The sequence below is a fragment of the Eutrigla gurnardus genome (assembly GCF_963514095.1).
Source record: "Eutrigla gurnardus genome assembly, chromosome: 16".
Classification (NCBI taxonomy): domain Eukaryota; kingdom Metazoa; phylum Chordata; class Actinopteri; order Perciformes; family Triglidae; genus Eutrigla; species Eutrigla gurnardus.
This window is the reverse complement of record NC_139927.1, coordinates 20,982,691-21,271,048: the sequence shown is the minus strand read 5'-3', so window position 1 is coordinate 21,271,048 and position 288,358 is coordinate 20,982,691. Positions and strand designations below refer to the sequence as shown.

The window sequence follows — 288,358 nt, the reverse complement described above, 5'->3', positions numbered from 1 at the left end:
GCTTTTAACAGAGGTCTGAACAAAGTGGGCAGGATCTTTCCGGTACGCCAATGCATTCAAAGTCAAAAATCTCTGATTTTGAAATGACATACTATGCCTTTAAAATGAATTTCCTTTCTTATCAATTCGGATCAGCTGCCTCTTGGTAACTATCGTATTGCTTTATACTTGAGAATAATCACAGTTTCCAAGAGATGCAGTGAAGGTCTTGTGTGGAGCATGATGGGATTACTGGCAGGAGATGTTCAAGTTCAAATACTGCATGTGACCTGTGATAAATCACTGCTCAGCAACAGATCTCTATCACCTGGGACCCTAAACTGTAACAACGGAATCAAGTGTTCAACTGTATGTGGATTGACGGTACCATCGATCTGATTGCGAGCGGCATCGGCGCTGCCTGACAGGCCCACTGTGTTTTTGTCTGGCCTCAACAGTAGCCAACACATACACACACAAACATACACACGCACAAAGACCTGTCGTCACCTGTGGATTTTCATCAATCTTTAATTAACGTGTGTGTGATCAGCGTAGACCATTCACAGCGCTACGTATCACCGTGTCACCTGAATAGCATGATGTGTAACTTTGTGATTAGCAGCAGCTGAGTGAGAGCTCCAGCTATAGACAATGACAACAAAGGGAGGGCGGATGTTGCAGCAGCAGAGGGAGGCCGAGACAAATGAACAAGCTGTCACTCAGGTTGACTCCGTATTGACAGTAGAGGTCACGTTGAGAGATTGAGTATACATGTAGCGTCGGCTCGGGATTCAAAGTAAAGGCCTTCAGCTGAGACAGGATGTTCAGAGAGGTCATGTGACACGTTAACACGCATTACTATTTACCAATTTACTGTCCTTAATTAGACGTGAGACTGCCAGTCCTCCCTGTGCACCTGGGGAGGCAAACACACACACACACACACACACACACACAACTCCTATATATACCATAGGTTCCCCCTGCCAACCTGCTGCTCTATCTAACCTCTTGCTAACTCCCTTGTGGTGAGGAAGAGCCAGCACACACACACACACACACACACACACACACACTGGTAGCAGCAGATGACTTATGATATATAAGGTTTTAATCCACACCTAGGGTGCTGCAGAGGTATTACGGACAACAAAGGCTTGATAAAGATGCCATTTTAGTCAATTTAGCTCCGGGATATGATTAGTAACGACCCACGGCAGGTGGGACGCCTAAGGTTACCGTGCCGCTACGCCTATAATGAGAGAGGGACGGAGAAAGAAAGATAGGGACAGAATGAGAGCGAAGGAGTCTGGGAAAGCATGATTGGTCATCCTGCTGGGAAATGAAACGTATCTTTTAAGGTGACAAGGGGAAGTAAGAGTGGGAGGGGCAGAGCAGAAATATACGAGGTTTCAGATGATTATATTATAAACAGAGACGAGATTGTTTATGCTGTGTTCACACCAAACACAAAGCAGAGTTTTCACGCAGCTTGATTGCATACAAAGTCAATGCAAAGACGAATGATGCAACGTGAATGAGGCGAATATTGGAAATTCACCTCATTCACGTGTGGTATAACAGCCGATGTGTGTGTCTTGCTATTCACAGTGAATGCAGATAGGTGAACTTGGGTGATGTTATGTTGTTTGTATATTTGGTTCTTGTGTATCTGGGACTTCACAACATGTACAAAGCAGCACTAGTGGTTATTTCAGCTGTTACCTTTACAGCTAATCGCCCCTGACCCGTAGTATGCTGTTGATGCTAAGCAGAGATCCTTTACCGTCCACATGAGGTAAGCCCCGCCTCCTCTCTGGTGCTTCTAGTGCGAGTAATGCGAGTAATCAGAAATTATCCCAGAGTCAAACTTGTGTGGGCGGAAATTTGCGTCACATTTGGTGTGAACACACCTTTACAGTAAATGATGGCAAGCTCTTAAGTTGTAATGATTCAAAACAAGCAGGAATAAAAGACTTTCAGAAGTAGGCTCAGGTGGAAGGAGGAATCCAGGGAGGAAGGAGTATGAATGGGGCGAAGGGAGGAGATAGCGGCAGTTCTCTGTTGGGCACGGCAGGTTAATTTGCTCATGTCAGAAGGAGGGCTTTCCCTCTAGCCGTACTTATCTTTGTTGTCCTCCTGGATGTTGGTGTCAAACCGAGAGGCGGTGTGTGGATCCTGCCTCGGCACTGACACTTGGCTGGTTGCAGCCCAGGAATGACAGAGTAGCAGCTTTACACTGTAATCCTCTAATTATATCAATTAAGAGGCTGAAGAATTGAGCGGGGGAATCCAAATTGTTCGTGTAAAGTAAAATGACGGGGAAAGGGTATACAGTTACACAGGGACACACAAATATTTGACACGAAAGAGGCTCTATGCTCATTAAGTGTGCCCTATGAGTTAAAAGACATCAATTGGTTAAACAAGGTCCAATCATTATTGACTGCATGACTTCCAGAAGAAAACCAGATACAGCCGGAAAAATGAAGAAAAGAGTAAAATGCAAATTCAGGATGAGTGTCAGGATAGAGGACTTAGGGAGCCTTAAAGTGTTGTACATTACCTCAAATAGGATTTACAGCAGCTATAGTGAGAGATTACACAATGACACAGACTATAGTCATGTACAAATCATGTCAAAGTCCTGTGGAGAACCACTGTTTTGTATTTGTTTCAGTCTGTTTGGACTGTAACACACACCAACATGGTGAAATACTCACTGAAACATGTTGTAGCAGATGGTAGTGCTGAGCGTTGGTCAAGGCCCCTGTCACTTAAAACACACACACAAAACATGCTGAGCTGACAGGAAGCTTAGCAACAGCCCCTGACTTTAACTGATGTTTTCTGTAGTGGTTCGAAAGACAAAAAAAAATCATACGAAACCTTACAAGATATGTTCTCCAAGAAGTGCAGCATATACCAACACACAATGTCACCCTTGCAACTACAGATGAAATTTAGAAACATTGAGAATATGCAAATATACAAAAAAGCAAACAAGAAAGCATAGCAAAACTGATGCAACTCAGAAATAACATACAAGACTAAGACAATGGGGGAAAAAAGCAGTTCGAGATATACAAATTCAAATAACAAAATGTACATGAACTGCTATGATAAACCTTTTCACAAGTCCTGGAAAATCTGTAATCTGTACATCAGTAATGATAATACCTTCCATATAGTTGAACTAGTTAAAGCCATTCTTAGGAAGCACTCACACATTGGGACAGTAGATCCGTACCATTGCCGGAGTCACAATGGAGACAAACACAGAAAACTGACAAGTCACGTCTGCACATATTTTGAGGAAACACACAGATCAGAGCATGTGAATGGGTGGATTTTGGACAGAGCGTCTTTTTTAAAGTGTCGCCCTACGTACCGGTCCAATTTCACTCCTGTAGTCTGCAGCCCAAGTCTGACCCAGAATCCATCCGTGTCTTGCACAGTCATCAACAGGGGGGGGGGGGGGGGGGGGGGAATCTGAGTTGAGCAATGTCCACGTTGCATACCCGTGCTTGAGCAATTGTACCGTGCTGAAGCACACCTCTTCCAGCTGTGCCAGGGCTGAGGAAGTGAGCACAGTACAGAGCAGTCACACTAGTCAGACTGGACCATGGGGGTTAAACATGTTTGGGCACGGTACGGATTTCCTAGTGTGAGTGCGCCCATAGTGTTATTAGTATAAAATGCGCTTTTTAGATAGTAGCACTGGTAATAGCTAGCGTTATGATGAAGACAAATGTAGAGGCTAAGTACTGTTAATAAACTAAATTACTCATCTTAGCTTGGCATCACTTATTAACAATTATGAATTTAAACACCAGTGTAGTAAAGTTTGAATTGTAATCTAATTGGTAATGTTAGTAATGAAGGTTACAATGTTGTAACCCTAGTTCTATTCGTACAGGTGGAGCCCTTTACTGGACTCTATAGGTAATGTACACACAGGACATGCTTACCCGCATACGTGTGCACCCCACAGTGAGCTGCGTAGGAGCAGCAGCCCCCTTGGCTCCACCTATGCTTGTAGAATGGCAGGCAGTGAATGGCCCTCACTGCCAAGATGCTCCCTCCGGGCTTCTGCGGGACGCGACAAATTGCAACAAATGTTAATCAAGAGTGATGTAAGAGTTGGCCTGTGGAGGTCACGTTGTATCTGATTGAGGACCACATATCAAAGTTGCCCAAATCATGATGGGAAAGCTCAGCCTTCATGTCATGTCATAAAAAGAGAAGATCTGATTCAAATATGCACAAACTCATCTGGGCCAATTCTGCCAGCGGTTTGAACGTAGCCAAAGAGAGTCTACAGGGATTTATGTATGAGCAGCCAGGAAGAAACACCCGTTGCTGCTGCAGCACAGTCCACTGCCTTTCATCTCCATCCAAACTGTACCAACAATCTATGGTAAGTAATTATGTTACTTCATTTGTTCATTTGCAGCACACTGCAACAAAAAAAGGTTATACTTCAAAGGTATACTATTAGCTCTTGTCTCCATGTTGCCACAAACTTATAAGGCAGCAGGTACAATCTACACCAACTACTGCTCCCGAATCATCGATGTACACACCTTGTGATGCTGGTGCAGGGACAAGAGAAATCATGTCAGTGACGGGGCAGATGACCAAACTGTAACACACCTGTCCAGGATCAAACATCCCTGTACCAGCAAAGAAGAGTGCTGATTAACAATGCAAAGTTAATGACAATGTTGATAATCAACTTAAAGCATGCTTTCCACAGTCTGTTACTTGGCAACCATTGTGCTAAGAGAGTTGTTTGTTGATATCGTTGGTACAGTCAATATCCAAAGTTTATTTACTGGTAAGGCTCAACAAAACATAGATAAATCCATCTATTGAAGCTTGGATATGCACAATATGTAGCTGCTTCACAAATTTAAACTGCTTATTTTGTTGGTAAATATTTAGTTTTACTTTAACCTTAATTCATTTATTTGAAGTCTGGCAATATAAAAAGTATCTGCACATGAATGGGCTCCCCCAATTTAGTTGGAAATGAAACCTTCAATGTTTTTCTTTTTTTCAAGATAAAATGCTTTTGAACATTAGACTCAGGGAACTTTGGGCGATCTTGAATTGATCTCTCTTGAGCCTCACGTCCAATCTGACTTCTGAAAATGAACTGCATGGTATATATTATGTTAGAAACGTTATGCTTTTCTCATAAAATACGCATTTGTAATAGTATGAGATCTGCTGTACTATTTAAGCACAATTTCTCATATTTAATGAGCCCAACACCCAAAAGCCACAGAACTTTGTCCTTGTCCCGAGACAATATGGTGGCTCTTGTCTGTCTATTCGGCATGTCTTTTGTGTGTTTTATACCTGTCCAGATGCTGAACATTTATTTTTCTCTCGAACAACTTACAACCAAGCCCACAAAATGCACAGAATCAAAACAAGTGATAGTTTGCACTGTAACTCTCATTGCCATGGACAGTTATAACGTATAGAGGATGTGCATGTGTCTCCTGCACAGTTAACTTCCTATACAACTAAACTTCAAACTCTCAATTATGTTTCCAGGGAAACTTATTTTATTTTACAGACTGAACGGTCACAGTATTAAACATTTTTAAACAAAAAGTTAAAGCGATGGTTCGGAGTAAAATGCACCCTAGGTAATTTCCACCATGACATCCAGCCAAATACCCCCTCGGAAGCATTTTAACCTTTGTGTCGTGTTCGTTTCTCCCCCCTTACTTTAGTGTTCCCGGTCAAATTTGACCGGCCTGTTTTAACTGCTCTTACATTAACACAAAAAACACTGATCATCACCAAATTTTATTTTACTCCCCTTTAAGCTGTTAACAATGTCTCAGACTACTGGTTTACATGAATAACTGCAGTGAATATTAAAATTGTACACTTTATTCCAAAATTCGCGTGTATTGTCAAAACAGAGACCAAATTCACAAAACATCAGAACATCAGCATGAACACATCATCCATGTGTGAGTGTGTGTGTGTGTGTGTGTGTGTGTGTGTGTGTGTGTGTGTGTGTCTTCACACACAGGATTGGCATTTTGCAATCAGGTCAGAATGCACCTTGCAAACGTAGGCAAGGTCGGAAAGGTTGTGAAGTTCTGTCATCCAATCAGATAACTCGTGAGTGGACATGAAACTGTTGCAGGGACATAGTTGACCAGAATATAGGCCTCCCAGACTCCGCATCCCACAGACTTTTTGTAGCCTAATTGTTGGACCGATATACTCCTGCTAAAATCAACAGACCCATGTAGGCTTGGAGGTCTACCTGGTTCGATGCTTTCCATGTGTCTGCAAATACACGCCTCCCCTCCAGGTTTGTCATCAGTATAATTTCCATAATGGACTCTGGTAAAAAGAATTGGAAGCTGGACTTGATGTCATCCACATGAGATGTTGAATTCCGTGTTGGCCCTGGCATCATCCTAACAATATCCTAAACTCTTGCTCTGCCTCCTCTGTCCTGTGTGGATGAATACCAGAGCAAGTTGCCATCCTTGGACTGGAATGTCATCTCAGGTGCCTCTTCCCCAGGTGTGTCTTCCTCAGCTGTCTCTTCCTCAGGTGCCTCTTCCTCACCATCTGTTGACTGGTCGGTCTCACAATGGTCTGGGTCAAAATCAGGATCGATGTTGTCTTCTATTTCTGAGACATCCTCCTCTATTTCCGGTTCAACTTCAATCCCTTCTTCATCAGTTTGAAAAAAAAAGGTCAAGAGCCTCTCTGGCAAAAAATTGTCTTATCAGGCGCCTACTCATTGTGTTCAGAGTAAAATGACAGCAGTACACAATTAAAGCTTTATATAGGTGGTCTGTGTGAAGATATGATACATTTTGTATCAAAAAGTGTGGTTCACGTAGGTGAGAGGCACATAAGCGCAGGAAAGAGGTGAGAAGAGGAGACACCTAATTATTCAGTCTGAAAGGGGTTCACATGGGGTGTAGTGTGTGTGTGTGTGTGTGTGTAGTGGCGGTGGTGGATTTGTGGTTGTATACTATCTGATGGATGAACACAAACTAGGGTCACCCATTAATTTCCTATGGCGGTCATTTTTGACCGGGAACACCACAGGTGTTACAAAGTTGATTTAACCACTCAAAATTCAACGAAAGTGGTGATCATCAATTGTATATGTTCAAATGCCTAGTGTGGAGGATATCATAAGGCCTTGAGACAATAAAATGTAAAACACAATATTTATGATTGATGAAAGTAGGAAATCGGTCAGATTTGACCCGAACACGACAGAAAGGGCGATGGTCAGCATTGGTCAAGATACGGCGATCAGCCGAATGGCTTAGTACTAGCGCGATGGTACATCTTGATTATCTCGTAAATTACCCCACTAATAATGCATGGAATGTTACCAAACTTCTGCAGTAGTACACATAGGGTCTGTACTCACAAAACAAGACATTTGAAAGTTTGTAAGTACACCAGGAGTTTATTTAAAAGAACACTTGCCTGATAGCTTCTATCCTGGGCTGCTAACGCTAACTAACGCTACCGCAGCGTAGACGCCACTTCCGTGTTTACCCAGCCAATGCCGTGACGCGTGCTACACGCGAGAGTATGAAAACGTTTCGCTGAATTTTTATAAATGCTTGTATTATCAGGTCAACACTTGTCAACACTTGTTAACCTGATAATACAAGCATTAATAAAAATGTGTTGTGTATTGTCGGGAATAAAAGTAAAACAAGAAGGGATATCTCCACGTCCAGGTGCAGTTGATGCAGTGTTATTCTTCTTTTGCACTGCAGGCTACTTACCTTCTCTGTGGTTCTGATCCATGTCGGCCATCAGCAACAATTCCCCTGGAGACGTCCCTCGTTGATGACATCATCTCTCAGTGTGGGAAGTTGATGGATCCCTCGCCATTTTGGGGCCTGTGGTTTTGATGAAGTGGTGAGCAGGTAGCTGAAGGGGGAGGTGAGGGGAGGACGACTGCCAAAAACACCCATAGCGCTTTGTCAATGTCAGGGAGGTGCACTCAGGGTCCCCATGCAGCCCAGACAGAGATTAAGAGCAGGGAGCGTAGAGGAAGTGGTGTGTGTGTGTAGTGTGCGTGTGCGCTTATGTGTGTGCATGCTTGCACCATCATCAGATATATCAGGTTATCTCACTACAGCACCATCTATTATATAGTGAAATATCTCTTCATGACTCACTAGACTAGCAGCCCCCATCCTGTGATCCCATCCAGCCCTTATTGAACCTTTAGCCTCTGAACCAGCCCAAGATAAAGAGTCACGAGGGGAAGTCAAGTGAAGAGGGGGGAAAGGAGGGAGCGTAGATGGCGTGTCTCGCGCTCTGAATGCATAAAGTCTCTGTTCTTCAAACGGCTTCGTCTCACTTTAGTCTTGAGCTGTAACGGGCCAGCATGGGGCCTCGCAGTCGGGAGGCTTGCCATGAGATCATACAGTTAAAATGTAATTTAACTGCATGAAAGCATGTGTGTGGGCATATGGATATGTGTGTGTGTGAATATGAAACTGTATATAGTACTGTATATGAGACAAGGACAAGAAGAGATGCAAGGCCTGCAGCCGTGTTTCTGTCAAGGGCAAATCAGACCTGTCAGAAAGCATCAAGCCGTGCTGCCATGGCAACGACGTTAGCGCCCGCGAAGGTCACAAGATGGAGAGTGTGCTCCCCTCCTGCTGGGCGGCTGTCATGAATGACACACAGCTAAAGTCCCACACACACACATACACACACACAAATCCAATCTGTTTTACTAATAAACAGCCATACAGAATAGTATGGTGTTCATCACCAACTGGATTTTTATTGCTTGGCGGGAAGCAGGCAGGACTTTGTGTTTCCAAGGGAGACGGCTGATGTTGCTTTCAGATGAAGTTGATTTCATTTTGTATTTATATTTGGGGAATATGTCTTCAAACCATGAGCGATGCGTCGCTCTAAAAGTGTTCTATTTTTATTGAGTCTTGGGATACAAATTTCTGATTTAAAAAGCACAGCACTGTGCACACACTCAGGTAAACACACATACACACAAACCATTGCACAAACACACACACACACAACACACACACTTTGTGGCTGGTTCACAGGCTCATTAGAGTTTTCCCAGCTGTCTGGAGAGGATCTGTGGGACGTCGCCATCACTTACCTCAACTACATAGGGATCTAAACATCAGCTACACACACACACACACACACATACACACACACACACACACACACACACTGTGGCACTACAAGCAAATGTGAGCTCAGAGCAATGTGTATTGTCTTCTCCACAGGGCCGGCTGCTGGCTAGATGATGAATGTGCTGCTCTGCCGTGTGTCCTCCCTTTGTTAATAGAGTGATAGAGCCACAGTGGCACCCTGCGCTCGCCACCCCTCCTCCGCTGCACCCAGGAAGTGGTCATAAATAGGTGCATAAAGCCATAAAGCCCTTGGCATCTGAATAGGGTCAGAGAAGCTTTGTAATTTTTTCCTCATTACAAAGATGGAACTGTTTTAGTATGGCGGTGCCCTTGGGAGGGAGTCCCTTAATGCACGGCTCACTTAAGAAGAAAAAAACAAAATGATGACTTACAGTTCTTTGACCAGTCTACCTATTGTGAGGTGAGATGACTGTTAGTATACAAACTTCACCTCTGGGCCCTCAGACGAGAAACCTCCTCAATGATCATGATAACATTCAGCTAATGTTGTTGGTGTAGCGTCAGCTCCTCCTTTCTCCGCCTACTCAATTGGTCAAGTTCACAACCCAACATCTGTCACTGATCCTGATGAGCTGTTTACTTTGAAGCAGCATCTAGCCTCAGGCTGAGAGTTACAGCATCAGTAAAACTTACAACAGATGTTAAAGAAACGGACAGTGATTCTGAATGGATGAATATGAATATATATACATATATATATATATATATTAAGGTTAAAGGTTAAAGTAAAACTAAATACAATCGCTTACCCAATTTTTCAATACTTTTCCTAACAATTTTCCTAAACTCTTAACGCACAAACACACCTACTGTCATGTCTTGGTCTGGTGTGCTGCCATGGGTTTGTACTCCTCGTACAGTTCCATCAATAATTTTTGCTCTGCGGGTGAAAAAAAATCAGCTTGTGTCTTTTCGGCCATTTTCTCGATGATTCCACATTCACGGATCTGGGCTGGCTTTATATCCCGTGAACGGCGTAACACCTGGCTTGAATTAGCCTTAACAAGGCGCGGCTGAAATGCGTTATTGGAATGGGTTTAGCCGCAAGTGGAAGTTGGCGTTAGTTCTAACCAGGCTTAACCAGGTAAGCGCCGCCTTTATTAGCGAGTTTGGTGGAATACCTCTATGTTCACACACACACACACACACACACACACACACACACACACACACACACACACACATACAGATAAAAAAAATCTTGGGGTCCCCTGGTAGTCACACGGCTCCATAATATAACTAGCAAAAATACAAGAATTTCATGCATCGGCCTACAATGGGAAAATGGTTGAATATGGTGAAATACAGTAAAAATGTCAAATATCTCTACTTTTGTTCATAATGAAAAGCTAACATACCAGAATGCATGGTTTTATACTGCAATGGCAGTGAGATTAAAAAATGTGGATTGAATGGAAGTCAATGGGGCGTTTTTGGCCACGAGGGTGTCCAGAGGTAGTATCTGGTACTACAGAAAAAATACTAATGCAATCAAATCAATTTTGTTACTAATCTTTGACATATCCAAGCCTCTAATCCCCACCAAAGCCCCATCCACCTCCTATTCATTTTATGGAAAATAACTCATTTTTTGTGTTTGTTTGTTTTTTTGCGTTAAAAATGAAAATAATTAAACTGGCATTTAAAGGGTTGAAATTCTGAAACTGATTGAATGTTTGGTAGTTTTGAGCAAGTGGAAGTTGTTGAAGAAATTTATGAAAAAAAAGTAGAAAAAAATATTGATGTATGATGATTTTATAGCAGTTTGTAAGTGTATGGCAACGAAGGTGTCGAGTGCGTAGTAAATTTGAGGAGGGCACAAGGGTTAACACTAACACATGTTCTCTTCCATGAGGGACATTAAGTCAATCATAGCACTAACATCAGATGGAAACTGCATTGTTGTATAATGTGCCAGGTCTGTCCTTCTACAATAGACAGTATACTGTATTGTCTTTGTGTGGAGTACAAGTACGAAATGCCATTAGCGTCTAACCAGAAGTGCAAAAAGTAGAAATTGCAATGTAAAACACACCAACAACAGTATAAAGCATGGCAGTAAAAATCCATTGTTTTGGTCTTGGTTGAGCTTGTGTGTAAAAGAAGTTCAAGCACCTGTATTCTACGATTTGAAAGGTTGAAAAAAGTTCGGTGAACTATTTTTACGAAAATAGTTCACCGAAATGTGTTTCTGAAACATTTTAGGTGAGAAATAAGCTATGCAGTTGCTGAATCTGTCTTTATTTTAGATTGACAGCGGTCAGTTTGAAATATTTTCAAGAGCTTGCGGCGGCGGTGCCGTCTCTCCAAACTCGCTGCTCCGCGACGGCATTGCACGGCTTCTTACATAGACAATGGATGGGAACATTCCCTCCGCTTATGAACTCAAGCAGGACGCCGTTTAGTTTCCCGGTGTGTCCGGGACTTCCACAACATGTACAAAGCAGTAATAGTGTTTATTACGCAGACCTACAAACTCTGGAGAAGTGAAAAAGGTGACAACATGCAAAACTAAAACCCTCTTCATTCACTTCTACTACCCTGGTTGACATAAAAAAGGTGACTGTAGCCAAAAGGTGACCAGTTTGCAGGTGTGATTACGGCCACGAATGACAAAACATTATCTGTGTAAATGCAGCGGGTGCCGGTTGGATTTCTCTCTCACCCCGACTGCAGAACGTCCCCGATACCAAACTGCTCGGCTATCAATCGCCACAATCAGAACACAACAAACCAGTCAACAAAACAGAATAGAAATGCTAGTCATTTCTATTCTGTTTTGTTGACTGGTTGACTTTCATGGTCAGTTGGGTTTTGTTTTCTGTCTGTTTAGATTAGGTGTCCAAAATGTACCACATGAGTGTTCATGACATTTGGAACATAGTAAACTTCTGGCAGTGACACCGGAATGAACTTGGGCTGATTAAAGACATTGTTTGCACTCAGTTCATACATCTACTGTTGCATTACAGTTTTTTACAATTGCTATGACAATCTTTTCATCTTTAACAATTTTTCCAAACTCTTTGAAGTGTCTTGATTTTTTTGACACAAAATGCATCCAGTTAACACAAATATAAAATGGTTGAACCTATTTTACACACAAGCTCAACCAAAGACCAAAACAATGGATTTTTACTGGCAAATTTACAAATGCTTTCACACAAAAAGCAGAAAGTTGGACATGTTGTTGGTGTTGGTGCGTTAAGAGTTTTGGAAAATTGTTAAAAGTATTGAAAAAATTGTGTAACTATTGTAAAAAACCTGGCACAGGCATTAAAAGGACATATTGTGTTTCATTTTTTTTCTAGGAGTAGCATTCTGCCAATGTTGTCAGGATGCTTGTTTTCTTCAGAAGCTGAATAGACAGTTGTGATCTTTTATCACCGTGGGTGTCATGCTGTGTGTGTGACACCCTTTCATCATGGTGTAGTTAAACTGTATTCCCTGTTGAACAAAACAAACCCGAGCCTCAGGTCTTTCTCATATCTAAACATAAACCTCAGAACATAAACCTCAGAGGATCATTCTGATCAACTGCAGAGTTCCCAAGGTAGTGCTTTAGTTCCACTTATGTTTTTCTGTAAATTTAGTGTCTGCATTCCAGCCACGCTATGCATAAAAGCAAGAATTAAAGCAATAATATTGACATTTTCATATAAAGAAAATCCATATTCACGTTTTCTTTCATATTTACTGTAGTAAATACTTAGTGAAGTGGCTCGCTGTTTCCAAACAAACCCCTTGGGTGCAAAGGCAGTAATGAATTTGATGTTTCTCTGCAAGCAGCGACAACGGCTTGTTTAAAATGAATAGCAAAACTGAGCACATAGCATCAAGAACAGAGAGGGAAACAAGCATACAGTAGCTACCCAAGTCATGTAACAGCAACTCCAACTGTATCAACAGAAATACTCAAGGGAAATCATTCACTATTTATAAGAGGAAGAGAAGTGTCTCAATGCTAAATGTTGACTGAAAATCAGTGTTGCCTTTCGAGGTTTAAAAGGGCTCAAGGATGAGTCAGGCCTGAGGAACGGTGGAGGAGTCTTCTTTTTTTCTGACAGGTAAATTCATTTTTTGTTTAACTTGCAAAACGTTGCTTTCAATGTGGTATATGCATAAGAAATAGTGCGACACATATATTGAAAGTCTGGGTTTGTTGTGTTCATCCTTTAACGCAGAAAGTAGCATGCCCTATATGCAGGAAGAAGTTTATGTTTTAGCTACAACTACACTTGTTCCCTATCCGAAACCAAGTGATTTATTTGCCTCTGCATATATTATCTAAACTCTAGCTCATTTGCCAAAACCACCATTTTCCACTGACCTTACAGTTTTTTTACGATTGCTAAGACATTTTTTTCAAAACTTAACTCATTTCCTAAACTCTCAACACAGTTAGCGCAACATCCGTCTGTGTAAGCTATACAATTAACACGTTTCTTGTTGCTTTTACACAAAATGCATACAGTTAACACAAATTTAAAGTGCTTGAACTTCTTTTACACACAAGCTCAACCAAGACCAAAACAATGGATTCGTACTGCCACATTTACAAATGCAGAACAGTGGTGTGTTTTACATTGCACTTTCTGCTTTTTGCACTTCTGGTTAGACGCGAACAGCATTTTGAAAAACAGCTGATCAAAGTTATGCAAATAGATCATCTGCAGTTGAGCACATTGAACAGCAGGGTCCAGCCAGATGCAAGGTTTCACCTCGTCTTGTTTTCTGTAACTGTAGGGAAATACAGTTACCTTTTCTTTATCCTATTTAAGTATCATCATTCCATGTATTCCATTACCAGCAAGCCTCATGGTAAATCTGTGGAGGGGGCTGCAATGTGCCTTGAGGATATTCTGAAATATCGAGAAAAGAGTCATAGCAAAGTCATATACACTACATGAAGCCTTGTTTAAATGTAAATTTAATGGGTTTTGACATTTTAATAAAAAATTGCAGAACACCTAATATGATCACATAAATATGTGATCTATGTAGTAGAAAGAAGAAATTGACACAATGACAATGCTGGACTTTAAGTTTTATATCTTAAAGAAACTCTCTCCTTGTGATCAAAGAGCTCAACCTGAGCTTTAGTTTAGCCAGTTGTTCTGTCCTCAGAGTTGGAATACAAGTTTCCCTGGAATAGTAAAAGCACCTTGATGAGGCTCTGTGACGCACACAGCAGCATTAGGGCAGGCAGTTTGATTCATGGCCCTGACAAAACGCCTCTTGTTTATGATCACACAACATCTGTTGATGGTGAATCACTTCTTGTAATCAGCACTCTGCTGCCATTTGATCATTTCATCAGTCACAACATTGTGTGTGTGTGTGTGTCTTAAGTCACAACACAGTATAGAAGCTGTATCCCTGCAGTGCTTTTACACTAGAGTTGTGTGTGTGTGTGTGTGTGTGTGTGTGTGTGTGTGTGTGTGTGTGTGTGTGTGCATACTGGGATCATTTCCAGCATAGATTCAGTAGATGAATAAAGCCATAATCAGCGTGTGAACGTGCACACTTGCTGTTACGGGATTCTGATAGTTGCAGCTTTCTCTCATCAAAGCCGATAAACATCAATGAGCTGTTCAAACACCCTCCAATGTCATTAATTAGAATGTACCAAATACCAAAGACAACGATGTAGTAGCTTTAACAAATAAAGCTGGAGTCTGACCCTGAAAATCGGAACCTGACTGTTATCCATTTGTATTTGAAGTGAGAGCTTGTGCTGTTACCACTTCTAATTCCAAACACAAATTCAAAGAGGATTTGTAGGCATTTTTTCTAGGTCAAACAACACAACTTTGAAAAGGCTTCCCCCCCCACTCCTTCCCTTGCCGTTATTTTTTTCTGGCATTTCCACTTTACTAATGACACTTCTGTTGAAAATGAAAGGAGGCCAAGCTGTAAAGGTTACGCAGTGGAGCTGAACATATGATACAAAAAGCTCACACAAGTCAACCCTAAGTAACACTTAGCCACTGAGAGGCATTGCTTTTCTAATGTTTGTTTTTTGTGTTCAGCCACCAACATGCCTTACACTTAACCTTCTTTTCTGTGGGACCAAAGATCCAGAAGGGCTTAAGGCTTTAAGGGTATTGCATCGCCTCCAACCCTCCAACCAACCTGAGTTGAAGTAATAATCTGGTGTCTTTTGTTCTTATTTTGGCAACACGTTGGTGCTAAATGATCACCTCTTTGGTGTTTTGCACTCTGCCCAGCAATCACTTCAGACCAGTGTCACAATTAGTTTGACATCACTGGACTGACAGCAGCTGCCACAACCACAAACATAGGCTCCTTGCCGGAGACAAGTAAAGAGACTATAAATATCAGACTGAGATTTATGTGTAGAGACATTTCTGTTTACATTATGCAAATTCATCAACTGTGTACTAAATGACAACATGGTTATTGTTAATTTGGTAACATATATAAGCAGCTGTCTGTTCTCTGGTACCAGTATCACAAGTATCATTAGTTACTTACTACTTAATATTATTTACACTCACCCTCAAGAAAAGAAATAGGTTTGGTTTTTCGTGTAGCAGATTTCCTTGGATTGCCGTGACACCTGGATTGTAATTGTACAAAGACTAAGAGGGAAGCTGTCAAGTTGGAGTGATCCAGGTTGAGAGGGAGGAGCCCAGTGTGTCATAGGAAGTCCCCCAGAAGTCTAGGCCTATAGCAGTTTAACTAAGGGCTGGTCCAAAACAAGTCTGAGCCAGCTCTAACTGTATGTGTTATCAAAGAGGAAAGTCAGCGTACTCTTGAATGTGGGGAGGGTTTCTGCCTGCCTGACTGAAACTGGGAGCTGGATACAGAGGAGAGGAGCTTGATAGCTTCACACAAGAAGCCAGATGGAGCCAGATCCAATAAGGTTGCTGCTCTGTGTGCCGCTCTGCTGCTTGTGTTTATCCTCTGCTGTCCAAATATGGTCACTTCCATTCACTGGTTTTAAAAATGACAAGATGACAATGGCCTAAATCCCAGATGGTGACGACTACAATGCCAAACTCACACTGTATTCATCAAACCAATGGGTCCACTTCTGATATTAATTTCAATTTCATTTATTGTGTCATATTACAACAGAAGTTATCTCAGGACACTTTACATATTGAACAGGACTAGAATACGCTCATAATTTAGAGTTACAGTTTTTTTCAATCGCTAACAAGCACTTCCCCATACTTCAGATACTTTTTCTAAACTCTTAACACAGACTCACACCTACAAAACACAATTTGCAATGCAATCCACCATTTTTACACTACATTTCTTGGTTGGGAACTGTATGTCTAAATGTAATGTTCACATTCAAAAGCATTCCAGTAAAAAGCAAATCAGTTTTTTCCTTTACTTTTTACTTGGGAGGTACAGTAGAAATACTGTTTACAGTATGATAGAACAGAAAAAGGTTTACAGTATTGCTTACATTGAACAAAATATCCATGAAAATCCAGATAAAAAGTTTGGCTTTTTCTGTTTCTGTTTCCGAAGACATCACTCCTCAAAGTCCTCCTTTTACTGTATAAGTGTCAGTGTAATAGAAAAAATAGCCCCTGCCACTGAGTCTAAACCAGCCCAATTTACCCAACATAAATCAGCTGTGTGTCAATTATTCAATTGTTTGTTTACAGTTTTTTTCAATTGTTTACATGCAATTTTGAAAACCGGGTTCTTTTTTTCAAAATATAATCACAATTATCCAAACACCACACTCAATTTGCATAATTCCTAGATTGTTTGCAAAATGACACACTTCAGTCAAAACATACATACTTCAGTCAAAACATATACACATATTTGTGAAAATGCTATTAGTTTTCATTTAAACCAACACAGTCCTCAATGATCAGACACTATTGCAGCCAGTTTCACACTGCTGTGATAAATAAAAAACACATTTGTAAAAAAAACTAATTTTAGGAAATAGCATGTGCTAGATTTTTGGCCAGACATTGTTATGTAAGGGATAATTTAGATGTCAAAAAAATAGTGACAAACCCACAACATTCTTCATGATTAGTTTGAGATATAGGGAGAATGTACACAAATAGGCCTACTATAAACTTACCAAGCACTGCACAACACTGATGCTGCAGACTGAATATTTCAAGTATTTATTTTATCTACCTCTTCCTCTATCTCCTTCTTCTCCTCTTCCTCTACCTGGGCCTCCTCCTCTACCTCCTTCTCCTCTTCCTCTACCGCCTTCATCTCCTCTTTGAGTTCCCCCTCTCATTCTCACTCTTCTTCTTCTTCTTCTAGCTCCTTCCATTTTTGTTGAAGACAGGTGAACTCACCTGCTGCCTTTTATAGCACACCTGAGTGCTGCGTTTTCAAATAAACACATGTGTGCTTCCACACTTGGTGGATGTGATTATCCAATTTGTTCATTAGTGTGGTCATTGGCAATCCAGGGCTTTGTAATGACAAGGAAGTAACCTCACAATCCTTATCTGTGTCTAAGGTGTAAAAATGTGTGTAGCGTTTTACAAATCCCTGTGTGTAATGTTTTGCAAAAAGGGTGAAGCAGACATTGTGTGTAATGTTGTGCAAATCTGTGGAGGTGTTTTGCTCCTTGGAGTAGAATTTCGCAAATTGTGTGGAAATTTTTATTTTAGTGTGTAAACAATCGTAAAAAAATGTATTATCAGCTGATATATATTGTTTTTATTGTTTTTGAACTGATACCATTGCAGAATCAGAGGTTTTGATATTGTATCTAAGGTTTGGAATATTGTTTTTGCTATTGTGGGATGTTGTGTGTTAACATTCGTAAATAATACAAAAACAATCCATAATTTTGTTGGGAGGTATAGCTTGTCTGTTAAGAAAATGTAAGCATTTTGGAAGTGTGTTCACTGACTGCATATTGTGTGAACACGACATGAAATGTGTGAGTGGTATGGACACAGAAGACCGATGCTGTGCTAATTATGTTTAGAGTTTTGAAAATGTGACAACTGGTTGGAAAAAACACTTGTTAGCGACTGAAAAAAACTGTAATACATTTTCATAGTCCCAACCTTTTCCATTGCTACTCAGAAACAACTGATCAAAGTTATGCGAATAAATCAATCCCATCTGAATCCCATCTAGGAAACACACTCAGGTGTTGAGGTTCTTTCAATCGCATGACCATATGGTATCCAGAAGAAGAGGACCTCTTTGGGCTGATCTGTGTGGAAAAGGAACAATATAGAGCAACACAGAAAGTGCAAGAGGGAGAGGAAGACGAGTACCAGGACAAGGGAGATGAAGACGAGTACCAGGACAAGGGAGATGAAGACGAGTACCAGGACAAGGGAGAGGAAGACGAGTACCAGGACAAGGGAGATGAAGACGAGTACCAGGACAAGGGAGAGGAAGACGAGTACCAGGACAAGGGAGATGAAGACGAGTACCAGGACAGGGGGAGATGAAGACGAGTACCAGGACAAGGGAGAGGAAGACGAGTACCAGGACAAGGGAGAGGAAGACGATTACCAGGACAAGAGAGAGGAAGACGAGTACGAGTAATTAAATTTCTGCAGCAACAATGCATTTATTAAACCCAACAAAACAAAAATGTAGAGAGGCTTCAAAAGAAACTGCAGTGCAAAACATAATCTATGATCTCTACAATGTCTATTGTATAATGGCAGACTTGACACATTGTGCTATGATTGACTGAATGTTCCTGTTGGACAAGAACATTTGTTCGTTTTAAGTAGACATAGTGTATTGTGTTAGCGTATTATTGTATTTTGAAAATGATTGTTGGAGTTTAGTTATCAATGTGTGATTTTGAGCATTAAATTAACCGTTTTGCCAATTGTGTGTGGTAGGTGTGTTGGTGCGTTAAGAGAATGTATCCTTAACAAAAACATTAGTAGTAAACATTGTTTGCATGGCAAACAATCACAGTTCTGCACCCATATAGTTATTCCAGTACAGTGAAGACCCACTGAATTAATCCTGTGTTTAAATTAATAAAACGTCTGTGTATTAAAGCTTAATCAAACTTAAAGGTGTGGTCTTTGGGACCACCAATGGTGAGGTTGTAGATTGCAACCAAGTGAAACTTCTCCCAGGGGCAAAGCATATAGGAGACCTATGGTTACTGACCATAGACTGTAAGAATTAGAAGTAGTCATCATTGATTTATGTACCACTTTTGAAGCCTAGAAAACATACACATTAATATTATGTTTATTTTCTGCCCCCCCCCCTCAATGCTTCACAATGATCCTTTAAGTTTAGCCATACTATTACTACTTTCTATTGGATGTGAGTGAATTGCCCCCAAAGCATTGTGGAACAGCTCACACAGGACTTGTGGATAGGCATGTTGGAGATGAGCCAGGCCTGTGCAGAATTGATCACTAGTGATCGCTGCAGAATGCATGCTGGTTAGTTTTGTGTCGGACTTGATCCAGACTTGCTCTCGTCATGAACACCTGGGCAATGATGACATCACAAGATCAAGGCGGATGCAGTTTTTGGAGCCAGGCACCGTAGTTGCTCTCAACTGACTGCAAGACCTGGGGCATGATGGAGAACTTATGCATATAGCCCTTATCAAAATGAGCAATTATTTTAATTATTTGAGTCTTCTTTCTTTCTTTCTTTCTTTCTTTCTTTCTTTCCTGACTATTCCGAGTCTTTGGGAACATCTTCCCGAGGGATTAATAAAGTATTCTGATTCTGATTTCCACAGATATTTACGAACATAATATAAATATAAATCCAATATAATAATATAAATACATGCGAACATGGTGGCAAAGTACAGATAGCCTTCAGATCACGCCTACTGGTCATCTTTAAGAAACTTTTAGTTTGTCTTTGGATGACTGTGTTAAGAACCTATGTGTGTTTTTGATAACACTTTCTTCTGACCTTCATATGAAAGAGGTCATCAGGGTTGCCTTCTTTCACCTGAGAAATATTGCTAAGGTCAGACCAGCCTTGTCACTTAAGGATGCCGAGATTCTAATCCATGCATTTGTGACATCCAATCTGGTTTGCCAAAAAAGAGTACTCAACGTCTGCAAAATGTCCAAAATGTGTTTTGACCGGAGCAAGTACATTTGAACACATTACTCCTTTTCCTGGATTGTTCTTGCTTTTACTGAACTGTTCTTTATTTGTATTGAACTGTTTTAATGTATCGACTTTACTCTTATATTCTTCTTGTTGTACAGCACTTTGATGGAAGCGCTTTATAAATAAATGTATTATTATTAGTATTATACAGGGAGACAGATTTACAGGATCAACAAAGGGATATGTCCATTCTGCTACATCGCTGGACAAAAGATTTTGATGATGAAGACTTCGGCTGCACTGGTGTTGTGAACCATCAGATATCAACTGGTTCAGCATAACGAAGTTGTGAGAAGTACCGACCTGTCCCTCCAAGTCTGTATGCTGAATAACCTTGTTGCAGAACATCCTGGGCAGTGATGTGGTAGAGTGCGAGCCTTTGGGCAGCCCCTATTGCACTTTTCAAGAAGCAGGATGGAAGTTGGAGGTTCTGTGTAGACCACAGGAAGTTGAGTGTGCTCACGCACAAGGACGCCTGCCCCCTACCCCGCAGTCATTGACTGGGCTCAATGCCACCATATGGTATTCCACACTGGACATGGCAAGTGGCTATTGGCAGGTGGAAATTAACCCCTCTGACAGGGAGAAGACAACTTTCACAAAACCCCTTTGGTCTGTACGAATTTAAATAATACCATTTGGATTGTGTAACACCACATTTCAAAGGCTGATGCAACCCTGCTTAGGAAACCTGGTTAATGACTCTCTGTTGATCAACCTTGATGGTGTGGTTGTGTTTTCCCCTGATTTTGACAGTCAATTTTGACGCCACCTGAAAGAGGCGTTCCAGCAGCTCCACCAGCACCCTTTTTCCCAGATAGATGACTGTACAAAATCCCCACTCACTTCCCGGATAACCTGCTTGTGTCATCGCGCTGCTCCAACTCTCCCTGTCCAGAACACACTCACATGACTATGCCATGGTGCACGGAACGCACAGCTGATGATGATCAGCTGATTCCGAATGCCATATAACTCGTCTGTCGCTGTCGCTAATGGTTATGTTAATGGTGCCATGGTACTTATATAACGTCATGATGTGTAGTGTGCTGATTATGGAGTGCCTTATATCTATTAATTTTGCCTCTTTTGTTGTTACAGCACACACACATGTACTATCACCCATTCTGGAAAAAGAAAAGAAAAAAAGGAAGAAAAAGAAAAAACTATGTGGCCAAACTGGATTCTCTGCCTGTGTCCTCCTTCCAACTCCCCAGCCATCTGACCGTGGTTAGCCTGTTCCCAGCCTCTCTCTAAACTGTCCCAGTGCTGCACCTCACCTAGAGTGTTCGCACTCGTTTTCAGTGACTTTAGGCTTTGACACTCTGGAGAACTTTTACATGAACAAAACACTAAATAACACACTAAAGGAAAGGGGAGAAGCATGAAGGCTCCCCTAGAAATTTTATGGATCCTCCAGAATATATGTGTATCTCACAATCGATGATTTAGCATAATATTAAAAATATAAAACTTAACCTGTCTCGTGAAAATCAGTGTCTCTTCTCTAAAACAATGTAATCTACAGAATCCAGCTGCAACAGCATACCCATATGAAGGATACATGCTGTATCCAGTAGGATGAGAGCTGCATGCTGTTGCTGCTGCTGTGCATGTAGAATAAGTCAGCCTGGGACTGGAGACCTCCTCATTAAGGTGTTAATTTGGTTACCTGCACTGTCCGTCCCTGCCTTGGGCACAGTGTGTGTGTGTGTGTGTGTGTGTGTGTGTCTGTGTGTGTGTGTAAGATGTGGATGTGTGTTTGAGAAAATAAAAAGGCAGAAGCCAAAAGAGGTGTGGGGGGTGATGGAGATGGGATCTGGGGAGAAGCACGGCTCTCTTGGGGGAGAGGGAATCAAAAAACCGACGTGCATTTTGATGAGATGTTATTTTATTTCTGATTGATACAAGGCCCTCTCTAATTGGTGTGCGCTGTGAGAGCGATGGCTCCCAGGCACAGCTGTCACTGGATCAGATGTATGCTGATGTGCCCCCGCATCATCAATGACCTTTTTGAAAATGAAGGCCTGTGCTACAGAAAGCTGTCATGTTGAAACGAGCCAAAGATGACGGTAGGGTTGCAGAAATCAAGTTACCAACCTCATACCAACTGTCGCAATTTATTTTCCATGGCAAATCGGTTATTAAAAGAGGCCACAAAGGAATGCAGACGTTCCAGCCATGCACAATAATTAAAAATAATATACATCCTTTAAAAGCACAGTTTGAACTGGGCTTTGAGCAATGACGAATAATATGTTATCTATCCCACTAAGGTAATTAGTGACATCAGTTGACATGGAAGCTGCAGTAGATGTAAGGTGCAGTTAACTTGTTGTTCATCATGTGTATTAAAAATGTTGTAATGTTGCTGTAAAAATAATGTAGACACCAGGTTTCCTTGATCATAGCTGAAATAACCACTATTGCTGATTTGTTCAGGTTGTGGTTTCCCAGATCCACCAGGAAACCAAACACCATCCTGTCTGCGTTCATGACATCATCCAGAGGTGCTCAGTGAATTTTGCCAAGCTGGATTCACATGATCTAGAAAAGACCCATTTTGGCTGGTTTACTACAGCTGGAGGACACTTCATTTTCCACCTCATTGGCACCATCGCTTCACTTTTGATGTGATTCTGAAATACCCATCATGTGCAAGTTTTTAGTTGTAGTCTGCCCAGGTCATGAAAGCCCCTCCAAGTCTCAGAAAGGGACGTGACCTCTGGAGGGATAGCGAGGACTGCCATTGAAGACAGATTTTGCTGAGGTCCCGAGCACACAATGTTTTTGGCTGCTGCATCAAGTTAAGTCAAGGCAAACCCTCAGCCTCTTCAAACATAAATGTCAAGTTGAGCCTCAGGTGATCACCAGTGTCTCCTCTGTATCGTCCAGCAGCCTCGACAGATGTGACTAGCTCACTCGCCAAATCCATTGATTTTCCTGAGACCAATTACCCCGGCGTCAGAGATCTCACTCACAAGTTCTGGACGGCTGGGGGGATTCTCTGACTTTAATCACACATCAATGCTATTCCCTCGGAGCAATCTCCACTGTTTATCCCCAGCCCAAGCCCTTTGCCAACTCTCTATCGATTACTACCCAGCCTTCGCCCTGTACTGCGATGCGGCGCTTTCCGTGTCCATCTGCCAGTCGTCCCTCTTACTCTCCCCGCATGGTGGGAGAAAAACAGCCAGAGGGGCTTAGGCAGAGGAGAACAGAACGCAAGAGTGATGATTTCCTCATGAAACTGCCATTGATTTTATGACATGCTGATGCCGTCTCTTTCTCTGTCAGGGGAGAGAGCCAACCAATGATCTGGTCTTGACACCGGCGTTGGTGGTTATGTAAAACCATGCTTGTGAGCGGGTTGAAGCCCAGGTGGTTGATTAACAGCCAGGCAGGTGGACTGTGGTAGGATGTGATGCTTTACTCAAATAATGTTAGATGTTTTTTATTCAGTCTGGAGGCTGAGAGTTCAGCGTTAATATGAGACCAGGTCTGGGCGGGAAAAGCACAGGTATAATTCCTGCTGTGACGAGTCAAAATGTTTGCAGCAATGTTTACATCTACAGACTTACTTGGTCTGGAACAGTTGTGGAATGTTAACTATATACACACACTACTTACAAATAGTTCGGGATATTTTTAGCTTCCCTAAACTTTCAAATGCACATGTCCAACTCTTCAATGTTTCAGTACTTTTTGCACAACTTGCTGTTCTCTAACAAGGAGCTGAATGGCAAAATTCACAACAGCTGTTTGATCCTCGAATCGACCAAACAATGTCCTGGTTCAATTAGAATTGGTATTCAAACAGTCCTCTTCATCATGCTGTTCACATGTTGACATCATGAGACCAAGACGACACCTAACAAGTAACAGTACCTCACCATTCATTGTGGGGCTTCAAACAGGATGTTGTCAGAGGGAAGTGGCCACTGACCTTAGAGAGTCACAGATTGTCACCAGCAGGTTGCTACGGAGACACAGAGTGACTGGAAGAGTCCCAGAAATGCAGAAAAGTGGATGTCCTTTGGTCACATTACAAGTTATTGAGACAGTGACATTTTTTTTTTTTTTGTGGGATAGACACCACTGTTGCTGGCTTTTGTTTCAATACGTTTTTTGAGATGAGGAAATCATAATATTATATCACTGTAACTTTTACCCGAAAGCCAAATATCCCTAACGTTTAGTGTAGTATATACCCAAGTGTTGTTCATGTTACTGTATATTTACAATTAAATTTGTTATTTTACTATATATACAGTGTCAAGAAAAAGTATGTGAACCTTTTTGAATTTCATGATTTTCTGAATACATTTTTTAATAAATATAATAAAATAAAACATAAAATGTGATCTGATCATCATTATGATTTTGGCCTGCTTTGCTGCATCAGAGCCTGGCCAGCTTGGAATCATTGAAGGGGAGATGAATTCCCAAGTAAATCAGACAATTCTTCAGGATAATGTGAGAATGTCTGTACATCAGCTGAAACTGTATAGAAGGTGGGTGATGCAACAGGACAACGACCCAAAACACCGGAGCAAGTCAACAACAAAATGGCCTTTTGGAGTGGCCAAGTCAGAGCCCAGACCTCAACCCAATAGAGATGCTAGGATTGACTTGAAGAGGGCCAAACACATGAGACGTCCAAAGAATATGACAGAGCTAAAGCAGTTCTGAGGGGAAGAATGGGCTAAAATTCCTCCCCTCAGAGCTAAAGCAGTTCTGAGGGGAAGAATGGGCTAAAATTCCTCCCGACGATGTGCAGGTCTGATCCACAGCTACAGGAAGCGCCTGCTTGAGGTTATTGCTGCCATGGGGCAGTCAATCAGTTATTAATTCTAAGAGTTCAATTCCTTTTTCCACTGCCATATTGAATGTTGATCGTGTGTGTTTAATAAAGACATGAAAGATCAGAATTCTTGTATTATTTTAGACACATTATGTTTGTCAATACCCTTGACTAAGATGAAGATCGGATCACATTTATGACAAATTTATTCAGAAAATAATGGAATTCCAAAAGGTTCACATACTTGCCACTGTACTATGCTTTCATTTCAGAGGCATATCTGTGAATTGCACGCCACTACTATGTCAACTTCACCTTGACCAACTTGCTACTTCACTCTCATCTTTTTCACGGTCTTCAAAGGATTCTGCCAACGTGGACCACAAAGGATGCATCCTCCAAAGGATGGATGCTGAACTGGGACACGACTTCTATCACCCCATTTACACACCACCGGAATCTGTATCTGGGTACTTTATCTGGATTATGAAACCTAATTGTAGGCCTCCACACCTGGTATTAATTAGTACTCCTCATTGTGATCAAATGAAAATACAAAGGTAGGCAGAGCTGGTAGACTGCTGGGACCTCAAGGTCAGTGTTATAGAGAGATAGACATTTAAGGCAAAGGTGTAAGGTAGTTACAAGTGGTTCCGGTGCATGTTATTATGATGGGCCCTACTGGATGCAAGCATGTGCACACATACATACACTGATGGCAGAGGAGCCACCTGCACATCAGGAGTCATTCATATACATTCACTCGCCAATGTTCAGTAACTTGCCCAAGGATACTTCGGCACGCAGATGGCTGGAGCCAGGAATCGAACCGCCACGACGGCTCTACCCTCTGAGCTACAGCCGCCCGACATGTTGACTCTAACTGTAACTGTGTGCCTTAGACAGTTGATGAGGCTGTATTGGGAAAATAGAGAAGTCAAAGAGAAAGCTATTAGGACAAGCTACCATGTAGTGAATTGTATGGAAAATATTTTTAGGTAACCACATAATGGTAACCATGGTTTGTCTTTTTGAGGGTATAAGAAAAAAAAATGCTGCCTTCTTCGATATGATGTGAGTTCTTCTTTGAACACAAGTTTATTTAATAACAGTCTTGTGTATTTGTCCAGAATGTGCATGGCCTTCCATTACTTTACTTCAGGTACTTTTATGTACTGTATTATTATAAGATATGAAAGTAGGTCTGCTCACTATTTTGAGTTATTATAACCTATTTAGGTTTCACACCACCAAGGCAGCAGAAAGAAATAGGCTGAAATATTGTCTACACGCCATGGGGCTGAATAAAGTATCTTCTATTAAATTCTATAAGAATACATCTAAGCAACACATTAAAGGTAATTTTGTGTTATCAAAATGACCTTTAAAGTGTTGCTGAGATGTATTTGTTTTTTATGTAAACGAATAATAATAAAAAAAGAATACATCCACAGAGCTTTTAGAAAGGTGCAGAATCAAAAGTATCACTTGAAAAACATTTTTTGATTGTGAATTAATCTTTTAAAAAAATGTTGTCGGTCTGTAATGAATGTTTTGTTTACCTGTAGATGTGTGACGTGTGGCTGCGGTTTGTAGCAAAGCTTGTGAGCCAATAGAATAATGACGTTGGTATCACGTGGTATCTCTGCATAGTCAGGGGTCAAGTGTCTTTGGGGTTGTCAGTTAGTGTGGAAAAAAAACGGAAAAAATGGCTGAGTTTGATGGTAAGCGGGCGGCATTTCGGTGCCAGTGCTAAGTGACAAAAAGAGGACCTAGACCAGAGTGAACAATAGGCGCGTTTCCAATCATGCATGCGCATGCATTTGCCACGCAAAACCAGGCATTCTGGGAAAAAAACGTCAGAAATGCTGGTCTCTCCAGGGTACCTCCCTCCGCATGCTTTTCTGTGCAGATGGTCTCAAATAAGTGCGGACATAAGACACTCCCCTCAACGTTGCCCTAGTTGGTTAGAATTATCACGTGGTATTTCCGACGTGAGAAAATTCCTCAGCCTCAATCAACAAGGGGAGTTCAAATGCCTCGGCTCGAATTCGTCAGCGACAAAGAAAGCCAGCGCCACTGGGTAGACCATATTCTTTGTGCAAAGTCCGTGAAGTTTCCCCTGGCTCGACAGTTTTTGTTATGTATATAGTTATTTAAGTTTAAATTAAAAAAAAAAGTCCGTGAGGTGCACCTGTGTCCGACTTGACGTGGTGGGAACTTGGCGTGTTTATGACGAGTTCCGGCGGATCCTCTCAAGTCTCGGCATGCATAGGCGCAAATGCATGCGATCCAAAACGCAGCCATTGGTTCAGCGTTTGATCGTCGGAGTCAGCTGAAGGAGTTTCAAGAACTGAAAAGCCACGAGGTGGCCACTTTCCTTCTGGACCGGTAAGATGTCGTTAAAGCTAGCTTTTAGCTAACACCAACACTGGCAACCCATTGAGGGCGCATGTGCTTCGAGCAACAGCTGTGTTGTGACGTGAATGCAATGGAAGGAGGGAGAGCGAGTTCGACATCTAGTAGCTGGATGTTATCAATGTTGTCAATAGCACCTTTAACTTCATAAAAACATTGAGTCAGATCTCTCATGCTCTAGGTGGTGCAGCGCTATTATCTGTTGATTTACACATTCACACAGTATGTGATATTTTTCCAACTGTCCTTACTTCAGCAGCTGCAACTGTGTGCAATGTGTTTAACTTCTTCATATTTGTCTAAAATGAGTGTTTGTAAAATATACCACTCTGCTGAGAGTAGTGTCCATGTTTGTGATCCTCTGCTGTCAACACACAGCCAGACTGAGAAACCCTGGGTAGACTTCCAGAGCTGATCACCATCATCAGGACCACTGAGTTCTTTGGATTAGTTAAGTCAGATAACCTAAAGATATCCTGGCTTCATAGTACAGGCCTCAGGAGACACGGTTGTTGTTTTTCATTGCTATGTCAGGTTGCTTAATGATGATCTCCTTAAAGCAACTCAAGGGGAATTCTGTAAAGAGTACTTGTTGCCACAATGGCCACTGTTTGCCAAAACTGACTTATGTAAAGTAAATACAACTGCACCAAACGCTGCTGCTGTCTTCATACTTTGATGACAAGCGTGCTTTATCAGCAGAGCAGCAACTTGGAGATGTATGTGAAACAGTTCACCAGTAACTGCAGTTTGATTACCTCATCATAATTTGGCTTTTCACTCTGGACAGTCAAGGAGCCAAAGTACTCGATGGGTGTGTGTGAATTTGTGGCTTTGAGCATGAATCTGTAGTGTGTGTGCATTGTTACTTTTGGAGTGTGTGTGATACAGCAAAAGTCTGCATGTGTGTGTGTGTGTGCGTGTGCGTGTGTGTGTGTGTGTGTGTTTTGGCTGAGTCACTGTTGTTCTGGCAGGATGGAGGTCGGCTGGGCTGCGATGCGTTGAGTTTGGACTAGATGGAGGAGCAGACGTGGGAACCCTCTCTCCTGTTCTCCCATCTGTCCTTCTCAGTGGAGGTGCAAGAGGTGACAGAGGTGCTGAGTGTGTGTGTATGTGCGTGCGCTTGTGTGTGTGTGTGTGTGTGTGTGTGTGTGTGAAGGACATAACAAGACACAGGTGCATACACAAGTATGTAGGGAAACTCACACACACACACAACAACAGCAGTGTGTGCATGTATATAACCAGTATATATGTATATATATATATATATATATATATATATATATATATACACACACACAACCAGCCAAGCACACATACACACACTGAACCACAGATGGCAAAGTGAAGGGTTAGAGCTTCCTAAGGTCTGTTCCTGGGTTTCCTGTGGGCAACATCTCTAGAGCCAAATTTCTTCCTATCATCCTCCTCCTCTTCATCTCCTCCTCCCATTCTCCTTCCCTCCTGATGTGACACTCATTCATCACTCGCAGACAAGGATTCTGCTTTACAGCCATTAGGATGCAAGTGGTGCATCACCCTGACCTTGGCCGAAGGTCCGACTCCTCTCGTGATACTTTAAGGTTCTGATGTTGCAGTCATTTCAGTCAAACTTTCAAAGAAAACGTGCAGTAGTTACCGGTTATGACAATGTGGAGCTCATTAAATGAATTGCATCGATCTAGAGACATGCTACATGCTACAACACCATCTGACAGGGGGCAACATGAGCAGTTAAATGATCAGGTTGTAAACAAGCCAACAGTTTAGATTATCTAAACCCATGGGTAGATTACAGCACATACCTGGCACAGGCCCAGAGGTGACTTAAAGTGAGTTAGTTAGTTACACAGTTAGTGTACATGTTTTGTTGGAAAGAGCTCATTTAAGATAGCCTGATTTCAATTTGAACCCTTTTTATCTGCTTTGGCTAATGTAAGCACACATCACAATGAGCTTCAGTTTAAATATAAATTAAACATCATAACAGCTTTGCTTTAGAAAACTATCACCTGTATGTATTGATTTTGGGTAAAAAAATACAGCATCTACTTAGTCAGGAAGGGTTGGGAAGTTTTAGACAGCCTTTATCCACATATACAAACCACTTGATCTGAAGGTAAAACCCATAGAAGTATATAAGAAGTGAACATAGTCTTCATGACGTCACCCGTTGGTTCGTGGACTACAATTTTGTAGCCTCAAGTTCGGGATTTTGGCTGTCACCATCTTACATTTTTTTGCAACCAGTGAAGGAATTGACCATATTTGGACTGTGGAGGAACAACGGGTGGATCTGATGAACACAAGCAGTAGAGCAGCACCCTGATCAGCAACCTGAATCTGGATCCATCTGGATTCTGTTGTGAAGCAGTTAACAAAGCTGCATCTTCTTATTGTTCATTTCAGCAAGCTGTACACAATATTCTCAAATATAAAAACAATCACATAGAATCACTTTACACACATGCTTGAATACAACTAAGACTAGATAGGATGAGAGAGCACATGTTGTCTTGAGAAATCACCTCCACACACACAACATGCCCTCCTCCCCATAATCCCGCCTCCCCTGAGTCTCTCCGAACAGGTGACATCCTGTGCTGTATCTGGTTCGAAATAATCTCATACAACAGATGGGTCCTTTTCCCGGAGCCTGCCAGCCAGCCCCGCACTGCACCCCGGGCACTCATGGCAAAATACGAATGCTACCCACGCCAGGAGAGTGGTCCAACTCTCATCGTAGTGCCCACCAATGTTGCCGCCACCGCACACGCCGCTCGGTTTGGGTGTCTTTCCGGAAATATCAGTGGGCGTTTGATTCACTTCCTGTGCTCATCTGGGCTGAGGTGTTAATGCGAGTGCGTGTGTTTGGATGCGGAGTGGTCAGTGAAGCTGAAGAAGAGCTGAGGGTGTGATGTGTGTGGATGCGGCGACAGGTAGGCAGCAATCTGACAGCACAATGCAAAAGTTGGCAAGAGACCAATACACAGGGAAGGCAGGCAGTCAGTAATGTATGAAAGCAGGTTTGTGTCTTGAGTGCTGTTTAATTCATCTTTCCCCACTGGGTTTGCCCAATCAGCTAAACAACAATCTGCCTTCACTCACACTATAAGGAAGAAGATAATAAGGACACTGACAGACATTGACAGAAATAGATGCATTAAAGATGACCTTTCCTTTGTTCCATGAGATGGACCTTCCTGTTTCTTATTGAAAAATCTCCTGTTTAGTGGATTGACATGAAATTTGGTACGGACTACACCTTTCTGTCATTGTAGCAACGTACTAATTATCCTTTAATCTACCACTATCAGGCCATTTTTTGTTGTTGTCAATTCCTTGTTTTATGAACAAGTACCTGCAAAACTCACGTCATTCCCATCAGCCAGCTAATTAGCAAATGTAACCATGGTATACGTTGACCTGTTCAGCAACACGTTAGAATTGTCATTGTGAACTTGTTAGCATGCATGTGTTGAAATATTTCAACTTGCGCAAATAAACGCCCCCATTCGCGCTCGACATCTACATCGATTTGTGTTGACATTGTATGAAAAAAATTTGCAGCGAAATTTTCTCCCCATTTGATAAAAAAAAGCCAACAGGTTTTTCTATTGAATTTTTGATGATTGCAGAAAACAAGCTCTGTGGTATACACAAGTGTATGATACTAACATGTTTTGTAAGATAATCTTCAGAAATTAACACCACTTTTATAATTTTTGAAGCGTAAATGGAATCAACATGGTCACAACTTCATGTCACCACCACTAAGCTAATGGTGGAATAGTGTTCAGTGTATTTGCGTTTGTAGTATTTACCGATGTAAAACTGATGTTTTATGTTAAAATCTCTTAAACCTATTGTGGCATGAGGGTGGTATGTGCAAAATTAACAATTTAAATTGCGGATAAAGTGCTGCTCGACAACGCCACCTGGGGGAATTTCGCCCCCAGGAAATTAGTTTTAAAGGACACAAGTCCGAATGCACCCAGACAAGACGTGAATTATGAAAATAATTAATTTTATTAATTCTCAATATAAAAATACAAGTTAAATAGTTTAGTCAGTGACATCCTACTCTTTTAAATGCTGCAATATTTCAACCACCTTTTCTTCACTCAGGTAGCAGTGGCTCAAAAACAAAACAACGACACAATCAATTATATACAACAAATAAACCTTGGAATAAAGAAAACAAACATAACCATTTAACAAAAACAAAGAACAGCAAACAGTTAATAGCACACAAAAGCAAAGCAATTAGTCATAATAAACTAAAAAAGGAAACAATATTCATGCAAAACAATCAATAAACATACTAAGGATAATAAATCAGAGCTCACTGGTTGGCTACACAACGGTGGAGCACTTAAGGTCCAATAGGACCAATAGTAAGTGGGAAAGGGAGCAAGTAAACGGTGATCGTGAGACTGGACATTAAAACACTACAAGACAGCAGTAGAGTCCCGGTGCACCGAAGCGTCAGACGCCGGTAAGTGGAGCACCGCAGCGCACAACCAGGCCGAGAGCGTACCTGGAAAGCATGCACAAAAGATTTCAATTTTAATACTAATCACTATCTGACCGAAAGGAGTAACCGGCACAGATCACATACCCCGGAGCACAGGTAACACAGAGGAGAGGGAGAGCGACAAGCCACAGGTAAATCCTGGAGAGAGTGAATCCGCAGCACGGACAACTCCAATCCCACACAGCAGTAGCCAGCTGACCGCCACGCTGCAAGGCACAAGGATAAAGCAGGTGTAATGCCCAGAGACCGCAGAAATACCCCAATAGCGCAACGCAAAGGACTTACAATTTCAAGGTGGAGAGGGTCCGGCAAAATCGAGGGTCCGGCAAAATCGGCGACGCCAACCGCCACACAGCTCAGACCACACACAGCGCCATGCCACGCCAAGATACCAGCCATGAGGGAGATGAAGGACAGACTGGATTAAATAGACACCTGCGCCAGGAGCGCTGGCGGCTCCGCCCTACAATCAGTGCAGCGCACTGACACACACCTGGTGTGGATCAAGCAAGGAGGAGGGGGAACGGTGGAAACTACCCGACCATCCTGTCACACTATGTTAACCACAGACATTGACTTTGAGACGAGGGAACCGGAACAGGAAAAATACTTACTCATTCTGGATTTTGGGACTTATTCCTGCAGCACTCTATTCTTAAAAAAACATCAAAGTCTACTAAGGGCCTTTGTCCACTGAGTGCCCTTCTCTGAGCACAAGCATCAATTCAATTGTTCCCAATGAGCAGAGAGCGTATGCAGCCGCTTCAACAAAAAGCACTGCACCCAGCATCTTTTTTTCTGAGCGCTTCACCTTCTATGCAGCTGCTCCAAATGCTTAAAGTTGAAAAACTTTTCAGAAAAGCACCTGTGACGTTGCTGTATTAAATGGAGGAGAAGCGTTTTTTGGCCATGTCTGTCGGACAGTATAACAAATACAGAAAAGCCCATTACTGGAAGAAAATCGGACAATGAAAATAACTGGTGAGTGTTGTGTTTTTACCAGCCTACACATTGTCTCTGACAGATCAAATGTTTGCTCCAAGGTTGAGGTGACTGGTTGATCATACAAAATATGAAGCAGCATCCTCCGGTTGGTTCAAATGGTGAAAAAAATGTCAAAATGACAGATAATAGGGGGGGGGGGGGCGATGCTAGGCTATCAAACAACAGTAGCTAAAGTTGTAATAGTGTATTGTCATAGAAACATTTTAAAATGCGCTCAGAGCACTTTTTTGATGAAATCACGGGATGAAGCCTCCCCATCCCCCTGGAGAAGCTTCTTTGCCAGAAAAGACCACTATGTTGACACAGGATGGGTGCTAGGCTGTGCTAACATTGTAGTTGCTCCATTAACACTCCAAATAAGGTCATAGACATAAATACGGCAGAGATCTTGTTGGTTGGACCACAGGAGACAGTCTCTAGTTACTAATGTGGGCTACTATCGTAGACCTCTGGGGGACCACAGACAGTCTCTGGTTTCTCCACATAGTCTGCTCCAGTCTCTGGACTAATGTGAGCTACTATCGTAGACCTCTGGGGGACCACAGACAGTCTCTGGTTCCTCCACATAGTCTGGTCTCTGGACTAATGTGAGCTACTATCGTAGACCTCTGGGGGACCACAGACACAGGACACACAGAATCAAGACACAGCGTCACGTGTCATCTCACTTTGGAGGGATAAGAAAAAAACATTTCTCAAATGTTGAACTTTACATATTTTTGCTCATTTGAATTTGACACAAACAGCCTTGTAGTTACAGCTGTGCCCTTTTGATAAGCCTGAAGTGTAGTTTGCATTATGTCATATTGATACGTAACTGTGAGACCTGATTGATATTGCATGATGGTAAATTCCAGCTTGAAAGGCCATTTCTCCACAACTACTACCTCCATTCAGATGCTGATGTGTGCGTATGCGTGGGAGTGTGTGTGTGCTCACTGCATCCTAAATTAATCACACCACTTTAACATCTATGTATTCTCTGCTGAGCCAGCGTTAAAGTTAGGATAGTGTGTGTGTGTGTGTGTGAGAGAGAGAGAGAGAGAGAGAGAGAGAGAGAGAGAGAATGCTAAGCAGCTTCCCGGACTCTTTGCATCACAAGGGGAAACTCAGCTCCGTTAACAAAACACTCCTCCTCGTCCTTTTATATCCCTCCTCTATATCCTTTCTTTGAGCCAACCACCTCTTCTCTCTACCTGTCTCACCTCCTCTTCTCCAACGTGTATACTTCTCCATCAATCCTCCATCCTCCATCAATAACCTTCACAATGCCCCCCCCCCCCCCCCCCCCCCCCCCTTCACCTCCTCCCCCTATCCTTTTCTTACTCCCCTGCCCTCAACCCGCATCTTCCTCCCTGGTGCTCCCCGTTCCGTGCCCTCTGAGCAGTGTTCTGTAACAGCTCAGCTGGTGACGGTCTGCCAGGAGACTGCTCCTTTTGTGCCCCACTGAAAAGGACTCATGGCTTGTGTGTGCGTGTGTGTGTGTGTGTGTGTGTGTGCGTGTGAGTGTGAGTGTGTGTTTGAATGAGAGGGGGTGGGGGGTCAGAAAGACTGACATGGGCATCCATCAACGGGGAGCGTGTGGCGTGCCTATCGCTGTCGCAGAGATTTCAGTTGGGCTTGTCCACATCAATTATCTGTGGTAGATAACTGGGACATAACTCTACACACACACACACACATACACACACACACATACACCACCTACTTCGGCTCCCCTAAAATTGTATTGATGCCACACACACCAGCTCAATAACCTCAAACTCATCTCTTTCAGCTGCAGCTATAATAAAGACACAAAAGAGCGCTGCGTGTTTTGAAGGCCAGTAGAGCATGACACTGAGGAGAAGAAGGAGCCTTGTTAAGAGCTCCAGCAGCTCTGTCTTCTCCTGTGCCTCTCGCTAATGGATGGGTAAATTTAGAAATATAGTCAAGAGAAGAGATGGGGAGGAAAATGTTTCAGCCTTCTTCTTCTTCAGCTGAGGATTGTGAAGAGCTTTTCTTAATACACTTAGAAGGAGTTTCAAAAGAACAACCTGCTAAAAGTGTTTTTATCCAGAGCAAAAATAAATACATGCTTTTTCCTACACGCAGTGTCCTTTGTTGCCATGTAAGTGCAATACCTGCAGGAAGTTTAAGCATGCCGCAAAATGGCGGTGTGATGGTCAGCCATAAAATATGATGAAAATGACTGGAAAGAAAGGACCTGTGGGGGATGATATCATCATAATGATATCCATCCTAATGCACCATCTGGAGTAATGGCTTTTGGATGGTCCTTTGACAAAGCCCCAAGCTACAGTGATTTAATGATTTATTGACAGTGCCATGCCTTATGGCTAACAACTAAATAAAAGCTTATTATCACGTCATTCTGAAATCATTATGTCATGTATATGTAATGTAGGTGGTCTGGGCAGAAAATGGGGCACTAAAACTCCCAATCCTACATATGACAGTCCGGGATAACCATCTCCCTCATACATTGACTTTTTAAAGGGTCAGTCACGGCGTGCACATATGACTGACCAACAAGTCATGTGACTATCAACATAGCTTAAACGTTTACTTTTAGTTTTGCACGGTACACTAATAGCAGTCTCTTGAATTAAAGTCCTGTGTTTGTTTGTTTGAGCCACCCCAAACCCCCGTCCCTCCATGGTCGACCCCTTTCTTTGTACTACCTGAGTTGCTCTACCCATAATGCAGTGGGTGGGTTCTTCACATCAAATGCTGACACTCTAAATTAGCGTCGGTGTCCGACACCAAGCTGCCTTTTTTGTCTAAGTGTGTCTAAGTGTGTGTATGTCTGTGTGTGTACATGTGTCCAAGAGTGTGTGTGTGTGTGTGAATGTGTATGCCTGTGTGTGTACGTGTGTCCAAGAGTGTGTGTGTGTGTGTGTGTGTGTCTAAGGGTGTGTGAGTGTGTGCGTTTGTTTGAATGATTGCAAGAGATTTCCTCGTTGAACGGATGTGACTAATGTCAGAAACAACGCGTAGTGTTTTGTAAGAAGTAAGTTACAGAATTACAAACAAATGCAAAACATAAAATGTGTTTGTACTTTTGGTTTGTACTTTGTTTAAGGTGGTAACCGAAGTTGATGTTTTGGTGGGTTTGTGTTAGCAATTACAAAAATGTGTAATTTAGTTTTAATTTACTTCTAATTTAAACAAAACAAACTGTTGTATTTGTTTTATGTTTTGTCAACATTCACACATTTTCTGTGGCACTTACACCATTTTAATTAATCATTTGTTTCACATGATTTTATGAGTGTTTCTACTACATAAGAGAGTGCAGGAAGGCTGAACGAATCTGGCGGAGTACTAAACTTCATATTCACCATGACATCTATAAAGAGAGCCTCCGGGCCTACAATTTAGTCTTAAAAAGTGCGAGAGAAACATACTTCTCCAATATCATAAACAACAACACTTATAAGGCGAAAACCCTATTTGCAACTGTTGACAGACTGACCAACCCCCCAACACAAATACCAGCTAAACTCCATTCCACGCAGAAATGCAATGAGTTTGCATTCTTTTATACTAATAAAATTGAAGGCATCAGACGCGCCATCAATATCTCAAACAAAAAAGTTGGATCACCACCCTGTTCAGGCAAAAGTAACACAGCAATGATGGCAAGCTTTAATGCCATAGACTCTAAAACTCTAGTGGAAACGGTGACAAATCTAAAATCATCCACCTGCTGCCTTGATGCTTTACCTACCAACTTTTTTAAGAATGTTTTTGACTGCCTATCAATAGACGTATTGCAAATAGTTAATAACTCCATTCAATCAGGCAATTTCCCAAAGGCCTTCAAAACTGCAGTCATTAAACCTCTTCTAAAAAAGCGGAGCCTAGATGCCGCTATTATCAACAACTACAGACCAATTTCAAATCTACCCTTCATAAGTAAAATAATTGAGAAAGTTGTCCTCCAACAACTAAATCACTTCCTGGCTTCAACTGGCTGCCACAACAACTTCCAGTCAGGATTTCGACCTTTTCATAGCACCGAGACGGCCCTTATTAAAGTTGTAAATGACATCCGTCTTAACACAGACTCTGGCAAAACTTCAATATTAATGCTATTAGACCTCAGTGCTGCATTTGACACTGTCGACCACTCAATACTCTTGGACAGGTTGGAAAACTGGGTGGGGCTCTCAGGCACAGTCTTAAACTGGTTCAAGTCATATCTACAAGATAGGAACTATTTTGTTTCCATTGGCGACTTTGTATCAGAACCTACCAATGTAACGTGTGGAGTCCCCCAAGGTTCAATCTTGGGGCCAACTTTATTCAACATCTACATGCTCCCACTAGGACAAATCATGCAAAATAATAACATTGACCACCATTGCTATGCCGATGACACCCAAATCTATGTAGCACTATCACCAAACGACTATCGCCCCATAGATCTTCTGTGCCAGTGCATTGAGCAAGTCAAAGACTGGATGTGCCAAAACTTCCTACAACTAAATGAGGACAAAACTGAGATAATTGTTTTTGGTGCTAAAAAAGAAAGGTTTAAAGTAATTCAACACCTTCACTCTCTGTCCCTGAAAACCTCAAACAAAGCCAGAAATCTTGGGGTTATTATGGATTCTGATTTACATTTCGACAGTCACGTTAAATCAGTAACAAAATCAGCCTACTATCACCTAAAAAATGTAGCAAGACTTAGAGGGCTCATGTCAGCTCAAGACTTAGAAAAACTTGTACATGCCTTTATTACTAGTAGGCTAGACTACTGTAATGGTCTCCTTGCAGGTCTTCCGAAAAAAACTGTCAGGCAGCTACAGCTTGTTCAGAACGCTGCTGCTAGAGTTCTTACAAAGACCAAAAAATGTGAGCACATTACACCAATTCTTAAATCCTTACATTGGCTCCCTGTATGTCAGAGGATTGATTTCAAAATCCTCCTGCTCACATATAAATCGCTACATGGTCTAGGACCGAAGTATATCACTGATATGCTCCCACTACATACGCCTTCTAGACCACTAAGATCTTCTGAGACCAATCTGTTAGTGATTCCCAGAGTAAACAACAATCACGGGAGAGCATCATTTAGTCACTATGCAACAAATGGCTGGAATAAACTTCCTGAAGATGTAAGACTTGCCCCAACTCTGACCACTTTTAAAACTAGACTGAAAACTTTTATGTTCACCATAGCTTTCTGCTAAATCTTTTAATGTCTGCACTGTTTTTAATTATTGCAAATATGTTTTTATTCTATTTTCTTTCTGTAATGCATTTTTAAAATTTTTATTATTTTCTTTTAATTCTTCTATTTTTTTTTCTTTTTTTCTTCTCACTTTGTTTTATGATGTGAAGCACTTTGAGTCTGCCTTGTGTATGAAATGTGCTATACAAATAAAGTTGCCTTGCCTTGCCTTGCCTACATGCAGGTGTTAAAAAAGGTGTTCAGGGATGCATGAAGCTGGGGGGAGGGGTGAAAAATATTAAATCTATTCGGCTGCAACATTTTGTCCTCAAAGTTGAGTGTTAGAAGCAGGAAAACTTTGACAAGAGCCAAACTGTGATGCTATATGACTGGGTCAGAGCATCTCCAAAACTGCAGTTCTTGTGGGTGTTCCCGGTCTGCAGGGGGCAGTACCAAATGTGGCCAAGTAAGGAAAACTGGTGAACCGGTGACAGGATCATAGACAGCCAAGACTCATTGATGCACGTAGGGAGAGATGGCTTGCCGGTGTTGTCCGATCCACTAGCTACTCTCGCACAAATTGCTGAAAAGTCATGCTGGTTCTGATAGAAAGGTTCCAGAACACAGTGCATCACAGTTTGTTACGTCTTGGACCAGTCAGGGTGCCCATGCTGACCCCTGTCCACAGACCGGTCAGGGTCCCCATGCTGACCCCTGTGCACAGACCAGTCAGGGTGTCCATGCTGACCCCTGTCCACAGACCAGTCAGGGTGCTCATGCTGACCCCTGTCCACAGACCAGTCAGGGTCCCATGCTGACCCCTGTCCTCTGTTGAAAGGCCCAACAATGGGAATGTGAGTATCAGAACTGGACCACGGAACAATGGAAGAAGGTGGCTTGGTCTGGTGAATCACCTGGGGAACACATGGTACCAGGATGCATTATGGGAAGAAGGCAAGCCAGCGGAGGCAGCGTGATGCTTTTGGGAAATGCTCTACAGGGAAACCTCGGGTCCTGCCATTCATGTGGATGTTACTTTGACACATACCACCTACATAAACATTGTTGCAGATAATGTAGACCCTTCCATGGAGACGGTATTTCTTGATGGCGGTGGCCTCTTACAGCAGGATAACTCAAAGGAAAAATGGTTCAGGAATGGTTTGAAGAACACAACAAGTTCAAGATGTTGACTTGGCCTCCAAATTCGCTAGATCTCATCCGATCGAGTATCTGTGGGATGTTCTGGACAAACAAGTGGAGACCCCACCTCACAACTTACAGGACTTAAAGGATCTGCTCCTGACCTCTTGGTGCCAGATACCACAGCAGACCTTCAGAGGTCTAGTGGAGTCCATGGGTCAGGGCTGTTTTGGCAGCAAAAGGGAGTCCGACACAATATAAGGCAGGTGGTCATAATGACATGGGTGATCGGTGTACTCTCCCACTGCAAACAGGATGCAATGTGTTATTTAGTGACACTAATAAGTGGACACAGAGCCAGGCTGTGCTAAGCTAAGCAGTTACATTTCCTGGAGAGATAATGGTATAGACCTTTCTTGTGTTTAGACAGAAAGTGACAGTTCTGCAGCCGTCAAAATCACAAAGAATATAGATCATCTGGACCCTTCTCTGATGATTTGACTGGTTTTCCAGAAGAAGACGGGCTTTCTAACATAAGCTAACAATGATCAATGAGCCGTACTCACTGAACGGATCCAACTAAATGGACTGAGTGACAGTGGACGGACATCTTCTATATCTGGAGGAAAAGACAAATAAAAAATCTCTTTGTCATCATGTCCAGGACATTCAATACTGAGATTTGTCAAGTGATGTTTGTGTTACGGGGCGACATTCTGAGGACGTCCACCAATATTATGTCAGTGATGACATCATCAACAAAATCAATACGCAGGGGAATCTTGGTGGCTCCTCCCCAAACATTCCTGATTCCTGTTTGAACATACAAAAGGAACAAAGAAAACGTGAGTATGAAGAAACAAACAATCAACTATTCAAACCTGCAACTTAAATCTATCTGATCCTAAACTAAGAGACTTTGTGTAGGGATTTCTCCCATCTAGTGGTGAAATTGTATTTTGCATTCAAACGAATAGTGCTGTCTGGCACCTCGCTTTTTCAAATGCGTGTTGCAACTACGGTAGCCTCTATGTACCAAGAAGCTCTGACAACATGTCATCCAATACTACGTCACCAGTATTCTTTCAGGTGATGAGGTTTGTTATTTCAAACAAACATGTGTGAGCATGTATAAGTACTTACTCCTCCAGCAAGATGATTTATGGGTTGACAACCCAGTATTGACCGTGTTGGATCAGACTTCGGAGAAGTGAGCTTATGAAGCTAAAGTAGATGGTTTGACTGGTTGTAAAAATCCTCTCTGTGCAGCTTTACCACACAGAGAGCCCTGAACTGAGATGCTCCATGTCCACAGGGACTAGCAGCTCCCAGGTATGTTCAGGTCTGATGCTCTATTAGCATGCAGCCTAGGACTTTGCTGTAAGTGAGCAGATGTGTTTCGTCAACCCATTACAGTTTTTTTTATTTTAAAGAATTGTCAAATTTTGGATTTTGAGAAATTCCCATGTTAAAAATTCTAGAAATGCCGTTCTTTGTGGGCATGATCCCAAACTGAAATATGTCACATCTGTGAAAAAAAATAAACATGGCATGTTTCAATTCATTGCCAATGAAGTGTTCCAGCACAGTTGTTATGGTTTCAGCGGCCGCCTGCACACACGTCTCCTGCCTGCCGTAAGACACAAAGACAGCCACAGCCATGCAAACAGGATTTCTACACTCGCAGACGAAATGAGATTATATTTTGCCATTGAGATTATTCCAGGAAAGTGTTCATGTTATGTCTCAGCCCCGCTCAAGCGCATATTGCACTTAATGTATATCCAAGAAAAAAACAACCCATAATGTAATAAGAGCCACAGTCACTTGCCTGGTTTCGCTACAGGGCTGAGCGAGTTCAGCTGGGGCTTTTCTCATTATTCACATCATTCATCCTCCCCCTGAACATGTATGTATGCGAGGAAAATGAATAGTCTTCTGAGCTGTATTAAAATAAACTAGCGGCGCCTCCAATCCATTCTGAGTCGGAGATGGTAAGCCCTGGCAATGGCCACTTTAGCCTGTGGTTGATAAGTGGTTATTGTGGGCCGCGGATGATACAGTGATGGTGAATTAGTGGCTGCAGACAACATCCCATCCTCCCGGCTTCATCATAAACACAACACTTGATCTTCTTAATGTCCCTCCTGGTGAATATGAACAAATTAACCACCAACTGTGCTCTAACTTTGTTCACCATTTGTATTGTCTTTCATGCACAGATTACATCTCAGACAATGTGATTTTTAACTCTTAGGATGCATTTAGGCGCTGCACAGACAAGGCAGAAACACATTCTATACTCTTTTTAATTTGGATGTCCAAAAATTGAAGTGTCACTTGTCATCTTTTTTTATGTCTTTTAGATGGGTCTAAAGTTTCTTTGGGCCGCGCTAATTAAAAGATCAACATCTAACAGGTATGCCTAGTGGAGACAGCAGCGCAGACACTGTAGTAGTTAATTTCCCATAGTACTCCTGTGTGGCTTCAAATTGTAGCAATTGGATTTTAATCTGTGTACCACTGATTAGTCATTTGGCTCCCCAGCCGCTGTGTAATTTGTTCCACAACAGAGAGCGGAACAGGCACGTGTGCACACACATACAGTGCACACAGTCAACCTACACACACACACACACACACACACACACACACACACACACACACACACACACACACACACACACACACACACACAAGCCTGCAAGGAAACACAGACACACACACATGCTGAGAAAGTTGGACACTTGAGAGGGGCAGAAATAGACAAAAAGGCAAGACACAAGACTCAGGAACAGGAAAGGTCAGTACACGGGAGATCAGTCAGCATGGCAAACAAAGCAGCAAAGATGAGGCCAACACCGGCCACAAGACTGAGGAAGAATGCTGGAACGCCAGACACGGAGGTAATGAGACAAACTGGGGTACATCCTCAGTCTCTTGTTTCATATTTGCTCCTCGAGTCTGGTCGTCCATCTCAAAGACATATCAAAGTTCTTATTTCTGCTCCAAGGAGCGAGGAGAGTCTCTGAGGAGACAGGAGAGCAGTCTCCACGGACGTCTTTAAACCCACCCCCTTATTGGATATCAGTTATTGATTGGATGCTGCAGCTGATCAGACTGATCTGACACATCCCAACATCACATACTGGAGTGAAGACAGATAACTTTCACTCAAGTGAACCACTCCAAGTTTCATGTTTGATTTGTTTTCTGATTCACCGTCTAGTTAAACATGTGTTCATTGAAGGTCTGAACAACAAAAGGAGCACAAATAACCTGAGAAAGATTAATGAGAGAGATTTATATTGTCATTATCTTTAATAACTTTTATTATGGATTTAATTAAAGTCAGAGAGAGTCTATCAGCAAGAAACACATTTGACATAATTTATCATCATTTCTATTCAGTCACACAAGGCTGAGATTTCTTCAGCGTCGGCATTGATATGAGGTATATCATTTACATTTTTCCCCAAATATTTATCCTAATAAATAATTTCCAGTGTTCAAAAGACACTATAATTATAATCTGGGTTATTACATATTGCATTTACAATCAGAGAATCAATAAATACAGATGCAAATAGTAGAATAATAGTTAGAATAAATAATACAAATCCATTCTATGTATACATAGAGAATGCAGGTGTTTGTTAAGCAGGTAACATACTACAGAGAGAAACCCCTGCTGTGTTTATTAGTATTAGCACAGTGAACATGTGTCCAGACACAAACTCATCAGAAGTATTTTCAGCTGTGAGATCTGACTGACAGCTGTATCAGCTGTGATCAGGAAAAGACATCGCTTCACGTGACGCTTTAGATAAAACACATGTCCTTGTTTCCTCTCTTCATGGTGTCAGAATGAGAGAAACGGATTCAGTTTCAGAGAGTTTGAGAGATGCACCCAGTGTCACAGAGAGCAGGTTAGTTAGACACATGGCAGACAAAGGGAACTGGCGGGAAACACTCAGGGACAGGAAGTGAAAGTAGAGGAGAAGTAAGTAACAAAATAAAACAGGAAGACAACTTCGGCTGTTGTGTCAGCTCAAGCAAAGAAGAGCAGTTGTTCGGAGAGATTCCAGAGTATCTCAGCTCCCTCTCATGGTGCCCGACTGCACGGCATGCACTTATAAATCCAGACAGATTGTCTGCACCGAGTGATTGTACAGATGTCCAGAGGGGATGGACAAGGTCGTCCACTCCAGTCAATCCGTTTGGGCTGTCACAGCAAAGTGGCTGGGACTCCTGCAGCGAGAGGTCAAGAGCCGAGCAGGAAGCCACCGCGGAGAAGAAGAGTCATTTCACCTGAAAGACAAGGGCATGAGACCACATGGACGTGTGTGATTGAGTGTTTGTGAACGCAGCTTATGCCCCTTTAGCCCCTTTGTTGGGCCAGCTGTCTCTGTAGAAGGTTCCAGCTAAAGCTGCTTCAAATTGAGGATTCAATTATATTCAAAGCCAGATTTTAAATGTGAGACCGTGCAGACTTCAAGTATGCTGTAGTGCTATCGTATACTTCTTAAACTTAAAGTTTATGAAATCATTAATTTTGGTACTTTTTGTGAATGTTGCTAGCAGAAAATACGGTGTTTCATATTTACATATGTTCCATGTGTTAATGACTTACTGAATTCCATTATCCCTAAAACTGAAACTGTAACCTAAATCATTAATATAACTATCTTCTGATTATAATTATCTGCTGTATATGAAAGGCCCTGTGATAGACTGGTTACCTGTCCAGGGTGTACCCTGCCTTCGCCCAATGACAGCTGGGATCGGCTCCAGCCCCCCCGTGACCCTAAATACAGGATAAGCGGTAGAAAATGGATGGATGGATGCTGTATATGAAATGTTTTATAAAAATGAAGGAACTATGTTTAACTTAATCACGATGAGCTATCTAAACAAGTATACACTGAAAATCCCAATATCTGTAATAATATAAGTAATGAAATGAAAATGTTTTCAATAATTTAACAATAATAATAACAATATCTTTTAACTTGTTTCCTTAACTCGCAACATCCGTCTGTGTAAGCTATACAATTTACACGTTTTTTGTTGCTTTGGTACAAAATGCATCCAGTTAACACAAATATAAAATGGTTGAACCTATTATACACACAAGCTCAACCGAGACCAAAACAATGGATTTTTACTGCCACATTTACAAATGCTTTCACACAGTATGTCAGAACAGATAGCATCATGTTAAACAACAGTATAGACAGACTCTAAGCCTGTTTATACTGTTGTTGGTGTGTTTTACATTGCAATTTCTGCTTTTTGCACTTCTGGTTAGATGCTAACAGCATTTTGTACTTGTACTCCGCACAAAAACAATAAAGCCAAATCTAATATTATCTAAACATGCATAGGCTAACGTCAAAGTAATCAGCTGTTCATATTGTAGATTAAAACACTATCCCATGTATTTTTTCAATAGCTACCAACAAACAGCTGATCAAATTTATGCAAATAGATCAATCAGAGAGAATGAGGTGTTGAGGTTCTTTCAATCACATGGTACATTTGGTATCCAGTAGAAGAGGACCTCTTCAGGCTGATCTGTGTGGAAAGCAACAATATAGAGCAAAGAAAGTAAGAAAAATGCCTGCAAGATGGAGAGGAAGATGACTACCAGGACAAGAGAGAGGAAGATAAGTACCAGGACAAGGAAGAGGAAGACGAGTACCAGGACAAGGGAGAGGAAGACGAGTACCATGTTATCTTGCAAATAAGCCTTTACTGCAGCAGTTTTGTCTCTCTGTGTTTTTTTTCACAAACTGTAAACTTTACTTTTCTATAAAGCTACTCTGATATGGGTCATTCATTTCTGTATTGAATTTCTACAGCAAATTAAAAAATGCATGCATTTACTAAACCCAACTTAACCTCAAAAGAAACTGCAGTGCAAAAAAAAAAAAAGATCTATATCTACAATATACTGTCTATTGTATGTAGGGAGTTTCTGTAATTCCATCTGATCTTAGTGTTTTTAGTATTGTGTTAGTTTATTATTGTATTTTGAAGATGAGTGTTGGAGTTTAGTTAACAATGTGTGATTTTGAGCATGAATTAACTGTTTTGCCAATTGTGTGTGGTAGGTGTGTTGGTGCATTAGGACAAAAAAATGTTTTAGCGATTCTAAAAACTGTAATATCAAAATCTGAAAATGTAGTGAATGTACCAATTTTCATTTCCACCATTAAAGGTGTGTTGCATGCGTTTCACCACTAGATGGTAACAGCAACCTTTATTTACGCTGCACCTCCACAACAGCTGTCCGACTGGAAAATATACTCTGACTGCAGGACATCTTTGAGCAGGTGGACGCTGGGTATTGATTGATTCAAAACCTGAGAGTAATACTCATCCACTGCTCTCAAAATGTTTATGATATTTAAACAATATTAAGTTTAATTGGATAAAGTAATGCACCTTTGAATAACTATGAAGACATAAGAGCCAGTTATTGATGCTTTTCAAAATACATGTTGTTGATAGTAGTTGAAACTCAAAATATATGCACTGTGGCAGAAACAAGTTTTAAACCATCATGTTGAGTCATGTTTCTGGCAGTAACGTATCTTTAAGCTCTTTAGCAGCTAGATGTTCAGCTCTTTTCAATTAAATTCTATTCTATTTTTAGTGTCATATCACAACAGAAGTTATCTCAGGACACTTAACACATTGAGCAGGACTAGAATACACTCATGATTTTCAGAGTTAATACATTTTCAAAGTTCCAACATCACCCAGGGGCAAGCGTTACTGTGACAGTGGAGAGAAAAAACTGCCTTAATAGGCTTTTAGGCAGAAATCTCTTGCAGCCCAGGCCCTTGGGTTCCAACTGCATTTGGTGTTGGTTGTATAGTAGTAGTAGTAGTAGATGTATTAGCAATAGTAGTAGTATTAACAGTAGCAGTAATATCAACAGTCAGGCCAGTTAGCAGTCTGCATCGGTCAGGACCTCAGTGGACTCTGCTGGACCAGAAACATAGCCAGATTCCCGGGAGTAATCCTAGGACTAGTCAAGTTAGTAACAGTAGAGATGCCGATTTTAGTCAATTACTTTGATCAATAGTCAGCCGCCTTAAAAATACTGGCTAACTAAGAGCTGGCTCAGGGCAAACCTGAGCCAGCCCTAACTATAAGCGGTGTCAAAGAGAAGTTTTAAGTCTACTCTTAAATGTGGGAACAGTGTCTGCCTCCCGAACCAGAACCGGAAGACGGTTCCACAGAAGAGGAGCTTGATGGCTGAAAGCTCTGGCCCCTGTTCTAATTTTGGAGACTTTAGGAACTACAAGTAACCCTTTATTCTGAGAGCGTAGTGCTCTAGCAGGACAGTAGGGTTTAATGAGCTCTTTCAGATATGATGGTGCCTGACCATTAAGAGCCTTGTAAGTGAGGAGAAGGATTTTAAATTCTATTCTGGATTTTACTGGGAGCCAGTGCAGAGAAGCTAATACAGGAGAAATGTGATCCCTTCTTCTAGTATAGTATCAGAACACGCCCTGCAGCATTCTGGACCAGCTGAAGAGATTTAAGAGATTTATTGGAACAGCCTGATAATAAGGAATTACAATAGTCCAGCCTTGAGGTAACAAATGCATGGACGAGTTTTTCTGCATCTTTTTGAGGAAACATGGGCCTAATTTTTGTAATGTTATGCAGGTGAACGTAAGCTGTCCTTGTAGTTTGTTTAATATGTGAGTCAAAGGACAGGTCAACCCCATCAGTAGGAGCTATATCTTTAGACAGGAAGCTTCGGAGGAGTTTTCACAAGCTATATGCTATCTTTGTCCACTATTTGGTGCTGGACAAGTAGTATACTAGCCATTCTCATTCAATTCCAAAGAAAAAAAAACACAAAGAGGATGGGTGGTTTGGGAGGTAGTTGAGTCAAAGAAACACAGGACTTTTAACCAGAAGATCAGTGCTTGTGTCCCAAAGTTACATTAGTGTTTGTTTTTGCATATTTTCTTTATTTTTTTCAGCAAAAGGAAGTTTTTCCTCAACCTAACTAAGTGGTTTATTTGCTAAACCGTAAATTCCTGTGAAGATAGAAGTTTATTTTGATAGAATGAGTGGAAACTTACACGCCATCCCTAACTCTTCCAACACAGATGCTAGAGGAGACCTAGAGCATCATAGTGTGAAGCTTACAGCACAGACCAGGCACCGATATTTCACAAGTTGGGAATGACAATTTGTCGCTTAAAACAGTGGTCTTCTGTTGCTGGGTGATAATTCTCTGTAGATTTGTCACTATAAGCAATCTTGTTCACAGTAAACAGTCATATTTTTGCATTATTAAAATAAAAATATCGATCAGACCAGCTGTACAGAGAAAGAGTGAGCCTGAATATGTAGCATCTTAAATACTAGGCAATGAGGATTTCTATCCATTAAGATAGCAAAATATATCTGTGTGAAATCACAGGCTGTTTGTGCTCGGAATAGAAGGGAGGACCATTAGTGGCTCTGGACATGGTTCCACTCAGCTGTCATGCCACAGTGAGAACAAAGCAGATGATGATCATTGAGATAGTGTGTATAGTACTTAGCTGCACGAGCATCAATTAGCTGACTGATACAGGATTACTAGGTACATGACAGGAGAGGTCCTCTCCATTGTTCCTTTAGTTCAAGCCTTTGAACTAAGCTGCTGGTGGAGGGGGACATACACTATATTGTATAGTGTTCGCTCACCTGCTTTGACTCGCATATGAACTTAAAGGTTGTATCAGCGATTCTGGTTGCCCTCACTTCCGTTGCGAGATCCAAAACAAACAGAGCCAGCTAGCCCGTGTTTTGAAAATGATCATGGACGCGCATTTTCATGAACGTGCCACCCACCCCTTGTCTGTGATTGGTTGGTGATTGCCTAGGTGCTTGCTTTTATACACCTGTGGCCATGGAAGTGATTGGAACACCTGATTTAAATTATTTGAATGGGTGCACTGATAAGTTGCCTGTGATGAAGCAAGTTCCTGGCTTCCTGTGAGTTCAAATGTTTATGACATAAAATGACCGATTTTCTATGGACCAAGATTTAACATCACCCTTTCAGGTTTCATTCCAATTGAACCATTGTAAAGCAGTTATTGTCTTTCGAAGTTTGACATTTTGCCAGGTTTATCAGAACTGGGATGCTAGTATTATAGAGAGGCTATATCCCACCCCTTCCGGTGGACCACCATGGGACCTTATCTGAGAAAAAAAGATGTATGGCATGCAACGGCAATAATTAAATTCAATTCAATTTGATTTATAGTGTCACATCTCATGACACTTTCCACATTGAGCAGGGCTAAAACACACTCATGGTTTTCAGAGTCAATTCATTTTCAAAGTACCAACATCAACAGGAGGAAACATTACAGCATGACAGTGGCGAAAAAACATTGCCATAAATTACACATATGATGTTTTTCAATTTACATTTTTAGGGACATTATAGAGCAACACAAAGAACGTAAGAAAAATGCCTGCAAGAGGGAGAGGAAGACGAGTACCAGGACAAAAGAGAGGAAGACGAGCACCAGGACAAGGGAGAGGAAGACAAGGACCAGGACAAGAGAGAGGAAGACAAGTACCAGCACAAGGGAGAGGAAGACGAATACCAGGACAAGGGAGAGGAAGATGAGTACCAGGACAAGAGAGAGGAAGACGAGTACCAGCACAAGGGAGAGGAAGACGAATATACAGGACAAGGGAGAGGAAGATGAGTACCCGGACAAGGGAGAGGAAGACGAGTACCAGGACAAGGGAGAGGAAGACGAGTACCAGGACAAGGGACAGGAAGACGAGTACGAGACACGGCACGGATCAAGTGTAGGTGCGCCTTTGTATCAAAACCAACCACCCAGTCTCTCCAATAGAACGCCTTGTCAGTACACATAATATGATGAAATGTAATAAATGTTCTCAATTATATTAACACAAACTTACATGTGGCATTTAAATGTTATATTTTATTACTAAAAACGACACAATTCCTTTTCCATTACAACCCCTATTTAGTCATTTATTCACAACCCAGTTTCCATATTTGAAAGCCTTTTGTACTTCCGAAGTGCATTCATTATTTTTTATCAAGAGATGTCCCTTTGTCTTCACTCTCGCCTCCTCTTGAATGATTCTTTTCCTTTTCACGTTTGCATCATTTTCTCTGACCTTGTGTTTTTTGCTGCCATTGGTATTATTCTGCAGTTACCTTTTTTTTTGCTTGCTGAGGCAGATATAACTATATGATCAGTGCAGGGAAATCCTGAATAGAGCCACTTTTCTGCTGGTAGCTTCTTATATTGATAGATAGTATATAGTGTTTTTATTCACTTTCTATAATGAATTGAGGGATTTTTTCTACTATCACTTAATCCACACACACACACACACACACACACACACACACACACACACACACACACACACACACACACACACACACACACACACACACACACACACACACACTCAGCTCCCACTGCCATAACTTGAGAAGATCAAAAGCTCTGTTCAGACACTCCAGAAGCAAATCACAAGATTTGTTTTCTCTCACCATATCACATTAAGATGTTAGAGTTGTTTTGTGATTGTTTACATATTAAAAGTGAATGGTTTCACTAAAGCATCAACTTTAACTTTTGTTACCATGCCTTAAACAAAGGCACCAACAATATAAACATATCTTCTACTTTGCACTTTTTTGTACGTCACACAAAACTCTACACTGTTTTTCAATATACGAGTGACTGCACCTCAGGAGACCCGTCTGTTCAACTGAAATTTGCAGATGGCGCTACCGTCATCGGCCTCATGTGAGACGGAGATGAGTCTGCATACAGATGGGAGGTGGAACAGCTAGCCCTGTGGTGCGGTCATAACAACCTGGAGCTGAACTCGCTTCAAACTCTGGAGATGACAGAGTACTTCAAGAGGAGCTCCCCTCCCCCTCACCATACTCAACTGTACTGTGACTGTTGTGGACTCCTTCAAGTTTCTAAATCTACAATCTCCCGGGACCTGAAGTGGGAAACCAACATAAAGACAGTCAGCAAAAAGGCCCAGCAGAGGATGTACTTCCTGTGCCAGCTCAGGAAGTTCAACCTACCTCAGGAGCTGCTGATACAGTTTTACACTGCAGTGACCGAGACTCTTATCTGTTCCTTCATCACTGTCTGGTTTGGATCAGCCACCAAACTGGACAGGAACAGACTACAAAGGACTGTTAGGTCTGCAGAAAAGATCATCATTGCTGATCTACCCACCATCCAAGATCTGTACACCTCCAGAGTCAGGAAACGAGCAGGAAAAATCACTGCAGAACCCTCCCACCCTGTACCTCATCTGTTCCAACTCCTCCCCTCTGGTAAGGAAGTAAGTAAAATGTAAGCAAAGTGCAAAAGTCACGAAGTGCTTGAAAAGGGCATAACACAACATGCAGGGCAAACACAGAAAAAAATAACACAATTAAGACATCTACATTGACCTGGTGCATACAGATACACTATATTGCCAAAAGTATTCACTCACCCATCCAAATAATTGAAATCAGGTGTTCCAATCACTTCCATGGCCACAGGTGTATAAAAGCAAACACCGAGGCATGCAGACTGTTTCTACAAACATGTGTGAAAGAATGGGTCGCTCTCAGGAGCTCAGTGAATTCCAGCGTGGTACTGTGATAGGATGCCACCTGTGCAACAAGTCCAGTCGTGAGATGTCCTCCCTCCTAAATATTCCACAGTCAACTGTCAGTGGGATTATAACAACATGGAAGTGATTGAGAACGACAGCAACTCAGCCAAGAAGTGGTAGACCACGTAAAATGACGGAGCAGGGTCAGCGGATGCTGAGGCACAAAGTGCAGAGAGGTCACCAACTTTCTACAGAGTCAATCACTACAGACCTCCAAACTTCATGTGGCCTTCAGATTAGCTCAAGAACAGCGTAGAGAGCTTCATGGAATGGGTTTCCATAAATGGTAAATGGTAAATGGTCCTCATTTATATAGCGCTTATATGCTTTACAGTAATGACAGACATTCACCCATTCATACACACATTCACACACCGACGGCGGGGTCAACCACGCAGGGCGACAGCCAGCTCGTCAGGAGCAATTAGGGTGAGGTGTCTTGCTCAGGGACACCAGGCACTCAGCTAGGGAAGCCGGGGATTGAACCGGCAATCTTGCGGTTGCCAGCCAACCCGCTCTACCTCCTGAGCTAATCCCCCCCTATGCTAATCCCCCCTATGGTTTCCATGGCGATCAGATGCATCCAAGCCACACATCAGCAAGAGCAATGCAAAGCGTTAGATGCAGTGATGTAAAGCACGCCGCCACTGGACTCTATAGCAGTGGAGACGTTCTCTGGAGTGAAAAATCACGCTTCTCCATCTGGCAATCCGGAAGAGTCTGGGTTTGGCGGTTGCCAGGACAACGGTACTTGTCTGACTGCATTGTGCCATGTGTAAAGTTTGGTGGAGGTGGATTATGGTGTGGGGTTGTTTTTCAGGAGCTGGGCTTGGCCCCTTAGTTCCAGTGAAAGGAACTCTGAATTCTTCAGCATACCAAGAGATGTTGGACAATTCCATGCTCCCAACTTTGTGGAACAGTTTGGGGATGGCCCCTTCCTGTTCCAACATGACTGTGCACCAGTGCACAAAGCAAGGTCCATAAAGACATGGATGAGAGAGTTTGGTGTGGATGAACTTGACTGGCATATTCAAGTTCATATTTAACCCTATGGATTAGGAATCGGATGTCATTTAAGTTCATATGCGAGTCAAGGCAGGTGAGCGAACACTTTTGGCAATATAGTGTATGTCTTTATCTGACTTTTTAAAGAGTCCACAGACACTGCAGACCGTAAGGGTGCAGGCAGAGTGTTCCATAATTTAGGTGCCATGGATTTAAAAGCTCAATCATCACGGGTCTTAAGGCGGGTGCGTGGGACAGGCAGTACATTTAACATCTGAGAGAGTGAGCTGAGGAATATGGGTGAAATATTTGAAACATTTGAAACTACTGATCTCAGTTGTCTGATATTTCTCAGATGGAAAACGTAGGCTCTAGTCAGCTGCTTAACATGGGTGTCAAACGACAATCATTGATCGAATATTACCCCTAAATTACGCAAGTGCAGGTGGACAGCAGAGGAAAGAGGCCATGATTGATCTGATTGCCATTACCTTATCGATGAAAAATGTAAGGAACTTGTTACAGTCCTCTGTGGAGAAACATGGTTATGTGGAAACGGGTGGTGAAACAATATTGTTTATAGTGTCAAACTTTTGGAATTAAGTTTGCAAAGTAAGCAATAAGTTTCCTTTACTTGTGCATTAGTGCGGAGATCCTTGAGGTGCAGGCGATGCACTTGTAGCCCAGTGGCTTTCCAGTCATTACATCCTACGACACTTCCACTGCAACCTGCAGACAGTATCACTCATCCACGGGGAAGTGTTGCAGATAGCCCTAGTCCTTACTATAAAATGTGCCACTATGTCCAGCAACATGAAGCAATGCTCATTAAAAGACTGTTAAAAACTTTACATTTTTGAGGTTTGTATTAAAATCCCAGACAAAGTGCTCTAAAAAGTGATCCACCGTATTCTCAGTGTGGCGGAGCGTCGGTGATGCTCCGACCTGTGCGCGCTCTCTCTCTCGCTCCGTAGCTCGGAGACCGGGCCGGGAGCGCGTGCCGCTCTCTTTTGTGCCGGAGGAAGTCGTCGGTAAAACTGTGGACCGGGACCTGTATCTCGCAGTTCAGCAGCTATACAGACTTTTCCCAGTTCCTGAACTCTGTTCTCCCCATGGTAGGACGTCTAGGGTGCACACTCGGCGCCTACGCGGCACATACACATACACACACACACGCTCACCTGCTGCTGCTGCGGAGGTCGGTCTCGGGTTCACAGGCCGAACCGAGGCAGTCCTGGATCATGCCATAAATAGCGCTAAGTGGCACGCTTCAAGGGGTCAGGTGACCACGGACTGAACTAATATTATTGTTTGAATTGAAAATGGTCAAATTAGAGACTTCTAGTGTAAATAATGGCGCAGACATATGGAGGGTTGTTAGTGCCATAATATTGGAGTGTAAGTGAATTGGTTTGTGTTATCAAGGGAGCTCTTTTTTGGTTGAGAGACATGTGGGTCCCAGTTGCTGCCGTGATTTTTGTAAATATTGTAAATATTCCTGCTGCTTTTTTTTCTTGCCACCTGAGGGTATTTTTCTTTTGTTTGGTGTAAATAAAATTCACCACACTAAAGTTTGCCGACTGAGCCATCATCTTTCCGTTGCAAAATAACGAACCCCGACACTCAGTAATTCTCAATAATGATGGTAAGCGCTACATAGCACTGTGGGGGGGAGCACCCCAGTCGGTCAGATTCGTAACATCCCATTAGAGGCATTACCTGTTGTGTTTCCTGCTGTAGTTTGTAGTTCCAACTTGTCTTGTTGTTTGAGTTCCTGCCCTCGTGTCACCTTCCCCCCTGATGACCCGCACCTGCCTCCCATTACCCACCTGCCCCTGAGTTTCTCATCAAGCCTTCCCCTACATAGCCTCCCCTGGTTTCCCAGCTGTTTGCCAGATTGTCTTTGCTTCCCTATTGTGCATTACTCATCGTTATAATGCTAGTATTCGTTCATGATTGTTTTGACCCAGTTTTGGGGGGATTTAGCTTATTCCCACTGTCCCACTGTCTTGTTTGCCTGCCGGTCAGTAAAGATTGCTTTTAAGACCTGTCTCTGCATTTGAGTCTTTTGTCTGCCCAGAAGTGTCACACAAATGGAAACGACGAATGTAGAGTGTTTCTGCACGAATGATCTGTAAGAATGAGAAGTCTAAAGATACACCAATCAAGGTTGAAATGTCAGTAGAGACTGCAATCGTCACAATGCACAGGTCCAGTATCTGGACCTGTGCATTGTGCACAGGTCCACGTATCTGGTGAGACAGAGGAGGAGCAGGGCCTAGAAGCACCCCAAAGACCACAGCCCCCAACATTGAGACCCCAACATACTAGATCAATAGAGAGAGCCACTTCTGAAAGAAACCCAGGATGTGGTGAAGAAAGCTGGGTCATGTACAGCACCAGGACCAACAGGAACATCTTTTAAGCACTGCCCAAAGCTCCTACAATGAGTCTGGAGGATCTTTAGGGTGATCTGGAGAATAGAACAGCACAGCAGAACTGTGTGGATCCCTAAGGAGGAAAATTCTACCGGCAGCCAATTTAGTATCATCTCGTTGCTCAGTGTGGAAAGAAAAATATTCTTCAGCAGTCTAGCCAAATGAATGGCTATTTTTTTCCTCATAAATGGGTGCATCAACACTTCTATCCAGAAAGGTGGCGTCTGTAGGATACCAGTGTGTTTAGAGCATACTGTGGTCATACAGCTCCTTAGAGAAGCTGAGGAGAACAACGGTGATCTGGTCCTAGAGATGCTGGTGAGGCACAATGTTCCAGTCCCAGTGAGAGACCTCATCCTGTATTACAACAGCGATGTCACTGAGACGAAAGTCTGAGCAGGTCCAATAACATCAGAGTGGCACAGACTGGAGGTGGGAATCATCATGGGATACACCATCTCAGGAATCTTGACTGCTCTGGCAGAGTTCAGAGGTGCCAAGTCCAGGTCTTGGATCTGCCAACCACTTATCGGCATCTTCATGGCTGACTTAACTGTAACAATAATCAGTACCTGGAGGCAGATGGACACTGGAGGGGCTGGAGAGTCTGATGGGATTGGCTATATTTCCTTCAAGCCAGCAAAGTTCCACTTCTCTATCTCAGGAATAACAAGCATAGTTACGGCATGGAGTCCCAGTTGGAACAGTGGGAAAAGGAAGTGCTGGACTAGAAACTCACATAAACCACTGTTATGGCAAAGCCTGGTGAAGAAAGTGGCGGTGACTTGTCCACAACTTGGCAAGCAGAGCAGTGGGGATGAGACAACAAGGTACCTGGACCAGATGGGAACAAGCTACTGAGAGGAAAATCTCATGGATTGACCTCAGGAGATCAGAGCCACATCGCATCAGGTTCTTGGTGCAGGTGATCTACGATATCCTTCCCTGCCCATCAAACCTGCACTGCTGGGGTTTGGTCAACACACCAGCTTGCCCCCTTGCTAATGAAAGGGGACCCTTGCGCACATATTGAGTTGCTGTCCAAAGGATCTGGGGGATGGACGACCATGTGCTCAAGACCATCACTGAGACCATCTGCAGTGCCTTGGCCAGTGGTTGGAGATCCAAACCCACAAATAAAATCATCAGAGAAAAGCCAAAATCAACATCCAAGGCAATACAACAGAGCTGAGTGTGTTTGAGGCCTGGCCAATGACCTCTGGATACATCACTGATGATGTGACCTAGCTCAGCTTCCGTAGATGTTTCATTACAACACCAATCAGTCTGAGCCTTAGCTTTACAAATAGACCTCAGTAAAGATCACGTCTTCAGTGAAAACTTTGCCAACATGGAGGATGTGAGAGGGGGAGGAAGAGGTAGAGAGAGGGGGGACGAGGTGAAGGAGGAGCAGGAGAACAAGAAGAAGAGTAACAGGGGTGACATATTCTCAAAGTCTGTTGTACATAGGGTTTCAGCTGAAAGAATGAGTATAACATTTTCCCACATGCAGTATTTTCCTAAAGGTAATGAATCTTCTATTCCATAAAAATACTTCATGCGTTAACTAATATATAGTTGCTCTTTGTTTATAAAATATGTTGTTCATCATGATTTGTGGCAAAAATGTAAGGTTGCATTTTGACCTAGTGTTGTGTCTTATTTGGCTTCTCTGTAGGATTGTTATACAGTAAACCACATGCAAATGCAAAGCTTGAAGAGGAATAAGGCAGACTGTCAGACTGGATTTCTAAAAATAGAGATGGAACAGTAAAATGGTTGCCCAAATGTGTTGGGCCTACATCTGAGCTCCTTCAGGAAGCCAGGGTCTGGGGGATAAGACGATCAAAATAGCACTCATTGCACTGAAACATAATCTGCCTTCAATAGTGCAATCACACACACACACACACACACACACACCTCTATCAGAAATAAGAGTCATTTTGGTCCTTCAGCAGAATACTCGTTTCTCTGGCATAAGAGTCATTCATGTCTGTCTGGAAGCTCTTTTTCATCATAATCACTTGTTATCTTGTTCAATCCAGTTTCTGTTCAGTTCTTTGTTATATTATTATATTATATCTTTGTCCATTGTCAGCTCCATGTTTTTGTGCAACCTCCTTCTAGACCTCAATTATTTGAGTAAGGCAACTGATGTTGATTACCAAAGTGCCGGTTAATGTTTCAGTTAGCTAAATTGAAGACAGCAATAGCTGTGTCACCGAGTGGAGTGACCGAGACAGGATGCAAGACCATAATGTTTTCTGAGGGGAGCGACCACCACAACCAACAGAGACCAGAGGGGAGTTTCTTCTAAAAATATATATTTTATTACAACAATCAATAAAATAATGAAAGATACTTTTAAGAGTCCGTTAAGAGTCCACAGTGTGTTTTACTCCTGGATGAGGGACATGCTGAGCTCCTGGGTAGCAGGCCACAATATCACTGGCCGTCAGTCACTTTAGAAAGAGAAAGGAGAACACAAGGTAACCGTCAGTGTGTTTAGTCCATCAGTCTTCAGCTGGTTAGGCTTACAGGACATCAAATAGTATTGGTGGGGAAAGAATAACTAATACTATAATCAAATAAACAAAAGCCAACACAGGGCAGGTTAAAACAAATAAAGTAACCAAAGGTTAAAGAAATCTGTTTCACTGCAACTCAAAATAATCCCCATCCAAACTATTGAGCCTGTTCGTGCAGTTACTGATGTAGAATTCCTTGGCTAAGAGAGGGATAGAAAGGGTACTTAGCTGGAGGAAGGGTGGAACGCGTCCCAACCCTTCCACTGTCTCCCACGGCTTCCCTCTCTCGGACTTTGCGTCCTCGTGGTCGGCCTGGCGTGCCGATGGCGGCCTCCCTCTGTGCAGCGGCGATTCCTGTCGTGTTAAGTGCTCTCAGATAGACTCACTCGTCTCCAGCCGTGACGACCGTCAGGTTGCACTCGATCCTTTCTGGCGTTCCTGCCCGTGGCCCTTGTCCGTGTCAGCTAAGCTGCTCCACGCTGGCCCTCCTCCCCGCTTGCTGCTCCTGCATGAAAACGAGTGAAGCACCCACAGCCCTCCCCCCAGCACTGCTCAATTACACACGTGCAAAGCATCAGGTAATTAGTGCTGCAGGTATGCAGGCAGACACACCCACACACTCTCAACCTGTCACCCTGTGACAGCTGCATGTCAGCGGAGATCGTCATTGTTTTTCCTTTTTTTTTTTTTAACAAACTGTGTTTCTAAACTGTGAGTTTGTGATTAGAGCAGAGCAAATTCATCATGATCTTGAAACTTTTCCTCTGACCCAGTCCTAACATAAAATCTGCTGTCTAATAGTACAGGACAGTTACCATGACACCCTGTAAAAGCCCAATCAGTGCTTGAATTCATCTTCAGGGGCATTCAACAATCCTCCTGATCAACCACTCTCCACCCTTCTTAACACAGATCCACCTTTGCCCTCCCCAACTTTGCCCCCGCCCCCCCTTCCCCAGGGTTGCTAGGGAACGAGCAGTGACTGCTTGAAACTGTGTGGGCAGACATCTGTACAAGTGGATGGAGCTTAGAGAGCAATGTCCGGAGTGAGGAATGAGCCCCTCGCGCTCTATTCTACACTCCGCTTTTCTTTTTAATTTTAATTCAGACACTGTGTGAGCCCAATTAGACTTGGACTTTTTCTCACACCAAATACCTTTTTTGTTTTTATGTGCTGGTGCAGGATGTACCATTTTTCTTCCTACATATTCATGTGATGTTGAAGAGTTTGGAAGCTGGATAATTAGTCACTTGGTATACATTCACTAAATTGTTTTGGTCTGCAATACAAAACCAAGTTGTGTCTATGTGGAGGAGCAGCAACAGTGACAGGGTTAAAAGACCAGCCCCCACAGCGCTATGCTATGAAATTAGAGGCAATAGTCAGACTGTACACCACACTGAACAGCATAAGTCATAAAGTCTGTTACAGCAGTTTTTTCTCACCACTGTCGCGCTGTAATTCTTATATTAGCCTATATTTAAAGCTGCTCTCATTCATATTTTTATATTAATAATGGAGGAAATAACCAGGTGAAATTGTGACAAATCCGCAAACATTGATCATCTGACTCCGCAGTCCTACTCAGCTCTACAAAGCAGCAAATGTATTCGTTCGTTCAATTTTAATTACAATTTTCAAAATCACAAATTTGGCTCAGAAGTCTTTACAATCTGAAGAAAATTCACCATCTGTCCATCTTTGTCCTTAGACCCTCCATGAATTAAGGAAAACACTTTTTTCTTTAACAGGGGAAAAGTGAATAAACCTCGGGGGGACACTGAGGAGTGATCACTCTACCAGGATTGACAGAAGTGCTATAAATGTATTTTTTTTCCTGAATAAACAATTACAACTGAGTTAATCCATATGACAAACATGGTACATGTAATCAGAGCAGTAGTAGCAGTAACAGAGATAATAGAAGAGTGATAGAGAATAGAGAAAGTGATTACTACAAATGACTAACTAACCAAGAGCCTCACAGTGAGATTCACTGTTCGGGCTCGATTTTCTGGGTCAGATTCCTTCTGTGTGGAGTTTGCATGTTCTCCTTGTGTTAGTGTGTCAACGTCCCAACGTGTGACAACGCTTTGCTAAGGTCCTTAGGATGATGGCTGCCGATGGTTGTTGGTTAATTTTCTATGGGCCAAATTGTCATTGTATGGGTGTTTATTGATCGGGTGGTTTGGCTAAGCTAGCGGTAGGTCATAGGGGAAGTAAACAAGTAGCTTGACCCAGATGTTTGCTGTTGCTATGACAACAGGTGAAAGCTACCGCTAGCTTAGCCAAACCACCCGATCAATAAACACCCATATAAAATAAACCAACAATAAACATCAACAGCCATCATCCTAAGGACCTTAGCAAAGCATTGTCACACGTTTTGATGTATAACAGCGACATTTATGGGAAGCTTTCTAGCATAAATGCCGGTTGTAAGCATCGTAATAAACTAGCAAATTTGCTTCTTTAAACTAGCAAATTTGCAACCTTTTTTCTCAGAATATTGCCCACCTCTCTCGGCTCTGTTTTTTTTTTTTCCTACACTGGCCCTAATACGCCGTCGTAATGAAGCTACAGTCAGGAGCAATTTTCTTATCTTAAGATAAAGACTGGAAACGGTGCAACAGCTAGTCTGGCTTCGTCCAAAATAAAATAAATCTGCCTACAAGTATCTCTAGAGTTCTCTAATTAACGTTTTATAGCTTTGTCTCTGCTGGTTCCCAGGCTTCCAGACATTACTGTTTGTGTACAGATTAAACAAACCAGATATAACACCTTATTGGTAAAAATGTAGAGGTGGGGAGCCAGGCTAACTGTTCCCTCTGCTTCCAGTCTTTGTGCTAGGCGTATCACTTCAGCGTGAAAGTGTCAATGAGGGATGAGAGTGCTATCAATCTTCTAGTATATTACCCAAAATGTATTCATTTATAGTGTATCTGAAAACATTAACCGCAGCTGAAATATGATATTTACAGTGTAGGTGAGAGTAAATCAGAACCTCTGGGACTGTTAACATATGATAACACTAGACAAGCGTTTCTAAAAATCTTCATGTTTGCTCACATCCATTTCACAAATACAAAAATATAGCTGTAAGGAGTGCACCCATGAGCAATGGAGGAGCGATACCCACCTGCTCATGAGTACACCTCTTGTGATCTCGCTCTCCTTTTGCAATATTCATTGAGTAGATCCCGGGGTCTCTGAGAAGGTTTACAACAGCAGCATGCTGGTAGTTGCCTGCTGCGAGACGAGATGAGCAGGTGAAAGCACAATCACTGAGGAGCCATGAATTGCTTCCACTCCAGCTGGATGAGGAGGCCACGCTGATGATGATGCTTGGTTGGTTAGTTAGCCTATGTTCAGTTAATACAACAGCTTGGTGCTTTAATTGATTTGTTAGTGTTTGATGAGTTGTTTATTATTCAGGAAAAGGGCTGGTTGAGCCAAGCTGCTAAATAATTGATACATAATTTCTGATACAATGTGTCCACGCAGAATGTTCTCATTTAAATGCATAGATGTTCTTTCAAGCAGGTTTTCATTTTCTGTGCTATAACACTGTAGCCTGCAATGACATGCTGTATGTCTACTCCGACATATATCAGCCGGAGGCCTATACTACGAAGTGAATTCAACATACAAAGCTTAAGTAACCCTAACAAAGGCAATCAGAGATAAGCGGTTACACAACGCTGGTTATCAACTCGGTAAGTCAACCCAGGGTTTCCCTTTCCAGATATGCATGCACAAAAAAGAGGCGGGGTTTGCAGCATTTGACCAATCCAGTGTTAATTTTGGCGGCTATTTTAGTTTAGTCTTAGTCTTTAGACGAAAAATGCTTATTAGTTTTAGTCACATTTTAGTCATTGTTTACCTTCATAGTTTTAGTCTAGTTTTAGTCGATGAAAAGTAAAAACATTCTGGTCAACTTTTGTTATGATATGTAAATGGGTAAAGTTACGTTTGATCTCATCCTCAAGTTCTCTTCCTTGTCTCCAATAATACTTCAACTTTTAGTCAACTTTTAGTAATTACTTTTAGTCACATTTTAGCACTGCCGCCCCCATGTGTCTGCCTTAAGCTGCCGGTCCATAACTTGGCCTATGTTGAATCTGTTGTCTCATTCTTTTCCTATGGGCTGCATGTGGTGAGCTATTACAACAGGACAATTCCATTCCATCAAGCTTCTAGCTGCTTCTGTCTATGAAATATGTATATTATTTTGGGTAGTGTCCATGGGCGGTTTTGTTGCCAGGAATGGTCCACTCCCTGCCCTAAAAATGTGTGTATATAGTGTACTTCTTCTGTGCCATTTATGTATTTAACTTTCTCTATCAGTACAATAACTCTTTGACCGTCATTTGCTCTGCTGTGAACTCCTCCGTGTCTCCCGTTTGGGCAAACACAAAAACTCACGGCCAAGTGTAAATCAGGCTTTGCGATTGGCTGTAAAAGCCGCTACGGGAGCCAATACGAGCGTGCGATGCATAAACGTAACTCTATACGTCACTAGCAAGATGGCGGATGAAAATAATGATCGATATACATAAACAAAACGGAGAAATGCGCCACGGAGACGAGGAGACATCTAGTCACATCTTTACAACTTTACGCATTCGTTTGGTTGTCAGAAATAAATCGCTCACATGGGCAAGCAGTGCAAGCGTTGTTTAGCCCCGTTTCTCCAGTTTAAGTTTTTTTTTAATGTCCGTAGAACACACCATTAACATTTTAGTCCCGTCCCGTCTCGTTAACGAAAACGAAGCAGACATCTCATCATAGTTTTTATCATCAAGGATCTATTTTTAGCTCGTCATCGTCTCGTCTTAGTCATAGAAAAAATGCTTTTGACGAACATATTTCGTCATAGTTTTCGTTAACGAAATGAACACTGGACCAATCACAAACATGGATCGGTCTATGGGTAGCAGAGTGGCATATTTCACATAAATAGCAAACCATAATCTTACAGAAATACGAAGAAATTAAACATATAATACAGCCAAAAAGCAACAGTATCATCTGCCAAATGCAGGAAGGACAAATGGTTAAAAACTCGCCGACTGTGTGAATTTGTAAGTCGTATTCATAGTATTAATAGTCGTATAATATGACTGCTCCATCATAAGAGCACTTCTAGATCTGACTGATTAAATCAACACATTGGGCCTCATTTATCAAACGAACGTACGACCGAAAACCGTGCGTACGACCATTTCCACGCAAACTTCGGCATTTATCAATTTGGACGTAAGCGGAAGCTGCGATCAGATCTCACGTCAGGTCTGAGCTTGTGTACGCAAATTCGAGTCTGTGGATTTGCGGTGCAGCACAGCAAAATCTGGCGTAAAATAATGAACAAACCTCAGCTGTCATTAAGCATAAGCAGTCACATATTTAGAACAGATCAAAACGGATTATTAAAACGAAAACATTTTCCCACAAGTGCCCTTCGATGTGCCGGCGCAGCCGGATGAGCCCATGCCCATGGAGCCGTGGCCCGCACAGCCTCCACAGCGGGCTATACGGAGGAGACAGGACCTCATTTGTCGCTTTTAAAACGTAAAGTATACCTTAAACTCTTGCAAATGCTCTGCAGTATGAATCAGTAGGCTAATGTGAAGTATTGTTGGTGGAATTGGCTAAAGGCATACTAAACACAGGCAACATCATTTAAACATTTTATTATGGCTTTTTTAGAGTTTCATTGATTTCTTTTAGTGTCTCATTAATTGCGTCAAGTGCGCCGACGACTGAGGCCAATAACCTGCATATCTCCCCTTGTCTCTCCAGGACCTCTGCCGTGATCAGGTTCGGTCTGGGCGCAGCACGGGGGGCCGAGGGCACACGCTCACACTCGGCAGTAGTGGGACTGCTCTGGGGAGCAGATCTGGCTGACATCATGCTGGTGCCTGGCTCTGAAATATTTAATACAATAAAAATGTCACCCATGTAACATGTGTAAGCCTAATTATTTGTAAGAAATGGTGTACAGTCTGATTTTTTTAATGCAAGCAAAAGGGGGTTGTTGGTTACCATTCTGCTCTGGGTCTGCTGCGAGTGCGTCTGTGTCACCTCCACCACTTATGCCACAGATCGACTCCGACCCAATTAAGGAGGCAATTTTTTCCTCCGTCCCCGTCAAGATCAGGCTGGAGTCTGTTTGGCCTCCTCCAGTCTGCCTGATGCTGCGTTTAAACGCAGCAACGCGTTTCTTGGTGGCCAGCTTCATATCCGACCATTTTTTCTTGACCTAAATGTAAAGAATTGTTTTGATCAGTTAGCAGACATAAGCTTTTAGGCTGCGGATGAAAATATTCATTTAAGTCGTTAGGCATGGGTTAAGTTATTGAGAATTATATTCAAACCTCAGCTGGAGTCCGTTCCTCTACGGCAACGCTGTTGACTGCCTCCGTTATCTTTTTCCAGACAGCGTTTCTGTGAGCCCCTTTTATGCCACCCTTCAGGCTGCCAAAAAGCACTGTCTTGTTGTGTTCCACCTCCGATGTCAGGATGCCGATCTCCGTGTCAGAAAAGTTTCTTTTCTTACCCATGTTTCGTCTCTCCATGTTTGACCTCAGTGGGCGAGGCCTCCGAAACAGGAATATTTATGGGCGTAACATGTTAATGACGATCGGAATCAGCCGCCGCATTTATCAAGGCCCGCTCATTCGTACGCTGAGATTGGTCAGATACGAACGTTTCATAAATCGCATGTGTGTCCTGTCGTAAGACCAAATCTGCGCTCAGATCTGCGCCCGTTTTCACGCAAGATTGATAAATGAGGCCCATTGAGTGCACTGATAGCTCAGTGTTAGAATTACCACCCCATGTACCGAGGCTCCCTGCAGTGGTCCCGGGTTCGAATCCGCCCTGCGGTCCTCTTGTAAAGCATGCCGTCGCTCTCTCTCACCCCTTCAACTCTCACGCTGTCCTCCCACAATAAAAGGCCAAAAAATTACTTAAAAAAATTAATGTGTAGTTGAGATGTATTCTAATGGCATGGTGTATCAATATCAGCCTAGTTCTTTCAGCTGTAATCCCGGCGGTGTAAAACGGATTTGGGAGTAAATCAAATAAATATAAAAACATAATTCAAAGTGGTCATTAGGCTGTACGCTGACTCAGAAAAGTCATGCCCTCCGATGAGAATCTCAGGCTGCTCTCATTCAGCTTTCGCACTAAAAACTACGAAAAGTAAAGCACGATATTTTCGTATGCTTTCCTACGTATGCCACAGAGCCGTGGTCACGTGAACGATGCGCTTTATGCTGGTTATTAGACAGCATCAGAATGTCATCTAACCCTAACCTTAATGCCGAAACGGTCTTAAAATGCTGCATTTTCCACTACGAATTAAACGAATGCTGGAAGTACGTCAGCGACAGCACAGTCCATAGTAACCGCCATAGCAACGATAGAAACCTGAAAGATCTTCGTAATAACTAACAAACGAAAGATCATATACATTCACTGAAGGAATAATATGAGAACAAAATGCAGGTTTTTCACTAGGAATGTAATCAAAATGTACTTTAATGCCGAAACAGCCTTAAAATGCTGCATTATGGTGCCTTTTCCACTATGAATGAAAGGAATAGAAGCCATTTTTCAGTGCAGGGAATTACACATGCGCACTGGTGTCATTGGATATTCGTGGGATAATGCACAAAATATTTGTACAACGTGCGCATGCGCACTGGTGTCATTTTGATATTCGTAGGATAATACACAAACATTTTTTACATAACTTAATAAATACATAACTTTTCGTACGTTTACATACAAACCCCTTCATGAGAATACGTTGATAATCTGTATCTCTCATACAAAACACGTCTCTGAACACTCTGTTTCTCCTAAGAGACCTGATCCACGATCCACAGAGCTTCTTCTTTTTTTTTTTTATCCGCGCACCAAGAGAGCTGATTGGTCAGTAGGCAGTGTTTTTCTCCACATTGATCTCTTATCAGGAACATAACCTGCTCCGGAGCAGGTTAGCTCTGCAGCGTAAGTTACCATGGCAATCTACCCCGGTAGGAAGTGAACCAGCATTGTAGGACGGAAAACCCAGGGTTAACGCTTAAGTTACCTCGCTAAGCCAAAATCCAGCAGTCTGCTCTTCAACCAACCATATTGCGCACAACATTGGAAAGTACTGGGAGCTTTTGTTTCGTTGTGTTTGATCATTTTTAGCGAAACCATGATGTTGTTTACAAAAAATAACCAAGTACTTTTGTTGACTAAATCAACACGTTGTCCCTCCAATGAGTCAAATACTTACGCTGGGTCGGAGCTTCACACTGTGACACTCTACATTCCCCTCTAGCATCACTTCATCACATCAGTCAATATACGCTCATCACATGGGTAATTTCGAAATAAACTCCACAGAAAGTAAGTTTTAGGCAACAAAACCAATGAGCTAGGTTCATGAAAAGACTCTGATTGACTGACTTGACTGGCTAATGAATGACGGGACTATCGACACTAACCATTCTCACTATTAACGACTGATGTGACAAAATTTGGATGTGGTTGGATGCGTCACATAAGCTGTGTAAATGCGTCACGGGCTGAACGCATATCCTTCATCATCCATCCATCCATCCATTTTCTTCCACTTCATCCTTCCTTCATCATATTATCAATAAAAAGCAAACAGCACATTGACAAAAAAAAAGCAGGAGATCCTCTGTCGACAAGACCGTCTCATGTCGGAGACAAAAAGACCCGTCTGACATGGACCGCGAAGGTCCTTCAAAGGATGCGGCCGCTGACACAGCTATACAAATGCTGACATAGTAAATGAGCGTCAGTGTCAAGGAGCACTGACCAAGCTGCAGTAATAGATGCCTTGGGAGTGAGAAAGGGTTGCCTAAATATACTAAAGTATGTAAGTGGCATTTTATTTTTCTATTTTATTTATTTATTCTATTTTATTAAACCAAACCAAGTAGTTTTGTTGCCTAAATCGAACTGTTTCTAACTAACATATTTAAAACTATTTAAATTGCAACCATTTAGCCTGGAAAATAAATAAGTGCAGTATGGGAAGGTGAGGCAGTTGCATATATACAGCATGTATTATAGGTCTCTATGCCCATATCAAATTCTGTAACTTTGCTGTTATGTTCTAGTGTTGTAGTTTTTAAATGTTGTTATAGTGATTATATGCACTTAATTGCTGCTGAACATCAGTTGTTTGTCCAGTGGTTCTTGTATCAAAGGGGATCTCTGTGGACTCTGCCGGAGGTCGCTGCGAGGCTGGTTCATCACTGTATAAAGCTAACAATGGACAGCTGGTAAACATTGTTACTGGTGTACTCTAATAACAAATAAACGAAGTCGTTCTCAAGGCTGTAATTTACATACCGAACATATCCACTGGAGGGTTTAATACAGTGTGTTTGAGGGTTGAGATTACTGTGTCAAAACTGTATTCTTTAGTTCAACATGAATTATAGAATTTCAATGATAGCTGCAAGTAATTTACAAATATGAAAAACCAACATCTTGCTATGGAAATTGGTTGTTAAAGAGCCATATTTCAGTCCTGATATTTGCTGTTAAAGGGTCAGTGTGTAACATTTCTGGGGATCTATTAGCAGAAACGGATCATAATATTAAAAGTCCCATATTATGAAAAACTCTCTGGTCTCTACACCTATAAACTGGTCCTCCCTGAGCCTGTCAACACCCAGAATGAGGAAAAACAAGCGACTCCTGCATGGTCTCTGCAGCCCCCCCACTGGTACAACGGCGCTCCTACAGGCTGTTCAGACTCAGCTCCTGTCGTTACGTAACAAAGGGAGTCATTTGCATCGACCGAACTCTTCTGATGATAGGAGATATCCGAAAGGTGGCGTTTTGCAACACAGCGGGGAGAACGCAGCTCGACAGTAATGAGGGTCAGTACAAAGCTGGCTTTGCTTCGACACTGACCCTCGTAAAGGATCTGCCCCAACCATACGGGACCCAGCAACTTCACCTGAGCCACATAGGCGAGCCATAGCGATACATCCACGTAAACATTGGAGCATGCTGCCGCTAGCGTAAGCGACATCATCTCTCTCCAAGTAGGCGATGACAGACGGAGCTCATTAGCATTTAAAGGTGCAGACACAGAAACAGCCTGTTCTCAGGAGAGTTCAGCAGAGCAACTTTTAGACAGCTGAAATTCAGGACCACGGATGGGTTTGGGGCAATAAATATCGAAAACAGTGTTGTTGGACCTCTGACAGCTGTGTGAAATTGAGGAAAAACACACTCCCCGGCTGGGGAGATTTCTAACTTACACCTCCGGTGGAGTTTTTCTGGCACCCCTGTGGAGATTAAGGGCATCAAACCTGAGTGGGCGATGTTCAAAGCTTCCATTGTGGGCTAAAGGTCTTAGGTGCCTCAAGGGGCGGTAACCCTTGAACACCGTTATCTCTGAAGACTCTGGAGGTGGTTGCAAGGTACCGACAGGCCCGAAGGGCTGCAGCCACTGCCATGAGGGAGGCAAAGCAGCGGGTGTGGGAGGAGTTCGGAGTAACCATGGAGAAGGACTTTCGGTCGCCACCAAGGTGCTTCTGCAAAACCGTCCGGCACCTCAGAAGGGGGAAACGGGGAACCATCCAAGCTGTATACAGTAAGGATGGGACACTGTTGACCTCAACTGAGGAAGTATCGGGCGGTGGAAGGAGCACTTTAAGGAACTCCTGGATTCGACCGACACACCCTCTACGGTAGAGGCAGGGTTGGAAGCTGATGGAGGATCATCGTCAATTTCCCTGGTAGAAGTCACTGAGGTAGTCAAACAACTCCTCAGTGGCAAAGCCCCGGGGATTGATGACGGTATCACATTACTCAGCCTCCCTGGTAAAATCTACTCCAAGGTGCATGAAAGGAGGGTTTTGGGCCGATAGTCAAACCTCGGATTGAAGAGGAACAATGCGGGTTCTCTCCTTACCATGGAACAACAGACCAGCTCTTTACTCTCGTGAGGATCCCGGAGGGGGCCTGGTAATATGCCCATCCAGTCTGTTTTGTGGACTTGGAGAAGGCGTATGACCGGGTCCCGGGACATTTTGTGGGAGGTGCTGCGGGAGTATGGGGTGAGAGGGGTCACTTCTTAGGGCCATCCAATCTCTGTACTCCCAAAGAGAGAGCTGTGTTCGGGAACTCGGCAGTAAGTCGAACTTGTTTCCAATCAAGTGTGGATCAAGTTGTGGTAGTGTGGATCGCATTGCTGCTTTTTGCAGATGATATGGTCCTGCTGGCATCATTGGTCTGTGACCTCCAGCACACTGGATCAATTTGCAGCCGAATGTGAAGAAGTCGGGATGAGGATCAGCACCTCTAAATCTGAGGCCATGGTGCCCAGCAGGAAACCGGTGGATTGTCTGCTTCAGGTAGGGAATGAGTCCTTACCCCAAGTGAAGGAGTTCAAGTACCTTGGGGTCTTGTTTGCAAGTGAGGGGACAATGGAACATGAGATGAGCCGGAAGGCAAAGCTCTCAATCTACCGGTCAATCTTCGTTCCTACTCACAATCGGCCAAAATGAGTTTCCTCAGGAGGGCGGCTGGCGTCTCCATTAGTGATAGGGTGAGAAATTCAGTCATCCGTGAGGGACTCGGAGTACAGCCGCTGCTCCTTTGCATTGAGGAGACAGCTGAGGTGGTTTGGGCATCTAGTAAGGATGCCCACTGGGCGCCTCCCTAGGGAGGTGTTTCAGTCGTGACAGCTGGGAGGCCTCGGGGAAGACCCAGGACTAGGTGGAGAGATTATATCTCCACACTGGCCTGGCGACGCCTCAGGATCCCCCAGTCAGATTTGGCTGATGTGGGGAAAGGGAAGTTTTGGGTCCCCTGTTAAACCTGCTGTCCCCGCGACCTGACACCAGATAAGCGGTAGAGGATGAGATGAGATATTTAATAGGGAATTGTGCAGTGAGCTGGTGTGCATAACGTGACCGGGCGGGCAGGTCGGCAGTAGGTAGGTGAGGTGACAAGCAGGAAGGCAGACAGGTGGAAATCCAGACGGAGGGGCGCTGGAGGTATCCTGGAGGGTGAGGCCAAAAGACAGACGTTAGCGAAAAGGCTAAGGTACTGAGAAGCACGTCAAGACTAGTAAAGGTAACTGATACGGCGCATGATAACATCACCGTAGGGACGAAATAATCTGGCGTCGAAGTGGTGGAGAGACCCGGGTTATGTAGGCTGGGAGTTGATGAGCAGATAGAGAGCAGGTGCGCCACTCTGCTTCAGTTGCCGGCACGCCCACTGGACACACCCCGAGGAGGAGCCGGTGAGGGAGAGGAAGGAGGTGGAAAGACAGACAGTGGGTGCAGTCGAATAGTCAAAAAATAAGGTCCTAACTCCTATTCCTTGACCTCTGGGGAAAACGTCACAGGGTTAAGGAAAGGCGATAGGAGAACTCAAAAGGATTTAGGAAAAGTCGACCGCGGTGCTCAGAGAATCCGACCAGACTTTCTCTAAGCTACGTCATTAAAACGCGGCCGCTGATGATTGACAGCTGATAATCGGCACCGGCGATTGACGTGCGTCTGCGCTGGAGAAACTACAATACTGGACTACAAAAGGCGCATCGTCCACTTCTCCACATGTTGGTTTTATAAACAGCTGGTTCACTGACCGGCTTCAGGTCCAGCAGCTCCTCCTTCCTGTTTGACCGTTTGCTTTATTTACGTTTCATTTGTGGTTTTAGTTTCGTTTTTGTCAAACATTTGTAACATGATTGAAATAAATAAAAAAAATACCATTCAATTATTATCACTGTTCATACACATGTATCAACACAATTCCAATTACTATGTCTGCATGAAAGTAATTGTTAAATATGTAAATGCACATATCGTTTGTTTTCATGAACGGCCGAGGTGTGCGGCACTTTAAATGTTGCTCTCCCAAAGAATTGTGGGTCGGCGTAATCTCCTTTCCTTTCGCATAGGAAGGTCCGTTGCATCCTATGCTAAAGGAGCTCTGAAAGGAAGAATTGGAGCTCCTTTCCTTTGCATTTAAAGAATCCGAACGGCTCTTATCATGGCGGCCACTTGTTTACTTCCGGGTCACTTCTTCAGTTAGGAACCTTCCTAAGCAAAAAAGACTATTCGACTGCACCCAGGGAAAAACACCAAACACAACAAAACCCCTAGCTGTCCTGTTAACACTGTGACAAAGATGGCAGTGCAGACACAGTACTAGTCGCCCTTTAACAATTGACAACCAAGTCAACACAATATCTTAGAATGTTTATGAAAACAGGATATAATGTTGGAAATATATTTGCCAATTAGCACTTGACGCAAAATAAGGCAGAGGCTGATGGCAATGTCAACAGTTTGGCATATTTGGTCATAAACCAAATTATTTGGACAAATTTGACTTTTTAGACCAGATGAAAAGTCTTTGAAAATGATTGTAATTCATCCAGTGGGAGTGGGACAGGAAGGTCTGAGGGATCAAAGCATCTCTTGATATCATGGCAATGTATCCAGTTGTCAGGAAAACAGGAGAGAGAGAGGGAGATGTTTTGGTCCGAGAGGCTGAGTTTCCATTACGCGTGCCATCCGCCTTTGATCTGACGTCAGATGTGACGGGACAATCTATATCGATATAAATTCACGTGTTGATTCAATTAGTTGCATTAAATAGTGTTTGTTGTGATTATTTATTGCATTTAAATGTGCCTGGAACTGTGGAAACCTGCCTATGAGGTCTCGGTGACGTGTGCGCACAAAACTTTTTGCCACGAAACTTTCGCTACGCCAAGCTGAATCTGTGACGCCTCCCCCTGCTGCGCCGCCACACCCATCTTGGCGCAGGCGATCCTCCAAACTGCCAAACTGACAGTGCGCAAGGCTGCGCGGGTCGAAACTTGCATTGCGCCGGCTCCGCCACCCTGCGCCGCCCTGCGCTGTGCCATGAAACTAGGGCCCTTAGATGTAATTTCTTGTATTCTGATGCATATTGACATTGGTTTGATACTTTTACCTGCTATAACATGAGAAAGAAATAATTGTACATTTTGTAAAGTCGTTGGCTCCAAATATTTTAAAATATTGAAAAACTAAAAGTACAGGAATCGATTCCATCACTAATTCAGAGGATCCATCCATGCTGTCATGCAATTCCAAATTCTGTTGAATGAATTCTGTTGATGTTATCTAATCAATGAGTTAAAGTGATGGTTCGGAGTGAAATGCATGACATGTAGTTTATTGGAGAATGTACTTTGACTACAGTTGTTCTCCACTTAGGTCATTTCCACCAAGACATCCAGCCAAATACCCCCTCGGAAGCATTTTTAGCGATGGTCAGCATTGGTCAAGATAGGGCTATCAGCCGAATGGCTTAGTACTATCGCGATGGTACATCTTGATTATCTCGTAAATTACCCCACTAATAATGCATGGAATGTTACCAAACTTCTACAGTAGTACACATAGGGTCTGTACTCACAAAACGAGCCATTTTGTAAGTACACCAGGAGTTTATTTAAAAGAACACTTGCCTGATAGCTTCTATCCTCGGCTGCTATGCTACCGCAGCGTAGACGCCACTTCCGTGTTTACTTAGCCGATGCCGTGCCGCTGGTTTCACACGAGAGTATGAAAAAGTTTTGCTGAATTTGTATGCTTGTATTATCAGGTCAACACATTTTTATAAATGCTTGTATTATCAGGTTAACAAGTGTTGACAAGTGTTGACCTGATAATACAATAAAAACGTTCATATTCTCGCGTGAAACTCGCGTCACGGCATCGGCTGGGTAAACACGGAAGTAGCGTCTACACTGCGGTAGCGTTAGTTAGCGTTAGTAGCCGAGGATAGAAGCTATCAGGCAAGTGTTCTTTTAAATAAACTCCTGGTGTACTTACAAAATGGCTCGTTTTGTGAGTACAGACCCTATGTGTACTACTGTAGAAGTTTGGTAACATTCCATGCATTATTAGTTGGGTAATTTACGAGATAATCAAGATGTACCATCGCGCTAGTACTAAGCCATTCGGCTGATAGCCCTATCTTGACCAATGCTGACCATCGCTAAAAATGCTTCCGAGGGGGTATTTGGCTGGATGTCTTGGTGGAAATGACCTAGGGTGCATTTCACTCCGAACCATCACTTTAAGTGGAGAACAACTGTAGTCAAAGTACATTCTCCAATAAACTACATGTCCCCGTTGTGGATTATTCCTTCCATTGTCCCTTTCCCTTTGATAATAACAAGTCCTAACAACGTGAGCTGAGCTTCTATTTAGAACTAATTTTCTCATCCTGGTAATTAACTACAATACATGTTGCTGTTATTGATCAAAACAGGGAATCCCCCTTACAAAGGAGTAGTGCAGAGTGGACAGACAGATGTGCTGACTTTTGACACGGAAAAAGTGGGCGGGTCCAAAGTAACTACAATGGGTCCGACGGCCATGCATTCACCCACACATTCACTTATCTTCAGTCTATATCATAGCTCTCCCCATCCGTCATGGTGCATTGTCGCAGCTAGTTCCACCTACAATTGAATCCAAATCAAACTGGTCTAAACTGGCCTTTGAGAGCTAACTTACCATGAAGACCTTCTCACAGGCTGTATCTTCCAGTTTACTCAACCAAATATCATTTTCCATCGGCCCCATAATGATAATTGCTAAATGAGAGATTAAATGACCAGGCTCAGATCTGATTGGTTGGCCAAAATGGGCAGTGGGGTACAATATGGGGTCGCTGCTCTGACACATCAAAGGGCAGGCCACTCAAAATAGCCATGGCAACCAGTCTGCCTCACCATGACGTCGCCACAGAGGGCAAAAACACCATATGTGGTCTTTCAGAATGTTTTATGATAGTCTGATTCACTCGGGCACAGAAATATGGGTGTGCTGCAGTCCAAACTCTTTGAACTTGAACTTTGTTTGGTTGTTTGATGATATGAAGACATGCTAAAAATGTATTACAACCCTCTTTGACAAGTAATTTATGTTATGTAGTAGCATTGAGGCTGGAAAAGCATCTGTCAAGGTACTATCTGGTGATTTCTGTGACAAATTTCTGATTGGCAGCAAATGATATTCCTCACAACTAATATTAGTATGACTGATACCCTTGAACGGACTCTCAGAATTTCTTTAATCTAATAAAGATGAGTGTACAAAATCATACAATGAAAAATTACCTTCTGAAAAGAGGAGCAGCCTCTCAAATAGAGGAAACATAAATGATAAATGACATTAAAAAAATATTGGCCTATATTCATGACTTCTGATTGTGGAATTATGTGATGAGGAATTTGTGATTTTTTAAAAATGGGGCTTAATAATATGCTGTATTATACACTTTATATCACTGTACCTTCAACACGGTTAAACAAATCTTAAAATATAAATACCTGTTTATATACTACATGATAGTATTATTTGACCAATTTTAGAGTTTCATTGCGTACTGTTCCTGAAATTCACTCTGAATCCCTTCTGCTTGGATCAGGTTAATCCAGATTTTTTGGATCAAATCTATCCCGATCCTACTAAAATATTTTCAAAAACCCAGACTGAAGGTTTGATCCTGATCAAAACGAAGATTGGATTATGTGATCTAATCTTATTACAGAATCCATTTTTCCTTTTGAAAAACACATTTACAAAAATGATTCCAATCCCAAATCTGAAATCCAATAGGATTACTTTTGAAAAACTGGCCCCAGATTGTTGCTGCGATACGTTGTGCTGCCAGATCCCCTCCTAGACTCTGAGCTGAAGGAGTTTCTGGTGAACCTGCATGATTTGAAGAATAACTATATAGAAATAACATTGTTAGTAATACTGTACATTGAGACAGCTTCAAAATCAATGAAAAGTTCCTGACACTAACTTAAAGTAAAGAAATGGGTGCCTTTGATTGATACTCATTTCATACTTGAGGGTCAGATGTTTAATTTCAGAATGCAAAAACAACAATAATCAACAAAAAATTTAAATTTGGTCTGTTTGCAGTAAAAATGCTCCAATTTGTTTATTTCGCAACTGCATGGCCATTTGTACGAAATAATTATTTTCAAACTTTATTGTGCAGTTAATCAAAAAGGCCAGAGGGGAACTGGTTATAAAAAGACAATTGAAGCTTCATGTAATTGTATAAAAATAGGTATGTGAAGGCCCGCTCCACTGCAGCAATCACTGACTAAATAATGTGTATAATGTATTGCAACATGCTCGTCAGCATGTAATGAATTGTGCAAGATAAAATGTTAAAAAGTGAGCTTGAACTTGTTGATTGGTCTAGATGCTTTATCTCACTCACATTCACTCACAGTGGGACATTTGACTGTAAAAACCCCTAAAGGCAAAATGATGGCAGCACACACACATTTAGAAGCCATTTGGAGAAGATAATAAGAGGCATGAAATGTGCAAGTTGATTTCTTTAAAACGTGTCCTTAAAATCTGACAGTGTTTCTTTTTTCACATTTATCAGCTGATTCCTATGTGATTAAAGTGCTATGAGACGTGAGACTACGAAGCTGGATTCATAACCAATGCAAAGGGTTAGAGAGTCCAACTGTACAATCTCAGCGAACACTAGATTTTGATTTATAGTGTTGACATGTGTAATATTTTCCCTTGTTCATCATCTGAGTTTAGCATATTAATGTCTTCTAATCAGCACTAAACACAATGTTCAGTCGATAGGAATGTCAGTAGTTCTGCTGGTATTTAGTAAAACAAAGAACTAGATAAATCAAAAATTTGATGTGATGATGACACTGAGGAAAAATCAGGAGGAAGTTTTTAGGATTCATCCTGGGGAGGGCATGCATGTCTGTACCAAATGACATGGTAAGCCATCCAATTGTCTTGGCCTTTTACTCAAATCTATTTTACACTTTCTGAGCTCTTGCTTCAGAATTTCAAATAAGAAAATGTGAACCCTCCAACTGAATTAGGAAACAGGTGAGGACAAATCCTGTCATTGACATGATGGATAGCATGGGGCCAGAGTGAAGGACAGGTCTGTCCAATTTGGCTTTGTTATTATTGTTTCTGTTTCTGCAGCCGATCACTCCTCTTCAAATGGAACAAGCTCATTATCCCTTACCGGCCAATTACAATGGACTTAGGGGGCTGCGGTCTGTCTACTGGCTTTGGACGGTTAAGTGCCACAGTGCAACCCCTGTGCTTCACAAAAGAAAAAAAAAATGTTGATGCACAAACATAAATATGTAATTGGATGAAAATATGCAGGCTTTCCCCCACAGGTTTGCCGACATATGGAAAGCCGCCATAGGATCCTAAAGCAATTAATTGGCTGAAAGGTAATCCCAGTATGTCTGCATCTCCTATGCAATACAGAGAAAGTCTAATGCTTATAGTCCAACACAATGGATTCGGTAGCTGAGTTCTTTATTGAAGAACACATCATTTATGTGAAAGAGCGTTAAACTAGAGGAGAGTGTGCTGCAAAGAAGATTCAATCAATTAATTCAATCCCATAGGGCTTGGCAAATATCAAAAGGGGAATTATTTTCTCACACACGTCGAGCTTCAGTCTGTTAACTGGTTGAGACCAGTACATGTTATTCTTCCACTTAAGATAAGATAATTCTCACGATTAACCTTCTCTGTTATACAACTATTGATAAATACTGTATGTTTTGTGTTTTGTTTCACGAGAGGAAATCTAGACAATCTTCCCATCATTCTGTTCCCATCAGGGGCCTGTACTACGAAGCGAGTTCAACATACCCAGGGTATCTTTCAGAGAACCAGCTTAAGTAACCCTAATAAAGGCAATCGGAGATAAGCGGTCACACGAAGCTGGTTATCAACTCGTTAACTCAACCCAGGGTTTACCTGTCCAGCTATGAGCGCGTGCACATGAAAGAGGCGGCGTTTGCAGCATTTGACCAATCACATACATGGATCAGTCTACGGCAGCGGAGCGGCGTATTTCACGTACGAGGAGCGAACCATAATCTTACAGAAATACGAAGAAGTTAAACATATAATACAGGCAAAAGGCAACAGTTTCATCTGCCAAATGCAGGAAGGACAGCTGGCAAAAACTCGCCGACTGTGTGAATGCGGAAGTCGTATTTATAGTAGTATAATATGACTGCCCCATCACAAGGACACTACTAGATCTGACTGATTAAATGATAACCTAAACTTTGCTGATAGTTTAGTGGTAGAGTTACCGACCCGTGTTACGAGGCTCCTTGGAGCAGCCCCGGTTCGAATCCCCCCTTCGGCCGTCTTTTAAATCATGTCGTCACTTTCTCTTGTCCCTTCAACTCTTATGATGTCCTTCCGCAATAAAAGGCCAAACATATAACTTTAAAATAATGAATGTGTTGCTTGAATGTATTCTTATAACGTGGTTTATGACAATATCAGCCTCAATCTTTCAGCTGCAATCCCGGCGGTGTAAATCGGACTTGGGAGCAAATCAAATAAATATAAAAACATAATTCAAAGTGGTAAGTAGGCTGTACGCTGACACAGAAAAGTCTTTCCCTCCGATGAGAATCTGTATCTCTCATATAAAACATCGTCAGACACAGACAAAAGGGTTTTGCCGGTCTCTGTACACTCTATAGTTCTCCTATGAGACCCTCTCACGATCCACCAAGCTTCTTTTTTTTTTATATACGCGCACCAAGACAGCTGATTGGTCAGTCGGCGGTGTGTTTCTCCACGTTGATCTCTTATCAGGAACATAACCTGCTCCGGAGCAGGTTAGCTCCACAGCGTAAGTTACCATGGCGATCTACCCCGGTAAGAAGTGAACCAGCGTCGTAGGACGGAAAACCCAGAGTTAATCCTTAAGTTACCTCGCTAAGCACAAATCATGCTTCGTAGTACAGGCCCCAGGTGTTCAATACTTTCAGACTTCCAACCCTGCCTGTGGCACTCAAGCCCACTGGCTCCTCCTGAAAATATAAATCTTTAGAATCTTAAATATATATATAGACTTATTAAACAAAGACTAAGTAGATTCCTAAAGCAGCTGGGCACTGTAGGGTTTAGCAAATATAAAACAGGGGTAAATAGTGCATTTGTTGAAACTATTTTGAAATATGGAGTGATACAGTTGCTGCCCTAGAGAGTATTTCCAGCAGGACAGTGTATGTGGGATTGACTTGAAATAAACACATGAATGGCAATGAAGGAATATGTCACTCAGTGCAACGGTGTGGCCACTGACACATTTATTTTTACACAATTTCGCAATGATTATATTACATATTTTGTCTGTATTCATTCAAAAATAAAAACATCAGACTCATCAATATGAGTAAATTGTATATTCGCAAACAATGAGATCTCTCAAACAGTGGGGTATTAATTATAGCCACCTTTATAACCTATGCAGTCCATTTCTACATTTGATGCTGATATTTTTTGTAACAGTATACACAGAAAATGTCAGATGTCATAACAGCTTTATGATATAATGTGGCAGAATTCAATTGAATGAAACTGAGAAAGAAAATGAAGAGAAGAGAAATAGACTGAGAAAGAAGGTGGAGACAAGAGAAACAGATCCAGAAACCCCTCAGACACAGAATCGCTGACTGATGCTCGTATTTATGATATTCAAAATCTTTCTCTGGAACATCTTGTTATTGAATATTGACTGAGACAGTGCACTGTATACTCTTGTGTGCTTTACTGTTGTTTATATACAGTACTTTATAACCTAGTTTCTAGTTACTATGGTTACCTCATGCTCAGTAGAGAGAGAGAGAGAGAGAGAGAGAGAGAGAGAGAGAGAGAGAGAGAGAGAGAGAGAGAGAGAGAGAGAGAGAGTGTGAGCTGCTGTCTGGTTAAAAAAAGGAAAACAGTAAAACATGTACCAGTGGTGCTGAATAGCTTGAGCAATAACTTAAAATTCATTATCAGCTCTGAAACGATTAGATCAAAGAAAAAAAAGATGGCTATTTTTCTAGCACTGAATGAAGAATCTACATGGATGAATGAGGTTCCCAAAGCTAAACTGTCAACATGGCTGACGTGAATGTTTGCTTGTTGAATGTGAATGCTTGTTTATTAAGGTGTGTTCCCAACAAATGTTATGTTGCTCACGTGAGACACCAACCAGGTTTCCTCTACCATGTGTGGAATCCCCACTATTCACTATTCACTAGTTCATGACATCATCCAGAGATGCTCAGTGAATTTCAACAAGCTGGATGCACCGGATCTAGCAAGACACACGTCAGCTGGTTTACTGCAGTATGAATGCAAAACAAACAATTTTGTTGTGAGTTCATTGGATGAACAGATACAATGGATGCCTAAATATTTGCTTTGCATTTGATCACACCCTTAGAGGCGAGACTTCCATATGTACACTCTTTAGTATGAGGGCAAGCCATACTTAGACATAGCAGCGCTTTCACCTAGTGAGTTAACATAGTGAGTAACACAGATATTTAGCAGGTGTACTGCGTATCATGCTCACTATCTTTGTTTAATGTGTTAGAATTATATTTGCTAATTAGCAGGAAACACAAAGTAAAGCTGTGGCTTATAGGAATGCCATTAGTTTTCCAGGTGTTTTGTCATAAACAAATACAATTTTTGACCTGACGATGGTGCTAGTTGAACAATGAAGGATCAAAGTTATTGAATGTCTTTCAAATTATGGCAATCCGTCAAAATCGTGACTTTCACTCAATGCCACAAATGTTAAATTCATAGTAGTACAAGAGGAAACGCCAGAGGATCACCAAACAAAGTAGCGTTCATCCTTTACGGACTATGAAGGTGATTTAACGGCAATCGATGCAATGAATATATTTCAGTTTGGACTGACCAACTAAAAGACTTAGACAAGATTATCATTCCTGTTTTGAACCTAACGTTAAAAACATGAAACATTTCAAAATTAATTATCAGCTTGTTGCATCATTATAGGTTCAGTTAAGATGTGGAGCTAGCCGTTAATATCAAGTTCAAGAGAGTCTCATTTCGGCGTACATCAACCTCAATAACAAGCACAATCTGTGCATAAGGGTCACATGTTCCCTTGGCTATGTCCCATTGGCCAGTTCTCTGGCATGCTCTGATTGGACTTTGTAACCAGGAAGCGGTGAGATGAACAAGCTTGTGTGAGATACCGCTCAATGTTGGTGTAAAAGCCACAATTTATTCATTCATTCATTTATGGTGGCTGTTGAGTTGTATCGGAACGAGCCTGAAATTCACACAAGTCTGAGGTCTAACTTTCAGCCAATCGTTGACCTTCTTAATACTTTTGTTCCGCCCTCTGAGCTGTCAATCACAACAGAGCCAAGAGAGTTGTTGGGCTGAATGTTATTACGCCTGTGAGTTATAACAAACCTTGTCAAACATTTTCAGGTACATTCTGTAACATTGATTGAATATGGAAAAAATGTAAACAAACAAACAAACATTTGTTTAATATCTCAAACATAGAGCAATTTTGGTAAACATGGTAGAGGTTAATGTAAACTCTGTGACCGATCTTGTCAATGGACAATGACATGTACTAACACTGGTATGGTCCTTTAGATGCATAGCAGTTTGTTTTGTTTTTTTAAATAAATGTCCCTTCACAAGAAGTTGAATTTTAGGCTACAAAACCTTTGGTAACGTTTATTTTTTTAAACTTGTTAATTTAATAATTAAATCAGAGTCCCATTTTAGAAATCAGCTATTTGTTTGTGTCCATGTGTTTGTGTGCAAATCATTAGCACACTGGCCTAATGATGCTGCTTATGAACCAGGCCAAAATGAGGAGAAGTGCCCAATTACATAGAGGCTGATGACAAATGGCTGTGACCTTGGTAGGCTACACAGTGATGGTAGAGTCATTGTCCCCCCTAGTGAAGCTGCAGCAGTGTCATCACATTAACTAAGAAAAGAATCCCAGGATCATGCATTTCTAGATATTATACAAATTAAAAGAAGGTCTGCTAGTATGCTTGCAAAATGTCTGAACACACAGCTCATGAATAACCCTTATTTAAATACATCCCAATGTATTTCCATTGAAACAGATTTCATATCTACCAGAAAAAAACAACAGTAAATTAAAGTGATTAAATGCTTAAGCATCCTATAAATAATATATGCTAGCAAGTACTACTACTACAGATTGTGTTCTAGCTATACTTTAGCATAGGAATCACAGTGTAAAGATATAGATATGAAAACTCAAATAACAGTGTTCCCCAAAAGAAGATTTGAGAAGTGTATATTATTCAGAATATTACTCTTCATGTCATTAGAGTAATTATGTGTCTCTTATGACAGGATGTGTACTGAAGACTGAAGAGAAGGTATATAAGTGTCAGACTTTGCATGTAAAATATATCACTTTGAGAAAAAAAGATATGCATTTTGAGCCTGCCAAAAAGCGAGCAGGGTCTCAAGACCCTCCTGTCAAAGGCTGCGCCCCCCCTTTTGCCCTCCCTCCCCTCGAAATATTTATGGATTAAAAACTATAACAAATATAGACAAAATTAAGACACTGAGACATTAACAATCAATCATCTGAAGAAATATTGTTTATATCGTTCCTATGGTGATTGTTTTGTTTTTTTTTTCCCCTGTGTGTCTTGCGATTTGATTGGCTGGTTTGCACGCAGACGGCAGGCTGAATTTGACGTTCACGTTAGCGGTGGTTGATGCTAAGCGGCTAGTTATGTCGATTGTGTCAACAGAGCGAAAATGGACCGATTTGTGATAGCCAAAAAGCGAATAACAGTGGACGATGGTGGTGGTGATTTACGGACGCAGGACAGAGTGATGACGGACTTGGAGGATGAGGATGAAAGCGAGGATGACGAAGGGGCGGTAGTAGGTGAGGAGAACAGAGAAAGGAGGAGGAGGGGAGAGGAGAGGAGAGGAGAGGAGAGGAGAGAAAGACAGCATTGGAGAGCGAGTGAAGCAGAGTTTAGAGGACAAGAAGGGAGGAAGAGGAGAGGAAGACAGGAGTGGGGAGTGAGTGAGGAGGAGAAGAAGGGAGGAAGAGGAGAGGAAGACAGGAGTGGAGAGTGAGTGAGGAGGAGTTTAGAGGAGAGGAAGACAGGAGAGGAGAGTGAATGAGGAGGAGTTTAGAGGAGAGGAAGACAGGAGTGGAGAGTGAGGAGAAGGAGTTTAGAGGAGAGGAAGACAGGAGAGGAGAGTGAGTGAGGAGTAGTTAAGAGGAGAGGAAGACAGGAGTGGAGAGTGAATGAGGAGGAGTTTAGAGGAGAGGAAGACAGGAGTGGAGAGTGAGGAGGTGGAGTTTAGGGCCCTTTGGGCTCTGTGCAGTCCCCTCTTGTCGCCAACATTACTGATGATATTCTGGGCAGTTTAATCACTTTGTACTGTTTCAAGTCAGGATGCTTTCTATTGCTCAAATCCATAATTTGTTTTGTACCTAATTTAGGTTTAAAAAAGGGATTCCTTTTATAATAAAAGCATAATTACAACGCAACTTATTTACAAAACTTCACGGTCAATTAGACTGCTTCCACATACAGTTAAAACCATCGATGTACGTTCAATTCAAAATTAATTTCATTAAACAGGAACAATCACAGGTTACAGTCCAAGCTGATGATAGATACAAATACAAGCAAGTTACTGTGCTGTTAATAATGTAGTTAAATGTTTTTATTGATTATATTGCATTATAGAACTGTGTCCTCGGAGGGTCCATTTAAAAAAAAAAAATTCAAATGAATACTGATTGTATCAGTTGTATGTGCTGGAATCTCAAACTACTTCAACAATGCTTGAATATATTTGTTTAATTCAAAGTTACACACTCATTATTCTAATCAGTCGTCTTTCAGTCTTCTATTCCCACTGACTTTAAAAGATTGCAAAGCGATACTATAGTGATTTGATTGGGGCTTATGTATTATATTAAAGACATCTTAATAATTGGTGCAATGACATGTTTTTGATCTATTTGAAAGTAAGTAAAATAGTTAATTGCTCAAGCTAAAAAAAAAAAAAAAAGAGCTCAAGCCCTTAAAGGCAGAGTAGGGCATTTGGAAAAACCACAGAGGCTTTGACTTTGAACGCATGGCAGAATCAAAATAAGTTCCACCCCCTTTGTTCTATGAAGACTGTCTCCACATGTTCAAAGCCCTCCCCCAGAGCCCAAACATGCTTGAGATCAGCAGAGTGCCTTCAGGAAGACAGACAGGCAGGCCGTCCAATTGTTTTCTCATCCCGACTTTTGTGATTGGGTTTTTATAGTCCTGCCACGGCCACAGATTTTTTATTTATATATTTTTTTATGTCAGAGCATTTAATGTATTTGCATTTGCATTGCAATCAGTGTTACAATGATTTCGAGTAATATCACAAAAAGTGTTTATGAATAGAATCACTTACTCAACCTTTAACAGTAACCATTCATGTCATATAATAACGTTAAACAATCTGACGTTTATATCCAGACCACTTAGTAAAGTGTGGCCCTGCACTGTCCAGGGTCCTAAACTGGCCTCCGTGATCATGTTGTTAAATTCCCGGTTTTACAGGAATAACGCCTTTGTTGTCCCTGTGATCCTGAATAATTCATCTCCAACCATCGGTCCGTCGTGACATTTGCTCACATCGTCCCCTGGTAAGCACGCGGACAGGAGCACGAATCCCTCATCAGAGCTCGGAAAGGTCAAGTCTTATTGATCTCACTATGCAAATGCGCTCTATATTGTCAGAGCAACATCAAAAAGTTCGGCTGAGGTCGAACATTTTCAGGCCAGAAATCCGGTTCTTATTAAGGCTGTTGTAGCTGAAATAGGGAAATAGCTACTGTCATTGACAAGATGTAGCCTAATACAATAGACTTTGTTTAAAGTGATGAGTGGACAGAGGATGTAAATCCATCCGTATATTGGTGCTCAATCCGCGGTGCGTAAAACGTGCGCTCGGGGGTGGAGACTTTGGAGGGGCAGGACCAGAGAGCGAAACCGAACGACTCTCTGCGCCCACAGGTTGCTGCGCGTCTCACTCCTCCTCTCTGAGCATCTTAGCAACACAGACCTGAGACTGCAACCGGTGGAGATGGACTGAGCAGTCGTCGAGACATGGTCTGCTCATGAGCAAAATGCCAAATCCACAGCCATGGGACAACTCGATCCTAACCTGCCTGATCAACCATGTAATTGTGTTGCGCAGGACTTACCTGTCCTGATACCTTGTCACCGTTTCTTCCGAGGACTGTGCTTTCTATTGGAGACCATGCCACAGGTCTGCAGCGGCACCGCGGTGACAACGGCGACATAATGGCATGCAGGAGCGGTTGCTGCTGGGGCTCCGGTGCGATAAACGAGGATAACGCGAGGTTCCTGTTGCTGGCATTGTTCATCATCATCTATCTCTTTTGCGGAGCCGCGGTGTTTTCGGCGCTGGAGCAGCCGATGGAGCGCGAGGCGAAGGAGCGCTGGGCGCAGAGGCTGGAGCATTTCAGTCAGAAGTACAACCTGAGTAAGAAAGAGCTGAATAACTTCCTCCGAAACTACGAGGAGGCGAACGTGGCGGGAATCCGCGTGGACACGGTCAGACCCAGATGGGACTTCACTGGCGCGTTTTACTTCGTGGGAACTGTGGTGTCAACCATTGGTGAGATGGAGAGACAGGAGTTAAAAACAGTTTAAAATGCACTGTCATCGCTTTCTAAAAACATACATTTCAAAATCCAACATTTAACATTTCGTTGAGACGAGACTATGATCAAGTATGAACTTACTTTTCATGAGCCTAAAGGAAAAACGAAATTAAATGTAAAACTCCCCCCAGGATGTTAGAAGGCAGGTGATGTGATGGATGACTTGTCACTCCAGCATTAATAACTGCTTCATGTAGTTGTACTGGTAAGCATTGAGCCAGTATACACTAGCCCTGCAATGAGCACACATGAAGGAAATGAAGGCATAAAGTGTGTTGGAGGTAGTGGGGTTATGTAACCTTCAACATCTTCTGGTGCACTCGGATCACACCCATCCAGAACTCGGCCTTCATTTATTTATTTTTTTCATCACAAACAGACAGACAGGCAGACATATAAACACATGGCAAAGCCCTCAACACCTCCTGTAGTTCTTGCTTCAGTAGGTGATGACACCGCCACAATGACTCACACACAGACTCACTGGGTGAAAACAAACCCGTCTGTTTTTTAACCAAGTAAGTCTTTTCTTTTATAAGTTTATTTACTGTTAACAGATCTACTTCACGTTCTCTTTAAAGAAACATCATCTGTGCAATTTCTTTTAGTTGGGACTCGTGATTTCAGTCAGCTGGTTCGATCATACTAGACTGAGGAAAAAAGCAAATGTAGTGTGTGAAGATGTGTCTTTGACCAGCAGTTTTCCATTTGATTGGCTGTGTTGCTGACAGTCTGAGGCATCGGTGTCAGTATGTCAGACCGAGTAGAGACACAGAGCATCCCTCTAACAAATAGCTCCATCATATACAGTGAAAATCACACCATTGACCTGTCGTTGTTGATGCTTCTGCACAATGTTCTCAGTGTCTTCTGGTTCTACTTCATCACCTGGTATTAGTGCGAGTTGATTCATGGTGGTTGACAGTTTGACAGTCTTAGACTGTATTAAATTCTTTATTGAAGACATTGTGATTGATATGTCCTTAAAAACAGAGGTGATCACAATATTGATCCCAACATTCTCTCATAATTGAAAATGGAAATCAATCAAAGTGAAAATACATCTTTTCAAATCAAATGTATTCCTTTTACTTGCACCCTTCTGCACATTCCTGAGACCTCTGACAGAGTCATTAAGATAACCATTTTGCATCACAAAGTATTCATGTGTGTCAGAAGAGAAGATGCATCATTCTGTTTGACCTGAAATAAGGAAGACAGACAGCTTCAAATGATCATTGACTGCAAGGGCCAGTGGGGGTTATATGTAATGTACCCACTTATCTATAACTGTAACAAGACTGAATCTTATCTCTGATCTCATAAATGACAGAATCACAAGATATCATCATTGCTGGAACCTCCTGTAGAGATAATTCTGTAATACCACACTTATTAGTCTCTTGTCTGAACTCCACTATCAGAGAGATTTTCTATTATTTAATTCATGTCAACTCTCACTAATCTAAGCCAGTTATTTTCAAAGACTGGGTCTGGATCAGGCGGCAACCTGAGTCTGGTTGTATATCTTCTTAAATCCAGCATGATGTTCATTTAGTACATTATGGTCCATTTAGAGTCAAACAGACCAGAAAGCAGGAGATGCTTTAGGCGCGGGGCTACCTTGGGATTGACAGGTCACTGCCACGTTACTAATGCAGTTAGCTACTAAGATGACTTCAACACTTAGCTGTAAAGTTGACCTTGAATGTGTGAGCTTCACACCAGAATCCACATGGAGCCAGATCCAGTCAGGTTGCTCGGGGGGCCTCTTTGCTGCTTGTGTTCATTAGATCCACCTGTCGCTCCTCCACAGTACAAATATGGTCACTTCCTTCACTGGTTGCTAAAATTCGAAGATGGCTACAGCCAAGAGTGCTAAAATGTCACACTCCAGGCTTCAGGACCAGAGTCCACAAGCCAATGGGTGACGTTGCCATGACTATGTCCACTTCTCATATACAGTCCGTGATGTATCTCTTAAGTACCCTGTAGAGTTGAGAAGTGGGAGGAGGTGGTGGCTGTAGCTTCATATTTTACAGACAGATATGATATATGCTAATCATCACACCTCCTAATTAGACTAATTATTGCCTTAAATATTTTTCTTGGGTTACTGAGTTTGTATTTGGGTAGGAAATAGTCAGGACTGTGGAGCCCAACCGGGTCAACCCCCCTTTTAACACTGTTGTGTTGTCTAAAGAAGTAGTTCTTCTTTAGTTATACCTTCCGTCCAAATCCTCACATTCCCATTGATCTATATAAGCTTCCTCTTGCTCCAGGTCTCGGGTCCTCACCCAGGTCCTATCGAACTACTTATCCTAGATCTCGCTATATATCTCCTGAACTATATCTCATCAGCTATACTACAAATACCAACAATGTTCAGAACCTTTATGCCTGACACAGATGTCATACTGACAAACGGTTTTCTCTTTCTTACATGTACCGTGTATTTTAGTAAACAGGTTAAATGACTCATTAACATCCCATTTAACTGGGTTTATGAAACAATAAAGTAATAGGAACACATCCATAAAGCCCATCTCATTTGGCACCTTGCGAATAAATGTGAATGTGGAGGCAATCAAATCTCAGCGTATGTTTTTGCGATACAGTAATATGTGTAATATGCGATAGTGTAATATCCATTATAATTACAGCATGTGTTCAGATTTTCTACAATGTTATGCATATAATACATTTGTAAGGGAGAACAGACAGAGAGCGCTTCATTGAGCTTTTAGTGTTAAATGAGGTATGAAAAGGATGACTGAGATTGGTGCAGTCCATGGAAAAACCTCTCACTGTGATTCCATTTCATAAGAGATAAAGGAGAAGTCATACAGACGCCATCTCAGAGTGGAATATAGATAAATGTTACACAAACCGACACTTTGGGATTGATTGCTGTGATGTGCTTGGACTGAAAAGCACAAACTGAGTGACGAAGACACAGGGAGGAGAGTCCGTCACCAAAGGCAACCCAGTGGACCGAAGTAGTTTTGTGATTATTATTTTCCATTCAAAGAAGAGATCCGTAATTATGTATCTTGATTAATATGAGTATGTGAGTGTAGTCAAGTGTGTTTTTAAGTGATGGTCATGCTTTTATGTAAAAATAATGATATTTTTATTCAATTTTTTTTATCACAGACTTGCACTTGCAAAGGTCATGTCGCTCAACTTCTCTCCGTGTTCATCTTGTTGTACTAGCAGTACTACAATGTACATTTTGATTTAATTATGTTTTGTGTGTATCCCAGGGTTTGGGATGACCACTCCTGCCACCATTGGAGGAAAAGTCTTCCTGATGTTCTACGGCCTGCTCGGCTGCGCGGCCACCATCCTCTTCTTCAACCTCTTTCTGGAGCGTGTCATCACCGTCATCGCCGTCGTCCTCAAGTCCTTCCACGAACGACGGCATAACAAAGCTGCGCTCCCAGCAGACGGCCGCCGAGTCTCTGGGGGCAACAGAGCAGGCGGAGCTGAGGAACGTGCCGGTGGGAAGGGAGAGGATCTGGCTGGCTGGAAGCCTTCAGTCTACTGTGTCATGCTCATTCTTGGAGCGGCAGCCATTGTGGTGTCCTGCTGTGCCTCGCTCATGTATTCGGCAGCTGAGGGCTGGGGCTACCTGGACTCGCTCTACTTCTGCTTTGTGGCCTTCAGCACCATCGGCTTTGGAGACATGGTGAGCAGCCAGCGGGTCGTCTACGAGGGCCACGCCACGGCCGTGTATCGGCTAGGCAACTTTTTCTTCATCCTGACGGGCGTCTGCTGTATCTACTCCCTCTTCAATGTCATCTCCATCGTCATCAAGCAGGTCCTCAACTGGCTACTCAGCAGGTTGGAGGCCCCCTGCCGCTGCTGTTTCCCCAGGAGAGGTCACCACCCTCACCGGCGCCCCCGACGGAACGTGGTGGCCCCGGGCCGCCTGCGTGACCGCAGGGATGCCTCCATCGAGACGGACGCCATCAACGAAAGTGAGACTGACACCGGGCGCAGGATGTCCGGCGAGATGATCTCCATGAGGGACTTCCTGGTAGCCAACAAGGTGAGAGTTTCAGGGCTGTGTGTCTGTCTAATATAATCACACATGTTAGTACGATATTATCAAGTCATTTAGTTATCAGTTATGAGTAGCAGATAGTCAGAAAGTGTTTCCCTGTAGTCATTAACTCCTAAGTCACCTGCTCTCCGTCATCCCTTGTCTGAAGTTGATTTTTGAATACTCTATTGCAGCTTTCCTGTCTGACATGCAGAAACTCCTTGTGAGCCTGTGCATCCTTGCTATTATTTTCTGTGTTCTAGGCTTAATTCATATTATATGTCAAATTAAGCTGAATACCAATGGCCTTATTCTATTGCTATCAGCCGCTCAACAGCCCTCGAAGCCACTCAGAGGTGTCAATTGAGCGAACATTACCATAATGTTACTCCACTTTCCAGACGGCATGAGCAGCGTGAGCTGTTGAATGTCAAAACCCTGCTCACTCACCACAGGATTTCTCCAAACTCTCCCAATTTTCACAGCAATGTACCCAAGTGCACCACTTTAAATCACTAGCCTACATATGGTGGGTAAATAATAAGCTATCCCAGCAAAATATTTGAGAAAACAATTTCAATGTTAGAAGTTAGAAACCATAAAAGAAAGGCTAACAGTATTAGCTTCTATAACAAAAAGGTCCAGCCAAAATTACAATCCTGGCACCATCCTGGTTTAAACAGTTCTTTTGAAGCCATTTGTATGGAAATTATCATTTCTAGATAAAGAACAATTTGTTATTGAAATAATTTAAGTTATATTATATTTTCTAGAATTAAGAAATCCTGTGTTGCATTTGTTATGTTGAAATTAGAATACAATAGTTGACCAGTGATAAATATGAGTGATAAAATAATAAAATAATTTGATTGGCTGTTAGATTTGGTATAAATGTGAAGAAACCCGTGAAGCAGCCAGAAGCCACTGGACCTCAGAGCAATATTAGTCTTTTTACCTACACTTAATTTCAGTTAATTTATCCAGAAAAGGAAAGATCCTAAGTTTTTTTTACACTATGGGCCCTAGTTTCGTAGACCAGGCGCAGTCAGCTTTCAGCGCACCTGCGCCGCGCCGACGGGGTGTGTCCGCCTGGACTTTGCAAGTTTCGTGCACCGCGCAGGCTCGCGCAGGCTCGCGCAGGCTCGCGCAGGCTCGCGCAGGCTCGCGCAGGCTCGCGCAGGCTCGCGCAGGCTCGCGCAGGCTCGCGCAGGCACACCTCCCGTCTCGCCCACCGGCGCAAGTGGGAAAGAGGGAGGAGAAGAAGGCGTGAGTGGGAAACGAGGAGGAGACGAGGCGTGGACTGGGATTAATACAGCCGATTCAGATCTTCACCAATCAAATGAGCTCCTCTCCTCTCCTTTAATGCGTTAGGGGAGGTTCAGTGCAAGATCCGTCACTTGACAACCCGATGACAGAAGCAGCGCCGCTGCTCCCATCACGCGCTGTGCGCGCGTATCATAATAATAACAATGCCCATATTATAAAAAACAGGAGAGAGAGAGGGAGATGTTTTGGTCCGAGAGGCTGAGTTTCCGTTACGCGTGCCATCCGCCTTTGATCTGACGTCAGATGTGACGGGACAATCTATATAGATATAAATTCACGTGTTGATTCAATTAGTTGCATTAAATAGTGTTTGTTGAGATTATTTATTGCATTTAAATGTGCCTTGAACTGTGGAAACCTGCCTGTGAGGTCTTGGTGACGTGTGCGCACTGTGCGCCGGTGAGCCAAACTGCCACTCCACCAGCTGTAATCCACCTTGCACCAAGAGTAGACCAGGTTGGAGCTGGCGGGCTTTCGGCGCGGCTTTTTGTTACGAAAATTCCGCTGTGCCAAGCTGAATCTATGACGCCTCCTCCTGCTGCGCCGCCACACCCATCTTGGCGCAGACGATCCAACAAAATTGCCAAACTGACCGTGCGCAAGGCTGCGCTGATCGAAACTTACATTGTGCCAGCTCCGCCACCCTGCGCCACCCTGCACTGCGCCACAAAACTAGGGCTCTGAAACTGAGCTTGCTGCTTCAGATGCTAAATTGAAAGTGTATGAAGAATTTGAAGATGCTCATGAGTCTATGGATGATTTCTAGGGATGGGTAAAAATATCGAATCAGCAATGCATTGAGATTCTTTCCCCCACAATTCAATATCGATTCAGCAATCTTCTGAATCGATTCAAGCCCCTGGCCAGTGGGGGCGCTGTGACCAACACCCTCGTGTGATTCGCACTGTACGGACGCACTAGACCAAACCATAACAATATGGCGACCGGAGTGAGTAGCAGCAGTAGTGTTAAGCCAGCGCCTTCAAACCTGAAAGCAGACGTGTGGATTCATTTTGTATTCCCATGTAATGTAAACCTGGAACACAGGAAAGAGATAAAAGTAAGGTGTTGTGCAAACTTTGCCAGGTGGTTCTTAAATACTGTAGCAACACGACAAACCTGCGGAATCACCTGAGCCGACACCATGCAGACGTTCTGCAGCAACCCAAAACAAACGCAACTCGACAGATCCCTTATGTGCAAACTGGCGCTAGTTTGTAACCAGTGACTAAGGCAACTGGTTCTTATGTGTTATTGTTTAAGGATGTCATGTGAGCTCAGAAGAAAGAAATGCTGTACATGATTTAAGTATAAATACATTACATTTAATACAGCACTGTCATATAAATATATATATTTTACTTTTGTATACCATACTGAATACAATTATTGTGCTGATGTTATATTTTCAGTTTGTTTTTTTGACCAAAATGCTATGAGTTATTTATTTAGTTTCCAAGCGGAAAGAAATACATAATTTAAGTTACATGCACTTTAGTTCAGTGTTAATACAGCGTGTTTAATACTTTTGTATGCACCATGTACTAGTATTATTGAGCTGATGTTTTATTACTCAAAATGTAATGAGTTATTTTACAATTTCCAAGAGGAAAGAAACGCACAATTTAAATTTACATGCACTGTAGTTCAGTGTTTAAGCAGTGTCGTGTTTTATCATGCTATGAGTTATACCACAGCTGTTCATAAGGCATGAAACTAAATAAATTATTTGAAAAAATGATCTGGTACCTTTACTTGTGTATTTCTACTTGATACTGAATCGATATCAAAGCATTTCAATCAATTTTGAATCGATATCGAATCGAATCGTGACCCAACGAATCGAAATCGAATCGTGAGATTCTTAACAATACCCAGCCCTAATGATTTCCTTGAGCAACAGTCAAGACACAGAGATGAACTCCTGACACGTAGACAAAAAAAAAAGGATGTCGGTGTTGGCGATTATGTGAGTCATGGAGCTGTTAAGCCTTCTCTTAACTTCAATCCAAAGCCAGTCCTTCAAGATAGTGTTTCAGAAAGAAGAAAACAATCTTTGAGGTTTGATGCTGGAAGCAGCACGCCACGTCTTGATCATCATGATCGCGCCGATTCCTCTACTGATAGCCTGTATGAATTGCTACAGCGTCAAAACGAAGTTTAAGATGCTCATCACACAACAGAGTTTGTCTCAGCTGCCTCACAGAGACATACCCACCTTTAAAGGAGATCCTCTGACTTACAGATCTTTCATAAGGGCATTTGAGCATGCTATCGACGGTAAGACAGACAGCCATCAAGATCGGTTGTACTACCTCGAACAGTTCACGAGTGGAAAGCCACTTGAAAGTCCAGAGTCGCTCCCCTCAAACAGATCACAATCCCGAGAATGGAGTTGATGGCAGCGACGGTCGCAGTCAAGATTGATCAGATGCTGAGAGAAGACTTTGAAGTCCCTCTGATTGAGTCGGACTTCTGGTCAGATAGTACAACAGTACTAAAGTACATTGAAAACGATGCCCTTCGTTTCAAAACTTTTGTGGCAAACCGAGTCTCTTTCATCAGAGAGTGACAATATCTTCTCAGTGGAGGTATGTCAACTCCTCGCAAAACCCAGCTGATCAGGCTTCAAGAGGTTTGAAGATTCAGAACTTCATGGAGGGTAAGGGGCCTAGTTTTCTGCCAAGTGAGAGTGAGTGGCCAGACAAACCTGAACAGTGTACTTACTTGACAGAAGATATTGAGGTGAAGACGTCTGCTGCAGTGTCATGCACAAATCCAAACGAGTGCACAGATCCAATGAACCAGCTTGTAGAATATTACTCCAGTTGGCATAAGTTAAAAAAGGCAACAGCTTGGATTTTGCGCTTGAGAGAAATGTTGCAATACCTGAGCAAGAAGAGAAGAGAGTGTGAGCAGAACATACGGCAGACTGAAAATGATCCAGAGAAATGCAGACCCATGGTTGAACAGCAGATGGTGACCTGCAAGAAGAACCTAGAAAAAAGACAAATACTTACCGTTGAAAATCTATCCAAAGCTGAAATGGAGCTGGTTAAGTACAGTCAGAGACAAACTTACAACGAAGAGATACAAGCCTTACAGCCCGGAGGCTCTCATGTGAAAAGGAACAGTCCTATTTTCAAACTGGACCCGTACTTTCAAGATGGTGTGTTGAGAGTAGGAGGGCATCTGAACAGATCAGCGATGCCTGAGGAGGCCAAGCATCCTACCATTCTGCATAAACAGCACAGAATAGCCCGCCTCATTCTCCACCACATCCACCAAGAGGCCGGACACGGAGGCAGAAATCATGTCTTAGCCACATTACAACAACGGTATTGGATACCAAGAGCCAATGCAGCAGCAAGAAAAGTGATTTCAGAGTGCAATCTCTGCAGAAGACTGCGTGCAAAGGTTGGGGGTGTCGATTACACGGGTGTCGATTACTTCGGACCCTTTGAGGTCAGAAGAGGACGTGCAAAGGTGAAGCGTTATGGAGTACTCTTCACATGCCTTACTGTCAGAGCAGTGCATATAGAAGTAGCCCATTCTCTTGACACTGATTCCTGTATTCATGCCATAAAGCGTTTCCAAGCCAGAAGAGGACAAGTGTCAATCATTCGTTCCGACAATGGCACAAAATGTCGGCGCTGAACGAGAACTGCGTGAGGCATTAGCAGAGCTGAACCAATCTCGTATCAACGAAGCCATGATGAAAAAAGGTGTGCAATGGATTTTCAACCCACCGGCTGCGTCCCACCACGGCGGCATCTGGGAACGTCAAATCCGCACAGTGAGAAAAAGTGCTGAGCTCTGTTGTGAAGCAACAGTTGTTAGACGATGAACAATTACAGACTCTCCTATGCGAGGTTGAAAGCATCATCAATGGAAGACCTTTAACCACAAACACAGATAACCCCAATGACCTTGAGCTGCCAATCACCTGCTCGTATTGAAAACACAGACCAGCTTCCCACCTGGCGTGTTTGCTAAGGATGATATCTACGCCCGCCAGAGTTGGAAACAAATCCAATACATGGCGGATCTGTTCTGGCGAAGGTGGACTGATGAATACCTACCACTTCTGCAAGAACACCAGAAATGGCTCGGCTTGAAGAGAAGTTTCAAGGTTGGAGATGTCATCCTCGTTGCAGATTCGTCACTTCCAAGAAACTCCTGGATGTTGGGCCGAATCACCAGTGATGCCTGACTCCAAAGGTGTTGTCCGAAGTGCTGAAGTTTGGACGAAGAGCAGCATCTTTCAAAGACCCATAACTAAACTTTGTTTATTGCAGGGAGAAGACTGAAGAAGAGAAAGACTTTAATAGACTAGAAGTAGTTACCTGAGTGGACTGAATGTTGAGTAGAATAGAAATACCTGTTTGAATGACCTGTGAAAAAGATGGTAATACTTACCTGTTACACTTACCTTTCTACCTACCTGTGAAGAGAAGAAGATTCTAGCTAAAAGGAAATTTTGAGAAAATGTTGAAGGTGTGAGTGTAATGTCTCCAATTGAAGTTGAGGTTTTTAATTGATATGCTAAGGCCTAGTCAATTAGGGGCCGGGATATGTTGAAGCCATTTGTATGAAAATTATAATTTCTAGATAAAGAACCATTTGTTATTGAAATAATTTAAGTTATATTATATTTTCTAGAATTAAGAAATCCTGAGTTGCATTTGTTATATTGAAATTAGAATACAATAGTTGACCAGTGATAAATATGAGTGATAAAATAACATAATTTGATTGGCTGTTAGATTTGGTATAAATGTGAAGAAACCCGTGAAGCAGCCTGAAGCCACTGGACTAGTTTCACCTCTCACGTAAGTGCGAAGTGCAACGTCACACAACTGGTGCCCTATTGGCTGACAACCACAGGCAACCCCGGGGGGTCCCCGCCAGCAGCCGTGAACTATATAAACCAGCGCCACCTTAAGAACACTCTCTTGCTCTTACTCTGGCGTCTCTTCCTACAACCAACGCAACACCACGTTGCAACGGGAGGCGACCCCTCCTGCAGCGCACCGCTGCAACAAGAGGAACCAAGCCGGTTCCTGCCTTCCAGCTACCAGCTCCTGTCTGAAGTAAGCTGACTAAATCGCCATGCTGCGATTATATTGCCGCCCCCGGGAGAAAGAAACACGAACGGTTTTCTTTATTCGAGTTTGATCAACGAGAGGAAACACGCTCCGCTCTCGTCTGGACTAAGCCGACTCATCACGACCCCCGCTGACGCCGGGACACCCGAACTACCACCACCGCGTTACGAAACGCCGTCATCGCCAGGACGGACTCGCAGCTCACGCAACGACACCAGTAAGAGGCTATTTGTCTGGGCAGAAGCAGAGATTCGATAGTGTAGGACATGCTTGTAATTCTTGTTAATGTGTTTTAAGTTCTGATCGCGGACCGCCGAGTCCGTTGGTTATGTGCTGCTGTATTTGAATGCTGATTGTGTACCCACGCCGCTGGGTTGATTTCTGTAACAGTGTTTTCGACTAACCTCAGCCATATTCGCGAGTTCAGTAAGCGTCTACTATCAGTTAAAAGACCGGTCTTGCGGAATAAACGCCAGTTCATTCACGCGCCCGTGTGATAGTAAACACGCCTCCTGAGCCTTAGAATATTGCGTGCGCATTCTTCCCCTCTCTTTGTTTGTGTCCCGCTAACACACACACATTCGCCGCCCCGCTCATATCCTCCGCCAGCTGTTTCCGGCTCCGGACGCTAAGGACATAGCTCCACCTCTCCCTCTCTCTCTCTCCCTCTCGCGCTACTCCATCTGACGTCAGTGGCTCCGCCCCTGAACTCTGTGAGGAATAGCTCCATCTGGTGGTTGCGACCGGCCATATCTCTCTCTCTCTCGCTCTCTCTACACACACACACACACACACACACACGTGTGTTTCCCCCCTCTGTTTAGCTTAGTTTTGTGTGTTAGGTAGTTAGGTAATAAGGCTTTGTTAATTGCATTGTTATTGATTGTGATCATTATTACTGATTTTAATAAATCTTATTATGTTATAACTAGCGGCCTCTTGTGCTTGTTGTGTATATGTCACTGGATAACAGCAGGTTGTGAAGGCGAGTGCTTGAATTTCACGCCTTTTTAATTGTTAGATTGTTTCTATGCTTCTATGCCAATGATCACGATCCTTGGCACGTGAGTATAAAACCTTTATATTGAGACTGAATACAGTTTTAGGTTATCTTTTCCCTGATCCCAGGGTGGTGCCCCATTTATTCATGATTATATCATGATAATATATTAAATATAATTATTAATATCGATAATCATATTGACATTAATAATTAGCTGTTGGTAATCAAATCTGCTCCTGCTACTACCCCAACAATGGGAAGCATCCAAAGCCTTCACCAGAGGTGAAATAATCAGCTTCACAAGCTCAAACTCTTAAGAAGGCCAAACAAAAGCTGAAACTACTGAAATCAAAAATTCAAACTGTACTTTAAGAGTCCTTGTCCCAAGCTACATCAACGTTTGCTGCTATTAAGAGCTCAATACAATGAAATCTCAGCTTCAAAAGCTACAGCTAACTTATTGAAACTTAAACAATCCGTTTTTGATCAAGGGGAGAAATCAGGTAAAATTCTGGCTTGGCGTATAAAACAATACAAATTAGAAAGATCAATCACTGTATTAAAAAATTATAGAGGGGAAACAATCTCTGACCCTTTTGCAATAAATGACTCTTTTAAGGTCTATTATGAAAGGTTATACAGTTCTGAACTAAACCCAGGCGAACTAGACCCAAACCTTTTCTCTTTTCTTAACAATATAACTATTCCCAAAATAGAAGAAGAGGAAACTTTGACACTGGGGGCTAACCTGACTCTGGAAGAAATCTCAGAGGCAATAATGAATATGAAATCTGGAAAGGCTGCAGGGCCAGATGGTCTGCCTATCAATATTTATAAAAAGTTTGCATCCAAATTAAAGCTACCCCTTTTGGAAATGTTTTCTGAATCTGCTCAAAAGGGGATAGTCCCACCCACTCTAAGAGGGGCCCTAATCACACTTATTCCCAAACCTGGAAAATTGAATGATAAGTGCGAAAACTTGCGGCCGATTAGCCTTTTAAATTCAGATTTAAAGATACTTTATAATAATATGATAATTTTGGCAAAGAGACTGGAGCGCCTTTTGCCAGATATTATCAAGGAAGATCAAAACGGGTTCATGGTTGGGCGTCAGGGTTTCCATAATGTTAGAAGAGTAAATATTTTGCACGAGCAAAGGGGGTCATCAGATACAGCTTTCCTGTCATTAGATGCTGAGAAGGCTTTTGATAGGGTAGAATGGCCCTATTTGCTTGAGATTCTTGGTCTCTTTGGTTTGGGAGAGGGATTCTGTAACTGGGTCAAGCTCCTATATAATAATCCATATGCAGAAATAATTACCAATAATGTTATCTCAAAACCAATAGAGATTGGAAGAGGCTGTAGACAACCCTATCCCCCCTTTTATTTATCATTGCAATTGAGCCATTCGCTATTGCTATAAGAGACCAAGCTATGATCAAGGGTATAGAAATAGAAGGGCTCAACCATCGAGTAGCTCTTCCTCCATAATCCTCCATAATGCTTTTGAACTCAGAAGAAAGGGCGAATCCACCTAAATACACCTGCCATTTTAGAAATGTGAATCATTTTACCTAGGAATTCAAATTGTTCCGAAATTGGAAGATGTGGTCAACTATAATTATAGTCCAATTATGATTGACATATCCAAATCAGTGGAGAGATGGTCGAGCCTCCAAATCTCACTGATTGGTAGAATAAATATATTAAAAATGAACGTTCTCCCTAAGGTTCTGTATTTGTTTCAGAATATCCCCTTGCCACCTCCATCAGACTTTTTCTTTAAAATAAAAAAATTGTTTAACCATTTTTTTTGGAATAACAAGCGTCCCAGACTTCGCCTATCCCTTTTATACTTGCCCTTTGACGCAGGAGGGCTGCAATGCCCTAATATGGTTTGGTATTATTGGGCAGCCCAACTAAGAACCATAATGTTCTATTATGCTGCAGAAAAGCCCCCCACTTTGAGAAGTATTGAGTCTCTCCCACTCAGGCTTCCACTTCTCATGCATATCTACTCTGATAATATAATAAACTCAAAAAGATTACGCTTCATCCTATAGTTAAAAACATGATTTATATCTTGCATGTCACTCGAAGATATTTGAAGGAAAAATCTCCCCTCTCCATTTTTAGCCCAATTTGGGGCAATCATTATGTCGGTGGTTTCAAAATATGGGCAGATTTGGGGTTGGGATTGGTGAAGGATGCTTTCGGGGGGGATGGAAAACTTTTAAGTTTTGAACAACTAATATCTAAATTTAATAACCCCCGAAAGCATATTTTTTCAAATACTTGCAGCTTAGGAGTTTTATCAGGTCTTATCAAAATGATTTTACACAAATTCCCCCGTTGTCCACAGTAGATAAAATCCTAACTAAAAACCCCTCTGGTAGAGGGATGATATCTGAATTGTATAAATTGATGGTGAAATCTTCTCCTGATTCCTCTGCTGCTAAGCTTAATGCATGGAGATCTGACTTACAGGAGGAATTAACATTGGAACAATGGAGTAAAGCATGTAAGTTAGCCCAAACACAGATGGGTAACACACGTCTTAAAATGCTACAATTTAATTGGCTAATGAGAGTGTACATTACACCAGAAAAACTTAACAAATTTAATATGCAGATTCCTGACCTCTGTAATAGATGTGGAGAAGATAAGGGCACATTGTTCCACTGTATATGGTCATATCCAAGAATAAAGGATATTTGGGAAGAGGTTAGAGTAATAATACAGGAGATTTTATCAATTAGATTGGTGATGGAACCTAGGTTTTTCCTACTGGGCCTATAGGACATTACATAAATCGCTTTGAAAAAATCTTCATAAATATGGGAATACTACAAGCAAAGAGAGTGATAGCTCTAACGTGGAAAATTATTGGCAAACCAAGTATTACGCAATGGTTCAAAGAAGTGTCTTTATGTTTACCAGAAAATTACATACACTCTAAAAGATAAACAAGAAATATTTCAGAAAATATGGGGGTGCTACATCCAGTATATTAAGAATAAAGATCTGTCTGACTTACTGTGTGAAACAGGGACAACATAATTATACCCTGTACAGGACCACAATCATATGCTGCAACCTGAAGATTACTTTGTAACACCTGTAAGAACTCTCATGGACTCAAGTGCTTTTATTGAATCTACATAGTGTTTGTAAATTGTCTGAATATGTATGTCTGTGTATTTTGTATGTCTATGTAAAACTTTAATAAATATATTGTTGAAAAAAAAATAAAGAAACATGTTGTAGACTACTAATCCATTATGTTGATGAATGGACGGACGGATGGATGGCTTTTATGGCACCGAGCTCCTTCCCCTCGAATTCGTACCCAAGGACACTTGACATTATGGGAGGAGCAACACAAATAATCTTGGTGGCCTTGGTGAATAGAAGCGTTGTGGGTGCTGTTTCTATGACCAGGGTGGGGGCGATGCAGATGTCTGTGGGGAGGGAGTTCCAGAGGCACAATTATGTAACATCTTTATGCAATTATTACTAATAATATTGACTGTGTGATCATTACTTACTTACATTATCATTATTTAAGAATAAAGATGATGGAAAGAGAGGTTAAACTTACTCCACATCGGAATATCTCCTTCATATCTCTTGCGTTTCACATGGCCACATTTGGGGAGGACCACATGAAAACATCAACATTCAAACTGAGGTACAAATATGTTTATTTCCCATGTTTCTAAAAGGACTATTGGGTACACTTTCATTATGCAGTGAAACTGGGTTAGAGTGTGTTCATAGCATTGATGTGAATAAACTTTTGCACTGCAAAACTAAGTGTTTACCAGAGGGAGCTCAAGTTCAATTGGCATTTTGCTAAAAGGAAACACAATAAAATAGCAACAATTTGGCTCAGACAGACTGTCAGTCGCTACTCTGGGTCAACCTGTCCAAATTTATTGGAAATGATTATTGTGAAGGTGTTGCAAATTCATATCGCTGCCAGTAGGAATAGTTTTGATGCAAAACATTCAAGTATTTTTGATTTATGTGTTGTTAAGCATCACAATCACAGCGTTTAAAGCCCTTTTTTCAACAACCACATCAACAGTTGTGTGGCTGGAGTGAGGCCCAGCTTTGAGCTAAATGCTAACATCAGCATGCTAATATGCCAGCATGTTTGTGCCAAGCAGGTCTATTTTCTACAAGTTCACCATCGTTGTTTAGCGTGTTAGCACCATAACAATATGCTAAAATATTGCTAACTAATTAGCACAAAACCCAAAGTACATCTCAGGCTGATGGGAATGTCATAATATTTGGTCATAAACCAAAGTGCTGGACAAATTAAAATTTTGATATGATGATGATGATCAGCACGAGGGTCTTTCATGGCAATCCAATATTTGTTGAGACATTTCACTTAAAATGAACAACTTCAATGTTAAAGTGGTGTTCAACTTTGTCTGTCTGTAAAGACGTTATGGAAATCTATCCAAGTGGTGAACCCTTAGATCGTTAGTGTGGCTAAAAATGCACATAGGCTAATTGTGTAAACAAGCTCAATTCCATTTGATCTAATTTTGACTAAACTCACGTAAAACAGCATTACACATCAGCCATGTACATCCTCGACACGTTGCTGTGTAGAGTTAAAAATGAAACACAGAGGAGGTGTGGGAGAATAAATATCTGGTTTCAGTCAGTTCTCTATTGTTCAGTATTTTTCGTCTTTGTTCAAACACCAAAGGAGAGGAAAAACACCATCTGGTAGCCTCATATCACACCTGTGAAATCACATGTGTTTGCCACCAACATATTATATTTATAATTGTTCAGGCTTCACAGGCTGCACGTACCGCTTCTAAGCAAAGTCAGCAAATATTTCCTCATCTGCTGATTTCTTTGTCTCTTTCCCTTTCTGCAGGTGAATCTCGCTATTATGCAGAAGCAGCTTTCAGAGATGGCTATCGGCCACCCACGCCAGTCCAGCTCCAGTTCACGCCAGAATGGATTCTCAGGTGGGGTGGGCGCACTTGGCATCATGAACAACCGGCTGGCAGAGACGAGCGTGGACAGATAGGGGTGAAGACCTGATTCCTTTCTCAAAAGGCCGACAGGATGAGACGAGTAAAGACAACTTGACGCTGAGGACTGCCTTCCTGAAAAACAAAGGACTTGAGCGGTGTACAAGACTGAATTTATGAGTAATTAATCTTTTCCATCCATCGACAGGCACACTGACCCCAAGCAGCAACCATCTCAGCCCACTTTCCTGTGAGACGTGGTTACATGAATGATGCATGATGGTTCACTGGAGTCTCACATCTGGACGAGGCTCAGAGTGGTGGAATGTTTCCCCCATGAGGAATTCAGTTTCCATGACGATAAAAAAAAGCCTGACTAGAGCCTTAAAAACATGATGCACTACATGTTACTTCACACCTAACGCAACTTCCACTCATCTCTCGTACTGTCTGACATAAAAATAGCTTCAAACAATGAGTTTTTGGTTTTGTTTCTAGTTATTGCAATTAGTGAATGTATCAATATATCAATGGTTATATTTGTCGTGACTGACAAATGTTTAACAGCTGTATTATTGGCTCAGCTTTCATTTATATGCATCCTCCCAGTTCAGCGTCCAACCTTTGGAGGATGTGTCCTTCACATTCCACATTGGCCCTTTGAAAACCGCAAAAGGCATAATGAGGCGGTCTGGTCTACAGAGGATTTCCTGTTTGCATCACCTTTGTCTCTATCACTGGGCAACCAGCTGCGGTTGAAAGAGCTCGCATCGTATTTTATTCATTTTATTTTATATTATGATGGAGGATACGCTTCATGCTATATTTTAGCCTGAGAGAGTGTATTCTGATGCATCTCCCGCTGATAATCCGCTCTGCAACGCCATGTTGATTTTGCCATGTTGACACAACCCTTGAAAAGAACCTCATTACAAGACAGTCTCGAGCTGAATGGGTGGTGTTCAGAGTCTGAGATGAAACGTGTTATGTTTACTTTCCTGTACATTAACCAAATGCAAATCCATCTTCGCAAAATGTCGTTGTTCAGGCCTTTAGGTGCTTGGTATTGATATAAAAGTCCCCCCGGGGCTTATTATTTGATTTTAACACAGCAGTGTTGGCTTTCTGTTTTCCTGTAGTCTTGATTCAACATGCAGTACACAAAAATGAGAAAAGACGGAGACTGTTCTTAATGTGCCTGAGGCGGGATTGACTTCTGACACCTGCAAGCATCCAAGTGGGAGGGCGACTCGTTGACACTAATGCTTGATTTAATGAGATGCTGGTTGTATAATTACAGGGTGAGAATCCTCCGGGCATTCCCCTCTGACGTCACGAGCTGAGCTTTGGTAGATCTGATATGAGTGCGTCTGATTTCCAGAGAGCAGAGAGACGACCTCCTCATGGCTCGTCTTGATAAACTGACAACCTAGCAAACCTGTGCAGAAAGAATTTGCTACCACATTTTGTAGAGGGTCAGCATGGCATATTTAAGATGATTCCTAATGGTTGTAAAAATACTAGTGTGCGTCATCTTGTGAAAAATCATTTTTCAGTTCACAGCACAAACTGAGAAGGAGGTGAGATACAGATGACACGCAGCGTTAATAAAGCACATGCAGAATTCCATATGTATTGATATGAAAAAAAGAAATACAATGAAATTAAAGATTACAAAAGAGTCTTTTACGATAGACTTTATTGATCCCACATCGGGGAAATTTACTTGTCACAGTAGCAAGAGATGTACAAGCAATAAAAAAACAACACAATAAAAACAATAAAATACTGGTATAAAAAAAATAGACAGACCAGAGGATTTAGATTAATAAAGATATAGAGAAGCAATGGGCTATGTACATTATATACAGAAGGTTATTTACGTTATATACTATGAAAAGTGTGGAGAAATATTGCACGTTAGGGCTCTGTAGGGTAAAATATAAATATGAATAAAAAAAAAAAAGCACAAGATTGTGTATATTGAGTCTTGTTTTTAAAAATTGTCTGCTGGAAACCATTTAAAGTCAGCTGGAGACAACGTATTGAGCTAATGTTAGCTTTGTTAGCTAGCTAGCTGAAGAAAACCCAATACTGAAATCTAATATCTTATACAGAATTATAAAAATGACCAAAATAACTTGCATGTGGGAGCCTCCACTCTTTGCTATGGAGACAATCTCACCCTCAGACACAATCAGAATCTGATACTCAAGCTGCAAATATGTTGCTTTGCCTTGCCATGCACACTGCCCACACACACACACACACACACACACACACACACACACACACACAAATAGACAAATAGATAATGAGAGGAGCTGTGGCCACAAAGATAATAATAACTTTGAACAAATGTGTGTCCTCGTGTGTGTGTGTGTGTGTGTGTGTGTGTGTGTGTGTGTGTGTGTGTGTGTGTGTGTGTGTGTGTGTGTGGCAGGCTGGACTCGGGCAGATTCGGACATACAAAGACTCATTGTTAAGCTCTTTTCTGAGTCACTGAAGTCCCACAGATTTCCTGACACCACTGCCATGCCCACTGGGCACCAGGCAACACGCCGTAATGGAACATTGTGAGGTTTGATAATGTGGTTTTATTCTCCTGTGCTGCATAGTGGGTTCATGGTTGAGTGGAAGTGCACTTCATAGGTTATTATTATGTTCACAAAAGGTGTGAATACTCTGTGTACATAGACGCATGTGCAACAACACACTGAGCAATTTTACGAATACATGAAAGTGGATATCGTTTCCCAATTATGTCTATGGCATGGGGTGGGGGAGATTAATTACATTTAAATAATTATTCATTGATTACATAACAGAGCAAGCTGCTAATCAAACATATGCACAGTAAACAGTTTGATTTGCTCAGAACTAAAATGCAGATAATATTATTTCTGCAGCTTTAGTCCAATCATCTTCACTTTTGAGCATGCATGCATACAGTACTGAGTATGCTGTCCATAAAGTCACACATGAAAGTCTTTCACTTAAGAGTTAACTTGTTCCGGATGGCATACTGATTCTTTTGCTCAATAATGTCACTTTTTTTTGTCTTAGTCTTTAAAAAATGCAGGAATCAGCTGATAGTTTACTTCTTTACCCGCTGTAGGGACGGCTCACCAATAGTCAGCTACAATGTGAGATCATTTGCAATTTCACCATGACAACACATGAAAGGGAATATTCATTGAAAGAAGTTGAATAAAGTTTAAAGAAAAACACCAACACAGTGTGCTATTTTACTGAGTTTCAGCCATGAAATTCCTGTACACACACAACTGTGGAAGCTCAACTGAAAACCATAGGTAAGAATTTATGTAAAGCATTGCAAGTTAATTGCCATACAGTTAGTGGCGAATAAAGGTGTTTCATTTTCATTTTTTAAAACACAATAATGAAGTGCATAGCCTATATATATATATATATATATAAAAGCATGTAGGTTTATATATACAACTACTTTTTTTATACTATTATTCATATTTTTATTATTATTGTTAATAATAATAATAATAATATCATTATTATCTGATTGTTTCGCGGTGAACTGTACTTGCCACTAGTGATGTTATGGTTTGCGTCGAGGAATCGAGGCATGTGTCGAGAATTCCGGCTCCTCTCCCAACAAAGCTCCGTGTTGAGATCTGATTCACCTCGTTAAAATGACATAGCGTATGACGAGCGAGGCCTTGTTTCGGGCTACTGTTTCGCGATACAGGTTTACAATTGGCGAAACATTACGACTATAAAAATGCCTCATACACGAATACTAAGTTGTGGGTTTATCAATATTCTTATTCATTATTCTTATATATTCTTATACATCATTATTATAAAAATGGGCACATTATCGAAGCATTGTAGGTTCAAATCCAAGGTGGAATTGCAGTGTAGGTCTACCACTTTGACTAATATATCACTTTATCATCATTATTATAAATCATTATTGTAATTATTACTACTGCTGTTTGTACCACAAAGAGGCAGTGGTGTAGTGGTTAAGAAGTCGGACTTGTTGTCAAGGTGTTGCGAGTTCGAATCTAGGATAGAGCTGCTATGACTGAAGCCCATATGTGACGAGTTTGGACTGAGAATGGGTTGGAAAGATACAAAAACATCACATCTCCCCTTTCTAGAATCAATGGGTAGACTGCCATTGATTCCCCAGACCTACTAGGATTATTCTGCCTCTCTAGCTGGAAGGTCTGTTCCTAGTGTGGCTCAATAATAAGTACAACAGGGCATAGCAGTTTACTAAAATGTGGCACCAAGGAGTTGCTGGCCGGACATCCAAATGTGACGGCATGGGAGTGATAACGTATTATTATAATACAATAAAACCTGGTTCCAGACGGGGCTCCGATCTTCCTCTGGGGCAGGTCACTCCTCTTCTTCCTCGATTTTCAATGGGGTCTTCTGAACCATTCTTAGTCTGGCCCCTCACCTGAGACCAATTTGCCATGAGAAACCTAACAGGAGCACTAAGCTCCAGACAACACAGCCCTCAGGGTCATAGGGACACACAAACCTCTCCACCACGGTAAGGTGATGGTTCACGGAGAGGAGGATCCATTCATCCATTCTTCCATTGTCTACCGCTTATCCTGTTTTCAGGGTCGCGGGGGGGGGGGGGCTGGAGCCGATCCCAGCTGTCATTGGGCGAAGGCAGGGTACACCCTGGACAGGTCGCCAGTCCATCGCACATGTAAAGACAAACAACCATTCACTCTCACATTCACACCTACGGGCAATTTAGAGTCATCAATTAACCTAGCTTCATCCTGCATGTCTTTGGACTGTGGGAGGAAGCCGGAGAACCCGGAGAGAACCCACACTCACACGGGGAGAACATGCAAACTCCACACAGAAGGAACCCGGGCCCGATCCAGGAATCGAACCCGGGACCCTCTTGCTGTGAGGCGACAGTGCTACCCACTACACCACCGTGGAGCCCCAGAGAGGAGGATGTAACGTCTATATGTCACAAGTTGGGAGTGAGAATATATTGCAAAGTGACACCACAAGGGCGCTGTCCGATCATCTATAGCCTAAGTGACAAGTTGGAAGTAAGAAAGTGGTGCAGTAATACAATAACACAACATCTTCCCTTTCTAGAATCAATGGGTAGACTACTATTGATTCCCCAGACCTAAGAGGATTATTCTACCTCTATAGCTGGAAGAACTGTTTTTATCAATGTGTATCTAATAAAAAGAGCAATAGGGGACAGCTGTAAGTTAATAATGGATGCTAAGGCGGTGCTGCCCAATCCTCTATATGTCATGAGCTAGGAGTGAGAATATGTTGCAAAGTGACACCAAAGGGATGCTGACCAAACATCTATAGCATAAGAGACAAGTTGGGAGTAAGAATGTGGTGCAGTAATACAATTACACCCCATGTACCCTTTCTAGAATCAATGGGTAGAATGCCATTGATTCCCCAGACCTTAGAGGATTATTCTGCCTATATAGCTGGAATGTCTGTTCCTATCAGTGTGACTCTAATAAAAGGAGCAATAGGGGGTAGCAGTGCGTTGCAAAATCACACCAAGGGGGTGCAGGCCGGAAGCCCATATGTGACGAGTTTGGACTGAGAATGGGTTGGAAAAATACAAAAACATCACATCTCCCCTTTCTAGAATCAATGGGTAGACTGCCATTAGGTGCGTTTCCATCAGCTGTTTAGATGCGCATCTAGATGTATCGCATCGGAAAATGATGATGGAAACGCCGTGATTCGCATTAAAATCCCCTGATTCGCACAAAATGAAATACGCTCGCTATGGCCGGGTTTTGGTTGATTCGAATGGGATGGAAACAGCTGTATGCGAATCAAGTGTGACGTAGCGCACTTTCACCCCGACTGCGCTTCACACCGGCAGGAAGACGACGGAATGTTTACAGGCTGGTTGCCATGCCAACCCGCGGAAAATCTCGCGTGACTTAGAAAACTTGCGCGAATTTGTAGTTTTCACCAAAGTCCGTTCTTTTGATGGAAACACACATGATTCGAATTTCTTTTAATGCGCATTTCCCAGTAATTCGAATCACTTTGGATGGAAACATGGCTACTGATTCCCCATACCTTAGAGGATTATTCTGCCTCTATAGCTGGAAGTTCTGTTCCTATCAGTGTGACTCTAATAAAAGGAGCAATAGGGGGTAGCAGTGCGTTGCAAAATCACACCAAGGGGGTGCAGGCCGGAAGCCCATATGTGACGAGTTGGGACTGAGAAGGGGTTGGAAAAATACAACAACATCACATCTCCCCTTTCTAGAATCAATGGGTAGACTGCCATTGATTCCCCAGACCTAAGAGGATTATTCTGCCTCTATAGCTGTAAGGTCTGCCTCTATAGCTGGAAGGTCTATTCATATTAGTGTGACTCTAATAAAAGGAGCAATAGGGGGTAGCAGTGCGTTGCAAAATCACACCAAGGGGGTGCAGGCCGGAAGCCCATATGTGACGAGTTGGGACTGAGAAGGGGTTGGAAAAATACAACAACATCACATCTCCCCTTTCTAGAATCAGTGGGTAGACTGCCATTGATTCCCCAGACCTAAGAGGATTATTCTGCCTCTATAGCTGGAAGGTCTGTTCATATCAGTGTGACTCTAATAAAAGGAGCAATAGTGGGTAGCAGTGCGTTGCAAAATCACACCAAGGGGGTGCAGGCCGGAAGCCCATATGTGACGAGTTGGGACTGAGAAGGGGTTGGAAAAATACAACAACATCACATCTCCCCTTTCTAGAATCAATGGGTAGACTGCCATTGATTCCCCAGACCTAAGAGGATTATTCTGCCTCTATAGCTGTAAGGTCTGTTCATATCAGTGTGACTCTAATAAAAGGAGCAATAGGGGGTAGCAGTGCGTTGCAAAATCACACCAAGGGGGTGCAGGCCGGAAGCCCATATGTGACGAGTTGGGACTGAGAAGGGGTTGGAAAAATACAACAACATCACATCTCCCCTTTCTAGAATCAATGGGTAGACTGCCATTGATTCCCCAGACCTAAGAGGATTATTCTGCCTCTATAGCTGTAAGGTCTGTTCATATCAGTGTGACTCTAATAAAAGGAGCAATAGGGGGTAGCAGTGCGTTGCAAAATCACACCAAGGGGGTGCAGGCCGGAAGCCCATATGTGACGAGTTGGGACTGAGAAGGGGTTGGAAAAATACAACAACATCACATCTCCCCTTTCTAGAATCAGTGGGTAGACTGCCATTGATTCCCCAGACCTAAGAGGATTATTCTGCCTCTATAGCTGGAAGGTCTGTTCATATCAGTGTGACTCTAATAAAAGGAGCAATAGTGGGTAGCAGTGCGTTGCAAAATCACACAAAGGGGGTGCAGGCCGGAAGCCCATATGTGACGAGTTGGGACTGAGAAGGGGTTGGAAAAATACAACAACATCACATCTCCCCTTTCTAGAATCAGTGGGTAGACTGCCATTGATTCCCCAGACCTAAGAGGATTATTCTGCCTCTATAGCTGTAAGGTCTGTTCATATCAGTGTGACTCTAATACAAGGAGCAATAGGGGGTAGCAGTGCGTTGCAAAATCACACCAAGGGGGTGCAGGCCGGAAGCCCATATGTGACGAGTTGGGATTGAGAAGGGGTTGGAAAAATACAACAACATCACATCTCCCCTTTCTAGAATCAGTGGGTAGACTGCCATTGATTCCCCAGACCTAAGAGGATTATTCTGCCTCTATAGCTGGAAGGTCTGTTCATATCAGTGTGACTCTAATAAAAGGAGCAATAGTGGGTAGCAGTGCGTTGCAAAATCACACCAAGGGGGTGCAGGCCGGAAGCCCATATGTGACGAGTTGGGACTGAGAAGGGGTTGGAAAAATACAACAACATCACATCTCCCCTTTCTAGAATCAGTGGGTAGACTGCCATTGATTCCCCAGACCTAAGAGGATTATTCTGCCTCTATAGCTGGAAGGTCTGTTCATATCAGTGTGACTCTAATAAAAGGAGCAATAGTGGGTAGCAGTGCGTTGCAAAATCACACCAAGGGGGTGCAGGCCGGAAGCCCATATGTGACGAGTTGGGACTGAGAAGGGGTTGGAAAAATACAACAACATCACATCTCCCCTTTCTAGAATCAATGGGTAGACTGCCATTGATTCCCCAGACCTAAGAGGATTATTCTGCCTCTATAGCTGTAAGGTCTGTTCATATCAGTGTGACTCTAATAAAAGGAGCAATAGGGGGTAGCAGTGCGTTGCAAAATCACACCAAGGGGGTGCAGGCCGGAAGCCCATATGTGACGAGTTGGGACTGAGAAGGGGTTGGAAAAATACAACAACATCACATCTCCCCTTTCTAGAATCAGTGGGTAGACTGCCATTGATTCCCCAGACCTAAGAGGATTATTCTGCCTCTATAGCTGGAAGGTCTGTTCATATCAGTGTGACTCTAATAAAAGGAGCAATAGTGGGTAGCAGTGCGTTGCAAAATCACACAAAGGGGGTGCAGGCCGGAAGCCCATATGTGACGAGTTGGGACTGAGAAGGGGTTGGAAAAATACAACAACATCACATCTCCCCTTTCTAGAATCAGTGGGTAGACTGCCATTGATTCCCCAGACCTAAGAGGATTATTCTGCCTCTATAGCTGTAAGGTCTGTTCATATCAGTGTGACTCTAATAAAAGGAGCAATAGGGGGTAGCAGTGCGTTGCAAAATCACACCAAGGGGGTGCAGGCCGGAAGCCCATATGTGACGAGTTGGGACTGAGAAGGGGTTGGAAAAATACAACAACATCACATCTCCCCTTTCTAGAATCAGTGGGTAGACTGCCATTGATTCCCCAGACCTAAGAGGATTATTCTGCCTCTATAGCTGGAAGGTCTGTTCATATCAGTGTGACTCTAATAAAAGGAGCAATAGTGGGTAGCAGTGCGTTGCAAAATCACACCAAGGGGGTGCAGGCCGGAAGCCCATATGTGACGAGTTGGGACTGAGAAGGGGTTGGAAAAATACAACAACATCACATCTCCCCTTTCTAGAATCAATGGGTAGACTGCCATTGATTCCCCAGACCTAAGAGGATTATTCTGCCTCTATAGCTGTAAGGTCTGTTCATATCAGTGTGACTCTAATAAAAGGAGCAATAGTGGGTAGCAGTGCGTTGCAAAATCACACCAAGGGGGTGCAGGCCGGAAGCCCATATGTGACGAGTTGGGACTGAGAAGGGGTTGGAAAAATACAACAACATCACATCTCCCCTTTCTAGAATCAGTGGGTAGACTGCCATTGATTCCCCAGACCTAAGAGGATTATTCTGCCTCTATAGCTGTAAGGTCTGCCTCTATAGCTGGAAGGTCTATTCATATTAGTGTGACTCTAATAAAAGGAGCAATAGGGGGTAGCAGTGCGTTGCAAAATCACACCAAGGGGGTGCAGGCCGGAAGCCCATATGTGACGAGTTGGGACTGAGAAGGGGTTGGAAAAATACAACAACATCACATCTCCCCTTTCTACAATCAATGGGTAGACTGCCATTGATTCCCCAGACCTAAGAGGATTATTCTGCCTCTATAGCTGTAAGGTCTGTTCATATCAGTGTGACTCTAATAAAAGGAGCAATAGGGGGTAGCAGTGCGTTGCAAAATCACACCAAGGGGGTGCAGGCCGGAAGCCCATATGTGACGAGTTGGGACTGAGAAGGGGTTGGAAAAATACAACAACATCACATCTCCCCTTTCTAGAATCAATGGGTAGACTGCCATTGATTCCCCAGACCTAAGAGGATTATTCTGCCTCTATAGCTGAAAGGTCTGTTCATATCAGTGTGACTCTAATAAAAGGAGCAATAGGGGGTAGCAGTGCGTTGCAAAATCACACCAAGGGGGTGCAGGCCGGAAGCCCATATGTGACGAGTTGGGACTGAGAAGGGGTTGGAAAAATACAACAACATCACATCTCCCCTTTCTAGAATCAGTGGGTAGACTGCCATTGATTCCCCAGACCTAAGAGGATTATTCTGCCTCTATAGCTGGAAGGTCTGTTCATATCAGTGTGACTCTAATCAAAGGAGCAATAGTGGGTAGCAGTGCGTTGCAAAATCACACCAAGGGGGTGCAGGCCGGAAGCCCATATGTGACGAGTTGGGACTGAGAAGGGGTTGGAAAAATACAACAACATCACATCTCCCCTTTCTAGAATCAATGGGTAGACTGCCATTGATTACCCAGACCTAAGAGGATTATTCTGCCTCTATAGCTGGAAGGTCTGTTCATATCAGTGTGACTCTAATAAAAGGAGCAATAGTGGGTAGCAGTGCGTTGCAAAATCACACTAAGGGGGTGCAGGCCGGAAGCCCATATGTGACGAGTTGGGACTGAGAAGGGGTTGGAAAAATACAACAACATCACATCTCCCCTTTCTAGAATCAGTGGGTAGACTGCCATTGATTCCCCAGACCTAAGAGGATTATTCTGCCTCTATAGCTGTAAGGTCTGCCTCTATAGCTGGAAGGTCTATTCATATTAGTGTGACTCTAATAAAAGGAGCAATAGGGGGTAGCAGTGCGTTGCAAAATCACACCAAGGGGGTGCAGGCCGGAAGCCCATATGTGACGAGTTGGGACTGAGAAGGGGTTGGAAAAATACAACAACATCACATCTCCCCTTTCTAGAATCAATGGGTAGACTGCCATTGATTCCCCAGACCTAAGAGGATTATTCTGCCTCTATAGCTGTAAGGTCTGTTCATATCAGTGTGACTCTAATAAAAGGAGCAATAGGGGGTAGCAGTGCGTTGCAAAATCACACCAAGGGGGTGCAGGCCGGAAGCCCATATGTGACGAGTTGGGACTGAGAAGGGGTTGGAAAAATACAACAACATCACATCTCCCCTTTCTAGAATCAATGGGTAGACTGCCATTGATTCCCCAGACCTAAGAGGATTATTCTGCCTCTATAGCTGAAAGGTCTGTTCATATCAGTGTGACTCTAATAAAAGGAGCAATAGGGGGTAGCAGTGCGTTGCAAAATCACACCAAGGGGGTGCAGGCCGGAAGCCCATATGTGACGAGTTGGGACTGAGAAGGGGTTGGAAAAATACAACAACATCACATCTCCCCTTTCTATAATTAATGGGTAGACTGCCATTGATTACCCAGACCTAAGAGGATTATTCTGCCTCTATAGCTGGAAGGTCTGTTCATATCAGTGTGACTCTAATAAAAGGAGCAACAGTGGGTAGCAGTGCGTTGCAAAATCACACCAAGGGGGTGCAGGCCGGAAGCCCATATGTGACGAGTTGGGACTGAGAAGGGGTTGGAAAAATACAACAACATCACATCTCCCCTTTCTAGAATCAGTGGGTAGACTGCCATTGATTCCCCAGACCTAAGAGGATTATTCTGCCTCTATAGCTGTAAGGTCTGCCTCTATAGCTGGAAGGTCTATTCATATTAGTGTGACTCTAATAAAAGGAGCAATAGGGGGTAGCAGTGCGTTGCAAAATCACACCAAGGGGGTGCAGGCCGGAAGCCCATATGTGACGAGTTGGGACTGAGAAGGGGTTGGAAAAATACAACAACATCACATCTCCCCTTTCTAGAATCAATGGGTAGACTGCCATTGATTCCCCAGACCTAAGAGGATTATTCTGCCTCTATAGCTGTAAGGTCTGTTCATATCAGTGTGACTCTAATAAAAGGAGCAATAGGGGGTAGCAGTGCGTTGCAAAATCACACCAAGGGGGTGCAGGCCGGAAGCCCATATGTGACGAGTTGGGACTGAGAAGGGGTTGGAAAAATACAACAACATCACATCTCCCCTTTCTAGAATCAATGGGTAGACTGCCATTGATTCCCCAGACCTAAGAGGATTATTCTGCCTCTATAGCTGTAAGGTCTGTTCATATCAGTGTGACTCTAATAAAAGGAGCAATAGGGGGTAGCAGTGCGTTGCAAAATCACACCAAGGGGGTGCAGGCCAGAAGCCCATATGTGACGAGTTGGGACTGAGAAGGGGTTGGAAAAATACAACAACATCACATCTCCCCTTTCTAGAATCAGTGGGTAGACTGCCATTGATTCCCCAGACCTAAGAGGATTATTCTGCCTCTATAGCTGTAAGGTCTGTTCATATCAGTGTGACTCTAATAAAAGGAGCAATAGGGGGTAGCAGTGCGTTGCAAAATCACACCAAGGGGGTGCAGGCCGGAAGCCCATATGTGACGAGTTGGGACTGAGAAGGGGTTGGAAAAATACAACAACATCACATCTCCCCTTTCTAGAATCAATGGGTAGACTGCCATTGATTCCCCAGACCTAAGAGGATTATTCTGCCTCTATAGCTGTAAGGTCTGTTCATATCAGTGTGACTCTAATAAAAGGAGCAATAGGGGGTAGCAGTGCGTTGCAAAATCACACCAAGGGGGTGCAGGCCGGAAGCCCATATGTGACGAGTTGGGACTGAGAAGGGGTTGGAAAAATACAACAACATCACATCTCCCCTTTCTAGAATCAGTGGGTAGACTGCCATTGATTCCCCAGACCTAAGAGGATTATTCTGCCTCTATAGCTGGAAGGTCTGTTCATATCAGTGTGACTCTAATCAAAGGAGCAATAGTGGGTAGCAGTGCGTTGCAAAATCACACCAAGGGGGTGCAGGCCCGAAGCCCATATGTGACGAGTTGGGACTGAGAAGGGGTTGGAAAAATACAACAACATCACATCTCCCCTTTCTAGAATCAATGGGTAGACTGCCATTGATTACCCAGACCTAAGAGGATTATTCTGCCTCTATAGCTGGAAGGTCTGTTCATATCAGTGTGACTCTAATCAAAGGAGCAATAGTGGGTAGCAGTGCGTTGCAAAATCACACCAAGGGGGTGCAGGCCGGAAGCCCATATGTGACGAGTTGGGACTGAGAAGGGGTTGGAAAAATACAACAACATCACATCTCCCCTTTCTAGAATCAGTGGGTAGACTGCCATTGATTCCCCAGACCTAAGAGGATTATTCTGCCTCTATAGCTGTAAGGTCTGCCTCTATAGCTGGAAGGTCTATTCATATTAGTGTGACTCTAATAAAAGGAGCAATAGGGGGTAGCAGTGCGTTGCAAAATCACACCAAGGGGGTGCAGGCCGGAAGCCCATATGTGACGAGTTGGGACTGAGAAGGGGTTGGAAAAATACAACAACATCACATCTCCCCTTTCTAGAATCAATGGGTAGACTGCCATTGATTCCCCAGACCTAAGAGGATTTTTCTGCCTCTATAGCTGTAAGGTCTGTTCATATCAGTGTGACTCTAATAAAAGGAGCAATAGGGGGTAGCAGTGCGTTGCAAAATCACACCAAGGGGGTGCAGGCCGGAAGCCCATATGTGACGAGTTGGGACTGAGAAGGGGTTGGAAAAATACAACAACATCACATCTCCCCTTTCTAGAATCAATGGGTAGACTGCCATTGATTCCCCAGACCTAAGAGGATTATTCTGCCTCTATAGCTGAAAGGTCTGTTCATATCAGTGTGACTCTAATAAAAGGAGCAATAGGGGGTAGCAGTGCGTTGCAAAATCACACCAAGGGGGTGCAGGCCAGAAGCCCATATGTGACGAGTTGGGACTGAGAAGGGGTTGGAAAAATACAACAACATCACATCTCCCCTTTCTAGAATCAATGGGTAGACTGCCATTGATTCCCCAGACCTAAGAGGATTATTCTGCCTCTATAGCTGAAAGGTCTGTTCATATCAGTGTGACTCTAATAAAAGGAGCAATAGGGGGTAGCAGTGCGTTGCAAAATCACACCAAGGGGGTGCAGGCCAGAAGCCCATATGTGACGAGTTGGGACTGAGAAGGGGTTGGAAAAATACAACAACATCACATCTCCCCTTTCTAGAATCAGTGGGTAGACTGCCATTGATTCCCCAGACCTAAGAGGATTATTCTGCCTCTATAGCTGGAAGGTCTGTTCATATCAGTGTGACTCTAATCAAAGGAGCAATAGTGGGTAGCAGTGCGTTGCAAAATCACACCAAGGGGGTGCAGGCCGGAAGCCCATATGTGACGAGTTGGGACTGAGAAGGGGTTGGAAAAATACAACAACATCACATCTCCCCTTTCTAGAATCAATGGGTAGACTGCCATTGATTACCCAGACCTAAGAGGATTATTCTGCCTCTATAGCTGGAAGGTCTGTTCATATCAGTGTGACTCTAATAAAAGGAGCAACAGTGGGTAGCAGTGCGTTGCAAAATCACACCAAGGGGGTGCAGGCCGGAAGCCCATATGTGACGAGTTGGGACTGAGAAGGGGTTGGAAAAATACAACAACATCACATCTCCCCTTTCTAGAATCAGTGGGTAGACTGCCATTGATTCCCCAGACCTAAGAGGATTATTCTGCCTCTATAGCTGTAAGGTCTGCCTCTATAGCTGGAAGGTCTATTCATATTAGTGTGACTCTAATAAAAGGAGCAATAGGGGGTAGCAGTGCGTTGCAAAATCACACCAAGGGGGTGCAGGCCGGAAGCCCATATGTGACGAGTTGGGACTGAGAAGGGGTTGGAAAAATACAACAACATCACATCTCCCCTTTCTAGAATCAATGGGTAGACTGCCATTGATTCCCCAGACCTAAGAGGATTATTCTGCCTCTATAGCTGGAAGGTCTGTTCATATCAGTGTGACTCTAATAAAAGGAGCAATAGGGGGTAGCAGTGCGTTGCAAAATCACACCAAGGGGGTGCAGGCCGGAAGCCCATATGTGACGAGTTGGGACTGAGAAGGGGTTGGAAAAATACAACAACATCACATCTCCCCTTTCTAGAATCAATGGGTAGACTGCCATTGATTCCCCAGACCTAAGAGGATTATTCTGCCTCTATAGCTGTAAGGTCTGTTCATATCAGTGTGACTCTAATAAAAGGAGCAATAGGGGGTAGCAGTGCGTTGCAAAATCACACCAAGGGGGTGCAGGCCGGAAGCCCATATGTGACGAGTTGGGACTGAGAAGGGGTTGGAAAAATACAACAACATCACATCTCCCCTTTCTAGAATCAATGGGTAGACTGCCATTGATTCCCCAGACCTAAGAGGATTATTCTGCCTCTATAGCTGTAAGGTCTGTTCATATCAGTGTGACTCTAATAAAAGGAGCAATAGGGGGTAGCAGTGCGTTGCAAAATCACACCAAGGGGGTGCAGGCCGGAAGCCCATATGTGACGAGTTGGGACTGAGAAGGGGTTGGAAAAATACAACAACATCACATCTCCCCTTTCTAGAATCAGTGGGTAGACTGCCATTGATTCCCCAGACCTAAGAGGATTATTCTGCCTCTATAGCTGGAAGGTCTGTTCATATCAGTGTGACTCTAATAAAAGGAGCAATAGTGGGTAGCAGTGCGTTGCAAAATCACACCAAGGGGGTGCAGGCCGGAAGCCCATATGTGACGAGTTGGGACTGAGAAGGGGTTGGAAAAATACAACAACATCCCATCTCCCCTTTCTAGAATCAGTGGGTAGACTGCCATTGATTCCCCAGACCTAAGAGGATTATTCTGCCTCTATAGCTGTAAGGTCTGTTCATATCAGTGTGACTCTAATAAAAGGAGCAATAGGGGGTAGCAGTGCGTTGCAAAATCACACCAAGGGGGTGCAGGCCGGAAGCCCATATGTGACGAGTTGGGACTGAGAAGGGGTTGGAAAAATACAACAACATCACATCTCCCCTTTCTAGAATCAATGGGTAGACTGCCATTGATTCCCCAGACCTAAGAGGATTATTCTGCCTCTATAGCTGTAAGGTCTGTTCATATCAGTGTGACTCTAATAAAAGGAGCAATAGGGGGTAGCAGTGCGTTGCAAAATCACACCAAGGGGGTGCAGGCCGGAAGCCCATATGTGACGAGTTGGGACTGAGAAGGGGTTGGAAAAATACAACAACATCACATCTCCCCTTTCTAGAATCAGTGGGTAGACTGCCATTGATTCCCCAGACCTAAGAGGATTATTCTGCCTCTATAGCTGGAAGGTCTGTTCATATCAGTGTGACTCTAATAAAAGGAGCAATAGTGGGTAGCAGTGCGTTGCAAAATCACACCAAGGGGGTGCAGGCCGGAAGCCCATATGTGACGAGTTGGGACTGAGAAGGGGTTGGAAAAATACAACAACATCCCATCTCCCCTTTCTAGAATCAGTGGGTAGACTGCCATTGATTCCCCAGACCTAAGAGGATTATTCTGCCTCTATAGCTGTAAGGTCTGTTCATATCAGTGTGACTCTAATAAAAGGAGCAATAGTGGGTAGCAGTGCGTTGCAAAATCACACCAAGGGGGTGCAGGCCGGAAGCCCATATGTGACGAGTTGGGACTGAGAAGGGGTTGGAAAAATACAACAAAATCACATCTCCCCTTTCTAGAATCAATGGGTAGACTGCCATTGATTACCCAGACCTAAGAGGATTATTCTGCCTCTATAGCTGTAAGGTCTGTTCATATCAGTGTGACTCTAATAAAAGGAGCAATAGGGGGTAGCAGTGCGTTGCAAAATCACACCAAGGGGGTGCAGGCCGGAAGCCCATATGTGACGAGTTGGGACTGAGAAGGGGTTGGAAAAATACAACAACATCACATCTCCCCTTTCTAGAATCAGTGGGTAGACTGCCATTGATTCCCCAGACCTAAGAGGATTATTCTGCCTCTATAGCTGGAAGGTCTGTTCATATCAGTGTGACTCTAATCAAAGGAGCAATAGTGGGTAGCAGTGCGTTGCAAAATCACACCAAGGGGGTGCAGGCCCGAAGCCCATATGTGACGAGTTGGGACTGAGAAGGGGTTGGAAAAATACAACAACATCACATCTCCCCTTTCTAGAATCAATGGGTAGACTGCCATTGATTACCCAGACCTAAGAGGATTATTCTGCCTCTATAGCTGGAAGGTCTGTTCATATCAGTGTGACTCTAATCAAAGGAGCAATAGTGGGTAGCAGTGCGTTGCAAAATCACACCAAGGGGGTGCAGGCCGGAAGCCCATATGTGACGAGTTGGGACTGAGAAGGGGTTGGAAAAATACAACAACATCACATCTCCCCTTTCTAGAATCAGTGGGTAGACTGCCATTGATTCCCCAGACCTAAGAGGATTATTCTGCCTCTATAGCTGTAAGGTCTGCCTCTATAGCTGGAAGGTCTATTCATATTAGTGTGACTCTAATAAAAGGAGCAATAGGGGGTAGCAGTGCGTTGCAAAATCACACCAAGGGGGTGCAGGCCGGAAGCCCATATGTGACGAGTTGGGACTGAGAAGGGGTTGGAAAAATACAACAACATCACATCTCCCCTTTCTAGAATCAATGGGTAGACTGCCATTGATTCCCCAGACCTAAGAGGATTATTCTGCCTCTATAGCTGTAAGGTCTGTTCATATCAGTGTGACTCTAATAAAAGGAGCAATAGGGGGTAGCAGTGCGTTGCAAAATCACACCAAGGGGGTGCAGGCCGGAAGCCCATATGTGACGAGTTGGGACTGAGAAGGGGTTGGAAAAATACAACAACATCACATCTCCCCTTTCTAGAATCAATGGGTAGACTGCCATTGATTCCCCAGACCTAAGAGGATTATTCTGCCTCTATAGCTGAAAGGTCTGTTCATATCAGTGTGACTCTAATAAAAGGAGCAATAGGGGGTAGCAGTGCGTTGCAAAATCACACCAAGGGGGTGCAGGCCAGAAGCCCATATGTGACGAGTTGGGACTGAGAAGGGGTTGGAAAAATACAACAACATCACATCTCCCCTTTCTAGAATCAATGGGTAGACTGCCATTGATTCCCCAGACCTAAGAGGATTATTCTGCCTCTATAGCTGAAAGGTCTGTTCATATCAGTGTGACTCTAATAAAAGGAGCAATAGGGGGTAGCAGTGCGTTGCAAAATCACACCAAGGGGGTGCAGGCCAGAAGCCCATATGTGACGAGTTGGGACTGAGAAGGGGTTGGAAAAATACAACAACATCACATCTCCCCTTTCTAGAATCAGTGGGTAGACTGCCATTGATTCCCCAGACCTAAGAGGATTATTCTGCCTCTATAGCTGGAAGGTCTGTTCATATCAGTGTGACTCTAATCAAAGGAGCAATAGTGGGTAGCAGTGCGTTGCAAAATCACACCAAGGGGGTGCAGGCCGGAAGCCCATATGTGACGAGTTGGGACTGAGAAGGGGTTGGAAAAATACAACAACATCACATCTCCCCTTTCTAGAATCAATGGGTAGACTGCCATTGATTACCCAGACCTAAGAGGATTATTCTGCCTCTATAGCTGGAAGGTCTGTTCATATCAGTGTGACTCTAATAAAAGGAGCAACAGTGGGTAGCAGTGCGTTGCAAAATCACACCAAGGGGGTGCAGGCCGGAAGCCCATATGTGACGAGTTGGGACTGAGAAGGGGTTGGAAAAATACAACAACATCACATCTCCCCTTTCTAGAATCAGTGGGTAGACTGCCATTGATTCCCCAGACCTAAGAGGATTATTCTGCCTCTATAGCTGTAAGGTCTGCCTCTATAGCTGGAAGGTCTATTCATATTAGTGTGACTCTAATAAAAGGAGCAATAGGGGGTAGCAGTGCGTTGCAAAATCACACCAAGGGGGTGCAGGCCGGAAGCCCATATGTGACGAGTTGGGACTGAGAAGGGGTTGGAAAAATACAACAACATCACATCTCCCCTTTCTAGAATCAATGGGTAGACTGCCATTGATTCCCCAGACCTAAGAGGATTATTCTGCCTCTATAGCTGGAAGGTCTGTTCATATCAGTGTGACTCTAATAAAAGGAGCAATATGGGGGTAGCAGTGCGTTGCAAAATCACACCAAGGGGGTGCAGGCCGGAAGCCCATATGTGACGAGTTGGGACTGAGAAGGGGTTGGAAAAATACAACAACATCACATCTCCCCTTTCTAGAATCAATGGGTAGACTGCCATTGATTCCCCAGACCTAAGAGGATTATTCTGCCTCTATAGCTGTAAGGTCTGTTCATATCAGTGTGACTCTAATAAAAGGAGCAATAGGGGGTAGCAGTGCGTTGCAAAATCACACCAAGGGGGTGCAGGCCGGAAGCCCATATGTGACGAGTTGGGACTGAGAAGGGGTTGGAAAAATACAACAACATCACATCTCCCCTTTCTAGAATCAATGGGTAGACTGCCATTGATTCCCCAGACCTAAGAGGATTATTCTGCCTCTATAGCTGTAAGGTCTGTTCATATCAGTGTGACTCTAATAAAAGGAGCAATAGGGGGTAGCAGTGCGTTGCAAAATCACACCAAGGGGGTGCAGGCCGGAAGCCCATATGTGACGAGTTGGGACTGAGAAGGGGTTGGAAAAATACAACAACATCACATCTCCCCTTTCTAGAATCAGTGGGTAGACTGCCATTGATTCCCCAGACCTAAGAGGATTATTCTGCCTCTATAGCTGGAAGGTCTGTTCATATCAGTGTGACTCTAATAAAAGGAGCAATAGTGGGTAGCAGTGCGTTGCAAAATCACACCAAGGGGGTGCAGGCCGGAAGCCCATATGTGACGAGTTGGGACTGAGAAGGGGTTGGAAAAATACAACAACATCACATCTCCCCTTTCTAGAATCAATGGGTAGACTGCCATTGATTCCCCAGACCTAAGAGGATTATTCTGCCTCTATAGCTGAAAGGTCTGTTCATATCAGTGTGACTCTAATAAAAGGAGCAATAGGGGGTAGCAGTGCGTTGCAAAATCACACCAAGGGGGTGCAGGCCAGAAGCCCATATGTGACGAGTTGGGACTGAGAAGGGGTTGGAAAAATACAACAACATCACATCTCCCCTTTCTAGAATCAATGGGTAGACTGCCATTGATTCCCCAGACCTAAGAGGATTATTCTGCCTCTATAGCTGAAAGGTCTGTTCATATCAGTGTGACTCTAATAAAAGGAGCAATAGGGGGTAGCAGTGCGTTGCAAAATCACACCAAGGGGGTGCAGGCCAGAAGCCCATATGTGACGAGTTGGGACTGAGAAGGGGTTGGAAAAATACAACAACATCACATCTCCCCTTTCTAGAATCAGTGGGTAGACTGCCATTGATTCCCCAGACCTAAGAGGATTATTCTGCCTCTATAGCTGGAAGGTCTGTTCATATCAGTGTGACTCTAATCAAAGGAGCAATAGTGGGTAGCAGTGCGTTGCAAAATCACACCAAGGGGGTGCAGGCCGGAAGCCCATATGTGACGAGTTGGGACTGAGAAGGGGTTGGAAAAATACAACAACATCACATCTCCCCTTTCTAGAATCAATGGGTAGACTGCCATTGATTACCCAGACCTAAGAGGATTATTCTGCCTCTATAGCTGGAAGGTCTGTTCATATCAGTGTGACTCTAATAAAAGGAGCAACAGTGGGTAGCAGTGCGTTGCAAAATCACACCAGGGGGGTGCAGGCCGGAAGCCCATATGTGACGAGTTGGGACTGAGAAGGGGTTGGAAAAATACAACAACATCACATCTCCCCTTTCTAGAATCAGTGGGTAGACTGCCATTGATTCCCCAGACCTAAGAGGATTATTCTGCCTCTATAGCTGTAAGGTCTGCCTCTATAGCTGGAAGGTCTATTCATATTAGTGTGACTCTAATAAAAGGAGCAATAGGGGGTAGCAGTGCGTTGCAAAATCACACCAAGGGGGTGCAGGCCGGAAGCCCATATGTGACGAGTTGGGACTGAGAAGGGGTTGGAAAAATACAACAACATCACATCTCCCCTTTCTAGAATCAATGGGTAGACTGCCATTGATTCCCCAGACCTAAGAGGATTATTCTGCCTCTATAGCTGGAAGGTCTGTTCATATCAGTGTGACTCTAATAAAAGGAGCAATAGGGGGTAGCAGTGCGTTGCAAAATCACACCAAGGGGGTGCAGGCCGGAAGCCCATATGTGACGAGTTGGGACTGAGAAGGGGTTGGAAAAATACAACAACATCACATCTCCCCTTTCTAGAATCAATGGGTAGACTGCCATTGATTCCCCAGACCTAAGAGGATTATTCTGCCTCTATAGCTGTAAGGTCTGTTCATATCAGTGTGACTCTAATAAAAGGAGCAATAGGGGGTAGCAGTGCGTTGCAAAATCACACCAAGGGGGTGCAGGCCGGAAGCCCATATGTGACGAGTTGGGACTGAGAAGGGGTTGGAAAAATACAACAACATCACATCTCCCCTTTCTAGAATCAATGGGTAGACTGCCATTGATTCCCCAGACCTAAGAGGATTATTCTGCCTCTATAGCTGTAAGGTCTGTTCATATCAGTGTGACTCTAATAAAAGGAGCAATAGGGGGTAGCAGTGCGTTGCAAAATCACACCAAGGGGGTGCAGGCCGGAAGCCCATATGTGACGAGTTGGGACTGAGAAGGGGTTGGAAAAATACAACAACATCACATCTCCCCTTTCTAGAATCAGTGGGTAGACTGCCATTGATTCCCCAGACCTAAGAGGATTATTCTGCCTCTATAGCTGGAAGGTCTGTTCATATCAGTGTGACTCTAATAAAAGGAGCAATAGTGGGTAGCAGTGCGTTGCAAAATCACACCAAGGGGGTGCAGGCCGGAAGCCCATATGTGACGAGTTGGGACTGAGAAGGGGTTGGAAAAATACAACAACATCCCATCTCCCCTTTCTAGAATCAGTGGGTAGACTGCCATTGATTCCCCAGACCTAAGAGGATTATTCTGCCTCTATAGCTGTAAGGTCTGTTCATATCAGTGTGACTCTAATAAAAGGAGCAATAGGGGGTAGCAGTGCGTTGCAAAATCACACCAAGGGGGTGCAGGCCGGAAGCCCATATGTGACGAGTTGGGACTGAGAAGGGGTTGGAAAAATACAACAACATCACATCTCCCCTTTCTAGAATCAATGGGTAGACTGCCATTGATTCCCCAGACCTAAGAGGATTATTCTGCCTCTATAGCTGTAAGGTCTGTTCATATCAGTGTGACTCTAATAAAAGGAGCAATAGGGGGTAGCAGTGCGTTGCAAAATCACACCAAGGGGGTGCAGGCCGGAAGCCCATATGTGACGAGTTGGGACTGAGAAGGGGTTGGAAAAATACAACAACATCACATCTCCCCTTTCTAGAATCAGTGGGTAGACTGCCATTGATTCCCCAGACCTAAGAGGATTATTCTGCCTCTATAGCTGGAAGGTCTGTTCATATCAGTGTGACTCTAATAAAAGGAGCAATAGTGGGTAGCAGTGCGTTGCAAAATCACACCAAGGGGGTGCAGGCCGGAAGCCCATATGTGACGAGTTGGGACTGAGAAGGGGTTGGAAAAATACAACAACATCCCATCTCCCCTTTCTAGAATCAGTGGGTAGACTGCCATTGATTCCCCAGACCTAAGAGGATTATTCTGCCTCTATAGCTGTAAGGTCTGTTCATATCAGTGTGACTCTAATAAAAGGAGCAATAGTGGGTAGCAGTGCGTTGCAAAATCACACCAAGGGGGTGCAGGCCGGAAGCCCATATGTGACGAGTTGGGACTGAGAAGGGGTTGGAAAAATACAACAAAATCACATCTCCCCTTTCTAGAATCAATGGGTAGACTGCCATTGATTACCCAGACCTAAGAGGATTATTCTGCCTCTATGGCTGGAAGGTCTGTTCATATCAGTGTGACTCTAATAAAAGGAGCAATAGTGGGTAGCAGTGCGTTGCAAAATCACACCAAGGGGGTGCAGGCCGGAAGCCCATATGTGACGAGTTGGGACTGAGAAGGGGTTGGAAAAATACAACAACATCACATCTCCCCTTTCTAGAATCAGTGGGTAGACTGCCATTGATTCCCCAGACCTAAGAGGATTATTCTGCCTCTATAGCTGTAAGGTCTGCCTCTATAGCTGGAAGGTCTATTCATATTAGTGTGACTCTAATAAAAGGAGCAATAGGGGGTAGCAGTGCGTTGCAAAATCACACCAAGGGGGTGCAGGCCGGAAGCCCATATGTGACGAGTTGGGACTGAGAAGGGGTTGGAAAAATACAACAACATCACATCTCCCCTTTCTAGAATCAGTGGGTAGACTGCCATTGATTCCCCAGACCTAAGAGGATTATTCTGCCTCTATAGCTGGAAGGTCTGTTCATATCAGTGTGACTCTAATAAAAGGAGCAATAGTGGGTAGCAGTGCGTTGCAAAATCACACCAAGGGGGTGCAGGCCGGAAGCCCATATGTGACGAGTTGGGACTGAGAAGGGGTTGGAAAAATACAACAACATCACATCTCCCCTTTCTAGAATCAATGGGTAGACTGCCATTGATTCCCCAGACCTAAGAGGATTATTCTGCCTCTATAGCTGTAAGGTCTGTTCATATCAGTGTGACTCTAATAAAAGGAGCAATAGGGGGTAGCAGTGCGTTGCAAAATCACACCAAGGGGGTGCAGGCCGGAAGCCCATATGTGACGAGTTGGGACTGAGAAGGGGTTGGAAAAATACAACAACATCACATCTCCCCTTTCTAGAATCAGTGGGTAGACTGCCATTGATTCCCCAGACCTAAGAGGATTATTCTGCCTCTATAGCTGGAAGGTCTGTTCATATCAGTGTGACTCTAATAAAAGGAGCAATAGTGGGTAGCAGTGCGTTGCAAAATCACACCAAGGGGGTGCAGGCCGGAAGCCCATATGTGACGAGTTGGGACTGAGAAGGGGTTGGAAAAATACAACAACATCACATCTCCCCTTTCTAGAATCAGTGGGTAGACTGCCATTGATTCCCCAGACCTAAGAGGATTATTCTGCCTCTATAGCTGTAAGGTTTGTTCATATCAGTGTGACTCTAATAAAAGGAGCAATAGGGGGTAGCAGTGCGTTGCAAAATCACACCAAGGGGGTGCAGGCCGGAAGCCCATATGTGACGAGTTGGGACTGAGAAGGGGTTGGAAAAATACAACAACATCACATCTCCCCTTTCTAGAATCAGTGGGTAGACTGCCATTGATTCCCCAGACCTAAGAGGATTATTCTGCCTCTATAGCTGTAAGGTCTGTTCATATCAGTGTGACTCTAATAAAAGGAGCAATAGTGGGTAGCAGTGCGTTGCAAAATCACACCAAGGGGGTGCAGGCCGGAAGCCCATATGTGACGAGTTGGGACTGAGAAGGGGTTGGAAAAATACAACAACATCACATCTCCCCTTTCTAGAATCAATGGGTAGACTGCCATTGATTCCCCAGACCTAAGAGGATTATTCTGCCTCTATAGCTGTAAGGTCTGTTCATATCAGTGTGACTCTAATAAAAGGAGCAATAGGGGGTAGCAGTGCGTTGCAAAATCACACCAAGGGGGTGCAGGCCGGAAGGCCATATGTGACGAGTTGGGAATGAGAAGTGGTTGGAAAAATACAACAACATCACATCTCCCCTTTCTAGAATCAGTGGGTAGACTGCCATTGATTCCCCAGACCTAAGAGGATTATTCTGCCTCTATAGCTGGAAGGTCTGTTCATATCAGTGTGACTCTAATAAAAGGAGCAATAGTGGGTAGCAGTGCGTTGCAAAATCACACCAAGGGGGTGCAGGCCGGAAGCCCATATGTGACGAGTTGGGACTGAGAAGGGGTTGGAAAAATACAACAACATCACATCTCCCCTTTCTAGAATCAATGGGTAGACTGCCATTGATTACCCAGACCTAAGAGGATTATTCTGCCTCTATAGCTGGAAGGTCTGTTCATATCAGTGTGACTCTAATAAAAGGAGCAATAGTGGGTAGCAGTGCGTTGCAAAATCACACCAAGGGGGTGCAGGCCGGAAGCCCATATGTGACGAGTTGGGACTGAGAAGGGGTTGGAAAAATACAACAACATCACATCTCCCCTTTCTAGAATCAGTGGGTAGACTGCCATTGATTCCCCAGACCTAAGAGGATTATTCTGCCTCTATAGCTGTAAGGTCTGCCTCTATAGCTGGAAGGTCTATTCATATTAGTGTGACTCTAATAAAAGGAGCAATAGGGGGTAGCAGTGCGTTGCAAAATCACACCAAGGGGGTGCAGGCCGGAAGCCCATATGTGACGAGTTGGGACTGAGAAGGGGTTGGAAAAATACAACAACATCACATCTCCCCTTTCTAGAATCAGTGGGTAGACTGCCATTGATTCCCCAGACCTAAGAGGATTATTCTGCCTCTATAGCTGGAAGGTCTGTTCATATCAGTGTGACTCTAATAAAAGGAGCAATAGTGGGTAGCAGTGCGTTGCAAAATCACACCAAGGGGGTGCAGGCCGGAAGCCCATATGTGACGAGTTGGGACTGAGAAGGGGTTGGAAAAATACAACAACATCACATCTCCCCTTTCTAGAATCAATGGGTAGACTGCCATTGATTCCCCAGACCTAAGAGGATTATTCTGCCTTTATAGCTGTAAGGTCTGTTCATATCAGTGTGACTCTAATAAAAGGAGCAATAGGGGGTAGCAGTGCGTTGCAAAATCACACCAAGGGGGTGCAGGCCGGAAGCCCATATGTGACGAGTTGGGACTGAGAAGGGGTTGGAAAAATACAACAACATCACATCTCCCCTTTCTAGAATCAATGGGTAGACTGCCATTGATTCCCCAGACCTAAGAGGATTATTCTGCCTCTATAGCTGTAAGGTCTGTTCATATCAGTGTGACTCTAATAAAAGGAGCAATAGTGGGTAGCAGTGCGTTGCAAAATCACACCAAGGGGGTGCAGGCCGGAAGCCGATATGTGACGAGTTGGGACTGAGAAGGGGTTGGAAAAATACAACAACATCACATCTCCCCTTTCTAGAATCAATGGGTAGACTGCCATTGATTCCCCAGACCTAAGAGGATTATTCTGCCTCTATAGCTGTAAGGTCTGTTCATATCAGTGTGACTCTAATAAAAGGAGCAATAGGGGGTAGCAGTGCGTTGCAAAATCACACCAAGGGGGTGCAGGCCGGAAGCCCATATGTGACGAGTTGGGAATGAGAAGGGGTTGGAAAAATACAACAACATCACATCTCCCCTTTCTAGAATCAGTGGGTAGACTGCCATTGATTCCCCAGACCTAAGAGGATTATTCTGCCTCTATAGCTGGAAGGTCTGTTCATATCAGTGTGACTCTAATAAAAGGAGCAATAGTGGGTAGCAGTGCGTTGCAAAATCACACCAAGGGGGTGCAGGCCGGAAGCCCATATGTGACGAATTGGGACTGAGAAGGGGTTGGAAAAATACAACAACATCACATCTCCCCTTTCTAGAATCAATGGGTAGACTGCCATTGATTACCCAGACCTAAGAGGATTATTCTGCCTCTATAGCTGGAAGGTCTGTTCATATCAGTGTGACTCTAATAAAAGGAGCAATAGTGGGTAGCAGTGCGTTGCAAAATCACACCAAGGGGGTGCAGGCCGGAAGCCCATATGTGACGAGTTGGGACTGAGAAGGGGTTGGAAAAATACAACAACATCACATTTCCCCTTTCTAGAATCAGTGGGTAGACTGCCATTGATTCCCCAGACCTAAGAGGATTATTCTGCCTCTATAGCTGTAAGGTCTGCCTCTATAGCTGGAAGGTCTATTCATATTAGTGTGACTCTAATAAAAGGAGCAATAGGGGGTAGCAGTGCGTTGCAAAATCACACCAAGGGGGTGCAGGCCGGAAGCCCATATGTGACGAGTTGGGACTGAGAAGGGGTTGGAAAAATACAACAACATCACATCTCCCCTTTCTAGAATCAGTGGGTAGACTGCCATTGATTCCCCAGACCTAAGAGGATTATTCTGCCTCTATAGCTGGAAGGTCTGTTCATATCAGTGTGACTCTAATAAAAGGAGCAATAGTGGGTAGCAGTGCGTTGCAAAATCACACCAAGGGGGTGCAGGCTGGAAGCCCATATGTGACGAGTTGGGACTGAGAAGGGGTTGGAAAAATACAACAACATCACATCTCCCCTTTCTAGAATCAATGGGTAGACTGCCATTGATTCCCCAGACCTAAGAGGATTATTCTGCCTTTATAGCTGTAAGGTCTGTTCATATCAGTGTGACTCTAATAAAAGGAGCAATAGGGGGTAGCAGTGCGTTGCAAAATCACACCAAGGGGGTGCAGGCCGGAAGCCCATATGTGACGAGTTGGGACTGAGAAGGGGTTGGAAAAATACAACAACATCACATCTCCCCTTTCTAGAATCAATGGGTAGACTGCCATTGATTCCCCAGACCTAAGAGGATTATTCTGCCTCTATAGCTGTAAGGTCTGTTCATATCAGTGTGACTCTAATAAAAGGAGCAATAGTGGGTAGCAGTGCGTTGCAAAATCACACCAAGGGGGTGCAGGCCGGAAGCCCATATGTGACGAGTTGGGACTGAGAAGGGGTTGGAAAAATACAACAACATCACATCTCCCCTTTCTAGAATCAATGGGTAGACTGCCATTGATTCCCCAGACCTAAGAGGATTATTCTGCCTCTATAGCTGTAAGGTCTGTTCATATCAGTGTGACTCTAATAAAAGGAGCAATAGGGGGTAGCAGTGCGTTGCAAAATCACACCAAGGGGGTGCAGGCCGGAAGCCCATATGTGACGAGTTGGGAATGAGAAGGGGTTGGAAAAATACAACAACATCACATCTCCCCTTTCTAGAATCAGTGGGTAGACTGCCATTGATTCCCCAGACCTAAGAGGATTATTCTGCCTCTATAGCTGGAAGGTCTGTTCATATCAGTGTGACTCTAATAAAAGGAGCAATAGTGGGTAGCAGTGCGTTGCAAAATCACACCAAGGGGGTGCAGGCCGGAAGCCCATATGTGACGAGTTGGGACTGAGAAGGGGTTGGAAAAATACAACAACATCACATCTCCCCTTTCTAGAATCAATGGGTAGACTGCCATTGATTACCCAGACCTAAGAGGATTATTCTGCCTCTATAGCTGGAAGGTCTGTTCATATCAGTGTGACTCTAATAAAAGGAGCAATAGTGGGTAGCAGTGCGTTGCAAAATCACACCAAGGGGGTGCAGACCGGAAGCCCATATGTGACGAGTTGGGACTGAGAAGGGGTTGGAAAAATACAACAACATCACATCTCCCCTTTCTAGAATCAGTGGGTAGACTGCCATTGATTCCCCAGACCTAAGAGGATTATTCTGCCTCTATAGCTGTAAGGTCTGCCTCTATAGCTGGAAGGTCTATTCATATTAGTGTGACTCTAATAAAAGGAGCAATAGGGGGTAGCAGTGCGTTGCAAAATCACACCAAGGGGGTGCAGGCCGGAAGCCCATATGTGACGAGTTGGGACTGAGAAGGGGTTGGAAAAATACAACAACATCACATCTCCCCTTTCTAGAATCAGTGCGTAGACTGCCATTGATTCCCCAGACCTAAGAGGATTATTCTGCCTCTATAGCTGGAAGGTCTGTTCATATCAGTGTGACTCTAATAAAAGGAGCAATAGTGGGTAGCAGTGCGTTGCAAAATCACACCAAGGGGGTGCAGGCCGGAAGCCCATATGTGACGAGTTGGGACTGAGAAGGGGTTGGAAAAATACAACAACATCACATCTCCCCTTTCTAGAATCAATGGGTAGACTGCCATTGATTACCCAGACCTAAGAGGATTATTCTGCCTCTATAGCTGGAAGGTCTGTTCATATCAGTGTGACTAATAAAAGGAGCAATAGTGGGTAGCAGTGCGTTGCAAAATCACACCAAGGGGGTGCAGGCCGGAAGCCCATATGTGACGAGTTGGGACTGAGAAGGGGTTGGAAAAATACAACAACATCACATCTCCCCTTTCTAGAATCAGTGGGTAGACTGCCATTGATTCCCCAGACCTAAGAGGATTATTCTGCCTCTATAGCTGTAAGGTCTGCCTCTATAGCTGGAAGGTCTGCCTCTATAGCTGGAAGGTCTATTCATATTAGTGTGACTCTAATAAAAGGAGCAATAGGGGGTAGCAGTGCGTTGCAAAATCACACCAAGGGGGTGCAGGCCGGAAGCCCATATGTGACGAGTTGGGACTGAGAAGGGGTTGGAAAAATACAACAACATCACATCTCCCCTTTCTAGAATCAGTGCGTAGACTGCCATTGATTCCCCAGACCTAAGAGGATTATTCTGCCTCTATAGCTGGAAGGTCTGTTCATATCAGTGTGACTCTAATAAAAGGAGCAATAGTGGGTAGCAGTGCGTTGCAAAATCACACCAAGGGGGTGCAGGCCGGAAGCCCATATGTGACGAGTTGGGACTGAGAAGGGGTTGGAAAAATACAACAACATCACATCTCCCCTTTCTAGAATCAATGGGTAGACTGCCATTGATTACCCAGACCTAAGAGGATTATTCTGCCTCTATAGCTGGAAGGTCTGTTCATATCAGTGTGACTAATAAAAGGAGCAATAGTGGGTAGCAGTGCGTTGCAAAATCACACCAAGGGGGTGCAGGCCGGAAGCCCATATGTGACGAGTTGGGACTGAGAAGGGGTTGGAAAAATACAACAACATCACATCTCCCCTTTCTAGAATCAGTGGGTAGACTGCCATTGATTCCCCAGACCTAAGAGGATTATTCTGCCTCTATAGCTGTAAGGTCTGCCTCTATAGCTGGAAGGTCTATTCATATTAGTGTGACTCTAATAAAAGGAGCAATAGTGGGTAGCAGTGCGTTGCAAAATCACACCAAGGGGGTGCAGGCCGGAAGCCCATATGTGACGAGTTGGGACTGAGAAGGGGTTGGAAAAATACAACAACATCACATCTCCCCTTTCTAGAATCATTGGGTAGACTGCCATTGATTCCCCAGACCTAAGAGGATTATTCTGCCTCTATAGCTGGAAGGTCTGTTCATATCAGTGTGACTCTAATAAAAGGAGCAATAGTGGGTAGCAGTGCGTTGCAAAATCACACCAAGGGGGTGCAGGCCGGAAGCCCATATGTGACGAGTTGGGACTGAGAAGGGGTTGGAAAAATACAACAACATCACATCTCCCCTTTCTAGAATCAATGGGTAGACTGCCATTGATTCCCCAGACCTAAGAGGATTATTCTGCCTCTATAGCTGTAAGGTCTGTTCATATCAGTGTGACTCTAATAAAAGGAGCAATAGGGGGTAGCAGTGCGTTGCAAAATCACACCAAGGGGGTGCAGGCCGGAAGCCCATATGTGACGAGTTGGGACTGAGAAGGGGTTGGAAAAATACAACAACATCACATCTCCCCTTTCTAGAATCAATGGGTAGACTGCCATTGATTCCCCAGACCTAAGAGGATTATTCTGCCTCTATAGCTGTAAGGTCTGTTCATATCAGTGTGACTCTAATAAAAGGAGCAATAGGGGGTAGCAGTGCGTTGCAAAATCACACCAAGGGGGTGCAGGCCGGAAGCCCATATGTGACGAGTTGGGACTGAGAAGGGGTTGGAAAAATACAACAACATCACATCTCCCCTTTCTAGAATCAATGGGTAGACTGCCATTGATTCCCCAGACCTAAGAGGATTATTCTGCCTCTATAGCTGTAAGGTCTGTTCATATCAGTGTGACTCTAATAAAAGGAGCAATAGGGGGTAGCAGTGCGTTGCAAAATCACACCAAGGGGGTGCAGGCCGGAAGCCCATATGTGACGAGTTGGGACTGAGAAGGGGTTGGAAAAATACAACAACATCACATCTCCCCTTTCTAGAATCAGTGGGTAGACTGCCATTGATTCCCCAGACCTAAGAGGATTATTCTGCCTCTATAGCTGGAAGGTCTGTTCATATCAGTGTGACTCTAATAAAAGGAGCAATAGTGGGTAGCAGTGCGTTGCAAAATCACACCAAGGGGGTGCAGGCCGGAAGCCCATATGTGACGAGTTGGGACTGAGAAGGGGTTGGAAAAATACAACAACATCCCATCTCCCCTTTCTAGAATCAGTGGGTAGACTGCCATTGATTCCCCAGACCTAAGAGGATTATTCTGCCTCTATAGCTGTAAGGTCTGTTCATATCAGTGTGACTCTAATAAAAGGAGCAATAGGGGGTAGCAGTGCGTTGCAAAATCACACCAAGGGGGTGCAGGCCGGAAGCCCATATGTGACGAGTTGGGACTGAGAAGGGGTTGGAAAAATACAACAACATCACATCTCCCCTTTCTAGAATCAATGGGTAGACTGCCATTGATTCCCCAGACCTAAGAGGATTATTCTGCCTCTATAGCTGTAAGGTCTGTTCATATCAGTGTGACTCTAATAAAAGGAGCAATAGGGGGTAGCAGTGCGTTGCAAAATCACACCAAGGGGGTGCAGGCCGGAAGCCCATATGTGACGAGTTGGGACTGAGAAGGGGTTGGAAAAATACAACAACATCACATCTCCCCTTTCTAGAATCAGTGGGTAGACTGCCATTGATTCCCCAGACCTAAGAGGATTATTCTGCCTCTATAGCTGGAAGGTCTGTTCATATCAGTGTGACTCTAATAAAAGGAGCAATAGTGGGTAGCAGTGCGTTGCAAAATCACACCAAGGGGGTGCAGGCCGGAAGCCCATATGTGACGAGTTGGGACTGAGAAGGGGTTGGAAAAATACAACAACATCACATCTCCCCTTTCTAGAATCAGTGGGTAGACTGCCATTGATTCCCCAGACCTAAGAGGATTATTCTGCCTCTATAGCTGTAAGGTCTGTTCATATCAGTGTGACTCTAATAAAAGGAGCAATAGTGGGTAGCAGTGCGTTGCAAAATCACACCAAGGGGGTGCAGGCCGGAAGCCCATATGTGACGAGTTGGGACTGAGAAGGGGTTGGAAAAATACAACAACATCACATCTCCCCTTTCTAGAATCAATGGGTAGACTGCCATTGATTCCCCAGACCTAAGAGGATTATTCTGCCTCTATAGCTGTAAGGTCTGTTCATATCAGTGTGACTCTAATAAAAGGAGCAATAGGGGGTAGCAGTGCGTTGCAAAATCACACCAAGGGGGTGCAGGCCGGAAGCCCATATGTGACGAGTTGGGACTGAGAAGGGGTTGGAAAAATACAACAACATCACATCTCCCCTTTCTAGAATCAATGGGTAGACTGCCATTGATTCCCCAGACCTAAGAGGATTATTCTGCCTCTATAGCTGTAAGGTCTGTTCATATCAGTGTGACTCTAATAAAAGGAGCAATAGGGGGTAGCAGTGCGTTGCAAAATCACACCAAGGGGGTGCAGGCCGGAAGCCCATATGTGACGAGTTGGGACTGAGAAGGGGTTGGAAAAATACAACAACATCACATCTCCCCTTTCTAGAATCAATGGGTAGACTGCCATTGATTCCCCAGACCTAAGAGGATTATTCTGCCTCTATAGCTGTAAGGTCTGTTCATATCAGTGTGACTCTAATAAAAGGAGCAATAGGGGGTAGCAGTGCGTTGCAAAATCACACCAAGGGGGTGCAGGCCGGAAGCCCATATGTGACGAGTTGGGACTGAGAAGGGGTTGGAAAAATACAACAACATCACATCTCCCCTTTCTAGAATCAGTGGGTAGACTGCCATTGATTCCCCAGACCTAAGAGGATTATTCTGCCTCTATAGCTGGAAGGTCTGTTCATATCAGTGTGACTCTAATAAAAGGAGCAATAGTGGGTAGCAGTGCGTTGCAAAATCACACCAAGGGGGTGCAGGCCGGAAGCCCATATGTGACGAGTTGGGACTGAGAAGGGGTTGGAAAAATACAACAACATCACATCTCCCCTTTCTAGAATCAGTGGGTAGACTGCCATTGATTCCCCAGACCTAAGAGGATTATTCTGCCTCTATAGCTGTAAGGTCTGTTCATATCAGTGTGACTCTAATAAAAGGAGCAATAGTGGGTAGCAGTGCGTTGCAAAATCACACCAAGGGGGTGCAGGCCGGAAGCCCATATGTGACGAGTTGGGACTGAGAAGGGGTTGGAAAAATACAACAACATCACATCTCCCCTTTCTAGAATCAATGGGTAGACTGCCATTGATTCCCCAGACCTAAGAGGATTATTCTGCCTCTATAGCTGTAAGGTCTGTTCATATCAGTGTGACTCTAATAAAAGGAGCAATAGGGGGTAGCAGTGCGTTGCAAAATCACACCAAGGGGGTGCAGGCCGGAAGCCCATATGTGACGAGTTGGGAATGAGAAGGGGTTGGAAAAATACAACAACATCACATCTCCCCTTTCTAGAATCAGTGGGTAGACTGCCATTGATTCCCCAGACCTAAGAGGATTATTCTGCCTCTATAGCTGGAAGGTCTGTTCATATCAGTGTGACTCTAATAAAAGGAGCAATAGTGGGTAGCAGTGCGTTGCAAAATCACACCAAGGGGGTGCAGGCCGGAAGCCCATATGTGACGAGTTGGGACTGAGAAGGGGTTGGAAAAATACAACAACATCACATCTCCCCTTTCTAGAATCAATGGGTAGACTGCCATTGATTACCCAGACCTAAGAGGATTATTCTGCCTCTATAGCTGGAAGGTCTGTTCATATCAGTGTGACTCTAATAAAAGGAGCAATAGTGGGTAGCAGTGCGTTGCAAAATCACACCAAGGGGGTGCAGGCCGGAAGCCCATATGTGACGAGTTGGGACTGAGAAGGGGTTGGAAAAATACAACAACATCACATCTCCCCTTTCTAGAATCAGTGGGTAGACTGCCATTGATTCCCCAGACCTAAGAGGATTATTCTGCCTCTATAGCTGTAAGGTCTGCCTCTATAGCTGGAAGGTCTATTCATATTAGTGTGACTCTAATAAAAGGAGCAATAGGGGGTAGCAGTGCGTTGCAAAATCACACCAAGGGGGTGCAGGCCGGAAGCCCATATGTGACGAGTTGGGACTGAGAAGGGGTTGGAAAAATACAACAACATCACATCTCCCCTTTCTAGAATCAGTGGGTAGACTGCCATTGATTCCCCAGACCTAAGAGGATTATTCTGCCTCTATAGCTGGAAGGTCTGTTCATATCAGTGTGACTCTAATAAAAGGAGCAATAGTGGGTAGCAGTGCGTTGCAAGATCACACCAAGGGGGTGCAGGCCGGAAGCCCATATGTGACGAGTTGGGACTGAGAAGGGGTTGGAAAAATACAACAACATCACATCTCCCCTTTCTAGAATCAATGGGTAGACTTCCATTGATTCCCCAGACCTAAGAGGATTATTCTGCCTTTATAGCTGTAAGGTCTGTTCATATCAGTGTGACTCTAATAAAAGGAGCAATAGGGGGTAGCAGTGCGTTGCAAAATCACACCAAGGGGGTGCAGGCCGGAAGCCCATATGTGACGAGTTGGGACTGAGAAGGGGTTGGAAAAATACAACAACATCACATCTCCCCTTTCTAGAATCAATGGGTAGACTGCCATTGATTCCCCAGACCTAAGAGGATTATTCTGCCTCTATAGCTGTAAGGTCTGTTCATATCAGTGTGACTCTAATAAAAGGAGCAATAGTGGGTAGCAGTGCGTTGCAAAATCACACCAAGGGGGTGCAGGCCGGAAGCCCATATGTGACGAGTTGGGACTGAGAAGGGGTTGGAAAAATACAACAACATCACATCTCCCCTTTCTAGAATCAATGGGTAGACTGCCATTGATTCCCCAGACCTAAGAGGATTATTCTGCCTCTATAGCTGTAAGGTCTGTTCATATCAGTGTGACTCTAATAAAAGGAGCAATAGGGGGTAGCAGTGCGTTGCAAAATCACACCAAGGGGGTGCAGGCCGGAAGCCCATATGTGACGAGTTGGGAATGAGAAGGGGTTGGAAAAATACAACAACATCACATCTCCCCTTTCTAGAATCAGTGGGTAGACTGCCATTGATTCCCCAGACCTAAGAGGATTATTCTGCCTCTATAGCTGGAAGGTCTGTTCATATCAGTGTGACTCTAATAAAAGGAGCAATAGTGGGTAGCAGTGCGTTGCAAAATCACACCAAGGGGGTGCAGGCCGGAAGCCCATATGTGACGAATTGGGACTGAGAAGGGGTTGGAAAAATACAACAACATCACATCTCCCCTTTCTAGAATCAATGGGTAGACTGCCATTGATTACCCAGACCTAAGAGGATTATTCTGCCTCTATAGCTGGAAGGTCTGTTCATATCAGTGTGACTCTAATAAAAGGAGCAATAGTGGGTAGCAGTGCGTTGCAAAATCACACCAAGGGGGTGCAGGCCGGAAGCCCATATGTGACGAGTTGGGACTGAGAAGGGGTTGGAAAAATACAACAACATCACATCTCCCCTTTCTAGAATCAGTGGGTAGACTGCCATTGATTCCCCAGACCTAAGAGGATTATTCTGCCTCTATAGCTGTAAGGTCTGCCTCTATAGCTGGAAGGTCTGTTCATATCAGTGTGACTCTAATAAAAGGAGCAATAGTGGGTAGAAGTGCGTTGCAAAATCACACCAAGGGGGTGCAGGCCGGAAGCCCATATGTGACGAGTTGGGACTGAGAAGGGGTTGGAAAAATACAACAACATCACATCTCCCCTTTCTAGAATCAATGGGTAGACTGCCGTTGATTCCCCAGACCTAAGAGGATTATTCTGCCTCTATAGCTGTAAGGTCTGTTCATATTAGTGTGACTCTAATAAAAGGAGCAATAGGGGGTAGCAGTGCGTTGCAAAATCACACCAAGGGGGTGCAGGCCGGAAGCCCATATGTGACGAGTTGGGACTGAGAAGGGGTTGGAAAAATACAACAACATCACATCTCCCCTTTCTAGAATCAATGGGTAGACTGCCATTGATTCCCCAGACCTAAGAGGATTATTCTGCCTTTATAGCTGTAAGGTCTGTTCATATCAGTGTGACTCTAATAAAAGGAGCAATAGGGGGTAGCAGTGCGTTGCAAAATCACACCAAGGGGGTGCAGGCCGGAAGCCCATATGTGACGAGTTGGGACTGAGAAGGGGTTGGAAAAATACAACAACATCACATCTCCCCTTTCTAGAATCAATGGGTAGACTGCCATTGATTCCCCAGACCTAAGAGGATTATCCTGCCTCTATAGCTGGAAGGTCTGTTCATATTAGTGTGACTCTAATAAAAGGAGCAATAGGGGGTAGCAGTGCGTTGCAAAATCACACCAAGGGGGTGCAGGCCGGAAGCCCATATGTGACGAGTTGGGACTGAGAAGGGGTTGGAAAAATACAACAACATCACATCTCCCCTTTCTAGAATCAATGGGTAGACTGCCATTGATTCCCCAGACCTAAGAGGATTATTCTGCCTCTATAGCTGTAAGGTCTGTTCATATCAGTGTGACTCTAATAAAAGGAGCAATAGGGGGTAGCAGTGCGTTGCAAAATCACACCAAGGGGGTGCAGGCCGGAAGCCCATATGTGACGAGTTGGGACTGAGAAGGGGTTGGAAAAATACAACAACATCACATCTCCCCTTTCTAGAATCAATGGGTAGACTGCCATTGATTACCCAGACCTAAGAGGATTATTCTGCCTCTATAGCTGGAAGGTCTGTTCATATCAGTGTGACTCTAATAAAAGGAGCAATAGTGGGTAGCAGTGCGTTGCAAAATCACACCAAGGGGGTGCAGGCCGGAAGCCCATATGTGACGAGTTGGGACTGAGAAGGGGTTGGAAAAATACAACAACATCACATCTCCCCTTTCTAGAATCATTGGGTAGACTGCCATTGATTCCCCAGACCTAAGAGGATTATTCTGCCTCTATAGCTGGAAGGTCTGTTCATATCAGTGTGACTCTAATAAAAGGAGCAATAGTGGGTAGAAGTGCGTTGCAAAATCACACCAAGGGGGTGCAGGCCGGAAGCCCATATGTGACGAGTTGGGACTGAGAAGGGGTTGGAAAAATACAACAACATCACATCTCCCCTTTCTAGAATCAATGGGTAGACTGCCGTTGATTCCCCAGACCTAAGAGGATTATTCTGCCTCTATAGCTGTAAGGTCTGTTCATATCAGTGTGACTCTAATAAAAGGAGCAATAGGGGGTAGCAGTGCGTTGCAAAATCACACCAAGGGGGTGCAGGCCGGAAGCCCATATGTGACGAGTTGGGACTGAGAAGGGGTTGGAAAAATACAACAACATCACATCTCCCCTTTCTAGAATCAATGGGTAGACTGCCATTGATTCCCCAGACCTAAGAGGATTATTCTGCCTCTATAGCTGTAAGGTCTGTTCATATCAGTGTGACTCTAATAAAAGGAGCAATAGTGGGTAGCAGTGCGTTGCAAAATCACACCAAGGGGGTGCAGGCCGGAAGCCCATATGTGACGAGTTGGGACTGAGAAGGGGTTGGAAAAATACAACAACATCACATCTCCCCTTTCTAGAATCAATGGGTAGACTGCCATTGATTCCCCAGACCTAAGAGGATTATTCTGCCTCTATAGCTGTAAGGTCTGTTCATATCAGTGTGACTCTAATAAAAGGAGCAATAGGGGGTAGCAGTGCGTTGCAAAATCACACCAAGGGGGTGCAGGCCGGAAGCCCATATGTGACGAGTTGGGAATGAGAAGGGGTTGGAAAAATACAACAACATCACATCTCCCCTTTCTAGAATCAGTGGGTAGACTGCCATTGATTCCCCAGACCTAAGAGGATTATTCTGCCTCTATAGCTGGAAGGTCTGTTCATATCAGTGTGACTCTAATAAAAGGAGCAATAGTGGGTAGCAGTGCGTTGCAAAATCACACCAAGGGGGTGCAGGCCGGAAGCCCATATGTGACGAGTTGGGACTGAGAAGGGGTTGGAAAAATACAACAACATCACATCTCCCCTTTCTAGAATCAATGGGTAGACTGCCATTGATTACCCAGACCTAAGAGGATTATTCTGCCTCTATAGCTGGAAGGTCTGTTCATATCAGTGTGACTCTAATAAAAGGAGCAATAGTGGGTAGCAGTGCGTTGCAAAATCACACCAAGGGGGTGCAGGCCGGAAGCCCATATGTGACGAGTTGGGACTGAGAAGGGGTTGGAAAAATACAACAACATCACATCTCCCCTTTCTAGAATCAGTGGGTAGACTGCCATTGATTCCCCAGACCTAAGAGGATTATTCTGCCTCTATAGCTGTAAGGTCTGCCTCTATAGCTGGAAGGTCTATTCATATTAGTGTGACTCTAATAAAAGGAGCAATAGGGGGTAGCAGTGCGTTGCAAAATCACACCAAGGGGGTGCAGGCCGGAAGCCCATATGTGACGAGTTGGGACTGAGAAGGGGTTGGAAAAATACAACAACATCACATCTCCCCTTTCTAGAATCAGTGCGTAGACTGCCATTGATTCCCCAGACCTAAGAGGATTATTCTGCCTCTATAGCTGGAAGGTCTGTTCATATCAGTGTGACTCTAATAAAAGGAGCAATAGTGGGTAGCAGTGCGTTGCAAAATCACACCAAGGGGGTGCAGGCCGGAAGCCCATATGTGACGAGTTGGGACTGAGAAGGGGTTGGAAAAATACAACAACATCACATCTCCCCTTTCTAGAATCAATGGGTAGACTGCCATTGATTACCCAGACCTAAGAGGATTATTCTGCCTCTATAGCTGGAAGGTCTGTTCATATCAGTGTGACTAATAAAAGGAGCAATAGTGGGTAGCAGTGCGTTGCAAAATCACACCAAGGGGGTGCAGGCCGGAAGCCCATATGTGACGAGTTGGGACTGAGAAGGGGTTGGAAAAATACAACAACATCACATCTCCCCTTTCTAGAATCAGTGGGTAGACTGCCATTGATTCCCCAGACCTAAGAGGATTATTCTGCCTCTATAGCTGTAAGGTCTGCCTCTATAGCTGGAAGGTCTATTCATATTAGTGTGACTCTAATAAAAGGAGCAATAGTGGGTAGCAGTGCGTTGCAAAATCACACCAAGGGGGTGCAGGCCGGAAGCCCATATGTGACGAGTTGGGACTGAGAAGGGGTTGGAAAAATACAACAACATCACATCTCCCCTTTCTAGAATCATTGGGTAGACTGCCATTGATTCCCCAGACCTAAGAGGATTATTCTGCCTCTATAGCTGGAAGGTCTGTTCATATCAGTGTGACTCTAATAAAAGGAGCAATAGTGGGTAGCAGTGCGTTGCAAAATCACACCAAGGGGGTGCAGGCCGGAAGCCCATATGTGACGAGTTGGGACTGAGAAGGGGTTGGAAAAATACAACAACATCACATCTCCCCTTTCTAGAATCAATGGGTAGACTGCCATTGATTACCCAGACCTAAGAGGATTATTCTGCCTCTATAGCTGGAAGGTCTGTTCATATCAGTGTGACTCTAATAAAAGGAGCAATAGTGGGTAGCAGTGCGTTGCAAAATCACACCAAGGGGGTGCAGGCCGGAAGCCCATATGTGACGAGTTGGGACTGAGAAGGGGTTGGAAAAATACAACAACATCACATCTCCCCTTTCTAGAATCATTGGGTAGACTGCCATTGATTCCCCAGACCTAAGAGGATTATTCTGCCTCTATAGCTGGAAGGTCTGTTCATATCAGTGTGACTTTAATAAAAGGAGCAATAGTGGGTAGCAGTGCGTTGCAAAATCACACCAAGGGGGTGCAGGCCGGAAGCCCATATGTGACGAGTTGGGACTGAGAAGGGGTTGGAAAAATACAACAACATCACATCTCCCCTTTCTAGAATCAATGGGTAGACTGCCATTGATTCCCCAGACCTAAGAGGATTATCCTGCCTCTATAGCTGGAAGGTCTGTTCATATTAGTGTGACTCTAATAAAAGGAGCAATAGGGGGTAGCAGTGCGTTGCAAAATCACACCAAGGGGGTGCAGGCCGGAAGCCCATATGTGACGAGTTGGGACTGAGAAGGGGTTGGAAAAATACAACAACATCACATCTCCCCTTTCTAGAATCAATGGGTAGACTGCCATTGATTCCCCAGACCTAAGAGGATTATTCTGCCTTTATAGCTGTAAGGTCTGTTCATATCAGTGTGACTCTAATAAAAGGAGCAATAGGGGGTAGCAGTGCGTTGCAAAATCACACCAAGGGGGTGCAGGCCGGAAGCCCATATGTGACGAGTTGGGACTGAGAAGGGGTTGGAAAAATACAACAACATCACATCTCCCCTTTCTAGAATCAATGGGTAGACTGCCATTGATTCCCCAGACCTAAGAGGATTATTCTGCCTTTATAGCTGTAAGGTCTGTTCATATCAGTGTGACTCTAATAAAAGGAGCAATAGGGGGTAGCAGTGCGTTGCAAAATCACACCAAGGGGGTGCAGGCCGGAAGCCCATATGTGACGAGTTGGGACTGAGAAGGGGTTGGAAAAATACAACAACATCACATCTCCCCTTTCTAGAATCAATGGGTAGACTGCCATTGATTCCCCAGACCTAAGAGGATTATCCTGCCTCTATAGCTGGAAGGTCTGTTCATATTAGTGTGACTCTAATAAAAGGAGCAATAGGGGGTAGCAGTGCGTTGCAAAATCACACCAAGGGGGTGCAGGCCGGAAGCCCATATGTGACGAGTTGGGACTGAGAAGGGGTTGGAAAAATACAACAACATCACATCTCCCCTTTCTAGAATCAATGGGTAGACTGCCATTGATTCCCCAGACCTAAGAGGATTATTCTGCCTCTATAGCTGTAAGGTCTGTTCATATCAGTGTGACTCTAATAAAAGGAGCAATAGGGGGTAGCAGTGCGTTGCAAAATCACACCAAGGGGGTGCAGGCCGGAAGCCCATATGTGACGAGTTGGGACTGAGAAGGGGTTGGAAAAATACAACAACATCACATCTCCCCTTTCTAGAATCAATGGGTAGACTGCCATTGATTCCCCAGACCTAAGAGGATTATTCTGCCTCTATAGCTGGAAGGTCTGTTCATATTAGTGTGACTCTAATAAAAGGAGCAATAGGGGGTAGCAGTGCATTGCAAAATCACACCAAGGGGGTGCAGGCCGGAAGCCCATATGTGACGTGTTGGGACTGAGAAGGGGTTGGAAAAATACAACAACATCACATCTCCCCTTTCTAGAATCATTGGGTAGACTGCCATTGATTCCCCAGACCTAAGAGGATTATTCTGCCTCTATAGCTGGAAGGTCTGTTCATATCAGTGTGACTCTAATAAAAGGAGCAATAGTGGGTAGCAGTGCGTTGCAAAATCACACCAAGGGGGTGCAGGCCGGAAGCCCATATGTGACGAGTTGGGACTGAGAAGGGGTTGGAAAAATACAACAACATCACATCTCCCCTTTCTAGAATCAATGGGTAGACTGCCATTGATTCCCCAGACCTAAGAGGATTATCCTGCCTCTATAGCTGGAAGGTCTGTTCATATTAGTGTAACTCTAATAAAAGGAGCAATAGGGGGTAGCAGTGCGTTGCAAAATCACACCAAGGGGGTGCAGGCCGGAAGCCCATATGTGACGAGTTGGGACTGAGAAGGGGTTGGAAAAATACAACAACATCACATCTCCCCTTTCTAAAATCAATGGGTAGACTGCCATTGATTCCCCAGACCTAGGAGGATTATTCTGCCTTTATAGCTGTAAGGTCTGTTCATATCAGTGTGACTCTAATAAAAGGAGCAATAGGGGGTAGCAGTGCGTTGCAAAATCACACCAAGGGGGTGCAGGCCGGAAGCCCATATGTGACGAGTTGGGACTGAGAAGGGGTTGGAAAAATACAACAACATCACATCTCCCCTTTATAGAATCAATGGGTAGACTGCCATTGATTCCCCAGACCTAAGAGGATTATTCTGCCTCTATAGCTGTAAGGTCTGTTCATATCAGTGTGACTCTAATAAAAGGAGCAATAGGGGGTAGCAGTGCGTTGCAAAATCACACCAAGGGGGTGCAGGCCGGAAGCCCATATGTGACGAGTTGGGACTGAGAAGGGGTTGGAAAAATACAACAACATCACATCTCCCCTTTCTAGAATCAATGGGTAGACTGCCATTGATTCCCCAGACCTAAGAGGATTATTCTGCCTCTATAGCTGGAAGGTCTGTTCATATTAGTGTGACTCTAATAAAAGGAGCAATAGGGGGTAGCAGTGCATTGCAAAATCACACCAAGGGGGTGCAGGCCGGAAGCCCATATGTGACGAGTTGGGACTGAGAAGGGGTTGGAAAAATACAACAACATCACATCTCCCCTTTATAGAATCAATGGGTAGACTGCCATTGATTCCCCAGACCTAAGAGGATTATTCTGCCTCTATAGCTGTAAGGTCTGTTCATATCAGTGTGACTCTAATAAAAGGAGCAATAGGGGGTAGCAGTGCGTTGCAAAATCACACCAAGGGGGTGCAGGCCGGAAGCCCATATGTGACGAGTTGGGACTGAGAAGGGGTTGGAAAAATACAACAACATCACATCTCCCCTTTCTAGAATCAATGGGTAGACTGCCATTGATTCCCCAGACCTAAGAGGATTATTCTGCCTCTATAGCTGGAAGGTCTGTTCATATTAGTGTGACTCTAATAAAAGGAGCAATAGGGGGTAGCAGTGCATTGCAAAATCACACCAAGGGGGTGCAGGCCGGAAGCCCATATGTGACGAGTTGGGACTGAGAAGGGGTTGGAAAAATACAACAACATCACATCTCCCCTTTCTAGAATCAATGGGTAGACTGCCATTGATTCCCCAGACCTAAGAGGATTATTCTGCCTCTATAGCTGTAAGGTCTGTTCCTATCAGTGTGACTCTAATAAAAGGAGCAATAGGGGGTAGCAGTGCGTTGCAAAATCACACCAAGGGGGTGCAGGCCGGAAGCCCATATGTGACGAGTTGGGACTGAGAAGGGGTTGGAAAAATACAACAACATCACATCTCCCCTTTCTAGAATCAATGGGTAGACTGCCATTGATTACCCAGACCTAAGAGGATTATTCTGCCTCTATAGCTGGAAGGTCTGTTCATATCAGTGTGACTCTAATAAAAGGAGCAATAGTGGGTAGCAGTGCGTTGCAAAATCACACCAAGGGGGTGCAGGCCGGAAGCCCATATGTGACGAGTTGGGACTGAGAAGGGGTTGGAAAAATACAACAACATCACATCTCCCCTTTCTAGAATCATTGGGTAGACTGCCATTGATTCCCCAGACCTAAGAGGATTATTCTGCCTCTATAGCTGGAAGGTCTGTTCATATCAGTGTGACTCTAATAAAAGGAGCAATAGTGGGTAGCAGTGCGTTGCAAAATCACACCAAGGGGGTGCAGGCCGGAAGCCCATATGTGACGAGTTGGGACTGAGAAGGGGTTGGAAAAATACAACAACATCACATCTCCCCTTTCTAGAATCAATGGGTAGACTGCCATTGATTCCCCAGACCTAAGAGGATTATCCTGCCTCTATAGCTGGAAGGTCTGTTCATATTAGTGTAACTCTAATAAAAGGAGCAATAGGGGGTAGCAGTGCGTTGCAAAATCACACCAAGGGGGTGCAGGCCGGAAGCCCATATGTGACGAGTTGGGACTGAGAAGGGGTTGGAAAAATACAACAACATCACATCTCCCCTTTCTAAAATCAATGGGTAGACTGCCATTGATTCCCCAGACCTAGGAGGATTATTCTGCCTTTATAGCTGTAAGGTCTGTTCATATCAGTGTGACTCTAATAAAAGGAGCAATAGGGGGTAGCAGTGCGTTGCAAAATCACACCAAGGGGGTGCAGGCCGGAAGCCCATATGTGACGAGTTGGGACTGAGAAGGGGTTGGAAAAATACAACAACATCACATCTCCCCTTTATAGAATCAATGGGTAGACTGCCATTGATTCCCCAGACCTAAGAGGATTATTCTGCCTCTATAGCTGTAAGGTCTGTTCATATCAGTGTGACTCTAATAAAAGGAGCAATAGGGGGTAGCAGTGCGTTGCAAAATCACACCAAGGGGGTGCAGGCCGGAAGCCCATATGTGACGAGTTGGGACTGAGAAGGGGTTGGAAAAATACAACAACATCACATCTCCCCTTTCTAGAATCAATGGGTAGACTGCCATTGATTACCCAGACCTAAGAGGATTATTCTGCCTCTATAGCTGGAAGGTCTGTTCATATCAGTGTGACTCTAATAAAAGGAGCAATAGTGGGTAGCAGTGCGTTGCAAAATCACACCAAGGGGGTGCAGGCCGGAAGCCCATATGTGACGAGTTGGGACTGAGAAGGGGTTGGAAAAATACAACAACATCACATCTCCCCTTTCTAGAATCATTGGGTAGACTGCCATTGATTCCCCAGACCTAAGAGGATTATTCTGCCTCTATAGCTGGAAGGTCTGTTCATATCAGTGTGACTCTAATAAAAGGAGCAATAGTGGGTAGCAGTGCGTTGCAAAATCACACCAAGGGGGTGCAGGCCGGAAGCCCATATGTGACGAGTTGGGACTGAGAAGGGGTTGGAAAAATACAACAACATCACATCTCCCCTTTCTAGAATCAATGGGTAGACTGCCATTGATTCCCCAGACCTAAGAGGATTATCCTGCCTCTATAGCTGGAAGGTCTGTTCATATTAGTGTAACTCTAATAAAAGGAGCAATAGGGGGTAGCAGTGCGTTGCAAAATCACACCAAGGGGGTGCAGGCCGGAAGCCCATATGTGACGAGTTGGGACTGAGAAGGGGTTGGAAAAATACAACAACATCACATCTCCCCTTTCTAAAATCAATGGGTAGACTGCCATTGATTCCCCAGACCTAGGAGGATTATTCTGCCTTTATAGCTGTAAGGTCTGTTCATATCAGTGTGACTCTAATAAAAGGAGCAATAGGGGGTAGCAGTGCGTTGCAAAATCACACCAAGGGGGTGCAGGCCGGAAGCCCATATGTGACGAGTTGGGACTGAGAAGGGGTTGGAAAAATACAACAACATCACATCTCCCCTTTATAGAATCAATGGGTAGACTGCCATTGATTCCCCAGACCTAAGAGGATTATTCTGCCTCTATAGCTGTAAGGTCTGTTCATATCAGTGTGACTCTAATAAAAGGAGCAATAGGGGGTAGCAGTGCGTTGCAAAATCACACCAAGGGGGTGCAGGCCGGAAGCCCATATGTGACGAGTTGGGACTGAGAAGGGGTTGGAAAAATACAACAACATCACATCTCCCCTTTCTAGAATCAATGGGTAGACTGCCATTGATTACCCAGACCTAAGAGGATTATTCTGCCTCTATAGCTGGAAGGTCTGTTCATATCAGTGTGACTCTAATAAAAGGAGCAATAGTGGGTAGCAGTGCGTTGCAAAATCACACCAAGGGGGTGCAGGCCGGAAGCCCATATGTGACGAGTTGGGACTGAGAAGGGGTTGGAAAAATACAACAACATCACATCTCCCCTTTCTAGAATCATTGGGTAGACTGCCATTGATTCCCCAGACCTAAGAGGATTATTCTGCCTCTATAGCTGGAAGGTCTGTTCATATCAGTGTGACTCTAATAAAAGGAGCAATAGTGGGTAGCAGTGCGTTGCAAAATCACACCAAGGGGGTGCAGGCCGGAAGCCCATATGTGACGAGTTGGGACTGAGAAGGGGTTGGAAAAATACAACAACATCACATCTCCCCTTTCTAGAATCAATGGGTAGACTGCCATTGATTCCCCAGACCTAAGAGGATTATCCTGCCTCTATAGCTGGAAGGTCTGTTCATATTAGTGTAACTCTAATAAAAGGAGCAATAGGGGGTAGCAGTGCGTTGCAAAATCACACCAAGGGGGTGCAGGCCGGAAGCCCATATGTGACGAGTTGGGACTGAGAAGGGGTTGGAAAAATACAACAACATCACATCTCCCCTTTCTAAAATCAATGGGTAGACTGCCATTGATTCCCCAGACCTAGGAGGATTATTCTGCCTTTATAGCTGTAAGGTCTGTTCCTATCAGTGTGACTCTAATAAAAGGAGCAATAGGGGGTAGCAGTGCGTTGCAAAATCACACCAAGGGGGTGCAGGCCGGAAGCCCATATGTGACGAGTTGGGACTGAGAAGGGGTTGGAAAAATACAACAACATCACATCTCCCCTTTCTAGAATCAATGGGTAGACTGCCATTGGTTCCCCAGACCTAAGAGGATTATTCTGCCTTTATAGCTGTAAGGTCTGTTCATATCAGTGTGACTCTAATAAAAGGAGCAATAGGGGGTAGCAGTGCGTTGCAAAATCACACCAAGGGGGTGCAGGCCGGAAGCCCATATGTGACGAGTTGGGACTGAGAAGGGGTTGGAAAAATACAACAACATCACATCTCCCCTTTATAGAATCAATGGGTAGACTGCCATTGATTCCCCAGACCTAAGCGGATTATTCTGCCTCTATAGCTGTAAGGTCTGTTCATATCAGTGTGACTCTAATAAAAGGAGCAATAGGGGGTAGCAGTGCGTTGCAAAATCACACCAAGGGGGTGCAGGCCGGAAGCCCATATGTGACGAGTTGGGACTGAGAAGGGGTTGGAAAAATACAACAACATCACATCTCCCCTTTATAGAATCAATGGGTAGACTGCCATTGATTCCCCAGACCTAAGAGGATTATTCTGCCTCTATAGCTGTAAGGTCTGTTCATATCAGTGTGACTCTAATAAAAGGAGCAATAGGGGGTAGCAGTGCGTTGCAAAATCACACCAAGGGGGTGCAGGCCGGAAGCCCATATGTGACGAGTTGGGACTGAGAAGGGGTGGGAAAAATACAACAACATCACATCTCCCCTTTCTAGAATCAATGGGTAGACTGCCATTGATTCCCCAGACCTAAGAGGATTATTCTGCCTTCATAGCTGTAAGGTCTGTTCATATCAGTGTGACTCTAATAATAGGAGCAATAGGGGGTAGCAGTACGTTGCAAAATCACACCAAGGGGGTGCAGGCCGGAAGCCCATATGTGACGAGTTGGGACTGAGAAGGGGTTGGAAAAATACAACAACATCACATCTCCCCTTTCTAGAATCAGTGGGTAGACTGCCATTGATTCCCCAGACCTAAGAGGATTATTCTGCCTTCATAGCTGTAAGGTCTGTTCATATCAGTGTGACTCTAATAATAGGAGCAATAGGGGGTAGCAGTACGTTGCAAAATCACACCAAGGGGGTGCAGGCCGGAAGCCCATATGTGACGAGTTGGGACTGAGAAGGGGTTGGAAAAATACAACAACATCACATCTCCCCTTTATAGAATCAATGGGTAGACTGCCATTGATTCCCCAGACCTAAGAGGATTATTCTGCCTCTATAGCTGTAAGGTCTGTTCATATCAGTGTGACTCTAATAAAAGGAGCAATAGGGGGTAGCAGTGCGTTGCAAAATCACACCAAGGGGGTGCAGGCCGGAAGCCCATATGTGACGAGTTGGGACTGAGAAGGGGTGGGAAAAATACAACAACATCACATCTCCCCTTTCTAGAATCAATGGGTAGACTGCCATTGATTCCCCAGACCTAAGAGGATTATTCTGCCTTCATAGCTGTAAGGTCTGTTCATATCAGTGTGACTCTAATAATAGGAGCAATAGGGGGTAGCAGTACGTTGCAAAATCACACCAAGGGGGTGCAGGCCGGAAGCCCATATGTGACGAGTTGGGACTGAGAAGGGGTTGGAAAAATACAACAACATCACATCTCCCCTTTCTAGAATCAGTGGGTAGACTGCCATTGATTCCCCAGACCTAAGAGGATTATTCTGCCTCTATAGCTGTAAGGTCTGTTCATATCAGCGTGACTCTACTAAAAGGAGCAATAGGGGGAAGCAGTGCATTGAAAAATCACACCGAGGGGGTGCAGGCCGGAAGCCCATATGTGACGAGTTTGGACTGAGAATGGGTTGGAAAAATACAAAAACATCACATCTCCCCTTTCTAGAATCAATGGGTAGACTGCCATTGATTCCCCAGACCTAGGAGGATTAATCTGCCTTTATAGCTGGAAGGTCTGTTCCTATCAGTGTGGCTCAATAATAAGTACAACAGGGCATAGCAGTTAACTAAAACGTGGCACCAAGGGGTTGCTGGCCGGACATCCAAATGCGACGGCATGGGAGTGATAACGTATTATTATAATACAATAAAACCTGGTTCCAGACGGGGCTCCGATCTTCCTCCGGGGCGGGTCACTCCTCTTCTTCCTCGATTTTCAATGGGGTCTTCTGAACCATTCTTAGTCTGGCCCCTCACCTGAGACCAATTTGCCCTGGGAAAACCTAACAGGAGCACTAAGCTCCAGACAACACAGCCCTCAGGGTCATAGGGACACACAAACCTCTCCACCACGGTAAGGTGATGGTTCACGGAGAGGAGGATCCATTCATCCATTCATCCATTCATCCATTGTCTACCGCTTATCCTGTTTTCAGGGTCGCGGGGGGGGGGGGGGGGGGGGCTGGAGCCGATCCCAGCTGTCATTGGGCGAAGGCAGGGTACACCCTGGACAGGTCGCCAGTCCATCGCAGTGCCAACATGTAGAGACAAACAACCATTCACTCTCACATTCACACCTACGGGCAATTTAGAGTCATCAATTAACCTATCTCCATCCTGCATGTCTTTGGACTGTGGGAGGAAGCCGGAGAACCCGGAGAGAACCCACGCTCACACGGGGAGAACATGCAAACTCCACACAGAAGGAACCCGGGCCCGATCCAGGAAACGAACCCGGGACCCTCTTGCTGTGAGGCGACAGTGCTACCCACTACACCACCGTGCAGCCCCAGAGAGGAGGATGTAACGTCTATATGTCACGAGTTGGGAGTGAGAATATATTGCAAAGTGACACCACTCGGACGCTGTCCAATCATCAATAGCCTAAGTGACAAGTTGGAAGTAAGAAAGTGGTGCAGTAATACAATAACACCACATCTCCCCTTTCTAGAATCAATGGGTAGACTACTATTGATTCACCAGACCTAAGAGGATTATTCTACCTCTATAGCTGGAAGAACTGTTTTTATCAATGTGTATCTAATAAAAAGAGCAATAGGGGACAGCTGTAAGTTAATAATGGATGCTAAGGTGGTGCTGCCCAATCCTCTATGTCATGAGCTAGGAGTGAGAATATGTTGCAAAGTGACACCAAAGGAATGCTGATCAAACATCTATAGCATAAGTGACAATGTGAGAGTAAGAATGTGGTGCAGTAATACAATTACACACTGTCACGGAGTGAGCCGTGACGCTTACGCTAACCGCAGACACTGTCACACGCGTTTCAACACGCGATATATTTCTAAACATTCATTTCATCTGTTAACACAACATTGTACCAGTAACAAACCACTCATACACACTAGGTCGTTTTGGCAATGTAATGTTGAAGCGAACGTACAAACACATTGATATTCCTGTAGACTCACTGCCAACTCCAATCACTTCCTTCTTCTCGGGCGAAACCGAGGGACTGGTTCACTGTGCAGATATTGCGGGGGTCGCGCGCTCTGGGCGGCGCATACTATTTTGTCGGGGGTGTTTTACCAGGTTTGGGGGAAATGTAGTTTATTATGTGTAGAAGGGGTTTTGTGTACTTAAAATTATTTTGGGTGTTTATGTGTTTTGTGTTTGTTATTTTCAGTTGTTTATTTTCATGTGGAAAGTTGTTATTTAGTTAATTGATTTATGTTTGCAACTTGGCTCGTCTTTGGGGGAGGAGCTGCGGGTATAGAAGGCCGGTAGAATGCTCCAGACGGGGATTGTAGTGAGGATGTCTAAGGTATGGTCGGCTGTAGTTCAGTTTTGTTCAGGGTCCACTCTAGGGATTTAGCCTGGCAAACTTGAAGCCATTTTGTTTTGCATGTTGCAACTTTCGTTTTGTTTAGGCTATTTTCTGCATTTGACTTTATTTTGGGACGCTGTAAATATTTGCACATTTTGAAAAGAAAAGTTTTAGAAAAAAAGGAAAATAAAAAGCGTTATCTGTGGAAAAGAAGTTGCCTCTGTCCTTATCCACTTCACCGCCGACCAGTCCTGCAACATGTGGTGTCAGAAGTGGGATTTGGAGTGGTAGAGACGAAGACAAAGACAAAGGCAGAGGCAAAGAAGAAGATGACGACCAGGAAGGCAACCAACAAAACCAATGAAGAACCACCACCACCAGCAGCAACCGCAGCAGTTGGGGGTGATGCAGAGGCGACAGCAGCAGCAGCAAGAGCTGCCGCCAACGCAGCTGATTCTTCACTGGACCGGCTGGCAAGAATGTTCGAGTCCTTCATGATGGTGCAGCGAGCCAGAGATGAAAAGCTGGAGAAAGAGTCTGGCCGGCAAGCCCAGCGGTTTTCCGTCCTTACCCACCAGGTGACCCAACTCCAGCTGGATGTGGAGGCGGGGAGAGAGAGAGGGAGCACGCCGGTTCCTTCTCGCAGTTTAACACCTGAGCCGCCCGCAGCCACCACCAGAGGGGGTAAGACGCCATACCAGCTGAAGATGCCAAAGCTTGAAGAGACAGACAACATCGACCATTATCTGACGACGTTTGAGAAGCTGGCAGCAGCCTGTGAGTGGCCGAAGGAGGACTGGGCAATCCACCTCATACCACTGCTAACAGGCAAAGCCAGGAGCGCCTTCATTGCAATGGACCCTGGAAACAACATGGACTTTGACAAACTGAAGGAAGCCATTTTGAAAAAATATGAAATTAATGCAGAGACGTACCGCTCACAATTCAGAGCAATGGACACCAACCAAGACGAAACACCACAAGAACTTTACATACGTCTGAAAGACCTGTTTTGTAAATGGGTGAAGTATGACACCTGCAGCAAAGAGGCCCTCATGGAGACCATGGTGCTGGAGCAATACCTGCGCGTTCTCTATCCAGAGGTGAGGACCTGGGTCAAAGAACGTGACCCGAAAACAGCAGCAGATGCCGCCACCCTGGTGGAGAACTTCGTCGCCGCACACAAAGGCTCCAAGAGGTACCGCTACGCTGGAGTGCTGGACCGCCAACCCTGGGGTAAGTCTGATGGTGTTGGTAGTGGACGTGGTTCTGGTGCGCCCCCTAACTACAGTAGGAACACCCCACCCCCTCCCCATAGCAGGATTAAGCCCCAAGGTTTTTCATGCTTTAACTGTGGTGAGGACGGTCACAAGAGCCCCGCTTGCCCCCTCAGAAAGCCCAAGCAGTCCCATTTGTGCTATGTACCCAACCCTAGCCCACCCGTTAAGAAACAGCAGAGCAGAGATCCCGTCATTTCTGTAGAGCTAAATGGTAAACCCACCACGGCCCTAGTTGACACAGGCTGCACACAGACATTTGTTCAGGCAGATTTGGTCCCCCTTGAGTTTCGAAATGAAAATGACAAGCTGACTATCTGTTGTGTTCATGGTGATAAAAGTGAACACAGTACAGCAGAGGTGTATGTCAGAGTAGCTGGCCAGACGTATTTGCTCAAGGTGGGGCTGGTCCCCGAACTGCCATACCCAATTTTGCTAGGCCAGGACCTCCCTGTGTTGCCAGACCTGGTAGGGAAAACTGCTTTAAGCTATGTGGTGACTAGAGCTATGGCTAAGGCTAAACCGGATGACATGACAGTTTCCTTTTTATGGTGAGGAGGTTCCAGCTGAGCCAGCTTGCACCAGAGAGGAGCGATGTGATAAGCGCAGAGAGACAGTGCGAGACATCGTAGAGCAGTCAGGCCTACAGAGTGTGTCAGATGTTGATCCCCCTAGCTTGTCTGATAATGATGTACGCTTTTCTGGTGATGTTGCTGTAGTGCAGCGTGCTGACCCAACACTAGCCAAACTGTTCAAAAAGGCAGAAGAGGGTTCTTGCTTTGTCCCAGCCCTTGGCAATGAATCTTTTACCCTGCAAAATAACATGCTGTACAGACAGAGTGAAGATGGTTTGCAGCTTGTTGTGCCAGAGCAGTACAGACAGCAAGTGTTAAGAGTTAGGACACACAATCCCATGGGCAGGTCATCTGGCACACATGAAGACACTACAACGCATTAGCAAACGCTTTTACTGGCCTGGAATGTTTGTGCAGGTGAAAAATTACTGCAGGTCATGTCCCCGATGTCAGCTAGTTGGAGGGAAAGGTTTTGCACGTGCCCCATTAGTGCCACTCCCTGTAGTTGACACCCCTTTTGAGAGGATAGGGGTAGATGTAGTTGGTCCCCTGGAAAAGAGTAGGTCAGGGAACCGCTTCATTTTAGTAATTTGTGATTACGCTACCAGGTATCCCGAGGCCTTCCCCCTTAAAGTTGTCACTGCTAAGCAAGTTGCATCTTGCCTACTCCAACTCTTTTCCAGAGTAGGGATTCCCCGTGAGGTGCTAACTGACCAAGGCCCCAACTTCATGAGCAGAACCCTGAAACAAGTTTATGACCTGTTAGGGATAAAGCGCATCAGAACCACTCCCTATCACCCACAGACTGATGGACTTGTCGAGCGGTTCAATCAGACCCTGTTGAACATGCTCCGACGGTTTGTGGATGACAGCGGACAAGAGTGGGACCAGTGGCTACCCTACCTGTTGTTCGCGTACAGGGAGGTCCCCCAAGAGTCGACAGGGTTCTCGCCTTTCGAATTGCTGTACGGACGTCAGGTGAGGGGCCCACTGGACGTACTGAAGGAGACCTGGGAAGGAGAGACAGCGGAGCAGACTGACATCATCTCCTACGTCTTGAAGATGAGGGAGAAGCTGACTGCTGTGACCGCCATGGCTCAGGACAACCTCCGCAAGTCCCAAGATCGACAGAAGGCGTGGTATGACCGGTCTGCCCGCACACGCAGCTTCCAGCCTGGTGATCGGGTCCTGCTGTTGTTGCCCAGCTCAGACAACAAGCTGTTGGCAAAATGGCAGGGGCCCTACACCGTGGCGCGTAAGATGGGAGAAGTGACCTATGAGATCGACATGCCAGACCGTCGAAAGAAACATCAAGTCTTCCATGTCAACATGCTGAAGCGATGGAACGAGCGAGCAGAGCCAGAACTGCAGTCAGAGCCGCAGCAGGAGGCGTCAGTGCTGTTCATCCGAGCGGTCGAGGAGGAGGAAGAGGACAGCGAACAGTATCTGCCAGGCCGGGAGGAGGACAGCCAACTGGACATCAGCCATCTGCCAGAGGAACGCCAGCGTGACCTCAACAGCATCCTGCCAGGGGGCCTCTTCACTCATCGACCTGGGCGGACGGAGCTGGTCGAGCACCAGGTGGTGCTCAAGGACGATAATCCTGTGCGGCAGCCTTGCTACAGGGTGCCAGAGCGACTGCTGCCGGTCCTGAAGGAGGAACTGGACATGATGCTTCAGCTGGGGGTCATCGAGCCATCCTTCAGCGAATGGAGCAGCCCAGTTATCCTTGTTCCCAAGAAAGATGGCAGCCTGAGATTCTGCTTGGACTTTCGCAAGGTCAACATACAAGCAAAGTTTGACCCGTACCCCATGCCAAGGGTGGACGACCTGGTTGAACGCCTGGGCAAGGCCAGATACCTTAGCACACTGGACCTGTGCAAGGGTTATTGGCAGGTGCCACTGGCAGAGGGCAGCAAAGAGCTCACTGCCTTCAGAACGCCATTCGGGCACTTCCAGTTCACCGTTCTACCCTTCGGCCTGCATGGGGCACCAGCAAGTTTCCAGCGCCTGATGGACAGAATCCTCAGGGGGGCGGAGGGCTTTGCTGCCGCCTATCTTGATGATATAGTGATCTACAGCGCCACCTGGGAGGAGCACCTCCAACATCTGCAGCAGGTCCTCTCCTTGGTTAAGGAGGCGGGCCTCACCATCCACCCAGACAAGTGTGCCTTGGCCAGGGAGGAGACCTCCTACCTGGGCTATGTGCTGGGCAGAGGTGTTATCCGTCCCCAGGTGGGGAAGGTGGAAGCGATCCTGTCTGCAGAGCGGCCAACCACCAAGAAGCAGGTGCGGTCGTTCTTGGGTCTTGTGGGTTGGTATAGGCGCTTTATACCGAACTTTTCGGAGAAGGCGTCTGTGCTGACAGAGCTGACCCGCAAGAACCAACCCAACAAGGTGGAGTGGACCGAGGAGTGCGAGAGCGCATTCCGGGACTTAAAGGACTCTTTGTGTCAAGAGCCTGTGCTCCTCAGTCCAGACTTCGAGCGCCAGTTCACGGTGCAGACAGATGCGTCTGAGCGTGGCCTGGGTGCAGTCCTCTTGCAGGAGGATGAAGGACAGCTGCGGCCAGTGGCTTACATTAGCCGTAAGCTGCTACCCAGGGAGCAGAACTATTCAACTGTAGAGAAAGAGTGCCTTGCTATAAAATGGGCACTGGACTCTTTCAGGTACTATTTGTTGGGGCGCAAATTTGTACTTGAAACTGACCACAGAGCGTTGTCCTGGTTGGGGAGTATGCGGGACACCAATGCCAGGATCACCAGGTGGTTCTTGGCCATGCAGCCTTTTGACTTTGATGTTCTGTACAGGCCAGGGAAGATGAACTGCACAGCTGATTTCCTGTCTAGACTGCCACAGGGGGCATTTTCAGAAGGGGGGGGAAATGTCACGGAGTGAGCCGTGACGCTTACGCTAACCGCAGACACTGTCACACGCGTTTCAACACGCGATATATTTCTAAACATTCATTTCATCTGTTAACACAACATTGTACCAGTAACAAACCACTCATACACACTAGGTCGTTTTTGCAATGTAATGTTGAAGCGAACGTACAAACACATTGATATTCCTGTAGACTCACTGCCAACTCCAATCACTTCCTTCTTCTCGGGCGAAACCGAGGGACTGGTTCACTGTGCAGATATTGCGGGGGTCGCGCGCTCTGGGCGGCGCATACTATTTTGTCGGGGGTGTTTTACCAGGTTTGGGGGAAATGTAGTTTATTATGTGTAGAAGGGGTTTTGTGTACTTAAAATTATTTTGGGTGTTTATGTGTTTTGTGTTTGTTATTTTCAGTTGTTTATTTTCATGTGGAAAGTTGTTATTTAGTTAATTGATTTATGTTTGCAACTTGGCTCGTCTTTGGGGGAGGAGCTGCGGGTATAGAAGGCCGGTAGAATGCTCCAGACGGGGATTGTAGTGAGGATGTCTAAGGTATGGTCGGCTGTAGTTCAGTTTTGTTCAGGGTCCACTCTAGGGATTTAGCCTGGCAAACTTGAAGCCATTTTGTTTTGCATGTTGCAACTTTCGTTTTGTTTAGGCTATTTTCTGCATTTGACTTTATTTTGGGACGCTGTAAATATTTGCACATTTTGAAAAGAAAAGTTTTAGAAAAAAAGGAAAATAAAAAGCGTTATCTGTGGAAAAGAAGTTGCCTCTGTCCTTATCCACTTCACCGCCGACCAGTCCTGCAACACACACCATGTACCCTTTCTAGAATCAATGGGTAGACTGCCATTGATTCCCCAGACCTAAGAGGATTATTCTGCCTCTATAGCTGGAAGGTCTGTTCATATCAGTGTGACTCTAATAAAAGGAGCAATAGGGGGTAGCAGTGCGTTGCAAAATCACACCAAGGGGGTGCAGGCCGGAAGCCCATATGTGACGAGTTGGGACTGAGAAGGGGTTGGAAAAATACAACAACATCACATCTCCCCTTTCTAGAATCAATGGGTAGACTGCCATTGGTTCCCCAGACCTAAGAGGATTATTCTGCCTTTATAGCTGTAAGGTCTGTTCATATCAGTGTGACTCTAATAAAAGGAGCAATAGGGGGTAGCAGTGCGTTGCAAAATCACACCAAGGGGGTGCAGGCCGGAAGCCCATATGTGACGAGTTGGGACTGAGAAGGGGTTGGAAAAATACAACAACATCACATCTCCCCTTTATAGAATCAATGGGTAGACTGCCATTGATTCCCCAGACCTAAGAGGATTATTCTGCCTCTATAGCTGTAAGGTCTGTTCATATCAGTGTGACTCTAATAAAAGGAGCAATAGGGGGTAGCAGTGCGTTGCAAAATCACACCAAGGGGGTGCAGGCCGGAAGCCCATATGTGACGAGTTGGGACTGAGAAGGGGTGGGAAAAATACAACAACATCACATCTCCCCTTTCTAGAATCAATGGGTAGACTGCCATTGATTCCCCAGACCTAAGAGGATTATTCTGCCTTCATAGCTGTAAGGTCTGTTCATATCAGTGTGACTCTAATAATAGGAGCAATAGGGGGTAGCAGTACGTTGCAAAATCACACCAAGGGGGTGCAGGCCGGAAGCCCATATGTGACGAGTTGGGACTGAGAAGGGGTTGGAAAAATACAACAACATCACATCTCCCCTTTCTAGAATCAGTGGGTAGACTGCCATTGATTCCCCAGACCTAAGAGGATTATTCTGCCTCTATAGCTGTAAGGTCTGTTCATATCAGCGTGACTCTACTAAAAGGAGCAATAGGGGGAAGCAGTGCATTGAAAAATCACACCGAGGGGGTGCAGGCCGGAAGCCCATATGTGACGAGTTTGGACTGAGAATGGGTTGGAAAAATACAAAAACATCACATCTCCCCATTCTAGAATCAATGGGTAGACTGCCATTGATTCCCCAGACCTAGGAGGATTAATCTGCCTTTATAGCTGGAAGGTCTGTTCCTATCAGTGTGGCTCAATAATAAGTACAACAGGGCATAGCAGTTAACTAAAACGTGGCACCAAGGGGTTGCTGGCCGGACATCCAAATGCGACGGCATGGGAGTGATAACGTATTATTATAATACAATAAAACCTGGTTCCAGACGGGGCTCCGATCTTCCTCCGGGGCGGGTCACTCCTCTTCTTCCTCGATTTTCAATGGGGTCTTCTGAACCATTCTTAGTCTGGCCCCTCACCTGAGACCAATTTGCCCTGGGAAAACCTAACAGGAGCACTAAGCTCCAGACAACACAGCCCTCAGGGTCATAGGGACACACAAACCTCTCCACCACGGTAAGGTGATGGTTCACGGAGAGGAGGATCCATTCATCCATTCATCCATTGTCTACCGCTTATCCTGTTTTCAGGGTCGCGGGGGGGGGGGGGCTGGAGCCGATCCCAGCTGTCATTGGGCGAAGGCAGGGTACACCCTGGACAGGTCGCCAGTCCATCGCAGTGCCAACATGTAGAGACAAACAACCATTCACTCTCACATTCACACCTACGGGCAATTTAGAGTCATCAATTAACCTATCTCCATCCTGCATGTCTTTGGACTGTGGGAGGAAGCCGGAGAACCCGGAGAGAACCCACGCTCACACGGGGAGAACATGCAAACTCCACACAGAAGGAACCCGGGCCCGATCCAGGAAACGAACCCGGGACCCTCTTGCTGTGAGGCGACAGTGCTACCCACTACACCACCGTGCAGCCCCAGAGAGGAGGATGTAACGTCTATATGTCACGAGTTGGGAGTGAGAATATATTGCAAAGTGACACGACTCGGACGCTGTCCAATCATCAATAGCCTAAGTGACAAGTTGGAAGTAAGAAAGTGGTGCAGTAATACAATAACACCACATCTCCCCTTTCTAGAATCAATGGGTAGACTACTATTGATTCACCAGACCTAAGAGGATTATTCTACCTCTATAGCTGGAAGAACTGTTTTTATCAATGTGTATCTAATAAAAAGAGCAATAGGGGACAGCTGTAAGTTAATAATGGATGCTAAGGTGGTGCTGCCCAATCCTCTATGTCATGAGCTAGGAGTGAGAATATGTTGCAAAGTGACACCAAAGGAATGCTGATCAAACATCTATAGCATAAGTGACAATGTGAGAGTAAGAATGTGGTGCAGTAATACAATTACACACCATGTACCCTTTCTAGAATCAATGGGTAGACTGCCATTGATTCCCCAGACCTAAGAGGATTATTCTGCCTCTATAGCTGGAAGGTCTGTTCATATCAGTGTGACTCTAATAAAAGGAGCAATAGTGGGTAGCAGTGCTTTGCAAAATCACACCGAGGGGGTGCAGGCCGGAAGCCCATATGTGACGAGTTGGGACTGAGAAGGGGTTGGAAAAATACAACAACATCACATCTCCCCTTTCTAGAATCAATGGGTAGACTGCCATTGATTCCCCAGACCTAAGAGGATTATTCTGCCTCTATAGCTGGAAGGTCTGTTCATATCAGTGTGACTCTAATAAAAGGAGCAATAGGGGGTAGCAGTGCATTGCAAAATCACACCAAGGGGGTGCAGGCCGGAACCCCATATGTGACGAGTTGGGACTGAGAAGGGGTTGGAAAAATACAACAACATCACATCTCCCCTTTCTAGAATCAATGGGTAGACTGCCATTGATTTCCCAGACCTAAGAGGATTATTCTGCCTCTATAGCTGGAAGGTCTGTTCATATCAGTGTGACTCTAATAAAAGGAGCAATAGTGGGTAGCAGTGCGTTGCAAAATCACACCAAGGGGGTGCAGGCCGGAAGCCCATATGTGACGAGTTGGGACTGAGAAGGGGTTGGAAAAATACAACAACATCACATCTCCCCTTTCTAGAATCAATGGGTAGACTGCCATTGATTTCCCAGACCTAAGAGGATTATTCTGCCTCTATAGCTGGAAGGTCTGTTCATATCAGTGTGACTCTAATAAAAGGAGCAATAGTGGGTAGCAGTGCGTTGCAAAATCACACCAAGGGGGTGCAGGCCGGAAGCCCATATGTGACGAGTTGGGACTGAGAAGGGGTTGGAAAAATACAACAACATCACATCTCCCCTTTCTAGAATCAGTGGGTAGACTGCCATTGATTTCCCAGACTTAAGAGGATTATTCTGCCTCTATAGCTGGAAGGTCTGTTCATATCAGTGTGACTCTAATAAAAGGAGCAATAGTGGGTAGCAGTGCGTTGCAAAATCACACCAAGGGGGTGCAGGCCGGAAGCCCATATGTGACGAGTTGGGACTGAGAAGGGGTTGGAAAAATACAACAACATCACATCTCCCCTTTCTAGAATCAATGGGTAGACTGCCATTGATTCCCCAGACCTAAGAGGATTATTCTGCCTCTATAGCTTGAAAGTCTGTTCCTATCAGTGTGACTCTACTAAAAAGAGCAATAGTGGGTAGCACTGCATTAATAATTGATGCCAATGTGGCGCTGGCCAAACGTCTATATGTCATGAGTTGGGAGTGAGTATATGTTGCAAAGTGACACCAAAGTAATTCTGACCAAACATCTATAGCATAAGTGACAAGTTAAACATTAAAAAATGATGGCCGTATAGTGGCCGACATGAGCTGCCCTCTCTCATCTCCGCGCAGCACAGGGTAGACTTGCTCCGTAAGACGCGCGGCCACAACAATCCTCACCGCGCGCTCCCGCCACGTTCTTCTTCGTGTACTACGCGCTTTATGTTGTACTGATGACCGTCCGCCTCGTTGACCCACCACAATGTCGCTTTCTACTTTGAAAACTCGGAAAATTGACACTGTATTTTGATAAGCTGTTGCACTTTTCAGACTCTGGTGTGAGCGGAACCGGAACCGGAGCGGATCCGGACCGGTGCTTTCTAATAAAAATGCTGGTGTGTGTTCAAATCCCGCTGCTCTCGAGTTCAGTAAAGTGATTTTGGAGTCTCTGCACTGTAGAACAGTGGAGCTATTGATAAATATACCAATATATTAATGATTAGAAATTCACCAAAATTATAAAAAGGCATATTTGATCAAAACAGCTGTTGTAGTATGACAAGGAGGAGACTCTTGGTGTGTGTAATCATTTTGGAGTCTCGTTACTGTATAACAGTGGAGCTATTGATTAATATAGCAACATATTAATGATTAATACCATTAAAAAATCACCAAAATTATAAAAAGGCACATTTGATCGAAACAGCTGTTGTAGTATGACAATGAGGAGACCCTTGGTGAATGTAGTGATTTTGGAGTCTCTGCACTGTATAACAGTGGAGTTATTGATTAATATAGCAAGGTATTAATGATTAAAGTGATGGTTCAGAGTAAAATGCACCTTAGGTAATTTCCACCATGACATCCAGCCAAACATCCCCTCGGAAGCATTTTAAACGATAGTCAGCATTGGTCAAGATAAGGCGATCAGCCGAATGGCTTAGTAATAGCGCAATTGTGCATAGTATATAACTTGTAAATTTCCCCACTAATAATGCATGGAATGTTACCAAACTTCTGCAGTAGTACACATAGGGTCTGCACTCACAAAACCAGGCATTTTAAAGTTTGTAAGTACATCAGGAGTTTATTCAAAAGAACACTAGCCTGATAGCTTCTACTGCTAAAGCTACCGCTGTTGCGTAGACGGCACTTCCGTGTTTACCCAGCTTCTTCTTCTTCTTCGTTTGTGTTGACGAGTTTCACGCAAGCATGAAAAATTCTAACTTAATTAAAAAAAAAAATGCTTCTATTATCAGGTCGACAAGTGTTGACATGTTAATACAAGCATTTATAAAAAAATCTGCGAAACTTTTTCATACTCTGGCGTGAAACCCGTGTCACGGAAACAGCTGGGTTAACGCCGACTGCCATTAAACACCAACGAAGAATAAGAAGAAGCTGGGTAAACACGGAAGTGCCGTCTATGCAACAGCGGTAGCTTTAGCAGTAGAAGCTATCAGGCATGTGTTCATTTAAATAAACTCCTAATGTACTTACACACTTTAAAATGCCTCGTTTTGTGAGTACAGACCCTATGTGTACTACTGCAGAAGTTTGGTAACATTCCATGCATTATTAGTGGGGAAATTTACGAGATATACACTATGCACCATTGCGCTATTTCTAAGCCATTCGGCGGATCGCCCTATCTTGACCAATGCTGACCATCGCTAAAAATGCTTCCGAGGGGGTATTTGGCTGGATGTCTTGGTGGAATTTACCTAGGGTGCATTTTACTCCGATCCATCACTTTAATACCATAAAAAAATCACCAAAATTGTAACAAGGCACATTTGATCAAAACAGCTGTTGTAGTATGACAAGGAGGAGACCCTTGTGTGTGTAGTGATTTAGGAGTCTCTGCACTGTATAACAGTGGAGCTATTGATAAATATAGGAAGATATTAATGATTAAAAATGCACCAAAATTATAAAAAGGCACATTTGATCAAAACAGCTGTTGTAGTATGACAAGGAGGAGACCCTTGCTGTGTGTAGTGATGTTGGAGTCTTTGCACTGTATAACAGTGGAGCTATTGATAAATATAGCAAGATATTAATGATTAATACCATTAAAAATGCACCAAAATTATAAAAAGGCACATTTTATCAAAACAGCTGTTGTATTATGACAAGTAGGAGACCCTTGGTGTGTGTAGTGATTTTGGAGTCTCTGTAGTCCTGCCTTAGAAGATTATTCTGCCTGCTTAACCGTTAGAATAAGGATAATTTGAGTTTTCCGTACAAGAAAGAGAGTAAACTTACACTTTATGTCAGTTACAATGGTAACTGAAGAGAATATGTGAACCTGACCTTTCCTTTCCTTGTCAACGTGGTCGATATTGAAGCCTAACATCTTTTCCTGCATCGCTGGATTGCCCGTGCTCCACTGCTTCCTTCCTCTCTTCTCTTTCTTGCTCTAAACTTCACTTATGTCAGGATATATATAAGCATCAAAGCATCAAAGCAGTGACGTTACGCGTGACGTCACGATGTCACTGTTTTGATGTCACATGACATGAGCCCCGCCGAACACAAACATCAGCGCAGCGTTCCGTCTGTTGCTCGGCAACGGCGTCACTGACTCGCCACAGCTGATGAACCATCGAGCCAGGGGCGTTCACACCGAACGCGATAGACGCGAATTGAGCGGCGACTCTACATTGAAAACCAATGTAAATGGCGCGATGACACGCGATTCAGGCGGAGGCGGCGCGAATGGAGCGTCTGGCGCGATGAGACGCGGCGCGAATGGCGCGAATGGCGCGTCTGACGCGGCGCGAATGAAGCGAATGGCGCGTCTGACGCGGCGCGAATGGCGCGTCTGACGCGGCGCGAATAAAGTTGAAAATATCGAACTTTTCAGGCGGCATCGCGCCGCGACATCCAATCAGCGACGAGTTCAAGCCGACAGACAGATGAGCTGAGATGGACGGGCTGCATTACCAAACCCGACTCGGGAAGACCGGACCCCGGCGCGACGGGGGCCGTACCGGCCTCACACCGTCAGGGCTGAGCCTCGATCAGAAGGACTCAGGCCCCCGCGCGACACCGGGCAATCGGTCTTCCGTACGCCACATTTCCCACGTCCGCCCGCCCGTCGGACGGGGATTCGGCGCTGGGCTCTTCCCTCTTCGCTCGCCGCTACTGAGGGAATCCTAGATAGTTTATTTTCCTCCGCTTAATAATATGCTTAAATTCAGCGGGTTGTCTCATCTGATCTGAGGTCGAATGTGGCCCCGACTCTGGGGAGAGGTGCGGGGGACGTGGCTCCCGGAGGAGGCTCACGGACTCTTTCATCGGGTACCCCGAGGCGGAGGAGGAGGGTCCGCCGACGTGACCCGCCGGCTCCCCTCAAAAATGAGCGTCATGTGCGAATGAAGCGAATGACGCGAATGAAGCGAATGAAGCGAATGACGCTAAAAAAAAGTCCAAAATGATCAAGCGGCGCGATACACGCGTCTGCGCGATTGTATTCGCGTCTATCGCGTTCGGTGTGAACGCCGCCTATAGTAAAGACGCCAGGCGCTTTTGACTCCTTGTGGCCGTTTGTGAATCACCAGCAGTTTGTACATTCCTCAGACCTGAGAGGATTATTCTGCCTCTAACATACAATTATACCACATCCATCCTTCTAGGTTAGAAGAAGGATAATTTGAGTTTTCCGTACAAGAAAGAGAGTAAACTTACACTTTATGTCAGTTACAATGGTAACTGAACAGAACATGTGAACCTGACCTATCTTTTCCTTGTCAACGTGGTCGATATTGAAGTCTTGCGTCTTTTCCTGTATCGCTGGATTGCCCGTGCTCCACTGCTCCCTTCCTCTCTTCTCTTTCTTGCTCTAAACTACAGTTGTGTCAGGATATATATAGGCTAAGCATCAGAGCATCAAACGTCACTGCTTTGATGTCACGTGAGCCCCGCCGAACACAAACAGCAGCGCGTTGCTTGGCAACGGCGTCACCGACTCGCCACAGCTGATGAACCATCGAGCGATCGACGCCCTCGGTTATAGGAAGCTATGCTGCTCCATTCAGACACAATGAGCCACTATCCTGTGTGCTAATTAGCATCCATTCCCAGGACAGGAAACCAGGTTCACAGATCTTGTTTTGTTTAGGTTCACACGGGGCTGGAGATATCTTTATATCACTCCATAAATCAGAACATACTGTCAACAATAATAAAAAAAATGTCATATACGTTATAAAGCCTAGAGAATCAGAATCAGAAAGGAGTTTATTGCCACACATCCAATGAATGTGTGCACGATATTCACAATGAATAAACAATAAAGGAAAGTACTGCAGTCTAGAAGATACTTTTTTTTTAATTACCATAAATGAAAAAGCTATATGCAGCCATATAGGCTATAAACTGTAACATAATAATATTTACAATTTTATATGAGTAGCAGCAGCGTACCAGATGGTGATGGAGGAGGTGAGGATGGACGCATGTCGGAGGTGTAGAAGTGTACCATCATTGCCTTTGACAGGTTGACCTTCTTCAGCAGCCACAGGATGTACAGCCTCTGCTGTGCCTTCTTGGTGATGCAGTTGATGTTCTGCTTCCACTCGAGGTCCTGGCTGATGACTCTCCCCAGTTATTTCACTTGATTTGACAACGACATGTAGAATTATCCACTATGTCGTTTGCAATGTGAAAATTAAAACAACTATTTTATGTGAATTTTTAAAATGTTATCTTTTTCCTGCTTTGTTTTTGAATCGGTTTTCATCTACACTGCCACCTCGACCGACCAAATGCTTCATTAAGTAAAACAATTTTTCAAATGATATAACATGATTGGTAATGAATTACCACTTAAATAGCTTTAAACAAAGGATGAACACTGACAGCAGCTACAGGCTACATTTCCAATAATTGATCTTATAAGCTTTCAGAAAATTAACAGTAGCCAGACTTGTTTAGTCCGAATGATTATGCATGACCTTCAGTAAGTGCTCCGGCATAATTTAGAAATATACGTCAGCAAAATGTACACTAAAATGAGTGTCGCTTCAGTGGTGCACAGAACAAGTCACGGAGAGTGAACGCGGGAACCTGGAGGTCTAGTTGACAATCCGGCCTCAATATAAAGGAAAAACCATGACTACTCAAAGTTCTGCTTGGATGTTTTATTCTTGTATATTGACTGTGAAGAGTACAGATGTGGTGTTTATGGCTTGGTGACGCCTCATCCAAGAAACATATAATTTGTTCTCAACAAAGGGAGAGAGAGATGTTGTAGCAGGCCGTGGTATCAGTGAGGAGAGTCAATATGAAGCATTTAAACATCATTCTGCCATTCAACTTCCCCAAACAAAGATCTGACAATCTCTCATATGTATATATTTCATCTTTTAATCTTTACAACAATCATGTGTCTCTTCTTTGATTAATAATGCATATATCAAAATATAAATTAGTCCCAAGAGGGGTTTTTTATTATTATTAAAAATCAGCACAAAAACGTGGGAAAGAAGAAGATAAAGTATCATAAAAAGGGAGGAAAAAAAGAACCCTGTAGGTAAATTAAAGATTTGTCAAAGTTCACAAATATCTGATGGATAGAGTATTTATAAAAATGTAAAATATTGTTGGGATCACTGAAGATTCGTAGAGCCAAACTCTGCCTCGTGTAGAAACTGCTGCATCTTGGTTCTGACCCACGACTGTTTTTCTACAGGAAGTCTCCTCATGGCCGGAGCCAAGCTCAGTAAAAACAGGGTGACCTCGTCCCTCTGGTCCAGGTCCCGGTCTCTCTGAGCGTCCCTGGCCTCCATCCTCTTCAGGTACTCCTCCAGTAGGCTGTCGCAGCTCTTCCTCTTGGCGCGGGTGGGCCTGGTAGACACGGCGCTGCGCTCCTCCTCCTCATCGTCGTCGTCCGTTTGGTCCAGCAACCCTGCCACCTCAGCTTCCTGCTCTTCCGTCTTCAAGTGGCTCAGCCTGGAGGCGGTGCAGGACGGCAGCGCTGTGTCTGCAGGTGTTGGAGATCAGGCTGCAGGGCCGCCAGCGAGGACTGTGCAGGAGGCATCAGCTGATCCGAGGAAGAGTGTGAAGAGGCTAAGGACGCAGCTAGAGATGTAACCGACTGCATCATCACCTCAAAGAGTTCCTTCATGTTATCATGCTGTATTTGGACACAGTAATCTCGAGTGGCGGTTTCTGATGTCGCCTCCATCTTTGCTTCTTTATATCCGATGGTGTCTCTGTTGGCGAACGACAGACGTTTCCTGTGACCAAACTCTGAGGAGGATGTTGTTGTCGTAGCATCGACCACAGAGATGTCTGCAAAGAGACAGAAAATAATCACATTTGGTTGTCATCCCACAGCTGTCATCAGCAAAATCACACACTGATATTCTATAATAGAATTTCACTATAAATAATCAATAGTTGCAGCCCAAATGAAACACCTACTTTTGACTTTGAGAACCTCTTGCAAGGATCACACTGTCCCTGCAGCCTTTCAGTCGAGATCAAATAAAGAATGCCTCGTAAAACCCTTTTCAGTCCCATCCCCTGCCCTATTGTGCACCTATTTACCAATGCATGCAAAAAGAAGAGAGTACAAAAGATATCATTCTTAAATTCAAATAAATTCAAATTTTAATTCCTGTAAAACAATATATGAAGTGCTAGAAAACTAGTACCAACCACTTATATAATGACATACATCCACCAATCAAACTGAAACATTTAACAGTAATGCATTGATTGGATACAAAATCAGTTCCAAGAGTGAAAAGACTCCATTCAGAAAACAAGCATTTTAAAAGTTGTTTTGCTTGTTGTTTTGCAGACAGACCGAACAAAGCACGACTTCAGATTTTTTACAAATCACCATCACTGTGTTGTTTTTTTCAACATCCTTTTCAATCCGTTTACTGTAATCAAATCACAGCTAATTGGTTTATTTTGGGTTCATCCAGCTGTGGCTAACCATCCGACGTGTGTATTGCTACAGCTTGGTAAAATACACAGAGCCTTGTTGTTGGCGTATATGTGGACATGGATTTTCCATGTAGACCCCAAACCCCCTGGTGCATCTGAAACAAGTAAACTCAAATGATAGCAGGGCCAAAATTTGCTTCACATTTGGTGTAACCATGGCAGAAAGGAAAAGTCCTCTGTTGCACTGTATATTGTTGTCCATTAATCTGTCCGTTGTATACTGGATCAAGCGATTTCTAGTTTGGTTTAAAAAGATGTCAGAAAATTGTCGACGTCCTCAAATGTCTTTGTCTGCAACTCAAAGATATTCAGCTTAGCCTCCTGCCAAGGATGAGGAAAGCAAGCGGGATGTGTTCACATTTAAAAAGAATCAGAGAATTTTGACTTATGTTCTGAAGAAAATACTCAAACTCATTGATTATCAAAATAGTTGGCATATAATTGATTAATAAATATCATCCTCTTATTTCTCACAGACACAGATGAGGCTTTTAAGGTATTTTGGTCATTAATATTTTCAATAGTTCTGCATCTTTAAAGTTCCTTTGAGGAAACAAACAAATAAATAATCTTATAGCTTTAGATGATTCAGATTTTATATATAAAACATTATGCAACATGTTTTAAAAGTTCATCATGTGTTTTGTACGTAAAATAGAACTACTCAACTGTATAAAAATAGTTTAAATCTGCTGAACGTGACTGGCGACAGCAGAAAAATTACTTTAATTACATTAAATCATAGTAAAACACTCACCGGGGTCATTTTTACAGCGTTGTAAGCACATTCTGCTGATCAGAAACAGACAGGCTTAATTACTCATTAAAAGGAACATAATGTGGTGATTGGTGCATAATAACATACACAATACAATAGCATAAGACATAAGTAAACACTACAGATTTGACACTAGAATATGTAAGAAAAGGTTAAAATATATAAACTATTCAAGTGTTTGTATGTATGTAAAGTAGGGACAGGATGAGTAAACGATAGGCCTAACTACATGCCTCGGCAGAATGACGTAGCGTATGACGAGCAAGGCTTCGTTTCGGGCTACTGTTTCGCAATACAGGTTTACACTTGGCGGGACATTACGACTATAAAAATGCCTCATAGACGAATACTAACTCGTGGGTTTATCAATATTCTTATTCATTATTCTTATATATTCTTATCCATCATTGTTATAAAAATGGGCACATTATCAAAGCATTGTAGGTTCAAATCCAAGGTGGAATTGCAGTGTAGGCCTACCACTTTGACTAATATATCACTTTATCATTATTATTATAAATCATTATTATAATTATTACTACTGCTGTTTGTACTACAAAGAGGCAGTGGTGTAGTGGTTAAGAAGTCGGATTTGTTGTCAAAGTGTTGCAAGTTTGAATCTAGGAGTTGCAATAACCCACCCTCATGGATCCATAACTTATATTACAAATGATTATCATTATATATCATTATAAGTATTACTCCATTCTCGTGGTGCAGTGGGTACGGACTGAGACACATTATCAACGTGATGTAGGTTCAAATCCAAGTCTGTGGTTTACCAAATGACTTATTTTCTATCTTGAGTTCAGAACTATTTATTAAAGGCACACTCATACATGTATCACCAAGAAGACTTTAATTCTCAAATGATTTGATGTTGGATCGGCACATATAGTAAACATCTCATGTTAGGTTGACTGGAAACTCTTTTATTTTCTTCATAATTTCATTCACCACTAGGTGTCCCTAGCGTACATATTTGAAGCTTTCGGGTCGAACCACTTTGGTGGTTCATCTGGCTGAGAGGCTCTGATGTTTCATGAGGCTTCATCTCACCATCACTAGTAGCCACGGGTGGCAATTTATTTAATGTTTCCCCTTTTTTCCTTCACACTGTTGCCAGATTGGATTATTTGGGTCCAATTAGGGCTGCCTTTCATTAAGATGGGCCTACACAAGCTTTCATTGTATTGACTAATTTAATACTCTAATTTTAAGTATTCGAAATAGTGATAAGTGAGTGAAGTGAGTGAGTCATATTCAATCGTTGGAAGGGATAACTTGCTTTGATGTCGTCATCACTGCATAGACATTTGTGTTTATCTGACTGCACTGAGATAGCCTATTTATAAACATGTATCGTTGGTTATTTGATGGAGATATGCTTTCTAGGTTTTCTATTAGGCGGATAATGGTTTGACACGGGTGTCTGCCAATATGATTTGTAAATTGCTGAAACTGTGGATCTGATCTGGCAACACCGGTCCCTTAGTGTTTTCATATCCTCTGACGTCACTTCAGAGCGACAAGTAACAATGGTAAGTGAGCAAGCAGTTTTCTCCGTGGCTCGTATATTTATTTTACTAATACGCTTTAACCGACAAAACAGTATTACCCATAGTACTTGGAACGTTAACAAGGCTGTTGTTATAACGTTTTCAAGTGGCTGTGTGTCTTAATTGTGAATTAACAACAGAATTAAAAGTATGTAAGCGCCTGCTAGCCGAAGGCTAGCTGCATTAGCTTTTTTCTCGTTTGGCAGCAGTCGTTATGATGGCTGTAGCATAGTCATTTAAAATGGTAAGGTAGCTTTTCCCAATTTTGACCAAGTTTGTGAAGTTGTATCGTGGATGATAATGTTTAAGTTAGTCTATTCTGATATAAGCTACCGTATTTAACTACGCTATCCTGGCAGGTAAGGTTATAACGTTAGTTGCCGGCGACCGAAGCTAACTTAACTGTAAACAGCGTAGCTACTGAGCTGTTTATGAAGGGAAGTGTATCCGTAACGGCTAGAATCTGCTAACGGCTGCGTTTATTCTCAGCTTTATTCAGTAATGTCTTGTTCTTTTAGGGTCAAAGCCAAAGTGGAGGCCACGGTCCGGGGGGAGGCAAGAAGGATGACAAGGTGAGAATGACACAGCTTCTGTTAGCTACTGTCCGAACTTGTTGTTTCTGTAGTCTCATGTTTTTTTGTTTGTCTTTAGGATGGTTTTAAATGACAGTTACTTCTGCAAGATGCGATGCACTATAAGCCTAATTCTATACAGTATTAAAAGAAATGTTCTTACTGTCTGACCAGCCATCTGTTTGTTTAACACCGGTCAAGGACAGGCTTTATTCAAAACCTAAATGTGAAGAGTAAAACAGATTTTGAAATATGGGTTGGCAGATATCATACAGGGTTGCTTATGCCAAGGTAACAAGCAAGTATTTAAACACTACAGTGGATGTGTTTCTACCTGATGTGTCTTCTCATTTTGTACCAATTTAAGGATAAGAAAAAGAAGTATGAGCCTCCAATTCCCACCAGAGTTGGCAAGAGAAAGAAGAAGACCAAGGGACCAGATGCAGCCAGTAAACTACCATTAGGTATGGAATTTAAAGGCAGTGTTTCATCTGGAATTTTGTTATTTTATTCAAAGCATTCGATTCTTAGGTGTCCTACCTAGCTCTAGTTGAATGACTAGAGATACATTTTGGCAGTAATCCCGGGTAGAGAGATTGCAAAGGTATTACAACTCCTTATTTGTCACTACTGAATAAAACAAGACCACAAAATACGCAATCTGATGTCAATGATGATGGGGCGAAAGGATGATACTGACAGCAATCGTTGAAGCAATGCGTTTGTGTTGGAATCATATTGGGGGTTTATCTAACCTTTTTTATGTATCCTTTACATATGTTGGCCTGTGTTTGTCTTTTAGTCACCCCTCACACTCAATGCCGTCTGAAGCTGCTGAAGCAGGAGCGGATCAAAGACTACCTATTGATGGAGGAGGAGTTCATCAGAAACCAGGAGCAGATGAAGCCTCTGGAAGAGAAACAGGAGGTCAGTCCTTGTTACACATTTGCCTCGCTTTCTTTTTTGCTATATATGTTGGTAAAATGTAAGAACAATAATCCTGATGTTTTTTTTTTATATAATTTACTCAACTCTTGTCAAATGACAGGACATCATAGAACAGACCAAATCCCAATTTCTCCACTTGTTTTTCTATTAAAATAATCCTGGTCTTCTCTTCTTTACAGGAGGAGAGGTCAAAGGTAGATGACCTGCGGGGAACCCCCATGTCTGTGGGCACTCTGGAGGAAATCATCGATGACAACCATGCCATTGTTTCCACCTCAGTGGGATCAGAGCACTACGTCAGCATCCTGTCTTTTGTGGATAAGGATTTGCTGGAGCCCGGCTGCTCTGTCCTGCTCAATCACAAGGTAATATTAATTGGGAATCCTTATCTTAGAGTTACCTTTTTTTTATTAATATTTTACCTTTTGTTTCATAAACTATGATTTGAGGCAGTAACACAGAATTGATTACAGTTAATGAGTACTACTACTCACTCAACTATGACATTGCACCAATCTAAGCTCAGCAAGTATCTGACAAATCTCAAACACTTTTAAGAACGTTTTTAAAAATTTCTGCCGCCTGCTTTAACTGTAAAACAATTCACAATGATCTTGTCACTTGTAGGTTCATGCTGTTATCGGTGTGCTGATGGACGACACTGATCCCTTGGTGACGGTGATGAAGGTGGAGAAGGCCCCACAAGAAACCTACGCTGACATCGGAGGACTGGACAATCAGATCCAGGAGATCAAGGTGCAGTATACACATGCACGTCAACCTGCAGTGTTAAGCTGAGCCCGGGCCCTGAGTTGGCCACTGCAAAGCAAAAGTTGCATAGTCTTATTTTTAAAGTTTTACCACACCCAAAATCTCACCATTTAAACTTGCTGGGAGATCTCCTAACACGTTTAGTCCAGCCACTTTTTCAATTTATGCAGTCGTAAAATCTAAAATTTGCCTTAGAGGGCTTTACAATCTGTCCAACATACGACATTCTCCGCCCTAAGACCCCCACATTGGGTAAGGTATAACCCCCTAAAAACCTTTTTAACAAGTAGGAAAAGCAGGGCCACGGCAGCAGGCACAACCACGGAGAGGAGATAAAACACAGAGACTCTGGGGAAGAAGTCAAGTTAGTGACAACCTAAATAGGACATGAATGATCCGGATGGAGAGGAGGAGAGAGGAGTCCCCTGAAAGTCTAGTCTATAGCAGCTTAACTAAGGGCTGGCTCATGGTTAGCCTGAGCAAGCCCCGTCTAACTGTTATCAAAGAGGAACGTCTACACTTAAATGTGGGCAGATGGAAACTTGGAGCTGCTTATTTAGTTCAAGGCTTTTGCTGCATTAATCAGTTTTCTGCTCGTCATCCTTCTTCCTTATTTCCCAAACAAATATTGACTAAAAGGCATTTTGTAGCTTTCACAGTGACCTGTTTACAGCACTTGCAACTGAATTTGCTTAACGACCAACTAATTGAATTGTTTATGTATGAGACTTATTTTACATGGGCATTAAGTTTGACTGTGCAGTTTTCTGTTTGTTTTAATAGGAGTCAGTGGAGCTGCCTCTCACACATCCAGAGTATTATGAGGAGATGGGCATAAAGCCTCCCAAAGGTGTCATCCTATATGGACCACCTGGCACAGGTGAGTGCTTTCATGTTACCAACGCTGGCTCATTTGACAGTTGGTTTTATACCCCCATTAGTCTTTATGTGGCACTGATCATCATGAGTCACCACTATTTGGTACCCTTTATATGTACGTACAACATGTATAGCCTAACATTGACACAATGTCTTTTTCCAGTGAGATTTATAGGTAAATGTGTGTTTACCCCAGATTGATGTCACTAGCAAATTCCATCTTGAGAGACCGTTTCCAAACACGATGCACATTGCATGTAAAGTCACTGCAAAGATGCAAATATGCAGAAATGATTCGCTCGAGTTACTTCAATGTTGCCATCTTTTTATGACCCTACCAGGAAAGACGCTGCTAGCCAAGGCCGTAGCCAATCAGACATCAGCCACCTTCTTGCGTGTTGTTGGCTCAGAGTTGATCCAGAAGTACTTGGGAGACGGGCCCAAGCTGGTCCGGGAGCTCTTCAGGGTGGCAGAGGAGCATGCGCCCTCCATTGTCTTCATCGATGAGATTGATGCCATTGGCACTAAGAGGTACACAATACAGTAGTGTTTATCATCAATCAATAAATTTGTTATTTAAAGTGCAAAATCACCAAGGTACATGGTCTCATGAATCTATTAATAAAGACTGAGCATCAGAGCAGTGATACGTTTAAGATGTAATACACCAGCTGTAGCTCTTCTACTCTCTTACACTGGGGAAAAAACATTAGTACAGGTGACAGATGCAGAAATGTATGTTGTTTCTTTATTTTTGTATTTGCATCTTTGAATATATTAATATTATTATTAGAAAATATAAAAGCAGCTTTATTTCTTAGTTTTTCATCCTTGTTGGCAACAAAGTGTAAAAAGACAGTAATGTTGTTCAGTAGTATATTGGCTGACTTGCATAACTGAGCCTGGTTGGATGTTAATGTGAATAATTAGCCTGTAGATGTAGTTAGGCTCTACCTGACATGGAAAAGGCAGCCAACGGTGCAGTTAAATGTATGTATTTGCTGTCTGTGGTGTAGATATGACTCTAACTCTGGTGGTGAGAGGGAGATCCAAAGGACCATGCTGGAGCTGCTCAACCAGTTGGATGGCTTTGACTCTCGGGGAGACGTGAAAGTTATCATGGCCACCAACCGGATAGAAACACTGGATCCAGCCCTCATCAGACCCGGTCAGTGGGAGTTCCCGTGTCTAGTTCTACATGAATGTGTCCCTGACTGTCTGTCTGCTTGTACTGACGTTAGCAAATGGTTTTATTCTTCTGAGTCACGGTACGAAGTAGAACTATGTCTTTTATAGAGTTTTTTTCTGCTTTTGGAACTGAATGTTTTTTCCCTTTCTCTTTAAAACATAGATCCACACTAAAAGTCTTTTTGTTTGTTACCTAGTTTGAAAATCTTGCTAATTTAAAAAAAAAATGTATTTGAACACCAGTTATTTATTGATTAATTTAGACTTGCACCGGTTGTGCACTGAGACTGAACAGCTGGGTCACATATTCATTGATCACATCTGCTATGAAAAGGTTTTACTGTGAAAGCTTTGGGTAAAAGTACAGCGTGAGCAGAATCATCGTAGGCAAACAAGCTGCCTTAATTGCTTTGTAAAATGATGATTTGATAATCCAACCCAAACATTGTTTGATCTGCTGATTGAAATGTTCAGATATTGTCAGGTAGACAGCTCAAAGGTGTTTACTGCAGCACTTTGTGACATATTTTTCTTCTGTCCTCCTCTTCAGGGAGAATCGACCGTAAGATTGAGTTTCCTCTGCCGGATGAGAAGACCAAAAGGAGGATCTTCCAGATCCACACCAGCCGCATGACCGTAGCAGATGATGTCACCCTTGATGACCTCATCCTGGCTAAGGATGACCTATCAGGAGCAGACATTAAGGTAAGAGCGAGACTCACGCCGGATGCTTGTATAAAAGGAGACGCCGTTGCAGCGTTACGCAGGGCTGTCGTTGTTGTTGTTATTATAAAATAATAATTATTATGGAGGAATCTCTGTGGAAAAACACCTGATGTCGCACTGGAAATGAATTTTGTGTGTTTTCTTAATTTGCTCCACCTGGTTGTGTGTCCACATCATGTATGGATTGTGTGAGTTCGACAGGCCTTGGCAGTGAGCCAGTTCACTCTGACTCAGCAGAAAGGGCTGGTTTCCTAAATGACTGAAGTATCAACACTTTGTAGTATTGGGTCCCCCATTCAAATAGATCCATTCTTACAGTTAACTCTTTACTTCTCACTGACTCGAGTCTGCTGCCCTCATGTGGGATCTGGCAGAATTACACTTTTGTTGTCTCCAGTATTCTGTATGATGCTGTAATAGTTACTTTGCATAGATTTATTTCTCCCTTAAAGCCCATAAGACTTTTTTTGCATTTTAGAAAATGTTTTACTTACAGATGAATCCATAGATTGATCAGTTAAGAAATGCTTTTAATGTAGCAACAGGAAAATATACAAAAGATAAAATAAATGATTATAGTTTATTTTATCTTGTGTATATTTTCCTGTTGCTACATTGAGCTAATTTCTACACTGTTTAGTCTATGGAGTCACCTGTAGAATACATGGTTAGTAAAATGATGGGTATCTGCTGCCCTACTCTTTGATGAACCTTCTGTCACTGTGTCCTCCAGGCCATCTGCACAGAAGCAGGCCTCATGGCTCTGAGGGAACGCCGTATGAAAGTCACCAATGAAGATTTCAAGAAGTCCAAGGAAAACGTCCTGTACAAGAAGCAGGAGGGCACGCCGGAGGGGCTTTACCTCTAACCTTGAGCCTTTTCTTTCTCTCACCCCGCCACTCCCCCTTCACTATCTGTCGCTGTGTGGAACCGAGGAGGCAGGAGTTCAGTTGTCTGTCTCCCCACAGAGAGTTTTGATATATTTTGTGCATGTCTAGCTTCAACCATTCTCCTGTTACCGTTAAGTGAATAAAAGGACAAAAGTAAGGAAATGGTCATCATCCATCCATTTTATTTTCTGGAGCATTTTGACGCAAATCTTGTTTGTACAGTGCCTGCTTCTCATCACTGTGCTGTAATACCTTGACATAATTAATCACATGAAGTTGACCATTCCCCTGGTGTCACAGAATCAGTTATATCAATAATGTGAAGTAATGGTTTTTGCTTTGCTAGACTATGTGTACCAGACCGAACTAACGCTCCAAACAAATGCCTCCTTTTTAAAAGATACATTTTACACAAGTATTCTATACGATTCCCACACACGTATACACATGTTATTCGAGTTACAGGCTGAGATAAAACACCCTGACTTAAGCATTCTACTTGGACACTGCCTCCAGAAGCAGCACACTGTCCTTGCACTAATGTGTCACTCTTAAATGTTTCAAGGGATTGTGTCTGAGCAATAGAGAGAAAGATAAAAGTGAATTGCTTCATGCACGTGCTCGTATATCTGCTGTAGGGGAAATGTGCAGTCTGTGATTTGATTTTGCTGTCTTCAATTCAAATGGGCCATTCCGTTATTCCAGCACGGTTAAGTCGATCCAGCTCCGCTGCCCTTTCTGCAGTCTTGACATGCGGCGAACAGCAGCGTTGATTTAATTCCTCTTGATGTGGAGCCATGTGTAACTCAGTGCTCAGCAGAAAGTGGCCCCCCATGCAGCAAGCGTCCAACCACTTGGCAGGGCTGTCTCTGGGCTCAAGTGAGAACAGAGCGGCTGCTGCAGCCCCCTCCTCCCAAACGCTCTGCTTCTTAAATCAGTCACGCGTTTCAGCTGCAGCTCATACATCACAGCACATTCAGCAAATGGAAGGGGGAAAAAGCCTTTAAATCAAGCGTGGCGTGTTGGGCCAGAGAGTCTGGGAGGGTTACAAGAAGAGGGGTGTGCGTTCTAATGAGGCATTTGCCCCGTCAGCTCCGGGCAAACTGTGGGCTGGCTGTTTGTAACCCGCCCACAGATACTCATGGAGGACGGGGGAGCGGGGCTGAACACGGCGTTGGCATTCTCTTAAATGTCACATCCACATTCTTGTTCATTCATGATGTGTACAGATTGTGCTCTGCTTAAAATAAATAAAATGTGCTTCAAGATCGTAACACATGAAAGGATGAAGAACTTCAGAAGAAAAAACTGAAAACTCAATGTGATATATGTTTAGATATGTTTACAATATGTAGGATGGAAATATGGTGAAGATCAAATCCTCAAATTGTACATTTTAAACTATGAATGTTTCAAGTCGTACATGGGAGTATTCCTAATGAGAGATCCCAGTTTAATGTAGCCTCTATGAAAGGGATAGATACACACTGCAAACCCCACATGTGCACTGAGTGGCACCCATACACTGTAAGAGGTGTAGTCATGGTGATGTCACTGATTGGTTTGTGGACTACCGCGTGACCCCGGGTGGATCTGATGAACACAAGCCACTCAGCAGCACCCTTACTGGATCTGGATCCATCTGGATGTGAAGCTGTTGATAAAGTTAGCTTCATAATTCAAGGTCAACTTTACATCAAAGTTGAGTCATCTAGTTGCATTGGTTAAGTTGTAGTGAGGCTGCGTTAGCGAGCTGTCAATCACCAGGTAGCCCCGCCCTAATGCATCCCCTGCATTATGGTCTATTGGCCTTTACGTGGACCATGATTTAAGAAATGATCATCACGTTGCTTCTTTTTGCAACCACAGGAGTGGCACGTTTAAGGCACATTAACCCGGCTTTACTTTTCAATAAAACAAGAAAAGTGTGTGTGAGGAAGGGATTGGGAGATGCAAAGGAGCAAGAAAAATGTACATCTGCTTTTGCAATATCTCATTTCTCCTGTTCAACAGTGCAAAACACTGAACAAATTCACAACGAAGTCCTAATTATTTCCAGTAGAATAACAAATGAAATTGCTCAGCTTGAATTGGAGTAAGTTGACCTCATGAAAGGTCTGCAAACGGCCTGACTGAACCGCACAGATTTTACTCCATAGCGCCAAAATGAAAACACATAATGTGTCAGATTAATACATTTCTTTATCTGTGAGCTGCAACAGCCTCTCTTCTGGGGGTCTGCAGGGACAATATCCATATGATCATCACATACATGTGAACATAAAACAGACAACATAATAATCCATAAGAAAGAACAATAGTCTTCACTGTCAAGTTATGACCCCACACCAGTACCATATTTCACAATTTATACATGTTCACTGCAAATAATAATTGCTACATTTTAACAGAAATCTTAACACAACCATTCTTATAATCCTATGTATTTTAAAGTAACATTGAATTATGCAGTACCCTATTACCATGAGCCCATAACAAAACAATTATTTCTATATTCTATCCATAATAATTCATTATTTCGCCATGCTTCATAATAATAAACACTGGCTCATTAGAAATCTCTTCAGCTAGTTAAATGTGACTCAGTGATTTCCCTCGCGTAGAAGGGAAACATACTGTTTTACAACAAAGAAGACGTTATTTTTTCACTCTTCACACTTTGAATCAGAAGCATACAAACATTTTCTCTCAGAATAATAACTGAATAAACCTGTTTGATTATGGTTGATGTCATTCAGGCTATTTTTCATAGCCTTTTTTATGATGTGAAGATAAACATGACATAATGTTTGGTATCTGGAGGTGGAGTGTGTGTATTGCTGTTTTTAGGTACTTTTTCGCATGTACTTTATTGAAGTGTTTGCTGTGTTTTTGATGAGCCACGACTGCCATGGAGCTTGTTCACTCATTGGTGCATCATGTATAAATAAAGGTGTTTTCCTTTCTGACCTGACGGAGATCCAAGCAGGATGCAAACGTTAATAATGTGACGTGGTATTGCGTCATCCTTTCCTTCTAGGATGCTGAGCAGCTTTGTGACGTGAATCTAATTTCTACACAGATCCATGTTCTGCATACAGGCCTCATATCTGTGGCATCCCTCACTGCTGCCAACCACCGGGAGCACCTCTCCGCTGTGTCCACTGGGGGGCGCTTGTGGCAGGTACACCTCACCATGACGGGCTGCAGGGTTTAGCCCGTGTGTGCGCGTGCGGATAGTGACAACACCGCGGTGCTGTCAGCGTTGCCAAATTGTGCATCGTCATTCTACCTCCGACCGTGTATTGCGTTTCACTGAGGCAGACGTGGTAGCTTTAGTAAATGCAGTAAAATGAGGAAGCATCAGCCCTGCCATGCGTCATTGTTTATTCCACGTAGGCCTACCACACTTTGTAGTAGCCAATAGTAAGTCTGCGCACTTCCCCTATCGAGCCTGTCAAACATTCACCCCGCACCAATGAAAACCTACCAAGCAAACGAATCAAAAACAATGGCAGACGCCGATTAATGGTTAGAAACGCGGCGCTGGGAGGTGCGTCGCTATTTTACGTTTCCTGTATTTCTATGTCTTATATTTCCATCAAGTGCCACTGCCTGGTGCAATGCAGGTCCCGTGTAGCCAATCGAAGCGGCCGACACATGGAGTATAATATTGCAGGTCTGCAGCGGCCAATCAGAAACGCCATCACACACCGGCACAGCGAATTCTCCAGTGTCAACCAGGCTGCTTCCTACACTCGAGGTATCCTTCCGCGCCTGAAAACTAGTGCTGTGTGTTTGAAGAATATAACTCTCTCTCTCTGGAATTAGAAGACGAGATGGATTGGATGGGAGCTAATGCGCCATTCGAGATTTGATTTTTAACGTGAAGTTATTTAAATCTATTCTGTGAAGTTGTTAACAATGACATGATCCACTTTAAAGGCACAGTCTGCCTTTTTTCAAGCCTACATGTTTGGTTGTGGTATTCAAAACGTCTACACGTGGCTATATTGTTTTCTAATTAACTGATACATTATAATAATGATTGTAGTCATTTTGCCAAATACCCACCATCATCCACATCAGTGACATTTGGTTGAGTGTTTCTATGATGGGGACCTTATATTACAAGGACTTCAGGCAGTGGAAACTGGGAAGAAATTCACAGACTAGCCAAGTTTTCTAGATAAATATCATTAGTGTACCCTGTTTATTTGCATATGGGATGATAAGGGTGGCTGGTGGCTCAGTTCATCTCTAGTTTTTTTTGCACACTCAAAGTTTATTCTGGTGTTTGTGTCAAATATAACACACCAATAACTATTTGGCCGTGCAGCTTCATTGCTACTTGGCCTCAAAGCTCCCAAGACGCCTTTCAACGCCAATGACAAAGTAGGCATGACCACAACATGTGCTGGATCCCCTGTGGAGCTTCTGTGTGGTTTGCATATCTACCCATGTCATATAGGTAACCATGTCAATGAGTCTTGCTTCCTACAAAGGTGAGTTTAGCGACAACGAAGTAGACATCCCCGGCCATGTCACGTGAGATGAGCGCGAGGATGCACTGCGGGCGTTTTGACCCCGGTGATTGGCAGCTCTGCTGCTGGAGGCCTGCGCCGCTGCAGCAACCCTGAATTGTAATAAGGAAGTGAGTGATCAGTGCTCGTCTGGCGGAGGGATACACAGGCAATCCCCATTCTGGCCACGGCCAATATACACACTCATAACCCGCCAGTGGAACTCCATCTAAGGAACGAGCACACTCCTAGTCTGCCTCCACAGACCAGCAAGCACACAACCCATCCGACATGGTATGTATCGCCATTCATTCTTTGCGGTCAGAAAAGCGCTTTAACTGTTTGAAAGCTTGTTTTATTGTCAGTGTTAAGCCACTGGAGCTAAATGCCTTTTCCGTTTCCGCGGGCTGTAGATTTGCTATCACTCATTGATTCCGCTGTGAGCGATGCGTGAAAACGCCCGCAAACTGCATATCGGCTGTCTTTGCTGGTTCCCCGGGATAACGTGAAGCCTGGCGCTGGACTGCGTTTGCGGATTCTTCCCTGAAATACCACGTTCACCTTCGGTTGGGACGGGACCACTTTTCCTCATAACTGCGCAATTCATGCAGCATTATTATGCGTTCGTCTATATCGGGTCGGTGGCGGTTCCGTGGCTGCGTGCTGCGGATCGAGTTAATTCTTGGACTGGATCGAGTGTATCGGAATAACGAGCAAGCTATTCTGGGTCGTTACAGCATAATTCTGCAGCCATAAACGCATTCGGGCGCATTTTACAATCCGCCTTCAGAGCGCAGGCGTGTTGGCAACGTTATCCGAGCCTCGTCCGTCCGCGGACCGGGTCCTGTCGGCGCCACCGTGTTCCCGGACAGACCTCCCTGTCCGGGTGTTATTCCCGGGGTCCGACCGCGGCACACGACGCTCCTCTCAACGGGCAACGGGCTGGCTGCTTCCCCTTTTCTCTGTTGCACCATCGCTGTGCTCAAAGCCGAGCCGTGCCGTGATGGGGGAATGGCGCTGTTTAACTCGTCAGTGTTCCGCAACGGAAACGGACCATATTCTGTAATTACAATGTTATAAGCACCGCGGGCCATAAAGGCTCGTAGAACCGCGGGAGACGCGGCTGCGCTTCTCGGAGGGTTTATCTCAGGCTGGCTTATCTGTTTCTCTCATGTCGGCTGATTTGGTTGCCTCTTTGCAAATGTTCGATGTCATGCAAATGTGCTACTGGTGAAGCTCTATGTGGTCCTGCAGAACACCCACAGCTCCGGAGTCTACTCTATCCACATCAGCTACTGTGAAAATATATATATATATATATATATATATATATATATATATATATATATATATATATATATATATATATATATGTTTGGGTGGGCATTAAGAGGCACGTTGCTGCACCATTCTGACCAGTTTGACCAGATGTTGGAGAAACACTTCACACTGACATCTGCATCGGGCTGATGAAACGGAGCCCCTCCGTTGGTTATGTCACACACGTTACCAAGTGGAAATGATCTGGCTGTGGTATAGAGGCCTTCAGACTCGTCCATTGATTATCAAGCCTGATAGATCATTCATGGGAGGGAGACAAGGAGCTGGAGACCCCCACCCCCTGCTGTCATCAAATATCCCATATATGGTATCGAGCTGCAATGTAGTTTCATGTTGCAACGCGGTGCAGTAATTGGAGTGTAACGTTGAATTGTAAGGAAGTTAGCCTGCGTATCGGCATCTCTGAAAAGTTCAACACCGGCGTAAGCCCCTTGTCTGCATCAATACCGCCGCTGAAGTGGAAACCACCAACCCCCATAGAGGTGGAAGTATCGAATAAGTAGTGGGACAACGCTCAGGCCCTCTCCTGTTCCTGCTACGCTCTTGTTTGCTGATGCATGTTTAGTAACTGGAAGGACATCGGATCCACTGCAGTGAATAATTGATATGCTTGGCGGCAACACCTAGCCATGTCCAATGTTCCCAGTGTCTAGGAGCGGCGCAGAGAAGTACCCCTCCACCTGCCACCACCCGGCCATATGGTGGACCGGCCGTGTCCGCAGGGTGTGGGGAGGGTGGTGTTTTTACACCCATCCTCTCTCAACCCCCCCCCCAGACACAGCCCAGCCCCGAGGTCTCACTGTCCTTTGTCCAGCCTTGTTCAGCGCTCTGTGCCGCTATAGAAAGGAAGTGTGTGTGCCACACTGACTCTTTGTGTTAGTGCTTGTGTTGGGATGAATGGGTGTGTGTGTGTGTGTGTGTGTGTGTGTGTGTCACACCCATCTGTCAGACTGACAGCTGGTTGTGCGCCTTTCACTTGGGGACTAGAGAGGAGAACTTCAGGGATTGTTTGAGCACCTCCCAGTGACAGATCAGCAATTTGAAAAGTGTCCACAGCGTTGATGCAGATAATCGTTGCCGTTCCCTTACACCCCTCCCCTATCTAGTTGAACCTAGTGTGAACAGTGAACAGTGCCGTGTGGTTTGCACGGTGTGTAACATCAACTGAGAGCACAAGATATTTCTCGCTGGCCCGGTGAACTGCCTCCTGCCTCCCACGGTCCTGTTTGGAGCGCATTGCTGGGGCAGCTGCCCAGGCAACAGAGGGAGTGGTTGACCCACTCGTGGCAGCGAACTGCTGCCAGCAGAGCCCCGATCACCAACCTCTCACAGTCCTAGTCCTCCACAAGCTGTTATACGCCTGGCAGGGAACAACCCTGTCCATAGAGCACTGTGGCTGGTGAATCACAGGGAGTTTCCTCTGAACATGCATTAATTAATTAATTTATATATAGTGTATAGAGAGACAGAGGGGACACACAGAGGGGAGAGGACTGGAGGAGGAGTTGGTAAATCCAAACTAGGAATGGGGCGATGTGAAATCTGTATCGCACTTTGGGATAAAACATCCTGACAATAAGTTGATTATGGTGAATAATGGTATAATCATAAGTAACGTCATGTATGTCTTCACTATTATGGTGGAGAAGTGAAAAATAGAGTCTGGTTGAAAAATACAGGAAGTAGCCTGTAATAAATAGACCCACCCATTTATTTTATTTATGCAGCAAGACATTAACATTTATTATTACCTTATTTAAAATGGTTTGAATATTTGCTTTTCACTAAAATGGATGAGCACTCTCCGTGATAGGCATGGACAATAGGAAAATGTCATGTCACCATTATCCTGGCCAAAATAATTGAGATTCACGACATCCTCCCGATATTCATAAAAGTATGATTAAAATGCTTAAAAATGGCATTACATTTAGTTAAAAAACAAATTGTTCTATTTTATTATTTATTAACACACAGTGAACTGCCTTTTTAGTGCAAAACAATTGAACAATCTTAAATTAGGTGATCATAAATCATACGGTCTCTGCATAATAAATGCTAAATACATTTAACGTAAAATAAAAAATAAAAATTTGAAATGAAATTGTCCCATGCTTACTCCCGAGTGCCACAGAAAGAAGAAGGAAAAGGGAGAGAGGGAAGGGGTGGACCTGGTGGTGCAGCAGCACAGTGAGGCTCCAGCAGCTTGGGCCGAAGCCAGGGGAGGATCCATAGCACTGAGTCACCAAACCCAACACCCAGTCCACTTAGGGAGACAGCAGGGGACAGAAGGAGATGGCAAAGATATGGCAGGAGCCACACAGTGTGACAAAGAGGCTGACTAAAGAAAGTAAGGGAGCCAACAGAGAAGAGAGAGAAATGAACACATGGAGGAAGGTACACTAGAACTAGGGCTGGGACAATATCACAATTTTATTATGTAGAATATACATTTGCAATTAGGTGATGGTAAATTTACATCGTCAGGATAATCATAAAAGTGAAAAATAGAGCCTGATTTACATTGACTTTGTATCGATTTACATTGTTTTTTTACTTCTACCATGATAACAATCTAGATAGCTTTTTCAAGTCACGCGATGGACATTTTTACGATTATACTGGTGATGGAAATTATAGTATAATAGTGTTCTTTTAAAGACATGTTTTACCCCTGATAAATGCTTCTATCATGAATGTTCCTATCGTCCCGTGGCTCCCAGAAACTACACCGATGTGACAGAGAATGTTGGTCAAGCTGGGTGGTATGTTGCCTCAGCAGAGTCGTTGCGTCTCTTGACATTTCCGATAGTCATTGATGAAAGTGGAGACAGGAAGAAGGTGTAGGGAGGGAGAAGAAAAGCAATGAATCATGTCTGAGCTAATTGTATGAGCGCTGCTGATGTTATCCATGAAAGCCCTCGCTGGCTGGATCAATCCAGCCTCTGGCTGCTCCACTCCAGTCATGGGGGGTCTCTTGTTTTTAAAAGTTAAATGTCAGCTCGCAGTGTGTCATCTGCTAGATCGTATCCAGTCTAACCCAGTCGAATTCAATGTACTGGCTTGACTTGCATAATAAAATATCCTCATCTCCAAACGTGGATTTAAGGATGGCTTTGTGGCCGGATTGCTTGAACAAACCCATGAACATGGTGATAGGCTGGAGGAAGAGCTCTGACTAATTAACAGGAAACATGGGAAGGAAGGATGTCATTAAGAGGGACTCATGTTGACTGCCAGCACAAGCATGTCGGCGTGGTTTATTTGCAAGAATTATTTAAGAAACTCCTCTTTTCATGAAGCAGGATGGGAGGGTCCCGGTGGGCAGGGACGGGGTGATGTATGATTTTATTGTGGATGAAAAGCACTCGCAATAAATAAACCATGGCAAATATAGTCACAATAAAGCTGTCTAACCTGCTATGATGGTAGAGAAGTGAAAAATAGTAATAATGCATTATTATTTATTGTTTATTTATACGGGGAGACTTGATTTATGATCTTATTTCAGATTGTTTTTCACTACAAGGGATATTCATTCAAACATCTTCTCTGAGATGTTAACTAATGTAAAGTGATCCCAGTATGTTTCAGTGCCATGTTAAGAGTGTAAGCTTGATGATTCTCAGGATAATATTATTTTGGCAGGATAATGGTGACATGTAATGTTCATAATCTCATGACTACCTGTGGGAGTTATTTGGTTGGAAAGTGTTGTATTCCCACTTTGCTGCTGAGGGCATTTGCTAAAAAACAGTAGCTCCTTCAGCAAGGAGCTGGATCCCTGTTTGTAGAAGGCCTGGCACTGGATGACCACTGAAAACCATTTAAAGCATGAGTCACTATCACATCAGAGCCCCAGCTAGTGCAGGGAGTCAGTGTACGCCTACCCAGCAGGCCCTTTGTCTCTTTGGATGACCATGGAAACTGTCCTGAAACAACCCGCCTAACATTCGGTCTGGAGACGCCACTTCATCCGTTTGAATCTCGCATCACGTTGGCCAGGCGGCCCCCCCTACTGTCACACATCGGCTGGACATGAACGCTCTCACTCACTATGTGGCAGCCTTCCAGCTGCCCGTCAACCAAACGCAACCTTTAAAAGACATCTTGATAACGTCTCAGCTAGAGCCAAGTCTGATGAACCGATTCTCAATCAAATTAGATTAGAGTGAAGGTGGAGTCCAGTTGGCATTAAAGACTACAGCAACATGTCCGCTTTAGCTCTGCTTGGAGAAGAAAATACCATTTAGTTAAGAAATCTGCAGGTCCAAACATATCATTAGTAAACCAGAGCAGATTCCATCTGAGGCCTCTGGACACGGTGGAGGTTGTCAGCCGAGTGGTTGGCTGGTGAGGACGATGAGGAATGTGATGACGCAGCAGTTTGGGATTTGTAATAGCTGCCTTGTCGAGAAATGTTAGTTTGTAACCCCCATCTTTTTTTTTTCCAACCACAGGCTGACCAACTAACAGAGGAGCAGATCGCAGGTAGGAACATCTGTTTTCTCCTTCCCTCTCCCTCATAGCCTTTCTTCACAGATCTACTCTGTCATGTTGGCCTCATTAGCTGCTCTGGTTGCCTCCACATCACTTATGGGAGAGCATTCAAAAGAAACATTGCCACTCCCTTGGTTGATCATTAGCTTTTCAAAATGAACAGGAAAGAAGAAGAAGAAGAAGCATTTACAGCATGTCGGGAGTAAAACCCATTAAACCACGATGATAGACAGTTTTCTAGGCGAGCTTATGAGTAGTTTCAATCATTGAGGCACATTGATATTCTTGATAAATTCGTACTAAAACTAGAGGCCGTGCAGTTTCTTCTCGGTTAAACCCCCTCAGTGGCTAATTAGCTTGTGCTAAGGCTCCAAGGCTAATGCTCCCGGTTTCCGCCACTTCTCTGGGTGCTTTTTACAGCCCGGAGTTTAGAGGTCTGCTCCTACAAGCTGCTGCACATATTGAAAAAAAATCTGGTTTTCAGCTTGAAATGTGTGGGGGGTTTTTTTCACAGTGAGAGATAAGGTCGCTGTGTATGACATGAGGCCACTTTCAGAGCTCGGCACATTCACAACTTCTGTCCTTGATCATGTGGGCCAATTTACAGACCAGTATGTTGTTAGTTAACACAGCCTCTTTAGTAACAAGGGACGGGTGAACCTTTCCCACCTGACATAACCCGCTCTGCTAACTGTAGTCTAACCTCTCACTCCTCCCTCCACCCGCCAGAGTTCAAGGAGGCTTTCTCCTTATTCGACAAGGACGGTGACGGCACCATCACCACCAAAGAGCTCGGCACCGTCATGAGGTCGCTGGGACAGAACCCCACAGAGGCGGAGCTGCAGGACATGATCAATGAGGTGGACGCTGACGGTCAGTATGCTTACTTGACTTTATCAACAGTAATCAACAGCATCGATTACAGGAACGATATTCCCAGTTAAAAACCCTCTGAAGTGTGGTATTTTAGACAAGACCCAACGACGTCCTGCTCTATCAGCTCTCCACACAGGAAGTGGCTCATCACAGCAGGACTGTTTACTCTTTGATCCCAGAAAAAGATCAACAAGCATGTTTCGACTAGCAGTAGTCACTTCAAAATGATTTTCTGCACGTCTGTTGTTATGGTTACACAACCTTACAACCCATATATTTGTATTTTATATTTTCTGTTGAGTTTGTATGTTCTCCCCGTGTGAGCGTGGGTTCTCTCCGGCTTCTCCGGCTTCCTCCCACAGTCCAAAGACATGCAAGATGGAGATAGGTTAATTGGTGACTCTAAATTGCCCGTAGGTGTGAATGTGAGCGTGAATGGTTGTTTGTCTCTACATGTCAGCCCTGTGATAGACTGGCGACCTGTCCAGGGTGAACCCTGCCTTCGCCCAATGACAGCTGGGATTGGCTCCAGCCCCCCCGTGACCCTAAATACAGGATAAGCGGTAGAAAATGGATGGATGGATGGATTTTCTGTTGACTTTGAGTGAGTGAGAAAATGTCTTAAACCAACGTTACATACTGTAAATCGTATTAATCTTATTTCCCCACACTGATGCAAAAATACATTTGATCATCTCAACTTTATATTACTCCAGTGAGGAAATCAATCCACGTCATAACTATTTTACATTTTAAGTCAAATAAGTAAAACACTGACGACTTTATGGCTTTATTATCTTTTTACATTTCTTTATTTATAAGAGAAGATGATTAAATAAAACATTAACCTGATGTTTATGATATTAAATCATAATATTAATTTTAAATCTTGAAAATGTATTGTTATATGAATCTGGAATCTAAAAAATAATCTTTAGAAGAATCAATAAATGAGTTGTTAGATTAATGGACAAATTGAAAAACAACTAATGGGTAGGTGCACAGTAGGAAGTAAGATCCCTGCTGCCTTCAAATAAGGACGTAGAGCCAGTAGATTCTCTGATTGGACCAAAATGACAATGTTTAAAGAGGTTTAGGATCAGAAAACCTGAACACTTATCATTTCTGCTGATCACAAGTGTGGACTAAACCATCGTAGGTTGCTAGAAGTGTCTGGCTTTACACAGAAGCAGTGATGTACATCTATTTTGTGGTTTTCTGGTTTTCTATCCAGGCAGGTGAAAATGTGTCGCTGGATAAATACTGAGTGCACACGTCTGTCTTCATTTACTGGCAAAATGTATTAAAAAAGGAGCTTAATTGGTAATTGTACTCGGATTTATCATAAGCGAGTAGGAAGGGTTTTGATATTTAGGTTAATAAGGTGATGCCATTCTGTTCCCATCAGCAGTTTAACTGATCCTTTCCTGCTCACGCCCCCGTTTCTAATTAGTGAAATGACTCACAGTAAATTTAGTTTCGCTCAACGCCAGGTGCTACAGTTGTTTAGGAGATTTATGCATTCATTTCAGCCATTTTAGAGGAATGGAACCATAATTCCACACTGCAGTTTGGTTGCATGCTTTCAGTGGTGAAACCTCTGTTACTGATGGATTAAATAAAGCATCCATTTACTGCCCATCTCCAAACACATCGCTGCTGTTAATGCCCCCCCTTCCCTTTTCTACCAACTGTCAACCAACTGTCCAGGCCAACTGTCCGGCCAGCTTTACTTTCACATGACGCGTCGCCCTGTCAGCAGTTTAGTCACTGTGTGTTCAGCTCCATCATCGTGGACTCATGTCAGGGATATGGTGGTGAGTAGAGCAGGCTAAGTGTCAGAAGACTGTAGTTGTTGCTCCAGACCACGATGAAAACACTCACAGTGGGTTGTTTGAACATCCGTTAGCAGAAAAATCGAGACTATCGTCACGAGTGACTTGAAGACGCTGTCTAACTCACTCTCATGGTGGAGACGTGAAAAATAATGCCTTTTTAAAAATTAGTTTTATTTATTTGTATTTTATCGATGTAACCTTATCATTTATGATCATCTATGTGTTTGATTGTTTTTCCCTAAAATATATGTTAATATAAATAAAAAGGTATTGGCGCAATAAAAATATTAGTTTGTTAACTAAATGTAAAGTGGTTCCAGCATGTTTTGGTGCCATTTAAGAGTTTTAAGCATATTTTCATGTTTATTGGAATAATATCATTAATTGAAATTATTTTGGCATTATTCCACGTCCTGGAATTAAAATATATATATATAATATGTATAATATTCATGTCCCATGCCTAATGCTGAGGGCCTTAATTCAGGCCGATTCTTGTATGAACGGAGGTTCACCGAGTCTGGATCCTCCATCGCAGTGTCTCCCAAAGGTGCCGTGAATGAAAGAGCGTGATAGAGCGAACAAGAGACAGAAAAAAGAGAGTGAGAGAAAGGAGTGTGAGAAGGTGGCTGGTAGCTCCCAAACCGACCGTCCTTGGGCATCAGAGTGGAGGATGTTAGCTGTCAGAGGGCTTCACCCCGCCGCTGCTCTGACGGCTTACAGGGTTTCCTATATGGGACCGCATCGATTAGGAGAAATCAATTCCACCGCAGCTTCACTGCCCCTTTATTGAAACATCCTCCCACCATCGCCAGCACCCTCCCCCTCATTACACCAGGAACACACACACACACACACACACACGCACACACACACACACACACACACACACACACACACACACACCATCACTAACATCCCCTTGTTCTGCCTCTGCCTCCCTTGGCTGATGCAATCTAGGTCAGACAGCAATGAAGCTAGTAATGGAAAATAAAAGTGGTTACATAAGGCCTCTCTGCGCTCCGCACATCCAGTACCCACATCGGCAGCCATGGGATGTCAGCCGGTCCATTGAAAATCAGCTTTATTTACCAAACAAGGAGGCTACGGCAAAGTGTCACTGAATGGAAGAGAGGACAGGAGGCTTCTGATGGACAGAGAGCTGTTAAAAGAAATAGTCTCTTGGCTATTTGATTGTAAAAGCCAAGCCACGATTCATGACCAGTGTGAGTTACAGTATGAAATGGAACGGCAGCTGTTTATCTTCCAGCCACACAGATGTGGAAACAGCCATGCCTTCCTGAACGCATAGACGGGCTGGTTAACCGACCATGCTCAGCTCAGATATGTAAAAGATGAAATGGGATCAATTAACCGTATGACCAGAATATGAACTTTAGTCAGAGCACCTCACTCGTCATCGTTACACAACGCTGCGCTTCATTCCTCTCTCAGGGATGGAAGTTGGCTTCATGATACAGGAAAAGCGATGACCACACATACGAGCGCTGAGACGCCTCAGCCTTCCGTAGTTTGCGTCAGCACCTCTTATGTGTAATCGCACCATCTCCCACTCGGTTCACTCCTTATATTCTCCTCACAGCTCCCTCAGCTCCATCTCCCTCTCTACCGCCCACTCCCTCCCTCCCTCTCTCTGTTTCCCTCCCACCATTTTCTCTCTTTCCCGCCTTCCTCCCTATCTTCATCCCTCCTTGAGTCCATCCCTCCCTCCTCCACGGCAGCAGCAGCTGGCTCGAGGTGCATTTGAGCAGATATTGCTGGAGGGCTTCTCTAGTCATTGTCCCCCTCAGATGATGGTTTTCCAGTTCCTGCCCTTCTAGACTGGGACGCCCCCCCTCAGCCTCCCTCCCAGCCCCCCGTGGCAGAATGTGTTCCCTTGGTGCTGCTGGCTGTCTCTGTGTGTTAGATAACAGGTCCTTAGATTGTTACCCCGGGCTATGAGATCACCATCTGCCCCATCACATTACTGCATCCCTTTTCGTTACACACACACACACACACACACACACACACACACACACACACACACACACACACACACACACACACACACACACATCCATTCTCTCCCTCGCTCTCTGAGGCGTGCTCTATCATTGGTTAATCTGCATACAATCCCTCCACCCCATCCGTCCCACCCCTTGGCTAATCCTCCTGGGTACTTTGCCCTCGGTGTCCCTGACCTTCTCTTCAATCCCCTGACATGTTTTTGGTCCGTTTTTAATTTTGAAGCACCGCCACATTTCCTCCCAACATCTCGAGCTCTTCATAAAAGCAGACTTTAGCACCATTCGATTCCCCTGCCAGCCTTCTCATCCGCCCTCCTGTGGTTGCAGATGGTGAGCTGCTGAGTCCCTCATAGATCCTTCCTCTGTCAAGAGGGTCTGATCCTCTGGTAATCCTGTCTGACAACACTAACATGTATATTGATCCGACCGCACACATACATGTGGCACCAGTATAGCAGGGGAAGGGACAAAAAAGGACTTATGGGTGGATAAAAGCGGACATGGAGGATGGATTACTGCTCTCCAACCCTTATTGGTCTTCTCCCTTCCCCTCCTTCAGCTCTAGCTAGGGTTTGTGACAGGGGAGCAGGAAAGGTGATTTATCCAGCCAGGCTCCTTGAAGGCCAATCTGCATGCTATACTATACGTCTCCAGTATGGATGACTGGGCCCGGGTTCCCCTGCTTTCCTGCTGTGTATAACGTATGCACCATCTCCACAGGGCTTCCCTGAGGAGGAAGCCCACATACATCCCTCCTCCTCTCAGCCTGTGGTAGCTGTGTTAATCACAGGAAGGAGGCTTATACTCAAATACTTAAGGACTGCTCCCCTCTCTGCCAGGTTGGCCTCTAGAGAGAAGTTATGCCCCATAGGATAATGTAAACGCTAGTGTCACACACACGGGCAAAACAAGACGACTAAATGAATATTAAGTCCTCCAGTCCTCTCTGAATTTCATCAGCTAAATGCTGGATTATATTATCTACTTATCTGAGTTTGCTTTTAAGTTTAATCTGCAATTTTTGCTGATTAAATGTGCCTTATTGATCACCCATTCCAGGTAATGGAACCATCGACTTCCCGGAGTTTCTGACCATGATGGCCAGAAAAATGAAGGACACAGACAGTGAGGAGGAGATCCGCGAGGCCTTCCGGGTATTTGACAAGGTAAATAAAGGTTGTTACAGTATAAGGAGATGCAACGGTTTGTATGCTTGGGAAACATTTTAGCTTCATTTTCATCAGAATCTTTTGAAATGAGCATTATGAGGTTGAAGGCAGGCCAGGCTCGTGGTAAATAGAGTTTTACCTGATGGGGAAATAAGTTAATAAAATGAGTTTCCAACTTCCTGCCCACCTGATGGCACAGCTCCTCGTTTATAGTTCTCCTGGGAATTCTTCCACTGTGAGTTGTTAGCCTGTGGGATTTTTGGTTCGGTTTCACGTTTGATCGTGTGCTGAATGTTTTCCAGGACGGTAACGGCTACATCAGCGCTGCAGAGCTCCGTCACGTCATGACGAACCTGGGAGAGAAGCTAACGGACGAGGAGGTGGACGAGATGATCAGAGAAGCAGACATTGACGGAGACGGACAGGTCAACTACGAAGGTAAAATAAAGACGTCCCGGTGCACAGCTTTGGTTTCTAGGCCATGGTGTAGGTTTTTATTAAACAGGGACCGGAGCACTTCATTTTCCAAGCTGTGTATTTCTCTGAGGGTGACTGCAAGACAAGCCAGCCACACATAATATTAGTTATTAGAAGGAGCCTGCTGAAACAGAGATGGGAGAAAGGTATCCTTCTGAATCATCATCATCAGTGTGCCAGGAGCTTTACACTCTCTTCCTTGCGTCCTCCCGCTCCCTTCCCCCTACTGTCGCTCTCTTGGCACATCACACGAGAGACTGCGCTCATTTTCTAGAAGGCTGTTGATATATTATGAACAGTCCATAAGTCCTGGCTGAAAGTGTCCTACTTCTATACTCCCATTGTCCCACAGACAGAATATGTACTCGGCACATGAAAGCTTTCTCTTATTTATTTTTTACTTTTCATTGTATGTGCGTGTGCATATCGCCGTGCACAAACAAAAGAACAATGCAAGAGCTTTTTAATCAAATAGGCTTAATGAGATGAATGTGGTGGCTGTTCTGAAAGGGGACACTAATTAGGTTGTGTGTTCTGAACCTGCTCAAGTTGATTAAAAAAAAATGAATAAAGCATTTAACAATTACGCAGGTGACTGCTCCTACTCAAACCCCATGTCCTTATTGTCTTTTGTCCTCTCTCTTCGTCCCTCTGCAGAGTTTGTACAGATGATGACTGCAAAGTGAAGCTCGCCCACCCGTCCTGTCCCCCTCTTAGAAGAAAAAAAAGGAAAAAAAAAAATCAAAATGTTTTACTTACCTCTTGGGAAAAAATGTTCATTTATTCATACTGTTTCTGTATAGAAAATAATTGAATGTTGAAATAAAATATCCTTCTGTCCACACAGGAAAAATATAAAAATATACAAAAAATATCTGCATGAAAATGATGGTTAGTGATCCTGTCCCCTCCCCCCGGAGATCAGTTTAGCATCAGTACTTAACGAGTAAAAATAATAATAACAACAAACCCTGTAACTACTACCTTCAGACTCAAGCGACGGCATTTGGCGAACTCCTTCCAGTTCCATTTGCTGGTGGTAAATGTCTGGGCTGGCCATCTCTTCTTTCTGTCTGTTTTCTGTTCTTCATGCATGCAGCTTGAGACCGGAGCACTAACCCCGCGCCTCCCCATCCCTCCTCCGGGCTACCAGAGCGTGCTGATTCCACTATAAGCTGTCCTCTTGTTGGTTTGGTACAGTTTTTTTGTATTTGAAGAGGAACCCTGTACTGTTAAGATGAGAGAGTATACCAGGTTCTAACTCAAGCGTTAAAGTGGAATGGGACTTAATTGTATGCTAGATAAAAAGAGAAAAAAACAATGTACAAAAAATACATTTTCAAATGTTTGGCATGTTCTTTTGTTTTTGTTATGTTATTTGGACGGCCATCTTAGTAGTTGTGCGTCCTGCCCTTTTAAAGGAGGGAGGACTTAAAGAGTCTTACGGTGAGCTTTCTATTTTTTTCTTTTTCTTTACTCGCTGAGATGGAGTTTCTGTCCTCTTTTCTTGCAAGAGAGAATCACTGGCCTTCACTTTTCTTTTTTCTTCTTCTGTTTCTCGACTCAGACGAGGGCATAGTGAGAGGTGTACTGTGTTCGCGGCGCATGCTGTTAGGAGTGTCAGCACACCGGTCCTCGCAACTGTTCGTCTGAGTTCAGTTTACATTCATTCCAAGTTGTACATGCTAGTCTTTATTTTTTTTTTCAAATAAAAGACCATGAACTTTATCACGTCTAATGTCATTTTTCATCGTGCTTGTGTGTGTAAATGATCTATAACAACAAATCATATGTTGCCATATGTGTCCAGTAATAAATAATGGTACGCTCCGTTCCTTGTGTGCGGCGTCTCTGATGTTCAGCAGCGACGGGACTCGCTGTGTGTGATACTCTGTTACATGGCTGTGAGGTTGTGAGCTTCTCAGGGGGGATGGGGAAGCAGCAGTCCATGTGCACACACATCTATGATGCCTCTCCTCTCTCAAGACCCAGCTGGTTGCTAGGCAACAGGAACATGCTGTAACTGGGATGTTAGGTTTTTCTTTTTTTTTTAAGGCAAGTGGGAGTTTGAATAAACCCTCCTGCTTCGCTGATGACTGCATGTTGGCTTGTCCTAGTAAGGCAAACCAGGCCACGATGCTACTGCCGTGTGCACTTTTTAAATAACACACACAGAGAACAGGACAGGAGAGTCTCTACCAGGCCTCCAACACCTAAATGCCTCAAAAGTAAGAGCTGCATTGGTTTACTATATTTGGACTGTAATTTGACCATGTTTGGAAAGGAGCAAAGATGGACTGAGACAGCTCTCCACCCACCTACAGCAAGAAGCGAGCGCTTCCCTTAATCACAGCCCCGTACGTAGGCACACACACCTTCCTTTTACTCAGATGGGTCGGGGTTGTGCTTTCAGAGCGTCCCTCACACTCTGCCTCTGTAGAGCTGCTTCAAATGAGACAGCACTGGATGATTAGATCATGGCATTAATCAGATAAATCGGGTCAGTGAAGGGAAGGGTCGGTAACAGAAAACAGTCACTGCTGCCAAGAACTGGGAAATATGTCTATCATCCCCTTATTACAGCCATTATGTCTTATTCTTGAAGAAAAGCAGGCAAAGTAATACTCTCGGCATTCTCCGGCCCTCCCTGCAGCACCAGCTGAGCCAATAGGAACTGTTGAGTCACAGCTGGGACTGAAGCTTCAGGTTTACATTGGGGATGGAACGACGAGCTCTGCTTCTCTCCTATCATTGTGTTAACATGTAAACAGTGAATAACGTGCCACACATGGAATTAACAGAATATGAATGGATGAAGTAAAAAAACTAGACATGAACCAATACATTCAATTCATTCAGTTCAATATTGAAACTAGGGTTACTGAATGTATTTTTTCCAGTAAAAGTAACGCTAGCAACATTGATGGTGTATATGCATGTAGTGACATCACCCGTTGGTTTGTGGACTACGGTTTTGGCCACCGCCATTTGGGATTTTTTGCAACCAGTGAAGGAAGTGACCATATTTGGACTGTGGAGGAGCGACGGGTGGATCTGATTAACACAAGCATCAGAGCGGCCCCGAGCAGCACCCTACTGGATCTGGATCCATGTGGATTCTGGTGTGAAGCTGCTAACAAAGTTAGCTTCATAATTCAAGGTCAACTTGACAGCTAAGTGTTGAAGTCATCTTAGTAGCTAACTAGCATTGGTAGCGTGGTAGCGACCTGTCAATCAGCAGATAGCCCCGCCCCCTAAAGCATCCCCTGCTTTCTGGTCTGTTGGACTCTAAATGGACCATAATGTACTAAATGCTGGATTGAAGAAGACTTGAAACTACAGATTGAATGTCAATGATTTTAGGGCAGTCCAAAAAGGAAGGAAAGAAGGAAGGAAGGAAGGAAGGAAGGAAGGAAGATGAGGCATTACCATCCATCTACAGTCAGAGTCAGTGAGTTATATAACTCACACTATCCTATGGAGGTCAAGACCTGACTCACTGAATTATCAGATGCCCAGAGTCATGACTAACAGCCACTGTAGTCCCGACTAACACTGACCTCCTTGGATTCCTACCATTAGGGTCAATAGGTGACTATACGAGTAGAAGGAATAATTCTCCAACAGATCCTCCCTGTCTGATGATGAGATTACAACTCCTCTAATTAGTGGCACTCTTCAGAAGCAATGTGACACCCACAGGAAATGATAAATCAATTACATGACACTTTAGAAGCACATTAAGTACCACTCAAACACATAAATCAGAGCCATGTTTATCGACCAACCTACGCCTTACAATTTTGGAAACTGTTTGGAAAAGGGTTGGCACTTACGAATAATACTTGGCAGTGATTGGATGAACCATTTGCCAATTTAAACTCTTACAGTGAGTTGGGAGAAGAGTAAAAACATTTTCCATCAAGAAAACCCTTCAGTGCCTTTCGGTGCCCTTCTTTCAAGGAAGAAATACTTGTACTAGTGCAGCATCTATGCTACCTCATCAGGAGTCGCCACAGAACAAGCAGTCCTCTCCTAAGCCACGCCCCTAGCTGGTCCGGTCACTGGTTAGACACAAACACACTCCTTTATTTTGTGATCATTCAATTAGTTATTTGTAGGGGAGGCAACATCACAGTCACAAAAGTCCCACTGGGCAAAGCAAGGCAAACATATAAGAAAAGTTGATTTTATTTTCCCCCTCCCTCCATCGCTGTAACGAAGAGTTGACTAACTGATCAGAGAGTAAAAGATTAATGGCCAGTCATTTTGATAATCACTTGATCAGCTCAGTAATTTCTCATGCAAGAACATTAAAATCTGCTATAGCTGCAGCTTCCCACAATGCAACAACAACCGGCTGCCTCTCTGTGATGTCTATGATAACCAAATGAACCTCTGGTTTCAGACTAACAGAAGAGGCAGACCGAACACATCTCCTCAGGCCCTGAGAGCACGCAATAAGCATTTTAGCAATTTTCACACTTCATAGACTGAATGGTCGGCCGATCAACTGCCGAGCAAATCTGTCAGGAAGATAACCTTACAAGGAAATGAGCCCGAATAACAACACAAAATAAAAAGAACAAACAGACATAATAACTACAGATACAACCCAATGAAATCCTGCCAGCCCACCCCCCTGTTACACAGGTATCCCACCACCATTATATACATAAACCAACAGCAATCACATACAAAAAGGATTGAGTGCTCATGTCTTTCATCATCCATGATGATATCCACAGAAATAGCCAACAGGATACTATACTGATGTATACGCATTAATTACATGAAGTATATATGTAAAACATTCTACAGGTAAACAACAAATCCAGCTACCGTTCAAGGTAATAACTTGTGATTAAAACCTTCAACAAAGGTGAATACAAGAAAACAAGGACAGATATACAGCACATCAAAACCACAACCTGTTTATGTTTTCTCTTATTTGTCTCATCATTCAGTAATATTGATATGAGTATAGTGCATCTGAAATAGAACTAAATTAAAGCGTATGTTTTTTTTTTTTTTTTACAGAATATAATAATTATTATAATTAAGTGTAATGAATCTGTTGTGACCTGGAGCTTTTACCCTCACAGTCAGGACATCTTCAACCCAAATATTCACTCCCAAATCATAAACACGACAAACATATATTATTATAACAAAATACGATCCTCATATCCCCTGCATTCAATGTGAAAAGCCACTCAGGATTAAAATTAAATGAATCAATTACATGTGCAAAACAAAAATAATGAATTCTCATTTCATGTTCAATAAGAGGGTTACCAATTAGCATATCATTTAGATTATTAGCATATTGTTGATGACAACAATCTAGAACAGTATGCTTATATTTCAGCATCACATGATCAGTGATTTCTCCTATATTCCAGAGAATAAGGATGCCCCCATATATTTGTTTTAGTCCTCATAGGGATTACCTGGTGGAACCCATTTATCATCAGCTTGACGATCACAGATCATAACCCGTGTATTATCAGTATCATAAGCACTCTCTGAGGAGCCAGAACAGCAATCTTACAAATGAAAATGTCAGCAGACATGATGTATTACAAACAATGTTGCTACAAGAGCAGTCAGAGATCTAATGAGTCCTGAGCCCCATGAACTCAACATCCCAGAGAAACCATCAAAATCATACCATGAGGGAAGAAACACCTGCAGTTCCTGTGAGATTGTTCTTTTAGTTCTCATGTTGTTTTCCAGTCAAATGTGACCCATTTAAAGGTTTTATTTCTGAAAAATGTAGTTAATTTGATCAGACTGACCTAAGATTCCATGACTTTGTCCACAAAAAGGATTTCAACACACAGCATTATTTGTATTCATTTGCATACAATTTTGTGTTTTATTCAATTTTTGTACACTCTTGGTGTTCGCGGCCATTAGAAATGAATGGGGGAGACTACAATAAGGGTAGAAAACTGACCTCAGGTACATCCTCATTTGTCAGTTGGACAAGCGCACACACATACACACACACACACACACACACACACACACACACACACACACACACACACACACACACACACACACACACACACAGACACACCTTTGTCTCTCTCCCAGGGGATTGGCATTTCTCACAGACATTTGCAACATAGTTTCAATAATATTGAACTCTTCCCGTAGCTTTGGTATATAATACTTACTTGCTCACAGTTCATTGTGTGGCAGCACCATGGTGGATCGATATACCGTAAGTGAGGCTCTTGATTCTATATTTATATACACTGTATAATGGTGAGGAGGAGAGAGGCCAGGAAACCAGAGTGAGGATGGATTAGAGGAGGAAGTGTCAGAAGCTGAAGACAACACAGACTATAATCCAGACCAAGAAATAAGTGATGGGAAGGATCCAGTGATGAAGATGATGGCTGTCACATTTAAGTCAAAGAATGGGAATTTATCCTGGTCTTCATCCCCACCTGAGAATCAAATACACTTTCAGCTGATGGATGATCCCAGGACCTACAAAATATGCCGTTTCAAAGGGATTGATGACATCAAATCCTGCTTTGAACTGTTCCTGACTGAGTCCACCGAAGCCATAGTGGTTAACATGACCAGCTTGGAGGGGAAACAGATTTACAAAGACAAGGAAGGAGGTTGTTATTGTTCTCGTTAGTTGTTCTTTAATGTATTAAAATGATGATCTTGGAATATTGTGAAATTGGCATGTGTAGTTTTGGGATAATTTCCTTTGTACACAAATAAAATCTTCCCGGTCACTTTTACCAGGAACACAACAGGTATTACTAATGAATACAAATGTTAAATGGTTTCAAAACAAATGTCCAGAATCCAGAAAATCCAGAAATCCAGAAATTAGGATTTTAGAATTTGAATTGAAGATGTATAAACTCAGATCAACGAGGCATACAGGCCATAAATAACAAATAGAAGCTGAACTTGTAATGTTAAAAAAATAAAAAATCTAACAAGTAGTGATAATATATGTATTATTACAGCTTTTTATGATGAGCCTTAATAGAACGGTGATTTTAGGGGAACACAGAATTGTTTAACATGAAATGAACACAACCTGAGGGCTAGAGTGCAGATATCTGTTTGGATTCTACTTCTCTGATTAGCCGGATTAGATAGGCTAAACACATCACGTGATCCCTCATAACTGTAAGCTTTATCTCCACAAACATAACATGACATAGATGTCCTCTTTCTGGTAGTGGAGACTGGAGGCTGCTTTAGAATCATATCTACAACTGAACCAGATACTCCGAAGTAAATCTTTCTGCTGTTCGTTCTCTACTCCTCAGTCACACCGGAGACATTTTTCATGTACAGGAACTGGATCCCAAGTAGACTGAACAGTCACATAGGCCTCTGATCAGGTTCCAATAGGGTTGGAGCTGATCAGGTTTACTTTAACAAAATGTATGGATCTATGAATCAAACTAGGCTAGCTATGAACCACAGCATCAGCCAAAACAGTTGTAGCATAGAGCTGGTGGCTATGTGCTGGTCATCAGGAGGATTTGGACAATAAGTCTGGGCTACAGCGATCTGGACCCTGTATTCGAACCACGCAGCAACCTCCAGTTCTGACAAGTAGGACCAACGCTGAACTGCCTTAAACTTGCATTGTCTCTATTAGCATCAGCATCAGCATGCTTTTGCTTTTCCATGACATCATTTAAGGAACATGGACAAATGGAACATTGTGGAACCATGGAGGAAGTGGAAATGGCATTTTGTTTGGCTTCTGAGTCAGCCAGAGAATTTCTGCATTTTCTATTAGTAGGAGCAGCAAATTTAACAATAGCAAGTAGATAACAGAGTAAAATACCCTCTGCTGTTCGGTAATCACATCGTGATGCTGGATTGGTTTTCCAGAGGATGTTAAAATCCTTTCATCTTCCATGGTTGGCCAAAATCACAAGTTACTCCAAATGCATATCTGGAATCAAGATAGATTGCTGCAATTTTGTCTTTGTCCAGTTACAGTAAACATGTTCGCTTGTGTACCATTAGGTAGTGCTCGAGTTTCTAACACTTCCCAGTCATTCACTACTGCATAGCAAGTTCTGAATCATGTCAGAATTCAGTATTCATTTGCTCAACTCTTAGCCACTCTTGTGTGTTTAGGAATGTATCTGCTGATTGTGGCCCAATAAAACAGTCTATGGCAATGGTGCAAATACAAATGGCCACCACTGTGAACATCCTGCTACTTGATTTGAACAAGAATGTCCCTTCCACTCCGATTTTATTTGTATGGTAGCTTTCTACTAGAATGTCAACAGTAGTAACTTCAACAGGTTCGTAGCTGCTTGTATTAAAATATGTTGCTCTCGTCAGTTTCCTTCATTGATTAGAAGACCCTGGTGGGGCCTCAAGAGCAGGCCTAGTTGTGCATTTAGTAGCCTTTGATCACGCTGGTGTTCGGGGGCTGCATAATCTCCATGAGGATGTAGATTTTGTTGTATTTTTGCAGAGCTCTACATTTGCTGACCCAATGCTCAAATTTGCAACAGTTGGAACAGTTCCGCTTTTTCGGTTGGTTGTTATGGTAATTTGAATGATGATCATCCTCTTTGTTTGGATGAACATCGGGCTTGACATTTTGTATGAAAATATTATTGAGATCAGTGCACTGCTGTCCCATACTTTTGTGAAGCACTAAATGAAGGAAGGTAAAGACTTGTCTCCTTCCTGCACACACTCTGGGTTCAGAGGTTTCCTGGTCATGTCCCTGACCTCAGATGGAGTCCAAGGTTTGAACACTAGTGTAGTCCCTATAGCTTTAGGTTATTCTTTGTCTTCTCTGATTAAACCATCTTTTCCTGCATAGTAAGCTACTGAAATATGACTCTCTGGGTCACGTTTACCATCATTTTCTGTATCTGTAATGCTTGTCTGTAAATATCTCTTCAAGAACTTTTGAGAAGACCTCCTCACCAGCAAGGGGACATTTATATTCTTTCCTGAGTGACTAGGCCCTGCTGCTGCATGTTTGCTCTCTGAGAAAGTATGTGTGGTGATGCTTGTTGAGGGCTCATCTGTTGCTGGTACATGGGCGGTTCTGGGATGCTGTTTGTTTGTGGGCGAGCCTGAAGTGTAACCTGAGCTAAAAACTCTGTTGACTCCTTGCGAACGGATGCAGGCTCTGTCCCCTACAGCAGCTGCCAACATCATTAACTGCACTGTTTGTTTCCTTACAGCCAACCTTTATGTCTCCTCAAGGGATTTTTACCTTGGAGTTCAGTCCATCCATCACTCCTTCCAGCATGTTGCTGAATGACTCTCATCTGCAGGACAGCTTCCAACAAGGCAGATGACACACACGTTAGCACAGTGCATAATCAACTGTCTGAGTTCATCCAATCCCCACTTGCAGCTCCCCTCATTCATGCACACACCACGATGCTGATAGGCCACGGCTTTCTCATGCATTCTTTCATGGAGTGGAAATCCCAGGCTGGATTCCCTTTTGTTTTGATCTGTATTCATCTCAGCTAATTGCAGCTTACATTTATCAAAAGACCCTTAAAGTGGCCACACACCATTTTTCTAATCACACACACACACACACACACACACACACACACACACACACACACATACACATGCCAACAAACGATCCTACGGATGAACACAAATTGGCGGTCAAACACGAGAAACTAATGCGAGGCAAAAATTGGCTTCTTCGTCCTCAGTTTGGAGACTAACTGTACCGCTGTTAACGTGGTCAGCAGCGACACTTATTTTAGCCCAGGCCCACCAAAAAATTCAGTTTCAAGTCTACACTATATTTTAAATATTTTCAACTGAACTGAAAATGAAACAAAGCTCTACTTTGTCAAAGGAGTCTCCTGGTTTTGAAGAACGCAGATAAGTTTCACTTTCAGTTCTGTTCCGCGTCACAAGGGCTGACAGCAAGATAAAGCAGTGAAAATGTTTTAAACACTATTTGATTTTTTTTAGGTGGGCCTTTCTTTTAGGTGACACAAAACTACATTTTGCTGCTGCCTACCTCCAGAGCAGCGCATTGTTTTAATCCCATGCAGGTACTCTTGGTTATTTCTCCAAACTGTTGGCATACCACCATCTACTGCAGGTAATGCCATCCATCGTCTACCGCTTATCCTGTATTCAGGGTCGCGATCCCAGCTGACATTGGGTGAAGGTGAGGTACACCCTGGACAGGTAACCAGTCTATCACAGTACATCTGAGTGGATCAAAAAAGTTAGAAAATGAAACTGTAGAGTTCACTGAACTGCTAAGCAGCTCCGCTTTACTGCTACTGATATATGTTCCCCCCTGGATTATTATCCTTCGTCACCTAATCTATCACCCGCTTCTCCCTCTCTCTTCCTCCAGTGTGAGTCAGAACGAGGCTTCCAGACCTTTCTCACTGGGTTTAGTGGTTTTGACTTTTAACGGATTCAATTAAATTCAATAAAACGTATCATATTACAACAAAGGGAGGCACAGTGGTGTAGTGGGTAGAACTGTCACCTCACAGCGAGAGGGTCTGTCTGTCTCTACATGTCAGCCCTGTGATAGACTGGTTACCTGTCTGTCTCTACATGCCAGCCCTGTGCTAGACTGGTTACCTGTCTGTCTCTACATGCCAGCCCTGTGCTAGACTGGTTACCTGTCTGTCTCTACATGTCAGCCCTGTGATAGACTGGTTACCTGTCTGTCTCTACATGTCAGCCATGTGATAGACTGGTTACCTGTCTGTCTCTACATGTCAGCCCTGTGATAGACTGGTTACCTGTCTGTCTCTACATGTCAGCCCTGTGATAGACTGGTTACCTGTCTGTCTCTACATGTCAGCCCTGTGATAGACTGGTTACCTGTCTGTCATGACATGTAGAGACAGACAAGTAACCAGTCTTTCACAGGGCTGACATGTAGAGACAGACAGGTAACCAGTCTATCACAGGGCTGACATGTAGAGACAGACAGGTAACCAGTCTAGCACAGGGCTGGCATGTAGAGACAGACAGGTAACCAGTCTATCACAGGGCTGACATGTAGAGACAGACAGGTCCTGCATGTCTTTGGACTGTGGGAGGAACACTTGTTTCTATGTTTTAGCTCTTACTTGATCGGCAATGATAAGTTGTGGTTTCTTCTTTCGACAAACATACTTATTGTAAGTTGCTTTGGACAAAAGCGTCTGGTAAACACCCTAAATGTAAACGTAATGGAAAGGTAATGGTCATCTCCTTGACAAAAGAGCAGAATATCAGGTTCTATCCACCCAGTGTTGTGCGTGTCGAGGTTTGTGGATGTCTGTATGATTATACTAGCAGCCTGGTGTGGTTTTAATGAAGCTGCACACAGTGAAAGCAAAGCAAAGCTGCGCTCCAGCTCCTGCTGCCTTCACATGCTGCAGGAATTTCATGAACTGGAAGAGCTGCTTTGAACTGTCTTTTCATACAGTTCAAAGCAGCTGATTTAATTGACATTCCTACTTTAACCACATTCAAAGGTAATTTTGTGTGGCAATTTTGTTTGGAGGAGGGAGGAGTATTCTTTTAAATTATATTTTAATTACATAACATGCAATTATTGATATGCCTTTGTAACAGCATACTTTTTGCATACTGTGAAAGGTAACATGAAATACAAAAGTCTATAAATTAATTGACATCTATGAAAATAATTATAAAATGTCATTAAAATATGTAAACATGTTAGTTTCTCTATATTAAATCGATTATTTATTTAATGATGTCTCACTTAACATTGGGTTCATTATTCTTTTGTAAAACAGAAATGAAGTTGGCTTGACTAATAGATGACGGTAACCTTGCAGATGCCAGTTTTACTCCCCACAACTACAGCTTTAACTCACTCACAGTATACAGCTCTGACAGGCAACAGTAGAAGTACATATCCACCACACAAGAGACACACAGAGAGAACAGGTGGGCCATCAAACACAGGACGAACCACTAGGATACCACTCTACGCACCAACCAACCAATGAGGACAAGCCAAAGAGACCAATCCCAACCAATCCCAAGAGAGACAGTGTGTTGTTAGGTTGAGGTGAAAGGGGAGGCCTTTTTCAGGGAAGCCTCCCCTTTTTCAGAGGGTGGGGGGGGGGGACACTTGAGCACACTGGGGGTTAAATTAAGAACATCAATATTTCATGTGTAAATGAAGCAGTACACTGTGGAGGCAGTAATGCGAGAAGGATTGACTGGGCAGAGGTATCATGTATCAGCGCCCCTGGAAAGTGTGTGTGTGTGTGTGTGTGTGTGTGGAAATAATGCAAAAGTAAATTCCCCATCACCTCCAGTACATCTGCGTGGATCAAAAAAGTAAAAAAAAAAATGAAACTGTAGAGTTCACTGAACTGCTAAGCAGCTCCGCTTTACTGCTACTGATATATCAAATCCAGTATAAAGTTTTGGAATCCAATACGGATGTTCCCCCCTGGATTATTATCCTTCGTCACCTAATCTATCACCCGCTTCTCCCTCTCTCTTCCTCCAGTGTGAGTCAGAACGAGGCTTCCAGAAGTTTCTCACTGGGTTTAGTGGTTTTGACTTTTAACGGATTCAATTAAATTCAATAGATCATATTACAACAAAGGGAGGCACAGTGGTGTAGTGGGTAGAACTGTCGCCTCACAGCGAGAGGGTCCCAGGACCTGTCTGTCTCTACATGTCAGCCCTGTGATAGACTGGTTACCTGTCTGTCTCTACATGTCAGCCCTGTGATACTGGTTACCTGTCTGTCTCTACATGTCAGCCCTGTGATACTGGTTACCTGTGAAGGAAGTGATCATATTTGGACTGTGGCGGAGCGACAGGTGGATGTGATGAACACAAGAAGTAGAGCAACAACCTTACTGGATCTGGATCCATCTGGATTCTCTTGTGAAGCTGCTAACAAAGGTAGCTTCTGGTAAAACCCAGACTCGTCCATCAGATTACCAGATGGAGAAGCTTGATTGGTTGCAGCTGATCGCCACGGAAACCCATTCCATGAAGCTCTCTGCACTGTTCTTGAGCTAATCTGAAGGTCACATGAAGTTTGGAGGTCTGTAGCGATGACTGCAGAAAGTTGGTGACCTCTGTGCACTTTGTGCCTCAGCATCCGCTGACCCCGCTCCATCATTTTACGTGGTCTACTACTTCTTGTCTGAGTTGCTGTCGTTCCCAATCACTTCCACTTTGTTCTAATCCCACTGACAGTTGACTGTGGAATATTTAGGAGTGAGGACATTTCACGACTGGACTTGTTTCACAGGTGGCATCCTATCACAGTACCACGCTGGAATTCACTGAACTCCTGAAAGCGACCCATTCTTTCACACATGTTTGTAGAAACAGTCTGCATGCCTAGGTTCTTGCTTTTATACACCTGTGGCCATGGAAGTGATTGGAACACCTGATTTCAATCATTTAGATGGGTGACTGAATACTTTTGGTAATATAGTGAAGCTCTGTATTTTCTGCAAGCATAGACCTCACCTGGGGCAACACAGTGGGAGCTGCCACTTGATCGCTGTACTTTATCTTTTTCCTTTAAAGCCGTCCTTTCCTCTTCTATATTTCACAGTTTTATTCATGCTTAAAAGCAGAGACACCTACAGTAATTATCCTGCATGGATTTAACCATCATGCTTTTGCAGCCTCACTGCTTATTATGGGCCTTGGAGGGTCGTCTTCACCGTGTTGTGCTAATAACGACTGTAGAGGTGGTGGAGTAAAGCACTGCAGGGGGTTTGGCTCTTCTTGCTCCTTGTAATCTGCAATGCAGTGTCACCCCCACCCACCCACCACCACCATCGCCATCCCAACAAACCCAGCTCTAAATCAGTCCCGGTGCCTTTTCAATTACTGGGAGCAGCGTGGGTCTGCCCCTAACTCTCTCTCAACCTCTAATAGGCCCATCTCTCGCTTTTTTATCCTCCTCACTCTGTCATTCTCACCGTCTTGATTTCTCGCTCCGTTTCCCTCCCTCATCCTCTTCCTCTCTCTTTCTCCCTCATTTACCCTGCTCTCTCGTCTCCGCTTGCTCCATTTGTCTTACAGTCTTTTTTTCGTTTTTATGGACTCCAATCACTCTTCTGTTTTTCCCCCTTCTTCGTTTAATTCTTCTTCATCCAGTTCCCTTTACGGTGTGTCAGTGTCACCGTGCTGTCTTTGGGCTTTTCCTCGCCGGCGCCAGGCCTCCCTCTATTTACCTAGAAGAATGGGCTCATCCATCTTTGATTGTTTGAAATATTACGGCTGTGTCACGACAACCAAGCCTCCCTGAACCTCATGCAATATTCAGAGGCGATGATATAAGATTCCTGCTAATGAAAAAAACAAGAGACTATACAAACAGCCCTTTAATAATGGCCTGGCAGAGAAGCCTGCTCACTATTGAGCTTCAGGAGTCCAGTCAGCTGGTTGTGGTCAGAGGCAGCAAAGCAGCGTTTGACCCCGGCACCCATGTACCTGTCTACTGCAAGGGCCCCACAGGGCTTATCTACATACCAGCCACCATTATCAGCATTGTAAGGCATGGGAGTTCAAATCCAGTCGTGGAAACCTTTCTTTGAAATATATATTGTCCAAGCGATGGTGAGGGAAACATAAAAGCTTTTATTGTCCCTGCAGATATCCTTCACCTTCTGATGCACACATGACAAATGCATACACATGCAAAAAACCAATAGGCCTACACTCATTCACATGTATGCACAAGCCCACTGCATGTGCAGGCTTGATGTGTGTGTGTGTGTGTGTGTGTGTGTGTGGGGGGGGGGGGGGGGGGGGGGTAGTGGCAGTGAATTGCATCAGCAGCGGTTCCGTTGGGGATAAAAAACAACAACTGGGAAGAAAAAGAGATAAATAGCAAAAAAAGATCAATGCCGAGGGGCCGATGTAAAGAGACATCAAAGAGATGCAGAATGAGGAAAAGGGGAGGGAATAAGACCAAGCAGAGGGATGGAAGGAGGAGGGGGGGGGGGGGGGGGGGGGGGTTGTCAGAGAGAAAGCGCTGAGCTGGGATCCTCCTGCTTGGGATTTCCTCTCTCTGATGTATTCCCCCCCCCCATCTTATTTTTCACCGCAACGTAATCTTTCCTGGGTTCATATCATATTCCTTGCCAATACCTTGCCAAGTGCTGCACGCCATTACCTTCACTTCAAACAGCACTACTGCTGCTGCTGCTGCTGCAGAATGACTGAGCCATCCTGCCCCATCTGCACAACGGCTCACTGCCAAACCCCTGCAGACTGGCACCAACATGACACTGGAGAGAGGAATGACGAGGGGGAAAAGGGGAAAAGGGAAGGAGACATAGGAGGGCAAGAGAAGGAAGGGGGATAGTCTTGCAGAGGCAATGCGGAGGCAATACGATGCAAATAACATAATGCGGTGGTGCTGGGGGAGGCACTGCAGATGAGCCGGGGCAAGGACGTCCAAGGGAAGGCTGTTACTCCAAGCCCCCCTGGGCTTGAGAGATCATGCTTGAAATGCACCGCTGACCTTGATGGACGTGTAGGCTATGAATTACATTTTAGTACGCAATGGAAATGTGCAACAGTAGCTGCACATGAAAGTGAGAATGGCCGGAGCTCGTCCTGCAGCCCTACACGTCAGATTTGTTTGACATGGCATCCAACACCAACGTCTACCCCTCCCTCACGTCATACAAACGTTCATCAACTCATGCACACACATGCCTCACTGTTCAATTATTCATTACCAGTATACGCACCATCTGAACAAAACACAAACGGCTCAAATGTACCTCCACACAAAAGAAGCCATTGCTGCAGATAAGCTGGGGTTAAGGTAATGCAGACGAGGCCATCTTTGATGACGCAGTTGGGAGTAATACAATTTTTAGAAGTAATCTTGTTTCAAGTCTTGTTAGACAGCGTATGCCAGAGAGTCATAACATCATTCCCTCCTCCCTCGGCGAACAAGTCTGGAGAATGTTCTCTTAAATGTTAACGTCCTCCTTTTCTGATTTAATAATTCAATAAAGCTAAACTTAAAAGGGTCTGTGTTCTCTCAAGGCTGCCAGGAACAATTCAATTAACCAGACAATCTGTTGTGACAGCCTGGTTTGTGCTTAGATCCCGTATTTGTTTGTTGTGTTTGTAGAACCCCTCAGTTCCAATCACCTCTCTGTCTTCGATGTTTCTGTCGCTTCACCCTGCTTGGACAGTATATTATTAAGAAAGCTGAGGCAACTACTCAGACTTGTTCTCTGCTGTGACGAGCCATGGGCCACATTTTCTGCTGTGGGGGTAAAAAAAAAGAGAGAGAAAAAAAAGGCTGCTGTCAAGGGCTAGTTGGAAGAGACAGCAGCGAGAAATGTGACGAGACTCTGCATTTGTATAATATTGTATGTGAAAGGTGCTGACAGGCCACAGTGTGGGAAGGGCAGAGCATTTGTTCCCAGGATGGGTCGGCCAGCCTGCCGTCAGTGCACACTAATCCAGAGCCGGGCTGACTGACAGGGGACCAACTGTCAGCAAGCGAGGACGCCTTGCTCTCAAAACCACACCAAGACTTTTATGCACAATAGCATCGCCCTGCAGGAACTCATATGAAACGTCAGGCCTGCAGCAGCAATGTGAGGTAGGTGTTTGCAGATCTCAGATGACCCTGTACAGAACTCAATCCAAAGACAGTCTAAATAATTAGTAGAACGTATTGTTTATGGATCCAAAAATATAATCAACATCACAAAGAGGAGGATCATTTGTAGTTATTTTACTTTCATTGTCAGTCAGTATTGACATCGTGAATGGTTGAAGTTGCAGTTCAAAGTTTAAAATTACAGCTGCACAATGTTCTGGAATCGACTAAATTAACATTTAAATGATAATAAATATTGAATCCCATTTTTGTGAATCCTTTTATTGTTCAGTTTCTCTTCATTCTGAGAGGCTACAGACATGCTGGCTGGGGCTTTGAGCTAATACAAATGTATCATTATCATTAAAATGTCAAAAAGTCATACTTTATTAAACATTAAACATTGGTATTGGATTGGTATTCGGTATTGGCCAATACCCGACATTCTGACCTGGAAAAGTTTGGTCGCTTCATTCATCATTACAATATAAAAAAATCATTGTGTAGAATGTCATAAAAATGCCTTTGAAACATCATTATATAGTTAAAAATAAGTAAATACATTGTATGTCAAAAAAATTCACATTAATTTATGTTGTTATGTTAAAATGTATAGAATGTAAAAAAAATTATAGTAAATGATGTCATAAAAGATCCTATCATAGTTTAATTAAAATATGAATGCCATCGTATAGTACCATTCAAATATGAAATTACGCCATAATAAAGTATATAATAAAAATCATTCAACTCATAAAAATGAAACGTCATAGTACAGCATGTCATCAAAATATTAGTCATAGTCATACTATAGTATGTTGTTGAAAAAGTAATGTAGTAAAAACATAAAAAACATTATCGTAGAGCTCTGATGGACTCAGGAGACAACGCCTGTATAACACAGTTCTTTGCTTTGAATGGCACAGAATCGTATAATTATGCATCTGAAGGATGTGTGTCTACATGCAACCACAGAGACGGGCTGCGAAGCTGCAGCGTCCTCTCCGCCGTGTCCGCCCACACAGAGGCCTAGTCACCAGGTGGGCGGCTGGCAGTCCACTCTCATTGGCCAGCTGAGGCCGCCTGTCCGCTGGAAACCATGAGAGTACGGTTTCCCCGGCCAAAAGAAGACGATTTCCATCTCCTCATCTCCCCCACACAGATACCCAGTACCCTGCTGCAATGATGAACAGGCTGATTCAGAGCAGAGAATTACCCTGATATAAATAGTTAGCATCATCCTCCTTTGATGAGCCGTCGTCAAGGATGTAAAGCGCTGGTAAAGAATTTCGAGAAATATATGTGAGTCATCATGAGCTGTCAGCCCATGGCTAATTCTAACATCGCTCAAGCAAGGTTAACGTTGAAAGGGAAGTTGAGGCAGTTAAAACAATCACACAAGGCAGCATTAAAAACCTCCCTTCGTGGTTCACATCATATTAAACATTTGCCATAGGTGGGGCTTCAAAAGCATTAATGAGGGCTGTACACGACAAAGGCCTTCTTGTCCATATAGAGAGGTTAAGTCCCTTCCTCGTCGCTACTCCACAATCCAAATATGGTCACTTCCTTCACTGGGTGCAGAAATTCCAAGATGGCGATAGCCAAAATTGCGAAACTTGAGGCTTCAAAACTGTAGTCCACAAACCAATGGCTGACGTCACTATGACGACATCCACTTCTTACAGTCTATGTACGAAACACACAGGCATCATAGCTTCAGAGAGACAGATCGGTCGGATAATTATTAATAATTTAAAAATACATCATGATGTGCTGTTTAGGACTGTCCTTGTCCATCTGATCGACCGTTTAGACAAAAGGAAACCTCTTTAATCAAATCATGTCTTCCAATCGCTTGTCTAACAGTGTGTAGGAATTACTCCCATCTAGTGGTGAAATAGTATTTTGCATTCAGATGAATAGTGCTCTCTAGCGCATCACTTTGTTGCACTACTACAGTAGCTGTTATGTACCAAGAACACCAACACCACTTCACCAGTATTCTTTCAGGTGATGAGGTTGATATTTCAAACAGGTGTGGGCATGTAGAAGTACCTATACTTATATTTGGTAGCCTTCCATTACTATGTCGTAGCCTATAGCATCAGCTAACAACTAGACACACAACAAACACAAACAATGTGACTAAAGCGCCTCTCGCTAATGTGATCTCCTTTCTTTCACGCTTGCTCTGAACGACATCGCGATTAGGCGTCATGTCCCTCCTCCACATGGAAGCCTCCTGAGGACTTACCCGTCCAATGTAAAAATAAATACGAATTTTTTTGCTTAAATCAGATTATTGGCAGAGGTGATTATACACTTATACATGGGTCTATCACAGGGCTGACATGTAGAGACAGACAGGTAACCAGTCTATCACAGGGCTGACATGTAGAGACAGACGGGTAACCAGTCTATCACAGGGCTGACATGTAGAGACAGACAGGTAACCAGTCTATCACAGGGAGACATGTAGAGACAGACAGGTAGTCTATCACAGGGCCGACATGTAGAGACAGACAGGTAACCAGTCTATCACAGGGCTGACATGTAGAGACAGACAGGTAACCAGTCTATCACAGGGCTGACATGTAGAGACAGACAGGTAACCAGTCTATCACAGGGCTGACATGTAGAGACAGACGGGTAACCAGTCTATCACAGGGCTGACATGTAGAGACAGACAGGTAACCAGTCTATCACAGGGAGACATGTAGAGACAGACAGGTAATCAGTCCATCACAGGGCCGACATGTAGAGACAGACAGGTAACCAGTCTATCACAGGGCTGACATGTAGAGACAGACAGGTAACCAGTCTATCACAGGGCTGACATGTAGAGACAGACAGGTAACCAGTCTATCACAGGGCTGACATGTAGAGACAGACAGGTAACCAGTCTATCACAGGGCTGACATGTAGAGACAGACAGGTAATCAGTCTATCACAGGGCTGACATGTAGAGACAGACAGGTAACCAGTCTATCACAGGGCTGACATGTAGAGACAGACAGGTAACCAGTCTATCACAGGGCTGACATGTAGAGACAGACAGGTAATCAGTCTATCACAGGGCTGACATGTAGAGACAGACAGGTAATCAGTCTATCACAGGGCTGACATGTAGAGACAGACAGGTAACCAGACTATCACAGGGCTGACATGTAGAGACAGACAGGTAACCAGTCTATCACAGGGCTGACATGTAGAGACAGACAGGTAATCAGTCTATCACAGGGCTGACATGTAGAGACAGACAGGTAACCAGTCTATCACAGGGCTGACATGTAGAGACAGACAGACTGTGGGAGGAGGCGACAGTTCTTCCCACTACACCACCGTGCAGCGCCAATTATACACTTATGAGTACCTATCTATGAATGAAGATATTGATTTTAGCTAATTAATTATTTAAAATGTTACACACCGTCTTGTTTGTTTTGTTGTTATTTAATGTTCAATTAATATCATTGTCAAAAGATAAAAATTATAATAATAATAATCATAATAATTTATCCAAAATTACACATCTTCTAGTCATACAACCTTCACTGATGTGTCTTGCTGAGGGGATTCACACTTCTTCACCCCCATGTCTCTCTCTCCCATTTCGCTATAATTACTGCCTGGCAGATTAATGAGGAGGATTCTTTCATTAAATACAAACAGCAGCCTGGCCCTTAATTAGCAGCCTATCGGGCTGGCTTTTTGAAAACACGGTGGCAGAGACTGCAGCTACATGTAATAACGGCCTGCACACTACTCAACACCACAATTTATTCATTGATAACGTTCATGCTGCTTGTATCTTCGTCAGGTCACAAGGTTTAAACAAACGGAAGAGACAGTCGTGGTTCATCAAAAACACCACAAACACTTCAATAGAGGACATAGAAAATGACATTGAAGTATTTAAAAATAGTAATACACACACACACACACACACACACACACACACACACACACACACACACACACACACACACACACACACACACACACACACACACACACACACACACACACTCCATCTCAAGATAACATACAGGTCATTTTTATCACCACAATTCAAGCTAGATCAGAAAAATATCCTAAATTACATCAACTAGGATCAACACTAGCTCAAAAACTGTATTTTTTTCACTTTTAAACTTTCAGTAACTTTGGTTTCTTTTGGATTTGTGTTTGATGTCAGGGTCAGCGTTCTTGTGTCTTTGTGTCTTATATGTTGACACCAAGGATCATGTTGGAAATAAGAGTCATCACTTTAACATATTCTCCGTTGGATTATGTTTCTATCCCTTAAATCCATAATATAATCAATCAATCAATCAATCAATCAATCAATCAATAAATCAATCAATCAATCAATCAATCAATCAACTACGATGAATCCCTCTGTGATGGTACTGATAGCCTAGCACCTGCCCGATGTGCATTCATCTCTCTAAAAAATAAAGGCCTTCTCATCAGACATCAAAATGTTTGAGAGAAATCAGCAAATGGTTTGGCATTTATTGTATAGTCTGTACAGGAGCTCAGTGGTCTGCACAGGATTGTAGGGGGTTGAAAAAGGAGAGACAAAGTAAATGGGGTAAACTCCTAGTTCCAGGTTATCAAATGAGCTCATACATCAACAAATGTCATCAAAACATACAGCAAAAATCACATCAACGTCTAATAGGATGAGATGATGAAGTGATGACATTTTGGACCTGCAAACTGCGATTTGACTAGCTGTGCATAATGTAATGTATTCTTCCTACACACACACACACAGCATATTTCAAAAGCATACTTTATTAAAGTGCTCAAGGCCAGCTGGACGGTAATGGAGCTGCTGTGTGTAGTGTGGAGAGCCCAATCTAAGCCAGTTCAGTGCTAATGGAGGGTCATAGGCTAAACACACAGAGGCACAGCTTGTTGAACTAAAAATATACTTATATCCTACATTCCTCCAGGTTAATAAAGAGTTGCATTGTATATACACATCCACTTCAGTCCCTCCCCAGCATGACCGTTCACTGAGTGGCTGGGGGGGGGCGTTGAATGAAAGAAGTGCACTTCATTAACGGTTTACCGAGGAGACCCACGGGGGACTTTGAAGATGAAAACCTGAGACGACGGCAGTGGCCCGCTGAAACTCGCCACCACCAACAGAGGCATCTTCAGTTTCTAGTACTGGAGGCAGCTGCTCCGATGAGAGCCCATCACAACGGCTCGGCGGCGCCGGCTGGTGAACGACAGACGGATCAATCGGTCAGGTGAGGGCAGCGGGTGGCGGTCGGTCCAAGTCCCCAAAACAATATTTGAGGAAACTAAATGACTGCTAATGAGACATCGGATCCTAAATGATAACAGAATGTTTATGAGAGGTCACCTGAGACGGACGATAAATAATGGAGTGGCTGTAGCCTGGCGAGGGGAGGTGAACTCACCGGACTGTGTGGTGGGAGCTCAGCTCAGGGCTGTGACAGGCCAACATTTAGAGGCTCACTCACCCTCAGGAGAGGGGCATCGAGTGAGAGGGCCAAACTAAGGCCAACAATCAGAGCCTGGGCCAGGACCAGGTCACTGACAAGGGGATAATGAGACCCAACAGTAAAGTGAGCAACAAACCAGGAGATGACAGCAGTAGTTTAGGCATTGAAGCTCGATACTTCTTGGAAGTGATGGAAAAGTGCTCATAGCACCAAACACCCTGATATACTGTCACATACAAAAAGCCAGAATGAAATGTCTCTTCATTGTTGTATTTAAGTTTTGATAGATCAATTAAAAATAACATAAAAAAAAAAAAAGTAGTTTTCTAAAAGAAAACATGTTTATGATCCATTTACATGGACAAGAGAATAAGCAATGCTTTTATATTCCTATTCATTTTGATAAAAGTACCAAATCTTCAAGAAAGTACCAAGCATAGACTGTACATCAGAAATGCACATAGACCTGGTGACATCACCCGTTGGTTTGTGGACTACGGTTTTGAAGCCTCGACTTTGAAATTTTGGCCATGGCCATCTTGGATTTATTGTAACCAGTGAAGGAAGTGGCCATATTTGGACTGTGGAGGAGCGACGGGTGGATCTGAGGAACACAAGCAGCAGAGTGGCACCCTTACTGGATCTGGATCCATGTGGATTCTGGTGTGAAGCTGCTAACAAAGTTAGCTTCATAATTCAAGGTCAACTTTACAGCTAAGTGTTAAATTCATCTTAGTAACTAGCATTGGTACTGTGGTAGCGACCTGTCAATAAGCAGGTAAGCCCCGCCCCCAAACAAAATCTGTAAATTCTCATATTTGAGAAGCTGACACCAGCAACATTTTTGATTGATAGAATATTTACAAAATCATTTTGGTTATTAAATCGGTTCCTTTTCTGCCAATAACTGAGGATTCTCAGCACTGCATGAACATCATCGACTAACACCTTGAAATGTAGTTCCTGATTCAGCTCACCCGCCTGATGACTGCATGCCTCTGTATTGTTGCAGTGAGACCCGGAGGAGACCCACGTGATCACAGGGAGAATGCTGGCGTTCCACACTGAAAGGCTCCAGCGAGGTTTGAACCCTGGACCTCGTTGCCACGAGGCAAACCTGTACCCAAACCTAACATGACTAGTTTTCAACCAGCGCTGATATCAGCGTGGGTATATTTCACGGTGTTGAAGACCACAATTTCCTGATGCATTAATGAGAGGCAGGTGTTCTCTTAATACCCTCACTCGAAAATCTGGCTCTCAACCTTTTGGTAGTACATCTCTCATAATATTATTATGCCATAATAAGGCGTAGTTACACAGTGTGTACAGTAATAATCGCCTCGGAAGCAGAGCAAGTTGCTATAAAAAGCCTATTGGAATTATTTGTACGTGAAAATGGTTGGATGATAGTGAATTCCATTAGTGCCTCCTCTCTTTTCTCTGCATCTTCGGCTCACGTCGTCTCTCTCTTTCCCTCCCTCTCTTACCCATTAAAGGATTCATCCATTTCACAATAAAAGCCCTTTTTCTCCTTCCCCTGCATTAGCTCGCTGACAGATAAAAGGGAACAGAACGTTCCAGACACTTCAACCTATTCATTTCCCCTTTAAACATGTATGTGGATGGATGGGTCAGGTAGAAGGGGCTACGCTTTGCTCTGAAGGCGCTGTCTTTATGTATGTTCCTGTGCGCAGTCTGCAGGGCTTAACACGCACCCCTGGGCGTCACTGAGGCTGAATGAATCCAGCACATAAAGACAGAGCGAGCCTGCTGCTCTGCTTGCCCTCCTTCTGAGGGTTACATAAGAATGGAAGATGCAGGCATACCGGTGCTGCTGCTGCAGCCGGAGGTGAAAGTAGGCCTGTTAAGCCAAAGGGGGGATTGTTTGTGTGTGTGTGTGTGCGTGTGTGTGTGTGTGTGTGCGTGTGTGTTGTGTGTGTGGATGTTAGAGAGGACCATGTGAGGAAAAAAAACACAGCTAGAAGGGCTGGGCTGAGGCAAATGGAGCCACTGCTGGACAGGAACTTCTATTTACTTATTCATAAATAGAGAGCTCCAGGGCTGCTTTTCAACACATTCACATGGTGTGTGTGTGTGTGTGTGTGTGTGTGCTTTTAAAAAAATGTAAAGGAGAAATTTTCACACACATGGACGTGTGGAATAAATCCGGGAACAGGTGAAATGCAGATCACATAGTTAATAGTATCCATGTCTTCTCAGTGTCGTACAAACTCATGCAGACAGACACAGAACACACACATATATGCAAAAGCTTGATTGACATGACCTCCCCCGGCTCCCTCCGACTCCCAAAAGGTGGACCTGCAATGAAACATTGATTCACAAACCCTCCAGCAGCTCCTGAGGAACAACACGAGGCTTTTACCAGAGACAAGAGGACCTCATGAATATTCATGTCGCCAACACTGCTGGAAAGGCAACAGTATTCGCTGAGATCAGCGCTGAGAAATACCCATCGTGCGAAAACACACAAGTACACCCGTGCAGTACAGTATGCATGCGTGGTGGTGCGTCTCTCTCTCTCTCTGCTTCTCTGCCATCCCGCCCGCCCACACACATGCAAATGTCAAAGCACATGCACGTACGCATGCACGGACTTGAATCCACCTACATGCTTTTATGTTTACGCAGTCTGGCTGGTGTAAACTCCACATCGTCACTTTTCCTTCACTCATCAGGACAATTTGTACGTCATAATACAGCATAATAAGGCCCTGTGTATGAGTTGGATGATATAAGTGAATTAATTGTGATGACGCCATTAACTGGGCAGCTGCTTCTCTTTCACATGATCGACCCATCAAGCACACACATGCTCGAATCACCACGATCTTGACCTCCGCACTGCCTAATTAATTGATTTGGAAAGACATCATCACGGCACTCGGACATATTCACACCGTATTCTCACTTGTGCTCATGAGCTGGTGCTTCTCGTCATGTCCTCGGATGGCTCCGCACCACGTGTTCAACACCTGCCTTTCAGCTTCACGGTTTGGGAGTTGCAACAGTAGGCGGAGAGTCTTGATAATAAATGGAGAAGACAGGAGATCTGATGTCAGCGTTGGAGAATTGTGACGAGGCTGAGCCTATGGGCCCAGACAGTGACAAGCACCCTGGTATTACTGCTGGACTGTGATCCCCTGGCAGCACTGCTCAGCTCACAGCCGCACATTTGATGTGGGCTTTGAGTGAAATGTGGGTGACACAGGCAGAAGTCAAAGTCAATGGTGGAAATAAATGATGTGCTGTGTGTAGCCTTCCATTACACTAATTGGTTATTCTAAAATATACTCATGATACCATGGCTCAGAGGACACATCCAACACATTTACTGGAGATGAAAGTAAATCATAGAGTGTATGTAGTGGACGTAGTCATGGTAACGTCACTCATTGGTTTGTAGACTACGGTTTGGTTCAGCATTTTGACCAATGCCATCTTGAAATTTTTATTAGTGAACAAGCGAACAGAAGTGAACAGAAGTGACCATATTTCGACTGTGGAGGAGCGACGGGTGGATCTGATAAACACAAGCAGCAACCTTGCTGGATTTGGATCCATCTGGATTCTGGTGTAAAGCTGTTAAGCTGCGTCATAAATCAAGATCAACTTTTACATTTAAGTGTTAAAGTCATCTTAGTACTGGTAGCAATGGTAGTGTGGTAGCAACCTGCCAATCACCAGGTAGCCCCGCCCCTAAAGCATCCCCTGCTTTCTGGTCTGTTTGACTCTAAATGGACCATAATGTACTAAATGAACATCATGCTGGATTGAAGAAGACTTGAAACTAGAGATTGAGACCATAAACTCATGTTTACAATGTTTACTAAGATAATAAATCAAGTGAGAAGTGGGGTCATTCTTTCATTGACTTCCATGCAATCAGACTGCAACCAGAGGAGTCGCCCCCTGCTGGTCAGTAGAGATAATACAAGTTTTATATTTAATACAAGCACTTCAGCTTTGACTTCACTTTTCAGAACCGGAGGTTGCTGCCTGAAATGAATACATGTATTTCCTATCACTCTTTCAGCTGCTGCTCTAAACAATTTGCTGCTGAAACAAGTAGAGCTGAAACAATCAGTTGATTAATCCGTAGCCATTAATCAGAAAGAGTAGTTTGTGAGGGTGTACATAGGCACAGCTGTGCATTAGTAACATGCTATCCCTAACATGCTCACTATGACATTGCCAACATACTGATGTTTAGCAGGTATAATTCATACCATATTTGCCATTATTTTATTATGTAAGCGTGCTAACATTGGCAATTTAGCACAAAATACAAAGTACAGCTGAGGCTAGTGGAATGTTGAGCTGTGTTTCTTCTTCTTACTGTATTGAAAATGTTGTTGTTTGGGCTGACGGTTGGACTAAACATGTCATGAAATGACATCATCTTGGCCTTCAGTATATTGCGATAGACATTTTTCACAAATTTCTGAGATTGATTTGTGATGAATCAAGAAAAATAATTAGCAGCCTGACCCGATTTGTTACACACATTTTTTCTGATGGGAGGAAACCGGAGCACCCGGAGGAAACCCACACAAGCACGGAGAGAAGATGCCATCTCATCACAGGAAGGACCTGGGATGGACCAGGGTTTGAACCAGGGACCTTCTTGCTGTGAGGCAACAGTGCTAACCACTGTGCACCATACTACCACATTAATGTCATATTAATAAAATAAAATGAAAAGAGTCCGCAACCACTGGCTGTGTCCACATCTTTACAGAGACCTGGATCCATCATGGATTCATCATGATCAAGCTGATGTTGACTGGCGGACCACAGGGTCAGGACTACGGTGGGTCGAGAGGGGTTGGACATTAACAGTATGAATGCAGCCATGTTATCTGTCCAGAGAACTGTTTTTGTTGTTGCTCTTTACATTCCTTTTGATGCAAAATAGTTTTTTAAACGTGCAGTAGAGGAATGCACTATTGCTTTTGTTTTCTCATGTTTTTCAATGAAAAGTTCCCTATTAGCATCGGCCTCTTCGTTGTACTTAATAATCGAAGATAATAGGATGTATCAACAAACTGCTGTCAAACTGTGCAAAGCTGCCATCAGTTCCATTGAAATAAAATCCTGCTTTAATACTTGTATAATTGATTGAGCTAATTTAGCTTGTTTGTTTGTGTTTGGTTTTACTTGCTAATTAGCTGCTACAAGGCTAGCAGTCGGGGCTAACCGTCTTTGAATAAGGGGTTAACCTGAGTCGTAATAATGGGGGTTATCCCCGTTCTTCCTGGTACGCAGACATTGCGTGAATGCAGCATAAGTAGGCTACGGACCTATTTCAGGGCTGAAGAAGTGGAGTAGTACTGCAAGGCAACCAGAGGAGACTCCGGTGACCTTTGTGTAGTGCCAGGCGAGCTGTTTCACCCTATTTGCAGTCTTCATGGTAAGCCAAGCTAACCGGCTGCTGACTACTCTCAAGTGTGTCATCATCTTATCATGTAACTCGCTGCACATAAGCAAATAAGGGAATTACTCAACATGTCTAATGACAGCTTTAAGTCAAATCACAATCTGTAAAACGTGCGAGAATAGGGGAAGAAACCTGAAAGTGCATTGATTCAGTTAACATAGCTTCCTCGAACAACCACAAGCTTGAATGGTGAAAACAAAACATCCTCTTTATCCTCGAGTCTAGACTGACGGACGTGATGATTCAGTGTATGACATAACTTCACACAAAGTGTATGTGAAAAGTCACCTGAAGGGATCTCAGATTCAGCAAATGTATTTATAAATTATGAGAAAGAAGTGCATTAAGCGGGGTTGCACGGTGGTGTAGTGGGTAGCACTTTCGCCTCACAGCAAGAGAATCCTGGATTCGATTCCCGGGTCAGCCCGGGGTCCTTCTGTGTGGAGTTTGCATGTTCTCCCCGTGTAAGCGTGGGTTCTCTCCGGGTTCTCCGGCTTCCTCCCACAGTCCAAAGACATGCATGGGGATAGGTTAATTGATGACTCTAAATTGCCCGTAGGTGTGAATGTGAGAGTGAATGGTTGTCTGTCTCTACATGTCGGCCCTGTGATAGACTGGTGTCCTGTCCAGGGTGTACCCTGCCTTCGCCCACTGACAGCTGGGATCAGCTCCAGCCCCCCCGTGACCCTAAAATACAGGATAAGCGGTAGAAAATGGATGGATGGAAGTGCATTAAGCGACATCATTGTGACCCATCGGGGTGAAGTGTCGAGTAAAAGCACCCTGAGGCGGCAATCTCTTCCATCTTTAGACATGGTTCGTTTCAGATGTTGCTAGCGTCCCCTCCCCCTCTTTTACTAGCATCCCAGTGGTCTTTGCTGTGTGAGCGGGTGCGTGTGAGTCAAGTATGCCATTATGTGGAGTGGTACTTCTGATCATCTGAACTCAGGACGTTTTGGTTTGTCTACCTTTTAAGTGGGAAGTTAATTAGCATGCTTGTGTGATACATAAAAGGAAATTCAGTAGTAAAATGCACACGTACACACGCGCACACGCACACACACACACACACACACACACACACACACACACACACACACACACACACACACAGGTCACTGAAGAGTAAACCATCCACGCCAGTTAAGAGGCAGAAAACGACCTCATTAAGGCTGGCCTATCTCCAGCCTCCTCATTTCCTTTTTTCTATATCCAAACACTAGAAAAACAACACGCTTTTTCACTTGTCAAAGGGTGCCACTTGAGGTTTTTTATTTCCCTGAAAATGAGTAGAGCACGGAATTCCTCAGAGGAAGTAGTTTCACAAACCCAGAAGATGAAACGAAGAGAAACAGAGTACCTGTCTGTGCGATGTGCTCTGTCAGCATCCTGTCGACAGCACACAGCCAATTAGGACTGCAGCCAACTGGCTGGGTGAGCTTTCTGTTTCTCACTCCACTGATTCTGTCCAGCACAAACACACACACACACACACGCAGACACACGCACGCACACACACACACACACACACACACACACACACACACACACACACACACACACACACACACACACACACACACACACACACACACACACGCATACACACACACATGCAGAAAACAAAGTCGGCACACATTCAACCATACCTTCAAATGAAACTTATATATTTGACTGTCTATAGGAGGATGTCGTCATGGTAACGTCACATGTTGGTTTGTGGACCATGGTTTTGAAGCCTCTTGTTCGGCCTTCTTATATTATTTTTCAACCAGTGAAGGAAGTGACCATATTTGGACTGTGGAGGAGCGACAGGTGGATGTGATGAACACAAGTAGCAGAGCAGCACCCTTACTGGATCTGGATCCATGTGGATTCTCTTGTGAAGCTGCTAACAAAGTTAGCTTCATGATTCAAGGTCAACTTTACAGCTCAGTGTTAAAGTCATCTTAGTAGATAACTGCATTGGTAGCAACTGTAGCAACCGTAGCGAGGCCGTGCTAGCAACCTATCAATCACCCTATATGGTCAGTTTGCCTTTAAATGGACCATCGTTTACTAAATGAACGTCATGCTGCATTAAAGAAGACTTGAAACTGGAAACTATTAGCAATTGTTTACTGAGATGATAAATCAAAAGAGAGGTAATTTTCTCATAGACTTAAATGCACTTCTGCATTGGTTTCACTTTTCAGAACAGGAGGTTGCCATCTGGATTGCACACATTTCTGTACAGTAAACAAACCTGCATCCCGAATGCAAGGAAGCCTGTCTCTGCAGACTCTTATCCTGTCTCTGATGCCAGTTGGCCATTTGACTACATTTCCATATTGAGCCTGCTCTGAGCACTTGAGGCTGAGCCTGCAAGAGGCGGATAAGGTGTGTGTTTATCTGTTTGGGGGGAATGATGCTAAACTCCCTACCCTCTCTATGTAAAATCAGAGCTGCTGCTACTGGTTGGAGATCCCATCCAGACTATGATCCAGACACACAAATACAGAGAGAAGGGCATAAACACACACACACACACACACACACACACACACACTGCCTGTGTCTGGCTCTGCCATGCTACAGTGGTTCCCGGGGCTACTTTGCATATCCGACCTGACATAATGAGGAGATACTGTACAGTGTCTGAGGACAGTGGGTGTGGAGATGGAGGGTGATACTGCCACCTTGTCTGCTCAGCAAAATGAACCTGACACATACAGGCCTGCTAGCCTGTTGGAGTGCCTAAGTTCCAAGCTATCAAGTCAAAAAGAGTTATAATTTCAGAAATCACAGCTCTAGTAGTGTTTTGATCTCTATCTCTAAAGGGCATTGATTTGAAGTTTTAGGCAATAGTACGAGTTCTAATACAACACGAACATCTGTTCAAATGTCATCAGCATCTGCTGCTATACAGTTTATTGCACTTTTAAATTAGGAATGGGTACACATTATAACACTTGCTATATGAGCACCATCCCTCCAACAGTTTGGCCACGTGTTAACATAGATCTCTGCATTTCAAATTTGCAAAGGAAAGTAGCCAGAAAACAACCAAGGCTGCATCTGCTGTCTGTTTATTGAGCAGTCATTTAAATGGTACACCTCATTTGTCTTTGCTGCAGGAGGTGGTGGAGCCTTAAAGTTGCATTCTCCGACTCCTTGCAAAAAGGTTGCATAGAAGTCTGAGAAAATCTTCCTACATCTCTCTTGATTTATTACCTCAGTAAATATTCAGCATGATGTTCATTTTGTACATTATGGTCCATTTAGAGTCAAACAGACCAGAAAGCAGGGGATGCTTTCTACCTTGTGATTGACATGTCTTTTCCACGCTACAAATGCAGTTAGCTGATATGACTTAAACACTCTGAACTAACGATGCTCATACATGCCCTTATCTCCCCTCACATTGACTAACTGTAATACACTGTTTTCATCACTTAGCTTATCTGCTCTCAATAGTTTACAGGCTATCCATATGCTGCTACCAGACTACTCTCTAGTCTCACACTATCCTCATACTCAAATCTCTTCACTGGCTCCCTGTAGCATATAGAATCCACTTCAAAGTTCTCACTCTCACTTCCAGAGCATTACATGGTCAGATACCTGCATAAGTGGCTGATCTACTTCACCCTTATTCATCTGCCCGCAATCTCAGGTCAAACATTTCCTGTCTGTCCCACTCACCCGTCTTAAAGGAAAACACCACCGCATTTCCATACTGAACTATGTTCTGCCCTGATCTTAAACACAACAAAATGAAACATGCCAATTTTTCTAAGCGGATAACAAGGATAACTATATAGTATGGCGGAATAACAACTGGAAGCACTTCGACGTCGGCGCAGTAATATCATCACTCAAAACATGACGGGACTATATACCTTCTGCTTGTTTTCACAACCCTGTACGATGCACGTTATAACCATGATGTTTGATTGTTCACAAACTATCTTACTACAACCTGATGCTTCCTCAACTGTGCGCAAACTACTACAGGTAGTGCAGGCGACGGCGTGCAGGTCACGTAGGTTCTATTGACGGAAGTAAGAGGGGGAGGGGAGTGATGATATTACTGCACCGACGTCGAAGTGCTTCCAGTTGTTATTCCGCCATACTATATAGTTATCCTTGTTATCCGCTTAGAAAAATTGGCATGTTTCATTTTGTGTAACCAAACTTGGGTTGTGTAACTACTCACGTAACCGTATTTAAATAGGGACAACGTGGAAGTGCTTGGTCGCTTCTAACTTCACCCCCCTTTGGATCCTAAGGAATATACTGGGACAAGCTACATGCTAGCAAATTAGCGCTGCGCGGAGTGCGCGCAAGAGCCATTGAGTGCACGCACAGAGGAGAGGGAGGTATGTATCACCTCGTCTAAGATCAGAGCAGAACATAGTTCAGTATGGAAATGCGGTGGTGTTTTCCTTTAAGACCCGTGGAGTGTTCGAATCCATTGCATCTTAACTCTGGAATGCTCTGCCTGCACCCCTACGGTCCGTTGACTCTGTAGACTCTTTATAAAATCAGCTGAAGACATACCTCTTTAGACAGGCATTTGGGTAATGAATTTACCGGGCCTGTCTCAATTAATGCAATTATTGTGTTATTCGCTATGTATTGTGCAAATACATTTTACTTACTTACAGCCAATGGCTTCCAACCAAGATATCCTTTCACAGCAAATACATGAACCTTAGAGGCTTTTTTCTCAACACTGTCAGCAGAGTAGAACAAATGCAGCAAAGTGCATAACATGCCAAAACTAACACAGAGAAAAGAAGATGCAATTTTTAATTTCTCTGTTTCCTATTGGATCAAGAGTAAAACAAATCTCAGGCACTAAGCCTACCTAAACACACTTTATTATTCATTGGCTGAAAGGGATGTTTCTGTCTGAAGGTAGCTCTTCTCTACTAAGCATGCAGTTTGGTGGTATGAAAGGGAACACAACTGTGTCGATCGACAGCTTTATAGGCAACTACCCAGTGGGTATAAACTGGCAATGAGCCTTCGCTAAGCCCCGCCTCACCCCGCGCAGGTTCTCTATCAATTTGTGAGAGCTACCCCGGAGCCCACAGTCAGGCTGCAGCCTCTGGTGCTGAAAAGTGAAGCCAATCCTAAAGTGTCTTAATCCTGCATTCTCTCTCCTGACCATCAGGAGGTGTCTGATGGTACTGAAGTCTATGAGACTTGATTTATTATCTCAGTAAACATTGGAAACATGAGTTTATGGTCCCAATCTCTTGTTTCAAGTCTTCTTCAATCCAACATGATGTTTATTTAGTCAATGATGGTCCAAATAGACCAGAAAGCAGGGGATGCTTTAGGGGTGGGGCTACCTTGTGATTGACAGATCAAGGCGTCACTACCACCGCTACCATGATACCAATGCAGTTAGCTACTAAGATGACTTTAACACATAGATGTCGAACTTCATGCTTCAAAACTGTAGTCCACAAACCAATGAGTGATGTCACGATGATACTTCCACTTCTCATACATTCTATTATCAGATTACTTGACAACCATTGCACTGACATACTGTACCCTAGCGTCCATGCACTTAATAGTGCATTGCCACAGTGTCTTAGGATCTGCTACGTACCCCTGACCTCTCACCTGTGTCTGAAAATGACCCTTCTCCAAGGAGAACAAAGACAAGAAGATAGGATATCATCTAAAAATATATCCCTTGTGGTCAAGTCAAAGATTGCATTGCAACAACAACTCTGCAGGTTTTGGGGTCTCAAACAACAGTTGTTTTGGCAACAGAACCCGTTCAGAAACCGCTGCTTAACCTAAGAACACCATGTCCCTAACCACTCAACACCATCTACCTTGTCCCTTGTTTTCTCACAGGAATTGACTGCAGCCTGCAGAATATTTTGGGTCTCATTCTTTAGCTGAGATTCAGACAGGAGGAACAACCTGTCAATTTATTGGACTGAGCAACAGTATTATGATATGCTGAGGTATTTTAACTACTGCAAACTCAAATCCCCACTACTGGGGAGTTTTGTCACAGGTGAATGGTATGACTGGCACTCTGCTCAATTATGGGGCAGCCTCTCAAGGGTGTATCTAGGATAGACTCTGGCAGTGGTGTAGAAACATCCAGAGAGAGCTACCCAATCTGATCTGTTCTCTCTTTCATGTCTGTCACATTCTACGATTGCATCTGTTGCACTAAGGGGGTGCATCAGTGATCTCTTCCTGTCACTTAGGGTTTAGATAGTTTATTTTTAACCACCACTGAATTTAACTGAGGTGGCTGCATTATGTGGCAGACTGGCCAATCATAGCATAGCATCAACCATCTCTGACCAGAGTCAGATGTCTCTAATGCAATGGTTTCAGATTTTCCAGGCTGGTTCTTTGGATATAGAGCTAGTGATGGTCAAACACTGCGTAATAGTGATACCCAGGTTCTATAACTTTACGTTTCTACATAAAAACCTGTGGAACTGAGGTTAGCGCATCAGTAACTAGCGTTAGCACATCTATGCTACGCTAGCTACTGGAGCTATACTGAATGTATGCACATGCTGCTTTTGCTTTTTAATGATTGTAATAGTAAATTATTTCGTTATCTTCTGTCTGGATCACCAGATGATGTGGTGGTTCACTTTTACATTTTAGCTTCTATCTTTATCTTTTGAACCTGTTTTCACTGATGAATCTTGAAGTTTGATATAGTTATGTTCTTCACACACATATTTGGACACTTCTGTCTGCTTCTCTCTTAATTTTTTTTTTTTTTTTTTAATGATGTAACATTTATTCAGGGAGTGCAGTGACAGACGTGCTGGAGAGCAGGCGAACCAGGATTAGAGGTGGTGTCATGAGCCCAGAGGTCCTGTGAACTGCTCCTAATAACTATATGCCCTTACTACAGATCCCAGCTATCATTGGGCGAAGGCAGGGTTCACCTGGACAGGACCCCATTCTATCACAGGGCCGACATGTAGAGACAAACAACCATTCACACTCACATTCACACCTACGGGCAATTTAGAGTCATCAATTAGCCTGAGGCGACAGTGCTACCTACACCACGCAATTATAAATATTGTTTCATTAATTAGTAGTTATGAAATAACAGAGACCAAAGTTAATCATCATGTTAAGTCTTGATTTAAATCAACCTTTCGCACATATGGCTCAACCCTAACCTTCTTCCATCATCTGCTCTGTGGATACACAAAGCCTTCTAGTTGCCCAATCAGGCAGGTGAGTAGCTAGATTGACCAGCCTGATGTGGCATTTTACTTCCTGGCAATCCTTAATGTTGTATGTAATGTAGCCCTGACCTCGATGCAACAAGAGTCAGCATTGGCTGTACAAGATGTAGAAACGGTTGTAATGTGGAATCGTAGTCCACCAGGCTCGTATAGAACGTGTTGCAGGCTGCAGCAGCGTCTGCTTGAATCCACCTCGCTCTCCTCTCCTCGTAAACCCTGCTGATGAGCAGCTTGCCTCATCCCTTTGATGTTAACTTACGGATGTATGCATTCTCTTACACAATCAGCATCAAAGGTGCAAGCCCACGCACATGCCGGCCCATAGCACATGCATGCATGCACAAAGAGACCCGTACATACACAGTCTCACTCTCTTGAACCTTGCGGCGATGCACACGCACATACATCACACAGCGGCGCAGGTATATAAGTAATTTAGCACAGTGTGACACTTTCACGGTCTAATTAGCCCCAGTGTTGCAGTAAACACGTCCCAATGACCCTCCAGTTCTCGTTACTCATTAAGTATTGATGGGGCTGAAGACGGCCAGAACCTCAGGGCGAGGAAAACCCGTATTCTCACGTACTCAGGAGCACAGAGTTGGGTGGTGCATGTACTCGTTGACAGCGGTGTGTGCAGTAGAACGCTCCAGAGAGATGCTGCATGGCGTGCAGAGACACAGATAGCCCTGCTGCTTGCTGCTGCCTTTGACGCGATGATGGGGATTTTCCTCTTCCTCGCTCTCGGTTGCGGTGGCAGACGTGGCCAGCGAGCTGTGATCAAACTGTGCCTTCATCCCTCCTCTCTCTCTCATCAGCTGGAGGGCTTCAGCAGCAGGGTGCCCCAGATTCACAGACCATCTCCCTCCTCCCATCTGGTGCAGAGGCTGATTCCTCCAAACTGTGGAGCACTACTGACACCTTCTGACCAGCAGAACGTCATGCAACAGAGAAGTGCCTATATCTGAGGGTTTGAAATGTGGCACTTAAAGACACATTCTCTTTATTGAACGTCAGTGTCGATGTAGTGTGATCAAATAATATTAATTTAAAACAGCAGTTGTGGTTAGAAAGCTGCATCTTCATCTCATATCCATCAAGCTGAAAAGAAAAATGCCCTTTTGACCCTCTTAGATGACATCGCCATTCATATTGTGCCCCTTTTTAAAAATATACGCTGAAAAAAATACATTTCTCTTTTGTTTTTAATATCAAAATCCAATATCTTTTTCATCCTTGAAAAGAAATTTGACATGTGCTTATGTCAGCTAGTACCGACTAATTTCAACCAATAACATGACATCCATCAATCAATCTGCAACCTTTGGCATCGCAGAGCTAGAATGACCGACGTTATAAGATTTTATTGTGGATCGCTCTAAAAACACTTCCATTATCAGGATAATCCAGAATATTGTCACGAGTGACTTGATGAAGCTGTCTAGCTCACTATCACGGTGGAGGTGAAAAGTAGAGCCAGCTTTTTTAAAAAGGCCTCCAGGAATTACCAGCAAGACAAGACTCACTCAATGTTGCTCATTTATAAAACTTATACTTTTTTTTAAATCTGTGTTGTGATGTGTTCTGTGATGCAACAAAAGAAAGTGTTTCTTAACAAAATGTGAGGTAAAGTGATTCCAGTATATTTTGCTGCCATTTTAAGAGTTTTAAGCATATTTTGATGATTATCACGATAATATCATAAATTATTTTTTCCTTGATAATTGTGACATGAATTTTTTTAGATCATCCCATGCCTAGTCCTGAGCTCATCTTTTCAACCATCCAATCAAATTCCTTCCAATGTTATGCCCCGCCTGTCTATCCTGATATTTCAGCTCAACATTAATTGGAAATTCTTTTAATTGGTTCCTTTGAATTTCTGGCTGCACTGGTGTATCAGATCAATATTCCAATAGATCAATCAAAAGGTTGCAATAGTTCTGATTGAGGTGTTTGCATGGAGAGCCCTAATGGGGGGGGGGGGGGGGGGGGGTAGGGGGCAGTATGTGAAGTTAATCTAGTGAGTGTCCCTCTGGCAGAAATATGTGACTGAAAGGTTGAACAGCACAGCAGACCAAAGAGCCATTATCAAATAGGACCAGCTCAGCATGTTTCTTCCAAATAAGCTCCTTTTTTGTTTGAGGGGTGCAGCCAGGGTTCGGCAGACCTCAGGGGTGACTTTGGGTTGAGCACCGTCAGGGACTTTGTACACTGGAGTATTAGAGAAGATCGTATCTGGCATTTTTGTGCATGCTCGGCCAAATGAAAACGCATATTCAAGCTCTACTCAAAGCTCCGATTCCTTTTCAATGCAAAGCACTTAAGTATAAGAAAAGGGAATGAACGTGACTCAAGCTAAGCAGAGTGAATGTTGAGACTGTAATCACATAAAAGCATAAACAATCATTTTTGCTAACAATGCAGAAACCCCAGAGACTCTCAATTCTATTGTTGCATATAAAAAGGATAAACAATTATTTATGTGCAGGTTTGACTCTTCAAATGATACAAACAATATCTTTAATCAGCTGTACATGCATTGGCACAATGACACATATTTGTTTTCTTTTTTACCTCAAAAGGAACCAAAAGGATAAAAACAAAGCAGAAAGAAATGAAGAAAAGTTCTTCTTCTTCTCGTGAACGCCGCATCGGGCTTCACACACACTTTGTTTACGTTTATGTTCATGATGTAATGTTACCTCTCTTTACAATACTGCTGGCAGGTAACACTTTGAAATATGGATGCAATGCTGAAAATATAAAGCACTGTAAAAACAACAAAAAGTAAAATCCCCTTCACCGGATGGAGCATTATTTACACAACCCAGAAGGCTCGATAGGACGGATTGTACACACAAAGCAAATCCCTTAATCTTTGTCATTGTAATGTTGAGGAACATTTTCACTGACAGCATGGACGAAGACAACCAGGAAAGAGAATTTGAAATTGAGAGGAAGGAACACAGACAAGAAGACAGGAGGGAGAATGTGAGATACTTTGATTTCAGGTGTACCATTTGCACTTTGAACCGATTAACTTGAACACAGCACACATGATATGGGTTGAATAAAAAAATGGAACTATTATTGACAAAAGTTGAGGCTGTTTGAGCCCACCGCCACAGACGAAGATGAAGTAGAGCAACTTAAAGAGTAACTAAACTAGCCAGTAAACAAAAAAAGCATCTAAAGCTGAAAAATAAAGGATAAACATGTGCAGGTGTGGAGAGACATGCCAGTCACCTCTTTCCATAACCAGTGGATCATAACAATCACATTACGATCACTTTTCTCTCTCTGCCGGGGACTTGAAAGGAAACGTTAGCATTACATCGCCTGGAGAATCAGTGTTATCAACTAATCATCCTCTAATAGAAATGTTCCTTTCCTACACTGAGGCTAGAGTGTGCGGATGAAGCGTTAAGTTGTTCAGTTTTACTCATTTAGGGCGTAGCTAGTTGGCTAGCTAGCTAAAAAGCACCCTGAACTGCTGGACTCAGGCTTTAACACGGAGCTGGACTTCACCGTTTTTAAATTACCGTTACGACAGCTGTTACCCGTTCAATTATCTCACACTAATCATAATGTGAGTCGCTAATTAATGCTAATTGTGAATGCTACAATGTTATATCGACAAAATACAGTTTGAACTCAGCAATTTTGCAATTAGAATAAGCGATTCAGACGCTAGCTAAAAGGGTCAGGGTAAGGTTTCATAGGTGTGGATGTTCGTTCAACCAGTAGAGGGCAGTCTATTATACATGTATATTTAAAACAATATGTAGAATTCAAAAACGTTGCATTAAAATGTGAAGATGTGGACGTGAATCAAGCAACAACACTACTTAATACCAGATCCATGTGTTTGAAGCAGAAAGCAAAGTGGTTTGGGGGTTTAGTTACTCTTTAAGCCTTCAAAAGTCCAAAGTAGGTACTATGAGATGCATGGCAACATGAGAGGGACAGAATCACAGTGAAGTAAAGACCAGACATACAGTCATCTCTATATACAGGACACCTCCCACCTCTGGATGCTCAAAGACAGTTCCAGGCCGTCATCGTGAAAATGACACGCAAACCTCTAGAAATCATTGAGTGGCTTCCCCCAACACCCAATCGTTTTATCTCATTACTTTCACGACATAATCATTTCCTCAAAATTGATTGATCACTGTCTATCTCTGTCTACATTGACACTTGATTTTCTTCCCCCAACTGAATGAAACATTTCCTCAAACTGGATTCTAATACAGATTTGTTCTGCTCTGTGAAGCATGAAATTCAAGTCTATGTGGTGCGTCCGCAGAGGCAAAGCACACACTGCCGACGCCATCCTCACCTGGATCAGGGTTTCTCACTAACTCGGTCACTGACCCGCTTCAGTCGTCCTGGGGCCAACACAGCACAGAGTAGGCTTCACTGCATTGATACTGATAGTTCAGGACAGGCATAGTTTAGTCTCAGAAAGGCACGCACCTGAGCTCCACAGTTCAAAGTTCTACACTGCTCCAGATCCTCACTCTTCCTTTCCTTTAGTTTTTTTTAGCAGCACTTTGCATTGATCTCCGTTCCAGAGAAAATGACACTTTGTGACCTTGTTAATAATATCCACATACATACATATTTACAGAGTTACTTACACACGTGTGTGAGACTGTACATATGGCAACAATGTAGACAGATACCACACGGAAAGGAGACGAAAGAAACGCAGCAGAGATGATGGTCTGTCGGCCGTGTGTGTGTGTGTGTGTGTGTGTTTTTATGAATGCTTGATGGTGTATTTGCCTTTCTGCAGCTGGGAGATGTAGAGCTTTGACTTGGTGCCGTCCAGCCGTTTGAACCACACCTCGTCGTTGTTGATGGTGGTGATGATGGCACTGCATGACACAAACACATGCCAACATTAGCGCAACATGTGACATCATAGTAGGCAGAAGTGACCGCCAAGCAGAACAACGTTTTTACAGACAGCCAAAGGCTACGGAGCACAGAGGCGATACGTTCCAAAGGGCTGTGTGGGTTCATGTTTAGCACCACGCTGTTGCAGAAGTCAATGCAAAGAGGCGAACAGATTTTTTTGTGCCAGGTGGCAGAAATTAGGTGAATACACGCAAAACACGTAATCGGCTTATTCGCGCGAGTTGAAATGTTTCAGTGTGAGCAAGAAATTCACATGAAAGCCTATCAGTGTTGAGATCGTCTTCCTGACGTTGCTGAATTCTAAATGGAGGAACCTAATGTTGTCTCCTGAGTCTGTGGTCCCCCAGAGGTCTATGATAGTAGTCCAGAGTCCAGAGACCAGACAAGACCATGTGGAGAAACCAGAGACTGTCTGTGGTCCAATCAACAAGGTCTCTGCTGTATTTATGTCTAGATGACCTTATTTGGAGTGTTGATGGAGCAGCTACAATGTTAGCATAACCTAGCACCATCAAACCAGACTCCAATCAGAAAACAAGCATTTTAAAAGTAGTTATCTTGTGGTCTTACAGACAGACTTAACAAAGCATGACTTCAGACTTTTTACAAATCACCCCCATTATGGAGTTATTTCAGCATTCCAGCGGCGTTATCTGGTTATTGTTATTAAATCACAGCTAAATACTTTATTCTGGTTCGTCCAGCTGTAGTAAACCAGCTGACGTGTGTCTTGCTACATCCAGTGAATCCAGCTTGGTTAAATCCACCTCTGGATGATGTCATGAACTCAGACAGGATGGTGTTTGGTTTCCTGGTGGATCTGGGACTTCAACATGTACAAAGCAGCACTAGTGGTGATTTCAGACGTGATGGAACCTGCCATTTCTATGCCTTGTGCCCTGGTGCACCGTAGCAGAGACTTTGTAAGTGCCTCTCTGAAGTGGAACTGTACTGAAAGGATGAACCGCATTAATAAACATATTCTATCTTTTGGTGATTGACGATTGTATCTTCCAGTTGAGTTGAGATCTGGAGAAGGAAACATCATTTCTGGCTACATGTTTATGTCCACAGTCTGCTTTGCTCTGCTCTATGGCAGCTCTGCCCGCTCACAGCAGCCAGCTGTTTGTGTCAGCGGTGCTGAGGAGGGTGGCGAGCTGTGAAAACATCAATGCACACTATTCACTGAGGATCCTGTTGCACAAAGAACAGACTGTGGAATCACAAGCATTCAGCCTCATACTCTCGTCTTTGTTGAAAACCATCCAGGATCATTTCCATTATATATGAATCCACCATGTGTCACAGATCCACACAATGTTTTACAAACACCATCATTTACAGATGAGTACACACACCATTTAGCATCATAACAAAAGCTCCCTGTCATTACAGAGGCTAAGTCCCGCCCCTTCCTGTGTCCCCCCATTGGTACTTTATTTTCGGGGGAAAAAAATGTATTTAACGGAGAGAGAGAAATAATTTTGGTACCATGAATTACACATATTACGTCAGGAGATTTAAAAGATAATTCTTCAAGTCCAGAAAGTCTCAGTGTGTCGTAGGTTTGTCGTGGTATCATTAAGTTTAGTGTGAAACCTCTCAGTGAACTTTATCTCTGCTCTCACACAAAGTTACAACACTACCGTTAGCTTGGCCTGCTAGCTAGCTAGCTTACATAGCTACTTTCCATCACTAATGTAACTTAGCTAATGTGGATAATCCAGCGACTCTTTTTATCAGCAGGAAGAGAAAGAAGGAGACCTGTTGTTATAGTAACGTTACATCCTGGTACCCAACACATAGAGAGAGACGCCACTTACCACACTGTTGGTGGAAAGGCTTTAGAATTATGTATTTTCTTATAGCTATATGACAAAATTAAACTTTCTTGACATGTAAAATATTCTTTCATTTAAATTGACAAACGTCATATCTGTGTAATTCGTGGCACAATGCATACAGAATCAAAACATTATTACTACAATACATATTTATTCTGAAATAAGGTCCCATGAAGGGGTGGGACTTTGCCTCTATGACACACACACAACACACACACACACACACACACAAACACACACCTCGTGGGGTACTCATCCTTCCTGTTGATACAGATGGCCTGACCCCTGCAGTACCACTGGTTGTCGTAGAAGAGTCGGCCATCCTCGAAGCGCGCCACATGGTGATGTCTGTCAGGTTTGACTGCCGGGACTGGAAGGACAAAGGGGACAGTGTACGTTTAAAATAATTTCAGCGCATAGAAAAGGGAGGACAGGGACAAGGACAAAGACAGTAACATTTGTCTCCTTTTCAACGATGAACTTGAGGACTTTTATCTGAAAGTATTGAATGAGCGCCTCCAGAGTAACTGCGGGTCGATCGCTGCACTACACGCCAGATATTGAGCGTAACAAAGGACGAGGGGAGACTCTTACCATCCACCTTCACCCTGTGTGGCCCCAGCGATGCCATCGCCTGTCGGGGAGGAAACAGACAACCAAAAAGGTCAAATCACAACACATCCACCAGGCGACTACTGTGTTTGATTCCAACATACCTTTCTTATTGCAGTCCAGTCTTCCAGAATATCAAGATCTTGCAGCATGTAAACGATATAAGGCCGTGAAGGAGGGATTAAGGAACAATGTACAGGGAAGTGGCAGGAAACATCTGTCCTAACAGCACGCCACTGAAGTGTAGCAGAGACGTATGGTGCAGATGAATGTTGGAAGAATACGGGAAAAGGATATCAGAAACAACAACAGGCTTCTTTTTCTTGACGGGACAGAATGGGTCCTTCTTCTTGTTTTTCCGTGAGTGCAATCCATCGTTCCACAACTCTGCAGAGCAAAGAGGATTGTACAGATATACCAGCAGCTTACTTTGCTCAAGTACCAAGGCAGTAACAAACGTAATAGTTATAAGTTGTAACTAATAGCTTTTTTTTAATATTTTTAACTATTTACTTATGGTTTATCGATCATTATAAGTCAATCCGATCAACAACTTCTGGGTTACCAGGTTGTGAAAAGTCTCTCTTCCTGCATCTGAAATCACATACTTTACATGTGTACTTTAGTCCAACACACTTGTGTGTGACTATACAGCAGTACGGATTGTCAGACTAGAGCCGGCGGGCCGATATTAGGCTTTTTCCAAATTACTGATCGGCATTTATAATGGCCGATAAATGAATACGAAACACCCTCATAGAACTTCACAGAATTTGTCTCCAGTCTTGTTCGAAGTTATATTTATGAAGCTTACCAAGTCTTACTGGTAACTTTGTGTTTGGTTGTTGTTGTTATTGTGTTTTTGTTCAAAGGACTTTAAGTTATCTTAAGTTTGTATTTTTATACATTTTTTTTGTCAGAACTTTAATATATTTTGATGTTCCTCTGCTCCGTTGTGACAATAAAATAAACAAGTTTATTTTTAAACTGCATTACCTTATTATTTTTGTGAATACTCATAAATTACTACAAATAACTAATGTTAGGGAAATCTGTTAATGTTTTGTTACGCGTTTCTGAAATAAAAAAAATTAAAAAGAATTCGGCCGATATATTGGAATATCGGATTTTTAAATCAACAAACATTTGTATCGGTATCAATTCAAATTCAAAATCCTTTATCGGTCGGGCTCTATTTCAGACACACTGAGCTGTAATTACTCTCACTTCTGAAAACACTATGGTAACCATGCCAACTTGTTTAATTTGTTATGCTTGTTTAATGTTTATTCTGTGAGAATTCATTAATAGTACAACTATATCTTGAATTAATTGATTAATCCAAACAATTCATTGATGGGTTTCCAATTTTGATAAATGAATTGTTTTGACTTACTGCCAAACAGAAATACCAGATAACTGCTGCTTCAGCAAGTGAAAGTGATGGATGCTTTTCTCCATTTCATAACAATAAAGAGAGCATGCTGTAGGTTGTGGGGAGAGCAGCCAGGGTGTGACTGTGAGCTCCAGTTTGTACCTGAGGTAATGTCAATACTGTGTCTGTCTTCCTCCAGTCTCCTGATCTTCTCCTCCAGTTCACTCTGCACGGTGTCAAACAGCAGCAGCTTCTCACTCTGGGACACAGAGACATCATCATCCATCATGTGGCAAAAACTAAGCCCTCAGACTCAGAGTTGACTTCCAACACTGTAGAAACAGTCAGTTACTTGAACGCTGTGTGTTTTCACATGGAGAATCCAAACCTAACCCCACGTAAGACTCATGTGTTGACCTCTCACCTCCCAGTGTTGGCAGGCAGCCTGGATCTCACACTCGTACTTGTTCTTCACTGACTCCAAACACAGCTCTCTGTAGATCCCTGTGACAAGCATGAACAATTAATCAATCTGAGGCGGCCAGCAGCAAAAGATCAACATTTTTTCTCAATCAAAGTTATGATAAAGCCCATAAACTACAAAAAGGAATATTAGGTTGCCACAACCTTCTCTGTTTGGCCTTCTTTTCCAGTATTCTGGTGAAAGAGTTTCATGTTTGTTTCATACATGAGCCATGACGCATCCTAACGCACATAGGTCATAGGTGGCTGCATCAATATTTTAGGCCAAGGATGAAGAAAGAGAAAGACGGCAGGAGCTGTTCAGTTAAACAATTGTTCTCCAGAATTGCTGAGTCCACTTTTAAGTTAAATTAAATATGTTACTCTGACACAGCAAAGCCCGTCTGTATTATTAAAGTCCCAGTCGCCAACATTTTTTTGATCATATTCACTGAAGCCAACACTACGCTCCGATAGAACAACATAAATCATCCGGTTTTAGAAAAAAAGCACGCCTCTACGCGCCTCTATGTGCACGTAGAGCCTGTTGTTTGTTTTGCAAAATATCAACAGCACCCGGATCATCCTGTCCAATAAGCACGCAGGGCTGTGTTCGTGCACACACAGAGCCCCTCCCCCCTTGGGTCGTACCACTATCACAGGGGGGAGGCGGAGGGAAGTAGCAACAAGCTTCTAATTCCTCGGTTAAAAACCGAAACGAGGAGGTCCAAAACAACCAAGGAAAAGAAAACACTTGTGGAAAAGAAGGAAAAAAAGAAAGATGGCGACGGTGCCCGTGATAAAACCAGAGTCAACATCGGACCCGCGTTTCAAAGGTGGCGTGATCTAAGGGGTTTCAAAGGGCACGGAGTCGAGGGGGAGGAGCTCGGTGGTCGTGGGGGAGGAGCCTGAGAGTTGTAAACATTCAGAATCTGACAGAGTGCCCTCGATCCACCGGACTTGCTGACTGGGACTTTAACTTTGACTCACCAGCAACTTTGGTCCTGATCTGCATGTTCTCCTGCAAGTTGGCTAAAGGTTCCAGGTACTCTTGAGCACAGCCAGCCATTACCTCCTGCAGCTTGATGTCCACCTGGCTCAGACGCTCCTTGTACAACCTGAACAGCACGACAGGAGGAGGCAAAGAACATAACTGAGCATTATAGAGAGCTGAACAATATCATAATATTGTGTAAGTCAAATCAAAACAGTGGTAATGAAAAAGAAATGTGATTAAACCTCGACAGTGTAGGCTATGAAGAAGAGCAGAATAAAGGAGAGTTGCAACGAATCAGATTTCCCAACTGACACTGGTGTGCAGAGCAGCCAAATAGTGAAACAGTGCTTGGGCTCATCCCAACGTGCACACTCACGGACGCACGCTCTGAGTCGTGTTCCCACAAAGATTGTGAGGGTTTGGTTCTGTCCCACTAGCAAATCATCGAGTGCTCGACTCTGGACTCTCTCGCAGATATTTGGGTCACTTTATGCACACTTTCCCTAAGTCCACATCTCTGAGGACTTTGCCTGAGGGAATTACCCACAAATCATAGCGTTGTGATGTTAAACACAGCGTCACAAGAAACAAGGCTTTAAAAAGGTAAACAACGAGGATGGCACATAGGTGTTCATCCTGGTATATTACATTTACACACGACTTTAACACTGAAGATTCATGGTGGGACATAAAACACATCAGAGGAATGAAAGCAGAGGTTAAAGGTTATTTGACAGTTACCTGTCGTCTGGTAAAACAAGAGCCTGGAAGACGTTCAAATCAGGAAGTGGAAAAACCTAAAATAAAAGCCCACAACTGTAGATAACAAGTTTTTGTGTCATCAAAGTAACATGATATGGAGCTGACTAACTTTAACTTTAACCCTCCACCCTCAACCCTTTACCAGGTAACGTCAGGTAAGTCCCTGAAGGTTCAGAGCTCGAGGTCTGACAGGGGACACTGGGCCTGGACCCTCGTCTCTCCACAGCAGGCAGCAGTGCATTTAATGTATGTACCTGCCAGGGGCGGGACACAATATGATATATTATATTGTATATATAATAGAGCCTGATCTTAAAAAATACATTTCTTAATTAATGTATCCTTTATTTATGCAGGGAGACCTCTTTATTTATGATCATCTTAATTAAGATTATGAAATTTTTTTTCAATAAAAAAAGAGAAAAAAATGTGCATCTTATCAAACATATTAGTTTCTTAACAAAATGTAAAGTGATACCCATGTGTTTTAACTATATTTCCACACTTGTGAATCTTCTTGCCTAGTACCGGCCAGAATGGCTGATCGATCTTTTGACATAGTTTGACATATTAATAAGTAATTTTCAAAACAGAATTTCCACTCATTAAGATGGTCAGTTTGTACACATTGCTGATAGGAAATATTGTATAAGGCAAGACTTTGAGGTTATATCGCCGAGCATCACCAGGTGAACTGACGAGCAGCCCAGAGTCAGAGGGAAGTCCAGCTCCAGTGTGCAGCACACTGTTGGCTGAGAGCAGACAGCAGGAGATGGAGGCTTGATCTGTTGGGAGGGAACTTACTGCTCCTTCAAGTCAGTGAACTGTTTCTCCAGGGTGGTCATCTCGTCCAGGCACTCCATCCTCCTCCTCTCACAGTCCTCATCATCCATCTCTGTTCACACAAAGACATGACAGGTCGGACATCATCTCCACACCAACTCCTTTCATCCGCCATCACAAACCAGCACGCTGGTCGAAATGTCAGCTAACTTCCAACAGCACTGGTATACCGTGGTGAATACATCCTGACAGACGAGCATATCTGACTAATGCCGCTGTGGTTGATATTTAAGGCCTGTTTTCCTACCCGAGCTGTCTCCATCTTCAGACACGGACGAGCTAACAGTGTCCTCCTCGTCTGTACTGCTGCCGTCATGCTCGGGAGAATCCACCTCCATTTCTTCGTGGTTGCTTTCTTTCTTCTCCCGGGAGTGAACCGGCATTGCGACTTCCAGATAAGCCGGTGGTAACGGGGGCCGAAGGGCTGTTCGTTAATTTTACCCCGAATAAAGAGGCAAATGTACCTCAAACAGCTAACCGGTTAGCTAGCCTACATCTAGGCAGCTGGACAGCAAACATGGCCGCCGTCGGCCAATCACACGGAGCTTTACTGGGTCTGTCCAATCAAAGGCTGGTATGGGTTACACGCAGGCAAAGGTTTCTGGGACTTGTAGTTTCTCAAACTTAACTAATACGTAGCCTACTGTCTGTGCAAGGTTACATGATGTTTTTGAGACGTTTTGTAAACATTATTCATTATATTATATTATATTTTCATATTATATTGTATTATTATTATTATTATTATTATTATTATTATTATTATTATTATTATTATTATTATACTATGTTGCTGTTTGTTTGTTCTTATCTTACCAGCCAATGGGCCAGGCCTTTTTAATTAAGGTGATACGGGTACTACTTTCTATGACAGTCAGCATTCAAAAGGGTTCACGTAAATAAATGTTTAATTAATGTTTAACAATTCATTTATTTATGATTAGCCCTACACCATGAGGACCCCACAATGGACCAATTGACCTTTGACCTTCTGGAACAGAACATCTGTACCTGAATTCGTTTATCAATGACTGCCTGCATTATTGTAGGAATAAGTGACTCATGAACATGTATAACCACAGAAGATTCACTAACTTTTTCTGATGCTAATAAAGCATTTTTTTCATGATCTATTAACATTTAACTGCACTCTTGATGGTTTATTATCGTTTGTTAATTACCAACAGTTTGGTATTATTCCATCAATGACCATTTAAGGACCATTATGAGTGATTCTATCAATACATGTTTTTATCAAATTCTGTGTGCTCTGAGGGGAAACAATCTTGTAATCATACACAGCCCTGTCCGAGACGATCAATCAGCAGCAGGGGGCGTTCATGGTCGTGCACATTACGGAAAAGGTCAGCCCATCTAGACGGGGTATTTGTTTCGGTGTCAAGTTCAAATATCTTTCTTTAGACTTTTTGATTCTCACAAATCATTGTTTTGTCGCATGAGGTTGGCATGGGTTACCATGGTTACCAACTGGTGAGGAGGCTGTCAGGATGTTGAATAAAAGTACACATGCGTAGTATGAGACTTTTCACAAACCAGAAATTGTTCTTATTTATTGGCTTATAATGATCAATAAAACATAAGTAAATTGTTGTATTTATTATACAAACAGATATACAGGAGACAATAAAGATTGTCGAAGCTGATGTGGTAGAAAGATACACACTCTGAAAGGAAAATCATACCAAAAACGTTGACTTTAAATATTTCAATTACACATATATTTTAATTTGTGAGTTTAACATAAAGGCTCATATTAGACTCAGATTTGATTTAATCAAATTGATGCAAACATCTCCATAAACCATGTGCTTATTCAAGTATTACATACAAAGTGCAGGGGAATGTTTACATAAACACATTGTGTGTATTCAAGTATTATACATTTGTAATAAGGCAAGGCAAGGCAAGGCAACTTTATTTGTATAGCACATTTCATACACAAGGCAGACTCAAAGTGCTTCACATCATAAAACAAAGTGAGAAGAAGAAGAAAAAAAAATAGAAGAATTAAAAGAAAATAATAAAAAATTTAAAAATGCATTACAGAAAGAAAAGAGAATAAAAACATATTTGCAATAATTAAAAACAGTGCAGACATTAAAAGATTTAGCAGAAAGCTATGGTGAACATAAAAGTTTTCAGTCTAGTTTTAAAAGTGGTCAGAGTTGGGGCAAGTCTTACAAAAATGTCTTTCTTATAAATAGAAAGAAAAAAATGTTCAGAGTTCAGTGTTCATGTCAGTGAAGCGACATTTCCTTATCTCTCATAACCTCCTTTTGGGATCAAGTCAAGTTTACTTGATTGTTTGTACAAAACATATTTACATTATGTTCATAGTTTGTTTTAAATGAATACATTTTGATTGTCTGTATTTCATTTACATTTTACTTAAAGTTTCATGTTTATGTTCCATGAATAGTTGTTTTTCGGAGTGCAAACACCACAGAGGAAGAATGACACATGCTGTCAGTGGCATCATCATCAGTCAGTCGGGGAAGTTTTGTTGGCACTTGAAGCAGACAGGAGGTTTTGACGGTGGTATGTTGAAGAGGTGCCAGAGAGCCTCAGCTGGCTGACGGGGAGATGATTGGAGCACCCGGGGGTGAAAGCTGTCACAGCTTGCTGCTTGACTCTGTTCTCTCTTACCTGAGAGTCACTGATGGACAGACAGGGAGGAGTGGTGGAGGCTGGAGCTGTGTGATGGACGCTTGGAGGTGTGTGTTTTAAATGAGAGGGTCGTTCATGAGAAACATACTGCAGCACCTCAATTTGACAAAACAAAATAAGAGTCCATGATTCCAGCACAGAATCGTTGTGTAGATGTTCAGTATGTGTTCTAATGAAGTGAGGATAATACAATATGATCAGTAATCAGGCCGACGTTGTGACTTTATGTATCATCGACTAACTGATCAGCTGCATACTGATATTCCTTCACTAGTGATAGTTTGCACTAGTCACTACTTTTAGTGATTAGTTATAGTATCCACATGTCACAAAATCATAGCAATGTGGTTAAAATTATACAAATTCACACAAATGATCTCATAATTATCTAACATTCTTTTGACTGTCAGAGATTTTGCCATATCATTTATACCAACACAATTATCATTTAGTACATCTGCGTATTTTAAATCATTGTTGTAAATATAAATACGATCACACAATTAATATAATTAAATTTCAATTAACTTGTATTTATAGTGTCATATCACAACAGAAGTTATTTCAGGACACATAGATTTGTCAGGTATTCATTTTGCTGAATTCCTCAGCTGGTAATCCCGTCCAGATATAGTGCATATTGCAATATAAAATGACATATACTATGATACATGATTTTATCCACAATTACCCTCTCCTACTGATGTTTCTTCAGAGTTTTAGTGCATTTTATTCAACTGTCTGCTGGAGCTGCAATTCGCGTTACAACCACATGGGGGCGGTAAAACATTTTCTAAGTGGTTAAAAAAGAGCTCACTAGATCTAATTGAAGAGTATGATTCATCCTATTTATTATAACACTGAATAATAATGATACAATCATAACTATATCATAAAATAAATGTTGTTTATGAATGGATGACTGTATCTATGAGTACATAGATGAATGGAAAAAAAAACTTGAAGATAAATACTTGCTGTATTTGAATGCTTCAAAATGTTACAATGCTAGGAATAATATATCACTCAATATTAGTGAAAAAGTAGTAAAATGAAACAGAAGTTTATCTCAGGACACTTTACACATCGAGCAGGACTAGAACACACATGATGTTCAGAGTCAATGCATTTTATGACCTTTGAATCATGAAGCTAACTTTGTTAGCAGCTGCACACCAGAATCCAGATGGATCCAGATCCTGTAAGGGTGCTGCTCGGGGGGGTCCACAAACCAACGACGTCACAATGACCTCGTCCACTTTTATATACAGACTATTGTCATCAAAAGACAACAGGCAGAAAACGTCCTCAGTCCGCACCAAACGCTAGAATACATATGAGAATGTTTGACAGAGGCTGCTGACACGCGGCTCGTCTCTCCGCTGCCGGTCAGATCCACATTCACACCGCTGTAAGTGTGTCAGGAAACTCTGCTGCTCTCGTTTGTATTAAGGGCAGCACAGGGTGCTGGAAGAAAGTGTGAGTAGTTACCTTTGTGGTTTGTATCATAATGCTGTGCTTTTAAGTGGAGACTGCTGACTGGATGGATGAATGAATGATTCAAGTTGCACAGAAAGGACTGTGTGAGAAGAAGACCAAACAGTTCTAGTTTCGTTATGTAAAGTTGTACTCAGAAGAAGATGAGTACAATGTTATTTGCATGTTCTCCTTTCATGTCGACGCGCCAGAGAGTCACTGTGGTGATAACAACGTACATCTCTGACCTCAAGCCGTACTTCCACTCACAGACTGCACACAATGTCTTTGTTGCCTCTGGTATGATTTTAGGCTTGCAGTTCAAACATACTTTAATCTCTCTGACACTTTCATATTGATGTGATTTCAGATTTCTCTATTCTAAGAATCTTTCACAACAAACCCAACGTCATATTGTTGATTCACTTTTACAAAGCAGAAGTTGAAAGGTAAAACGTGGAAGAAGGCCTCTCATGCACATTTACACCAATACAATAATACAATATGCAGGAGCATGTATTGGCATGAAGATGAAACGGGGCCAAGCAGAGTGTTTGTAAATATTAGCAATAATATTAAGTTTGAAAGTATAAACCTACTTCAATCTCTAGTTGCATTGATTACTCATGGCTGTACCCGTGCGCGGCCCGGCCTTTTGTGTTATTCAGAAATCTCAAAAATAAAAAATAAAAACATCCGCAAATAAAACCAAATGCTGCACGGCTCGATACGACGAGAAGTTCCTGTCAGACCTCCTCCTCCAACCCTGCAGGTCTGCTCTCCACCCCCAGCAGAGGTTGACATTCATACATACATGTTCAGAGTGTTCAGGGTGTCAGCCCCCACCCTTGGAGCTCTCTCCCAGCTGAAATCTGAAACGCTGCATCTCTGGACATTTAAAAAAAAAACTCCTTAAAAACCAGCTGTTCACAACCACCTGGACGGAAGTCTTCACTCCTTATTTCAGTCTCTTTGTAAAGCGTGTGGGCTCCTTGAAAGGCGCTATAGAAAATGAAGTTGTTATTATTATTATTATTATTATTATTTGTGATTTAAGTGAATTGACTAACTGAATCTTTAACCTTTAAACTTTTTTTTCTATCAGACTTAACCAACAAGTCTGAAACTGATAGCAACTCAATGACTGTGAGAGGTGTCAAGGGTAGTGAGGGAGGAGCGCAACAGATCAAATCACACTTGTGTGTGTGTGTTTCATTTTTAATTCAATGTTATAAGTAACCACAGTTATCAGCACAATACAAACATGTAGGCTCCCTCCCATGGCTTAAAGGTGTACTGCATATATGAATGTTAAATAAAATAAAAGTAAAGATGGACGACATTCTGCAAATGTATTTGGTGACACAAATGAAATGTTCTGCGACCCACTGTGTGAGAATCATAACTACAACAGTGTGGGAATGCCAGAGGAGGGAAATAAAGGTATTACCCCTTCTCTGAAAAACACCCACGCCTCCCCCCCAAAAATATGCATTTGCACATTCAGCATGAAACCGAGGTAACAAAGGGGAGGATTGCACTTCAGTATGACAGTTGAAAGTTTCAATCGTTTTTTCAGAAGCTATAAAAAAAAGATGCTGAAAGCATGTTTCCACACCAAAATCTCATCACATCACAGGCCCTGAAGGTGAATAACATGCTTTTTACAGGTTTGGAAACCTGTTGAACAGCGTTTGTTCTGGAAAAACACACAGGATGAAGACCTTATACATTAAGTCCTACCTGAACAATGCTCTCCATTCATATCTCATATCATATGTTCATTCACGCTCATACGTCAGGCATCACATATTGCATGAGCGACTTCAATGTCTTCTTTCATGAAGCCTGGCGTGGTTGTGAAGTCCCTCTGAAAGAGGACCGGCCTGACTCATACCATCATGTCCATTACTTCATACGAGCCATGGAACACAGCCATGCGTGGACTTGTCATACTAAAATACTACTTTTTACATCAAGCCACACATTGTGAAAACATAACGTGGGTGTAGTTTGTGTAAAACTCTGAGAGCTGCTGTGTCACCGAGCCCACACAAGGAATGGATGATTACTGTAACAATGGAGTGATAGCTTCCTTCTGAAACAGGAGGGAAGTGTGCATCTGGGAAACCAAAGCTATTTTTACACAGCGAGCAAGGAACTCAACACAATTAATAGTTCAATCCTCTGGCGGTAGGCAATAATCAAGTAATGGAATATTTAAACATATAGTTCAGCATTTTGGGATTCAGGCTTATTTGCTTTGGATAAGAAAATCAATCTGTCAGTCTCATGTTTACATGCAAGACATGGAGCCAGAGAAAGGAGAAGGAAGGCTATGAGCTTAAATACAGGAAGCAGCAGAACGCTGATGATGTCACGTTGTCTGTACGCTAATCATGAAACTAGCCAGGAGGCTATTAGCTTAGCTTAGCCGTCACTGGACATTTACTTGGCACCGATTACTGTAATTAAGTGACTACTGGAATAAGAGTGGATCAATTATGAAAGCTTCTGCAGACTGCTATATTTCCATTTAGCAAGACATTTTCTCCAAATGTAATTCATAATTGGTTATTTCTTTAGAAATATTGATTGTTGACAGTTCATCAGCTCAAGCTTTATTATGGTTAAAATAGTTTTAGAGACCTGTTTCAAGTAATGGTGATTTTGGAGGCTGCAGATGCAGAATAGCACTGTATTACGCTGAGTGTGGTGTTAAAATGATTTTCTCCACAGGGGAGATTGTGGGAACGCCACATACAGCAGCACCATTTAACATCCTGAACATTATAACCCTCATGAAGTAGGATTTATTATTTCAGATATAAACCTAAAAGGATGTGGGCCGAGGTTAGTTCCCTTTGGTTAGTCTCTGACTTTACACCTCACCAACAGGGTGTGATGCCCTCGAGGCATCATACTGACTCAGATCAGTGGAATTTTTCCAACACACAGACAGAGGGCAATATACGCCACTTGACGCTGAACTGGTGTCAGCGCTTTCACACTAGTTGGTCTCCATAGCAACCAGCGGTAAATAGGAAGCAAGTGGAGACAAGAGAACTTGTGCAGCTTTAAAAAAAAAAAAAAGTTCTCAAGGATGTAAAGTGGAAGTCCCAGTATTTCCCATGTGGGGTAAATATTTACACAGAAGGAAAGAATCACGACAACAGGAGAAAGAACACGGAGCTGCAAGAGCAGTTTTCCCATGATGCCTCACTCTGATACTGAGTAGACATTAAAGTATGTGTGGCATTCAAGAGACGGACGCCTGCATGAGCGATATTTGTCTGATGTGACGCACTCACTCAGACAGCGATACCGCCGGCTGCATTTGATGACATCACATGACATCACGCTGCTTGACTGAGTACCGCCCCGTAGAGGTGTGAATGCAGCACTGCTCTTGGATACTGTTGCTATGTTTTCAACCAAGCTCACCTTTGACAATGTAATGTAAACAGAGGTGATCCTGGGAGTTTTATCTTTATGTCAGGAGGAGCAGCTCTGTCACGCACCTCGCCACCATGTTATGCAACAGAAAGGAATTTCCTCTTTAAGACCTCACAACAACCGTGCAAACACATACACACAAAAACTCACAAGGAAGTTACAACACTGTGTCCAGAAGGAACCAAGTTCCTACCAACAGTCATACATTTTCTGTATTAAACAGTGTTTTCCAGGATCTGAGCTGCTTTGTGCAGGCATTGACCTCAGGGTGCGTTGGGCATGAGCACTGTTAGACGGGTAAGTCCACGGCGTCCTACTGTGGAACACGCAGCAGCGTTGGGTTAATGGGGGAGTCTCCGCCAGGAAACTTCAGAATCTCCCCCCCTCCTCTGCTCTCTGAGCTGCGTACATGCACTTTGTAGTGCAACCATGTACAGACACAAGTGTGGAAATCCTCTTCTTCTGTCGGATCCCTTCAATGTGTGGAGTGTCTTTGTGCTTTTGCACCACATGCACTGTTTATCAAATCTCCACAAGGTCACCAAAACCTCTTCCCTTTGTAAAAAAGAAGAACTGAATCTGCCTCAGGGACAAGGGACATGTTAGCAGGTCTGATCACCATAATGCATTTTTTATATCAACTGTTAACAATGTGAGATTAATGAAAATATTTGGTAGAAAAAAACATGGTTAGATGCAGAAATATACAAACATATGAGTCTTTCTCATATCTCAGTGGAAAAGACGTCATGCTGAAAATTCTTCTTTGCTAAAGAAACAGCACAAATCTAGTAACTTACATTCACACCATCGTGCAATATCAATATTCTGTGCAAAATTAACATACATTATGTGCAATAAGGTGAATTCAACCACTCAGTCTGCCCATACTTTACTATACATATATATATATATATATATATATATATATATATATATATATATATATATATATATATATATATATATATATATATATATATATATACATATATATTTATTTCCTGAACTTATTTATATGTGTTCTGTTTTGTGTCTTGTTGTTGCACTATCCTCTTTGCTGCTGTAATAATGCAAATATCAGTACATGTTTATTATCCTTATTCACAGGAGACTGTTGTTCAAATGAGCTTCATCTCGAACTCAGATCAGTTAGATGAACACAGTGTGGTGATTATTGGGAGGCGTGGGCCGTAGATCATTGGAAAGTTCGATGCTTCTTCTTTAACTGATTTCAATTAAGCCAACAGTAAGTCCATGGAAAATCCATCTAAATGTGAATCAGCTCACTTCCCCGTGCAGGAGGGAATTCTTCTCTGAGACAGCCTGTCTGCTTCTCATTCATGCTCATTGACTTAAATATGGCACGTCCTTTAACCTACATCACAGGTGAAATAGGTGTCTAATAGGAAACTACAAGTTTTCGTTCTGAGTGTCTTTGGGGGGGATTTTTCTCACAAAAGCACAAGCCCGGTGTGGTTTCCCTTTGCTTTTTCGAAGACAAGTCAATTGGAATTCCCCGCTGAAGCTCCGCCCTCCGAGCGCACAAAAAGCAGCGCGCCTCCCTCGGCTGCACTACTCTGCCCTGAACTTTGGATAGAAACGGAGCTGCTGCTGCTTCTGACCGTCGCAAAGACAACATGGATGTCCACCGAGTGTCTAACCACAACCAAATGGATTATAACTTCGACAGCATGGAGCCCAAACACGGGAAGGTGCTGCCGTGCCAGGAGGACCGCTTCGACAGCGGCCTGGACTCGCTGAAGGAGGACGAGCTGGTGAGCGAGTTCGAGGAAATGACTGTGAACATACGCGAGGAGCTCACACAGGAATACGAGCCTTGGAGAACCGCGGTGACCGACGACGGTGACACGTAAGATGATTATTTTGTTCTTTCTTCAGATCTTTAATTATGCAATCGTGCATTTGCGCATTTCTTCCAAATGTGCGCAAATCAAACGGGAGCTTTGCACTCCGAGCTCAGAATCGAAACAAGAAACTCGATGCACGAAAAGCTGCATTTCACGCATGAAAATGAGTAAAGTTAAGAAGAAAACAAGAAGCTTTTTAAAGTGTGTGCGTGTGCAGCAAAGCGCGTACACGCTGCGTGTGTGTACTTTGGCTGAGAGCGCAGTCTGGGCGGTGCCAAAGTCCGCCGTGCGCGTTCAGGAAAGTCCCTGGCCCTCTGCCAGGAACTGATAAAGCATCAGATGTGTCAAGCCACAACTGGTGGAAATAACCCGACAAAACTCCGCTCTTGCGAAACTCTCCACTCTCCAGGCTTTGTTCTCTGTTATTCGGCCTGAACCACTTCCCCCATGCGTAATTTTTTTTTTTGTTGAGCACTATTTTAACCTCGTTTTCTCTCCCCTCCTCTTCAACCCACAGGCTTCTCCACTTAGCCATCATCCACGAAGCCACGGAGCATGCCTTTCAGATGATCAAACTCTCTCACAGTCACCCCTTCCTCAACACACAGAACCACCAGAGACAGGTAGGAACCAAGCACAGCCCGACGCAGACCCAAACCTTCCTCCACACACACACACACACACACACACACACACACACACACACACACACACACACACACACACACACACACACACACACACACACGTTTCCTTTAAAGTCACTCCAGTCATTAAATATGTTCTGAATGTGTGCTCCCCAGACTGCCCTCCACCTGGCCGTGATCACAGAGCAGCCCCAGTTAGTGGAGCGGCTCCTGAAGGCGGGCGCCGATCCCCGTCTGGCCGACGACAGCGGCAACACGGCTCTCCACATCGCCTGCAAGAGGGGCTCCCTCGCCTGCTTCGGCGTCATCACCCAGAACTGCCAGCGCCACATCTCCTCCATGGTGTCCTTCCCCAACTACAGTGGTGAGCACCGAGTTAAAGTGGAACTCCTAAAAACGCATGCAGACATTCATGTTTCAAGAAGTTCTTTTCTTTGGTTATTAACTGAGCTTTTCCTCCATTTTCTCGCCACAGGACACAACTGTCTCCACTTGGCGTCCATCAACGGCTACGTGTCCCTGGTTGAAAGCCTGGTTCGGCTCGGTGCCGACATCAACGCACAGGTAGGTGTCATTACCTCAAACAGCAGCCCATTTAGCAAAAGGATGTCTGAAGGGAAACCGAATGCAGCCAGAACCTGTCGCTAATCCTTCATGTTGTTGCTCGTAGGAACAGTGCAGTGGACGGACATCGCTCCACCTGGCCGTAGACCTCCAGAACCCCACGCTGGTCCGCCGCCTTGTCGAACTCGGCGCTGACGTGAACTGCTTTAACTACGGCGGCTTCACGGCGTACCACCTCACCTACGGGCGCCAGAACGAAGAGATCCGCTGCCAGCTGTACGAAAGGACGGCGCAGGAGCTGAGGGAGCTGCCTGAGAGCGAATCGGACGAGAGCGATATGGAGGATCTGGACTCATTGGAAGATGAGGTTAGTTTCTGGATCGGTGTCCTCCAGAAAATATCTCACCTGAAGACTTGGTACAATCTGGCCTCTGAAGTCCAGCTTCCTAACGTCTGTTGTTTTCTCTCCTCCAGCTGTACGATGACATCAAGTTCGGGAAGTAAACACAGCCGTCCCTTCACCGGTGGTGTGAACCACAGCGAAGCTGCTACTGGGTCGCCAAGCCACGGCCCCCAACGAGGGACACATCAGTCCACGTCCTCCGTCCAGGTCCAAGTCCACGGGCGCTGGTCCCAGGATCAAACGAACATGGATGAAGACGGTGTTCAGCCTGGTCAAGCCCGGTCCGGATCACAGAAAGATCCACACCGGAAAACCACAACGTCCATATAGTCCTCCTATATACTGTATAAATAGATATTGATGTGTGTATATATATCAGACATGTGTAATATATTGTAAATACAGAGATATTATTTTTTGTACCTGTACATATGTTGTGTGAATTCCAACAATATTAACAAAAGATTGTTCTGAATAAAAAGAGGTTTATGAATATAAACAGTTGACTGGTTTTGACTTATTTCTTCGCTTCATGACCTTTCCAAGTTGTCAAACAAGCATCATTTCTCACTCGCACAGTGACGAGGGTGGGAGTCATCGCCCAGACTTGTGAAAGACAAAAATGATCACACTTGGAACAGTCTGGGATTTCCTTGTTGGGGCGAGGTCACCAGGTCTCTGAGTCACCGCGTTGAAAGTCCCTGGGCGGCACAAGAGGAACATAATGTACTTCAACATTCAGCCCTACCCTGATGCTACCGCTGAAACGGCACAAGGAACTGGCACTGGAAATACCGAGGAAGTGTCTTTTTGGGAAATGCGCCAGATATGGTGATTAGTCAAGCTGCTGTCACAATGACCAGGAAACTTCGCAGGAGTCTGGGAAGTACAAAATCTCCCCGTCTGCTGATAGATCTGCACATAATTGTCAGCAGTTTTCCTGTAAGAGATGACCTGAAATAACCAGCAACTCCCAGTATGCAGAAAACCTGGAGCCAGCACGTATTTGTTACCAAGGAAATGTCCCTGAGTGATTAGCTTTAATAGCAGTGTGTACTGTATCTAGCCTGTAATTGTCTTCATGGCTGTAAACATTAACTAGACCTCTATAGGACTGCAGGGGGATTTTCCAAGGACAAAGTTTTTACTTAACGACAACGGAGATTATGTAAGAGGCGGTTGCTGTAAATATGAAATCTACGCCTGACAGCCTGAAGATTGTTACTGCATTTAGGATGAACCGCATGAGATTTTGGCTGCAAAAAGACAGGACTGTTTGTCCAAGTGGTCTAACTGAGAAGGACAAGCTGATGATTATTTCTGATCATATTAATCGATGCTGAGCATCTAACCACCAGAGGCACAAATGTCACATTGTCAAAACCAGTTTGAAAAATCGAGGGGAAAAGAATGTTCCCTTCACAAAGAGAAACTACTAGTGTGATATATCCGGTGAGTGGAAGAAATCTATTTCTGACATGCTCCATGTGCGTAAAAAAAAACCCAAACCAAAACCTAAAATGTAGAGAGAATGAGGTCAAATGAGGTCTACATCAGTGTGTAGTAAAAGAACCACTCCACAGCACCTCGGCATGTTGTGCATTCAGAGCCACAACAGGAAGCTCACAGGTAGAGCTCTGCACACGCTTGTGTTCCCAGAACCGTGAGACGCCTCTTACATGGCCAGGGGTTAAAGAGCTTACACACATGTTTACAGTGTAAATGTGTCATAAACCTGCAACATATATTATATTCATGATGAAGCGTAAACAGATACAAAGACAATAGTGATTTTACTTGAAAAAAACTTTTTTAATTGCTGAGTGCAACAGTGGGGGTAAATGTACAGCAAACAAAGATAACACCAGCCTCCTCCTGGGAACTGCATTTCCCATCATGCTCCAACATAATCCGACAGGTGACGCATCTCTGCTCGCTCAGTCCCGCTCTGCCAGAGACACCAGGTGGGTGTCCACTTCAGTCTCTGTCAGGATCCTGGAGAGATGAGACAAGGAGGCGGATGATTCTGGGATCCAACATATATTTTAGCTGCCACGATTCATCAGTATGTGACTGAGTGGTAGAGACAAAGATGCTATATTTATCATAGTATGGATTGTTACTTGAATAAAAAGTTCAATACATCTCCTTATGCTGTGGAAAATTACTTTTTAGAGATGAGACCATTTTAAATTAATTTAAAGTACTTTGTAATGATGTATGTTTACAATGCTAAGCCATTCAAATAATTGATGACAGATTAATATATTTATAAAACATATTTTAATTCTATATTGGCATTTCTGCAACACAATTTCACAACATAACATTTAACAAATACAAAGATTTATATTTGCTTATAGGTTGTATTCATGTTAATGAATTTTTTGGGACATTTTAATTTTTGGAAGAAAAAGGTTTGGGGGACCCCCTGCAGTAACTCTTCGGACCCCCTAGGGGTTGTGGACCCCCTATTGAATATCTCTGCAGTGATAAATGACCTTCAGTGTCTTTAGGTGCCATGGTAACCAGGGCTTATACATGTTCATTCTTACCTTTTCGCAGAACCTGTGCGGTCACCATAGGCAACTGCTCTTCCTCTACAACTCAAACAGCCTATGGTGTACCGCAGGGTTCAATTTTAGGTCCAATTTAATTTTTTCTATTTATATGCTTCCACTTGGCCAAATTATCATTAGACACAGTGTTTCTTTTTATTGCTATGCCTACGACACACATACCTGCGGCTGAACCGCCCAACACCATCACCAGTCCCATCAGCATTTGCCCACTATCCCAGCGTCAAGCCCACTGCCAGAAACTTGGGTGTCATTTTTCATTCAGATTTAACAAGTCATCCAGTCCCATTTCCTCCATATCAGAATCTCCAAAATCCAAAACATACTATTGCAGCCCCATCTCTCAAAAGTAATTAATGCCCAGGGCCCCTTCTCCATGAGGGCCCCTCAGCTTTGGAACAACCCGCTTTTGCACGAAACCTTCCTCATATGCGTGAGCGTCTCGCTGCCTGTGAGGCGGCCCTGGGGGGTCAATAATAAATATGATTTATTTTCTCCTGCGTGACCATAAAGTCTACCGACCTACCTACCTGAATCAGTGACTTAAAAAAAAAAAAAAAAAAAAAGTCTTAAAACATATTCATAGACTCGCTTTTATGTGATGTCATCTTGTTATGGTATTTTTACCCTATCGTCTGTTCATTTAATTTATTTATGTTTTTACTATCCTTTAAAAAGGTGTCCCAACTTTTATTTAATTTCACTATCTTAAAGATGTGTATATCGGTATACATGTATAGATATGCGTGTGCTTTCGCTTTGTCTGTCAAAGGACTTTGTAAACTTTTGTTTCTATAGGTGCTATACAAATAATATTTATTATATTATGATTAAAACAGTCCCTCAACATTCTACTGAATGTGAGCAGCAATGACCGACTGGTGATAAAAACTATAGAGAAATCCTCATGGTCAACTGTTACTCTACTCTTACAAGAGTAACAATAGCGCTGGCCGCCAAACCCTCATTTCATCATCATTGTGATATTAACAAGCACGAGAAACGCATCACAAAAGGCGGTCTGAAACGTGATGAATTAGGGGCCATCATGAGGCTAGCCGGCTGTTTTTTATTATTTGCAATGGGAGCAACACGTATTTACGCTACAATCGCCAGGAGGATGGCGAGGTGCAGAGTGCCGATTGAAGACACCAAACTGAAATACTGGACCAACTGAACGTCCCAGTGTGAGAAACTCTGGCTTTGATCTGAATCTTAACAAAACTATGGTGATCGCCCAGATGATTGCTCGTAGGGGCGCCCTCTCTCCCCATGCTCTTCATCCAGAGCAAGTACATCCAGAGCAAGTACTCTAACCAGTGCCAACATTTTTACTTCTGAATATTCAGTATCATAGCAACCAAAGTGCTCTTAAGCGCTCCCAGCTAGGCGTTTTCAGAAGACAGCCTGGAGTTTTCAGCTTTGGTGGTCACGGCCCCTTATCCCCTGCTGTGTGTCGGACTGGAGGAGCTCGCTACATGCAAACAGAGCACTATGACAACTACACTTGTGACTTCGTGTAAGTGAAATAAATGAAGCAAGTATAAAGCCAATCTATCAATACACGTGTTCATAAATGTGATGCAAACATGAATAAAAGTAATGTTTTCATCTGCTCTGTCCTCAGTCTCTCAACCTGTTTTACACAAGCACAGCGCGTTAGCTCAGCTAACAGGAAACCATACAAACGTGTCAAAGTGTCAAATCACACAAAGCTGCCCCTCCCCCATCCCCCAGGTAACAAATCAGCAAACGGGGAGGACAGAAGGAAGGACTCCTTCACTCAGGAAGATTATTTTTGACATTTTACATTTGTTTCCATTGAGATATTAATGATTTTGTTGTTGTAGAGATTACTGTTGCTCTTCTAAAACATTTAGCCTAGTTCCATTTCAAATATTCAATATCATATATAATCCAGTGACATCAATCTGATATTTTGAATAATTGTGGCCTTTTTCACAAACCTACAGCTGTGAAAGTTGTGAGAGGATGTCATAGACACATGAGTTGGTTGCATGTCAATGTATTCACATATGAGGAGAGAAAACCTTGAAAAGTTAAGCTTTTTTTTTTTTTACAAAAATACTTAAAGGTTGTATCAGCGATTTTGGGCCGAAACATAAATGATCATATTCATCTGTTTTTACCTCACGATCCGCTAGCTGCCCGCCCCATAAGCAGGCAGTAAAAAAAAACGGGTATCTCTAGGCAGCCTAGGCTCCGAGATCGCACACAAAAACAAATGGTACTACCAACACCTCAAAAGCAAAATAAACAGTGTTCCAACCAATCACAGACAAGGGGTGGGTGGCACGTTCATTAAAATGCGCGTCCATGATCATTTTCAAAACACGGGAGGGAGGGGCTAGCTGGCTCGGTTTGTTTTGGATATCGCAACGGAAGTGAGGGCAACCAGAATCGCTGATACAACCTTTAAGGGCTGTCACTGTATAATGGCAGTGGTTTGAGATTCCACTGCCACTGAGAAAAGAAATAAAATAAAAAGTTATTGAAGATTGAAATTGGTCGTATTGTACTTTTACGTCCCTATCAACAGCGACAGCAAACGGCCCCTAACATCGCCTACAGTGACAGGTGCACTGGTCACATTCAGTTCATCGCACTCTCCACTGCATTGTCATCTTTGGTGGTTGATGTGAAACATCTTCCTAAATGAGCTCTACATTTCCCAAAACTGTGAGGAATTGAGGTTTCGACACGGAGCTAATGAAGACAACAGCTGCGTCAAATATTAAAATAAATAAAAATTACACGGTTAATGTATGAAAGTCAGCTTACCCAAATCATTTACTCTCCATTCAATAGATTTTTTGGTTGGAAAAAACTGAACTCCCGGATTAATCCGAAAAAACATCTTTGAAACATTCTTTGCACACTGGAGGTTTTCCTTCTAACATGCAGGGCTACTAATCAAATCCCCATGTGTTGGGTGTCGTTACCTGAACTTGGGGTCCTGCTTTGTGACAACGCCCACCTCCAGCTCAGAGGGCTTGAAGTCAATGGAGAGAACAGTTGACAGACAAGAGATTGCCGTCTGAAGGGGAGAGACAACAAGATTGTGTTCATGATGTCCATTACATCGTATTTGATCATTTACTGAATGTCACATTGTGCGCTCCATCTGCGTAAAGACATTACAGTACCTCAATAGTTTGGTCAAAGGTCCAGTCCAGTTTCTTTTTCACCTTCTTCTCCAGGAAGCTGGTGGCTTCTGTCTGCTTCACTCCAGCAGCGGTGGCCTTGAAGCCACAGTAGTAGCCTGCTGGGTCGCATTTGTAAACCTGGGGGCCGTGCTCCTCGTCTATGCCGATCATGATCATACCTACAGGCAACAGTAAACGGAGATGACGATGACAAGTTCAGGGTTTTACGCCAATACATTTGGCTAATGTCATGAGAAAACCCCGAACCAGCCTGTTAATTAATAACCAAACTTACAGCAGCCCAGTGGTCGCATCTCAGCATTCTGTGTGTAGACTTGTGAGATGTCAGCAAGTCTTTTACACAGCATGTCCACTGGGATCTCGTAACCGTACTTGTACTGCCAGTTGGCTGCCTCGTAGCGAGCACGCTGGACCTGGGACCTGCTGTCAGCTGTAAGAGACGAGGGAGGGGGGGGGGGATGAGAAGGAGTGTTGTTGCTCCTAATCTCTAATGTAACGTCTAAATGACATCCAAAGAAAGCTGTTCATGGCAAAAGTAGCAGCTGTTTGGCGATAACAGCGATGTCAAATGACTAAGACTTGACACTTTGAATTTTAACTGAAAATACGTAAAGAGGTATTTGGGTTTTAACTGGTTTTTACACCTTTTTGTTCCCATATACAGAAAAAACTACTGCTGCAAGAAAATACCGTCTAGATTCAAAATAAACAAAGATACATTCCTGGACTATTTTTTTTTTTTAAAAACCTAAAACAATAATGAATTAATAAAGCACTGCTAAGTGTACACGCCAATGTAATCCATGTCTTGCTGTGTCTCCTCTTAACACATTGCAGTGGGGTTTTTCTTACCTGTCATGCCAGACATTACGCATCCAATATGATCTGTTATTCTGAAAAGGTGGGTCACTGTGGCGGCATCCAGAAGCTTATCCTGTTACAAGGAAGAGATGGTTCCATAGAAGATGAGTGAGTTTAGGCACTTCAAATGAATAAGTGCTCTGGGTATGCTTGTGAGCAGTATATACCTAATATAACATGTACACGTACATTAGTCAAAATAGTCAAGGAGTGTAAATCAAATTGCATCTCCCACAAACACAAAACTATGTCAATGAGAACTTACTAAATAAATACATTTCACCAAATATTTGCTGGTTTGAAGCTCATATATGCTTTGAGTTTTTGACCACTAAATATTCAAAACTCTTTTAAACATCTACCTCTAAATGTATGTGCTTCCACTGTCAGAGCAGCGTGAACACAAACACCAGGATATCAACTCACCGGTACTTTCTTTTGTGTTACAACAATTGCACAGTCCTTCCCCCTAACTGCTACCGATGTGAGACCACCTTGGTTTATAGCCTTGAAAGCATATTCTGCAAAAAACAAAAACAAGAGAGTGTCATGAAGTGTACATGTTCATCTGACAACAAGGGAAGGGAAAACAAAAACAGCAGTGTTCGATGACTTAGAACGGTGGAGTCGATTTAATGACGTTTATCTCAGCAGGAAAGCCGAACAAGCAAAGGACTGTTAGACACTGACATTTCATAACAGACCGAGTTTCTCTTGAGGCATTACATTGTGCTACTTGTAGGATTTGTGGCTACACATCAGGGACAGCCCTGACTGGATATCCATCTACAAAAGATTGGGTTTTATTATTATTATTATTTACTGCAAAAGTCTTATTCATATCGAGTCAATCTTAAAAGACACGACAATATCACAAATTACATAAACAACGTATGGCCTTCATATTTCGGTTTCCCTTTAAGCCCAACCAACACTCGCCACATTAAAGATTAACATTACACGGAATCGCTGTCATTGTCACAAAATGCTTATTATTAGTTTATTAAACCAACCATAACTTTTGACTAGATGGGAAGTTCAGCAATGAATCAGCTCGCTTGACTGCAATGCTAAACATGCTAACTAGCATACTAGCTAGCTAGCCATCGTGGATCTAGCTTTTTATTTAATTGAAGCACGTGCAAAGTAGACGTTTAATAACAACTTTTAGACGACAAAACACGACTGTGGTGGTTTTATATGACACTACTTTCGATTTGGTGGGGTGTTGTTTTTCAGCTAGAAGCCAAGCTAAACGAACCATGACAGAGCACTTAGCTGGCTAGCAAACAAGTTAGCCTGCGAGCCGGCTTTTGTCTGAATACATCCACATACTGACCGACTTGGTAGAGTCTTCCTTCGGGAGAGAAGATGGTGATGTGCCGATCAAACCCTGCACTTGAGCCTCGGGACATTTTACAAGGTTAAGTTGACCGAGAAGTTCGCCCCAATGAATTTGCAAACAGCTTTTACTTCATGCACAATGTTTTACCCGGAAGTTGAATGATGGATCCGAACTTCTTCCGGTGTCAGAAGCCTGTTTCGTTTCCATGGTGATATAGGCCTAATACCATGCTGTATGTTCAAACAAATCCTCTATGGGTTTGGTACGTTTTTCCTAGTTACTCGGCTATCAGTTTAGAGGAAACGTTTCTTGTACTTGCTTGGGTATTTCCATGTTCTGCTGCTTTCTCTACATTTGAGACGGAAATAGCACAGCTGGTTATTTGTATTCCACTACATAGTTATGAGAAATTTCACAGAGTAATATTTTACATTCAAAATAAATAATTATCAAAAAATACACTGCATGGCCTAAGCTTAAATAAAGTTGTCAAATTAGCTGTCATGCATAGTAATAATAATAGTAATTACATTAAATTGTTTAAATGAGTTCGTTCAACCCCAGTTGAACCCATTAATTAATGAAATAAGGTCACCATCATCCATTCTACAAGTCCATCTCATGGCAAGAGTTATTATATGATAAGTATTTAAATAAAAGCCTTGTTTCTACAATTACTATTTTTTATTTTACTTATGGTGTTTGTGTGACGCCAGCTAGGTAAACCTACTTCAACACACGCTCTGTTTACTCAAACACTTGCCAGGATATTTGGCTTTTGGCCGGTGTTTCTCCATCCATGGACTAATATCTTTTATTTTATGACCAAATTGCCTTCAAAGCTGCTCTGATGATCTTCCAACAATATTATTTAGCAGTGGTGGAATGTAACTATGTGCATTTACTCAAGTACTATAGTTTTAACTTGAGTATTTCAGTTTCTATACATCTAGTCCACTACATTTCAGAGGGAATCACACTACATTTTTTTAGTTAGCCTACTTTTCAGAATCAAATTATTCCAAATTTTAATCAACTAATAAATGATGATGCATCCTTGAGGATCAAGCTACTAGACTGTAATGTAAAATTAGCTCCAACATAAGAGATGCTTCTACATCAATGCATCACCAATAATAAGCGTTTACTTCTGGTTTCTACTTTGACTTTACTTGTAACACAGTATTTATACACGGTTATATTGCAAATTAAAGAGTCCTCCACTGAAATTAATATATACATAGTATATATTACGTATGGAATTGTGATTCAGTAGATACAGGCGGACATTTGACATGTAATACTGCTGTTCACTATGACTCTGTTCTGGTTTCCCAGTAAGCCGTGACAGTGAGACATGAAAAAGGCCAAATGCTAAATAGAACACCTGGAAAATTGCCACCATTCATTAATCAATCAGTAATGTCATTAGTCACACCTGTGCTTTCCCTGCTATGACAAATCCAAATATCTGCGGTGAAAACGACCTGTATTACTCTGTGAGCTATTACATTACTAACAATGTGTAGACTAACAGCTTCCTTTTGCCAACACCAACATACGTTTTGCACAGCCTGCATCGAGAAACTCAAATTGTAACAAGATATCACTGAGACAAAGTGAAAACAGACTCCTTTATGACACCATGGGTTTACTTTTCCTCATCACATGACAACATGAAATATTTTTAATTCATAGAACAAAATCACAGTTAGATCATTTGCATTCAATTCCCATTTCCTTGTTCCGGAAAAGAATCGACAAATGTGCATGTGTGCTGTCTGGGACTTTCCCTCCGTCCCCAGGTAGCTGATGCAGCTGAGTAGAGGATGCTTGCTTCCTCTTTATAAGTTACTAACACATTGACACATTAATGACTCATAAGGCTACTCGGCGCGGTATCAGTGATGAGTCGCTGAAGGAAAGTGCAAAGAGGATTAATCTTCTAAACATTTCTGATTTGATAGTGAAAAGTCCCCATGTTTGGTTACCACATCCTTATCCTATTTTTAAAACGTGTTTCTTTGACACACAGATGGATGACATACATGGGAGGGTTTCATGTGAAATATGTCACAACCATGCACCATGCAACCATTTATTGACAAGTTTCTAAAACGGTGATGCAAAATCCAGTGTTGCAAAAGGTTTATATTGCACAACATTAAACGGTGATTCCATCATGGATTTGGCAACTTTACACTGTAAAATACAACAGAAAATGACCAGCACCTTTTCCATCAAATTTACAGACATTGCAAAATAGCGTAGATTTACAGGATGTCCTCCGTACCTTTCTCACACACCTAAAACAGAAAATGATGTAGATTTACATGATATAGTCTGTGCAATTCAATTCTGTTGAAAAATAAATTGCACTAAAAAAATAAATGACACTATCAAACTTGCCTAAAGTCTAAAAATGAGTCTGCAAATCTTCCTGGTGTATCTGGTAACATCAACGGTTCACATGGATAATAACAGCTGATCAACTCTCTCTAATAAAACCAAACTGAGTAAACATCAACTCCATAACATAAATCATTTTAATCTGCATTACTTTGTAGTTTTATCACAGAGCTGTGAAGAAGCTTTCTCCAAATCTGAAAATCAAATCAAAGTTTTGGTGGGTGATGGCTGCTGCCCCTGGCTACTTCCACAGAGGTTCTTGTTCCCACAATGCAATGCAGAGTTAACAATACAACTAAAACGCCAACAGAGCAAATTCCTGCATATTAAAACAGAACATTGGCCACATTTTGTAAAATATGCCAGTTTTACGATATATCCTACATTCATTGGATGTGTTGAGACGTCAAGATTCATTCATTTTTAAAGGTTAATCAATACAACTTTTAGATTATGTTGCTGGAGTATCTGCACCTTCTTTGCTTTGATATTTCCAACCGAAACAGCAAACCTGACCCTGACCTCAGGTTCCTCCCCCTGCTGTCTCCCACCTCTGTCTCATCTGAGTCCTCCTGCTTCTGTTCTTGCTCGACAAAAACTCCATGTCATCGAAGCAAATCAGTGCAGCTTTTACACAGTTTGAAACCAGAAAGACCCCCACCCCCGAGTCTGAGAGGAGAGGCGTGGGGAAGCCACAGTCTGTGCAATGTTTTCCAAGCTCAGAAGTTGACATGCTAGGCAATGCAGAAACAGTATGAGATTTTTATTATGACTGTTATTGGCATATATATATATATATATATATATATATATATATATATATATATATATATATATATATATATATATATATATATATATATAATCTATGTATTTATTCATCAGTTTAAGTATTTATTTATTATTATTATTATCATTATTTTATCATTTTTTTCACTCTCCATTCTATCTCATTTATCAAAATTACTTATTAAATATAGATATAATTTCATATACTATGCCCTCTTACACAAATCTACTGTCTGTTTGTCTTTTTGCTGTTTTGTATTCCCCCTCATAGTTTTTTCCTTTTTAGTATTTTAAATTAAATGACTTTTTTTCACATTTGTCACTTGTATTGCACGTTAAAAAAATAAATAAACAAGTAAGAATAAAAAAATAATAACATTATGATGTTGATGATTAAGTTTTAGCTTTTATTTCCATAACAATTAATTTTTTATTGAGTATTTAAAATTACCCAAATACATTTTCATTTCATTTACACATGCTCTGCAACAACCTGCAGGTTTTCTGTACAGCGGGCCCAGAACCCCCGCGTACATATAGTTACTTTAAAAGAGCATGAACACATAAAGACAAAAGAATGATTTGAATGTAAGCACACGTGAAGGACATGGTTTCTAAGAACCTGAATGCAGCGAGCTGCAGCTTCTAGGAACACGATACGTAAAGTAAAAGATAGCTTGACATGCGTCTGCTGTGTGATAACAACACCGTGTGTGCTTGTTTCCTTTCTTTACAAACATCTTTAGAATGTCTAGCCGTTCCTTGGAAATTACATAGAGGCTTCTCATGTTGCACAGAAGCCTCCGGGCGTGTTGCAATTAGTGCTGTTGCACTTCACGCTTAAGGAAATGCTGAACATATGAAGTTAAATGTCAGCGGGTAGATGAGCTTTACTATACAGCACAAAACAGATGGCTGGCTTTGAAACTCTCAACTCACACCTGGTTTATATTGTGCATCAAACCAGCCCTGATCTCCTCATCTAATGTCCTGAACTATTAACTCTCTGAGCCTTATTTGCTGGAAAAACATTATTGACCCAGAAACTGGAAACCCCAGCCTTTAATTGTTTCCAACTACATGTGTGTGCTCCGGTTTCTTTGGTGTTGGTGTGACGCCAGCTAGGTCAAACCTATTTCAACACACGCTCTGTTTACTCAAACACTTGCATGATATTTGGCTTTTGGCCGTCGTTTCTCCATCCATGGACTAATATCTTTGGTTTTATGAACAGATTGTCTTCAAAAATGCTTCCAGTGAAATACTGGATGCATTATAACCCACTGAGAATAGAGAAAACAAAACTGACTGTAGTTTACTTCCAATAGAAAGCAAAACACCACTCACCATATAATTCCAGTCACTCACGCGAGATAACGAATGCAAAATGCAAAGTGCAAGGTCAGGGATGGATTTATAACTACGGGAATATGCAAGTAAAAAGAATACTAAATGACATCATATTCCTCCAGCAGGTATCGTGATCTCATTTACATACCTGGTATTAACATGCCATCTGTATCATATTAAGGCTTAAACTGATGATAATGCTCGATCACCTGAATCCACCTCAAAAACAAATCCAGCAGCCGTCGTCAATGGTCTAAAAAAAATACCATTGCTTTCCTTGGAGAATGCCAGCCTCTGTCAGACTCATTTCATTGTTGAGATCTGATCCCAATGCGTCAGAAATACGAAAAACTACAGTTTTATCTTTTATTTATTCTATTTATTTGACAGAGACGGAGCACAGCTCCTTAGCTGTATCAGAGTCACCTCTAAGCTCGTTTTCATCGGTCGTCTCTCTCAGGAAACAATGTCTCTGTTCAGAAAATTAAAAACACAAATGATAAAATAGACCATAACCACGTCAGCTGCAGCACAACAACCCCAAGAGTTTGCCATGATTTCATCTAGAATTTAAAATCAGTAATGCTGCATCTCTTATAACTGGCCGATCTGTCACCTTTGTTGCTCGTCCTAGTTGTCTGAGCGCAGTGACATGAACTCCTTTAATGGGGGCGGAGCCGAGTTACAACTTGGGTGAATGCAGAGGCCTGGGGATTAGATGTCATACCCAGATACTGTATCCACATGACCAACTGAACCTGCGTTCAGGGTTGAATCAGGGGTAAACATGCAGGAAATGCTGATCTAATATTTAATAACAATGCAGTGGTGCACTACAGAGAGTTGAGGGCCAGGTGAGGAGGGGGAGGGGTCAAACAAACACAGACCTCTGTTCAGGACTCGTTCAGGGTGGTTTCCCTAACTAAGTGGTTTTGTTGTCTTAACATGCATGTTGTTACATAATTTCATCTTGACTAAAACAAATGTAGTGCAGGTATGAAGGCAACGTGCCTGCCATACTAAAATATATATAATTCATGTCCATTTAAGAATCAATAGATACACATTTCAGCGTGAATGGTTGTTTGTCTCTACATGTCGGCCCTGCGATAGACTGGCGTCCTGTCCAGGTGAACCCTGCCTTCGCCCAATGATAGCTGGGATCGGCTCCAGCCCCCCCGTGACCCTGAATGGATGGATGGATGGATGGATAGATACACATTTCACGAGAATGTGTTCTTCTGCACTTTTCTCATTATCACCCCAACCTCTGACTCCGTAATGCTTGTTCTAACGACCTGAATACGCCATCGTACAGAGATGGCTGGACATGACGCATGTGTGCATGTGAGTGTGTGAGTGAGTGAGTGTGTGAGTGTGTGAGTGTGTGTGAGCATGTGAGTGTGTGAGTGTGTGAGTGTGTGAGTGTGTGTGAGCATGTGAGTGTGTGAGTGCGTGTGTGAGCTTGTGTGTGAGTGCGTGTGTGAGCATGTGTGTGAGTGCGTGTGTGAGCTTGTGTGTGAGTGCGTGTGTGAGCATGTGTGTGAGTGCGTGTGTGAGCATGTGTGTGAGTGCGTGTGTGAGCATGTGTGTGAGTGTGTGAATGTGCAGGATGATAGAATGAGCCGGCTTGGAGGCCTGACTGACAGAGTTTACCAGTAGAACCTGCTAGAACCTGATAGAACCTGATGGAACCTGATGGAACCTGATGGTTCGTCCTGTCTGAATGTGCCTGCTGGCGAGGACAGAGACACTCTGGTTCTCAGCTGAAAAACAACAACGTTTCGAAAAAGAAGAAGAGGTTTTGGGTTTCCTGCTGCCCTGTGGCACAGCGGACTGAGACATGTTTACTTCCTCAAGCGGTTGACTTAGAACGTGAAGTTGAGGTTGTTTGCTCTCTATTTGATTTCCATGTGGAAACAGGAGAGAGAGCTGCAGATGAGAGCAAAGCATGGCTTTGCTGCATACAAAGTCAATGCAGAGATGCTAAATAGTTCAACTCTTGTCTTGAAAGCTGACCCGCGTTGAGATTGTCCTCCTGTCGTCCCGTCGCCACTGAATCCTAAATGGAGGAAACAAATGTTGTCTCATGTGTCTGTGGTCCCCCAGAGGTCTGAGCTCATATTAGTCCAGAGACCAGACCAGACCAGAGTGTCCCTGTGTTTCCAGTCTTCATGCTAAGCTAAAGAAGAAAACGTTTCCTCAAAATTTGTAAAAATGATGAACAGCATTATTAATCCGATCCAATCCACTTTATTGATAGAGCACAATTATAACAAACCCAAGGTTTTCCAAAGTGCTGCACACCAAGATAAAACACAATAAATAGATCACACAATAGAAGCACAATAAAAAGATGAAGTACTACACAATAGAATCAAATATTAAAATAAATAAAATGCACTGCCCACACAAGACAAAAATATGCACTATACACATAAAACTATAAACTCAACATCCTACATGGTGTCAGAAGCCAAATAAAAGAGGCATTTTTATTAAGACGCAATCAACGCTTCTTCCTCACCAAATTTAACAGATTCCCCACCACTGGAAAGAAAAGACATTTTCTAGGTACGCCTGGAGCCAAAACCTGGAAAAGCCATCACCAGAGTAATTTTGGAGGCCAGTAGTTCCTCAGTAATAACAGAGTGTCAGTAATCTCCTGATGTCTTCAGAGGAGAGGAAACGCCCTGCTGCATTGCAGCGATGCCAATGGTACCTCACAGCAGCGGTCAAAGCAACTGTGCTCGGACCGCTACACACAGAGATACATCAAATACGTAAACGACCAACAAGAACAATAGAACTGTTGTGTTTCTAAATATTGGGCAATCCCGGAGCTTCAGGCCTTGATAGACACGGTGGTGGCAGGCTCGCCAGACGTGGTCAGATCCAAGTGACTAAAAAGCATGACTCACTTTCTGCACCCTACTGTACGCCTATAAAAATCCCCCCTCACACACTTATGTATTCATTAATTGAGTGCCCACATTGTCCACACATGGAAAACATGCTCTCATCGATCTTATTTGGTTATGTTAGATAGTCAAACAGGATTAGAAACAGTTATTTATTCCTGCATTGAGCGGTGAAGTCATGTCAGGGAACGCTAGGGGAATTTGGAATGAGAATATCAAAGTGATATGACTTGTGTTGGATGGTTATTATATGTGATGCTGTTTTGTGTTCTGGCAAAAACAAACTGTATCTAGAGATCCAATGAATTATTGGTCAATATCTCACTTTTCAGCACCTTCATGTCTTTTCTTTTCAATCCTTTGGCGTCCTCGTCCTCCTCCAGTCTACTTCTCTGTTCTTTCACGCTCCCCCACATTCCCTGAGTCAATTGCATACAGGAAATTTAGCAGGGATATAAACTTACATGCAATATCCTCAGTCTATGGAGATTTATTGCTAGCTTCAGGCTATGCTGGATCTTCAATACTGCCCCACGACTGTAAAATTCAACTTTCATTTCAGCAGCGAGATGTTATGAAAAACGCAGGAATGTGCTCACAGAGGACTGCTGGAGTGGAATTTTTGCTGGGAATTTCCCACTCGTGTGTGTGTGTGTTTGCACATGCGTACAGCGCGTTGTCTCCGAGCAGAAACAGGTCTGACCGACTCAGGTGCACGACGCCTTCTGAAGAAGCAAACAACAAGCGAGCGCCAGCTGAGCGTTGCCAAAATGCCTATAGTTAATTGGTGAGAGCTATTTCATATTAATTATGAATCATGAGTTCTCCCTGGAAATGCTCCCTGTTCAACAAACCGCTCTGACAAGCATGCTGACTCAGTCACGCACTCTTTTTTTAGCATCTCTTTATTTAACTTTCCACATATTCTCACAAAATAACACAACATTTTCATATCATATAGAATATATATAAATCCACCCTCCCCTTTTACAAACCCTGCTGTCTCTTCCCTCTACCCCCCCCCCCCCCCCCCCCCCCCCAGCAGGGAACAACTGTCCTGACAACGTAATGATCCACCCATTCCTATGTGTAAAGAGCCCTAAGAATCATTCCAATTTGATATCCCAGTAATGGTAATGAAAGAAGATTTACACGGGGTGCAAGTTTTTAAACGCCTTTTTACCAACCTCCGTTTGTTCTCTCTCTTGATGTATTATCTCAGTAAACATTGTAAACATGAGTTTATGGTCTCAATCTCTAGTTTCAAGTCTTCTTCAATCCAGCATGATGTTCATTTAGTACTTTATGGTCCATTTAGAGTCCAACAGACCAGAAAGCAGGGGATGCTTTAAGGGGCGGGGCTACCTGGTGATTGACAGGTCACTATCATGGCCTCACTACCGTCGCTACCGATGCAATTAGCTGTAAAATGTGGGGGGTTTAGGATCTTCCCAGTTTAACAGGATAAGACAGGTAAGTAAAGGAAACTACATTTAAAATATTTATGGACCATGTAGCATTCTTTGGTTCCACACTGAAAATAGCAGTCGCAGGATCTGGTTCAACTAATATATTGTTTGCTTCACTCAGGGATTCGAATGAAGTCCCATGCATGCATGCAGATGAAGGCATGACCAACATGTGTGTTAAAGAGGCCACAAGCAGGGTTTGGGTCCATTTTGGCTCATTTCTTAAAAAAAAAAACTATATTTCAATTGCATTTGCAGTTAGTTCCACAGAGGAACAAAACTGCACTATATGGTGGCGATTCATTCGGAGTAGTTGGAAGAAATGTAAATGAGGCTTTAACAACGTGCAAAGCCTGCAGCGCCGTAGGTTAAGAGTGACGTTTTGACTACTGCTGACCTCCAGTAGCACTGTTACTTCTCTTCCTTCTGAAATCCCCCAAACTTTCCCTCCGCCAAAATCGTTCCTCCCAGCCGCCAACATACTGGTCTGCAAGGCCTCTCCAGTGCTACACACTCCACCACCAGCTGGTGAAGTGCTGCCTGGTGAGCAGTAGTTAACACCGGCCATGTGTTTGGAGCAAGATTGCTTTTCCAGTGTTACAAAGACAAGACACGGAGGGGCTCAGAGGATGGAAGTGGAGGCGTGCGGGGAAGCTGGCCCAGATGTGTGCAGTAGCAGTCGGCCAGCCGCACATCTGCAATCGTTTGAACTTTCCGGGGGAATTCCTCTCTCACTGCGCGTCTCCATATATTCTGTCCCGCTGAATCCTCCACTCGGAACAATGAGTTGCTTGACTGCCTCCCTCTGTTCTTCCTCTCATATTTCCCTCCATGTGTCATGAACTGTTTCCCCCACAGACGTACAAACAGGCCGGTCTGGTCGCGACTCCCAAAGGCGTGGGATCCTTTGTGTTCAGGACATTGAGAGGGAAGATAAAAGAGACACGTATGTCTGTAAATACACACTACAGACATAACAAGCACTTAACTATGAAGCTGTATTTGGCATCGTGGGCTTTGAACGCACCTCACCACACATGTCCTCACTATGACGGGGAAAGATAGATGCAAAGATTTAAGTCACAAGAGACGGGCTCCAGCACGCCCCCCACAAAACGGAAAAAATGTAAATAGCAATTTAATTTGAACGGTGCTGGAAGGTTCAATCTAACAAAACCAAAATCTATCTATTGTTTTGCTGCACGGCACGGCCGGAGCACAACAACAGGGAGTTTCCTGTCCTCCAGGAAGTGGGGAGATTTCCTTGTATTAGTGTTTCGAGATTTGGGGACAAGATGTTCAAGATGACCCTGAACTACACTGAGATGTATCTTAGTGCTCGATCTCTTCTGGAATACAACATTCTTCACATTTTGTCTTTCCTCCCGGGATGGAAGCAGCAAAGCTGGTTTGAGTGATCTGCAGTATTCTTTCAAAGAAACCATGTTCTCTTCTGTCTTCCCATCGCCCCTTTGACATGGGCTCATTCACTACCAGTTCTATTTAGAGGACTATGTAGAGGACTTCATAGAGGACTATGTAGATGACTATATAGAGGACTATGTAGAGGACTATGTAGAGGACTTCATAGAGGACTATGTAGAGGACTATGTAGATGACTATATAGAGGACTATGTAGATGACTATATAGAGGACTATGTAGAGGACTATGTAGAGGACTTCATAGAGGACTATGTAGAGGACTATGTAGAGGACTTCATAGAGGACTATGTAGAGGACTATGTAGATGACTATATAGAGGACTATGTAGATGACTATATAGAGGACTATGTAGAGGGCTATGTAGAGGACTTCATAGAGGACTATGTAGAGGACTATGTAGATGACTATATAGAGGACTATGTAGAGGACTATGTAGAGGACTTCATAGAGGACTATGTAGAGGACTATATAGAGGACTATGTAGATGACTATATAGAGGACTATGTAGAGGACTTCATAGAGGACTATGTAGAGGACTATGTAGAGGACTTCATAGAGGACTATGTAGAGGACTATGTAGATGACTATATAGAGGACTATGTAGAGGACTTCATAGAGGACTATGTAGAGGACTATGTAGATGACTATATAGAGGACTATGTAGATGATATAGAGGACTATGTAGACGACTATATAGAGGACTATGTAGATGACTATATAGAGGACTATGTAGAGGACTATGTAGGGGACTATGTAGATGATATAGAGGACTATGTAGATGATATAGAGGACTATGTAGAGGACTATATAGATGACTTCATAGAGGACTATGTAGAGGACTATGTAGAGGACTTCATAGAGGACTATGTAGAGGACTATGTAGATGACTATATAGAGGACTATGTAGAGGACTATGTAGAGGACTTCATAGAGGACTATGTAGAGGACTATGTAGATGACTATATAGAGGACTATGTAGAGGACTATGTAGAGGACTTCATAGAGGACTATGTAGAGGACTATGTAGAGGACTTCATAGAGGACTATGTAGAGGACTATGTAGATGACTATATAGAGGACTATGTAGAGGACTATGTAGAGGACTTCATAGAGGACTATGTAGAGGACTATGTAGATGACTATATAGAGGACTATGTAGAGGACTTCATAGAGGACTATGTAGAGGACTATGTAGAGGACTTCATAGAGGACTATGTAGATGACTATATAGAGGACTATGTAGATGACTATATAGAGGACTATGTAGAGGACTATGTAGAGGACTTCATAGAGGACTATGTAGAGGACTATGTAGAGGACTATGTAGATGACTATATAGAGGACTATGTAGAGGACTTCATAGAGGACTATGTAGAGGACTATGTAGATGACTATATAGAGGACTATGTAGATGATATAGAGGACTATGTAGACGACTATATAGAGGACTATGTAGATGACTATATAGAGGACTATGTAGAGGACTATGTAGGGGACTATGTAGATGATATAGAGGACTATGTAGATGATATAGAGGACTATGTAGAGGACTATATAGATGACTTCATAGAGGACTATGTAGAGGACTATGTAGAGGACTATATAGAGGACTATGTAGAGGACTTCATAGAGGACTATGTAGAGGACTATATAGAGGACTATGTAGATGACTATATAGATGACTATGTAGAGGACTATATAGAGGACTATGTAGATGACTATATAGAGGACTATGTAGAGGACTATGTAGATGACCATATAGAGGACTATGTAGAGGACTATATAGAGGACTTCATAGAGGACTATGTAGAGGACTATGTAGAGGACTATATAGAGGACTATGTAGATGACTATATAGAGGACTATGTAGAGGACTATGTAGAGGACTTCATAGAGGACTATATGGAGGACTATGTAGAGGACTATATAGAGGACTTCATAGAGGACTATGTAGAGGACTATGTAGAGGACTATATAGAGGACTATGTAGATGACTAGAGGACTATGTAGAGGACTATGTAGAGGACTTCATAGAGGACTATATGGAGGACTATATAGAGGGCTATATAGGACTATATATTTATATTATTTGTTTTCCTCTGCTCCCTTAGTTTCGTGCTGCTGGTCACGCAGTTAAAAGGTTTCAGATCAACGGTGGCTGGAGGACTATCAATAATAAATAAAGGCATATCTTTTGTAAGAAATACATATTGTCAGTTAAGTCGTTAAATTAATAAATAGATAAAAGTACTTTGTGACCATCTGTGTTGTGATAATATGTTCACATTTAATATATGATTTCCATAGATTTGTCTCCTTTTGTTCCCGTCCGTCTGTAAATTCTTCTTCAGAGCAATGCATGATGGTATATGATGCTCAGTTATTGTCCGTTGGTAGAACACTACTTTTCAAGCTGCATTGTGGGATACTTTGAGTCCACTATTTAGGCTGTAGTGATTCTCACCTAACATTCAGACGGAACTACAACATGTAGAACTCTATAGAGAAGTGGATGATTTCAGATCCAGACCTGGGCTGTGATCTGACTGTGATCTAACTCTTCCTGAAGTCGCACACACTCCATTTACTTGACCCCTGAGGCTCCAGGTCGCAGGTGACTGGACACAACCAGGGTCGTCATATTCAGTAAATAGGATGAAGTGAAGAGAGGGCACGTTGAGTACCTAAAATACATGCAACTATTTGAAGCATGGGTATTTAAAACAGAGGGTCAAATGAGTCAACTGCTTGCTTTGGGATTTATAAACAGCTGGAAACTATAGATACCAGGCCCTATGTTCTCTTTTAAGGTTGAGTCTTACTAAAGAAACAAAAAGTCTTTTGGTTTCAGATGTCCATGGCTTATTGACACATTTTTGATCTCCTGGTGTCTTCTTGCCCAAAGACACTTCAACATGCTGACTGGAGGATCTAACCCTCACCCTAATCATTCCTAATGTTGCTGCTCATCTGCTGGATGTGTAAATAGACAACTGACCCATCTTTTGAGTTGATAATATGTTCCGTTTTCACAAAAAAAACTATGAATCCAGCTTTAAATGATCAACTTTAATGTCTGCATCATAACTGAAAATGCAATTGTGTGCTAAAAGACAATTAGAAACCCCAAAAAACAAATAAAGCTCTAACAACGATGTGTTTTTACCCCAGCTTGTTCTCTGGTTTGAGCTCACCAAAGTGAAAGCTTAAACACACAACATGCATCTGTTTCACTCCCTCCTTATTGCACAAGCTTTTTGACAAATGTTGTAGATTGAAATGTCAGATGTCAATGCAGCTTTTTAAAAACACATTGTGATGCATGCTCTGATGTTACACGTTGTTTCACGTTGTTTTACTGTTAATTACAAATTAAAGTTTCTGTCCTGCCAGTTCCACCTTATTGTTGAATTGATGAATCATAAACTCAGTTTTATAGTAATTTCTCTCTGAAGGAAGTACAATGTCATCTGTTTTGTGATTTCTCAACTTGGGAGTAAGAATGTAGGAGAGGCACTTGAAGGCAGCATGACTCAGATAAGATAAGATTCATTAATTTATATTAAATATGACTAAATCAGTGTGTGTTGTAACACTGTGTTTTTTCCAACTGTTTTTTACCTGCAAAAAGGGTTCAAATGTGATGTGAAGACTAATTTAAATTTAGATTACGACCCAGTTGGCTCTGGTCACAGATTATTTTGTGTCTCTTTATAGTTATTTTTTAGTCCTTTAGGACTTATTGTGTGTGTGTGTGTAGTTTTGCATCTCATTTTGCATTATCCATCCATAATACTTTCAAGACAACTAGCTTGTCACTTTCACAGATGGAGATACCAAAAACATATTAAAGTGATATATGTTGGTATAATCTCTCGATGGTTTCTGACACCTGTTATGATACATGTTGATCAAATATAATCAGGTCGGTTCGGGACGGGGACTTTTTACAAACTGTTAACATCTGTCAACCGTGACTTGTGTCCACATGAGGAGAAAGTTACAGGTTGTGTTCAAGGACACCATGTGAAACCCTGGTTCATGGTTGACGGGCGCCTGAATCATAATGTGTGTGACGATCACAGAGAAAACGCTGATAATAATGAGATCCTGTCAGGTGATTTATAGATTGAGACTGATCTGTCTCACACATTCCATTTCCCCTGCAGAAAGATGCACATCCACGTAAAAATAACATGCTTAACATTAACCAAATCCATCTCCAAAGTCCATATCCACATAAAGACAGCTTGTTTCTCGTGATTGTAGCAGGAAACATGTCCAGCTGTGGGCCTGAGTCAGACCAGTCCTGCTGTTCAACACAGTGATTCAAAATGACACCTTCATCCAAAGTAGTTTTTGTTTTGTGGATATATGAATTAAGAGCTGATGGCAGGTGTCTTTTCATCTTTATATTCAGCTTCTTATTTTGCAGCAGGTTCATCAATCAACGCATGTACAGGTTCACAGGTCATATTGTTTTAGCATCGCCTTAGCCACCTGAACTAGCAGACTCGCAGCGGAGATAGGAGGCAGCTATAGTGCCAGGGACTTTCCACAACCCAGTGTGTGTGTGTGTGTGTGTGTGTATGTGTGTGTGTGTGTGTGTGTGTGTGTGTGTGTGTGTGTGTGTCTACACTTCTTTGACAGTCAAGTGCATGTTTGGGTGTGTGCAGACAGACAGACTGGGTGAGGGACTGTAAAGCGTATACTGCAACAAGTGTGAGAAGATGTGCAAGAGGAGCATAATGGTGCATATAGGAGGCTTTCTCAGCATTTTAAACTGAACATGTCCGTGTTCGAGGGAGGATGAAAGCACGAGATGGTGGAGATTCACTCCGTAGATGCAGTAATGCAACATATAATGCTCAAGTTTCAATGACCAACACTGAAAATATCCCACTAACATCATGCAAACTCAGTGAAAAGGCTCTTGATGCTCCACAGCAAAGAAACACACAAACTACCATCTGACTTATTCTACTCCACGTTACCCCCACAGGGACGTGGTAATCAACCAGCGTCTTATCGCTAAAGTGACAAAGTCTTTCATTACGGAGTGACAGTTGGCCATGGAGTCTTTGTCTCGGTGTAAACAGACTTTCTGTGTTTTTAAGCTGCGGCCCACGGAGGAAGCAAAGGCTCAGGGGGTGAGACAGGAGACCAAGCTGGGCTGGAAATCCCCTTCCCTTAGCAGGCCTGCCTCGTCTTAGACACACAGGGCCCTGCTGAGGCCCACATCAAAGGGGCTGCTGCTGTTCTCATCATCCTCCCTCCTTCTGTCTTTCTATATGCCTCACTGTGTCTTTACCCCCTCACCTCTGTTTCCATTTATATTTTACCCCCGAGGAGCAGCTGTACTGGGGGATTTTAAAAAGTGTGTGTAGATGTGTAACATGCAGGTCACCTACCTACAGGCTAGGTACGTTCTGCTGTGCAGGGCGTCGTTCATCCACAGAACAAACTGTACCTACGATGGATCAGCACACATGGCAGTCAGGTGTGGTGAAATATCATTTTAGGACATGTGCTTGGGCTCGGAGTAAATCAGAAGTGAAAATGCTTGCTAAACTGGTCTCCACGGATCCTCGCGTCCCCACCCCCACCACTCAAAGCCCACAAAAATGTCAGGTATGTTTGAAGAAAGCAGACAGCTCGAGGCCAGCGCTCGGACTCACAGGCGGGGGATTGGCACATGAAAGCTGAGGCGACATTTGGGACGGACCCTTTCAAACACAGACAGACACGCGAGCCTGTGTGGGGACGACGCATGACATATTCATGGCTGCACCAGTAAACACTAACTCACAAGGAACGGCATTGTGAATACTCAACTCTGGATTTTCCCTCTTAATCACTGATGCCTGCTGACTGCTGAGTGTCTCATGTCTCCTCAGGAAGAGTTAACTCTGTGCTGCAGAGCTGCTGCTCACACAGACCGACGACACTCACTCTGGTTTTAATAATCACATTCCAAATTTAAAAACAACAACAAGCATTACATTTTAGGTTTTCCATCGATCCATTTTTTTCTGTTTTATCAGGATTCTCTGACATGTGCTTGAATTTCACCTTGCCCATTATATTATCAGCACAATTTTTTCTAATAAGTCATCATATTAAGTCATGCTTACTTCCAAATGTGATACATTGTTTGGGATTAAAAGGTATGACTGTCCCATAGTAACCCCAGGAAATCTCCTGTTAAATCCAGTGCTACCCTCTAGTGGGCTGATTGAAGAATTTCCTCTGTCCAGCAGTGTATTTTTATGAGGACATAAATGGCTCGTCTGCTTGATGGGCCTGTGACTGATATGATGATCAACAATACTGATAATCACAACTGTTTGTAGGATGAACATATTTTTATTTCCCTGCCGCCACCAATGAGCAAGCCAACTTGATCTCCTGTTTTACATGAGCGGTTCCACACAGAGATCATTTAAATCGTTTTTTATTTCAAGTAAAATCTCCCAATCCAACCTAATCCTCCAGCTTTGATACCTTCAATATGTCAGATGTTGTGAACAAACAACAAACACAAAATCATATCTTGAGAATATCCATAAATAAAACATAAAAAAATGCCATCTCTGAAGGGTCCAGCGAGTCTGTTTCATGTGCAGCATGACAAGTAACAAGTAGCTCGGCCTCACCTTGCTGCTCACGTCTCAGTTGATACTGAGCATGTTATCTAGTGTGTCCTTGTTTATGTGTAGCAGCAGTGTTTCATGACGTTATACGTGGATGTGCAGAAGGCCAGTCCGGGTCAGTGTAAGCCTGCCTTGTTCGGCCTGGCTGTGGCATCAGTGTGTCTCCTAACGGCGACACCATGATGACGTGGTGCAACATGTAAGCAGCCACTGAATGGGGCATCACCCGCCAACAGGCACCGCTCTCATTTCTTGCCTGTGAATTTGAGGGATGCTGAGTGTGCAAACCATTTCCCACACTGTCTCAATGAGCAGCAGGATAGACAGTGGAGGCTTTCTTAATCATGCTAAAAGGGAATCTTTGCATTCCTGTCATTCTCTGACGAGTCACTGCCAAACATGACTTAATTAGTCCGTCAATAACTACTTTGTATAAAATATCACAAAAATTTGTAAACTTAATTACATATAAAATTACATATTACATGTACAGTGGAACAAACACATACACATTTAATAGCTAATAAACTGCAAGCATCTTCACATTACCAAGTCATTTTTGACCTGAACATGCAGATTCTTCTTGACCTTAGAAACAGTTTGACTAAATTATCTTAATTCAATAAAAAAAAAAATCGACCTTAATTTATTCCAGAACTTTCCACAGCAAAATCCATGAACTGATCTGAGATGAGGTTAACATGAAACATGGCTGGATGTCTGGCTTCTAGGTCTGGCACATAGAATTTACTCCTTTTAACATTTTAAATGTCACATGTTTTTGTACAGATTAGAGAAACAAAATATTATTTGTTAATGTGTCGATTAGTAAGTCTTAGGGGAGCTGATGGACTTTGTAATATTACGACGAAGCAAGGCTAGCTGTTTTTATGCTAAGCTTACTGACCTCTGGCTTTAGCATTATTGATCGTGCAGCCATGCGGTAATACTATGTTCAGACTACGAGCGACAAAAGCAACAAAGCGACCAAGCATTGCCAGCTATTGTCAGTGAGTCACCGTTGAAGTGTTGCTCAAGCACTTGTTGACATGTTGGTAAACAGCACTGAAAACTGGCTAATGGTGGACCTCCTCATGGTGACATCACCCGTTGGTTTGTGGACTACAGTTTTGAAGCATTGACTTTTGGCCATCGTCATCTTGGATTTTTGCAAGCAGTGAAGGGAAGTGACCATATTTGGACTGTGGAGGAGCAACGGGTGGATCTGATTATCACAAGCAGCAAAGCCCCTTAATGGATCTGGATCCATCTGGATTCTGGTGTGAAGCTGCTAACAAAAGTTAGCTTCATAATTCAAGGTCAGTAGCTTATTATATTGTAGCATGGAGAACCTGTCTATCAGCAGCTAGCCCCGCCCCCTAAAGCATCCCCTCCTTTCTGGTCTGTTGGACTCTAAATGGACCATAATGTACTAAATGAACATCATGCTGGATTGAAGAAGACTTGAAACTAGAGATTGAGACATAAACTCATATGCACGCATTATTATTCAATCATGGAAAAAAATATTACAGTGTTTTTTTACTTATGGACTCAAAATAATATATTTATTATTTTTGGAGGGGTTCTTTCAGGTTTGTTGCCATATGGCAACATTGTGCAACAATGGAACAGCCTGATGTGTTTTTTTCCCAAAATGACATAGATTACTTGCAATCAAGTTTAGGATGATAGAACATGTGTGTGTGTGTGTGTGTGTGTATGTGTGTGTGTGTGTGTGTGTGTGTGTGTGTGTGTGTGTGTGTGTGTGTGTGTGTGTGAGCGTGTGTGTGTGTGTGAGCGTGTGTGTGTGTGCGTGTGTGTGTGTGCGTGTGAGCGTGTGTGTGTATGTGTGTGTGGCTGCATGGGGTCTGCACAGCAACTTGTGTATGTGGTTATTTTTTGTTCACCATAGAGATTTTGGAATGACAAAACAAATTCAAATTCTTATATATTTAATAATATATATATATATATGAGTAAAATACAACTACATATATCAGTGCATCCATACATTGTCATTCATACAAAGCTACTCTGCATTAGCATGGGCAAATATTGTTCCATTACCGCACAATTTTGCCATATGGCAACATACCTACTTTATTGAATAAAAAGGTAATAGTCGTATCAAAACAATGTGAAAATGACTGAAAAAAGATAAGAACTTACACCAGATGCTTGTTGTAATTTTAGATTCTGAAGAAATGTGAAAAATTGAGTAAAATCTTCACATATTCACGAGCACTTCTTCAGCAACTGGAGTCATCAAAAGTGTGCAGAAAGAATGACAAGTGCAGGGGTGTGTAGGGTCATATGATGCCATCTAAGCATACCATTGGTTACCACCAGGTTCTACCATGAATTTAAGACCAATCAGAGCTCATGTTTATTTTAAAATGTTAAGAAATGGCCAAAGAAAGGGTATGTTGTCATATGTTTACTGAAATAATAAATCAACAGAGAAGTAGGACCATTTTCTCATAGACTTCCATGCAACTGACTTTTGTTTGCCCCCTGATGGCCAGTAGAGAGAATGCAAGTTTAAGGCACTTCAGCATTGGATTCACTTTTCAGAACCGGAGGTTGCCGCCTGCTAATGGCACTGTCGTCAGCCGTGCCCTGTCTCCGGTGAAACAAAGAAGTTATGATTGAAGTATGTGTTTCTCGCAGTCTGAATTTGTTTTTCAATCGTCTCCAGTTGTCCAGATTGTGAGTATGGCAGGTTTGGCTGTTGAGGGGTATAACCTCTGTATGGGTCATTCTGGAGCAGAGAAGCCCACACTGACCTGAGAAAGGCCACATTGTGCAGCAGCTGACCTCAGAGCAATCTGCATACAACACACGCTCTTTGTTATCAGTGACATAGACGATCCCTCACATCACTCACACTGTAGCACCACTATGAGTCCTTCAACAAGCAGACAAGACAGCACTGCTGCCAACATTGACTTTAGAAAATAATTAATATTGTTGTTCAGCCTCTTGTTACCTATTTTGAAGCGTTGCTCAAACTGAACTGTCAGTGTATTGTTGAATAGGCCTTCCCACTGCAGGGATCGGCGTTGTCACTCCTCATTCAGGAATTTTGTTTAAAATGTTCGGCAGTCATATTCACAATTGTCAAGCGTTTATAGACGAAAAGCCAAGTCAATAATCCCGGTAAGTGATGAATAAGTGTGTGTCACACCCTCAGTCCCCTCCTAACCAGGAGCAGCTCTTTGGTCCGTCCCAATAAGTGCTTGAGGACTCGCTCACAGACATTTTGAGCCCTTTATGCCCACTTTACGTGAGTCCGCATTTCTACAGACTTTGTTTGAGGGAATTTCTCACGAATCATATTGTTATATTAAACAGTCAGGGGGTTTATGATTTTCTTCAGCTGAAAAAAAGTTGTTTGGGGTTTAGTTTCTCTATAATGTAATGTGTTGACAAAAGGCACAAAGACTATAAAAGTAAGACAAAGACGATTATTTTTATTAACAGTTCATGACAGGTTCACCTACTAAATCAATAGAAAATATACTTGAATTAAGTGTTCTGTCAGTTCATTAAATTAAATACATAAATATAAAAATTGTACTAAAACAGTTAAAAATGGAAGTTAACATGTCTTTATACAGACTTAGTGGAACAATTCTCCATGCCATTATCAAAGTCTTACACACCACATCCAATATAATTATGTCCATTGTCGATAAGGCAGACGATAACAGCAACATAGAACACTAAACCCGTTTTCATAGTTGTTGTTTTTTTAACAAAATGTCTCGTGGTCCACAGATGATTTGATAACTAAGGCTGAATCGGCTCAGTGCCTCCACACAGACATCGAGTGCAAACAAGCTTAATAAGCATTAATACAAAAACACAGAGCAAAGTAACATGTGAGGGAGTGTTAACATGGTCAGCTCTTTGGTGCAGCCAGGTGGATCAGGAACGCACCAGTTTGATCAGATCTGGACAAAACAGCTGTTGTACATACATGCATCAACTACTCGAAAATCCAAACATTTGTGTACTCACTCAAAGACTTCTCCACGTCTTCAAATCATTTTCAAATACATGTTTTGTCCAGATCTGTCACTGACTTGGCTGTAGTGGTGATTTAGGCACAGAGTCCGGTCGATCAGAGGCACAAGGGAGCAACATGTAACCTTCGCTGCACAGCAGACGTTCAGATTTGGGAGGCTGCTGTAGCACCTGATGTGCAATAGCTGGATAATGTAGCGACAACGTTTTGGGACTCATATTGCATGTTTTTTCATAACACACACGACTAAATGTATCCAAAGATCCAAATAGGTTGCTCCATCATCCAGCAAATACTTCGACCAGCTGCTACACTGTTGCATAGGGAGACTTGGTAGTCAGCTGAGTAACTCCACCACAACCGTCCTCGCCAAAAAAACACAATACAGCAGCACTGCCCACCTCAAGCTGTGTTGTACACAAACCAAATGGTACTCGGTGAAACAAGACAGTGTTCCTTCTTTAACAGACAGACAGGGCGAGTTAGGTTGCCGTGACGATAGCAGGGACTCTGATGGTGCTTGAAGGTGCCCGATTTTCATTCTCGATCAGATAGCTGACGTCAGGGCGAGCGGCGGCCAGCTCCAGCTGGTCTGTCATGGAGATGGGCTCGTCTTCGTCCTCCTGAGGCTGCAGCTGGTCAAAAGACCGTTCGGCTTCTTCTGACAGGCGGTTGTCCTCTTTCTCTTCCTCCCTCTGACACACAGACACCAGAGGGAATTACGTTGTGAACCGAATGACAATAACTGCAGAGCCTCTGTTCAACATACCTCTTTCTTCATCCTGTAGTATTCATCAATAGCGTACTGGTATTTGGCCGACGTGATCCCGAAGAGGGAGGCCATCCTCTCCCCCAGGTAGTCACAGGCTGGAAAAGAATAACAACAATAGGACAAATTTACATACAAGTCCACATTGAATATCCTCAACTCATGATGTAGTAACCTTTTGGACAATTCTTTCTATTATCAATTAGACAATATCTCTGTGAAAATAAAAATGAAAAAAAAATGAAATACCATTTCATCTTTGTTCAGACATACTGTGATATATTCTATACATATTCTGGTTACAATCCTCACATGACTTGACAAATGCTGGCAGATTGTTTTCCCCAACATATACAGGTCTGCAGCTTCAGTAACATAACACTGCATTTTAAAACATTGGTAAACATGAAATTTTTTCTCACATCAGGTTTTAGAATTGAATAACCTGGGAAATGTGTGTATATATTTTCATAACTACATCACAAAGCAAGTTGGAGTCAGTCTGGCCCTCTCTGAGCTAACTGGGCCTACAAACTTGCATTACTTGTATCATGAAGCTGGTTGCCAGTTGACAGTTGGATCAGTGCAGCTCTTAATTACAAGCCAAAGACATGCAACATCATCAGAACTAATGCATATTTTCTTGTTGTACAAGATTAATGTCTTATTATGCATTGTCCCTGTCTTGAAATAAAATACATTACAAATGACAAACTATGAGGGGAGTGCTGAATATCAAACAATGTTGATACTTGCGGGGAAAAACAAAAACTGGTATAAATGTGATATATTCATTAAAAGTAAGTTATTCTTGTCATTCTTATAAAGGCTAGAGCTGTCGCTTGTAATTCAAAATTTGTTCAAACAAATTAACTTTTCAAATTCAATCTGTTGCCATGAAGCATAGAAGCAGTGTGGTGAAGGACTCCAGCTTCTGCACCGTAAACGGCTAAATAATAAAAGAGATCAAGCTTTTAGCTGACTTTGTAAACAGCGGCCTAACAACAACTGACTACCTTGAATGAAGTGTAACACATTACGTGTTAGTTTAAATTTGTTCAAATCTGACGTTTTATAACCTGAAATCCCTGATACAGGCCTTGTTAGAAGGAACGTGTGTAGATTTCAACATTTCGCTACCTTTCTGAGTTAGTATGTAGAGGGAAGAATGCCTGCAGCTGTTGTTCTTCTTCCGTTTCCAAATGTTGCACTTGAAATGAGGAAGAGGAACTACAAAGGTGCTACTCTCAGCTTTGGCAGCTGTGGGGTGCAATGTCACTCACGGTATTTCAGTCATGATACGATAGTATTAAGATATGCTTAGTATTGTGATAAAATACATATTGTGATATATTGCGATTTATTACCTTACTGCAAATTAAGCAGTTTGTCAACATGTTTTATCTAATAAGTAGGGCTGCACCTAACGATTGTTTTTTAAATTGATTCATCTCATCTTGCCTTTTGTTTGGTTGATTCCCTCTTATTTTGTACTTTCTGTCTTCTTCACTTCCTCTTTTATTTTGGTGTGCCTGTTTCTTCTTGATTAACTTTACTTCCTGTTTTACTTTCCTCTTCCCTTTTTCTGTGGATCACTTGTGTTTGATTAGTCTCGTCAGCCGTGCCCTGTCTCTGTGTGTCTCCCTCCAATCATCCCCCACCTCTGTCTTGTTTCCCAAATTAGTCAATTGTGTTTTTAGTCTCTGTCTGCAATTGGGAAGTCAAAAAATAAGGTCCTAACATCTTTTCCTAACCACTTTTCCTTGACCTCGGGAGAAAAAGTCATGAAGTGACGTCACGAATGCGCTACTCAGAGTAGCTACGTAGTTATGATGATTCAACTGATGATTTACAGCTGATAATTGACGTGGGTCTGCAGTGGAGAAACTACAATGATGGACTACAACAGTGCATCGTCCACTTCTCCCCATGTTGTTGGTTTTATAAACAGCAGGCTCAGCAGCTCCTCCTTCCTGTTGCTGTTCCATTCAACTCTGCTGCCAGTAAACCAACAGACCAACACTGTTCATCTTCATCTTAATGTGAATTTTAAAGTTCAGTTCTACTTTGCTATGTTTACCTGATGCTTCTTGTTATTGTACTAACTCTCCCGTTTACTGCTGGAACACTGTAAATGTCCCGCTGTGGACAAATAACGGATTATCTTATTTTAAATGTTGACAGTTAGGTCACGAATGTTGTTTAATTTCCAAGGTTGGAATTTACATTTAAAAAAGGAATCTAGGCTTCCAGTCACAAGCGTTTATATGAAACATTAAGTTATTCATTGTTTGAGTTATAGAGCAGGGCTTGGATCTATTTCTATCCTTTTTGGAGATGTAATATTTGTTTATGTTGATGATGAATGTTGTAATTATCAATAATTCATTTTTTGACAGTTATTTATATTTCATTGTATTTGTTATTTTAGTTTTGTTTCTTTACTTGAAAATAAATAATTACAAATAAAGTGAAATTAAATGGTTTTCACTGCCCTGTCACATTTATCAATACACTTCCAAACTCCTATATGTCTGCATGATAGTCGTTGTTAAATATGCAAGATCGGCATATATATATTATATTCACGGCCGAGTTGTGCAGTATTTCAGAGACTTCGACCAGCTCTTATCACTTCGATACTTCCGGATCTGGATTTTCGTTTGTCTGCCATGTTGTGTTTGGACTGCCAGTTGTACGTTTATTTTTTCTCATTAAATCTTTGCTCCTGCTATTGTGTTGTCCATCTCTGCTTTTGGGTTTAAACATGTATGTTACACCTCATAACTTAAACTTGGATTATTTTTTTTATTTCTGTTTAATATAACAATTAATATACCCAAAATGAATAACGTAAACATGTCTGATTAAGATTAAAATATGTTCATCTTCTCTTAAAAACAAACAAATGTAATAAGATGATTGATCCCTTTTTGTCCGATCCCTGATCAGAACAATACTAGAGCTCAAATTCAAGATCATTGGTGTGACGCACAGATTAATTTAATAACATATCGTCATAGCAACCATTTCTTTGACCTAGAGAATCAGTATAGTACTTAGTACTTGACTGGAAACTTAAAATGGTTATGACATGGATTTATTTCATCACTGGAGTAATATGCAGTGAAGATCATCAATCACTGTGGGGAAATAATGGAAACGATTTACAGATTGTAACATTAGTTTAAAACATTTAACAGTACATTTACATGAGACCGAAGGAGTGAGAGCCGCTAACGAGCCACTGCAGCTGGTCAGCCAGAGAGACACAGCAGAGGATAAACGGGTGAAGAATTAAGGATTTAATTTAGACTAAACCACAGTTGCTAAATTATGTTGAAACAGTGGAAAGACAAAGGGACTTATAGTTAAAAACAGCAGAGGGGTAAATCACTAAAGTATATGAATGCATGATAAATTAATGCTTATCTAATATGTATGAGCTAATTAGCAGTGTGGGCAACAGTGTCTGCAATTAACATACAGCGATAATCACCATTGTTAAGACTGTCAGTGTGGTAAACAATAATTTCTCTGTTTGTTAGAAGCCCTGTTGAATCTGTAATACAATTTTGGCAGGGGAAAATTATTGTAGGGATTTATAGAAATACCTCTATTGCTTTTCATTACTTGGCATGGAACGATATGAAAAACATAAATATCCTGGTCACAATAATTGCAATAAACAATATTATCCTGGTTATCATAAAAATATGTGTAAAACTCTTGAGATTGCTCTAAAATATACTAAATCACTTATCATTTGTTAAGAAACTAATATTTTTATTGTGACAGATTTCAGGAAAAACAATGATAATCGTATATAAGATAATCATAAATGGTAAAGTCTTTTACATTTATCCTTTATAAATGCCTTTGTATGTATTTTTTTGTTTCTCTTCTCTACCATGATAGTGAGCTAGACAGCTTTTTCACGTTACTTGTGACGGAATTCACGATTATTCTGGTGATGGAAATTAACCACAATCAACTGATTGTGAGTGTTTTTTATGGTGAGCCACGATTAAATCCTATATCATCACCAACTGTTAGTCGTTTTAGGAATGATGCCTCAATTTTACTGTGAGATGATTAGTCAGTATTTCAGATCCTCTGAAGTTAACCAGGTTAGCTGTGCAGGATCTGTTACCACGGTGATCTACCCAAGTTATGATCCCGGCTATATGACAGCAGGAAACTTGGTCCATTAGGTTGTAAATAATAAAGTTAACAAACCTGAGACGGTGGACGTGGCAGCCCTCCACATGTGAAACCAGAAGTATGGACCCCAGGTCAACTTTGACTGCAACACAAACATGTGAGAGGACACTTAATTTGGCAAATGACTCATGTCTCCTCCTTGTTTAAATAACCCACAAACACACACCGTCCTTCCACCGTTCCTCACCCTCACCGCATCGACCGGGTTGGACAGCAGGTCTTTCCTCTCCGGCTCTCTGTCCTCTCCCTCCTCCTCGTCGGTGCTGTACTCCTCCATGGTCTCCCCGCTGGAGAAATGGATGATCCTGCGGGGAACCTTCTCCCGCTCCTCTCTCTGGTTCAGCTCCCCCAGCTCCACACTCTCAAAGCCGCGGGCCGGGCTCGGAGTCTGGACACAAAGTGACAGGAGTCAATGCAGCCTCGCGGTGGGATGAACACTGTGTTGAATGGTCTGGGTGACTTAATGAATAATTGTAAACATTCAAATCTATTTCCACACCGACATGACACAGCTGACAAGTCACAACAAGCTACAAAACCGGCAACATCGTTAGCAACATTCAGTAAACCCAACGGTAACGATGAGACGCGTCGTTCTAGAAGAGGACGCTGTTTACCGACCTGCTCCGCGTCCATGCTCTGTCCCAGCGACACATTAACGTTAGTGAGGTACAGTGATATATCGGCCATTGTCGCCGTCTTCTTTTGTAGCTGTGGATGCTGCGCCTCTCTCCTCCGCACGGCAGACCCGGAAGTGCCCCCGTCCCCGCGAACGTGACGTCATCCATAGATAATGTTAAAATTAGCTTAAATGTTATAAGCTAATATCATTTAAGATAGTATCATTAAAGTCCTTTCCTGTGTATCTTTACCTCAGTAGGACACTTTATAGTATATTACACAGCTTGTAATACAAATAAACATGTTTCAATAGTATTCTTCTAACCTCATTAGAGGCAGTGCCTTATTTAAAATCTTAAAGGCTAATGAAATAATATATTATAATTATTATCTGCCTCTTAAAAGGTAGCAGAGCATAAGGGATGTTTTAGTTGGTAGTGCAAGATATTTGTAAAATAAGTTATAAATAAATAAACATATTTTTTTTTAAATATTATTGCAAAATAAGATTTTTAGGACTCAATTGTGAAGAGAAATGCCTAGGTCAAAGTCCCTTTTGCAGTTTTAACAGCCGACCACATTTATTAGTAGTTTAAGTCATCTCATGACCAACTACAACAAATGCTGCTCAGTGACAATACTACCTGCTTATTATTTGGGTGCCCTCAGGTAAATGCTGTGTGTTGACCCCCCAATTAAAAAAAAAAAAAACATAACAAATAAGTGTATAGCCTACATTGCACTAAAGAACGCGAAAAACAACAACACACGTATAGTATATTATAGTAAAGTGCAATCTTATTCAATAAAAGGAACCAAATCATTCTATTTTATTTTACTACTGTTGTAGTATAAGATATAACTGAAGAAAATTTACAAAACTTTACAACTGCTAGTAGATGGTAGAGCGTCATCATCTTCCATGAATTCATTTAGAAATAAACAGAAATTAATAAGCTTATACATATACATATATATATATATATATATATATATATATATATATATATATATATATATATATATATATATATATATATATATATATATATATATATATATATACACTCAACAAAAATATAAACGCAACACTTTTGTTTTTGCTCCCATTTTTCATGAGATGGACTTAAAGATCTAAAATTCATTCCAGATACACAATATTACCATTTCTCTCAAACATTGTTCACAAATCAGTCTAAATGTGTGATAGTGAGCACTTCTGCTTTGCTGAGATAATCCATCCCACCTCACAGGTGTGCCACATCAAGATGCTGATCTGACATCATGATTAGTGCACAGGTGTACCTTATACTGCCCACAATAAAAGGCCACTCTGAAATGTGCATTTTTGTCTCACAGCAAAATGCCATCTGTTGCTCGTGCATTGAATGTTCATTTCTCCACCATAAGCCGTCTCCAAAGGCTTTTCAGAGAATATGGCAGTACATCCAACCGGCCTCACAACCGCAGACCACGTGTAACCACACCAGCCCAGGACCTCCACATCCAGCAGGTTCACCTCCAAGATCGTCTGAGACCAGCCACTCAGACAGCTGCTGAAACAATTGGTTTGCATAACCAAACAATTTCTGCACAAACTGTCAGAAACCATCTCAGGGAAGCTCAACTGCATGCTCGTCGTCCTCATCGGGGTCTTGACCTGACTCCAGCTCGTCGCCGTAACAGACTTGAGTGGGCAAATGCTCCCATTCGATGGCGTCTGGCACGTTGGAGAGGTGTTCTCTTCACGGATGAATCTCGGTTTACATTGTTCAGGGCAGATGGCAGACAGCGTGCGTGGCGTCGTGTGGGTGAGCGCTTTGCTGATGTCAATGTTGTGGATCGAGTGGCCCATGGTGGTGGTGGGGTTATGGTATGGGCAGGCATCTGTTATGGACGAAGAACGCAGGTGCATTTTATTGATGGCATTTTGAATGCACAGAGATACCGTGATGAGATCCTGAGGCCCATTGTTGTGCCATACATCCATGAACATCACCTCATGTTTCAGCAAGATAATGCACGGCCCCATGTTCCCAGGATCTGTACACAATTCTTGGAAGCTGAAAATGTCCCAGTTCTTGCATGGCCAGCATACTCACCGGACATGTCACCCATTGAGCATGTTTGGGATGTGCTTGACCGGCGTATACGACAGCGTGTACCAGTTCCCACTAATATCCAGCAACTTCGCACAGCCATTGAAGAGGAGTGGACCAACATTCCACAGGCCACAATTGACAATCTGATAAACTCTATGCGAAGAAGATGTGTTGCACTGCATGAGGCAAATGGTGGTCACACCAGATACTGACTGGTTCTGAGTCCCCAGACCCCCAATAAAGCAAAAAAATGCACATTTCAGGGTGGCCTTTTATTGTGGACAGTCTAAGGCACACCTGTGCACTAATCATGATGTCAGATCAGCATCTTGATGTGGCACACCTGTGAGGTGGGATGGATTATCTCAGCAAAGCAGAAGTGCTCACTATCACACATTTAGACAGATTTGTGAACAATGTTTGAGAGAAATGGTAATATTGTGTATCTGGAATGAATTTTAGATCTTTAAGTCCATCTCATGAAAAATGGGAGCAAAAACAAAAGTGTTGCGTTTATATTTTTGTTGAGTGTATATATATACTGTATATATATATATATATATATATATATATATATATATATATATATATATATATATATATATATATATATATATATATATATGTATATATATATATATATATATATATATATATATGAAGATATATGAAGAGTTTTCAAGAAACTCAAACTTCAATAGGAATTGGGCATTAAGAAAGAAAGTTTAACAGTTTAAAAAATCTGTATGTAAGGGTTATATTATTAAAGTCTGAAATGATAAGGAAAACGTTATATTTTAAATTAACATTCATACTAGAAATGAAAACCCTATGAAAAAGCTGCAACTTCAAAAATACTTTTAATTCCTTGATATTAACATTATATTTCATGATTTCAATTTACCATTAAAAGCAAACCTTTATAAAAATGACAAAATTCCCATTGCCTTCTAAACCAGGTAGTTATGACTCAATTTCACCTGCAGTATTACAGTTACATCTCTGAACGCTGGTTCATTTGTCAGATCTGTCACATCCAGTTGTTCAGTGGTGTAGTGTAGGATAGGTTTCACCGACGGTGCTCTCTACAAAACCTTAGACACACGCCACGGTCATGCAAACGCTATGTTCCGAAATAAATACAAGTAAACTTGGGTAAATGCTTTGCTAAAGACAGATAATGGATCGGATGGGATGCTAATGGTTGGTTTGGAGCAGGTAGCCAAAATGAGTAGCTAATATACAGAGAAGAACATATTGACGTATTTCAGGATAAATTGTAACGTAACTACTAGGTTTCCATAGTTATTTGCCCCATAAACAATGCTGATAACATTAAAGATGAGAAGATATCTTCTTGCAGCTGACGTTGTAATCTATTTAGCTTGCTAACTTGCATAACTAGCATATAATGGTGAAATAATGCTGATTGTAGTTGTGCTTCATCATAAATTTAAATAATGAAATATTAGCGCTGCAATTGACGAGAGGCCGGATATACAGATGTTGCTTCCAGACTTTGACTGAAGAGTTCCAGGAGTTGGTGATGATGACCGACAACTCTCTTGTTGGACTGCAGCTGCTCCTCTTCTTACTGGGAAAAGAAAACAGAATCCCATGTCACCAGTATCGTCCTCCCTTCACTGGCTTCCTGACGGTTTCAGGATTGACTTTAAGACTCTGTTGCTTGTTTTTAAGGTTTTAAATGGACTGGCACCACCTTATCTAGCAGAACTTTTGCATCTCCATACTCCAGTTAGAGCACTGAGGTTGACCAATCAGATGCTCCTGGAAGTCCTCCAGAACCAGACATAAGAACAGGTATGACCAAGCCCCCACATGTAAATCACTGCTTAAGTGCCAGTTCTTCTCATTAGCACTGAATGATTTTAGCCTGATTTCTTCTTCTGTTGTCCTGTATGTATTCTACTCCTGCTTTGTACACATTATGTGGAGTATTTTCTTCTGTTATTATCATTGTTTGCTTTGTATTAATCTGCATCTTATGCTTCATCATGCATAAGATGGACAAATGTGATTGTTTTTAAATGTGCTATACAAATAAATGTGGACTTGACGGGGTCGACCTCAGGGCTGTCGTGGTGAAATCAGAGGTGGGTAAACTATGAATTATGTGATCAGATGGACCACGATGCAGTAAGGCAGACCTGGATATACTGCACGGTGTAGGCCTATATTTTTGTACCCTACCGGACCGGTGTCATCAGTGTCAAAATGGTTGGTTATGGTTATGATGATATTCCTCATAGAGAAAACAAAGAGGTCAGAGCAAGGTCTGCTTAGGGGGGTTTAGGGGTACCATCAATGATCAGGAAACAGGCAGGTGTTGTGAAACTTTTTAGAAGTACAGACCCTAAATGGGACTTTCCACTATATTTTGCATCAGGAAGCATTTTGTTGCAAGTCGTTAAGAAGGGATCACATCATGGGAGTGGTTGTCCAAACCGTTAATTTCATTCAAGCCAGAGCTCTGAATCATCATCAGTTTGACAGCCTTCTTCCCGACAAAAACATTCCCCCGTGGTCTGCCATACCGCACTGAAGGAAGGTGATGCTTTTATTTGATTTACGAGAGGAAACTGGATTATTTATGGAGCAAAAGGGAAAGCCAGTGGTGGAATTACA

The 288,358-nt window shown here is 43.0% G+C and overlaps 7 protein-coding genes and 1 long non-coding RNA gene across 10 annotated transcripts; 4 read left to right on the top strand and 4 right to left on the bottom strand.

Annotated features, from left to right (window-relative positions):
- Nucleotides 1-49,415: 49,415 nt before the first annotated feature.
- LOC311027193 (26S proteasome regulatory subunit 4) lies at nucleotides 49,416-174,623 on the top strand. Its single transcript, XM_084031082.1, has 11 exons — nucleotides 49,416-49,421; nucleotides 169,005-169,059; nucleotides 169,427-169,523; nucleotides 169,862-169,986; nucleotides 170,187-170,372; nucleotides 170,635-170,763; nucleotides 171,562-171,658; nucleotides 171,999-172,188; nucleotides 172,674-172,825; nucleotides 173,396-173,550; nucleotides 174,305-174,623. Coding segments are annotated over exons 1-11 (1,323 nt in total). The 5' UTR covers nucleotides 49,416-49,419; the 3' UTR covers nucleotides 174,440-174,623.
- Nucleotides 62,839-63,737, bottom strand: LOC311026923. Its single transcript, XR_014598539.1, has 3 exons — nucleotides 63,478-63,737; nucleotides 63,146-63,362; nucleotides 62,839-63,027 (listed from the first exon to the last, which is right to left on the bottom strand). It is a non-coding gene; the product is annotated as an uncharacterized lncRNA (long non-coding RNA).
- On the top strand, nucleotides 83,356-100,632 carry LOC311026964 (potassium channel subfamily K member 13-like). The gene is made up of 3 exons (XM_084030694.1): nucleotides 83,356-83,706; nucleotides 87,019-87,806; nucleotides 100,144-100,632. Exons 1-3 carry the CDS (start codon nucleotides 83,370-83,372, stop codon nucleotides 100,297-100,299), a joined length of 1,281 nt encoding a protein of 426 aa, XP_083886820.1. The 5' UTR covers nucleotides 83,356-83,369; the 3' UTR covers nucleotides 100,300-100,632.
- Nucleotides 174,624-179,116: 4,493 nt separating the features above from the next.
- Nucleotides 179,117-192,943, top strand: LOC311027208 (calmodulin-1). The gene is made up of 6 exons (XM_084031112.1): nucleotides 179,117-179,278; nucleotides 184,786-184,816; nucleotides 185,555-185,698; nucleotides 190,629-190,735; nucleotides 191,041-191,176; nucleotides 191,873-192,943. Exons 1-6 carry the CDS (start codon nucleotides 179,276-179,278, stop codon nucleotides 191,899-191,901), a joined length of 450 nt encoding a protein of 149 aa, XP_083887238.1. The 5' UTR covers nucleotides 179,117-179,275; the 3' UTR covers nucleotides 191,902-192,943.
- A 37,845-nt stretch (nucleotides 192,944-230,788) lies between these two features.
- Nucleotides 230,789-238,362, bottom strand: LOC311026722 (breast cancer metastasis-suppressor 1-like protein-A). The gene is made up of 10 exons (XM_084030418.1): nucleotides 238,099-238,362; nucleotides 237,813-237,903; nucleotides 236,240-236,367; nucleotides 235,212-235,291; nucleotides 234,950-235,046; nucleotides 233,710-233,799; nucleotides 233,517-233,581; nucleotides 233,395-233,434; nucleotides 233,041-233,170; nucleotides 230,789-230,913 (listed from the first exon to the last, which is right to left on the bottom strand). The coding sequence occupies exons 1-10, from the start codon at nucleotides 238,232-238,234 to the stop codon at nucleotides 230,796-230,798; spliced, it is 975 nt and encodes a 324-aa protein (XP_083886544.1). The 5' UTR covers nucleotides 238,235-238,362; the 3' UTR covers nucleotides 230,789-230,795.
- An 8,676-nt stretch (nucleotides 238,363-247,038) lies between these two features.
- nfkbiaa (nuclear factor of kappa light polypeptide gene enhancer in B-cells inhibitor, alpha a) lies at nucleotides 247,039-249,455 on the top strand. The gene is made up of 6 exons (XM_084030865.1): nucleotides 247,039-247,344; nucleotides 247,860-247,965; nucleotides 248,146-248,353; nucleotides 248,465-248,553; nucleotides 248,660-248,920; nucleotides 249,028-249,455. The coding sequence occupies exons 1-6, from the start codon at nucleotides 247,112-247,114 to the stop codon at nucleotides 249,055-249,057; spliced, it is 927 nt and encodes a 308-aa protein (XP_083886991.1). The 5' UTR covers nucleotides 247,039-247,111; the 3' UTR covers nucleotides 249,058-249,455.
- A 1,292-nt stretch (nucleotides 249,456-250,747) lies between these two features.
- LOC311026948 (proteasome subunit alpha type-6) lies at nucleotides 250,748-257,083 on the bottom strand. Its single transcript, XM_084030675.1, has 7 exons — nucleotides 256,924-257,083; nucleotides 256,011-256,105; nucleotides 255,576-255,657; nucleotides 254,998-255,153; nucleotides 254,703-254,881; nucleotides 254,499-254,593; nucleotides 250,748-250,951 (listed from the first exon to the last, which is right to left on the bottom strand). Exons 1-7 carry the CDS (start codon nucleotides 256,997-256,999, stop codon nucleotides 250,894-250,896), a joined length of 741 nt encoding a protein of 246 aa, XP_083886801.1. The 5' UTR covers nucleotides 257,000-257,083; the 3' UTR covers nucleotides 250,748-250,893.
- Nucleotides 257,084-277,424: 20,341 nt separating this feature from the next.
- LOC311026478 (protein FAM177A1-like) lies at nucleotides 277,425-283,744 on the bottom strand. 3 transcript variants are annotated; one of them, XM_084030058.1, is made up of 5 exons: nucleotides 283,611-283,744; nucleotides 283,156-283,377; nucleotides 283,005-283,071; nucleotides 278,766-278,863; nucleotides 277,425-278,691 (listed from the first exon to the last, which is right to left on the bottom strand). In XM_084030058.1, the coding sequence occupies exons 1-5, from the start codon at nucleotides 283,677-283,679 to the stop codon at nucleotides 278,479-278,481; spliced, it is 669 nt and encodes a 222-aa protein (XP_083886184.1). In that variant the 5' UTR covers nucleotides 283,680-283,744; the 3' UTR covers nucleotides 277,425-278,478. The 3 variants fall into 3 exon arrangements, with proteins under 3 accessions (XP_083886184.1, XP_083886185.1, XP_083886186.1); XM_084030059.1 differs by having other exon boundaries at nucleotides 283,177-283,377; XM_084030060.1 differs by having other exon boundaries at nucleotides 283,183-283,377.
- Between the last annotated feature and the right edge of the window lie 4,614 nt (nucleotides 283,745-288,358).

What these genes read in the sequence shown, in the direction of transcription:
- LOC311026948 (XM_084030675.1), bottom strand. Translation starts at nt 256,999, where the DNA reads ATGTCCCGAGGCTCAAGTGCAGGGTTTGATCGGCACATCACCATCTTC. An exon ending in TAACACAAAAGAAAGTACCG is followed by an intron (nt 255,658 to 256,010) that starts GTGAGTTGATAT and finishes TCCTTGTAACAG; the next exon opens with GATAAGCTTCTGGATGCCGC. An exon ending in GATGCGACCACTGGGCTGCT is followed by an intron (nt 254,882 to 254,997) that starts GTAAGTTTGGTT and finishes TGTTGCCTGTAG; the next exon opens with GTATGATCATGATCGGCATA.
- LOC311026964 (XM_084030694.1), top strand. Translation starts at nt 83,370, where the DNA reads ATGGCATGCAGGAGCGGTTGCTGCTGGGGCTCCGGTGCGATAAACGAG. An exon ending in AACTGTGGTGTCAACCATTG is followed by an intron (nt 83,707 to 87,018) that starts GTGAGATGGAGA and finishes TGTGTATCCCAG; the next exon opens with GGTTTGGGATGACCACTCCT. An exon ending in ACTTCCTGGTAGCCAACAAG is followed by an intron (nt 87,807 to 100,143) that starts GTGAGAGTTTCA and finishes CCCTTTCTGCAG; the next exon opens with GTGAATCTCGCTATTATGCA.
- LOC311027193 (XM_084031082.1), top strand. An exon ending in ATCAGATCCAGGAGATCAAG is followed by an intron (nt 170,764 to 171,561) that starts GTGCAGTATACA and finishes TTGTTTTAATAG; the next exon opens with GAGTCAGTGGAGCTGCCTCT. An exon ending in GATGCCATTGGCACTAAGAG is followed by an intron (nt 172,189 to 172,673) that starts GTACACAATACA and finishes TCTGTGGTGTAG; the next exon opens with ATATGACTCTAACTCTGGTG.
- nfkbiaa (XM_084030865.1), top strand. Translation starts at nt 247,112, where the DNA reads ATGGATGTCCACCGAGTGTCTAACCACAACCAAATGGATTATAACTTC. An exon ending in CACAGAACCACCAGAGACAG is followed by an intron (nt 247,966 to 248,145) that starts GTAGGAACCAAG and finishes TGTGCTCCCCAG; the next exon opens with ACTGCCCTCCACCTGGCCGT. An exon ending in TGGACTCATTGGAAGATGAG is followed by an intron (nt 248,921 to 249,027) that starts GTTAGTTTCTGG and finishes TCTCTCCTCCAG; the next exon opens with CTGTACGATGACATCAAGTT.
- LOC311027208 (XM_084031112.1), top strand. An exon ending in AACAGAGGAGCAGATCGCAG is followed by an intron (nt 184,817 to 185,554) that starts GTAGGAACATCT and finishes TCCACCCGCCAG; the next exon opens with AGTTCAAGGAGGCTTTCTCC. An exon ending in CGGACAGGTCAACTACGAAG is followed by an intron (nt 191,177 to 191,872) that starts GTAAAATAAAGA and finishes GTCCCTCTGCAG; the next exon opens with AGTTTGTACAGATGATGACT.
- LOC311026478 (XM_084030058.1), bottom strand. Translation starts at nt 283,679, where the DNA reads ATGGCCGATATATCACTGTACCTCACTAACGTTAATGTGTCGCTGGGA. An exon ending in AGAGCATGGACGCGGAGCAG is followed by an intron (nt 283,378 to 283,610) that starts GTCGGTAAACAG and finishes CTTTGTGTCCAG; the next exon opens with ACTCCGAGCCCGGCCCGCGG. An exon ending in TGCCACGTCCACCGTCTCAG is followed by an intron (nt 278,864 to 283,004) that starts GTTTGTTAACTT and finishes ATTCTTTTCCAG; the next exon opens with CCTGTGACTACCTGGGGGAG.
- LOC311026722 (XM_084030418.1), bottom strand. Translation starts at nt 238,234, where the DNA reads ATGCCGGTTCACTCCCGGGAGAAGAAAGAAAGCAACCACGAAGAAATG. An exon ending in GAAGCCTGTTGTTGTTTCTG is followed by an intron (nt 233,582 to 233,709) that starts ATATCCTTTTCC and finishes TCCCTCCTTCAC; the next exon opens with GGCCTTATATCGTTTACATG. An exon ending in AAGGATGAGTACCCCACGAG is followed by an intron (nt 230,914 to 233,040) that starts GTGTGTGTTTGT and finishes TGTGTCATGCAG; the next exon opens with TGCCATCATCACCACCATCA.